At 43.0% G+C, this 288358-nt stretch overlaps 1 protein-coding gene across 1 annotated transcript; it reads left to right on the forward strand.

Annotated features, from left to right (window-relative positions):
* Positions 1 to 5365: 5365 nt before the first annotated feature.
* On the forward strand, positions 5366 to 173447 carry LOC126299243 (uncharacterized). Its single transcript, XM_049991031.1, has 3 exons — positions 5366 to 5629; positions 94833 to 94940; positions 173388 to 173447. The coding sequence occupies exons 1-2, from the start codon at positions 5386 to 5388 to the stop codon at positions 94937 to 94939; spliced, it is 351 nt and encodes a 116-aa protein (XP_049846988.1). The 5' UTR covers positions 5366 to 5385; the 3' UTR covers position 94940; positions 173388 to 173447.
* The last annotated feature ends 114911 nt before the right edge of the window (positions 173448 to 288358 follow it).

Consider the following 288358-nt stretch of genomic DNA (forward strand, 5'->3'; position numbering starts at 1 on the left):
ACGCTGTCGTTGGCTCAACATGTGAACACGTGGAGGTGGTCTGCTGCGGAGCTCCATGTTCAACAATGTACAATGAACGGTGTGCTCCGAAAAACTTGTAAATGCACCAGCATTGTGCTCTTTCGGCAGAGACGCCACAGATTACCACCTGTGCTACTTCACAGAGCAGACAAGCCTCCTAACCTCACGTTCTGTGAAGAGTAATGGACGTCGAACCATTTAGCGCCTAGTAGAAGTTTCACTGTCCTTCTACCTCGTTTCGTAGATGATCAGGACAGTAGCACGTTAACATTCCATCAGATTCACTGTTTTCGAGATAATTGTTCACGGGCTCATTTTAATAATAACCTGCCCTTTGTCAAAGTCGTTCTTCTTAACGGATTTCCCCATTTTCAGACCAGATCTTCGCTAGGGTGTTCCCCCGTCCCTGTCTGCAACGCTTACATTCTTTGGTTACCGCAGCACGTACTCGCAACCCCAGCACGCGACATCCAACGTCGCAGTGAGCAGGGGTCATAATGTTTTGGCTGATCCGTGTATCTGAACCACTTTCATCTAACTAGTGACACTGACCTTTTAGCCTCAAGTGCTTATGAGCTTCAGCAAACTAGTGGAAGAACATAATAGAGAAAGTTTGAAATTAGGCATGAAAGTCAATATCAGTAACCAAAAATAATGTGTAACCAACATATCCGGAAGAAAATAGTACAAATTAACAATAAAGTCATAGAAATTTTGAATGAGTTGGTGTATTTAGGGCATATGAAGACAATGGCTAAATTAGTTGGAAATGAAACGAAAAGAAGAGTAAAAAGTTTATCAGTGTACATCATTAGCTTTGAATTGTGGCAGTGAGACAAGGACTTTTAATACTAACTGAGGAAAATGAAGATTTCTGACGAGCAATGAAAAGATGCAACAAAATGGTTCAAATGGCTCTGAGCACTATGGGACTCAACTGCTGTGGTCATTAGTCCCCTAGAAGTTAGAACTACTTAAACCTAACTAACCTAAGGACATCACACACATCCATGCCCGAGGCAGGATTCGAACCTGCGACCGTAGCAGTCGCACGGTTCCGGACTGCGCGCCTAGAACCGCGAGACCACCGAGGCCGGCCCTGAAAAGGTGCGTTTTGGGATAGATAAACGAGTGGATAAGAGAAGTAACTGGCGTGAAATACACAATTATGAATTTAATAAATAGAACAAAGAATTGGCGGGGGTGGGAGGTGGGAGGATGTGGAATTCGCAGAATTATCTTGAAGCTGCACAGAAGATGTCCACGTATTACATAATGGAGCATGACACAAGGCAGCCAGGTTTAAATGATTAAAAAGAAATTAGCTGGTAAGAAAATGATTCCTTCTCATGTTATAAAATCATATTTCAGCTGCTTGGTGAACTACCTATGTTTTCAACAATGGTCACTGCTACTGTGAAATTTGAAAATTAAGTAACAAAGAGGCAAACTTCGAGTCGCTCCAAATGAAAAATGGGAGTCGCTAACAATTCACATTTGTAACTTTTAGGTAACTGACTGATTTGTTGCTTACAAACTGGGTCAGTAAAATATCCACTTAAATTATTTTTAATTCTTATGCTGAAAAACTGTGTTTGTAATTATCCTACTAATTGAAGGAAGCCTACAGACAGGACACTGTGTTCGAGATGGTACTAGTAGTGCATTATCTTTCATAAATACATAACGTACACTTTCTAGTTACTATTAAAATGTCAGATATCAAGATAGATCAAGTACATTTTCCACCATGTTACTGTTCGCAGAATTATCTTTGTAGTCGCTTATTTATTGACAACAGTATTCCGTAGTGTAGAACGTGTCACTTCGTATAAATTCTTCACTACAGTTGATTTGAGTAGATTTTTCGGAGGAATGTCCTTTCCCAATAAGGTGCAAATCTGGTACCTAATTAAAAAACTTCAGATAGGTTAAGTTTTTCATTGCTGTTCCGACAGACGTGTACTGTGTGCAGGCTGTACATGGTGAACTAAATACTATCTCCGATATATGTAGTAGAACTTGAATCGCTTTTCACTTCCGCACGTAGAAATGGGGAACCCATATCAACAGTGTTTAATCTACATACGTAGATACTAACATACACATTAGTGTCCGTTTCAATGCTCACCATAAGGATGGAACACACGTTTATTGGAAAATTTTGAGAAGCGATGCTCAACGAAAATGTTTTGAAACCAACGCAAAATATACAAAATAAGCTTTTCACACCCTCATGATCTTCATAGGCTTTTTTTTTTTAAAACGAGAAGCCACTTTCTTAACATTCTTTTGACTTCAGAAAATAGTTACGTACCGCAGCGTGTGTAACGGAGTTAGAAGCCAACCAGCGATCACAGAGCAGTTCATTAGAGCTTCATGAGTTCGCGTCGTGAACGGGACAAAGCAGTTTGTGTACGGGGTCTATATAATGAAACTTTCGCTACTTGAAAGGGCCCTGTGAAAAACGAGTGATCGTAGGATAATGAAACTTTGTGGAAATATCTGTGAGGACATGCGGAGGAGGAATGACGAATAAACCACTGGACGACACGCATTTTAATTTCCATATCAGAGGGCAACATCTTTCAATTGTTCACCATGTTTGCGTTATAGGTTACAAACGTTTCTCAGTATGACGACCATCTGCATGCACGACAGACTGGTACCGCACTGGAGAGGCCATTTTACAATTATTAGCAGCACTTTTTGTATGGAGGACCACGAAATGTTCAGCTGTCGTGTCACAGCTCGTTCAATGCTTGAAAATCGCCCACTGCGTCCAGCATTCTCAGCAATGGCAACAGAAACTTTTTCAATGACTTGGGGCGCACTTAACCATCGACCTCTCCCAGGACCAGATCCCAATTCGCAAGTTAATTCGAACTTCCGAATCACGTTCTTCAATAACACTGCGTCGATTCTCGCGAAGAGCAGCAGCACTATTGCTGTGTTTTGATAAAACAGTTTTACGAGTAAGACCCTGCTCTACTTGTCCAAACCCATGTTGACTGTCTGCAATTATAATACACACTGACGCTTTTGTTTCAATCCTGCGTCGCCTTATGACTTCCGGCGCCTAACGCTAAGTCATGACACTACCACTAATAACAACGCAAATTCTGCAGCGCACAGTCTGATCATCAGTCCTAGAAAGTGGGGTACGAATGTGGTAAATAGCTTTCAGTCTGCACTGGCTCAAATAGCGAAAGTTTAATTATTACCATCGTCTACACAGTTCAGCCTGTCAATATGCTTCGAAAGGTTATTTCAAGCTTAGACCGTGCGCGCATTGACATTTTAAGGCAAGAAGGGTAGGAATGTTGCAGGCCGAATTACGGGTAGATTACAAAACTACGTCAATCGAACATTCAAACGCTATCGTCAGACGCAAAATGAGACACAAAACACTGAAAATCTACCTCTTAGTGATACCCCGTTGTCAACAACACCAAGTGATGAGCGCTAATTGCAAATTATCATAGATACCCTAAAGAGAATGTAATACAAAGACGTGCTGTCTTTTTTCAACCTAAGCCGTACACAGCCGTCTCCAAACGTTCAATTTGGAGCCAAGGCGTCTGTTATGAACAACAATACAAACACGCAGCATCATAGTGTGTGGAAGCTGGAGGAATAGCGGCAGGTTCTCTTCAGCTGCCAGTGCAGTATTTATCTGAAGCCTGAGATTGTCGTGAAAGAGTGCGGAGGCGGCTATATATCAGTCACGCCTCAGGTATGCAGTCACACATGTTCAGCAGGAAGGGGGCCGAGTCATGCTTGGGCCGATACCAGTTAACGGATGTCTGACGCCTTTCTCACTATCGAGGATAATTTGAGGGCTGCGCAGTATCAGGGCAACTTACTGTCACGACCATTTCGGCGACGGGTTCGTCTTTCTAGAAGATATTGTTCCAGCACTCAACACCCACATTGCGAAATCCTTCCCACAGGAGTCGGGAACCAAACGAATAAAATTTTTTTGCATCTGCTGACATTAATCCGACTTCACAGTGCGTTTTTGCGAGTTCCCTACTCACACACCGGTCCATCGTCGAAGTGTGCGATAGGCTAGAACAACAGCCCTTCGAAAACCTTGTCGACAGCATACCAAGGAAGTTCCTAGCATCCTGCAATGGTCGAGATGAAGCAAGACGGCCACGCGGAAGCCGATTTTAATTTTACAGATATGCAGACATACGTACTTTAGAGCAGTCGACGTTTATTTTTGTTATTTTTAAATTTTTGTCTCATAGTAAGAATATTTTGTTTGGTTCGTAATACTTATTGTACCATTACGGCTCTGAGCACTATGGGACTTAACTGCTGTGGTCATCAGTCCCCTAGAACTTAAAACTACTTAAACCTAACTAACCGAAGGACATCACACATCCATGTCCGAGGCAGGATTCGAACCTGCGGCCGTAGCGGTCGCGCGGTTCGAGACTGTAACGTCTAGAACCGCTCGGCCACCCAAGCCTGCCGCAGTATTATTGCAAAGAGCCATGAAATGAATAGATATTATGATGTCTGCGTGTACTGTTCGTATTATTGCCCTTAGGACGCGCAGAAATGTAAGTAAACAGGACGAACACGCTGGTATAGTGGGTTCTTAATTAGTCCTGCTAAGGAGGAGGAGGAGGAGATTAGTGTTTAACGTCCCGTCGACAACGAGGTCATTAGAGACGGAGCGCAAGCTCGGGTGAGGGAAGGATGCGGAAGGGAATCGGCCGTGCCCTTTCAAAGGAACCACCCCGGCATTTGTCTGAAGCGATTTAGGGAAATCACGGAAAACCTAAATCAGGATGGACGGAGACGGGATTGAACCGTCGTTCTCCCGAATGCGAGTCCAGTGTGCTAACCACTGCGCCACCTCGCTCGGTGGTCCTGCTAAGAAACTCGTTGATAAAGCAGAATAAGTAGTAACCCTCGATTGCAGTGTGATCATAAGGAAGTTCGTTAGCTGCTAGATTGTATAACAAAAATTCTTGATTAATTCTTCTCGTTTTCAGTCCGTTTTAATAGCAAGTCATCATAATTTTCGTGAAGAAACATGTCACCCCCAAATTTGATTTTTCTATCATCGATAGTAATGTTTCGTCTGTTATTATCTACATGATATTGCCAAAACATTAATCGGTTAAGTCTGAGCATTAATCGTCGTGTAATTCTGACCGTATGATAGAGGATTTCTATTTCAATAATGGAAGAGATTTGTGTATGATCTGGAATGAGCGGTCCGTGTATAGCAGCGGCCAAGTAGAGTACAGATGGCAGCACTGGCGTAAATAGTTGGCTGCCCTGTTATTGCGTGCGTTTGCCGAGGAGCTGCGTCCACACTGTACTGCTGGCTTTCGCAGGAGGATGTCGGCATCGCAGACAAGGGTCGAAGTAGAGCCGCAGGCAGGCAGCAGCAGCGGTGTGGGCGCTGCGGAGCTGCAGGAGCGGCCGACAGCTGTGCCCTCAGCTGAGCAGCCAACTCCTCAAAGTCAAGAGCGCCGCGTTCGCTGCCCCCAGTGCCACGAGTTGGTGGTGGAACAACAGCGATTCTTCGTCGACCAGTTCTACATTGACTGGTGGAATGTTATCTGCAGTATCGAACGTAGTGGTGAGTAATCGCCAATGCCATTATGAGAAAAAGACTTGATGTCTCAAATGCCGTGTTTTTGCTGTCCAAATTGCTAATGTTCTTTCTTTCAACCGTGTTAATGGTTTTCTATCGTATGTATTTTTTAGCTGAAAATTGCATTTGAAAGTAGTGCAGTTGTAGAAAAAGTCACCAATTTAAAGCGAAGAAACTAGAATAAGTTGGAAAAAGCAAGGTGTAATGTAATTAACTTCAGTAATTTTTCTCAGGGAATAGTTTCATTGCTTAGAACGAAATACTTAGGGGAAATACAATTTTTAAATTGTTTAGATTATCCTCATTTGACGTCGTAAGATGTCAATAGTATTTTTAAGTACACCATTTCGTTTTTTCTTCCTGACTTTTTATAGATCTTCTGTGAAATCAACATGGCCTCTCTATGGCAAGCATACTGCGATACTCGCATACTGTTTCTGGTTGTATTTTTATTATATTCTTTAGGAATTATATTCCATCGAACTAGATATTCTGTTGAAGTGCGGTTCTTTAGCATTTATTGATACTTTATGTACACGTACTGTCGTCATACAGAAAAAAATGCGTTTCTTCCTGATTTCTGTATTTTTTCCGAAGTTTGCTGTAACACAGAAACGAATTTCTTGTTAAATTTTTCACAAATAGCAATTATGATTAAGAAACTACATCATTATTTGAATTTTACCTGTGGCTTAGGCGTCCTAACCCAGCTTGTGGCGCAACAAGACACGGGACTGGAATCCGGGCGGAGAGTGGTTCAGATCCATATCACGCCATCCAGAATTCTTTCCCGTAGTTTTCCTAAATCACTTAGGGGAAACGCCAGAATAGTCCCTTTGAGAGTGAAACAGCAGACTCCTTTCCCCTATCTGAGGTTATGCTGCGTACCCAATGACGTCGACGGGATGTGAAGCCATGTCTTCAATCCTTTTTAGTCGCATTCTTAGATACTGTCATAGCTCTGATTACTGTACTTCAAACACCAAGATGACGCTACGAATCCGTGAAAAACTGAACTGCATTAATGCGAAATGACTTGCCTGTTTACTGCGAAACTGGGTTCGAATTGTTGGTTAGTTTCACCCTTACAGCTTTGTCAAATGTTTACGCCATGCGGCAGTAAGAAGCCGTGATGTGTAACTTTACAGTATCTGATAGACACAATGTTTCTACCTTAATAGCATTGACGCATTGTCTACAGAAGCCCTAGGAAACAATTTTGCACAACGCACCTCAGTCCTTCATGTTTTATCTTATCTGTTTTACAGCGTGGCACTTTTACCTTGGTCTTTTAGCACCTTAATAAGCGTTACTAGATGCTGACACAGCTGTGAGGCTTTATAGTAATGAGTCAGTTTTACGCATAGCCACCGCTGGAAGACTGAGCAGGACGAAGACTGTAAAACTCAAACCTGCGAATCCTAAATTATCTACAGCGAATGCGGGTGAATTGCTGATCATGTTTTTTTTTATAGACCCATAACATGATGTACCTGTACTTCAATTAGTTGGAATGTCACCCGTTGTACCTAACCATCCTCTGTCTTAAATTTCTTCGTTCAACCGATAACGGCTCATGCTCATGAAAGTAACGTTTTATACCCTGTCAGCACGATAAATCTCTAAGAAGATGATTTTCTAAAAGATCGTCAGAAATAAAGTTTCTTCTAGTCATTATAAATGCATAACAAAGCTAATAGAAATTGGTATCATATCAATTCTGCGTTCTAATATGGCTTTCCGCCAGACAGCATGCCGTTATCTTTTGTTTCTATCTACATTTTTGGACACCTTTAGGATTACAACGATATGTAGTTCACTGTTCTTACTACATAACAAAACACAATAGATGGCCTTTCCTTAATTGCCATGAATTTTGAGACGTTGTGGAGCGCTGGAGACACACGTCTTGGAGATAATTTCCGTGCAACGTAATGAGGCGAGGTACTGGAAGCATACAAGTAGCTTTTGATAAGTCGTTTACTACTAGTTACCTTTTACTTAAACTAGTCGTGCGTGCCCAGTCAGCTTTACTTTCATTTAGTTAGAGGACGAAGCTGACCTACGACAGAAGCATACATCACAGAAAGTATTGAAGTAACATTAGGATATATCTGGAAGGTATAACTACAGAAAAAACAAAACAAGTACTTTGTTGTTGCCTACGTATATATACGAAACAGAGAAGTGGTTCATTACAGCTCGTAACTAATTGTGGCATATTTTCATGATAGATGGTGATGGTGCCTGTGTAGCATTTGTAGGTTTAAAAAAAAATTTGAAAATGCTGACCAAAATACTATTTGAAATTGCGAAATTATCAGAGATAAAATACAGGGAGTGAAAGGTTGTCCACAATTTGTACAGAAGTACACTGAAGTTGAGTCTTCTGACTAAGAAGCAATTTGCAAACACAATTAAAGCTTATGTAGAAGAAATAAAAAAAACTTCGTTTGCCGATGAGTTTCTAATTCTGGCAGAGTTGGTAAACGACTAGGAATAATAGCTGAACATGATTTTCGGTGTCTTAAAAAGAGATTACGAAAGGAACATCAACAATAGTAACATAGGGGCAAACTGTGTAGTCGAATTAAGTTGAGGCAACTGAGGGAATTATCTTTAAAAATAAAGCAGTAGGTAGTTGAAGAGTTTTGCTATGTGGGCAGCACAATAACTCATAATGGCAAAGGTGTTGGTATAAAATGTGAAACGAAAGTACCAAGAACGCCTTCCTGAAAAAGAAAAGCTTCTTAACATCGAATATATATTAAAGTGTTGCATAGTCTTCAAAGCATTTCTTCATAGTGTAATGTCATACAGACGTGAAACGTTAATGGAAAAACAGTACAGACCACAAAAAATAGCTTCCGAAACATTGTGGTCACAACACTATTGAGGATTAGAATGGAAGATCGCATAATCATCGTAACACAGGTACTGAATTGAGAAGAAAGTAGTTTTACGGTAGAAACTGACTAAAAGAAGACACACATCCTGAAGCATAAAGGAACAGTTACTGTGGTGATGGAGGTAATTATGAGAGGTAGGGATTTCAGGAGGGTGGGAAGTTTCGATTTCAGTAATGTGGTTCAGATATATACGGGGTGCTTCCAGGAAATAACTGGTCCACAGCTTTACTTTCTCTTTATCTACTTATTGACGAGTTTTTAAAGGCTGAAGCTGCCGTTATCAAGCGCTCATGCTCGTTGAAGCCCGACACAAGCTGTCCGTGTAAACCGACCTGGGTGGCCGAGCGGTTATGGGCTCTACAGTCTAGATCCGCGCGACCTCTACGGTCGCAGCTTCGAATCCTGCCTCGGGCATGCATGTGTGTGATGTACTTAGGTTAATTAGGTTTAAGTAGTTCTAAGTTCTAGGGGACTGATGACCTCAGAAGTTAAGTCCCATAGTGCTCACAGCCATTTGAACCATTTTTGTTAACCGGAAAACACCAAAGTCAGATAAAATTTAACACGTATCTATACATCGATCAACGACCAGATAAAAAATACCTTCGACGGACGTGAACACTTGACAAAGAGACTTTGGACTTGAAATTAGTTTTAACTATGAAAGAAATAAAGTGCAGCTGTGGAACAGATATTTCCTAAATTGTGTATCAGCTACTGATCCCCCAACAACCTTCTCTGTGAAGGAGAAACTTATGCTGTAATGTGCATTAGTTATACAGGTATGAATACTTGCAAACTACAGATTAGCGTGGAGATCGGAATTAGTCTTAGGACTTCCGACTGTAACAACATGCTTGGTAGCATTATTCAAAACAATGCACTAAACAGAGGATGAGGTAGTGGCTTCCTATGCCTGGTTATGCAGTATTTTTCAGTGGCGGCTAGCGCTTTTTACTGAAAACTGTACATTTCACGTAAGTCGTTAACATAGTAAATTTGATGACGCTCTATTAGTACTTCCCGGGAATGAATTATATGCAACAGGCATTTATAGAAAATGCAGTGGAGTTTACGCTTTTACGAAAATTTGACATATTGAAACTGTGTATCGGATCAAGACACGAAGGCCAAACCTTGCCATCCATGGACACTGATCTTTGTTGCTGATCTATCCATGCATGCCTCATTGTTTGCGTCCTGGCCTACATCTGCCTTCTGAAATATCAGGAAGTTTCGTCACTAGTGAACATTTGTGGCACAGGAGAGCATAGAGGTAATGCAGGTAGACCACGCCCAGTAAGGCGGGTCATAAGCAGTGGCGTAATAATACAGGAAAAGAGCATTTCCTGCAAACGTTAACAGTCCTGGTCATAGTTGGGATCTCTTCCGGCATGCCGCTTTATGGTTGAAATGGCTCTGAGCACTATGGGACTTAACTTCTGAGGTCATCAGTCACTTAGAGCTACTTACACCTAACTAACCTAAGGGCATCACATATATTCATGCCCAAGGCAGGATTCGAGCCTGCGACCGTAGCGGTCGCGCGGTTCCAGACTGTAGCACCTAAAACCGCTCCGCCACTCCGGTCGGCATGCCGCTTTATTATCCGCAAATTTTGTTTAAAGCTTGCTGTACGCAAATACAGGTTACGCAAGCTTTCAGAGGGATTTAACTGTTCCATTCTCAAACAACACGAACAGAGATTGCGATAACTGCATGTACGTTGGGCACTTAAAAATTTCGTTGAAGCTTAAATATCTAGACAACGAACACCGAAAAACTAAGGACGACAGTTCCTTAAGTTAGATTTTTACCAGTATCATTTTCTCGCAATGTGAATACCAAGACACTGCACACTAGCGACGCACAGTAATTTCTTGTAACTATGTCATTTCTTTGAGAAACAATAATGGTGGCTCCAGAGCATGGTGGAACAGTTGTGAGAGAAAAAGGCAAGGTACAGTACCGCAGAAATGTAAATTGAGCATATTACCTTCGCTTCCGCTTGTTTCAATAATTTGATAAATATAAGGGGCATTCAATTGAAAACCGAACACCTGCCATTCCATGGACCCATTCAAAAGAAATCACCAGACTCGTTAAGAGATTTATTTCATTGTGAGATGAGACGATCAATTCCTGTATCATAGAACCATGTTGGCCGCTGACCGATCCACAAATGCACACACTCCTGCACGTCACCGTCAGATTGAAACCAATGCCCACGCATGACACTCTTCGGGTCGACAAAGATGTGAAAATCACCCCATTAAAAATCGGGGCTGTACGGATGACGTTGCAGGGTACCCCACCCAAATCACTGAAGCGTAATTTTCGTCCAGTTATTAGTGGGGGGGGGGGGGGGCGTTATCGTGCAACAGGATGCTTCGGTAGGATAGCACTCTCAGGCGTTTAGACTTCATAGCACTTCGCTGTTTCTGCTAAGTCTCTTCAAAAAATGGTTCAAATGGCTCTGAGCACTATGGGACTTAACTTCGGAGGTCATCAGTCCCCTAGAACTTAGAACTACTTAAACCTAACTAACCTAAGCGCATCACACATCCATGCCCGAGGCAGGTTTCGTACCTGCGACGTAGCTCCTAGAACCGCTTGGCCATTTCGGCCGGCAAAGTCTCTTCATAGCGCTGCGCACTGATTGTCGTTACACACATGAGGAATTCGACGAACAGAGGGTCCCTGCAATTGGAGGACACCATAACCTTGACGGAACTTGTGTACAACTTTGTTTCCTTGGTCGGGGGAGATGTATGTTTCCAGTTAGCTTTACCGTCTACCGTCGGGTCGTCGGTCGGAATGCTGTCGAACGGTTTCATCCTGTTGCACGACAAGGCCCACCCCTACACTGCGAAGCAGACGATGGCTATGCTTCAGTAGTTGGGTTCGAAACACTGCAACATGGTCTGTACAGTCGGGATCGTTCACTGTTCGATCTTCATGTCTTCGGCGGCCTGAAGAAAGACATGCGTGGATAAGGTTGCAGTCGGACGAGGGAGTAAGAGTGGATGCGATTGAAGATCCGTCAGGAGTCGACCGCACTCTATGAAACAGGAAGAGATAGTTTCGACTTCCAGACGGATAAACGTCTTAACGCGTGTGGCGGTGATTACTTTTGAATGGAACCATTCCATGTTCACGTTGTGTTAGGCGTTCGTTTTTCATTCGACTGCCCCTCATAGCTTTCTTTTCGGTCCACTCTCTATACGAAAACGTAAGCCGTTAACTGGTGAGAATGATCGCAGGGAGTGTTAAAACGAATGAAAAATCTAATGAGTACAGAATACTAATTCATAGTAAACTGAAGAAGTCGAAAGTAATGGATTAAAATAAAAATGAGCTTAGCGATAATCGTAACTGCAACATAATGAAGGAACTCTGCTACCTTGGAAGCAAAAGAACACATGATGGATGAAGTAAGAATGTGAAAAGTAAAGTATCACATATGAAGAAGAAATTCCTATGATGTCGGAAGGATGCTGAAAATCAGGTAAAGTGATAAGAAGTCATGAAGTTATCTGCAGAACTGGCGAGGAGAAGATAGTGTTGAAAGCATTGTAAATAAGACAGGATGATAGGATTTGTGTTCGAACATCATGGAATAATTATAGTATTAGGGAGCTGCAAAGGGTTAAAACAGTAAGGAGGACAAAAATTTAAATATATTTGACAAATAATGGAAGTCGTTAACTGCAAGAGCTACTTTGGGCCGAAGAGGTTGACACACGAAAAACAGTTCATGACGGGTCACATCAAAACAGTCAGAAGACTGATGAAAGGAAGGTAACGCCAACTAATACCTTATTGGAAGGGGGAGGGGGCAAAATAAGATGTCGCTTGCGTGAAAAAACGTCGTGGAAATGGCCTGATGGCAGCTTATGTATTATATTAGTTAGTTACATGTTCCGTGGATCATTTAGCACGATGGATCATAAAAATGTGTAACATGTGACTTTACATTTACATAGCATATTAATTTGTACATACGGTTACATTCTGAACATTTCCAAGTTCTTTTACAAGAAGAAAAAAGTGATATACAGGTGTCAGTAATTCCTATCCACCAGCTTTCACACATTTCAATAATATGAATTATTTTACAGAATAGGAGTTTTCAAGGAAAAACTTTCTTAGTTTGTTATCAAATTTTACTTTTCTGTCCGTCAGACATTTTATACCACTGGGGAAGTGATAAGTTTTTGTTGCAGCATTGTGCGCCCCTTTTTATGCTAAAGACAACTTTGTGGTGTAGTGAATGCCATTTTTCGTTCCGGTATTGTAATTATGTACTCCATTGTTCCTTTTCGACTGTAGTGGATTATTTATAACAAACTTTATTAGGGAATAAGTAAACTGGATCAGTAAACAGAACGCCCAACACCTTAAATAGAGGTCTTGCAGTATGATCGTGAATGGGCACCACATATTATTCTTACAGAACGTATTTACGCAATTGAGGATTTCTTTCTTAAAGAGGAGTTACCCAGAACATTTTTCCATATGACATTATTGAATGAAGATATGCAAAATGTCAACTTACTGATTTGTCTCTCCCCCCCCCCCCCCCCTCCCCACATTAGCAGCGATTCTAAGCACAAATGCGGCTGAACTAAGTTGTTTAAAAAGTTCCAAAATATATTTTTTCAAATTTAAATTCTCATCAATATGAACCCTAAGAATTTTGAGGTTTCCCCCTTTTTATTATTTCATCACCATTTGTTACTTATCATTGGTGGGGTAGATGTGAAGAACTGAATATTTTTAGTGTCCTTAAAATTGAGGGTGAGACCATTCACAGAAAACCTGTCAATGATAGTTCTAAGAAATTTTTCATTTCTTTTGTTTCTGTATCTATGCTGAGATTCATTGGAATACTGGGTTCAACTACAAAAAGAACTAATTGTGCTTGTTGTATACTAGAAATACGATCTTTCATATATTTGAGGACCGGTAGTGGGCCTAAGATTGAACCTCAGGGAACTCCAAGCTTGGTTTTTGCCCAGTCACAATTAGGTCCCTGGAGTTAATCGCTAAAATCCCTGTGTACCACTTTCTACATTCTTTTGGGTCTATATTACGTTATCCGTTGGTTTTCTATACCAGCAATCCCATAAAACGTCAATTTCTCTACGAGAGTTATGTGATTCACACAGTGAGATGGCTTAGAGATCTCGCAGGAAACATCCGCTGGAGCTGTCTTATTATTTAATGCGTGTAAAATCTGGTGAGTGAATGTACAAATGGCACTGTCAGTAGAGTAACCCCTCTGAAACCCGAAATGTGATTCACTAAAGTTACTATTGTTGATAAGGTGGGATACTATTCTACAATCCATGATCTCCTCAAATATTTTACAGTATGATGTCAGCAATGAAACCGGTTGGTAGTTATTGACATCTCTCTTATTACCTTTCTTAAAGAGGCGTTTAACAATGGCATAGTTCAGTCTCGGGAAAAATGTCTTGAGTTAGTGATGCAATTCATATTTCAAGCGAGACTGGGCTTACTACATGGAAAAAAATTTTAGTAGTGCATTGGAAACGCTATCAAAATCAGGTAAGCATGTGTTTCTTAGAGAATGAGGACAAGCTGATGATACAGTCATATGATTGAGTTTTACGAAAGTTAAATTTTCGGCATACTGCTGTAATTTTTCCCGTGAACTGTTTGTCCCTTCGCTTTTTACTGTATTTAAGAAATGACTATTAAATGTGTTTGCTATCTGTACCTCTTATTTCTGATGACTTAGGAATGTAAACAGCAAAACAAGTCAGTACACGACATAAACAAAGAAACGAGTAACGGAAGAGTAGAGAAAGGTAAAGAAATACAGCTACAAATATTTCCTTCGAAGATTTCTGGGATACATTGCTTCAAGAATGTAGCGAACAGTAATAGTTGGACAACATCTCGCCACTTCATTTGCGTTTGAAACGCTATTCCATTTGAAAAACGTCCTGTAGGAAATTTTTTCCATGTTCGTCACTAACGGCCAAAAGGTTATTCGGAAGTTAAGTTCATGCGATAATTAAAAAAAGTGGAGTTCATGTGGCACGTTCCAAGGCATTAGGTAGTATCTCAACAGTTCTTGTACAACACAGCGGTAGGTCTCTGGCCTGATTGCCTAAAATGTTCTTAGATACTTCTGAAAGACAGCTATGCCATTCCATCAACATCATTCAAGAAGTCGAGGAGATATTCATGTGACATTAACTCTCTAATTTGTGGACCCAAAAATATTCCTTTCCTTTTTACGTCACTGATCCGTGGAAATGTCCCTTCCAAGCAGGCGAATCCACCTCATGTTACGTACACGATTATCGCGAAGTATTTTATAAGACATAGTTTAATGTGAATCATTTATTGTGACAACTTTGCAAAGGGTGGTGCACTGTTGGCCGTAGTTGCCTCTTGCCCTGGTCACAAACAGACGCTCGGTGTCGGACGCTGCGGCGTCCTTGCGCCTGCGTCATAGCTAGACTTGTTTCGCACGGATGCTTAGTCCAGCCTGGTACAGAATGGATAGCTGTTAGAGGCTGAGGGAGTGCACTCCATCCCACTCCATGCCCCTTCTTCCCTGGACCACCTCATCTGTGATGTGGTGTAGGCAGCAGGCGTTGAATCCATTACTGCCGCTCTGGTCGCCGTCTTCCCTTCCATACTCAGGGGTGCAGCACCTAGTACTGCACTGCTCCTGGTAGTTCATAAGGTCTCACATCAGTAGTGGGTGGTGTGACACAGCGTGAAGTTCTTCTGTGGAGTTCATCTCTGCGGCAGTCCACGGCTGGCTTGTACTGCGCTGGTTAATCTGAGACAAGACTTACTAAAGTAGCATGGTTATGGAACAGAATGTGGTCGACACGGACTCCATCGTCCCATTGACGTGAACCGTTCTCCCATACTTGGAGCTGGGGCTCCGGTATTTAGAGCTCTCTGTAGTTCTGTTACGTGCGGTTTAGTAGCGATGACCGCATGTGACATTATTTTGCTACCCTTGCTTTAATTCTCTCTTGGCAGCTAGTTAAATTGGTCTAAGAGCGTTTTTCCTAACCGTGGCTATTGCGTCTTGCGGCATTCCACCGCGTGAACGAGCGTGCGTGTTATTTCGATTAGTCAGTGTCGTTCCCTGTTTTCCCGCTGCGTGTGCTATCTCCCTCAAGTACTGCAGAGTTGCTGACTGTGCTGCCCGTCTGTCTTGCATCACCGTGCTTCCTGGTTCGCCGCTAATCGTGGCGTAAACAGCCGCCCTACGTAAAAGTGATTGAACTCCGTTAAAAAATTTAGAACTAGTAACCCGTATTACTTTGTGCCGTAATAGTATGGAACAACGATTTCTTACGAGGAAACAGACCAACTCAACATATTGGTCTTTGACATGTGAAATTACGTGCCACGCTGTACTATCTCTGTCACCACAATGCTCTCTCTTCCTCACACAGCTACTGCCAACCAAATGTACACTCGGGGATTGCAGTACCTCACAGTCTCCTCTCACTGACTGAGAATCACTGTAGTTATGAAACTGAAACCCAGTTTATGTCCAAGATGTGGCAGGGAAGTGGAGTACTTCATTTAGAGGAGGGTGCCGAAATAATTTTCTGTCGGTTCGTTGGACATTACTCATCACACATGCGTTGGAAGTACTTTGCCATCTGTGGAATTGGGAGGTTTGCTGCTAACGATTGCATATAGATAGCGCTACGTCACACCCAGGCATGAGGGAACAACGGAAAAATGGTTAAATGTGTGAAAAATTACCTGCCACATCTCCCTCTCTCAAGATTGCATCATCAGTCTACCTCGTTACTACCCCCCCCCCCCCCTCTCAACCAATTACTTCATTTAGTTTGTCATCCTTCATTGCAGATCCCTGTAAACTAAGATGCAGATAGTTCTCTTTTCTAGGAAAGCATCCAAGACAGCAGTCAACTAACATGTAATCCTGTTACCTCAGTAGACATACGGCAACTGTTCTGAATGGTATTTGTTAGCTGACACTGCATCTTTGTGATAGGTAGAGAGTACAGAGAAGCACATTGTATATACTGTTTGAGTTTAAAACATGTAAACAGTCTTGCACAGGTGAAATACTTGATCCATTCTGTAGATTTATATTACAGTTCTAAAGCTGGTAATACAACGCTGTTTATCTAAGGAGGATGTAAAGTTTATCGTAGTCACATGTTCGGAAACTTCATAAAATCTATAAGGAGGTTGCCGATAACCTTGGGGTCACACCTTAGATTACATAAGATTAGATTCCGTTATCGTTCTATAGACCCAAAAATGAGATCATCGTGGTTGTGAGACATGTCAGAATGTATAGTACAAAAGACAGGGAACATTTCAATTCAATGCTCACGTCCCTGATTGTCACAACACGTTCAAAATATGTGAATACATTACAGTCAACTGGAACTGCTAATATTTACTGAATTAACACATTGTCAGAATGAAATATAGTTATGCACTCTTAATAAATTTATAATACACGAAATACCTAATGTTGACTGATTTGACAAAGTGCTGTCAGAACTGAAATGATACACATTTTCACGCAAGCTGGGCTAACATTGCCTGTTAAGATAGTCATATGTAGAGTACAAGCAATTGCCTACCAAAAAGTCTTTCAAAGTCTGTTTAAACTGTGCTTTATCTGAAACCGTATTTGCAATGGTTCCTGGCAATTTACTGAGAATGTATGATCCTGAATATTGGTCCTTTTTATGGACCAAGGTATTTGATTTTGTGTGTTTGTTGTAGATTGTTCTTAGTCCTAGTATTGATACTACGTATTGAGCTATTGGATCGAAATGGAGACAAATTATTTCTAACAAATTTCGTTAAGGAGTAAGTAAACTGAGAAGCAGTGGTCAGAGCACAGAGTTCCTTCACCACACTTCTATATGATCTTAAATTTACACCAAAAATTAGTCTTATTACACGTTTTTGAACTCTAAAATGTTTTTGTAGGTTTGAAGAGTTAACGCAGCATATGAGCCCGTATGACATATTAGATTGAAATTAAGCAATATAAGTAGGTTTTTACGTTTGTATCTCCTACATCTAATGGAATTTGCTTTGCAAAAACAGACTTGCTAGGGCACCTCAGCAATTCTGTGGTGTGCCCTTCACATTTCACTTTGTTATAGAGTTGTAATCCCAGAAATTTAAGTGTCAACATCCTCTATCTGTAGGTCTTCATATGATATGCACATGCTGGAAGGAAATAACTTACAGGTTCTGAAATGCATATAGTGGATCTTTCCAAAATTTAATGACACAGAATTAGCTTTTAACTATCTATTAAAATCAGTGAAAATTTGATCAGCAGCCATTTCTAATCTATACTTGAACTGCTATTTATAGCAATGTTTGTGTCATCTGCAAAAAAATAAGTTACTTAGCAACTGGCAATGTGACAGACGAGAGGTTATTAATGTATACAAGGAAAAAACAGTGGATCTAAGAAGGAACCTTGAGGAATACCACATGTAATTAATTCCCAATCAGATGAAGACTGCTTGCCCCAGAGGTATTTCGCAATGACATTTTTTTTTTCTGTTAGGTAAGACTCGAACCATTTGGCAGCCCTGCGAGTGACACTATAATGTTCTAATTTACTCAACACAGTGTTGTGATACACACAGATGACGCCTTTTGACAAGTCACAGAAAATGCCAGTACCCTCTAATTTATCTAATGAATTAAGTTAATTCTCACTGAACATGTAAATAGACTTCTCTATGTCGGAACCCTTAAGGAACCCATATTGTGACTTGGACAATAAACAATTTGCAGTTGGATGCTTAGGAGGACACTTGAACACAACCTTTTCAAACATTTTTGGGAAAAAGGTGGCAAACATGAAATTAGTCAGTAGTTTGACGGTGTCTCCTTATCCCCTTTCTTCTAAAGAGGCTTAACTTCAGCAAATTTAGCCAGTCTAAAAATGTTTCGCTGATACGACATTGATTACATAAATAACTGAAGATAGAACTCAACTCATATGAGCACTCATTGATTAACTTTGTTGATCTGTTGTTGTAACCACTAGAATACTTAGATTTTAACAATGTTTTGATGGGTAGTACTACTTTTGGAGAAGTTAATGACAGTTCCATTTTAATGAAGTTATTTATAGAGACTAATCTCAGATATTCCATTGCACTATTTACTGAACCTGATAACAATCAGCTATCAGTAACAATCAAAGCACTTGTTCAAGAGCCTTGCAACAATACATAAATTATTACCAATGTCTGATATATTTTTAAAGTCCTCTGTTCCTCTTCGTTTCTGACCGACATTCCCCTGTCTTAACTGTATCCCATACAGTTTTTATTTAATTTCATGATGCAGTTATCTTTCTCCCGTAATAAAGCTACTTCGATTTCGGAATTACCTGCTACAGTAATTTCCAGTATTCTTTGTAATGTGTTACAATGCTAACATAAGGGCCATTCCTAGACAGTAGATACAGTTTCATTTTTGACCAACAAGGTACCTTCATTCCTTAAGTAATCCGTGATCTATTATTAGACTTCTGTTTAATTTGAATTATGTTTAGGTGAAAACAATTTTCAAAAGTGGAAGTAACTTTATTAATGAAGGCTTTGTAATTTCCAATTGAGTCAGAAATACTGTAAATACCTTTGCAGTTCATACCTTTCAGCAATCTCCCCAAATACTCAATTTCTTACCGATGTATTACTCTCCTCTACTCAGATTTAATAGATTTTAAATCCCGACAAGTTTCAACATTTAACATAAGATGGTGCATTTCATATTCAGATAGCCTATTTACTATTTGTTTTGTAAAATGGCAGTTGTCCCTACATTTGTCTACAAATATATTATCAACAGCAGTCTCAGAGCATTTATGTACCCTAGTTGCATTATGAATTAAAATGAATGATAGCGTTAGTGCTTGCAGTAATTGTTCACTGACACGGCCTTTCAATAAATCCACATTAAAATCACCAGCAACCGCTATTTTCCGTTTTTGTACTATGAGATGTGATAGCAATGTTCCCAGATTTTTTTATGAAGAGGTTAAAATTTCCTGAAGTTGCTCTCTATAACTTACTATTACAAGGAACTTATTATGAAATATTACTTCTGTTTCACAAGCTTCTAAGTGCTGCTCCGAGCAAAGTTCATTAATACTGATATTCTTGAAACTAAAACCCTTTCTGATGAATGTGGCAACTCCTTCTTTCTCCATATTTTCTCTACAGAAGTAAGAGACTAGCTCAAATCCTCTTACATTTAACATATCTATTCTAGTGGTCACACGATGTTCCGTGAGGCAGATTATATCAACTGCTTTGCTCAACTCTAATACTTCCACAAATAAACAACCCATTAACCTCGCGACTCGGTCCTCACATATTCTCATACAATAAGATAAGTGATTTTGTGCACTGGCTAAATTACAAATGTATGAGCTGATCTTTTCTCAGCTTCTGAACATTTTCACTTTGAATTAAGGGCTGTTTGCATGAATTATCTACATTCAAATATGCTATCTGGCTGCCTGTAATATCAATGTGAATATTATTTTTAACCTGTCTCTGAACGTCTTTGGGCTCTTTTTGTATCCCGCCTGGAAGGCGGCGCGTGGGTAGGTGGAGGAGCAGGAAAAATACGTCGGTGCTGCAGTGATGAAATATTGTTTATTGGTGCAAGAAAGAAAACATAACTTTGTACAGATGCAATGTCTTCGACCCGTCGCATGGAGAGCAAACTGTAGCGAAGTTTCCTGGCTGGCTGCACCTGATGAAAAGGGGCGAAGCAGTCCCGGAGCTCGTAGAACTCGACAGCACCGGCTAGAGGGCACTGTCGTCTGTGACTCGTGGTAGTGCCAACATTTGAAAATATGCGTTGCTATCGATACCAAGTTCTGCCCTCCCTACTCTAAAAAATCTGCTGTTATGTCACACGCAACCACTGGTACTTTACCACATGTGGTCGTGCCCCTGCTTAATTTCTTTGCTATTAGTCCAGACAGTTTTCCATTTCCTTTCTTGTTGAGGTGAACGCCATGCCTAGTATAGTCCCACCTACTGAGAGTCAACAGAAACCATACTAATATGGGACTATATACCTGATACAAGCAGCTATTCCACCTCTATATTAACTCCCCTAACAGAAGCGTTTAAAAGAGGCCTGTCAATGCGCCTCAGAAAAGACACAAGCCCAAAACCAATATGCCTCGTTGCTGAATATATCTTTACTGGGTCATCCTCAGTTCACTCATTAAGATATCTGCCTATGATGTTGCCCAGTCCACACACTAGTATCACGGTGTCTTTCTTTGTGAAGTCTTTGCAAAGTGAATCTACATCCTCTACCACCGAACTTGGACAATGTTTAAAAAAAACTTGGGACCTGGTAACCTGACCCTTCTTCATCCTGTAACAGTTGGCCAACATTTGCACAATGTGAACTACCTAACAACAAAACTTTGTTTCTGTTTTCTGACTTCTTACTTCTCAAACACGTTCTGAAAGTTTGTTGTCTTGTCTACTCCTACACCTACTTCTGGCTCATCATCTTCAAACTGTGATAACAGATCAAACCAGTTTTCCACACTGACAACGAAACTGTCTGAGGAATTCCTATAACCTGTTGTCACTTCCCACCTCTCTTTTCTGTTCTCCACCCTTAATATATACAGATCTTGTTTTGTCTTACTTAGTTCCACGTGAAGGGCAGCAATCTTCTGTTCCTGTATCACTATCCTACTATCTCTGCAACAAATCCAACAAACCCAAATGAGCCTGTTTATTTCCCGAATTCCCACGCCACTACACTCACCCACATGAAAGTAACTGCAACATGCCTTACACCAAACCCAGAATTATTAATCATATGGCAAGCCATACACTACCCTCTAACAGCAAAGAAATTTTAGCTTCACTCAGAAGGCTAACTTCCTAGACTACTGAAGTAATATATTAAATTTCTTACAAAGTTATGTATAAATTGAAGGCGGAGGAGGAAAAAAGGAAAAGGAAGGGATTACTGATGTAAGCTGCATCGGGACATTACGCGCCAACAAAATGTGTACCAGAGCGGGATTCGAACCGGGGATCTCCTGCTTTCTAGGCATGTGCGTCAACCATTGCACCACACGGGACAGTGTTACAGCACCTACACAGACTATCTCAGCACACACCACGGCCAGCGCGTTTTCCCACAGTGTCATCTGTCCGCAGTCCCTGCTCGCTACCCTGATTCCTACAGGAGGTTGGACGTACTTTCTGCATCCGCACTGCAGAAGGTCGATCCATTGCTAATAGAGGAGAATCAAACTATATGAATGTGTGGTGTCTGTCCTTTCCGATACGTCCGAAATAGCAGACAACACGCGTTTATATAATTTCTTAGAAAGATTACGCATAAAGTTTGAATACTGATTCAAACGTTTTGGAGAAATAAAACTGATGAAATCTGTAATGTTTACATGTCGAAACAAAAGTAGACAAGGAACTCAGCCAGCGCTATATGAACTTTTCACTTACTTGCGAACTTTTTCACTATGGCTATTTACTAGAGATTAAAGTCTCGTCTGGGCTTGTGATCCGAAGTATATAAATTTATTACTCTACATTTGGTGGTCATCCACGTTAAAGTCTGTTTCAGCCATTTTATCGCTGTCCACGATCAATTACTGTTCCCTGGTCCCCAGTGCTTCCATGTCGACTTTCTCGTATTTCTCTTGGTGTTACAGAATCATTCGTAGGCACAAGTATTTTCCTGCACCAAGTAGACATGTAAGTACTCTCTCATTTCCGCTCAGTTTTCGCGGATTTTCTTGTATTTTCCCTTACTTATAACCATTTTCCCCCTGTTTTCGTAATTTTACTGATTGTGTGTCATTTTTTCCACATTTTTACATATGTACTGTATATGCCCATATTGGTAACATATCCAAGTGTGCCTTGGTTTTACACGGGTAATATTCGTCAACCTAAGGATTTATCTACATGCATGTATTTCGGATGAGATACGCAGGAAAGTAATCGAAGTTGATACTTGCGAATATTTTAACTCTAGTTTCGTAGCTGCATGAGACTCGTAGAGTTCTGCATGCAAAGGATATAGTGGAAACTCGAAGTCTGGAAACAGATCAATGTCCTACTCTAGTGCATCAGAGAGCGTGGCTGCAGACTCACGTAGTGGTGCAGTTGATGAAAACTCTGTCTGTAAACAGTTTTTCTGATTTCCACTCCATCGTTTGGGGAGCTGCAGCAGGGTGTTGACCTATGTAAGGAGCTGATTCCTCCTCCTGCTACCGAGCGAGGTGGCGCAGTGGTTTGCACACCGGACTCGCGTTGGGGAGGACGACGGTTCAACCTCGCGTCCGCCCACCCTGATTTAGGTTTTCCGTGATTTCCCTAAATCGTTCCAGGAAAATTCCAGGATGGTTCCTTTGAAAGGGCATGGCCGACTTCCTTCCCTAATCCGATGAGACCGATGATCTCCCTGTCTGGTCTCTCCCCCCCCCCCCCCCCAAACAACCCAACCCAGCTCCTCCTGCTGCTCCCTCTAATTTCGATAAGTATAACCTCTTATTGCTAACCAGGTGTGGTCTGCTATTTCTGTTCATACCAACTAACTCTGATACATACCCACAACCCAGCCAGTATATGTACAATCCGTCGATAAAAAGTATGTACATGGACCGCTGTTCGAGGTTAGACGGCTGACGTTGTTATGCTGTAAACACAATGCAGTTAAGCTATTTCATATGCTGGTTTTCCAAATGGTTGCCCCACGTCCTTGTCCATCACTCTGACACCGAATGCTTCACCTGTGGTCGTAGTGTTGAACCACATATAAGGGGATGTGACTTACATAGTATACAGTAGAGTGGATCCATACTAAACATTAACTGGGAATTATTATACAGAAAACTCCACCCCAACCACTACGCTGGCCTTTGCGTGAGTGGGTCTACCCCCGAAAAAATACTTCCAATTTCATGATCAAGCACTAACAGTATTCCCAGATGTACAACATGCAGGCTCCATCCTGAACAGTATTCTTGGACTTACTGTAGGCAGATCCACCTTCTGGACGCTTCTATGGTCATATATAGGTTGGATCCATTCTAATCATTGTCCGAGAATTATTAGATCAATGGATTTATCACATCCACTATACCTGTCTCTGTGCAGGTGAATCCGCCCCGTACAATACACCAAGGATGTGACGTGAGCTGGATCCACAACTAATAATATATCCAGATGGGCCGAAATGCAGATCCAGCATTATCGATTAGCGAAGCCTGATCTACCTCTTGTAGGCATGTCCGCAGCTCTTTGTCTAGCGGCTAGCGTTGTTGCCTCTGGATCACGGGGTCCCTGGTTCGATTCCCGGCCAGGTTGGGGATTTTCTCTGCCTGGGGACTGGGTGTTTGTGTTGTCCTCACCATTTCGTCATCAGTCGTGAAAGTGGCAAGATTGGACTGTGTAAATATTGGGACATCGTACGGGCGCTGATGACCGTGCAGTTGAGCGCCCCACATACCAAATATCATCCTCTATGCATAACAGAAACTGCCTCGGGACACTAGTATCATAGGCGATGCATCCAGTGTCGGTGGAGTGAGGGTGAGAGGGTGTGGGGTCTCGCCAGAGAACCCAGCATATGAAATAGCGCTATTGCGTTGTATTTACAACAGAACAACGTCAGCGCTCCAACCCTAAGCAACGATCCATGTATATGAGTTTTATCGACGGATTGTAGATATAATAGCTGGGTTGGGGCATGTACAAAGTTGGATGGTATAAAATAAAATGTCAGACCACACCTGGTGAGCAACAAGAGTATATACTTACGGAAAATAGAGGCAGCAGCAGCAGCAGCAGCAGGAAGAATCAGATCAGCCAACAAGTCAGCTCCCTGTTGCAGCTCCTTGCACGTCAGAGAGCGGCTAATGTCAACATCGAGAGCAGTTTCCCGACTTTTAAGTTTCCACCAACTACACCATTACATGAGGCTGAAAATACGCTCTGATGCATCGGAGTAGGACATAACCCTGTTAAGGGACGTAGTTTCCACTATATCCTTTGCATGCAGCACTTGCCTAGTCTAATACAGCTATGAAATGAGGGCAAATATACTTTCAACTTACTAGTAAGATTCATTCTATCCTTCTCACGTCTGAAATACATTCATACTTGACATAGGAAAGATGGATATTCTCGGGTATTTTTAGCAGATTGACCAATAGTAGCCTTATAAAATCTAGCCACACATGGTTATGTTAGCAATGTGAGTATATACACTACTGGGCATTAAAACTGCTACACCAAGAAGAAATGCAGATGATAAATGGGTATTCATTGGACAGATATATTATAAAAGAACTGACATGTCATTACATTTTCACGCAATTTGGGTGCATAGATCCTGAGAAAGCAGTATCCGGAACAACCACCTCTAGCCGTAGTAACGGCCTTGATACGCCTGGGCGTTGAGTCAAACAGAGCTTGGATGGCGTGTACAGGTACAGCTGCCTATGCAGCTTCAACACGATACCACAGTTCATAAACAGTAGTGACTGGCGAATTCTGACGACCCAGTTGCTCAGCTACCATTGACCAGACGTTTTCAGTTGGTGAGAGATCTGGAGAATGTGCTAGCCAGGGTGGCAGTCGAACATTTTCTGTATCCAGAAAGGCCCGTTCAGGACCTGCAACATGCGGTCGTGCATTATCCTGCTGAAATGTAGGGTTTCGCAGGGATCGAATGAAGGGTAGATCCACGGGTCGTAATAGATCTGAAATGTAACGTCCACTTTCAAAGTGCCATCAATGCGAACAAGAGGTGACCGAGACGTGTAACGAATGGCACACCATACCATCACGCAGAGTAATATGCCAGTATGGCGATGACGAGTACACGCTTCCAATGTGCGTTCACCGCGATGTCGCCAAACACGGATGCGACAATCATGATGCTGTAAACAGAACCTGGATTCATCCGAAAAAATGACGTTTTGCCATTCGTGCACACAGGTTCGTGGTTGAGTACGCCATCGCAGGCGCTCCTGCCTGTGATGCAGCGTCAAGAGTAACCGCAGCCATGGTCTCCGAGCTGATAGTCTATGCTGCTGCAAACGTCGTCGGACTGGTCGTGCATATGGTTGTTGTTTTGCAAACGTCCCCATCTGTTGACTCAGGGATCGACATGTGGCTGTACGATCCGTTACAGCCATGCGGATAAGATGCCTGTCATCTCGACTGCTAGTGATACGAGGCCGTTGGGATCCAGCACGGTGTTCCGTATTACCCTCCTGAAAATACCGGTTCCATATTCTGCTAACAGTCATTGGTTCTCGACCAACGCCAGCAGCAATGTTGCGATACGATAAAGCGCAATCGCGATAGGTTACATTCCGACGTTTATAAAAGTCGGAAACGTGATGTTACGCATTTCTCCTCCTTAGACGAGGCATCACAACAACGTTTCAGAAGGCAACGGCGGTCAACTGCTGTTGGTGTATGAGAAATCGGTTGGAAACATTCCTCATGTCAGCACGTTGTTGGTGTCGCCACCGGTGCCAATCTTGTGTGAATGCTCTGAATAGCTGATCATTTGCATATCACAGAATCTTCTTCCTGTCGGTTATACTTCACGTCTGTAGCACGTCATCTTCGTTGTGTAGCAATTTTAATGGCCAGTAGTGTACATATAGAAAAAATGACATAAAATCGATAAAAATACGAAAATTAAGCCACTCGGAATGGCAGCGCGGTTAGAGGCGCCATGTCACTGACTGCGCGGCCACTCCCGCCGGAGGATCGAGTCCTCTTTCTGGTGTGTGTGTGTGTGTGTGTGTGTGTGTGTGTGTTCTTACCATAGGTTAGTTTCAGTAATGTGTAAGTCTAGGGACCGATGACTTCTGCAGTTCGGTTCCATTGAAACACACACGCACACACGTAAGAGAAAAGACGTACAAATTGAGGGAAGTAAGAGAGTACTTATATGTATCTTGGTGCATAAAGATTCTTGTACATGGGAATTGGTGTGTGACACCAGGGCGAAATAAGAGAAAAAAGTCGACATGAAAGCACAGGAGACAGTAATTGAGAGTGGTCAGCCATAAGACGGCTGCAATAGACTGTTTCACGTGTATGACTACCGAATATAGAGTAGTAAGTCTACATACGTCAGATCACAAGCAAAGGTGTGAACCCAATGTTACAAGCATGCACCTTATTGATTTGTACGAAGTGTCAAGACATGTGATTACAATAAAATTTTCATTCTTCATAGCCAAACAGCACTGTATTGCCAACTTGAGAACTGCAATATACAACTACAGAATGGGTCTAGTGTTTGACCTGTGCAAGACAGTTTGCATGTTTTAACCCCTAACGACCAGTATTTAAAAAGTGTTTGTTTGTACACTCTACCAATCGCAAGTAGTGGGGAGATGGTGGTGCTAGGATATGTTCGAAATGAAATTGATACCCAAATTAAATAAAGTGATCAGTTAATTACCTGTGCGCACCAACCCCAAAACCCACCGACCCACCCCCACTCTCCCTCCCCTAGATGTCATGTATTCTCCTTATTCTGTAAGTGGGTCCCATCCCCCTCCACCTCGAAACCTGTCGCCTTCCCCTGTCTACCCTACAGGAGGGAATATCAAAATTTGGGGAGGAACATCGGCGGGAATTTCATTGTTCCAAGGCTGTGCTGACATCCTTCCCCGTCCCCCACCCAGGAAATGGTGGGAAATTAAAAATGGCAGTGCCCTTTCTGGGACTCAAACCCTGGTCCTTCTGGATAGAAAGCCCAAGTGCATCCTCCAACTTACGGAAACTGTGGAGTGCAGGAGAGGAAGATTACGTTAGCGTACTTTATTTTGGTTGGGAAACTGAAGTAAACGGGAGTCCTAATTATGTAATTAATCATAAGGATAGGTTCCAGTTATACAACTATATGCTCAGTGATACACAAGGAGTATCTAAGATTGGAATACAGCTCAAAAACTGATCATCTCATACAACTGGTGCTACCCTGCTGGGAAAAAATTCCGAAATTCCACTCGAAACTGGTGGCATATGCACTCATACTCTACCCTTCACCGGTAAGGTCGCGGGGAAAAAGGATGGGCTGGGAGATACTATCTTTATATTTGTCGGAAAATGTTCCATTGGAGAGATTCTGGTGTTAGACAGGCGTTTAATAACTGAGTTATCTCTAAACTTACAGTTGAGGACTGTGTCTACTGCTTTTTGACGTTAGAGTTCGCTACGGACACCTCACTCTGCGTTGATCGACAATCACCCTGCAACTCAGGTAATTGACGCCAATACAAGCTACCACAACTAATAGAAAATGCTTCACTGTTCTAATTACACATCCAAATTGACGTGAAAAAAAAACCAGCACTCGTCATCAACAGGTTACAGTGCAACACATGGACTGGGGATTAGGAAAAAGTCATGGTAGTAAAGCAACTACCGCAAAAACCGACCCCAGAAGATTGCTGACAGGTAGAAGTTGGAGTTGTCCTCGTCGATGGTCAGTCACCTTACACATATACAAAAGGCCAGAACAAGACGCTTCACACAATCCGTTAAAAATATATCTTGGAAAGACTGGACACCCCTCCCACCCTGCCAGAAACAACAAAATTCTGGAGAACTCTGAAAATCGCTTTTTCAAACGTCCACTGCTTGGGAAACATGGAGCTCACCGCCTAATGCCGACCGCGGCGCCTGACGGAGCCTGTGACCGATCTGGTTGCAGGGTCTTCAGTACAATGCGTCCCCGACGAGCACGTGGCTGGGCGGTCAGTTCTATCGATGCTGAGAACAGCTACAAACACAAGACTGTGACGCCGGTGTCCCTCAGAACGAAAATGAGATAAAGGAAGGTTACTCTGACCGCCGGTCGTTTGTCTAAAAGGGTAACTGCGACATCATACCACACACGCCCTCCACTTCTCTAGTAGCTCTGCCAGCAAGTGCACACCGTTCTGAGAGGAAACAATTCACTGTATAAGTTGCATTGAACGTTAATGCACCGTCTATAAGTGAGCACCTATTAAAAAGGAAATCATAATCGCAGTGATAATACATATGCTCTTTCCACAATAATAGGTGCAGTCAATTTTCTTTAGTTTTATGAGCAAAATCGGTATAGTTTCTACATTTGACTGTAGGATACAGTTCGCATCTCATTATTTTGTGACATCCAATGAAGTGGGAAAAAGCTTTAACACTGCTGCCGATTACAGATGGACAGACTGCACAGATCTGTCTACACACTCCCCTATTTTGCTGCGAAAACTACCGATCATAACAGAATGGCCTCGTTATAACAAAACCGCTAGAATTTAAACACCAAAGAGGTTACTGTTCACAACATTCGCGATTTAGTGGAAATAATCACCGTTATCTTATTGGTGAAAAATGAAACATGTGGAGAGCATCGTTGCATATTGAAACAGGACAAGTGTGCAGCACTGAGGAACGCTGCCAAACGACTGGTCGAAGTAGATGACCTCTACAATTAATCCCATGCTCCAGTAACAAGTAGTAGAAACCCAGTGTTCTGCCAAGGCTGTCTCCATCTCAAGCTAGTGGTGTCAATCATTATGTGGTAATGAACAGCTTACCAGTGGACAGATGGGATAGGAAACACCCCGTTGATATTGGCAATGTACTATAATACGCACCGCAGTTGATAGCATGATCAATTTTTGCAATTTTACCAGTTGTTCTGTAATTTCAACACCAGCCAATGACACAGCAGAATGCTTCACAATTTCTGTATCATCGCTAAATCAGCACTTCACTACTTTGAAACAGCGATATAGTAGAGTGCAAATGCAGATAGATGACTGTGCAGAATCAACATTTGGTCCTAAACAACTAAGTACTCCAGAAAGCATCCTAACCAATGCAATTAGCTTATCTTCATATTTCTAGCACATCGATCATACTGCAGAATTTACGATTATGATTGGCCATCTTTCCCTGTGCGGATCAGCATCACAGATAGTTATCACCTTCGTAGGGTATTCAGAGAATGACAGATCCCTCCCACGTTGTTATTGACCAGTCCTCCCTGCAAGACCGACGCCAATTTAGTCTGCAGCTGACCATAGGTATGAAAGTGCTACACCCATTACATCCCACGTCTCGTGAAGAAATATGGACAGCCGCGCAGGTTTAGCCGAGCGGTCTAGGGCGCTCCAGGCATGGACTATGCGGCTGGTCCTGCCGGAGGTTCGACTCCTACCTCGGGCATGGGTGTGTGTGTGTGTGTGTGTGTGTTGTCCTTAGGATAATTTAGGTTAAGTGGTGTGTAAGCTTTAGGGACTGATGACCTTAGCAGTTTAGTCCCATAAAATTTCACACACATTTGAATATTTTTGAACAATTGTGGACAGCTGTGTCCATAACAGTTGTTTAGCAGAGATAATTATGCTCCAATCTTTAGCCACGGCACGTGATCTCTCCAGATATGTGAAAGTCGAGGAGTGTAGCACTCCTTATCAGTGTATAGTAGCCATGAGAGTGTGTCGGTGATATAAAAGACGGTTAAGAATAAACACTTAGTTCGTACATTATGGACCCCAGACGGTTTGAGTTTCAAACATTTCACGTAAATTAACTGTTACCAGTTCCGAAGTATTATTGCACTGTCTAGAGTCAGTACCAGGATGGTACGGCATGAGAGAAATGATCGTAGAGCGTAAGCACAAACTCCTAGCGCTACACTGTTCTGCACCTAAAAATGCTATACTGTTGAAGCCATTTGGTGTATGAAGTATCAGTTGGGGTATGCAACGCTCTAAATACCCTAATGCAGGATATATTTGTCAAGCATCAGATATACAACCACCCTGCAAGTTTCCTACTCCAATCACTATGATTACGAACTTTAACATGATACAACAGCTACCTTCTAAACCTGTTTCGGTGTCCTAGTTACGCATCGACTCTACATATGCGCCGATTGAACTGCTTATAAACCAATTAGAAAGAAATCAAGAGACTTTTGTTCTGTTTCTTAGAAAATTGGATTTATACGTCTTTTTAAGTCGCTAATGTACGTACGCTCAATCACATTTACCACATCAGTCAGGCAATAAGTAGTAGTAATATCAGTTTCGAAGGATGCGGCTATGTCCCACTAGGAAATAGAGCGAGGAAAAGAAACGACATGAATATTTCAAATAGCTGATACATTTCGGTACCACTGATACCCTGCTGCACGAAAACTCACACGAAGAAGCATCACAATCAGTAGCCAAAGGGGATGCTACAGTCCTATTGCTCTTTACAGTAACACAACCACAGCTCCGATAGCATTCCTTCTGCACCAGTAAGTTCTGGTTTGATTTTAGGTAGTTTTGCACATGTGTAGGGTAGTGTAGCTATTTTGTAATGACAACAAATATCTGGAGTACACTTCCCCTACCATCCCACAGTATTATAGGTGATTAATGTGACATCGGTTCAACTTTCCTACAGTACACTCCAAGGAATGGCTTAAGTCTGATAAACGCATTGGTTCTTCTCTAGTGCTGTAATATCTACACTCCTGGAAATGGAAAAAAGAACACATTGACACCGGTGTGTCAGACCCACCATACTTGCTCCGGACACTGCGAGAGGGCTGTACAAGCAATGATCACACGCACGGCACAACGGACACACCAGGAACTGCGGTGTTGGCTTTCGAGTGGCGCTAGCTGCGCAGCATTTGTGCACCGCCGCCGTCAGTGTCAGCCAGTTTGCCGTGGCATACGGAGCTCCATCGCAGTCTTTAACACTGGTAGCATGCCGCGACAGCGTGGACGTGAACCGTATGTGCAGTTGACGGACTTTGAGCGAGGGCGTACAGTGGGCATGCGGGAGGCCGGGTGGACGTACCGCCGAATTGCTCAACACGTGGGGCGTGAGGTCTCCACAGTACATCGATGTTGTCGCCAGTGGTCGGCGGAAGGTGCACGTGCCCGTCGACCTGGGACCGGACCGCAGCGACGCACGGATGCACGCTAAGACCGTAGGATCCTACGCAGTGCCGTAGGGGACCGCACCGCCACTTCCCAGCAAATTAGGGACACTGTTGCTCCTGGGGTATCAGCGAGGACCATTCGCAACAGTCTCCATGAAGCTGGGCTACGGTCCCGCACACCGTTAGGCAGTCTTCCGCTCACGCCCCAACATCGTGCAGCCCGCCTCCAGTGGTGTCGCGACAGGCGTGAATGGAGGGACGAATGGAGACGTGTCGTCTTCAGCGATGAGAGTCGCTTCTGCCTTGGTGCCAATGATGGTCGTATGCGTGTTTGGCGCCGTGCAGGTGAGCACCACAATCAGGACTGCATACGACCGAGGCACACAGGGCCAACACATGGCATCATGGTGTGGGGAGCGATCTCCTACACTGGCCGTACACCTCTGGTGATCGTCGAGGGGACACTGAATAGTGCACGGTACATCCAAACCGTCATCGAACCCATCGTTCTACCATTCCTAGACCGGCAAGGGAACTTGCTGTTCCAACAGGACAATGCACGTCCGCATGTATTCCGTGCCACCCTACGTGCTCTAGAAGGTGTAAGTCAACTACCCTGGCCAGCAAGATATCCGGATCTGTCCCCCATTGAGCATGTTTGGGACTGGATGAAGCGTCGTCTCACGCGGTCTGCGCGTCCAGCACGAACGCTGGTCCAACTGAGGCGCCAGGTGGAAATGGCATGGCAAGCCGTTCCACAGGACTACATCCAGCATCTCTACGATCGTCTTCATGGGAGAATAGCAGCCTGCATTGTTGCGAAAGGTGGATATACACTGTACTAGTGCCAACATTGAGCATGCTCTGTTGCCTGTGTCTACGTGCTTGTGGTTCTGTGAGTGTGATCATGTGATGTATCTGACCCCAGGAATGTGTCAATAAAGTTTCCCCTTCCTGGGACAATGAATTCACGGTGTTCTTATTTCAGTTTCCAGGAGTGTAGTTACTGTTTCCATGATACATGCAACGTCGTCTGTTCTTCCTTGCTGGTATTCAAACCTAGATAATTCACACTACCATGCTTCAATTCTGGCACTGCCGTCAGCATGGGAAAACTTTACGAATGTTTGACAAAGTCCTCGAATATGATTTTGGAGCGCAAGGTCGTCCCCCGCCCTCCCCCCTCCCCAGAAAATTTGTTTCGAATTTTTGCTCGGAATGTTCGTGGAACAATCTGGTAAGAAATTTCTTACAATAAGAATTGTACACAATATATTCTTGCAGGTGTTTGAGCCTTAATCCTATACCACTGTTCGACGTTCACTCCATTGAACCTATCCTCTTCAATCCAAATACACAAGAGAGAGAGAGAGAGAGAGAGAGAGAGAGAGAGAGAGAGAGAGAGAGAGAGAGAGAGAGCGCTTTAGATGTGATGAACATGTACAGACAAACAAAGGATAACAATTACAAAATACTTTATTTATTCGAGAGAGCTTCACAAAATCAAAGCGTCAGTAACGTGAGGTCCGGTTCAAAATTGCTCTGAGCACTATGGGACTTCACATCTGAGGTCATCACTCCCCTAGAACTTAGAACTACTTAAACCTAACTAACCTAAGGACATCACACACACCCATGCCCGAGGCAGGATTCGAACCTGCGTCCGCAGCGGTCACGCGGTTCCAGACTGACGCGCCTAGAACGTGAGGTCCGGCTCTGGCTCTTATGCAAGGCGTTATTTGGGTTAGCATTGATGGACGGAATTATTGCATATCCTTCTGAGGGATATTCCGCCAAATCATGTCCAATTGGCACCTTAGATCGTCAAAATCCCGAGATCGTTGGAGGGGCCTGCCCCTAACACTAAAAACGTTCTCAGTTGGGGAGAGATCCGGCGACCTTGCTGGCCAAGCACGAAGACGAACAGTGGAATCACTCGCCGTGTGCGGGTGGGCATTATCTTTGTGAAATGTAAGGCCAGGATGGCATGCCATGGAGGACCACAAAACGGGGCGTAGAATATCGTCGACGTACCGCTGTGCTGTAAGAATGGCGGGGAGGGCAACCAAACGGGTCCTGCAATGAAATGGCACCCCATATTATCACTCCTGTTTGTCGGACCATATGGCGGGCGAGAGTCAGGTTGGTATTGCACTGTTGTCTATGGCGTCATCGGGGCTAAGTTTGACGCGTGACTCACCACTGAAGACAATTCCACTCTAGTCAATTAGATTACAGGACGAAGACGTGTCTGGAGACGTGGTGAATTGCGATGGGATACCAACCTTACTGTCGCCCGCCAAAGGGCCTGACAACGTCGACGATACTTTACTCTCCGGTTTGTTGTCCTTCATGGTAAGCCATCCTGGGCTTCAATTACACCAAGATGTTGCCAGACTACACGAAGTGACAAACTGCTTGTTTTCATGCTTTCTAAGCCCTACCTTAGTCAGCAAGGTCGCCAGATCTCTCCCCAACTGAGAACGCTTGGAGCAATATGAGCACAGCCCCCAACCATATTCGGAGTTTGATTATCTAACACACCAACTGCGAAGAAATTTTCACGAAATTTCTCACGAGGACCTTCAATAACTCTCTCTCTCTCAATGCCAAGCCGTATAACTCCTTTCATAAGGCTCTGAGGTGGACCAACACGTTATTGACTAGATTAATTTGTTATGTTCTTTCTCTGGAATAAATCATCCAACTTTCTGAAATTTTAATCACTTGTTTGTCCGTACATGTACATCATTTCTACCAACATCCGTTTCCTCCGGGTAATTGCTTGGTGGTGGGTCGTTTTCTCCCTCCCTCCCTCCCTCCCTCCCTCCCTCCCTCCCCCCGGTTTATTATGTCGAATTTCTGTCACACAATCTCGTCTACTAGTTTAACACGAAATTCAAAGCTTATGTATCGTTTATTACCTCTTTTACATTACTAAACGAATCAGTGGGTATCTGGTGTGCAGGTAACTCAGAATCGCTTAGAGATTTTCGTTCAAAACTAATATAGATAGTACAAATTTCAATTAGAACCGCTGCAACACTGGTAGTCGCAGCACTTCCAGTGGGAATGCTGTGGCACTGTTTGTCGCGGTAATGTCACTGACACTGAAGCATCTGCAATGCTGTGATTTGTTCTTTTTGGGATACTACGAATTTTTCTAATGAATGTAAGAACTCAGGGTTCCGAATACTATTCAGAATACTTAGGTTTCAGGTTTGTAGCACCTCTAACGACTTTTCCGGTCACTTCAGTGTCCGTTGTGTCCATTGGAGCATGATCGCGACAGTCACTGTACCTGATAGACAGAATGTCGTGCCCACTATGTCACAAGTGTTACAATTCATTAGTATTATACTGTCCTGTAACTATCTTCTTGTCATGTGCTTCAACTTCCATTTTTTATAACAGTGCACAATAACTACTTCCGGCAAAAGAACTCAGTGTATCCAGTGTGTGACCACACTCTGAGAATACGGTGCGGGTCTAATATTTCGACATTGTTACTGCTGAATTCTCTAAAAACAACTGCACCTCGCATGCATGTGCACCACCTGAGGAAAAGGAACATTCATCAGTTCCCCTCCATCCTTGTAAAGATGTCTCCGTGGTTCAACAGAACGTAACATTCACTGTCATCCGTTCTACCTACCGAAATACTTTACCAGAAAGGACGAAATGGAAAACGAACCCCCCAAAATACAGGTACACAACACAAAAATAAACTCGTAATATTTCTGTATAATCTGGAACAAAGATAATCAGTGCATGTAAGAAACTTCATAAAGAATCTAAACATTCGATCACATGCCTACTTCTTGTCGTGGTAAAACCGCACAACGTGTCTCGTGTGCACCTTGATTATTACTGTCTTGTCCATCAACGCTTTTCAGCTGCCTTCTATATTGAAGACGACGACAAAATTTGGGGTGAAGCATCCACAGCTCATCTGAATGAATTAACACGCACCCCATCCATGAAAGGCAGTTCTTGTCAGTACTTGTATCTTAAAGTTGACAGACGATGTCATTTCCAGAACTTGGTACAGTCCTTGGTGTCGGGTTAGGAATTGTACCCCTAGGTGTTCCTCACAGTCAGTAGCTTTTTGTGTATGCTCGTTTTACATTCTGGCAATTGTTTTCACCGTTTTACCGTTGGTTCCAAGCCTTTGGTTCATCATCTGCAAAATAGGCCATTTCCTGCCATATATAAGGTGGTCATAATTAACCATACGATACTTCAGAGGGCCCCCATGGAAAACGAGTGATCGTAGGACAATGAAACTTCGTGGAAACATTTGTAAGAACATCAGGAAGAGAAATACCGACGAAGTAAACCACATGCCGTATTGACGTTTCAGGTTACAAACGCTGCTAAGTGTGACGACCATAAGCATTCAGGACAGCCTGCAACCGTATTAGAAATTGCTCTACTGCTGCTCGAAACTTACTAGGTGGTGTGATGGCTACCTCCCTCGCTACGCTTATCTTCAACCGCCAACGTGTGTTAGTGTCCTGTTGATAAACCCAGTCCTTCAGGTAATCCCACAGCCATAAGTGACACAGGTTCGAATCCGATGATTTCGGTGGCCACAAACTATGGTAAGATCATCCAATGATTCGGTTTTCTCCAAATGTGTTACGGAGTAACAGTAACCTCACTACCAACGTGAGATGGAACTCCATCAGCCGGCCATAGTGGCCGTGCGGTTCTAGACGCTACAGTCTGAAGCCGAGCGACCGCTCCGGTCGCAGGTTCGAATCCTGCCTCGGGCATAGATGTGAGGGATGTCCTTAGGTTAGTTAGGTTTAATTAGTTCTAAGTTCCAGGCGACTGATGACCTCAGAAGTTAAGTCCCATAGTGCTCAGAGCCATTTGAACCTTTTTTTTGTCAGTAATTGTAATCGTCGCTATAAGTCGTGGAAAATTACATCTAATGGTACATATGTAACGATTACCTGCTGGTGTTCGATTAAATAAGATTCAGATATCGAATCCTATCATTTAGAAAGGTTTAGACGCTTCTGGCAACCTCTCTGAATTGGAATTTTTTGAAGTTTAAAGTCAGCTCGTTGCGCACAAAGCAACCTGTTCCCAACATATTGATCGACATCCCGCTTCTTTGTCCTCCAGCAGAACTTTTCAGCTACCCATTGGTCAGTTGTTCTCCGACCGTCAAAACCTACCAACATAACATCTCCAGACTGTTTGAAAACTTCATCCCTGAAGGCCACGCCTACAACACAAGCGGTCTGAACTTCGTTGTTGTGCACAACAAGCCAGTCCCCATCACGAACTGCAGCTGTGATCAAAATGCCAAAAAGTCAGTCTCAGCTGTCCGTGCTCTCTGGCCATTCAGCAATACTCTTGCCCCCTGATAATGAAACTGCAATTATCCTGTTTAAACTATTGACACTTCTATACTTTCAGCCTGGTTTGTGCACTACACAATAACTGAGATGACTGAACTTTACAGCCCATCGTATCAGTTATTGGAAGGATGTTTCAGTCGTGGCAACCACTACATTGTGGCATGAAGCTCCCAGGGATGCCACTTTTCAAGAAATCCTGGACTGGTCAGCTTCTCGACCGTAGGAAATGAAGAAAATGTTAATATTTTTCTTCAGTGTTCCTGAAATAAACCTCTTCCAGTTGTATATGAGTATACAGCTTAAAATTGTTTATTCCAGAAACAGAGGTTAGAATGAAATTTCCATTCTACAGCGGAGTGTGCGCGGATATGAAACACAGTTTTAATCTATCAGCAAGTTTCAACATGGATTACTTTGGCAGCAGATACCCTCAAAATAAAACTAGTTTACTAAAAATATAAGTAATATACCTTATTTGTTTTACCTTTAACTTCTAAGCATACAAAAATTTAGTTTAATTTTTGTGTTAACAGAGAAATAAAGATTTTAGCAAATGAGTTACTTCCAGGAATTGAAAATGTGTGTGAGCCTTAGAAACTGGGAATGGAAAATATCAATTGTGATCTGTTGCTTAAAGTAATTTATCCAGATATGGTCTTCTCCTTTACTTTTATCGAATCCTATATATAAATTCTGGAAATAACAATTCGTTGTATAAATGATCTTCATCGAAGTTGAGATTCAATTTCTTGATTTCTTGACATCTTTAAAACATACTGTCATTGGAGACTAAAATCTTGTTCTTCAAGAAAAAAGCTTGTATGCCCATTGAATACATTGTTCTCAGAGAAATCATTGTTTTGGGACAATCAATCAATACAACGTGACCAGAAAGATTGTGACTCAACCTCTGTGATTGTGGCATTTTTCCCGGGATTTCGTGAAATTTCTCTCCCAAGAATTTCTTACTTCCAGCTGGTGGCTTTCTCTTAAGGTTCCTTATTGCTGAGTCCAACTAAACAGAAGTACCTGAGCTGTTTTATAACAGCAGTTTCAAATGGGAACAAAGTATGCAGCAGAAAACGTTCAGGAAGTGGTATGTTCAGTGTCTTCAGCCTCACGCTCCCAATTTGATGTCCCAAAGTGTCAAATCAATATTGGACACTCTTCCTTGGCGTTTGAAATACAATATAACTAGTTGGAAGACCACCACTGTACAATTCTGACAGTTGCAGGAAGTAGCGAGAGCAATATTGTATGAACATGTCATAGTAGTTCTGTCTCCACAAACACTCTAAACTCTCTGTGACTGAACATGCAATTTCATTTGACAATCCAATGACTTGTAGCTAAGGCCATGTTTCACACTGTACATTTTGAGAACTAATGCCTGTACATCACAACGAAATGCTTTAAGACCATGTTTTACAGCATTTTTTAATTATATCGCAGTTCCAGTTAGCTCTAAAGATGCATGGTTTAAATTTTTCATTAAAACAGAACCATAACCGTTAGTGCCACAGTTCATGTGAGCATTTTCAGCGCTGCATGCACTTACTTGATTCAGATAAAAGCCGCTGGGTTCTGCAACCCTTTTTGTTGTATGTAAAATGCCTTTGTGGGTTTCTTTGGAGTTTCGATAAAAATGTAGAAACCTCTGACGACGTATCCCGTGGTTAACATCAAAGTGCTGAACTGCATAAGGAAAAGCTTTTATATTTCCGCAGTTTGAAGCGTCTGAGGACACACAAAAACAAAAAGCTTCATGAAGCTTGCTATGACTACGTGTTGACTGTACGAGCCAAGAACATTTTCCGGGATAGGCGTTGACTTAGTTTATTACACACACAATTTTAGGTGTAATATTACTGTCCGGAAATAGATAATGATGCAATTCCATTTGACAGTGTAATGACTTGTAGCCAAGACCATGTTTTACACTGTGATAAATAGAGCCATCTCTAGCACATACAAGGGCATCTTGTTCAGATTTAAGTTTCTTCGCAAAAAACTGTAGCTGTTTTATTTTTCAGACATTCCTGTTGCCCCTGAATGTGTTTTAGTAGCTTCTGATGATCTACTACAGCTTCCTTTTCCTCAAATCTTATCGAAAGGGTGGCGGCGGAAATCAAACTTTGTGGTGAAGTCCTTTTTCATCAACTATGTGGAAAAACCTTTGTTTCCTAATCTGTCTTTGTGAAAGCTGCTTACTTTTTAACATTATTTTTCGAAAATGATGAACTTGGCAAACTGTGCTCATTATTAAATGAAGGACGAAACATCTTTCCCGAACGTCAGTCATTTCTAAATATTAGAAGTTTAAACTGGACGTGGTACGTGCTGACAACTTATCTACCCAAGCATCTCTCACTAAACAAACCTGTATTCTGAATCTATATAGTGACTTGGGGGAGGAAATTCACTACTCCTCTCGTTTGCATGATACGTAGATTCGGCACAAGGCAAAATAAAACTGTCACGGGCCCTTTTACCTGCGATCATTGACAACATTTTGAATTCTTGGACAATTCTGCTGAAAACTGTATGGGTGGCAATGCTAGACTGGTCACTATTTCAACACTTTCGTCAATACAAATACCAACGAAGTAAGATACGGGTATGCCTCTAGGTGTTCATTATTACGTACACTGGCTGAGAATACGTCCGATCGCCACTTTACTCGCATCGCAGGACAAATTAAATTCCTTTGCGAAGATAAGAAGTACTAACACTGGATATGGCGTCACTGCCTGTTTTAAGATGTTTAAACGCTGCCTGACATAGTCGGTCGACTATTCAAATTTTGCTTCTTTCTCTAGGAAACGGGTTAAAGCCGTAGCAGTTTCAGCAAAATATTTATCGAATTTTCACTGAAAATGATTGCAACTGTTTCTCTGTCTGCGGCAGCAATGAATTAATAACCACTGACAATATCTGCGGATCAGTTTTTACACATTTGTGACTGATCACGCGTTCAAGGTAGTTCACTTCTGTTACTGCAAAGTGACATTCATCAACCTTCAGCGTTGAACATGCTGTTAGCGGTCTCATGAACACCTCCTCCAATCAATGGACATGTTTCTTCATGTTCTTTAAAAGCTCTGTGATGTTATCTCGAGACACAACGTATCGTTTACATTTTAACCACTTAAGCACTCCATCCAACAGTCTAAAGTAGTCGGTGCATTTTCGGTGGCACAGGTGGTCACCCTATTGAATGGTAAAGGCAGTTTTCGACAGGTCTTCCAGCAATACCTACAGTTGGTGATTGCCTCTCTTCAAATCCGTTGTGGAAAAACATTTACACTGATCAAAGTTGCCCTCAGGCTCTGTTATATTCGGCATGGTATACACACCGGTGACTGTTCGTGTGTTACGGTATCAACTTCCTGCGGACAAGTACTAACATTGCAGGAGGAGGAGGAGGAGGAGGAGGAGGAGGAGGAGGAGGAGGACAATCTCAGTGTTTAACGTCCCGTCGACCACGAGGTCATTAGAGACGGAGCGCAAGCTCGGGTGAGGGAAGGATGGGGAAGGAAATCGGCCGTGCCCTTTCAAAGGAACCATCCCGGCATTTGCCTGAAGCGATTTTAGGGAAATCACGGAAAACCTAAATCAGGATGGCCGGAGACGGGATTGAACCGTCGTCCTCCCGAATGCGAGGCCAGTGTGCTAACCACTGCGCCACCTCGCTCAGTACTAACATTGCACTCCATAAGCTATCACTATGTTCAGTAATTCCATCAGCTAGCTGCTGAGCAATAAATTCTTTCATCAACAGTTGCAGACATCTTGGGACTCTGCACAGTTGCCTATATTCCAGTGTGGTACTGGCTGTTGGTATTCTGTGCTGCGTGACTGATGTTGCTGATAGTGAAACACTTCACTTGAACAAATGCGTAAGTTTTGTATCAAAATTTCCATTGCGTTCCTATCGTTTCCTGAAAGTTCTTAATTCTCTCATGTCATGATGATGCAAGGACGTTTTGCTTGCAGCAAAGGTCCCCACTTGACCTATCTATCTCATTCTTGTCTAGGACATCTAAATTAGCATCGAGTAAACTCTCTGGCAGACTCATCTTGTCCAAAAGCAAATAGAACCATAAAAGCTCTATCTATGACACTGATGTGTTTTACGCTTTTGCATGCAAAATATGTGACTTACCTAACTCACTATTGCTTTCTAATGGTTCTACAACACACACTACTTCCACTGTTAAGTCCATACTTACACTAAGCTAGACTAACTTCCTTTGCAGTATGTTGTCATGCGCATTTGTCTTCAGTGTACGTTGCTGCAGTTCATTTGGTATCGTCTTCATGATGGCTGAACCTTGCGACTTCTGCACTCACAGCCATTGTTTTGTCACGTCTATGTCACCTACCCCACGTAAGCTGTATCGTAGATACTAGTATTTTCCTACTTTTACGAGATCGATACTAACGACCAACAAATAGGCACCAATGTAAGCCAAATATTTGTTCCCTGTAGTTTACTATGCCAAACGAATAGCTTCTGTCTCCGCAAAAGGTTTTGCAATGCTTTGTTTTACTGGAAATGCCACCCATTGGTTTAGGTATTCCATTTTATGAGGAGATAACACTTACCTAGACGTGGTTTATCTTGCTTTCTGATTCAGTAGTCACACGCCTTGTCCCCTACCTCCACATATCCATAACGTTCGGTCTAGCGGCATTGCTTTTTGATGTGGCCCATACGCCCACATCTACAACACTTTATCTGAGAGCAAAAGGCACCATATTCATTTCGTCCCCGTGTAGCAATTTGTTTTCTCCAGTTATATGGTAACACTAATGGCAACGAATAGATCAGTTGTTTTCCATGCTGACTCTTCTCGATATGTCAGGGGAATTACCACTTACAAACAAATCTACACATCGAAAGCCCTGTTTCCGGCCTGGTGCTGGATGACTCTGTCCCTGCGTTCTGCGTTCGCTCATACGTCTGTGCGTTAATTTTCCTAATCCTGTCAGACAGTGATTCCAGTGACTCGCTGTGCTTTCCCCTACAAAACGCCGCCCTGTCCTGTTTGCGTTACGCTAGAGAAGTCTGTTAGCCAGCTGACGAAACGTTTGCGCTTTGCTAAGAGTCACGTGATACATAATGTATATCTTCGCGTCACCCACAAACTGTACCTTAGCCATATTTAAACAAGTTTCGTCTGACCATAGCAAATAGGTAGGAAATCTTATGCTTTGGTAGATTCCTTTTGCCGGTAGGGTTATTTTTACACCTGCGTGTACATAATATATATATAGGTCAAATGGAATGGGGCTCAAGTACTTCTGCCATAGTTCCTCGCAGGTAAATAATGCGGGGTCGGCTGCAACGTCTTCTGCCATTCGTATGTAAACTGTGAGATATAGGAGGATACTCACTCTCTGGAAAGATTTCGATATGACAAGTAGTGAGCAGTTACTTGGATAACACAAAGCAAAGTATTTCGAAAATGACAGAATGAGCAGTAAACGACTTATATACTGAGTGATAATAGTAAAATCGGTGACACAATCAAAAGTTCCCTATTTTGGGTGTAGAGCTGACTATGAACGATTCACTAGAGTTCCATGGTTGCTGAATGAGTTAGCCTAGGAGATATTTCCAGCTTACCAGGCCTCTTATTGCACTGTTCTTGGGCCAGTGTCTCAAAAGACAAGGGTCTGTTGTTCATTGTCCGTGGCTCCACTTGCAGTCCACTATATCTGACTGAACTAGCCCCAACTTTCATATTAGCAACCCCTTTCGTTAATGGTGGCTGGGGACACTGTAAAACTTGACGTAAAATCATTATGTCACAGGCTGAAACATGGGTCATGCTTGCTAGCTATTGACAGTGCACAACTATTGTACTGCAATGCTTGGCTTCGTAGTTTGGATTCTTTTATGACTCCAGAGAGTAGAGTATCTTTTGTGCAAATTGGGAGCTAAGTGCCAATGAGTTTCCATCAGCGCGCTCAGAAAGACAATACACTGTCACATTGTGCATGAATTTTATTTGTGTTTGCATGAACACTGTCAACTAAACTCAGTTTAATTGAACATATCTGACATTCTTCCTAGAAGAACGATACACTCTGAGGAATGTCCGTGAGTGGATTGCTGTTCAGCTCATTTTGGTGAGCATTGCTTCCCGTTGTCTCTAAAGTGTAGTGGGGCCATATAAGAGTAGCTACCCTAATCTTCTACCACGGCAGAAAGGTTTGCCAACAAGTGTGTACCCAGGATCCGAACTATGGAGATGGAACTCAATTATATGTTCGTAGGATCAGAGTTCAAAGACTAGCTGCTGTTCAGTACACGTGCTTGGTACTAAGAGGGTGTACTGAAAAATACTCTCTCCGATTTCTTATGTGCAAACTGTCAACACGTTTTAAACAAAACAAACCTTATTAACGTGCTTCATCTCTATTCTTCATGTCTACATGTTTATTTTGCAACATACAAAATAATTTTGAGCAATTAGTTCAGGAGCATACTCGTATAGTAAACTGTTCTGATAACGTGCTTGACGTCTTAGCAACAAATAAGCCTGATCAAATAAAGAGCATCAAAATGGATACTGGGATTAGTGAACAAAGGTTTTTCGTAGCAAGACTGAATACTGTAACTTCCAAATCCTCCGAAAAAACCACATCTACCCAAAAATGCACATACAAATTCACTTGATGCCTTCCTAGAGGCAATCTCCACTCCTTCGAAAATAACAATGCAATTGTAAACGAGATTTGGCTTTTGGCTTGAATTCAGAGAAGCAGTATCAACAGCAATTGAGATTTACACCAAATAAATTAAAGAACGACGGAGCTTATGCCCCATGGTACACAAAATAGGTCGGATCACTGTTGTGGAAATGACGAAAAAAGCATGCAAAATTTAAACGAAGGCAAAATCCACAAGACTGCTGATCTTCAACAGATGCTCGAAATTTAGCGCAGACGCGAGACGCTTAGAATACTTTCCACTACAAAACTTGGTCTCGAAACCTAGCAGAAAATCCAGAGAGTTTGTGTGTAGTATCCTCATCGCCACTGCAGAGTCTTGTACCGTACGAAGCAAGGGGAGGATGTTGTTATGAGTGGCCAGAATCCTTTTTCTACAATACAAATGCACACGTGGATTGATACAGTTCATTATTTACAAGAATCTGCAGCTTATCATAGTCCACGTTCGTGGTACAAGCTCATCAGTAATAGTTCCCTTGCAGACAATATCGGTAATCTTGGTGTTACACTAATCTGGTCGCTGTATACTGTCGTAACGTGCAAATATGGAATATGAGTTAGTGAGGCCATCTGGTCAGCGGCTGTGGCCTAAATTCATGCTGTCGGGAGGCCGTTGGAGGAATGTTGCTTGTCAGTGTCTCTAACCTTTCTCGTGATAGGCGCGCTGGATCGCCTACTAGCGATTTCGTGCTACATCTTTGCCGACCGGTGTGTTGGCGACAGCTTATGCCAGCACATTTTGGTAGTATGTAAAGTATGCTTGTGGCAAGACGCAATCAATACCTTCTCTGTTCGATACTATCGATGACTGGTGCTAAAGCAGTCAATAAACACAGCCTTTCGAAATTTCTTCACCAAAGATGAAGTAAATATTGCAGAATTTGAATCAAGCTAAGCTACGCACGTGAGTACGTGAGAAGAAGATATCCTCAGAGTAGTGAAGTACCTTCAATCGCTTAATAAAAGCACTTTCCTGATCCAGACTGTACACCAATTAGGTTCCATTCAGCGTACGCTGACGCAATAGCTCCATACTTAATAAATCGCTAGCTTGACGAAAGATCCATACAAAAAACTGGAAAGTTGCGCAGGTCACACCAATAATCAAGAAAGACAATAGGAGTAACCCACTAGATTAGAGGCCCATATCATTAACGTCGATGTGCAGCAGGATTTTGGAACATATATTGTGATCGAATATTGTGAATTACTTTGAAGCGAACAGCTTATTGACACATTCAACAGTGATTTAGAAAATAGCGTTCTTGTGAAACACAGCTGGTTCTTTACTCACACAGTGTTGAGTGATAACAACATGGTACACTCCTGGAAATTGAAATAAGATCACCGTGAATTCATTGTTCCAGGAAGGGGAAACTTCATTGACACATTCCTGGGGTCAGGTTCATCATATGACCACACTGATAGAACCACAGGCACATAGGCACAGGAAAAGAGCATGCACAATGTCGGCACTAGTACAGTGTATATCCACCTTTCGCAGCAATGCAGGCTCCCCTGTGGAACGGCTTGCCATGCCATTTGCACCTGGCGCCTCAGTTGGACCAGCGTTCGTGCTGGACGCGCAGACCGCGTGAGACGACGCTTCATCCAGTCCCAAACATTCTCAATGGGGGACAGATCCGGAGATCTTGCTGGCCAGGGTAGTTGACTTACACCTTCTAGAGCACGTAGGGTGGCACGGGATACATGCGAACGTGCATTGTCCTGTTGGAACAGCAAGTTCCCTTGCCGGTCTAGGAATGGTAGAACGATGGATTCGATGACGGTTTGGATGTACCGTGCACTATTCAGTGTCCCCTCGACGATCACCAGAGGTGTACGGCCAGTGTAGGAGATTGCTCCCCACACCATGATGCCAGGTGTTGGCCCTGTGTGCCTCGGTCGTATGCAGTCCTGATTGTGGTGCTCACCTGCACGGCGCCAAACACGCATACGAGCTTCATTGGCACCAAGGCAGAAGCGACTCTCATCGCTGAAGACGACACGTCTCCATTCGTCCCTCCATTCACGCCTGTCGCGACACCACTGGAGGCGCGCTGCACGATGTTGGGGCGTGAGTGGAAGACGGCCTAACGGTGTGCGGGACCGTAGCCCAGCTTCATGGAGACGGTTGCGAATGGTCCTCGCCGATACCCCAGGAGCAACAGTGTCCCTAATTTGCTGGGAAGTGGCGGTGTGGTCCCCTACGGCACTGCGTAGGATCCTACGGTCTTGGCGTGCATCCGTGCGTCGCTGCGTTCCGGTCCCAGGTCGACGGGCACGTGCACCTTCCGCCGACCACTGGCGACAACATCGATGTACTGTGGAGACCTCACGTCCCACGTGTTGAGCAATTCGGCGGTACGTCCACCCGGCCTCCCGCATGCCCACTATACGCCCTCGCTCAAAGTCCGTCAACTGCACATATGGTTCACGTCCACGCTGCCGCGGCATGCTACCAGTGTTAAAGACTGCGATGGAGCTCCGTATGCCACGGCAAACTGGCTGACACTGACGGCGGCGGTGCACAAATGCTGCGCAGCTAGCGCCATTCGACGGCCAACACCGCGGTTCCTGGTGTGTCCGCTGTGCCGTGAGTGTGATCGTTGCTTGTACAGCCCTCTCGCAGTGTCTGGAGCAAGTGTGGTGGGTCTGACACACTGGTGTCAATGTGTTCTTTTTTCCATTTCCAGGAGTGTATTTCAATTGAGTCCATATTTCTAAATTCCTAGAAGGATTTAGATACCACACCTCACAAGTGGCTTCTAATCAAATTGCATGTTTATGGAACATCGTCTCAATCAGAGAAGTTTCCGTTCGTAGTAACTGGCAGCAGATCTGGTAGAGAGACTGACTACACTACACTTGTCCCTCTTCCTTTGGAGTACTTCTGCGCAATGTGGGCTCCTTACCATACAGGGTTAACGAAGTACATCGAGAAAGTTCGAAAATTGGGAGCACGTTTTGTATTATTGAGAAATAAGTGGAGAGTGTCACTTACATGATACAGGATTTGGGGTGGACGTAATTAAAACAGACGATTCTCGTTGCGGCGAGATGTTTTCAAGAAATTTCAATCACCAACTTTGTCCTCCTAGTGCGAAATTTTTTTTTCTAACGGCGACTTACGTAGAGAAAAATGATCATCACTATCAAATAAGGGAAATCAGAGCTCGCACGGAAAGATACAGGTGTTGGTTTTTTGGAAATCTGAAATTTATGGCAGGATCTTACGGGACCGAACTGCTGAGAACATCAGTCCCTAAGCTTACACACTACTCAACCTTATTTAAACTAACTTCCGCTAAGGACAAAACACACACCCATGCCCGAGGGAAGACTCGAACCTCCGACGTGGGGAGCCGCGCGAACAGTGACAGGACGTCCAAGACCGCGCGGCGTTGGTTTTTTCCGCGCCCTGTTACTTAGTGGAATAATGGAGAATTATTGTGATGCTGGTTCCATAAACCATCCGCCAGGCACTTAAGTGTGATTTGCAGAGTATTCATGTAGATGGAGAATATCACCCTGGCGACGTACACATTTCTCCCAAAGACCAGCTTGTTGATACTGTATTGTAGAATATTGGATTTTGTTTAAGGAGCAACAACCTCACCCGCGCTTGCACAGTTTCATCATTATGAAAGTGAAGTCCTCCAAGATGCCCTTTTTCTCGAAACAGAAGAAAATCTAATGGACCCAACTTGGGATTGTATGATCGATGACAGTGAACCCTAGACGTCGGATTATTGCAGATGCCGCAGCATTCTTGTGTAGTCAGGCATTATCATGCTGAAGGAGAGGGTGCGCAACATGTGAACGAGTACTTCGAATTAGAAACACAATTGCAGCACGTTTTTTATCACGTACCATCATAGTTCGCTCACCGCCATGTTGCACGCTGCACTTCGGGGTCATCTAGCGGCAGCGGTTAGCTAATATGTACACATGAAGACTAAATATGTACAACGTTAATAATGTTTGTGTATCTAAAAAAAATAGTTTTCTCATAAAAATTCGGAGATACCGCTTTTCAGCACAGCCTCGTAAACTGCGAATGGAAGTGGAGAGGTAGGTTGTAATGTAACCTGTGAATGAAACCCAAGTACAGTCATTCGAGGTAGTGAATGCGTATGAGGTTAGAAGTAACTACGTATTAATACCAAATCCAAAGGCCGTATGTGTGTACGAACGTACTGAACATCAATATTAACTCTAAATTCAGGCCGGGTGGGATTAGCCTAGCGGTCTCGGGCGCTGCAGCCATGAACTGCGCAGCTGGTCCCGGCGGAGGTTCGCGTCCTCCTTCGGGCGTGGGTGTGTGTATTTGTCCTTAGGATAATTTAGATTAAGTAGTGTGTAAGCTTAGGGACTGATGACCTTATCAGTTAAGTCCCATAAGATTTCACACACATTTGAACATTTTCTAAATTCAGGGAGAACTGCAACTGACCGCCATGTTCGTATTCCAGTGTTGTTAAACACTTCAGCATATTTACCCGCAACGCATTGTTATCAGTTACAGTATTTCAGTAACAGTAGCTTGCGCAGAAAAGATTATATATCATCTTGAATTTCTCCACTATGAGTGATCTAATGAATGGAATAACCATGGATAAAGATTTCAAAAGATACTGCTGTCCAGGTGGTGAATATGAACAAGTAGTATGCCATGAAGTGAAGTGGCATTCTATGTCGTTTAGAATGACTCTAGATAGTAATCTTACAACTTAACTACAGAGACATACCTTTTATTCCTTTATGATGTTAGAGAAGCTAAAGACAGCACTGTTTGCAGCCGTTATGTGATCGTCAAATTTTATTACCTTTGATTATCTTCATAAAAAGTGTTTTAAACACATGACTATTATGAAGATGAAGTCTGCTGTAAGTAGTTTTACTGCAGCGTATTCTGCTTTTCTTCTTCCGTTTCGATGACACGAACAAATCTCCACGTCACAGTATTAAAACAATTTTTAGTACTGTTGTGTGATTTAATCCTTCACCTTTGCCACAAGAAATAATTGTTGCTCCTTCATACTCTTTGCTTTCATGAACTACACAGGATGAAGAAAACAGGTGCCACATACTCCTACAGAACGTATTATTTATCAAAACTAGAACAACAAATCCTGTAATGATATTCCTAGAAACCAATACTTGGTGAGACTTGGGTTAGTCTCTCCTCTCATTCCCACTTCAGACAATGCTGCATTTGTTTACCACGCATCCCGACAAATCAGACAGCATTTTTTCACTGTAAATCAATCAACATTTTAAACTGGCTGTGTTCGGACTGTCTCACATGCTCCTGTAAACTCTGCATATTGTCGATGGGGTGAGTATACATCAATGACTTTAAAGGTTCCTGTAGCCAGAAATCCAACGGATTCAATTGCAAACTTGTGGTAAGGTCTTATGCCACCAAACTGCTGAGGTTATCGGTCCCTAAGCTTACACACTACTTAATACAACTTAAACTAACTGATGCTAAGGACAACACACACCCATGCCGGAGGGAGGACTCGAACCTGGTGAACCGCGCGGACCGTGACAAGACTCCCGAGACCGCGCGTCTACCCCGCGCGGCCCAACGGATTCAGGTCTGGTACTTGAATATCATTACATGCTGCCAGAACCAGTCGATCGCCTATGAAACGTTGCTGTGAGCTACTGTCTCAAGTTTCGTAGAAAATGAGATGATATTCCACCAGGCATAAACTATAGTCCTTGCTTTCTGCAGGGGTGACGTTCTCCAACAGCGCCGATAAATCATCGCGCGTAAATCGGTGATAAAGCATCTGCGAATATTTTTGGTAAAAATATATGGACTTCTGAGACTGTCACCAACAATTTCTGATCAAAAATTGACATTGACGCGATACTGATGCCGCACCTCCATTATTGCTCGAACATATTTATCTGTTCACACGTACGTTTTGTAAGTAATTTACTATGCCATCTGTGAATCCTGCCTCATCTTTAAATAAAATGTAAGCTGTGAACTGCGGATCTTAAAGGGCCCACAACTCAACAGATGTTGGTTTCCAAACCTATATTTATATGGCTTTACTTCTAGTTTCTTACATTCTGAATGAATCTTACACATTTTTAAACACCCGAAATCTTTTTCCAAGATAAAACACGTTAAGTATTCTGTATATCTTAATCCAGAGATAGTTTCTATTTTGGTACTTCGTGCAGAGGTTTTGGCCCTTAACAATGTTACTCCTATACACATATCTACGAATTGAAATAATTTTTATTCATTTCAAATTATCCTTTAATATTTATTAGCGTTCTGTAGGCCTTTCTGAAACTCAAAAGCACACTTCATTACATTACCCAACCATTTATTTTTTCAAGTTGTGAATGTAAACAAATCTATCTTATCTGAAAACCACGCTAATAGTCGCATATAGCGTCAGTTGTTAGTACTAGTCCGTTAATGATGTAAATAGAAAAATGAGTGCCTTCGCATACAGTGCCATTCGTCTTCAGCCGCCTTCGGGCAAGTTTCTTAGACAAAATATTGGGTGACCCGTACCGCCGCCGCCGCCGCCCCCCCCCCCCCCCCCCCCCCCAGGCCCCGAGAAAACTTGCGCAGTAATGGAGTGATGAACATTCGATGGGGTACATGTACGTTCGATAAGGTTGTATGCAAGTTACTAAATTTACAATCATCTGAGACGTCGAGAACGACATTAGTGACGTGCATTAAATGCTTAGTGAACGTTGTGAAGGACCTCTGGAAACGTCACGGTTTCATGTGAGACGTTACCAACACTTAACAAAGACGGAAAAGGCCATCATTGTGACTCTGCATATGAGTGACAAGTTGAAACATATAATATCGATCCGCGGGCGTGAAGGACGCCACATACGTCGTCATGATCTGTTCGACCAAGCCTAACCAAACCAGTCAGAGAATGAGTCACCGTACTGTGCACCACGCACATCGTAACCCCTCCACTTACCACACCCCTCTCCACGCATAGTCTGTCGTTAACGTCTCAACACAGGTGGTGGCATTTAGTACGTCACGGCAGCTTTGCAGGCAGCGTTCCAGTCTGCCGGTACGGTTGCCAGTACAGTCACCAGAGGAATTTTTTCAGTCTGTACTCAGTATAGAAATAGGCGTAGAAGAGCCAGTAGCTGTGCTTCACGTGTGACGTCAAAATTAAAAGAAAATGTAGAAAAGTCAGTAGTGAACGTAAAGCCATTCATTGGTGATGTTGACAAAAACAGGTTATTTCACACACTATTCCATAATTTAACAAATTAAGCTGAAAGGCTTACCATGTACTTGAATGACAGTATACGCAGTTGATGGAGATACGCCGAGATGAGCTGAATTAAAATGACCCCCCCCCCCCCTTGCGGGTTCGGGTAAGAATAGGCCCGAGGTATTCCTGCTTGTCGTAACAGGGGACTAAAAGGAGTTTCAACCATTTCGGCTTTCAATGTGATGGTCCCCATTGGGGTTTGACCTCCATTTTTCAAAATTCTACAGAAGTACGAGCCTTTTGGAGAAGGACACTTTATGTGGTGTATCACCCATCCTCAGTGCACTAAGACTTTGGCACTCATCATCGTAACGGCGTCGTAACTGCACCCACTGTTCATCAATTTGGGCCTAAACACCTGATGGGTTTGCACAAGTTACGCCCATAGTGCACCCCCCACTGCACCTACGATCATGATGGACTTTCCATGGCACCCGAAATCCAACACGGTAGCCAGCCCGTTGTGGTGGGGTCGTCATGTACCCTCTAGGTTGTAGCCCCCTGACAACACAGGGATCATACTGCCGACACCTGAGCTGCACCCTCCCCACGTGAACCAAGGAGTAGATGCCCGTCTATCTGGGGCATCAGGACTCCCAGCAACAGTCATCCTGCCAGGTGGCCCTTGCTGAGGCTGGGTGGCGCCCGTGGGGAGAGCCCCTGGTCGGAGTGTGTGGTATCGGGGCGGACGTTTCGCAGATGAAACGTCAACATGCACCAGGTCGCTCTGCGGCCACATCTTCTAAGAAGAAGGGTTCTGCCTCTGTCTCTGGTTCTGGTACTTCTGCTTTTTCCTCCTTGGCCACTCCCTGGGAGGAAGGACAGGCTCGCCGACTTTGGGCGAAATACTTCCCCCCACTACTTGGTCTGTTCTCGGACCGATGGCAGGACGTTCGCCACCTCAAAGTCCATGTTCTTTGTACAGCATATCGAGTATATCTTTGGTGAAATCGAGGCTCTTAGTAAAATGCGTTCGGGGTCCATTCTCATAAAGACCACCTCCATTACACAGTGGGCGGCGCTCCAGGCATGTGACCGACTACGGGACATACCAGTGTCCATTGCCCCACATCTGGTGCTCAATAGGACACAGGTGATTATTTTACATCGGGATCTCCTGCTGCAATCTGATGAGGAGCTCAGGGCCAAACTGGGGAGCCGTGGCGCGCATTTCGTCTGGCGAGCCCAACGCGGCCCCAAAGACTATCGCGTCGACAATGGGGCCTTTATCCTCGCCTTCGAGGGGGATGTTCTCCTGGAGAAGGTAAAGGTGATGTGCTACCGGTGCGACGTGCGACCTTACGTCCCACCTCCTGTCCGATGCTTTTGATGTTTATGCTTTGGGCACATGTCGTCACAGTGTGACACTAAGCCTCTTCGTGGCGATTGTGGACATTCCCTTCGTGAGGAACATACATGCACCCCACCACATCAGTGCATCAATTGTCCTGGCCTCCACTCACCTACATCTTTCGACTGCTCCGCATATCAGAAGGAGAAGAAGATACAAGAATTGAAAACCTTGGACCGTCTGTCTTATTCTGAGGCCAGGAAGAAATATGACCGCCTCCATCCCGTGATGTTGACAGCGTCATTTGCTTCGGTTGTGTCGACTCCTTCCGCAGTATCCTAACCCGTATCCTGTCCCCCATCCACCACCTCACCCCATCTGGGGTCTATGCCTCCACCTTCCAAATCCTCCTCCCTTGCAGCCCCTGCCCCCTCTGCCCCAGGGGCCACCGTTCCTCCTCCTCCTCCTCCTCATCCTCCTCCTCCTCCTCCTCCCCCTCCCCCCTCCCACCCACCTGAGAAGGGATCCTCTTCTCAGGCGTCCATCAGGGAAACGTTACGGAGCCCGGCTTCTGAGGTCCGGCATCCCAAAAGTAACCCCAAGGGTGAGGACTTTCTTCGGGTCCAGCCTACCATCCCTGTGACTCATCGGTCTTCCAAGAATGCCTCCAAGAAGAAGTCTTTACCCCCCTCTCCACCCCGGCGCGTTTTGTCTGATGCTCCATCCGACAGTCGCTGCTCCCGGCCGTCCTCTGTTTCGCCGGGACGCTCTGCTGCTAGGCGCTCAGCTGGCCTGTCGTCGGCGGACGATGCTGCGGAATGCGGCCGCAGCTGGCTACGACTCGATGGAACAGGATCCGCCTCCCGCCGGTTGTAGCGTTGTTCCCTCGAAACCTGGCCCTCCGCGGCCGTCGAGGTGACCAGCTCATCACTCGTTTCGTTCCCCCTTTCTCTGATTCGCCATGGCTCTGTTTCATTGGAACATAAGAGGTATTCGATCTAATCTGGAGGAATTACAACTGCTCCACCGCCTGCACTGTCCGCTCGTCATTGGTCTCCAGGAAACTAAGTTAGGCCCAACTGACCGTATTGCTTTTACCCACTGCACCTCCAAGCGATCTGACCTAGCCCCTGTGGACGGTATTCCAGCTGACGGTGGGGTCATGTTGCTCGTTCGGGACGATGTCTATTACCATCCCATCCCATCCCATCCCATCCCATTGACCACCCCACCCCAAGCAATAGCTGCTGTATTACTCTTTCTGCCTTTACTGCCAAATAACGTAGCTGAAGGCTCTGCTAACTATCGTCTCGGCAAATGAAAGCGTAGAAGTCAGTGAACCATCGCTAGCAAAGTCGGCTGTACAACTGGGGCGAGTCTCTAGACCTTCCGTGTGGTGGCGCTCGGTCTGCAACCACTGATAGTGGCGACAAGCGGGTCCGACGTATAATACCGGACCGCGGCCGATTTAAAGGCTACCACCTAGCAAGTGTGGTATCTGGCGGTGACACCACACAATGCGCTGTAGAATGACGCTCAACTCTCTTAAATAGTCTTAGAAGTATGATTACCTCACTTCAAGAAATAGATTTTCGAAAAATCCATACGAAACTGTCGACTTACTTGTGCCAGCGAACGTATACACGGTGATGGAACTAAAACAGGACACAACAAATACATCCACATCAAGAACATAATCGATTGCGAAATATCTAATAAGGCTTGTAGATACTTGTAATTTGGCTCTCATCAATACAATAGGGACCCATGATGCTATTCTTTAGGCGGCAGCACCACATGTTAAAGACTAGCGTGTATTTTCAACTGACGCGTAGTGCATATTGCGAAGATTTATTTGTCCATGATACGTAAGCAATGCTTCATCCGTAAACATAATCTTGACTAGAAATCCTGCATCACATTGCAGACAACATTTTGAGAACTGTTGTAATACACTACTGGCCATTAAAATTGCTATACCACGAAGATCACGTTCTACAGACGCGAAATTCAACCGACAGGAAGAAGATGCTGTGATATGCAAATGATTTTTTCAGAGCATTCAAACAAGGTGGGCGCCGATAGCGACACCTACAACGTGCTGACATGAGGAAAGTTTCCAACCGATTTCTCATATACTAACAGCAGTTGACAGGCGTTACCTGGTGAAATGTTGTTGTGATGCCTCGTGTAAGGAGGTGAAATGCGTATCATCACGTTTCCGACTTTGATAACGGTAGGATTGTAGCCTATCGCGATTGCGGTTTATCGTATTGCGACATTGCTGCTCGCGTTGGTCGAGATCCAATGACTATTCGCAGAATATGGAATCGGTGGGCTCGGGAGGGTAATACGGAACGGCATGCTGCATCCCAACGGCCTCGTATCACTAGCAGTCGAGATGACAGGCATCTTATCCGCATGGCTGTAACGGATCGTACAGCCACGTCTCGAACCCTGAGTCAACAGATGGGGACGTTTGCAAGACAACAATCATATGCACGAACAGTCCGACGACGTTTGCAGCAGCATGGACTATCAGTTGGGAGACCATGGCTGCAGTTACTCCTGACGCTGCATCACAGGCAGGAGCGCATGCGATGGTGTACTCAACTACGAACCTGTGTGCACGAATGGCAAAACGTAATTTTTTCGGATGAATGCAGGTTCTGTTTACAGCATCATGATTGTCGCATCCGTGTTTGGTGACATCGCGGTGGACGCACATTGGAAGCGTGTATTCGTCATCGCCATACTGGCACATCACTCTGCGTGATGCTATAGTGTGCCATTGGTTACACGTCTCGGTCACCTCTTGTTCGAATTGACGGCACTTTGAAAGTGGACGTTACATTTCAGATGTGTTACGACCAATGGCTCTACCCTTCATTCGATCCCTGCGAAATCCTACATTTCAGAAGGATAATACACGACCGCATGTTGCAGGTTCTGTATGGACTTTTCTGGATACATAAAATGTTTGACTGCTTCCCTGGCCAGCACATTCTCCCGATCTCTCACCAATTGAAAACGTCTGGTCAATGGTGGCCGAGCAATTGGCTCGTCAAAATACGTCAGTCACTATTCTAGATGAACTCTGGTATCGTGTTGAAGCTGTATGGGCAGCTGTACCTGTAAACGACATCCAAGCTCAGTTTGAATCAATGCCCAGGCGTATCAAGGCCGTTATTACGGCCAGAGGTGGTTGTTCTGGGTACTGATTTCTCAGGATCCATGCACCCAAATCGCGTGATAATGAATCACATTCCAGTTCTAGTATAATGTATTTGTCCAATGAATACCCGTTTATCACCTACATTTCTTCTTGGTGTAGCAATTTTGATTGCCAATAGTGTATATGATTCCCTGTAGAATCTTTATTTAAATCAACAGCATTGCTCAGAGAATGATTGTTAAATACTGTACGTATATCTGACATATGAGTAACAGAAATATGTTTACTAAGAACAGACTTCATATCGTGGACCTTGCACCGCAAACCAGATACGTCCTACACAACTGACCATACGGTTTCAGTTTATCCTGTGAATTAGCTATTCTATTTGCATACCACATACTTTTTGCCTTTCTAATAACATATTTAGGCACCTTACAATACTGTTTGTAATGGGCTACTGTAGCTTGATTATGACGACTTCCAACATTTTTATATAATTCCCCACTTTGTTCTACATGATATCCTTACCCCACTAGTAAGCCACCGGGCTGACTTTTACTGTTAGTGCCCTGTTTAGAGCGTTCTAATGGAAAGCAACTCCCAAAGTGCATGAGAAATGTGTTAAGAAAGGCATTATATTTATCATCTGTGCTATCCGTACTATAAACATTCTGCCACTCTTTTTTCCTTAACAAGGTTTATAAAATTTTCTGTTGCCGATGGATTAGCCTCCCTACATTGTTTTTAATTAAATACAACATTTGAGTACAAAAGCCTTTTAGTGTTGAAATTAGTGCATTATGATCTTGAAAGCCGTTCACCCTTTTACTAACAGAATGCCGATCTAAGTAATGAGGAATGAATGAAAATATTGTCTATGACGGCTCTACTGTTGCCCTGCACCCTAGTTGGAAAAAACACAATCTGCATCAGAACGTATGAATTTAGATGTACCAACATCCATTTTTTTGCACCAATATACACCAAATGTATATCGGAGTCACCACATGTTACTACTTTCTGGTACATCCTATAAAGTGAATCAAGAGCCCTCTCTAGCCTGAACAAAAATGCTCTGAAGTCAAAGTTAGGGGACATACAAACAACAACAATTAGAAGTTTTCTTTCACTAAATTCAACTGCCCATGCGACACATTCGAATAACTGTTCAGTGTAGTGGCGTGAGACGTCTATCAACTCAAATGGAATAATGTTTCTTACGTACGTGGCCACTCCCCCACCCCCCAAGGAACTCGTGGAAAAACAGCCAGCTAATCTGTATCCTGTAAAGGATGCCTCAGAATTGTCAAATTATGTGTGTGGTGCTACCATATGTCAATATTGTCACAGTCAACATCTATAAGCAGTTCACTAACTTCATTTCTAATACCTCTTATATTTTAATGAAAGATGCTAATTCTTTCTCTACTGAAGGTGAGCCCTTAGTTAGAGGGTCTTCCTTTAAGCAGGTATACCTATCAGCTGACTTCAGGCTAAAAAAGGTGCGGCTCTAACATGAACTACAAGAATTTTTCCATGAGTGAGCCAACCACCGCCCACTACACTGTCACCTATAAGCTTTGCCAGCCTCCCCTTCCTATACCTAACGAGGTGCAGGCCATGCCTAGTGAAACCCGATCTACTGATAGACCCAACTGACACCACGGAAATGTGACCCATGACATCTGTCATCAGCGCCCTCCCGAGCCCCATGTTAACGCTCGTAACAGCCGCATTAAGATGAGGCCGATCATAATGCTGAAATAGTTGCACGAAATGCACATTAGTGCCACCAGTGTGAGTAGCTATCTTCACCTGGTCACCACCTACATCATATTCCCCGTCCCTATTAAGAATGTTCCCTGCTCCACCCACTATCACTACCTGATCCTCCTCCGTAAAATTCCTACATAACTCCTCAATGCTGTCAGCCACCTGTGCCAACACTGCACTATGCTTCAGAATGCTGGTGACCTGGTACCCACTTCCCAACACTCCCTGCAACTGCCGGCCCACAACTTTAACGTGCAAACTACCTAGTAGCAGAACCACCTTCTTTCTGTTAGGCTTTGCAACTGACCTATGCCTCATAACTGCTGAGGACTGCTACATGTCCCCTACACCTACAGCTAGAAGAGGTTCCTTTCCAATCAACTCTGACAGTTGGTCACATCTTTTGCATATACGCAAAGTGTAACTGTCTGAATACCACCTCTTCCTAGCTGCCTTCTTGTCAACTGCCAGTTCCCATTCCCCAGCAAACTTTGTTTATAACCTACTTGGGTTACTTCGAACTGAATTAACATAAGAGAGCCCTTCACGCAAAGCCCGATGAACTGTGAATACTCCTTAAATCCACAGATAACTTGAGACTGAGAGCCTTAATCTCTCAATGCATTAGCTGACTGACAATGCAGGGGATGAATGGCACGTAGCCGCTAAGACACAAAAATGGATAAACAATATCCGCTTCTGTTCCATTGAGGACACTATAGTGCACTCACTTTGGAGTAGCGCACCTTACAAGGATGCAATGAGTCATGATCTGTGTGACTTGATTACTCTGGCTCCAAAAGAAGCAAAGAAGTGTGGGTCAAACTGGTCTATTTCGGTGGATGAAATGCGCACACAGTATGAAGAAAGGCCACACAAGATCTCACAAAAATTCCACCACACGACATTATCTGCCTTCCTTCTAATCATTTTACCATAAAAAGTTGAGGGTGACTGAAGAAAAAATGGTTCAAATGGCTCTGAGCACTATGGGACTTAACATCTGTGGTCATCAGTCCTCTAGAACTTAGAACTACTTAAACCTAACTAATCTAAGGACATCATACACATCCATGGCCGAGGCAGGATTCGAACCTGCGACGGTAGCAGTCGCGCGGTTCCGGACTGAAGCGCCTAGAGCCACTCGGACATCGCGGGCGGCTGGTAATATACAGATCTGAGGCCAAATCTTTTAATTATTGCGGGAAACATGAGCTATTCGTAAAAGAAGTCCTCTGGGAAGAAAGTGGCAGTTGTGACTATAGTTGATAGTTGCCCTACAGTTAATATTGGCAGTGGAACTAGGAGATGGGAAATGGGAGATCTGTTAGTAATACCTGTAAAAGCAGCATATATGTAGAATTTCGTGATAATATTTAGGAAACAGTAATTAGTGCAACGCACAAATGCAGTAACGTGATGTATGCGACTTCGTTTAGGCTCTAACTCTTCAAGATTACGTAATCAAATAAGTTCCCCTTATTGCTTCAATTGGACCGATATCTTGAAAGAAGCCATTGTCGAATCCTTGATGGGATTCAGTTTCCGTTTTCGTATGTTCAGCTTCTGACCTCGCAGTCGAAGACACGTTAAACACTGACTTCTAAACAGCATCCTACTGTGCTAGTATTGAAGGGTATCCGCATTCTTTGTCGATTAACTGCTGGTGACATGGAACAAATGTCCTGTGGACAACTAGTGTACTAAATTCTCGAATATACAAAAGATTAACTATTCAGCACAATTATACACAGTATGTAGGAGTAACGCCATCTGCATTTTGTTCGTAACGAATGTTTACGTAGCGGGTTACACGCTCAGATATTGATGTGAATGTTGTTTGTTCGTCAGATCATCTTGTTACGCCACTATCAGTGAGGAGAGACATCTACCAACACGTGTTGGAATTAGTAGCAGCATAATCGTAATTTTTCGGCACCGCGAACTGTCGTTCCGCGATAGCTATTGCTGTTATTGTTGGTTACGGTTCAAAGATAGTCGTGAGAATTTTAAATTCATGGGTTCAGAATGGAGATACTCCACGCCGTACTAGATGTCAACGGCAGCAAGCGATTAACGCCTGAGAAGAACGACATATTGTTTAACAACGCTGGACGCAGGAGTGTTACCCATGTTGTGTTCTCAGATGAGTCTCTGTATTTTATGTGGCATCTCAATGAATGTGCTCTTCAGGGGGCTTAAGACTCTAGGAGGAGAGCCCTTCATCATATTAGGGGACATCAGGGAGGACTTAGCGCACCTGAAACTCATCAGCCTAAATCAGCCCATTGACTGTACTGATTAGGCTTTCTCAACAGACCAGTATCGATATTTCACTTGCCCTTAGACTGACTACCCCATGGGGTGGAGGATACTCCAGAACTGTGGGAACAAAACAATAAAATCAGTATCTGGTGTGTACTAGAACAGGTGGAAATACTTTTAGAGCAACGAAGCCATTATTTTTCGTAGAACGAACAGAAGTCAGATTTGGAGGAGTAATTGCATTTGGAAAAAATGTGAAATTGGTCACTGTAAATTACACTTACACCGCTACAAAATCTCAAGCACATCAAACATGTCAAATACTAGGTGACATACTAGCGACTTTTGCTCCATATAAAAGAGATCGAGGTGGTTCCGTGGTTAACACAATGGACTTGTCTTCCGGAGGACGATTTATTTTTATCGTTATTTATCTAAATCACACGAGTCAAATGCCAGGATGGTTCCTTCGGAAAGGGTACGGCCGATTTCCTTCCCCATCCTTCCATAATCCGCTCTCGTGCTGCATTCTAATGACCTCGATGTCGACGGAACGTTACTCTCTCTCTCTCTCTCTCTCTCTCTCTCTCTCTCTCTCTCTCTTTCTTCTTCTCCTCCTCCTCCTCCTCCTCCTAGTCCTGATCCTCCCGCCGCCACCACCACCACCACCAACTTGAATATGTTACAAGGAATTACCTTTCGCAGAGACCTCCCATTCGTGACAGACGACAGCTATGCGGTAATCTTGTACGGCAATGACACATTTTGTCCGTCGAATACAAAAAGGTCCTTATGATAAACGAATAGAGACAGGCGCTTTCATGATACCTTCTGAAACAAGTGTCCTGCCAGAATAAGCTATAGTATACAGGTGTGACGTGAAGCCGTAAGTTCAACTGCCCATGAAATGTTTTCGACGCTTACGTTTTGGACAGTGCTCGGTAGACTCATAGCGTAGAAACTGTGGAAGACCACGAAGGTCTGTATAAACTGTGTGGAGCACCATACCCAACGTTCACCGGTTTGCCCAGTGTTTAGGAAAGAAAATCTATAAGAGAACAAAATGTCGGAAAAGGTGAACGCACCCTTAGTCATCACGATAACCATTCATGTCAAGGTTGCGGCTGTTACCCCACCTACCGTAACCTTTCAAAATCAAACATACCACCTTGTATAAACCGAGAACATAAAACCAAAACGAAAGATTGTGCTAGAGACACACGCCGTCCACAAATCTCAGAGCCAGTAGGGGCCTCCCATCGTACACAGCTGGAGGCGCTCCACATACGTTTTGAGCCATGCTGTCTTTAAAGCCGTCAATAAGTGGGAAAGTATTGCCAGTGCAGGATTTTTGTGCTCAAACTGTCATCTTGATTATGCTCGATAAATGTTTGATAGGGTTAATGTCAGACGACTTGGGTGGCCAAACCAGTCACTCGAATTGTCCACAATGTTCTTCAAAACCAATTGCGACCTTGTCACATGACTCATGGACATCCAGAAAAGTTCCATCGTTGTTTGGGTGCACGAAGTCCATGAAGGGCTGTATATAGTCTCCAAATACCCGAACATAACCATTTCCAGTCAATGATCGCTTCAGTTCGACCAGAGGACCCAGTTTATTCCACGTATACCCAAGCCTCTCCATTTTGGAGCACCACCGACTTGCACAGTGCCTTGTTGACAACTTGGGTCCATGACTTCAGGGGCTTTGCGCCACACTCGAATCCTGTCATTAGCTCTTACCCACTGAAACAGAGACTCATCTGGCCAGGCCACGGTTTTATAAGTCGTCAAGGGTCCAACTGATACGGTGACGAACTCAGAAGAGGAGCTGCAGGAAATGTCATGCTGTTAGGAAGGCAATCGCGTGGGTAGTCTGCAGCCATAGCCCATTGACGCTCAGCAACACCTCATTGTCCTAACGGATACACTCGTGGAACGTAATTTCATTCACTGTTGTTCATCTGTTAGCACTAACAACTCCACGCAAACACCGCTGCTCTCGGTCGTTAAGTGAAGGCCGTTGGCCACTGCGTTGTCGCTGTCGATCTCGGAATACTGAATTCGCTAATTATATCCGAAGTGGAATGTCCCCCGAGTCCGTCTTAGCTAAAGCCATTCCTCGTATCGTGCGACCACAATCATGTCTGAAACCTTTCAACTCGAATCGCCTCAGTACAAATAAGAGATTCGCCAATGCACTGTCCTTTCATACATTGTGTACTCCATACGACCTGTGTATATGCATATCGCTATCTGATGACATTTGTCACCTCGCTGCAGTTTGCCCTATTTTCCATTTTGGCCAGAAAGCCGATATTCTGTATCTGAAACCTTAAGGACCTTTTTTTGGGAAATAAGTTATTTCCAAAATGAAATAGGATTCATGTCTGCTTAAAAAGACATCCCCTGCTCAGTCGTGGGCGTTGCTCGTCCTGGAAAAAATGACTGATGTTCCTATAGCCATCACCCCTCATTACAGTGTGAAAATGGTGCAGGATATCATCTTTCATAGCGACCTTCTCCTACAAACTGATGAAAAAAATGGGATAAATGGGAGGGACGGGGTGTGCTTTACCCGTCATTTCCAGCGGGGACCATAGGACAATTGGGTTCATACTGAGGCCTTCGAAGGTGACTCGTTGCCTCAAAAGGTAAAGGAGATGGTGTAGTGATGCGATGTCTGTTTTCATCCTCTTATGTGGTGCTTCAGATTCTTGAGATTCGGGCAAAAATCTTAGCGTTGTAACGCCACCCCGTCTGTAGGGACTGTGGACGACAGTTGCGCACGAACGCTCCTTTTGCCCATCCCCCACCTGTATCACCTGATATATATGACTACGGCTAGGAGGACGTTATGCTTTATAGCGATTGTACGGTTAGAAGAAAGATGTAGATTCAAAAAGCTCTGAGTTTAACATAAAAATTCCGAGACATTACGCTTACAGCGCGCCCCAGTAACTGTGTTCATATAACATTTTTATCACTTACACTGGTTAGAATCAGGGTGGGCACGATGTTAAGTAGTAAATGCAGGAAAATGAGTCCCAAAAAAATCAGTTTCAAGCTCCAAACACTCTGCAATTCCAATAAATGGCATCTGTATGGGCTGCGTTATATGTCGAAGAGGTTCGTTTATGTTATAGTTCTGTATCATTACGGACAGCATATCGCAAACTACAGACATACGTACAAAAGAAACGAAAATGGGCACAAAGCCATGAGTATCGTTTCTCACCAAATGAATCCTGCGTCATACACATCGTCCCATCCTCATCCAGAACTAAAACTCTAAACCCAGTAGGTGGATGTTGTGGACGAGCATCATTATCTAAGACATCTTTTTGATCCTACCACATATGTACCAACTCAAGACTGGTACCCTCCGTTTCCACCTTAACAGTTCACAGCGTGCAAACGGAACAGTTCTGTTAACATTGTTAACAGCACTCATATTTTATCCCGTTTTGGACAATGGATAAGTCGCACCGTCCATCAAAAAAAAAAATTACTCTACCCACCGCAATGGTGTCTGCTGGGCTACTACAGATTTCTTGACGAGCCCAATCCATGGTCTTCGTGTAGAAGCGGGAATATTACCACTGAAAATATGCGAAGAAACTTTAACTACGCAGTCATGCTTAATTTAACGCCGAACCATCTGTGTCCATCCAAATTTATTCCACAGTCAAGCGACCCACTTACTCATGATTTTCCTTATAACAGGATGGCTAACAGCAATGCAACTGGATGACTTGAGAAGAGTATTTAGACTTTCTCTGACTACGCATATGCAGTATTACCAATCTCGAACGTTTCCATTGTATGTTCCCCAACTAGCAGTAAGGATGGCTCTATGGTGCGACACCAAAGTCAGTAAAATTCCAAATTCCATCGCTGTGATACTTATGTAGACATCCAGACGACTGCAGCAGCAGCAGGTAGAGACACAAGCAACCACAGGGGAGTAACAGATTTTGTGACATTTTATGAGTTCCTGACCAGGCTGGAATCCTATTGCTCCATCTGAGTGTTTTGGTAATTTAGTTTCTTGAGTTTCTCAGCGTTAATCTAATAGGCCAATTTCTCTCGTTTTCGTTTACTTGGCGAAGTAAACCTCACCATTTACTAATCAGGAGTGAATTATTTAGTGTCGCCTGAGTGCTTAGGCAGTTCTGTTTTTGAGTGTCTGTGTATTAGTCTAATTTATTGGGTACAATTCTTGTTTTTTTTCTCCTTGTCCACAGTAGAGTTTTGTACCGCGTGTCATTGCCCTTGTCCGTCTGTGTAGTGTACTTTCCCACGGTGTTCACTATGCTTTGTGTGAATGCGTGCCGAGTCGGTGACACTTCGCTCTCAGCTCCAAGCTGTGGATGGCTTCGTTTACACAAATTGAAGGTGCAGTGGATGGGCATCTCTGTTGAAGGCCGGCCGTGCTGATCCAACGGACGTCTCGCAGGTCTGAGTCCGCCAGTCGCTCCGCACCGGTGACCAGCCCTGTAACTGCTCGCAGTGAGGTTGACCACTCACCTGAGATCGAGTGGGAGGGCACTATGGGGCATGCTAGGCGGCGAAAAACTTTCCAGGGGGCCGAACGTAAAGCCTCCCCAGTTAGTCGGACAAGTAGGTTCCAGGTGCTCTGCGTGGCTGAGAACGTCCCTCAGTCAGATGCAGTTGCTGACATTATTGGTAGTTGGAAGCTCCAATGTTAGACGTGTTATGGGTACTCTTATGGACATGGCTGCCAAGGCGAGGAAGAAAGCCAATGTCCATTTCGTGTGCGTACCGGATGGAGTCATTCCTGACGTGGAAAGGCTCCTTCCGGATACAGTGAAGAGCACAGGGTGCAGCCAACTACAGGTGGTGGCTCACGCCGGTACCAATGATGTCACTTTGGATCACAGGGGATTCTCCTTGGTTTCGAGTGGTTAACAAAAGTGGTAAAGGCTGCCAGTCTTGCTTGCGCGATCAAAGCAGAGCTCCACCATTTTCAGCATATTCGACAGGTTAGATTGCGGACCTTCGGTACAGAGCCAAATGGAGAGTCTGAATCAGAGGCCTCCAGGTTCTGCGACCGTGTAGGCTGCAGATTCCTCGACGTGGGCCATAGGGTGGTTGGTTGGGTTTGGGGTGCCGCTGAATAGGTCAGGAAGCCACTACGCGCTGTGTGACGTGACGTGGGGTGGGTGTTTTTGTCAGTTAGAGATGGTCTCGGGGAAATACCAAAAGGGATTCAGGCTCAAAGGATGCAGGTCTAACACAGGAAGAACTTACAGGAACCGTCGGTATAACAGTTGTAAATTGTCTGCGTTGGGAAAGTATCACAGTTCCAAACGCTAATAGAAAGCACAGACGCTCAAATCGTTATAGGAGATAAATTCAGCGGAAATTTTTGCGAAAAACTTACCCGTGTTCCGAAACAACAGGCTAAACACAGCTGTTGCTGATAGTAGTAATTCATCTAGTAGCGAAATTGAGACAGAGCGCTCCCTTAAGTTAGTATCGGCAGAAATAATTCTTGGCAACTGGAATAAAGGAAATGGATAAATTTACCGACTTTACATCTCAGATGATAAAATCGCTGAAAGGTTCACAGAAAATCTGAGCTTAATTTGAAACACGTACTTGACTGATACAATTATAGTTAGTGCAGACTGCAATTTACCCTCGATAAGTTGGCGAAAATACATTTTTAAATACGGAGGTACGCATAAAACATCATCCAAAATAGTGCTAAACGCATTGTCTGAAAATTAATTCGTGCAGTTAGTCCATAATCCCACGCGAGTAGTAAAGCAGCAAATAATCCTGAGCTAATAACGAAGATGAAAATGGATACAGGGATTAGTGTTCACAGGGCTGTTGTAGCGAGACTGAATATAGTGAGTAAACTTCAAATCCTCCGTAAATAAACGAAAAACACACCTACCCAAAAAGATTAAAATTCCCTTTATGCCCTCCTGAGAGGCAATCTCTACTCGTTTCAAATTAGCAAAGTGGCTAGAATTCAGGGAAATAGTATCCACAGCAGTTGAGAGATTTATTCCAAATTAAGTAACAAACGACGTGGCTGATCCTCCCTTGGTACACAAAACGGGTCAGAACTCTGTTGCAGCTACAGCGAAAAAAGCATGCCAAATTTAAACGAACGCAAACTCTCAAAGATTGGTATTCTTTCACAGCATCTCGAAATTTAACGCGGGCTTTAAAGCGAGATGTTTATAACAGTTTCCACAACGAAACTTTTACACAATAAATGCCTTCACTGCGGGATAGGAAAGGAAATACAATCGATGACAAGGCTTCGAGAGCAAAGTTATTAAACACAGACTTTCGAAATTCCTTCGAAGAAGAAGAAGAAGAAGAAGAAGAAGAAGAAGAAGTATTCCAAAATTCGAATCAAGAACAGCTGCCAACATGCATTCCCTAGAAGTAGATATCATCGGAGTAGTTAAGCAACTTAAAGCACGCAATAAAAGCAAGTCTTCCGACAAACTGTATACCAATTAAGTTCCTTTGCGAGTAGGCTGATGAAATATGTCCATACTTAGCAATCATATACAACCGCTAGCTCGACGAAAGATCCGTGCGAAAAACTGGAAAGTTGCACAGGTCACACCAATATTTAAGAAAGACGACAGGAGTAACCCACTAAATTATAGGCTCATATCATTATCGTCGATATGCAAGTGGATTTTGGGAACATATATTGTGTTAGAACATTATGAATTACCTCGAAGAGAAAGGTCTATCGACACAGCCAACACAAATCTGGAAAACATTGTTCTTGTGAAACACAACTGGCTCTTTACAGACACGAAGTGTTTAGTGCGGTTGACAAGGAATTTCAAATTGATTCCGTATTTCAAGATTTCAAAAAGGCGTTTGACACTGTACGATACAAGCGGCTTGTAATGAAATTCCGTGATTGTGGAATATCGTCTGTTACGTGGCTGGATTCGTGATTTCCTGTCAGAGAGGTTACAGTTGGTGGTAACGGACGGAAAGTCATAGAGTAAAACAGAAGTGATTTCTGGTGCTCCCCACGGTAGTGTTATAGACTCTCTGCTGTTCCTTATCGATGTAAACCATTTAGGAGACAGTCGTATTAGGTTGTTTACAGATGATGCTGTCATTTATCGATTAATAAAGTCATCTGAAGGTCAAAACAAATTTAAATGATTTAGAAAAGATGTCTAAATGGTGCAAAAATTGGCAATTGAACCAAAATAACGAGAAGCGTGGGGTCATCCACATGAGTGCTGAAAGGAATCTGTTAAACTTCGCTTACACGATATATCAGTCAAATCTATAGGCCGTAAATGCAACTAAATACCTAGGGATTATAATTGCGAGCTATTTCAATTAAGAGCACACAGAAAAGGTTGTGAGAAATGGCAACAAAAGACTGAGATTTAGTGCCAGAATACTTCGAAGATACAACAGATCTACTAGAGAGACTGTCTACACTACGCTTATCCGTCCCTCGTATGGAGTACCAGATAAGATTAACGAAGTATATCGAGAAATTGTAAAGAAGAGCAACACGTTTTGTAAGTCATTGACATGGCACATGATTTGGGATGGACAGCGTTGAAGGAGTTTTTCGTTGTGGCGGAATCTTCGACCGAAATTTCAATCACCAACTTTCTCCTCCGATTTCGAAAATATTTTGTTCACGCTGACATACATATGGAGAAACGATCATACAATAAAATAAGGGAAATCATAGCTCGCACGGAAACACATAGGTGTCGTTTGTTTCCGTGCGCAGTTAGAGATTTGAGTGATAGAGATTTTTTGTGAAGGAGGTTCTATGAACCCTCTGCCGAGTATTTGTCACTTGCAGACTATCAATGTAGATGTACATCCAGGAGTATCCAGATTTTAATCTCCTTCACACAGACGGCGCCTCAGGTAACGAAAGAGTCGGCTGTGCATCAGTATATAAACGGAATCAAGAACAACTTTCTGTACCAAACCGTTGCGGTATTCATATTGCATCCATAGAGCACTACAGAACTTAACTGCCCCTCGGCAGAATTTCATTGTATGAAGCAACTCGTTGACTGCTTTACAAAAAATAGTGTTGTCCAAAACATGCACTGATATCTGCTCTCCATGACCGACTGTATGCCATCAACAGTGTTTGGTTATCCACTAGCTTTCTCTGGACAATCACGTCAACGTTACAGGTGATGAGCTGGCTGATAACGTAGCCAAAGAACCAGCGGGGGTAGAAGCACTAGAACTATATATTCAAAGTGCTGAATTAAGGATACACATTCCACGCCACATCTTGAAATTGGAATATAAACGGCAAGATAGTCCACCCAATAAACTACCGACTATCAAACACACCATCAAAGTCTGACAGGATTCGTCTGAAACTTAAGAAGGGAAGATACTATCTTATACCGTCTCAGAGCTTGCTTTACCAAGATAGTTCGTGAATTTCCCTGCGGTACGCCTGCAGAGAAACATTTACGGGGCGCAACATCGTCGGAGACTGTGCAACTACTCAAAATCTGCGACGTCAAATAGGCCTAGGACTACATCCAACAGAGATTCTAGAGTATGATGGAGCAACTATAAGGTTTGTGCTACAGTTCCTACGATAGAGTGGAAATTACGACATGATTTAAAGACAATACCGTTACATGTCTCCTTAGGACAACAGTGCAGGACTCTCGCCGCCGGTTCAGCAGCGAGGCATCACCCGGGGACGACAGATTATCTTCGTTTATATCTCTGAACCTAAGACAGTATTTATATATATTAAGCTGTCATTTTAACTTTTATGTGAAGTTTATCGTTTTATATTTTAACAGGTGATTATTAGTAGGCTAGTTACTCATTCACATACCAAGTTTAGAACGTATGATAGTTTCATTACTACTACATGAAGAGAGGGGTGGAAAAGGCATGTACCTCTATTTCCGAACGCCAAGAGAGGATCTAGGAGCTAGTAAATGCGTAATTGAGCCCTTATTTGCAGTCATCATTACCATGGAAGTGGCCCTGTGTGGAGGCTGCGACGGGAACGAACGTTGCGTTCGTCATGATCATACCTATCGTAATTGCGTAGGGTAACATTGGGTTCACAACACGATCACCCCCGCTTCCCATTGCCGATAAACTCGATAGCGGAAGTTACGTCTCTGAAATGTTAACACGTGATTGTGTAGTATCTTCGAAGTCTCTATCAAAGATTTCACCTAGGTAATGCAAGACGCATGTTTCCTGTGATGTACAGATCTACCTTCATGTAGATGCTGTTAGCCTGTCGCCCCAGCTAACATTCGTCACATCTTTCATCTATTAAAAACATCTGGTCATGGGTTGCCAAGAGTCTGGAACGTACAAATTTCCAGACCTCAAGGATTGGGCAGCTGTGGTGTAAGTTCGGAATGACGTGCCCGTTCCTATCATCTAAGATCAGTTAGTCTAGAGGCCAGGCCGTGTTAAAGCCATTGTTGCTATCAGAAGTGGCGGCTCTGTGTACTTAATTTCGCACATCTATATCCTCACGTTACTTAAAAATTTAATCATTTATTATGCCTAACACAACGTACTGTATAGGCGCAGCAAGTAAAATCCCGTTATTTACTAGCGTTCCTGGTGTGGCAATTTTAATGGCCAGCCATGTATCACAATGGCTTTCCTACAGTACTAGTGTGTTAGCTACTACGCAGTCTCGCAACAACAAAGGAACATTACCAACTGTCAATAAACGATCTGGATTAAACTTGCTGTGTGTACACAGGGGCAAAATATTGCAGCACTAATTTTTTTCTTCGTGCCCAGTTTCTTTTGTAAGGGGTAAAACTCGCTCCGAAAGGTAATCCGCTATTTTAGGTTTAGAGGAAATCTCTTCGAAACGGTGATACATAAACAATATTTTTCCTATAAATGGTGATGTGTAATTAATGTTCCTGAAAACTGCATAATGAACTTGTGCTGTAATTTGAAAATTAGCGACCTACCCCACCACCGTTTTTTAATTCTGAAAACTGAAATCTTTTCTTACAACATAAAGTATAGAAGTTTTCAAGCCACATACATCCCTGTGCAATAAATCTGGTTCCTGAAATACCATTTTGGGAAAACGAGCAGCAGACAACGTGCTGTCGGAGTATTTTCAACATACCTAATTGAGGTATATTAACATTCATTACAGCTCTGTTTATTTTACTTATATTTGTTTCATATTTTAAATTGTTATTCTATGTTGTATATTCATAGTATTTTGTTTTTCAGTTTACCGTTTTACATACATGTATTTTGGTAAGTGAAAGTAAGTAAATTATTATTATGGTAGAAAATTGTTAGAATAATCTGTAAAGAAATGCTTAAGACGTAACTTTTTTACACTGTGCACATAAAATGAGCGAAATTTCTTCGCTTAATGTACACGGCGGAGGATACAATATAAAACAAATTCAGGGTGATTTCAGATTGCCACGGGTGATCCTCTGTATAATTTGTATCAGGGATATTTCAGTACATTGGTGAGCCTTGGCGAAGAGAATTTATGTACTAACCACTGCAGCTTGATTATGTAGTTCCTGAAGTGGAGACTGACATCATAATCATACAATATTACTAGATCTTTAAATCTTCTCACAAATTTCTTCCAACATCGAAAGCCGTATATGTCCCACGGCTCTACCTGTGCCGTCCAACGCTTTTAAGATCAACCAAGGAACAAGTTCCTTGTCCTCAGGTACGACGCTCTAAACTGTTCTTTCACATTGACCACCGCAAGAATCTAACAATAATACGGATGTTTCTCCCTCACCGAGAAAGAAAACATCTTCGAAATATCTTTTGACCTGCTCAGACGCATCTTTACCAGGTTTCGATGCAGTCACCACGACATCGTTTTACTTTAAACGATGAAAAGGCGGGCAGTCAGTGTGTAAAAAAGAACCGTTTCGAGTATCGTACCCGAGGACAAGAAACATCAGGTGATCTAAATGAGCTCGATGGCACAGGTACAGTCATGAAACGTAGACGGCTTTCGATGTTGGAATAACTTCGTGATATGATTTTCAGTTCTAATTCTGTTGAAAGATTACGATGCCAGCCTCCACTTAAAAACAATAGAATCAAGCTGCAGTCACTAGTGATTAATCAGTTCTTTTAGCCAAGGCAGACCAGTCTACTGAAATATGCTTCATGCAAATTAGGATATTTAGAGGAGCACCCGCGAGAATTTGAAGTCTTTTGTCTTCTCCGTCGGGGATATTAGGTGGAGAAATTTACTTCATTTTATGTGCATAGTATAAAAAAGTTAAGTTTTAAGCATTTTCTTTCAGATTTTCATTATAGATTTATTTTCCATTACAATAATGACTTACCTATTGTTCCTAATTAACGAAAGACAAGTATGTGAAACAATAAACTAAAAAACAAAAAACAAAATGTAAAACGTAAAATTACATTTAAAACGTCAAATGAAAGTGAACTAAATAAGTGGAATAGTAACAAATGTTTTAGACATTTTAACTAGGTATGTAGAAAACACTGAGACAGCACATTGTGTACAGCCTGTTTTCCAAACACTGTATTTCAGAAACCAGCTTCATTACTTAGTGGTGTACGTGGCTTGTAAGAGTCTTTAGTTTATGTTGTGGCAAGAGTTCAATTTTTCAAAATTAATTAATGGTGGTGGGGTATTTTTCAAAATTTCAAATTATTACAAAAGTTGATTATGTAGGTTTCAAGACAATAATTAAATATAAAAAGTTGCATGGAAAACATTATATATCATTGCTTCGAAGATCTTCCCACTAAATCTAAAATGCCAAATTATCTTTACGGGTGTGTTTTACTCCTCAAAAGTGAAACTGGGCGCAAACAGAAAAAATTCTGAACTATTTTGCCCCCCTCTAAACACACGCCAAGTTTCATCAGGATCGTTTCTTAGCACGTGGGAATGTTCCCTGGTAAGACAGACCCGCGACATGAACAAACTGGATTCCTGAGCAATGAGAGTACTGTTGCGATATCGCAGTACACTCAGAATGCGACAATTCGCCTACGCACGACGAAACTCAGACTTTGGTAGACGCTTAGTCACTTCCTTTGACGCAGACGTGCGTTATTCACGCTTCAGTGGTAGAGAGCTGACGCGGCTGCTGAAGGGAGTATGATAATCCGTCTTCGTACTGAACAATTTTGTGTAGGGAGATAACCAAGCATTTCCTGTCTGAGCCAAAAGGTAATGAATTCTACACAATGGCGACACACACAACGCCATTGCAACGTTTGTCTGTCAACCCACGTTTTTCTTTCTACGTGATTGTACTGCAAGTAATTGTGGGGACACTTCTCCTGACTCATTATTGGGCTGCAATTTCTGTTTCAGATAATTAAGCTAAAATATTTACATTTCTGACTTTAATGGCTTGATACATTGGAGAACTATAGCTGAAATTGACAGACTAGTGACAAGTGATTCACAGCTGCAAGCGAATCAGCTCTCAGTTACGAATTCCGCAGAGACCAGAATGCATTTAAACATTAGAAATACGAACTGTAATCGGAATAATGGGGACATCTCGTTTCCAGAGCACAGCAACAGATGGCGGTGGTAACCTTGATAATTCCATGGTCGTTAGCTTTGGGTGTCTTCGTTGCTTCTTTGCAAAGCATTACTCTGCTAAACGCTAGTTGATGATTTAGATATTGGCCGGTCCAAATGGTAAGTGTAAGTGGATTATGGGAGGTAGTGCAATAGTTAAGACGCTGGGCTCGTATTCGGTAAGAGTAGGGTTAAAATATTGGTATGTTATAAGTTTTCCGTAGACACCTTCAAGCAAATGCCAAAGAGCACGAGCGAATCCTTTCCCTATTTTTACCCTGTAGACTAATTGTTCTGACACTGTTTGCAGAACACTGAATTCTAACGTTTTGTTGTAGTCGCGTTACACTAAAAAATGCTCCTCCTGAATGGACAAAACTTTTAGTTTACGAAGTTGGAAACCAACATTATAATTTAATATTCCAGACAATGTCGAATCGGGAATCTAATCGGAACGCTGCATTTTGCGGGCAATATTTTTACTGACTTGGCTATCCAGGCTCGATTCACAACCCATCCTCACAGCTTCGATTCTGTCTGTACCTTTCTTCTACTTCCCGATCTTCACACAACCTCCTCACCTTATCTTGCGGAACAAGCACTTCTGCTAGAAACGGTATTGCGGAGAGAATGGCTTAGCCACAGCCTAGGCAGTTCTTTATCTCGTATCTTTCACTCTGAAGCTGAGTATGCGCAGTTTTGAAACTGTCGGTAAGAGCATTTGGCATAATGTTTTCACCCCCCTGTGGGTTCGTAAGAGGCGACTAAGAGGAGTGTCAAACGTTTTGGCCTTGTGAGATGGTCCCCTAACGGGTTTGACCTCCATCCTTCTAAATTTTCCGAAGAGCGAGCCGATTGGGGAAGGGCGCCTTACAAGGAGCGATGTGTCCATCATGCAATACCATCTCTAGCCAGGTTTGTCGTCATCGCTTAGCAGTCCCGCTCACCTACCATCTCTTGGGCGTGGATTTGTTCTTGGGTGCAGTTTATTGCAGTCTGCTATGCTGTGTCGCTTTATGCGCCAATGACGATATTGGACTACATCACCTGAAATCCAGCACGGTAGCCAGTCCGTTGTGGTGGGGCCGCCATGTACCCTGTTGGTTGTAGCCCCCTGACTACACAGGGATCGCTCTGCTGATGCCAGCGCCGTTAACTCCCCATGTATGCCAAGGAGTAGATGCCTATCTCCTTGGGGCATTGGGACTCCCGGCAATGGCCACCCTGCCAGGTGGTCGTTGCTGAGGCTGGGTGGCGCCCGTGGGGAGGGCCCTTGGTCGGAGTAGGTGGCATCAGGGCGGATGACCCGCAATGAAGCGTGGTACAATATCTCTTGCTGGCGGCCAGCCGCCAGCAGTCTCTAAGCGTTCCAGGGCTCAATACAACGCAACTACATATAACCCCAAATCGTTCCCCTCCCTGGCTACACCATGGGAGGAACGAAAGACTAAGGATGCCCGCGAACCATACTCGCCCCGCTACCTGGTGTGTACGAGAGCTGATGGTGAATCCTTTACATCCATGAAGCCTCAGTTCTTCGTCGAGCACTTAGAGGACAAGTTCGGGGAGGTGGAGGGCTTGTCCAAAATGCGCTCGGGCTCGGTTTTGATCAAATCGGCGTTCTCCGCCCAGTCCCGCCGGTTACTCGATTGTAACAAGCTGGGGGATGTTCCGGTTACAATCACGCCCCATAAGAGTCTTAATATGGTCCAGGGCATAATATTCCATCGGGACCTTCTATTGCAGTCCGATGACGAGCTTCGCGCCAATTTAGAGCGGCGAGGTGTTCACCTTGTCCGGCGCGTACATCGTGGTCCAAGGGATAAGCAGGTTGCCACCGGTGCCTTCATCTTGGCCTTCGAGGGTGATACTTTACCTGAGAAGGTCAAGGTGATGGTCTATCGTTGTGACGTCAAGCCATATATCCCTCCCCCGATGCGGTGCTTTAAGTGCTGGAAGTTCGGGCATATGTCTTCCCGCTGTACTTCCAGCCTCACATGTCGAGATTGTGGACGCCCATCACATCCCAATACTCCATGTGCTCCGCCTACCATCTGTGTAAACTGCGGAGAGCACCACTCGCCTTGCTCGCCGGACTGCAGGATCTTCCAGAAAGAGCGCAAAATCATGGAGTATAAGACCCTGGACCGCCTGACATACACTGAGGCCAGGCAGAAGTTCGAACGCCTCCATCCTGTTCGAATGACTTCCTCTTACGCCGCGGCTACTACTGTTATGGCCCCATTAGCTCTCCCTCAGACTGCCACCTCTCAGAGCCGGAATGCTATACCTGCCCCCTTGATTGTGGGGGGCACTTCACTCCCTGCTGCTCCTGCACTACCTGCCTCAGGAGCAGCAACCCCCCAACCATCGGGGACATCAGTCCCCACTTCTAAGCTGGGAAAGCCTCAAACTTCCCTGGCTCGAATAGCACGGAAAGGGTCCCTTGGGTCCCTTCCTTCCCAGGTTTCCGCCTCTGGGAAGGGTGACGTCAGCCAATGGAAGAAAAGCAGACCAGCGGCTGGTCGCAGGGCTTCCCGCTCCTCCTCCGTCCCGGAGACTGACTCGCTGGAGCCCTCCCAGCCAATGAAACCCAAGGACCAGAGAGACAAGAAGAAGAAGACCTCTAAGGCCAAGGACCACGCGGTGGCATCCACCCCACTGCTCCCTACAGGCTCTGCGTCCGAGGATAAGGTGGAGATCTGGGTGTCCGCTGAGGACCTGGATCTCGCCGGACCCTCAGACACCATGGAAGCAGATTGTACTGGTCCTCCATCGGTGGCAGCAGGTGACCCAGTGGCGTGATCTGCCTCCTCGGCCCCTTCACGCCTTTTTCGGACATGGACAAAGCGATACTCCAGTGGAACTGCAGCGCTTTTTTCCACCACCTTGCTGAGCTTCGCCAACTCATCAGCATTCACCCTTTCCTCTGCCTTGCCCTACAGGAAACTTGGTTTCCGGCAATGCGGACCCCTGCCCTAAGTGGGTATCGGGGTTATTACAAGAACCGGGCAGCTTATGAGAGGGTATCTGGTGGAGTCTGCGTCTACATCCTTAACTCTGTCTACAGCGAATGTGTACCTCTTCACACACCTTTAGAGGCTGTCGCTGTAAGGATGTGGACGCCTCAGCCTATTACTGTCTGCAGTTTGTATCTTCCGCCAGATGGTGATGTCTCGCGTCATGTGTTGGCTGCATTGATAGCACAACTGCCTCCTCCTTTTGTGTTACTGGGCGACTTTAACGCCCATAACCCCCTGTGGGGTAGCGCCGCGATTACTGGCCGGGGTAGAGATGTCGAGACTCTTCTCTCGCAGCTTGACCTCTGCCTCTTAAACACGGGAGAGCCGACACATTTCAGCGTAGTCCATTGCACATTTTCGGCCATCGACCTCTCTATCTGCAGCCCCAGACTTTCACCATCCATCCACTGGAGTGTCCATGACGACTTCTGTGGTAGTAACCATTTTCCCATCTTTCTGTCACTACCACAGCGTCACTCTTCTGAACGCCCCTCCAGATGGGCTCTGAATAAGGCTGATTGGGGCTTGTTCTCCTCTCTCGCCACTATCGCACCTCCTTCCCCTGACACCATTGATGCGGTGGTTCAGTCGGTCACCACCGGCATCGTTTCTGCGGCGGCATCTGCGATTCCCTGTTCATCTGGGTCCCCTCGGCGGAGGACTGTGCCTTGGTGGGCGCCCGAGATCGCAGAGGCGATTAGAGATCGCTGGCGGGCTCTTCAACGCCATAAGCGGCACCCGTCCTTGGAGAACCTCATCATTTTTAAACAGCTCCGTGCCCGTGCCCGACGCCTTATTCGCCAACGGAAGCAGGAGTGCTGGGAACGGTATGTTTCCACCATTGGCGTCCGTACCTCTGCATCGCCGGTTTGGGCTAAGATTAGGCGACTCCATGGCTATCGGCCGCCTGTCTCTGTCCCTGGGCTTTCGCTGAGTGGAGTGGTGTGTACTGACTCCGACACGATTGCGGACCGGTTAGCAGCGCATTTTGCTCAGTGTTCCGCAGCTACGAATTACCCACTGGCCTTCCGCTCCCGGAAAGAGCGGTTGGAAAGTTGGAGGCTTTCCTTTCACACGCGCCACGCGGAGTCGTAGAATGCTCCTTTCAGCGACTGGGAATTCCAGAGTGCACTATCTGCTTGCCCTGATACGGCTCCTGGGCCAGACCGCATCCACAGCCAGATGCTGAAACACCTCTCTGTGAATTGCCAGCGACGCCTCCTAGATGTTTTCAACCGTATCTGGGTTGAGGGTGTGTTCCCGTCTCAATGGCGAGAAAGCATCGTCCTCCCCGTGTTGAAACCTGGCAAGAACCCGCCGGAGGTGGACAGCTACCGCCCCATAAGCCTCACCAACGTTCTTTGCAAGTTGCTAGAACGTATGGTGAGCCGGAGGTTGAGTTGGCTCCTCGAGTCTCAAGGCCTTCTGGCTCCGTCTCAGGGTGGGTTCCGTAAAGGCCGCTCTGCCGTCGATAATCTGGTCTCCCTAGAGTCTGCCGTCCGTACAGCCTTTGCACGCCGCCAACATCTGGTTGCCGTCTTCTTCGACATGCGGAAGGCGTACGATACGACTTGGCGATATCACATCCTGGCCACACTTCATGGGTGGAGTCTTAGGGGCCCGCTCCCGATTTTTATTCAGAATTTTCTGTCGTCGCGTTCCTTCCGCGTGCAAGTTGCTGCGTCCCATAGTTCCTCCCGGGTCCAGGAGAACGGGGTCCCACAGGGGTCTGTCCTCAGTTCTCCCTGTTTTTAATTGCGATCAATGGGCTCGCTGAGGCGGTGGGATCGTCCGTCGCAGCTTCGTTGTATGCAGACGACTTCTGCCTCTACTACAGCTCCGCTGGCATTGCAGTTGCTGAGCGCCAGCTGCAGGGCGCTATCCGCAAGGCGCAGTCGTGGGCTGTAGCGCACGGCTTCCAGTTTTCGGCCGCTAAGACCTGCGTTATGCATTTCTGCCGGCGTCGCACGGTTCACCCTTAGCCACGCCTTTACCTTGACGGTGAACCTCTTGCTGTGGTAGAGACGCATCGGTTCTTGGGACTGGTATTTGATGCCCGGTTGACTTGGCTGCCTCATATTAGGCAGCTTAAACAAACATGCTGGCGGCATTTAAACGCTCTCCGTTGCCTTAGCCACACCGGATGGGGTGCCGATCGGTCCACCCTTCTCCGGCTGTATCAAGCGCTGATCCAGTCCCGCCTTGATTATGGGTGTGTGGCTTATGGTTCGGCATCGCCATCAGCGTTGCAATTGCTGGATCCCATCCATCACTGCGGGATCCGACTCGCCACAGGAGCATTTCGGACAAGCCCTGTTGACAGCTTACTTGTGGAGGCTGGTGTTCCTCCATTGCGGATCCGGCGCGACCGACTTGTGGCCGCTTATGCTGCCCACGTTTGTAGCTTGCCAGGGCATACCAACTACCGTCCCTTTTCCCGCACTCGATCGTCCATCTTCCAGACAGGCGGCCCCGGTCAGGGTGTACGATCGCGGTTCGCATCCGGGCTCTACTGTGTGGGATTGAGTTTTTTCCTCTCCCGCCTGTTTTCCGGGCCAATCTCCGTCTGCCCCCTTGGTGTGTGCGACGACAATGCATTCGGCTGGATTTGGCACAGGGTCCGAAAGACTCGGTCCCTCCTCCGGCCCTCCGCCGCCGCTTTGTTTCTCTCCTTGCCGAGTTTCCCGGATCTGCCGTGGCCTATACCGACGGTTCGATGGTCTCTGGTCGCACTGGTTACGCTCTTACTCTAGAGGATCATTGTGAGCAACGGTCGCTGGCACCCGGGAACAGTGTATACACTGCCGAGTTGGTTGCCATCTGTCGCGCCCTAGAGTATATCCGCTCCCGCTCAGGTGAGTCCTTTGTCATCTGTAGTGACTCCCTGAGTGGTTTACGAGCTCTTGACCAGTGCTTTCCTCGATCCCGTCTGGTGATGGCCATCCACGAGTCGCTCCATGCTCTTGCCCGTTGCGGCCGCTCCGTGGTCTTTGTTTGGACCCCTGGTCATGTCGGCATCCCGGGCAATGAGCGGGTTGACACGCTGGCTAAACAGGCAGTGAGTTCACCGGCTCTGGAACTCGGCCTTATGGAGTGTGATCTCCTGTCACTTTTGCGCCAGAAAGTGCTTGGTGCCTGGGGTGACGAGTGGCGCACCCTGCCCACGGCCAACAAACTTCGGGCGGTGAAGGAGACGACCGGTGTGTGGCGCTCCTCCATGCGGGCCTCTCGGAAGGACTCTGTCGTCCTCTGCCGGCTGCCCGTTGGCCACACGTGGCTGACGCACGGCCATTTGTTGCGCCGGGATGACCCACCGCTATGTCGGTGCGGGGCAGCTCTGACGGTGGTCCACATTTTGGTGGACTGCCCGCTTTTAACAGGACTCAGGCAGACGTTTGCGCTGCCTGATACCCTCCCTGCCCTTTTATGTGATGACGTTGCTATGGCGGACCTCGTGTTGAGTTTTATTCGGGCAGGGGGTTTTTATCGTATGATTTGAGTTTTTGTCCTTTTATTTCCTGTATTGACTTGGGCCTTTGGCCTGTGGTTTTAAACTGTGGGTTTTAATGTCATTTGGTGGTTGGCTTTTCCTTATTTTCATGGTCGGCCAACCACCTTCATACTCGGTGTGATTTTAGTTCCGTTTGTCTGGTCTTTGTCTTTCTTGTATTGTGTCGTCCCTTGTCTCAGTTCTCCGTTTTTAACGACTGACAGTTTTTATTTCGTGTGATTTTATCGTGGAACAAGGGACCGATGACCTTAGCAGTCTGGTCCCTTCAATCCCACATCCAACCAACCAACCATAATGTTTTCAAAGAGAAGGGATTAATGCGTATTTTTTAGTAAAACGTGGAATGTGGACCGCAGAGGAACATTGGTTCAAAAATGGTTCAAATGGCTCTGAGCACTATGGGACTCAACTCCTGAGGTCATTAGTCCCCTAGAACATCGTTAAACCTAACTAACCTAAGGACATCACACACATTCGTGCCCAAGACAAGATTCGAACCGGCGACCGTAGCGGACTCGCGGTTCCAGACTGCAGCGTCTAGAACCGCACGGCCACTTCGGCCGGCAGAGGAACATTATTTGTTGAATTAAATGTATGGTGATGCTTCTTCAACGCACTCTACTTTTGGATTGGTGTAAGCGTTTCAAACAGGGATTGAAGATGAGTCACGTTCACAGCAAAACCTCACCGTCAGCAATGGATCAGAACTTGGAAGAAATTAGAGGTTTTATCCTACAATACGGTCGATTGAATGTATGTACTGCTGACGAGACTGTAAGAATGGGAAGAGAAAGAATTCGCCAGGTTTTACATGATAATTTTTACATAAGTTGATTCAAAAGTCCTCCCCAAAGCTCTCGAATGAATATATCTGGAAACCATAAAAAAACTAAGATTTTTGTGAAAGTAATAGCATGTGTTGAATCATAGCTTTTTCTTACTATCCGAAAACGAAGCGCCAGTCAGTGAACAGGATGCGCCCGAATAAAATGAAATTAAAGAAGGCTCGAATGTAAAAATCAATTCGAAGTAATGATTATTGTTGACTGGAAGTAAAATCTTTTGGGTTGTTAAGCGCCTGGGATCTTCTTCAGGACCGTGTGATGTCCGCGGAGCTAACCGTGGACACCACAAGAATCTGAAGGAGATCGCAGGAGAGGGATCGAAACGTCTATCGTGTAGAAGAAATATTACGTGGCCTAACACAAAAGACTTTATCTTCAATGACAATGGCTACGAAAGTCGTCACTTACGTGACGACGAATTTGTTTTCGACATCCGTGGGACTATGTGCGAGAATTAGGTGCCTTCATGTCGAAGTGTTAATAAGAAATATAATGATATCCTATGTAAATTCCGTGAACGAGAAAGAAGAAAGGGAACTGATTTGAGGAAATCAAGTCATGGATTCTACATCTAGCTTGGTATCCCTTTGTTAAAACACCCATACTACTCACAAGGTTGTCGTCCTGTTCCCTAAACCGAAATATGCCCGGAAAGGAACGAGATTTGGGACAGTTAAAAATGTGCAGGAAAAAGCGATGGTCTCTTAAACAGTGATTCGAGTTGAAACTACGGGCTCCAACCGCAGCGAGGGATTAGCCGAGCGATCTAAGGCGCTGCAGTCATGGACTGTGCGGCTGTTCCCGGCGGAGGTTCGAGTCCTCCCTCGGGGATGGGTGTGTGTGTTTGTCCTAAGGATGATTTAGCTTAAGCAGTGTGTACGCTTAGGGACTGATAACCTTAGCAGTCAAGTCCCGTAAGATTACACACACATTACAACAACATTACATTCCAAAATTACCAACCGATTTCTCACACACAAACAGCAGTCGACCGGCTTTGCCTGGTGAAAAGTAGTTGTGATGCCTCGTGTAAGGAGGAGAAATGCGTATCATCACGTTTCCGACTTTGATAACGGTCGGATTGTAGCCTATCACGATTGCGATTTATCGTATCGCGACATTGCTGCTCGCGTTGGTCGAGATCCAATGACTATTAGCAGAATATGGAATCGGTGAGCTCAGGAGGTTAATACAGAACGGCATGCTGCATCCCAACGGCCTCGTATCACTAGCAGTCGAGTTGACAGGCGTCTTATCCGCATGGCTATAACGGATCGTACAGCCACGTCTCGATCCATGAGTCAACAGGTGGGGACGTTGGCAAGACGACAACCATCTGCACGAACAGTTAGACGACGTTTTCAGCAGCATGGACTATCAGCTCGGAGACCATGGCTGCGGTTACTCTTGACGCTGCATCACAGACAGGAGCGCCTCTGATGGTGTACTCAGTGGCAACCTGGGTGCACGAATGGCAAAACGTCATTTTTTCGGATGAATCCAGGTTGTGTTTACAGCATCATGATGGTCGCATCCATGTTTGGCGACATCGCGGTGAACGCACATCGGAAGCGTCTATTCGTCATCGCCATTCTGGCGTATCACCCGGCGTGATGGTATGGGGTGCCATTGGTTACACGTCTCGGTCACCTCTTATTCGCATTGACGGCACTCTGAACAGTGGACGTTAAATTTCAAATGTGTTACGACCTGTGCCTCTACGCTTCGATTCCTGCGAAACCATACATTGCAGCAGGATAATGCACGACCTCATGTTGCAGGTCCTGTACGGGCCTTTCTGGATACAGAAAATATTCGACTGCTGCCCTGGCCAGCACATTCTCCAACTGGAAATGTCTGGTCAATGGTGGCCGAGCAATTGGCTCGTCATAATACGCCAGTCACTACTCTAGATGAACTGTGGTATCGTGTTGAAGCTGCATGGGCAGCTGTACCTGTACACGCCATCCAAGCTCTGTTCGACTCAATGCCCAGGGGTATCAAGGCCGTTATTACGGCCAGAGGTGTTTGTTCTGGGTACTGATTTCTTAGGATCTTTGCACCCAAATTGCGTGAAAATGTAGTCACATGTCAGTTCTAGTGTAATGTAGTTGTCCAACGAATACCCGTTTATCATCCGCATTTCTTCTTGGTGTAGCAATTTTAAGGGCCAGTAGTGTAGACTACTTACCCATGTGAGTCTTTTCATATGGTGCATTCGGTTCTGACTTCGTTTTCATGGATGACAATGCGTGACCGCATTGAACAAAGCAGGTGGAGGAGCCCTTAGAACCTGACGATATTTGGCAAATGGATAGGCCTTTCCCGTCCTCCGGCTTAAATCGCATCGAGCACATGGATGATGTCTTGGGGATAGGGTATCGTAGCACGTCCACATGCACCAATGGCCATCCGGCAGTTGTCAACAGTGCTAATGGAGGCTTAGAACGCCCTGCCACAATAACTCCTTACCGACCCTGTGACCAGCATGGGAGCAGGTTGCAGAGCATACATTGCCGTCCTTGGTGACCAGACCCTATTAAGAACCACACCTCACATTCTGTAGCGTCTAGGGGACCATCGTAAGTCACGATTATTTCAGTGTAGCTACTGTCCTTGAATATAAACGATACTTCTGTTCGTCTCGTTGCATATACACTCCTGGAAATTGAAATAAGAACACCGTGAATTCATTGTCCCAGGAAGGGGAAACTTTATTGACACATTCCTGGGGTCAGATACATCACATGATCACACTGACAGAACCACAGGCACATAGACACAGGCAACAGAGCATGCACAATGTCGGCACAAGTACGGTGTATATCCACCTTTCGCAGCAATGCAGGCTGCTATTCTCCCATGGAGACGATCGTAGAGATGCTGGATGTAGTCCTGTGGAACGGCTTGCCATGCCATTTCCAACTGGTTCCTCAATTGGACCAGCGTTCGTGCTGGACGTGCAGACCGCGTGAGACGACGCTTCATCCAGTCCCAAACATGCTCAATGGGGGACAGATCCGGAGATCTTGCTGGCCAGGGTAGTTGACTTACACCTTCTAGAGCACGTTGGGTGGCACGGGATACATGCGGACGTGCATTGTCCTGTTGGAACAGCAAGTTCCCTTGCCGGTCTAGGAATGGTAGAACGATGGGTTCGATGACGGTTTGGATGTACTGTGCACTATTCAGTGTCCCCTCGACGATCACCAGAGGTGTACGGCCAGTGTAGGAGATCGCTCCCCACACCATGATGCCGGGTGTTGGCCGTGTGTGCCTCTGTCGTATGCAGTCCTGATTGTGGCGCTCACCTGCACGGCGCCAAACACGCATACGACCATCATTGGCACCAAGGCAGAAGCGACTCTCTTCGCTGAAGACGACACGTCTCCATTCGTCCCTCCATTCACGCCTGTCGCGACACCACTGGAGGCGGGCTGCACGATGTTGGGGCGTGAGCGGAAGACGGCCTAACGGTGTGCGGGACCGTAGCCCAGCTTCATGGAGACGGTTGCGAATGGTCCTCGCCGATATTCCAGGAGCAACTGTGTCCCTAATTTGCTGGGAAGTGGCGGTGCGGTCCCCTACGGCACTGCGTAGGATCCTACGGTCTTGAAGTGCATCCGTGCGTCGCTGAGGTCCGGTCCCAGGTCGACGGGCACGTGCACCGTCCGCCGACCACTGGCGACAACATCGATGTACTGTGGAGACCTCACGCCCCACGTGTTGAGCAATTCGGCGGTACGTCCACCCGGCCTCCTGCATTCCCACTATACGCCCTCGCTCAAAGTCCGTCAACTGCACATACGGTTCACGTCCACGCTGTCGCGGCATGCTACCGGTGTTAAAGACTGCGATGGAGCTCCGTATGCCACGGCAAACTGGCTGACACTGACGCCGGCGGTACACAAATGCTGCGCAGCTAGCGCCATTCGACGGCCAACACCGTGGTTCCTGGTGTGTCCGCTGTGCCGTGCGTGTGATCATTGCTTGTACAGCCCTCTCGCAGTGTCCGGAGCAAGTATGGTGGGTCTGACACACCGGTGTCAATGTGTTCTTTTTTCCATTTCCAGGAGTGTATCTTTGTTATGTTCTGCAGTGTGCTGTAAGGTGCACTTTGTGTAAGAGGACGTCCAATGAACATGAGAGGCATGGAAAAAGTAAGTAAACTGTTGATTATTGCAAAAGTAAACGCCATAACTGTTAATAAATTTATTCCTTTGAGAGACGAAACTGTTAATGCCTTCATGAAAAAATGTTATCGATTGCCCACAGAACCATGATTGTACCCAGGTGTGCACCTCTTAGTCCGCAGGAAATCGATGACCACGAATGTCTGTGTTCAGGGCTCCAAAAACATGGTAATCGCATAGGAGGGATCTGGACTGTATGGATGACGTGTAAGGGCTTCAGAGTGAAATTTATGCAGCGTAGCCGAAACAACAGTTACGCCAGCTCCGGGGAAGTCATGATTTCTTTCTTTCTTTCTTTCTTTCTCTTCAATTGCAAGGGTCCACTGCTCATTGACTTTCCTGAACACGGCACCACGATTAACTCACAGTGGCACATGGACACTTAGCAAAAACTGAAGAGCACTATAAAGCCCAAACGACCAGTAATCCAGACGGGCGGCATCATTCTGTTGCAGGATAATTCCCTCCCACACGTTGCCAAGGTTGTTTCGACTACGCTGCAGAAATATCAGTGGAAAGCATTCACACATCCGCCATACAGTCCCGATCTCCCGTAGGCTTTAGATTTGCTTCGGACGGAGTGGTGGACGCCTGTGTACAATCACGGTTTCATGGATAACAGCAGATTTTTTCCATGAATGCATTGATCATCTTCTCTCACAGCGGGATCAGTGTATTAAGAGCTACAGCGATCATTTTTGAAATAATAAGCAGTTTCCTTCCATTTTTCGTTTGTCTTGTATTCATTTGAGTACTCCTCGTACGATCGAACTGTTACTTGGCATGGACACATCAAGCGAAAGTTACTTTCGTCGTTAAGTCTTGGAAACCAGTGAATTGTGATCACTCAATATTTACCATTGAAAATGCACTGCAATGTAGAACCGGTTTTGAGCATTTTGTCTCACCATTGTAGTGTATAATCTGTCTCGAGGTCTCTTCCACATTTACAGCTGCCTTTCAGTATTCCCAAACCCAGTGTTTGTAATGATTAAATTATTGTCTGTGCAGAATTCTGGTACTCGGCTTCTTTCATTCCTCTTCCTCGGTCAATTTTCTGCTACCCTCTCTCCTGGTTTTCTTTCAGTCCTATCGAATTTCAATCTGCTTTCATAATTAAATTTTTGTTACTGTAACAGTCTGGGAAACACATTTTGCCGACCGTTGTGGAAGAGTGGTTCTAGGCGCTACAGTCTGGATTCGCGAGACCGCTAGGGTCGCAGGATCGAATCCTGCCTTGGTCATGGACTTGTGTGATGTCCTTAGGTTAGTTAGGTTTAAGTAGTTCTAAGTTCTAGGGGACTGATGACCTCAGAAGTTAGGTCCCATAGTCCTCAGAGCCATTTGAACCATTTTTTTAAACACATTCCATTTAATCATCCATTACTGCAGTTTCATCATCTGCGGAACTAATAGTCATATAAACTTGCCCTACTGTTGTGGGAGATACATTTGAGTCTATTTTGGATACGATCATGCTTTCGTTATCCTATTCGCAGTTGCGCAGGCTCGTAACTACACTAGACTAGTTAGAATAAAAACAGGCACCGGATCAGTTGTAAAGCGGAGTTTTAATATCAAGGCAATTAAGACATTAGGCAGGAATATTTGATTTAATAGTGTCGGGAGTACTCACTAAACCAAGACCAACAACAGCAAACCAAACCAAACCACACGCGAGTCAAATGTGCGAGCTGCGTGCGGGGCAAGACTTGGTTTGTTTCGACTTTCCTTGGTACTTTTAGGAAATAACCAGTACAGCACTACCGTTCATTTATAATTGCGGTGTGGTATTTTACAGACGGCAAAACTCTTATCAGTTCGACAGAATCGTTGTCAGCGCTGTTTCCCCTTCGCTATTTATTCGTGGTATGGACATTCACAGGTCCAGCAGTTCTTTGCACAAAAAGAGGCAGTCCTGAGATTTATCGTCACAAGCCTTTAAAACTAATGAGAATGACAGATTAAAGGTATGAGAATTCTTAATATGTATTATGCAGTTGTATAATAGAAGGGTACTGCAAATTTTATATGAAACGACGTTATAACACCATGTAGAAAGGATTTAATGATCTAGTAGACAACGAAAGAGCAAAAATATCGGATCGTAAGACGAGATTCGTTGTTTTCCATATCAAGAAGCACTTCGTGGTAAATTTTCAGGCAATGCACACGTGGAGAAGTTAGTGGTACAAATATTAAAATTTCTGAAGTCACACGCATTATGCCACTATCAACTGGAACAGCGTTCCGTTAAATGTATAGAGAATTTATACGCGACTGTTGAAATTAAACTTTCGCTACTGAACTAATGTAGACAGTATACTATTTACCTTATGGGTACCCATCCTTATAGAAATGATGTTCAGACGGTGCACTGCAGGATTGGCATTGTTATTAGTGTTAATGTCACCACATGCCGTTATATGAGGGTACCTCCTTTTGCCACGTAGGGTGGAAACACAAGCGTCAGTAAGCACTGCAGTTGCTGACAGTCGACATAGAAAAAGAGTGTGAGGGCGACCACGTACGACTCAGTCTCCGGCATGCATTCGCACGTTTAAACCAGGGAGGTAATATTTTCGTCCGATATCATATACGGATGGCCGACCTATCGTCACTATCAAGGATAACTTGAGGCCTGAACAGTATCAGGCCAGCATTCTCAAATGTATAGTGTGATTAAGCTAAGCTGTTCATCTACGATATTTCATGAAACTTTTGAGGTATAATTGTGTTATCACCTAGGTGAATTGTGAGACAGTAGTACTAAATAACGTATGGTCACTTTTCATAGTGATATTAATTTCATTGATACCGATATGAACTGTTTTTTAGGAACTGTAGTAATCTTCACAGCTGGTATCGTAATTCGAAAAAAGACGAACCCAACGATGTTTCATTCTTCAAAGGCCGATTCCTAGTTCCAGAGTAATTACAACATTTGGAACTCAGGATTTATCCGTTTTGAAAATGAAAGCGATTGCTGTCTTGTGTGGAACTTCATGTTATGTGGAACTGTCGCGTCAAGCTTATGAGATATTCCAGCTTGATGCAGGTGAGACAGTTTACATAAACAGTAAAAGATACGGAATAGTGGGAAAAGTTCAGCTTCAAATTGATACTAGGGACATGTGGCTACATATAATACGGTCACGCACGCACGCACGCACGCACGCAAACAGTCCACAACTCTTTTGCGGATACGTGCGTGGGGAGCGCGAGACCCCAAGCTAGTGCAGCTCTCCTTCCTTTCTGGGCTACATACCTTTTCTTTCCACATCCCTCCCTGTCCTCGATTCTTCCCCCCCCCCCCCCCCCCTGCCCCTCGTCCCATCCATTCCAATTATACCTCTCTTCGGGAGTATGTTTTGTGCCTATGTCCTGAGACGGACACTTGTGAATGTATGAAATGGTTCTCTTGTTTTGTCTCTATAATGGAAAGACTCTGTCCTTACTTTGTACTTCTCTTTACCTTGTCTCTACCTTCTTCTGCGTTGCAGGGTTTGAAAATTCTTCTCTTATTTCCTTTTTTGTTCCTCCCCTTCTCTTTTTGTCCTCCCTGTACGTGTTTGAAGGCTGACCCAAACGTTCCCACGCTTAGCTAGTGACGGGGTAACGCATAAGTTTCTAGTTGCTTCTCGGTCTGATGAAGGCCAAGACTGCTAAACAATAAACCCTTTTATTATTAAAAAAGTGTCGACGCAATTGCAGGTCCTGTAAAGTCTTAAACTCAGTTACGAAATGGCACCTTGTTGTTACAGACACATTGCCCTCCAGGCACAAAAACTGTTTCGAACTGCACTGCTACAGACCTTCCCTGTCTTAGTGGAAGTGCACCGTTCACTAAACACATCACACGTGGGTGCTTTATAAACGATGACTCCAGGGATTATCAAATGAGATCATTCAAAATTACCTGTGTGATCAGAGAGTAACGGCTGTACACAGAGTAATGAAAAGGATTGAAAAGAAATTGGTACCGACCCGCACTCTCTTTTTGAAGTTTGACAGTGTTCAACTTCCTTCAAACATTAAAGCGGGATATGAGATAATTCCAGTTCGCTCTTACATCCCCAACCCTACGCGCTGCTATCAGTGTCAGAGGATTATTCATACCAGCCAGTCGTGTTCCAATACGGCCATATGCATTACCTGTGGCAGGGATGCCCATCAGGGTGATTGTCCACCGACATCGCTTCGCTGCATCATCTGTATGGGCGATCACACTTCTCCTCTATAAATTGTCCTATTTTTAAAGATGAACGAATTACTCAGGAAATCTGAGTGAAGGAAAAAGTGTATAGGTTTGCTGCTCGTAGGTTATTCACCAGTAGAAAATCTACTGTGCTCCCAGCGGGTAAATATAGCACTGTCCTCGCTTCTCCTCGACCTGATAATGAGGTAGTCATGCAGACTTGCGACCTCACCTTTAGCGCCTCGCTCGTCAGATCGGCCAGCCCAAAGATCGCCAGTTCCAGCTTCCCACTATCACCCAATCACTCTAAGGCTCAAGCTTCATCAGCTACTGCTAAATCACGAACCCCAAAATCGGACGCCGTTCTTCCAAAAAAGAATCGACTCATTAAGATTTTTTACGTACCCAGACCACACAACCGTAGACTCCTCCCTCATCTCAACATCTTGCTTCCAAGAAGGCCCATAAGAAACAAGTTCCTCTCCATCTCTCCGCCACGGCATGTGTCTCCTACAGCGCCACCCAATGGTACCTGCCCTCACTCAGCAATCTTTCGTGTCACTGAGACTCACCGATGGTGGCCGATCAACCACGCAATCACTGGCGGCAGGAGCTGCCCCTAAACAACCTATAGATCAGGATTCTCTGCCTCTGGCGGAATACCGTTCCACGCCATCGACCAGGGCTGTCCATAAATCCGTAAGAGTACGACATGGTAGATATCTCTTATGAACAGCAAGTAGCAAGGCATCCTATATAGGGTCAATAATGTTCATGTCCTGGTAGTTTAGTAGCCAGCGGAATTGTTCACTCTGATGAGTGTTACTGCAGCCACTCTGTGGCAATTCTGGACATGTGGGGTGTCGCATTGCCCTGCTGTAATTATCCAAGTCCGTCGGAATGCACAATGCACAATGGACATGAATGCATGAAGATCAGACAGGATGCTTATGTACATGTCACCTGTCAGAGTCGTATCTAGACGTATCAGGGGTCCAATATCACTCAAACAGCACACGCCCCACACCATTACAGAGCATCCACAAGCTTGAACAGTCACGTGCTGACAGGCAGGGTCTATAGATTCATGAGGTTGTCTCCATAGCCGTACACGTCCATCCACTCGAACCAATTTGAAACGAGACTCGTCTGACCAGGCAACATGTTTCCAGTCATCGCCAGTGCAATGTCGGTGTTGACGAGCCCAGGCAAGGCATAAAGCGTTGTCATGCAGTCATCAAGGTCACACGAGTGGGCCTTAAGCTCCGAAAGCCCATATCGATGATGTTTCGTTGGCAATGGATGATGGCACAGCGTTGAAATCCGCAGCAATCTGCAGAACGGCTACACTTCGGTCACGTTGAATTATTCTCTCCTATAGTTTTGGTCCCATTCTTGCCGGATGTTTTTCCGGCCGCAGCAATGTCGGAGATACGGTGTTTTACTGGATTCCTCATATTCACGGTACATCACTGAATTATTTGTACGGGGAAATCCCCACTACATCGCTACCTCGGAGAGGCCGTGTCCCATCGCTCATATGCCGACTGTAACACCGTGTTCAAATTCACTCAAACCTTGATAACCTGCCGTTTTAGTAGTAGAAAGTATCCCTTGCATCACTCCCTCCCCAGGTTCCTACCAGTGGCCAAACTGACACATGCCAGTAGCTGAAACAAGCACAGGTAGCTGGTCGTAGGGCATCTTGGTTTTTCCCAGTCCCTGACATTGAATCAGTGAAGCCCTCCCAGCCATACAGACTTAAGGAGCAGCAAAAGAAATCTAAAAAGTAAAAGACCTCAAAGAACCAACGCACTGCAGTGACACCCACACCACCACTACCTATAAGCACTATGTCTGAGGATGAGGTGGAGATTGTGGCGTCTGCTGAGGACCTAGATCTCGCTGGGCCCTCAGAAACAAAGGATGTCGATCTCACAGGTACTCATGTGGTGGCAGGAGGTGACCCGGAGGTGCAGACTTCTTCATTGAGTGTTTCTTGCCTTCCCAGTCTCACGATCGCGCAATCCTCCAGTGGAATTGCGGCGGTTTTTTTCCACAACCTGACTGGGCTACAGCAACTCTTAAGCTTTACACCTGCTTTCGGCATTGCCCTCCAGAAAACCTGGTTCCCAGCAATGCGAACCCCTGCCATCCGCGACTATATGGGATATTACAGGAACCGTAGTGACTATAACTGTGTCAGGTGGAGTTTGGTCGATGTCCTGAACTCAGTAGGTGATGAACCTCTACTCCTTCAAACCACTCTTGAAGCTGTGTCTGTCACGATAAGGACGACATAGGAAATAACTGTCTGCAATGTATATCTTTCTCCACCTGGTGCAGTAACCCTTAACTTATTGGCTGCACTGATTGATCAACTCCCTAAGCCTTTCCTACTTCCAGGATATTTTAACGCGCATTGGCTATGGTGGGATGGCGCCATGCTTACTGGCCGAGGTAGGGAGGTCGAAAATTTACTGTCACAACTCGACCTGTGCCTCTTAAATACAGGTGCCCCCACACATTTCAGTGTGGCACATGGTACATATTCGGCCATTCATATCACAGTTTGTAGTCGTGGCCTTTGCCCATCTATCCACTGGAGAGCACATGACGACCTGTGTGGTAGTGACCACTTCCCCATTTTCCTGTCACTTCCCCATCCAGATGGTCTTTAAACAATGCAGACTTTGAAGCCTTCACCTCCGTTGTCACCGCCGAATCTCCCCCTGATGGTGCCATCGATGTTGTCGTTGAGAAGGTAGCTAAAACGATCGTTTCTGCGGTGAAAAAGGCAATCCCTCGTTCTTAGGGTGCCCCCGGCGAAAGAGAGTCCCTTGGCGGTCGCCGGAAGTCGCTGAGGCAATTACAGAGCGTCGGTGAGCTCTACAGTGACATAAGCAGCACCCTTCCCCAGAGCACCTAATAGCCTTTAAGCAGCCCCGCGCGCATGTCCGTCAGGTTATAAAACGACGGGAGAGGACTGTTGGCAGAAGTACGTGTCGACTATTGCGTGCCATACGTCATCTTCTCAAGACTGGACGAAGATCAGACGTCTTCTCGTCTTGTTATGTACCAGATCCCAACAGGCGTTCCCAGTGTTAAGATAAATGGCGTGTTATCTACCGACGCAACGCGATTGCCGAGCACTTCGCTGAGCACTATGCTCGCGCCTCTGTGTCGGAGAACTATCCCCCCACCCTCAGCATTTCGCACTCTCAAACGGCGGATGGAAAGGAAAGTAGTCCCGTTCATTACACGACACAGTGAACCCTGCCCCATTTACAGAGTGGGAGCTACTCAGCGTCCTTGCACATTGCCCGGCACAGCTCCTGGGCCGGATCGGATCAACAGTCAGATGATTAAACATGCCTCGTCTTACTACAAGCGATATCTCCTCGTGATCTTCAACCGCATCTGGTGCGATGGTGCCTTTCCATCGCAATGGCGCGTGAGCACCATAATTTCGGTGTCAAAACCCGCTTGACGTGGATAGCTACCGGCCCATCAGTCTCACCAACTTTCTTTGTATGCTGCTGGAAAGTAGGGTGTGTCGGCGGTTGTGTTGGTCCTGGAGTCACGTGGCCTACTGGCTCCATGTCAGGGCGGCTTCCGCCACGGTCGCTCTACCACTGATAACCTTGTGTCCCTCGAGGATGCCATCCGAACAGCCTTTTCCAGACGCCAACATCTGGTTGCCGTTATTTCTCACTCACGTAAAGCATACGACACGAGCTGGAAACATCGTATCCTTGCTAGACTATATGAGTGAGGTCTCTGGGACCCGCTCCCGATTTTTATCCAGAATTTCCTGTCGCTTCATACTTTCCGTGGGGGCTCCATATTGTCTGCTTTTAGTGGCTATTAACGGTCTAGCATCAGTTGCAGGGCCGTCGGTCTCACCTTCTTTGTATGCGGATGACTTCTGCATTTCGTACTGCTCTTCCAGTACTGGTGTTGTTGAGCGGCACTTACAGGGAGCCATTCACAAAGCGCAGTCATGGGCTCCGGCTCACGGCTTTCAGCGGCGAAATCGTGTCTCTTGCATTTCTGTCGGCGACACACCGTTCATCATCAACCAGAACTTTGGAAATTTGTGGTACGGTCATATGGGACCAAACTGCTGATGTCATTGGTCCCTAAGCTTACGCACTACCTAATCTAACTTAAACTAACTTACGCTAAGGACAACAAACACACCCATGCTCGATGGAGGACTCGAACCTCGGACGAGAGAAACCGACCAGAACTTTACCTTACTGACGACCCACTCACTGTAGTGGAGACACATCGATTCTTGGGACTGGTTTTCGGCTCCTGATTGACTTGGCTACCTCACCTTCGTCAGCTTAAGTGGAAATGCTGCCAGCACCTCAATGCCCCCTGCTGCCTGAGCAACACCAACTGGGGTGCAGATCGCTCTACACTGCTGCAGCTCTACAGAGCCCTTGTTCAATCCTGCTTTGAATATGGGACTCTGGTTTACGGTTCGGCGGCACCATCAGCGTTGCGTTTACTCTACCTAGTGCACTATTGTGGCGTTCGCCTAGCGACGGGAGCTTTAAGAAACAGTCCGGTGACCAGTGCCCTCGTGAGGGCCAGAGCCTCTCCACTTAAGGTCAGGGGTGCACAACTGCACGCCAGTTACGTTGCACACGTTCATAGTTGTCCTGTGCATCCGAATTACCGTCTCCTTTTCCGAATCACGGCGGTTCATCTCGTCGCATTGGCGGCCCACGTCAGGGCTTAAGATTGCGTTCGCATCTGGTCCCTTCTGTCTGAACTGGAGTCCTTCCCGTTACCACCTCTCCTCGAAGTCCATTCACGTACACCTCCATGGTGTACACGTAGGCCGCAGATTCTTCGGTACCTTTCTCATGGCCCTAAGGCTTCCGTTAACCCTGCGGCTCTCAGCTGTTACTTCCTCTCTATTCTCGATCCGTACCAGATAGGGTTGATAGAAGAGATAGAGAAGATCCAACGGAGAGCATCGCGCTTCGTTACAGGATCATTTAGTATTCGCGAAAGCGTTACGGAGATGATAGATAACCTCCAGAGGAAGACTCTGCAGGAGAGAAGCTCAGTTGCTCGGTACGGGCTTTCGTTGAAGTTTCGAGAACATACCTTCACCGAGGAGTCAAGGAGTATATTGCTCCCTCCTACGTATATCTCGCGAAGAGACCATGAGGATAAAATCAGAAGAGATTAGAGCCCACACAGAGGCATACCGACAATCCTCCTGTCCACAAACAATACGAGACTGGAATAGAAAGGAGAACAGATAGAGGTACTCAAGGTACCCTCCGCCACACACCGTTAGGTGGCTTGCGGAGTATGGGTGTAGATGTAGATGTAGACATGTACCGTGGCCATGAAATGGTTTACGACGACGGCTTGATTGCTGGTGGTCACGTAATCGTCGCGTATGTTCATGGAGGACATATTGAACATCACTCCTTGCCAGATGACTTAAGTGCTGCCCGCTACCCTGCAGTGGTACCCTCGGTATCTTTCGGTAGTGTCCATCCAGGAAGCCATCTATGCCCTGGAACGGTCCGGTCGTTCAGTGGTGTTTGCCTGAGATCCTGACGTGTCCTGGCCTCCACACAAAGAACTTACTGACATGCTGGCCAAACAGGCTAAGCGTAAACCGCTTCTGGAGTTGGGCATCTCCGAAACCGACCTATGTTCTTACGCCGCAGTGTTTTTCGGCTTTGTTGTGCGTACTGTTATGCCATTCCATCTCCCAAACTGCGTGTCGTTAAGGATAATACGAATGTGTGGAAGTCTTCCATGCCGTCATGTCGCAGGGAATTAGTTGTCTTCTGCAAGGTCCACGTTGGCGATACGTGGCTAACGCATGGTTACCCTCTCCGTCGCGAGGACCCATATCGGTGTCGCTGTGGCTCACAAATGACAGTCGTCCACCTGTTGCTGGACCGCTTACTTTTAGCCGCTCTGCGGCGGACTTCTAACTTTCCCAGCACCTTCGGTGTTGGGCGACAATGCCTCAACAGCAGCTTTAGTTTTACATTGTATTCGTGAGGGTGGGTTTTATCATTTGCTCTAGGTTTTAGCGCATGTACTTTCTCTTTCTGTGTACTCCACCCTAGTGCTTTTAGGGTGGAGGTTTTAATGTGTTAGAGTGGCTGACTTCTTCTTATTCTCAGGTTCAGCCAGCAACGGTGGTCTACTCTCTTGTTTTGATCTCTTCATGTTTCTTCCGTCTCTCTGCTGTTTTGCCTTCCGATTTTGTCCATTTTAGTGTTCGTTGTCCTTCTGTCATTCTTGTAGTTTCCTCCTTTCTACCAGCTGTGTTCTGTTTGTCGCGATTATTTTACTCCCACCCTTGTGGAATTATTTTATTCGTAACGAGGGACCGATGACCTAGCAGTTTAGTCTCTTCCCCCCCCCCCCTTTTAAACCAACCAACCAACCAACCAACCAACCAATTAGTGACTCTGGTGAGATGATAAGGGCACCCACACCCTCATCAAAAACATGTGCTTGAGCGTAATATTGTCTACGCTTTGCGGTGTTTCTCAATGTGTTTCTGTACACTTACACATATATTACTATCTTTTCATTTAGATACTAGTTCATTTAGGATACATTTTAGATTCACCTTAAACTATTGTGATCTTTGTCCTGCACAGATGAATAATTAAGCTAAACGATTCCTTTTATGAGATAGTAAAAAAACAAGATTTCTACCAACAGGTTAATTAATTGAAATAAATTGTTTTTAAGTGCAGTAAGCGATTTTTATATTTCGCGGCTGAACTTATCCTATTGGGTTTAGAAACAATGTAAATAGTACAGTTACATGCTATCTCAATTTTCAAATACTGCTCTTACAAACAAATGCGGTAAATAACTGTAAGTCCCAAGGTAACTAGATTAACTAGCTAACTTAAAGAAAGTAATTATATGTAGAATGCTTGTGGAGATGTTGAAGTTTACCCTGTTACCTTTTGCAGGCACGTGTGACGAGATAAAACTCGATGCTTCAGACCTGCAGTACTTCCTCAACTTGAGACGCCCTAGGACTAGGGCACGCAATCGGCAGGCGGCTGCTAGACGATGAAGTAAGTAACATACAATCTTACACCTAACAACCCAAGCTGTCTAGAGAAGCAGTAGGTGAGCGAGGTCAAAGCAGACCTTAACACAAACGGTAAGACATGGACTCTTCAATCAAGCATGAGATTAATCGTAATAAATACAGAGAGATCGGACATTCACGAAACAGTGTTATAGGACTTGTAGATGGGAGCGAGTAGTAATATTTTGATCGGAAACCCTTGTCCGCAAAACGTACCGTACCTTACCGTGCCGTTCTACGACGGTTTCAGTTCAGATGTGTAACGCGTCCAGGTCTGCCGAGGGAAAGAGAAACGTCTGTGTTGCTTGCCCTGTTATGTAGTACGGAAGGCAGGATGATGTGTACTACGTCAGACGATCGTCTGATGTCATTTAACGTCTGCCGTGCTGCGAGACCTATTCAAAGCCTGTGGGTCTCCGATACAGTAAAAATAGTTCGGAGCACGTTTTCGAAATACAGACATGCACCTTGTGTATGGCGATGCTCACGTAGCACGCTATCGCGTAAACCTCCCGCTTAGATTAAGCAGCGGCTCAGGGGAATATCTATCTTCCCCTTGTTGAGGACGGACTGTGCTGTTCCACGGCAACGACGGACTCCGGAATTTGCAGATGTATTGCATCGCCCTCGAGAGAACCTGTCAATGAGTACTCGAATAATTGCCTGTGCAATAGGTGTTGGTAACCGTATATTCTGGGACGTTCTGCGTGAGCAGCAATTACGTCCGTACCACTTACGAGGGCTGTTATGAAAGTAAGGTCCGATCGGTCGCGAAGTGAAAACTACAGTGAAAATTGGAAATTTTTTATTCGCAACAATTAGCTACGCCTTCGAGCTACCTCTCTAAATAGTCGCCGCTTCGACTTACATATCTGTCGTGCCGTTGTACAAACTTTCCAGCACCCTCATCACAGAAAGCAGCCGCCTGTGCTTGCCGCCAATTCTCAACGCTGGTCTGCCTTCCGTTGTTTGTGCCAAAATGTTGTCTTTGTAGCCAGAGGTTCATGCGAGCAGAGATGAACAACGAAGAGAGCCAATTAAGGGCTGTATTGTGAGTGATCAAACACTTCTCATCCAAAACGCTTCGGGAGCGTCTTCATTACCCCTGCAGACTCGGCATGAAAATCGTCATGAAGAAAGAAACACATGACATGAATGTTTTGTGGGCTGCATAGATTCAGACGTAATCTCTCACCAGATCCAGATACTTGGCGGAGACACTGTTGTTTTAGGCATTTCTACGTGATCACTTTGCGCTCTGAACCGAAGAGAGCAACGTGAAGCGATCGACAGGCACACTAATTACATTGCGCAACACATATGTGCAAAGTTACATCGGATTTTAACAGTGGTTTCCATTTTGCGCATCATCGGACCTTACTTTCTGAATACGGCTCCTACGAAGAGTACGCATTGTGGAATCTTCGACACACCCGTGTTTCCACGTTGCGTTCTGTTAACAGAGGAATATGAGTTCACTAGAAACTGTTCTGAAGTCGCGAAACAGCCATGTCTGCAGAGGCGAAAACCATCACGCCACGCATGTTCAGGGTTTTCAGCAACGGTTCGGTATTAATGTATGGGCAGGTATTCAGGACGATCATCTGATTGGGTCATACCTTCTTCCACTCAACCTAACTGGTCCAGTGTACTTTATCTTCCTAAAAAATATATTGGACCTGTTCTTGGAAACTGTGCCACTGAACACCCGTCAGGAAATGTAGTTTCAGCATGGTTGTGCAGCAACCCAGCACGTGAAGTTCGGAGACATCTCAGCAGAAGATATGGTGAAAAGACAGACAGGCGCAGGTGGTCCAGCCGTGTAGCCTCCGCGATCGCAGAATTTAACTCATATGGACTGCTTCTTGTGAAGTAGTATGCAAAGTTTAAGTTACGAGACCCCTGTAGAGACAGAGTAAGATTTGTTGGCACGGGTTACGGCTGGTGCACTAGAAATTGAAGACACGCCAGATGGATGAAAAATATATATCAGAGTTTGTTTCATACGTACAGTGTTGGTGGTCACCACATTGAGCCGCTGTTTTAATGCATCAGTATGGTTCTGTACGTACAGTAGGCTGGATTCTTTTTGGTTTTGGAATAATGTGAACACAAAGTGTTAAAGTTTTAATTCAAACAAATGAGCTTAAGTGACAAATGGATGTTACATCATGTTTCCTTTCGAATTATTACATAATAATTGTACTGTTCAAATAACTTACGGGTTTGCTGCCGGGTGACGTCGTCGAACACCACCGATATTTCGACAGGAGCACACCCTGCCATTCTCAAGGCACAAACGCAAGGAAGAAGAATTGTGCAAGGAAATTTAATATCTTGGTTCACAAAGGAGAAGCAAGGAAGACACCACACACAGAACAAGTGTCAACACAAACAAAGATAACTAACATCAGAAATATCGATAGTTACTATTAATCAACAGCTGAGGTAGCACTAATTCTGTCCCTCGTTTTTTGATGAGAGACAGAGCTGGATTCCTAGCAGCATTTACACAAAATCCACCACCTCTGTTAATAAGGTTGCTTGATAGTTTTATTTCAACAGCTTCCTTAATAACACTATGCCAATAGCTGGACGTGCAAGCCAGAATCACCGTGTTGTTGTATTCCATAGGATGACCAGTGTCAAGGCTATGTTCTGCAGCAGCCGATTTGCTCGGCTGTTCTAAGCGTGTTTGACGCTTATGTTCAATACACCGGTCTTCCACAGTCCTGATTGTCTGACCAATATATGACATGCTACAACTGAGAGGAATACGATAGACCCCAACCTTAGGCAAACCCAGATCATCTTTTACGGACGCCAACAGGGCTTTAATCTTAGAAGGTGGTCAAAAAACACTTTTCACATTATGTTTCCGCAAAATACAGCAAATCCTGTTGGAAATGCTTATTGCCTAAGGAAAAAAGACCGTAGACTTAGGTGCCACTTCGTTGCTATCGTCACACACCCGTTGCACAGAAGGCGGATGGCGGAACGCACGTTTGATCTGCCTCTCGCTATAACCATTCTGACGAAAAGTGACAGAGATGTGATAGCTCAGCCGCCAAACATTCAGGGTCTGAGATGACGTGGGCCCTTTGAACTAAGGTGCGAAGTACTCCTTCACGCTGAGCTGGATGGTGACAGCTATCAGTTCGCAAATACAAGTCAGTGTGGGTAGGCTTCTATAAACAGAATGTCGCAACGTAGCATCTTCCTTTTGACCAACACATCAAGGAAGGGAAGGCATCCATTCTTTTCCACTTCCATAGTGAACTGAATATTCGGGTGGATTGAATTCAGAAGTTCCTAAAACCGGTTTAAATTATCACTACCATGAGGCCAAACAACAAAAGTATCGCCTACATATCTGAAAAAAACACGCAGGTTTCAAGGTCGCTGACTCCAATACACGTTTCTCAAAGTCCTCCATAAACAACTGGCCACAATAGGTGACAACGGGTTTCCCATTGCAACTCCATCAGTCTGTTCGTAGTACTGACCATTGAATAAAAAGTGGAAGTCAGCCCATGTCGAAACAAATTTGTTAACTCTACACCAAACTTAACCTCAATTAGTTGCCACGAATCAGAGAGAGGAACGCGAGTGAAAAGAGAAACCACATGAAAACTGACTTGAATATCAGTCATTCAAACCCAATCCTTGCAGTTGACGGAAGAGATCTGCAGAGTTCTTAATGTGGTGTTCACACCTACCTACTAGTGGGCTCAACAAACTAGCAAGACGTTTAGTTACACGATATGTCGGAGCACCAATATTAGAAACAATAGGCCTCAACGGAACAGCCTCTTTATGGACCTTAGAGAGGCCATATAATCTAGGTGGTACAGCACAGTAACAATTAAGACTCTTGATAGTCTCCTGTGACAACGAACTTTTCTTCAGGAGGTTATTTGTCTTTCTCTCTACACTGTTAGTAGGGTCAGCACCGATTTTGCGATACGACGAATCAGGAAGTAGACACGGCATCTTTTGTATGTAATCGTGCTTGTTCAACAAAACGTTGGCGTTTCCCTTGTCCGCAGGTAAAATAACATTATCAGGACACATTCTAAGTGAACGTAAAGCAGCCGCCTCAGCTGCTGTAATGTTACTTTTGGGTGGACGAGCCCCAGTCAACACATGACAAGCTTCCCTCTTAACCTCTTCCGTAGCCTCGGAAGGTAGTTTACGAACTGCCTGTTCGATAAAACTAATAAAATGAACGACTGGCAAACTCTAAGGCGTCGGTGGGAAGTTCAACCCTTTCCCCAGCATAGACAAAGCTGCGTCGTCAAACGTTTTCTCCGTGAGATTGATCACAGAACGTCGAGAATTAAAATTACAATTAGACACCGAGCCAAGGAAACGTTCAAACTTCGCCGAATGACGAGCAGTTACAGACTGAAATTCCCAGTAAGACTGCGACCAAGAGGCACCGTCCGCCCAATCCCAAGACACACCGGTGTCAGTGTGTTCTTTTTTTCCATTTCCAGGAGTGTATGATGGACCACATTAGTAAACGTTGGAACCACACTTGAGAATTGCAGGGTGTGCTCCTGTCGAAATACACTCCTGGGAATGGAAAAAAGAACACATTGACACCGGTGTGTCAGACCCACCATACTTGCTCCGGACACTGCGAGAGGGCTGTACAAGCAATGATCACACGCACGGCACAGCGGACAAACCAGGAACCGCGATGTTGGCCATCGAATGGCGCTAGCTACGCAGCATTTGTGCACCGCCGCCGTCAGTGTCAGCCAGTTTGCCGTGGCATACGGAACTCCATCGCAGTCTTTAACACTGGTAGCATGCCGCGACAGCGTGGACGTGAACCGTATGTGCAGTTGACGGACTTTGAGCGAGGGCGTATAGTGGGCATGCGGGAGGCCGGGTGGACGTACCGCCGAATTGTTCAACACGTGGGGCGTGAGGTCTCCACAGTACATCGATGTTGTCGCCAGTGGTCGGCGGAAGGTGCACGTGCCCGTCGACCTGGTACCGGACCGCAGCGACGCACGGATGCACGCCAAGACCGTAGGATCCTATGCAGTGCCACAGGGGACCGCACCGCCACTTCCCAGCAAATTAGGGACACTGTTGCTCCTGGGGTATCGGCGAGGACCATTCGCAACCGTCTCCATGAAGCTGGGCTACGGTCCCGCACACCGTTAGGCCGTCTTCTGCGTGAATGGAGGGACGAATGAAGACGTGTCGTCTTCAGCGATGAGACTCGCTTCTGCCTTGGTGCCAATGATGGTCGTATGCGTGTTAGGCGCCATGCAGGTGAGCGCCACAATCAGGACTGCATACGACCGAGGCACACAGGGCCAACACCCGGCATCATGGTGTGGGGAGCGATCTCCTACACTGGCCGTGCACCTCTGGTGATCGTCGAGGGGACACTGAATAGTGCACGGTACATCCAAACCGTCATCGAACCCATCGTTCTACCATTCCTAGACCGGCAACGGAACTTGCTGTTCCAGCAGGACAATGCACGTCCGCATGTATCCCGTGCCACCCAACGTGCTCTAGAAGGTGTAAGTCAACTACCCTGGCCAGCAAGATCTCCGGATCTGTCCCCCATTGAGCATGTTTGGGACTGGATGAAGCGTCGTCTCACGCGGTGTGCACGTCCAGCACGAACGCTGGTCCAACTGAGGCGCCAGGTGGAAATGGCATGGCAAGCCGTTCCACAGGACTACATCCAGCATCTCTACGATCGTCTCCATGGGAGAATAGCACCCTGCATTGTTGCGAAAGGTGGATATACACTGTACAAGTGCCGAAATTGTGCATGCTCTGTTGCCTGTGTCTATGTGCCTGTGGTTCTGTCAGTGTGATCATGTGATGTATCTGACCCCAGGAATGTGTCAATAAAGTTTCCCCTTCCTGGGACAATGAATTCACGGTGTTCTTACTTAAATTTCCAGGAGTGTATCTGCAGTGTTCGACGCCTCCGGCAGCAAACCCGTAAGTTATTTGAACATTCAATTTGCCGGGAAAAGATAAGGCCTCACATTGTTTGCCTCTTCGGGGAGGAAATGTATCGTTGTCTGCAGAGGTTGGATAAACATCGGTGCAGTAGAGTAAGGTTGGAATGTGCATTACCGTTTTTATTGAAGTGTCGAAATCATAGGGTTGTTCCAACGTTTTCTAAGGTTGACCATCATATTAATTCTCTTGCTGCCATTCGCATCCAACAACGAGCTTGTTTAGCTCTTGTTTGTGAAAGGAGCCACTATACACGCCGTCAATTAGATTTTGTTTCTAAGGAATTATTTCAGCTTCATTTAATAATGACGTCTAATGTTTCTGAATTTTCTTGGGATTGGGTGGACAGTGCCTCTTGGTCGCAGTCTGACTGGGAGTTTCAATCTGTAACTGCTCGTCATTCGGCGAAGTTTGAACGTTTCCTTGGCTCGGTGTCTAATTATAATTTTAATTCTTGACGTTCTGTGAGTCTACCATCTGATGCGGTGTATCGCAATATCGGTGCTAACCCTACTAGAAGTGCTGAGAGAAAGACAAATAACCTCCTGAAGAAAAGTTCGTTGTCACAGGAGACTATCAAGAGTGTTAATTGTTACTGTGCTGTACCACCTAGATTATATGGCCTCCCTAAGGTCCATAAAGAGGCTGTTCCGTTGAGGCCTATTGTTTCTAATATTGGTGCTCCTACATATCGTGTAACTAAACGTCTTGCTAGTTTGTTGAGCCCACTAGTAGGTAGGTGTGAACACCACATTAAGAACTCTGCAGATCTCTTCCGTCAACTGCAAGGATTGCGTTTGAATGACTGATCTTCAAGTCAGTTTTCATGTGGTTTCTCTTTTCACTCGCGTTCCTCTCTCTGATTGGTGGCAACTAACTGAGGTTAAGTTTGGTGTAGAGTTAACAAATTTGTTTCGACATGGGCTGACTTCCACTTTTTATTCAATGGTCAGTACTACGAACAGACTGATGGAGTTGCAATGGGAAACCCGTTGTCACCTATTGTGGCCAGTTGTTTATGGAGGACTTTGAGAAACGTGCATTGGAGTCAGCGACCTTGAAACCTTCGTGTTTTTTTTCAGATATGTAGGCGATACTTTTGTTGTTTGGCGTCATGGTAATGAGAATTTAAACCGGTTTTAGAAACATCTGAATTCAATCCTCCCGAATATTCAGTTCGCTATGGGAGCGGAAAAGAATGGATGCCTTCCCTTACTTGATGGGTTGGTCAAAAGGAAGACTAATGCTACGCTGGGACATTCTGTTTATAGGAAGCCTACCCACACTGACTTGTATCTGCGAACTGATACCTGTCACCATCCAGCTCAGCGTGAAGGAGTACTTCGCACCTTAGTTCACAGGGCCCACTTCATCTCAGACCCTGAATGTTTGGCGGCTGAGCTATCACATCTGTCACTTTTCGTCAGAATGGTTATAGCGAGAGGCAGATCAAACGTGCGTTGCGCCATCCGCCTTCTCTGCAACGGGTAAGACGATAGCCGAAGTGGCACCTAAGTCTACGGCCTTTTTGCCTTACACAGGAAGCATTTCCAACAGGATTTGCCGTATTTTGCGGAAATATGACGTGAAAAGTGTTTTTCGACCACCTTCTAAGATTAAGGCCCTGTTGGCGTCCCTTAAAGTTGATCTTGGTTTGCGTAAGGTTGGGGTCTATCGTATTCCTTGCAGTTGTGGCATGTCATAGATTGGTCAATCAGGACTGTGGAAGACCGGTGTGTTGAACATAAGCGTCAAACACGCTTAGAACAGCCGAGCAAATCGGTTGCTGCAGAACATAGCCTTGACACTGGTCATCCTATGGAATACAACAACACGGTGATTCTGGCTTGCACGTCCAGCTATTGGCATAGTGTTATTAAGGAAGCTGTTGAAATAAAACTATCAAGCAACCTTATTAACAGAGGTGGTGGATTTTGTTTAAATGCTGCTAGGAATCCAGCTCTCCCATCAAAAAACGAGGGACAGAATTAGTGCTACCTCAGATGTTGATTAATAGTAACTATCGATATTTCTGATGTTGGGTATCTTTGTTGTGTTGACACTTGTTCTGTGTGTGTGGTGTCTTGTTTCTCCTCTGTGAACAGAGGTATTAACGTTCCTTGCACAATTCTTCTTCCTTGCATTTGTGCCTTGAGAATGGCAGGGTGTGCTCCTGTCGAAATATCGGTGGTGTTCGACGACGTCACTCGGCAGCAAACCCGTAAGTTATTTCAACATTCAATTCACCGGGAAATGTTAAGGTCTAACAATTGTACTGCTTCACACCTAACTCAGTTCCTCAAGCAGAACAAGGCACATTACACATCCGAATTGAAACCGTTGTAGGGTGGAAACAGTACATTTCCGGACATGAGTTCCTGTTCAAAATACTATGCATTTACTAAACTCTACTAAGTCTTACAGGTTTGTATTGGGAATTTGTGAACACTGTAGATAGATAATCTGCATTATAGGCGATGCCCCAGTGGATGGAGGGTCCACATTATAAAAATGACAGAACGCTTGAAACTGAGCACTTTCAGGTAAACTACTAACTGTTTGAAGTATTACTGAAAAATGCCTGATCAAGGGCTATGCCTAGCATGTATTAATTGCAATTCCATTAGTTCCTTCCTCATCTCTCCTTCCATCTCTTTTACCCCCCTCTGTCCATCGATCTTTAACCCCTGTCTCGGTGCCCATTTATTTCAATCCCGCCTCATTGTCCTCCTGTTTTACTCCCCTCTCACTCTCTTCTTTCACCCTCTTCTTTCACCCTCTTCCTGCTCTGTTTCACTCTCACGCTCCTCCCCCCGATGTCTCGATCGTGTGTGTGTGTGTGTGTGTGTGTGTGTGTGTGTGTGTGTGTGTGTGTGTGTGTGTGAGAGAGAAGAGAGAGAGAGAGAAGAGAGAAGAGAGAAGAGAGAGAGAGAGAGAGAGAGAGAGAGAGAGAGAGAGAGAGAGAGAGAGATTTTTCTTGTGAATGAATAAAGAGGTACTTACAATGTGTATGAAGTACACTTTATAGCAGCAACTTTTGCTCATCGCAACTATTGGAAATCGTAGTAGTGTTTTAATGTTTTTAGAAGAACGTAATGCATATACGTAACTGACAGTCGCAGGTTCGAATCCTGCCTGGGGCATGGATGTGTGTGATGTCTTTAGGTTAGTTAGGTTTAAGTAGTTCTAAGTTCTAGGGGACTAATGACCTCAGAAATTGAATCCCATAGTGCTCAGAGCCATTTGAACCATTTGACGTAACTGAACGCTGTGCTCCACGCTTAACGATATTATTGATTATGCTTGTCATGCGTATGGTAGAAATGTTCCACGAGTACCATCTACAGCTCATTCCTCGAAATGAACATTTTTACGAGTACTTATTGACAAATCTTCTCCCACACGATCCAGTACCATCTCCTCAAATGCTATTGTGCAGTCAATTATCTGTCAAAACGTTCATCACGTCCCTGTGACATCAACGACCCAGTTTCTCGTACTTTAATAGACACAGCGATAAATGCCACTCAGTTAGAATAACGCTTGTTGCAAAACTGTTATCTGTATATTGTCCCTGCTTTCTAGGTGTTATATCATGCGGCACCACACGTTAATAACATATCTGTAAGTACTTGTAAGAAGCAGTAGTCTACTTTCAGCAGATAATTATTAACTGTATGCAGTGTCAGGCGACATCGTGATTACACCGCAGATTGTTGTATGTTGTGTTTTAATGTAGTACTGTCAATGTCCCTACAGCATTAAGTTGTTTGTTATGAAACAAAAATGGCTCTGAGCACTATGCGACTTAACTTCTGAGGTCATGAGTTGCCTAGAACTTAGAACTAATTAAACCTAACTACCCTAAGGACATCACACACATCCATGCCCGAGGCAGGATTCGAACCTGCGACGGTAGCGGTCGCTCGGCTCCAGACTGTAGCGCCTAGAACCGCACGGCCACTCCGGCCGGCTGTTATGAAACATAAACAGTTTAAAAACACGGCTCTCGAAATCACTGCTCATTCAAGCCTTCATGCTACCAGAAATATTCATCTTTGACTAATGGTTTCCTATGCAAAAAGAGGAGGGAGGAAGAAGTATGGTGGGAGGGGAGAAGTTCAATTCAAATCCCAGTCTGGTTAACGACATATAAGGATACAGTTACATACAACGATGACAGTGCGTTCTCTACTTTTGTACAGCTGAGCTAGAAATAGTCTCCTGCTATGTCGCCGTTGACGAGGCATTACAACTTAATCTTCCTTTTCTTATTCCTTGATGGCGCTCCACAATACCCAGAAATCTTTAAAGCCTGGTGCAATGTTTGGTATCTCTAAATCATTCCCGTTAAAGCTTTAGCAGTAACCATAGGAAGTAATACTACCCAATTTTTAATTTACGTAAAAAATCTTTGCATTCAGCATGTCAGAACACTACAATATCTTAGAGTAACAATGAACATCAAACGAACCTAATGACGAGACATAGCACGCATCTTGCAATAATTCAAAACCACACTTATCAGCTGATTAAAGAATGTCCACTTTCCACCACATTTGTACTATCATTATAGTCATCATCATCATCAGCAGCAGCAGCAGCAGCTGCAGCATAGACAGGGTCATTATTATTCACTGGAGGACTATCTCACAGTGATACAGGCGTTGTCTACGTAATAAAAATAAATACCTCAAAATATACAACACACAGAACACGTGATTTGCGAGGATAGGACACGTGGAAGGCCATGGCCTGATTAAGGCACTATTCTGGTATTTTCCATAGTGATCTAGGAAAACCACAGAAAACTCAAATCAGGAAAGCCAGATAGAGAAACTCCATCCTTCCGAATATGTGGTCATTGTCTCAATGGCTGCAATGCCCCATTCAGTTGTTCGCTATTGTAGAATGTTCCCTCGTTTAGACACGATTTGTTTCAAGTAGTAACTAACATAAAATACAGTAACGTTCTTCATCGGCCAGAGCTTCTTGTGAAGGCGGTAAACAGTGACTAGGTTTGGAAATGTGACAAGATGTAGTAGTAATCCCCTTCCATCACTACAGATTATGCAAGTCCTCTAAGTAATCTTCAGCTGTGTAGTATGCATTGCGTGTGATGATTCTCTCAGTTGCATTTCTAACAGGTGTCTTTAAGTAATATTTTTCATTTCTTTTAACAGTTGATTCTATAATGTTATTCGCTATTTAGTGGCACTACCTAGTTTTCAGTGAAATTAGTAACAAGTAATGGGAAAGTAGCGAAATATTGCGGTAGCAACTGCAGTGGTAAGCGTAATGGGGTGACATGTGGGTCAGAATAATATGTACGTAAAAGCATAGCATGTCGTGTAAGATCCTGCCAACTCGTAATATAGGGTGTCAAGGAAGCTGTTTTTTCGTATAGCTCGACAATATAATCATATTAACGGAATTATTAGAGTAGTTTAATTGGCAATACTTAACTTTACCGTTTTCACAACGAAGTGTGGCAACAAACTGGCGACATGCAAATAATCAACGTCCTTCGATATATACAATTTCCACGCAAGCAATTAATATTGATCACAAGTCTCAGCGAAACAGTTAAGGTGACGGCTCATCCTCTAGTGCGGTTCTTCCAGAGCGGCTCTTCTAGAGCGTCGTCTAGAGCGGCCGAGGCTAGTTGGAGCAGCACTTACATTCCCTTCAGGTAGAGACCGCTCCTGTCGTGGTGTGGTCCTAGTCAGTGTTATATTGGCTGACATCGTCTCACAGCCTTCTTTGCATTTACGTTCCATGCCGACATGGCGGCGCTTGATGTTAACGCTGGAACACGTCGCGCTAGCTGTACTCAGCAGAAACTAGCTCTATATAGCAATTACAGCCAAAACGAGCATGGCAGCCTCCACTGGCGTCCACAGTGGATGCATACAGGGCGTGAGTCGCCATTTCATTGAGGAACGTCGTAGCAGAAGTAGGTGAACACCACTGACGTAAAGGCTGTGGCCTACTGCCAGGCTGCTAGCTGTAACGCGGCATGACAGCGTCACATGACACCTACGTGCACATATCCTCGGCCGCACGAAATCAGCTGTCCATGAACCAATGCTGGCCAAGGACACTTTGCCTCGCTGTACTAACTACGTAATGTGTATTTGAAGTTCAATACATCATTTCTCTCGATCAGCAGTGTTTCTGGGCCCATTGGCTCGTCGCTACCTGCACTCATCGTAGCGAGTGTTGTCAGCACTGGACAGAGTGAACAGCGGAAGGTGTACCGCCCCCTGCGATTTGACGTCTGAACCACAGTATATGATATCTTTATGGTAGGGTGAGTCAGACTGTTGTTTATGTTTTGGCGTCAGTTCAAAAATGGTTCAAATGGCTCTGAGCACTATGGGACTCAACTGCTGTGGTCATTAGTCCCCTAGGACTTAGAACTACTTAAACCTAACTAACCTAAGGACATCACATACATCCATGCCCGAGGCAGGATTCGAACCTGCGACCGTAGCAGTCGCACGGTTCCGGACTGCGCGCCTAGAACCGCGAGACCACCGCGGCCGGCTTGGCGTCAGTCATAGGGTCAAGCCCTAGGGGTCATCCTAACTGGAGAGTTGCTTTTATGAGGTCAGAAGAAGCAATGGATGTCTCCCAGTTTCTGGGAAATTCTAGGAATGAATGGCTACGGCCCATGTAATGTATACAGTGCAGTTTACCTGGGCATTCTGCTCCTAGAGCCGCGTCTGTGGCAGTTGTTTCACCTGTCATCGTTCTGGTCGTATGATAAGGGAGTTTAGGGAGTCCAGTTGGCTCAATATTAGACAGAAGAGAAATATGTTGTTGTTCGAGTAGCTAAATAGTGTTTTGTCTTAGGTATTGTTGTTATGCCTCAGTCTGTCAAAATGGTTAAGGGTTATCCAATAGCGAAATTAGATATTGAAGGTGTCATTCGCGAGGAAGCTATGCAATTGGTTAAACAGTGAGCACAGTTAAGGCATAGAATGTTTTTGTGAATAACAAGTTAGCAGAGAGGATGAAGAGTGGGGGCTGTTTAAATCTGATTCTGGGGTTGAATCCACCTGTTACAAACCTTGTTACCCCTTTTTCTGGTACGTAATTTGAGGATGGGTTGTCATTAGGTGAGTATATCTTGTCATTGCTGAAATAGGGGCTTGGTCAGACAAGCAGTTGTTGCAAATGGTAAGACTACACCTGTCAGGAGAAGCGTAGTCGTGTGTACAGTGCATAGGAGCACTGCACAAGGTGGTAACTTTAAACTACTCGGGCAAGGAATGGAACAGATATACATGCAGTAGAATAGTCTCCGGTTTTTCCGTTAACAGTTCAGTGTAATTTCTAAGAAGCATAGTGAAACCACAGTGGATTTTGCCGATAGGTTTAGGAAGCTTAACTTGCATATATAGAAGCTGTGACAGAATGATCAGGCGAATAAGGTCGAGCAACAGGAACAAAATGCTTTCCCAAGGATTTTCACACTTGAAATGTCTAGAGGTGCACATTGGTGCGCCTATAGTTCTCCATTTTACAGTAAGGCTAGCAATGGAATTCGATGAGACTGGTGGTGCGACAGACACAAGGTTGGTTCGTTTGTGGGAGTTAAAGGGACCAGACTGCGACGGTCATCGGTCCCACAGATATAAGGTACTGAAGAAATGTGTTTACACCAAATACAGAATGTTTTCATAGAGGGCGTAAAGGGCAGATGCAGAGGCAGTAATGTGCCCCACAGAGTAAGAGGGGTGGTATGAACTGCCATCGGTTTGGTGGGAATAACAGTGGAAATGGTATGGACCAGCAACAGAATTACAGAAATAATATTAGTGGTGTGGGTGGTAGAAAACACCTGTTAAACTCGAAAGGGAATCCCGGGTCTGCCGAAAGGCGTTACCAGTAGAAACGGAAGTACTGAATGTAGAGTCAGAATGTGCCACAGTGGGTGTAATAGGTGGTAAGAGGTATAAAATTTTGTTCGACACAGGAGCGCGTGTGTGAGTGACCTCCAGAAGTTAATGCGTAAGAAACAATGGGACTCACCATGCTACAATCTCCGTGGAGTAGGGAATAATGATATGTGACCACTGGGTCGATAATGGTGGATTTTAGGTTAGATCCAACTAAGTTTAGGCAGTGTGCGGAAGCGGTTTGATGACAAGTTGTGGAAATTAGAGGCCATTAATCAGTCGCAAGGAGTGTTTGCTGTACAACGCAATGCAGTTAAACCACGTACAATGCCATTATGGCTTGATTCTTATGATAGTGTGTAGAGTTGTACCGGGAAGTCGCTGTGGGTGAACAAAGCGCGTGACTTCCTGGTTGATACACTGCATACAGTGGAACTGCTGAAGGACAGTGAGGTATTAGATGCAGCCTGTTGTATGGTAAGGTGGAGTATAGTACGAGTACAGGAAAGGAATGGAGGTAACACGATAATCATTAATGTGGATAATTTTGGCGTCGAGGAGGTTAAGTTGTTAAAGGGAACGTTTGTGGCGGCATTATAAATTCCTGATGAGGAAGAATCCTGTCCCCTATACTCTGTTAGGTGGAACCTATTGCTGGAAAAGACAACAAAACCTCGAGACAGCGTCCTCCTCCCAATAGCTCTCCTACCAACTGCCGGTTCCAATCACTACCCTGTCTTCCATCATCCTCACCGGCTCTCTCCTAGCTGGATCCAGCTGTGACTGAAGGGCACAGATCTTCCTTTCCCGTTTCTCTACCAGTCTATTCCTGTTGCATATTTTGCGGCTCAAGGAGAGGGCCTCAGATACCTCTTCAGAGTCCTCCACACTACATCCGACCCTCCCCCCTTCCCCTCCTCCGGTGAAACTATTTACAAAATTCTCACAATGGTTCTCACTTCGGTCAAATAACTTCAATAGTGAAGGAAAAAACCTTACATACATAAAACTAAAGGATTACTATGAGCTGCATCATGTTTACTTCGATATAAAAAGAATGCACCTTCTGGTTCAAAAATGGCTCTGAGCACTATGGGACTAAACTGCTGTGGTCATTAGTCCCCTAGAACTTAGAACTTCTTAAACATAACTAACCTAAGGACATGACACACACCCATGCCCGAGGCAGGATTCGAACCTGCGACCGTAGCAGTCGCACGGTTCCGGACAGCGCGCCCAGAACCGCGAGACCACCGCGGCCGGCACACCTGGTGAAGCGTGAAATTCGGTACTAGCGCGAATTCAGTAACGTCAGACGTATGTAAACAAATGTTAGACTGAACTCGAAAAATTCAAAACAACTAGGATATTTTCTAAACCTAACACAGAAATGTCCACCCTTCCCTTGTGTGACAAGAAAAGCCACTTGTGCGCCCACAGCAAGAGGTATTCATAAAATACCCCCAAGTGTATATGGATAATTATGAGCGCCCCGTTCGGTATGCAGACAAATCTGACCTAGAAAACTACTATCAAAAATTCACTGTAAAACAAACCTAAAATATAATAAGTAGTAAATATACTGCGAAAGGTATTCAAAATGCAAAACAGACGGTAGAGAACAAGAATACGATTTTACAATATTTATAAATCTATAATATTCTGTAACTACTTGAGAACGCTATTAGGTAAATAAACTGGGAAGAAAATGATACGTCAGTGTGAACAGAATCAAAAATTCATGCCAACATCTACAATAACAATGAAAAATAATACGTAAAATACTTTCAAGCTTCCGACGCAAATCCCACCATAGCTTGGTCAAAACATATTTCAAGGGGAGGACTTCTGGTGTTTATTTCCTTGACGTTTGAAATGAGATGCATATTTTTATGAGGCACGAGCTTTATTTCACGCCAGGATTCCACCAATATCCAGCTTTATCCAAAACATCACTGATACAGTACTACAGTGATCACCTCATCATTGCCACACATGCGATGTTGATGGTTATTGTTGTCTTCAGTCCAAAGAATGGTTTGATGCAGCTCTCCATTCTATTTTGTGCAAGCCTCTTCTTCTGAGTACTACTGCAACCTATATCCTTCTGAACCTGCTTACTGTATTCATCTCTTGCTCTCTCCGTACGATTTTAACCTCACACGCTTCCCTCCAGCACTACATTGGGCATCGCTTGATGCCTCAGAATGGGTACTACAAACCGGTCGTTTCTTTCAGTCAGGATGCACCACAAATTTCTGTTCTTCCCAATTCTATTCAGCAACTCCTCATTAGTTACATGATCTACCCATCTAATCTTCTTCATTCTTCTGTAGCACCACATTTCAAATGCTTCTATTGTCTTAATGTCTGAACCGTCTATCGTCCATGTTTCACTTCCTTACATGACAACACTCCATACAATAGTTCCTGACACTTAAATCTCTACTCGATGTTAACAAATTACCCTTCTTCGGAAACGCTTTTCTCGCCATTTTACGTCCTCCCTACTTCGACCACCATGAGTCATTTTGCTTCCCAAATAGCAAATCTCATCTACGACATTAAGTGCCTCATTTCCTAATCTAATTCCTTCAGCGTCACATGATTTAATTAGACTATATCCCATTATTCTCGTTTTGCTTTTGTTGCTGCTTATCTTAAATCCTCCTTTCACGAAAATGTCCATTTTGTTCAACTACTCTTCAAAGTCATTCGCTGTGTCACCGTCAAACCTCAAAGTTTTTATTTCTTCTCCGTGGACTTTTTTTTCTTTAGTTTCCTTTACTGCTTGCTCAATATACAGATTGAATAACATCGGGGATAGGCTATATCTCTCACTCCCTTTTCAATCACTGCTTCCCTTTGGTGCCTCTAGCCTCTTATAACCGCCATCTGGTTTCTGTACATAATGTAACTAGCCTTTCGGTTTTACTCCTGCCACCTTTACAATTTGAAAGAGTATTCTAGTCAACATTGTCAAAAGCTTTCTCTTCGTCTACAAATGCTGTAAACATAGGCTTGCCCTTCCTTAACCTATCTTCTATGAGAAGTCGTAGGATCGGTATATCTCTCCGTAATCCAGACTGATCTTTGATGAGGTCGGCTACTACCAGTTTTCCCATTCTTCTATAAAGGATTCGTGTTAGCATTTTCCAACAATGACTTATCATACTGATTGTTCGGTAATTTTCACACCTGACAGCACTTGATTTCTTTGGACTTGGAATTATTATCTTCTTCTTGAAGTCTGAGGGTATTTCACCTGTTTCATACATCTGTCTCACCTGATGAGAGTGATTTGTCATGAGTGTCTCTCCCAAGGCTATCAGTAGCTCTAACGGAATGTTGTCTGCTCTGCGGCCTTGTTTTGGCATAATTCTTTCAATGCTATATCAAAGTCTACATGCAGTTTATAACTCCCTTCTCATCTTCATCTATGTCCTCTTCCATTTCCATAATATTTCTGTGAAGTACATCTCCCTCGTATAAGCTCTCTGTAGACTCCTTCCACTTTTCTGCTTTCCCTTCGTTGCTTGGGACTGATTTTCCAGCTGAGTTCATGATATTCATGAAGAAGGGTTTTCTTTTCTCCATAGGTATCATTAATTTTCCTGTAGGCCGCACCTACACTATGTAATAAAAAGTATCCTGACACCCCCCAAAAATATACATTTCTCATATTAGGTGCTTTGTGCTGCTACCTTCTGCTAGGTACTCCATATCAACGACCTCAGTAGTCATTATACATCGTGAGAGAGCAGAATGGGGTGCTCCGCGGAACTCACGGACTTCAAATGTGGTCAGGTGATTGGGTGTCACTTGTCATACATCTGTACGTGCGGTTTCCACACTCCTAAACATCCCTAGGTCCACTGTTTCCCATGTGATAGTGAAGTGGAACCATGAAGGGACATGAACAGCACAAACGCGTACAGACCGACCTCGTCTGTTGACTGACGGTGACCGCCGACATTTAAAGAGGGTCGTAATGTGTAATAGCAGACATCTATCCAGACCATCACACAGGAATTCCAAACTGCATCAGGATCCACTGCAAGTACTATGACAATTAGGCGGGAGGTGAGAAATCTTGAATATCATGGTCGAGCAGCTGCTCATAAGCCACACATCATGCCGGTAAATGCCAAACGACGCCTCGCTTGGTGTAAGGAGCGTAGACATTGGACGTTTGAACAGAGGAAAAACTTAGTGTGGAGTGAAGAATCACGGTACACAAGGTGGCGATCCGATGGCAGAGTGCGAGCATGGTGAATGCCCGGTGAGCGTCATCTGCCAGCGTGTTTAGTGCCAAAAGTAAAATTCGGAGGCGGTGGTGTTATGGTGTGGTCGTGTTCCTCATGGAGTGCTTGCACCCCTTAATTTGCGTGGAACTATCACAGCACAGACGTATATTCACGTTTTAAGCACATTCTTGCTTTCCACTGTTGAAGAGCAATTCGGGGATGGCGTTTGCATCTTTCAAAACAATCGAGCACCTGTTCATAGTGCACGTCCTGTGGCGGAGTGGTTACACGACAATAATATTGCTGTAATGGACTGGTCTCCATAAAGTCCTGACCTGAATCCAATACAGCACCTTTAGGACGTTTTGGAACGCTGACTTCGTGCCATGTTTCACCGACCGACATCGATACCTTTCCTCAGTGCAGCACTGCGTGAAGAATGGGCTGCCATTCCCCAAGAAACCTTCCAGCACCTGGATGAACGCATACCTGCGAGGGTAGAAGCTGTCGCAAAGATTAAGGGTGGACCAACACTACACTGAATTCCAGCATTACCGGTGGAGGTGGCCACGAACTCATCATTTTTAACCAGATGTCCGGATACTGTTGATCGTGTAGTGTATCGTACCCCAGTGATGTATGCTTTTACATCCTTACATTTCTCCTGTATCCATTCCTACTTAGCTATTTTGCACTGTTCATGTCGATGTCAGTTTTTAGACGTTTGTGTTCCTTTCGCCTGCCTCATTTGCTGCATTTTTAAATTTTTTTCTCTCATCGATTAAATTCAATATCTCCTGTATTACCCTAGGATTTATACTATCGTCGTCTTTTTACCTACTTGATCCTCTGCTGCCTTCACCATTTCATTTCTCAAAGCTACCCATTCTTCTTCCTTTTCCCTGTTGTTGTCAATCGTTCCCTAATGCGCCCTCTGAAATTCTCTAGATCCTCTGGGTCTTTCTACATCTACATCTACATGACTACTCTGCAATTCACATTTAAGTGCTTGACAGAGGGTTCATCGAACCACAATCATACTATCTCTCTACTATTCCACTCCCGAACAGCGCACGGGAAAAACGAACACCTAAACCTTTCTGTTCGAGCTCTGATTTCTCTTTTATTTTGATGATCATTCTTACCTATGTAGGTTGGGCTCCACAAAATATTTTCGCATTCGGTAGAGAAAGTTGGTGACTGAAATTTCGTAAAAAGGTCTCGCCGCGATGAAAAACGTCTTTGCTGTAATGACTTCCATCCCAACTCGTGTATCATATCTGCCACACTCTCTCCCCTATTACGTCATAATACAAAACGAGCTGCCCTTTTTTGCACCCTTTCGATGTCCTCCGTCAATCCCACCTGGTAAGGATCCCACACCGCGCAGCAATATTCTAACAGAAGACGAACGAGTGTAGTGTAAGCTGTCTCTTTAGTGGACTTGTTGCATCTTCTAAGTGTCCTGCCAATGAAACGCAACCTTTGACTCGCCTTCCCCACAATATTATCTGTCTGGTCCTTCCAACTGAAGTTGTTCGTAATTTTAACACCCAGGTACTTAGTTGAATTGACAGCCTTGAGAATTGCACTATTTATCGAGTAATCGAATTCCAACGGATTTCTTTTGGAACTCATGTGGATCATCTCACACTTTTCGTTATTTAGCGTCAAATGCCACCTGATACACCATACAGCAATCTTTTCTAAATCGCTTTGCAACTGCTACTGGTCTTCAGATGACCTTACTAGACGGTAAATTACAGCATCATCTGCGAACAACCTAAGAGAACTGCTCAGATTGTCACCCAGGTCATTTATATAGATCAGGAACAGCAGAGGTCCCAGGACGCTTCCCTGGGGAACACCTGATATCACTTCAGTTTTACTCGATGATTTGCCGTCTATTACTACGAACTGCGATCTTCCTGACAGGAAATCACGAATCCAGTCGCACAACTGAGACGATATCCCATAGGTCCGCAGCTTGATTAGAAGTCGCTTGTGAGGAACGGTGTCAAAAGCTTTCCGGAAATCTAGAAATACGGAATCAACTTGAGATCCCCTGCCGATAGCAGCTATTACTTCGTGCAAATAAAGAGCTAGCTGCGTTGCACAAGAGTGATGTTTTCTGAAGCTATGCTGATTACGTGTCAATAGATCGTTCCCTTCGAGGTGATTCATAATGTTTGAATACAGTATGTGCTCCAAAACCCTACTGCGAACTGACGTCAATGACATAGGTCTGTAGTTAAATGGATTACTCCTACTACCCTTCTTAAACACTGGTGCGACCTGCGCAATTTTCCAATCTGTAGGTACAGATCTATCGGTGAGCGAGCGGTTGTATATGAGTGCTAAGTAGGGAGCTATAGTATCAGCGTAATCTGAAAGGAACCTAGTCGGTATACAATCTGGACCTGAAGACTTGCCCGTATCAAGCGATTTGAGTTGCTTCGCAACCCCTAAGGTATCTACTTCTAAGAAACTCATGCTAGCAGATGTTGGTGTTTAAAATTCTGGAATATTCCATTCGTCTTCCCTGGCGATGGAATTTCGGAAAACTGCGTTCAATAACTCCGCTTTAGCGGCACAGTCGTCGGTAACAGTACCATCGGCACTGCGCAGCGAAGGTATTGACTGCGTCTTGCCGCTTGTGTACTTTACATACGACCAGAATTTCTTCGGATTTTCTACCAAATTTCGAGACAATGTTTCGTTGTGGAACCTATTGAAGGCATCTCGCATCGAAGTCCGTGCCAAATTTCGCGCGTCTGTAAATTTTAGCCCATCTTCGGGATTTCGCGTTCTTCTGAACTTCGCATGCTTTTTCCGTTGCTTCCGCAACAGCGTTCGGACCTTTTTTGTGTACCACGGGGGATCCGTTCCATCTCTTACCAATTTATGAGGTATGAATCTCTCAATTGCTGTTGCTACTATTTCTTTGAATTTGAGCCACATCTCGTCTACATTTGCATAGTCAGTTCGGAAGGAATGGAAATTGTCTTTTAGGAAGGCTTCTAGTGACACTTTATCCGCTTTTTAAAATAAAATTATTTTGCGTTTGTTTCTGATGGATTTGGAAGAAACTGTGTTTAACCTAGCTACAACGACCTTGTGATCACTAATCCCTGTAGCAGTCATGATGCTCTCTATCAGCTCTGGATTGTTTGTGGCTAAGAGGTCAAGTGTGTTCTCGCAACTATTTACAATTCGCGTGGGTTCGTGGACTAACTGCTCGAAATAATTTTCGGAGAAAGCATTTAGAACAATCTCGGAAGATGTTTTCTGCCTACCACCGGTTTTGAACAAGTATTTTTGCCAACATACCGAGGGTAGGTTGAAGTCCCCACCAACTATAACAGTATGAGTGGGGTATTTATTTGTTACGAGACTCAAACTTTCTCTGAACTGTTCCGCAACTGTATCATCGGAGTCTGGGGGTCGGTAGAAGAAGCCAAGTATTAACTTAATTCGGCTGTTAAGTATAACCTCCACCCAGACCAATTCTCACGGAGTATCTACTTCGACTTCACTACAAGATAAACCGCTACTGACACACAAACACTCCACCACCAATTCTGCCTAATCTATCTTTCCTGAACACCGTCTGAGATTTCGTAAAAATTTCTGCAGAACTTATTTCAGGCTTTAGCCAGCTTTCTGTACCTATAACGATATTAACTTCTGTGCTTTCTATTAGCGCTTGAAGCTCAGGGACTTTTCCAGCGCAACTACAACAATTTACAACTATAATTCCGACTGTTCCTTGATCCAAGCACGTCCTGTATTTGCCATGAACCCTTTGACATTGCAGCCCACCCCGTACTTTCCCGAGGCCTTCTAACCTAAAAAAAAAAAAAGCCCAGTCCACGCCACACAGCCTCCGCTACCCGTGTAGCAGCCAGCTGAGTGTAGTGAACTCCTGACCTATTCAGCGGAACCCGAAACCCCACCACCCTATGGCGCAAGTCAAGGAATCTGCAGCCAACATGGTCGCAAAACCGTCTGAGCCTCTGATTCAGACCCTCCACCCGGCTCCGCACCAAAGGTCCGCAGTCGGTTCTGTCGACGATGCTGCAGATGGTGAGCTCTGCCTTCATCTGGTAAGCAAGACCGGCAGCCTTCACCAAATCAGATAGCCGCTGGAATCCAGAGAGGATTTCCTCAGATCCAAAGCGACACACGTCATTAGTGCCGACATGTGCCACCACCTGCAGCTGGATGCACCCTGTGCTCTTCATGGCATCCGGAAGGACCCTTTCCACATCAGGAATGACTCCTCCCAGAATGCACACGGAGTGCACACTGGATTTCTTCCCCTCCTTAGCCGCCGTATCCCTAAGGGGCCCCATTACGCGCCTAACATTGGAGCTCCCGACTACCAGTAAGCCCACCCTCTGCGATTGCCCGGACCTTGAAGGCTGAGAATGATCCTCTGAAACAGGGCAGGCAGCTGCATCTGGCTTAGCCAGAGACAGTGCCTGAAACCGGTTTGTCAGACGCACCGGGGAGGCTTTCTGAGCAGCCTCCGGGGACGCCTTTCGCTGCCTGCCATGCCTTGGAACAACCTCCCAATCAACCACAGGCGAGGGCTCAGCCCCACTGCGGGCAGCAACCGGGGCAACCACAGCGGCAGACCAATCTGGGGACAGACGGGACTAGGTTGACATCCCCGTGATACCCAAGTCCGGCTCCCCACAGTGGTCCCCATTGGCAACAGCCTCAAGCTGCGCGACCGAAGTCAGCGCAGATTGCAGCTGTGAGCGAAGGGATGCCAAGTCAGCCCTCATCCGAACACAGCAATCGCAGTCCCTGTCCATTCTAATCGACGTTGAACAACAGTTACTGAAACACGAGTCCGTGCCTAGATAACGCAAGCGAAACATGCAAAGAATGTATCAACTAACCTGTACAAATGCCTAACGACTGCGCTACAATCTGCTGAATTTACTATTACAGTAACTGAAACTAGAAATTGCACCTCCTATACGAAACTCACACGCAATGTAAGAATCTACCAAGTAAACACTAAAGCGCGATGCTACAACTGTTAAATACTATAATACGCCCGAAATATATGAATTAAACAATGCAAGTACCCAAAAACACTCAAAGAAATTAAACTATCTAACAAATCAGTAAGCTAGGGTTATACGACTTGCTGCTGGCAGCTGCTTATCCAACGGCGGCAGGGAGCACACTGTCTTTCAGTTTATTCAAGTTCTAACTCCTTAAATTCCTGCCTATTTGCTGTTTATTCATTTTTAATCTTCAACTATTAACCATTAAATTGTGGCTAGTCAACATCTGCCCCTGGAAATGTCTTAAAATTTTCAACCTGGTTGCGAAATCTGTCTTACCATTTTTTAATCAATCTGAAACCTTCCGGTATATAAACCTTCCGGTATATCCAGGCCTCTTCCTCGTATACAACCTTCTTTCATCATTCTTGAATAAAGTGTTAGCTGTGATTAAATTATGCTCTGTGCAAAATTATACCAGGCGGCTTCCTCTTTCATTCCTTTCTCCTAGTCGATATTCACCTATTACTTTGTTCTCTTTTCCTTTTACAACTATCAAATTCCAGTCCACCATCTCTGTTATATTTTCGTCTCTCTCATCTATCTGATTAAGTCCTTTTATGTCATTATACATTACGTCTATCTTCTCATCTGTGGAGCTAGTTGGCATATAAACTACTACGACTGTGGTAGGCGTTGGCTTCGTGACTATCTTGACTACAATGACGGGTTCACTATGCTGTTCATAGTAGCTTATCCGCGTTCTGATTTTTTTATTCGATATTAAACCTAATGCTGCATTACCCTCCTTGATTTTGTATTTCAAACCTTATATTCACATGACCAGACGTGTTTCCTCCTGCCACAGAACTTCACTAATTCCCATTATACCTAATTTTAACCTATCCCTTTCATTTTTTGAATTTTCTAACCTACCTGCTCGATTAAGAGCTCTGACATTCCACGCTCCTGTCAGTAGAACGCCAGTATTTTTCTCCTGATAATGGCGACATCCTGAGTTGTCCCTGCGCTGAGATCCGAATTGGGGACTATATTACCTCTGGAATATTTTACCCAAGAGGATGTCGTCGTCATTTACACATACATTAGAACCGCAAGGTCTCGGGAAAAATTACCGCTGTAGTTTCCCATTACTTTCAGTCATTCGCAGTATCACCACAGCAAGGCAGTTATGACTGATGTTACAAGGATAGATCAGTCAATCATCCAGACTACTGCCCCCTTCAACTTCTGAAGGGGCTGCTGCGCCCCCCCCCCCCCTTTAGGAGCCACACGTCTGTCTGGCCTCTCATCAGATACTCCTCCATTGTTGCTGTACCTACAGTGCGGCTATGTGTATCGCTGAGATACACAAGCCCCCCCATCAATGGAAAGATCCATGGTTCATGAGGGGAGGGGGATACATACGATACATAATAGGTATCCATTCTTGCAAATTTAATAGAAGCACCTACAGCACTGGATATTCTTTATTACACAGTTGAGATTCGTCCCAACTGGAATAAGGCCTAATTCCTTTTACAGGGCAGCATTTCAGCATGCCCCCTGTGGGTCTGGTGATTAGAATAGGCCAGAGGTATTCCTCCCTGTCCTAAGAGACGGCTAAAAGGAGTCTCAAACTTTTGGGCACTATGTCTTGTGGTCCCACTCTATGGTTTGACGTGCTACTTTTAAAATTCTACAGAAGTGGGCCATATGGGGAAGGACGCCCCTACGTGGTGCACAAATTATCCATAGTGCCCTTAGAGTCGATTTCCTGAATATCTTGTCATGGCTTTGCATCTCCACCTGCGATTCAACTTTTTGGGCAAGGACACTTTCTGGGGTATGTCATCTTCTTCCTTTGTCTCCTGGCCTCTTTCACGCTCATGACAATACTATATTTCTCAGCGCCCAGTATCCAGCGTGGTAGCCAGTCCATTCTGGTGGGGCCATCATGTACCCATTTGGTGATAGCCCCCTGACAACACAGGGACTGCACTGCTGATGTCTGAGCTGCAAACTCCTCACATATGCCAAGGAGTAGATGCCTGTCTTCCTGTGGCACCAGGACTCCCAGAAACGGCCACCATGCCAGCTGGCCTTTGCTGTGGTTGGGTGGCGCACGTGGGGAGAGTCTCTGATCATAGTGGGTGGCATCAGGGCGAACGACGCGCAATGAAGCGGACTAAGTCGTCTCTTGCTGTTTACCGTACAGAACCAGCAATCTCTAAGAAGGGCAAGATTGAATACAGTGCAGACAGATATGACCCTAAATCGTTTCCCTCCCTAGCTACATCATGGGAGGAGCGCAGGGCTAGAGAAAGGTTTTTAGTCAATAGCAGAACTGATGGGGACTTCTTTTTACCTACAAAGCCTTAATTTTCCGTTGAACAATTGAGGATAAGTTTGGAGAAGTGACCGCGCTGTCCAAGAAGCGAAACGGCACCGTCTTCATTCAGACAGCATTTCTAGCCCAGTCCAGGGGATCATTTTCCATTGCGATCTCCTCTTGCAGTGTGACGACGAGCTCCGCGCAAATTTAGAACTGCAGGTTGTTCATTTCCTCGGGCACATTTACAGGGGACCCAAAGACAACAGGGTAGCTACCACAGTGGCGTTAAACGATTCGTCCCTCTACCTATGCAGTGTTTTAAGTGCTGGAATTTGGGGCACATTTTCCCGCTGCACTTCCAGCGCCACATGTGGAGACAGCGGATGTCCACTGCACCCAGATATTCCATGTGTGCCACCTCCCACTCGCATCAACTGTGGAGAGCACCACTCCCCGTGCTCGCCAGACTGCCCAGTACTCAAAAGTAGCAGAAAATCATGGAGTACAAACCCTGGACTAGTTGACTTACACAGAGACTAAACGTAAATTTGAAAGCTTACACCCCATTCTGTTGACGTCGACATACGCTGCAGCCACGTGCCCATCGCCATCCCAAGTGCCACGAGCAGTGGGATCTCTGGGCCACCAAATACATCAACCCCCATGATGGTAGGGCGCAAATCTCCATCTGTTGCTCCCAAAGCACCTACTTTGTGAGGAAGCCCCCCCCCCCCCCTCCGCCCTGAAACGCAGGAGACGTCAGTGCCCTTCCCCCCTGCCAGAGAAGAAACAGCCTCCTTTGGCTACTCACGTGTGTAAGGGGTACCTTGTGGCCCTCTCTCCCAAGGTCTCCACTAATGCCACGGGCGGACACTAACCAATTACTCACGGAGCCAAAAGCTGCTGGACAAAGAGCTTCATGGTCTTCTTCTGTGCCTGCAGCTGCTTCGGAGAAATCTTCCCAGCAAGCCCCTAAAGAGAATCGAGAGAGCTAGCAAACTAATTAGTAGTCAGCTAAGACACAGGACCCTCTGGTGGCCCCAACACCACCATTCAAATGGCTCTGAGCACTACGGGACTCAACTGCTGTGGTCATCAGTCCCCTAGAACTTTGAACTATTTAAACCTAACTAACCTAAGGACGTCAAACATATCCATGCTCGAGGCAGGATTAGAACCTGCGACCGTAGCAGTCGCACGGTTCCGGACTGCGCGCCTAGAACCGCGAGACCACCGCGGCTGGCCACCACCATCCACTATCAATTCCTCATCTGAGGACGCGGTGGAGATCTTAGCATCCCCTGGTGACGTGGATCTCACTGATGCCTCATCTACCATAGACATGGCTTACAAATACTCAATCGGTGGCAGCAGGTGACCCTGAGGCATAACCTGACCCCTTGTGCGTATCATGCCTTCCCAGCCTCATGACAACGTCATCCTCCAGTGGAACTGTGGGCGGTTTCTTACACCACCTGGCTGAGCTACGGCAACTCTTAAGCTTTACACCTGCTTTCTGCCCTCCAGAAAACCTGGTGCCCACAAATGCGGATACATGCCCTCTACAGCAATAGGGGATATTACAAGAACCGTAGTGACTAAAGTAGAGGGTAAGGTGGAGTTTCTGTCTATGTCGTGAACTCAGTATGCAGTGAATCTGTGCCCCTTCAAACCCCTATTGAAGCTGTAGCAGACAGGATAAGAACGACGCAGGAGGAAAATGTCTGTGACACATATCTTCCTCCAGATGATGTAGTACCCGTGAACGCATTAGCTGCACTGATTGATAAAGTCCATAAACAGTTGTTACTTTTGCGATATTTTAATGCTCATAACCCGTTGTGGGGTGGCACTGTGCTTACTGCACAAGGCAGAGTTGTAGAACATTACTGTCACGCCTCGACCTCTGCCTCTTAAATACTGGTGCCACCAAACATTTCCGTGTGGCACATAGCACACATTCGGCCTTTGATCTCTTGGTTTGCAGTCCTGGCCGTCTCCTATCTGCCAACTGGAGAGCACATGATGCCCTGTGTGGTAGTGACCTCTTCCCCATCTTTGTCTCACTGCCCAGGAGTCATGCCAAAGGATGCTTGCCAGATGGACTTTAAACAAGACAGACTGAGAAGCCTTTCTCTGCTGTCATTGTTCAATCTCCTCCACATGGTAACATCAGTGTGGTGGTTGAGCAGGTAACTATATCGATCGTTTCTGCGGCGGAAAACGCGATTCGTCGATCTTTAGGGTGCCCCCAGAGAAAGACAGTCTTTAGGTGGCTGCCGAAAGTCGCTGAGGCAATTAAGGAGCATCGGTGAGCTCTACAGCTATAAAAACGGCACCTTTACCTGGAATACTTCATCGCCTTTAAACGGCTCCGTGTCCGCGTTCGCCAACTTATCAAACGACGGAAACAGGAGTGTTGGGAGGGATACGTCTCGACCATTGGGTGTCGTACGTTACCTTCCCAAGTCATGGCAAAGATTAAAGGAATTTTTGGGTACCACACGCCAACAGGTGTTCCCCAGTGTATGGCGTTCCAGTGTATGGCGTATTATCTACCGACGCAAACATGATTTCTGAGCACTTCGCTGAGCACTATGCTCGCACCTCTGCATCAGAGAATTACCCCCCAGCCTTTCGCACCCTCAAACAGTGGATGGAAAGGCAAGTCTTCTCATTCACTACAAGCCACAATGAATTCTATAACGCCAAATTTACAGAGTGGGAGCTCAACAGCGCCCTTGCACATTTCCCCAACATAACTCCTGGGCCGGATCGGATCCCCAGTCAGATGATTAAACATCTCTCGTCTTAATACAAGAGATATCTCCTCGTGATCGTCAACCGGATCTGGTGTGATGGCGTCTTTCCATCGCACTGGCGGGAGAACACCATCATACCAGTGCTCATACCCAGCAAAAACCCACTTTGTGTATAGCCACCCGCCCATCAGCGTTGTAAGCTGCTGGAACGCATGGTGTGTCGGCGGTTAGGTTGGGTCCTGGAGTCACGTGGCCTACTGGCTCCGTACCAGGGCGGTTTTCACCAGGGTGGCTCTACCACTGATAATCTTGTGTCCATCTGAACATCATTCTCCAGACGCCATCCACTGATTGCCGTATGACACCACCTGGCGACATCACATCCTTGCCACATTATATAAGTGGGGTCTCCGAGGCTCGCTCCCGATTTTTACCCAGAATTTCCTGTCGCTTCGTACTTTCCTCCCATAATTCCCCATATCCAGTAGAATGGGTTCCCGTAAGTCGCTGTATTGAGTGTATCTATTTTTAGTGGCCATTGACGGTCTAGCAGCAGCTATAGGGCCGTTTATCTCACCCTCACTATATGTAGATGACTTCCGCATTTCGTACTGCCCCACAAGTACTGGTGTTGCTGAGCGGCGCCTACCGGGAGCCATCCACAAGGCGCAGTAATGGTCTCTAGCCCACGGGTTCCAGTTTTAGGCCTCAGTCATGTGTTATGCATTTATGTCGCAGTCATACCCTTCATTCGGAACCAAAACTTTACCGTAATGACGTTCCCCTCGCTGTAGTGAAGACATACCGATTTTTAGGACCGTTTTTCGACGGCTGAGTGAGTTGGCTTCCTCACCTTTTTAAGCTTAAGAGGAAGTGCTGGCAGCACCTCAATGCCCTCTGCTGCCTGAGCAACACAAACTGGGGTGCAGATCGCTCTACGCTGTTGCACTTATACGGAGCCCTTGTTAAATCATGCCTTGACTCTGGTAGTCTGGTTCATGGTTAGGCGGCGCCCTCAGCGTTTCATTTACTCGACCCAGTGCACCATTGTGGCGTTTGCCTAGCGACGGGAGCTTTTAGGACGAGTCCGGTGACCAGCGTCCTGGCGTAGGCTGGAGTCCCTCCATTGCAGGTGGGGCTTGCACAACTGCTCGTCAGTTACACTGCACACGTTCGTGTTTCTCCTGCGCATCCGAATTAGTCATATTTTCCCAAGCACCGTGGTTCATCTCCCGCATCGGCGGCCCAGGTCAGGGCTTACATTTGCAGTTAGTCTGATCCCTTCTATCTGAACTGGAGTCGTTGCCTTTACCACCTTTACTCGAGGTCCATTCGCGTACACCTCCATGGTGTACACGTAGGCCGCGGCTTCGCCTGGACCATTCACATGGCCAAAGGACTCGGTTCACCCCGCAGCTCTCCACTGTACTTCCTCTCGATTCTTGGATTCTGGAAACATCCCCCAGGCTGTGGCTAAGCCATGTCTCCGCAATGTCCTTTCTTTCAGGAGTGCTAGTTCTGCAAGGTTAGCAGTAGAGCATCTGTAAGTTTGGAAGGTAGGAGACGAGGTACTGGCGGAAGTAAAGCTGTGAGGACGGGGCGTGAGTCATGCTTTGGTAGCTCAGATGGTAGAGCACTTGCCCGCCAAAAGCAAAGGTCCCGAGTTCGAGTTTCGGTCTGGCACACAGTTTTAATCGGCCAGGAAGTTTCAATTTTCTGATAGTCTTGAGGCGTCATTAGTGTGAAACCACCTTGAAGCAGACTAAAAGAAAAATGCGTGATAGCAGGAGGGCGTTACTCTCAATATTTTATTGAAGATTGCAGCACAGTCGGTCTTACGTAAATGCACTACACTCCCAATCGACGACTGGAGGAACAGCCTACCGGTTTAGCCTCAGAGATTCACGGGGCAACAGTTTTCCAGCAAGTTAGATTAACACCAGCTGCAACATCCAGAGCCAATTCGCACCGAGGGTCGTCCGGGTCAAGCGCCAACGGCCATTGGCGGTCCCTAAATTGGAGCTCCCTTCGCCCCAGGGTAATCCTCAGTTCGTAGGCGCGTCCGAACCTTACTCCGCGTCTCATCAGAGTTCACCATACTGGACCCGACGTCAGCCTCACTAGTGGCCCGTCCGACGGACCCATCTCTCCGCAGCAGCCACGCTACTTCCGACAGCTAAGAGCTTCCTCCTGACCAGAACCTCTCTCCTAGACAGTCTTCGAGCCCTATTTCTCTCAAGGATACGACCGCGCCGACGTCGCCCTTGTCAGAACTTACCCAATGCGTTGTCAGTGATAATTTGCAGATTGGAACCAAGTGATTTTAATTAAAGGCCGAATGGCTGGCTGTTGTATTCCATTAATAACACTTATAGTAAGGAAAGTCCATTTATTCATGCTACCTGGGGCACGTTAAATGGCATGGCTCTCTCGTTCACGACAAAATACTATCTTACATCAGAAATTTTATCAATGGACAGTTGTCATGTTTCATCAAAGGACACTTATTTCTCACTGTGTTTTAAATGTTAGTGATGCTGGACTAGGATTTGAACTCCGATCTCCCTTTTCGAGAAATTTGAACCCTTCAGGACGATATAGCTCCATTTTTTCTCCAAGAATCCTAACTTCCGTAGGCCTCTACGGAAACGTCGTATCCGTAATGTAGTCCTGGTCTGACACAGAACCTCTGATCATGTAATTTCGAGCTGTAGGTTGAGCATGCCAAACTGTAGCTAAAAATGACTTTTTAATGTGCGTGTGACGAGGGCCTCCCGACCGGTAGACCGCCCGCCGGGTTCAAGTCTTTCGGTTTGACGCCACTTTGGCGACTTGCGCGTCGATGGGGATGAAATGATGATGGTTAGTACAACACAACACCCAGTCCCTGAGCGGAGAAAATCTCCGATCCAGCCGGGAATCGAACCTGGGCCTTTAGGGATGACAGCCCGTCCGCGCTGATCACCCAGCTACCGGGGGCGGACTTGTGTGTAGTCAACAACGACGATGCGTGTGGAGGTTTTTCTTATCAGTCAGCACATGACTTTTCGTCTCGTCATTTCCAGTTCAGACGTGCAAAAATCTCACTATTACTGAAATAGACAGTAACGTCTATTCCTGGCTAAAAACGATGGTGGTAGATGCTGTGTTCGAATCTCGGTAAGACAAAAGTATTTCGTCACTCACCACCAGTGAAAAGATTCGGTATCTAACATTTGACTGTGCTTAATTAATAGTGCGATAACGTTCTGGGACTGACTCTCAGACCAACACAAACCTTATATCGTATCATTTCAAGTTAGAATATGTCCACACTTCGCTACTTGCGACTGAAACCGTATTAAGATTTTCCTTGTGGCTTTTGGTCCAGTACAGAAATGTTTATCATGTAATTTCAAATTGAAAATACTTTCTGAAATACCATTTATTGTAATAAATATTAGTTGACAAGCTTTAAAGATTGTCATCTCCAACGAAATGTTTACTGATATTTGCATTATCGTCGTGGTATTCATTTACATCTGGATTGATAGTCATACTCAAGTTTCCTCCACTGATCTGTTGTAGTAGAGATTTTCTGTAGTCGAACGACGGTACCGAAATGTGATCAGAGGAGATGAAAGATAGTTATGTAATGTAGGCTGCATACAAATAAGGCAGAAGGAAATTAATCGTTCGGATACTATTGGGCATGCTGGTACACGTTTCTTCAGATAGTAAATTTTTATAGCGCATACGTGCGTCCTCATTGGTGAGCAGGAAGGCAGTTGCCCATCATAGAGTCTCGAGCATAAACTTTTCTTCATTTTAGAATTCTCACAAGCTTTTACAAATGATTTCTACGATTCAACAAAACCGTTGACTGAGTGCATCTCTGCGCAGTAGTAAATACTGCACTTTATCAAATGCTTCGTAAACTGGGTTTAGCTAGTTACCACGCTGTTCACAAAAAAATTTGTCTTTCCTGGAGTGGCACCTGTTTTGGCGCTGTTCTGATCAATGCCACTGCGCACTTTCACAGAAAATTCCCAGAATAGAACCACGGGACTGCTGTCCGTCAGTTGGTCGTAGAGCACTTACAGAGCTGTAGAAAGTAACCGGGTCGACAGGACACGTGGCGTGCGATACCAGTTACCAAGACACGTTGTAATTTCTCACCTGTGATGGTTGTATTATACCTGGCCGACAGCCACACTCGTTCCCACATAAACTAACCCCTGTCACTGTTGCGTAACTTATTCAAAACAATAATTCACCTCGTATCTCTGGACAAATGAACCCCATGGCGGTATGTTAAGAAAACATCTAATTTTTGACGGCAGAGCTACTGTAACAGGCCCATAACAAAATGGCCTCGTTGTACTGAAAATGTACTCCTAAATGCTTCATATTTGGCTCCAAATGTAACGACCAGGTTGCGAAAATTTCCTCAGCAACAGCAGAAAGGAATAAGTTTTTAGTCCCATAGATATCCTGTCCAGTAATTGGCAAGTTGTGGATTTCTACTGAAGCAACAAATTGCAATATGCAATCGTAAAGTTGTGAATTCTTAAACACCTAGGGTACGACTGCTTCATATTGCATGAAAGTGGGGAAACGGAGACTGTCTTCAAGTCTCAAGCTGTTAGGAGTCAGTTATACAGGTCGTTCTGAGGATAGTTTTGGGATGTTTCCAACGTTCATAAAGTCGAACGTTACGTTTGGGAAGTACCTCACACAAACACCCATAACTGTACTTTCCATAACACATTTACTTCTATTATAATCATGTCAGTTGGCATGATAAAATACCCAAAGAAAAATAAATACAAGAGCAAATTTTTGCGTAATTCAGTAATTGTCTCCCATTGCAACCCAAAAGTTTGTTTCGGCTCAAAGGTGCCTATAATCTTGCTCTGTAATGGCGAAAAAGCGTGGCGCCGTGCGAAGTCATCCTAAGGCTCAGCGACGCTTCAAACAGCAAGGTGTCGACATACGCGAAAAGATAAAGCACAGGCTCAAAAGTTCATGTGAGGTGTAAGGTGGGTTTGTGGTACCGAATTGGCACAAAATTTCAGTACAATGCTGCCGGACGCAACCGTGGATGTGTAACGCTATGGGAAGGTAGTCACAGCCCCCAGCTGCGCGCATTTCACCCCTACTTTTGACGCTTTTGCGATAGAGGTCAGAACGGCGACGCCCAGCACCTTGTTATGCGCCGCCGGAGAAAACATTTCAGATACAGCGCCGCTCAGAATCGACACGGAAAGGCCTCAGGGGCTGACGTAGAGGGAGTCAACGAAACCATCCCTTTGCTAAGGGCGTTGATTCCAACATATTTCACTGATGAAAGCTACAATTCACAATGCTATGAGCAATAAGACGGCATTTGATATTGCTGACATCTCCCGGACGATTCAACCCTTCAGTAAGGACATCGTGGGCTTTTAACCCCAATGAACATATTCTGACCACTTTGGAGTGTAGCGTGACCAAACGTTTTGCTGTGCTCTACATTTCAGAACCACTATGATTCGCTCAAAACCAGTCGACAAAATCTGAAAGTGAACCGAAGTAGCAAAAGATCCTCATGCTTTTTCAGCCCTCCTGTGGCGTGATCATGGTGGGACGTCACACTGACACATGTATCAATAAAAATGAAAAAGGTCCTCTTAAGACTCACTCAACCCCTCTTCTCCCCTGTTCGTCAACATCAATAGTGCTATCCGCTCACCTTTATTGAGAAGTTCAAGCATGTCCCTCTACAGAAAGAAACTGTGACGAAGTCATAGGTGCCAGCAGCGAAGCAACCACTTGATATGCCTTTGATGCCACTAGAAGAGGCTACAGCAGTAGCGTGGCCTTCTTTCAGTCGGCTAGGACTTCTTCATGGTACTGATATATTTTTAAAGTACTCAACAAAAGTGGGTGGGTTGCAAGAGTGATGTATAAGTAGGCGGGGGGGGGGGGGGGGGTGGAGGGGTTACAACACGGATCTCTTGCCATTCTGTTCACACATTTGGTTGATGTTTTACCCCCTCCCCGCCCCCACACAGTAACGCCACAGTGGGGAGTGAAACAGGATCGCTGATGAATCATAAACATTTTTTGCTGCTTTGGATCACGCCTGTATTTCTTCGTATGATTTTGAACGGTCACTTTTTGGTTTCAACATGCACAGCAAAGCAAAAATTTTGCGCACTGTACACTCCAAAGCGGTGCGATCATGTTCTATGGCGTCGAAGTCCCACGATGTCCTTCCAGAAGAGTTGAATGGGAGGGCTCATTGACGCCCTTCACGTCACTTCCCGAGGGTTTTTAGTGTCTATTCTGAGTTGCTGTGTGCCTGAAATGCTTTCCTCTGCCTCACATAAGGCAACCGCGTGATTTCAATCCAGGGCGTCGCGGTTCTGACCTCCACCTCCACAGTATAGGATGGAATGTGGGTAATAGAGCATATGAGGACCTTTCCATCGGGTGACTTCTCCAAGGTGGTGTTGGGCAGAACTGTGGTGAAATTTGGTGCCAATGCAACAACATTAAGCCACCTTCTACCTCACATGAATTTTGAGCTGTGGCCTATTTTCGCCCGTGTCTCAATCTTACTGTTTGAAGCGTCGCCCAGTCCGAGGGCAACGTCCCAGAGCATCACGCTTTTTCACTGTTAGAAAGCAACGTTGTATTTATCTTTGAGCCAACGCTGAAACTTCGGCGTCACAGTGGAAGGCGATTACGCGGTTTCGCAAAACTTACCTGTGTGTTGTGCAATGTAGAAGGCACGACGATCATGCAAGAAAATATTATGATTACATGCGGAGTTCTAAAAACAATGTGAGATGAAGGTTAAAGAATTATTTATATTTATTTACTTTCAGAAGTATTAATGAACGGTTAATTTTCTAGTTACTTCCTAGTTACTTTCTCGATATTCTGGTTTTGGTCCCGCTACAGAAGCTCCAAAGGTGAAAGGAATTTGTAGCTTATCGCACTAGTGATAAGGCCTGTGATGGAGCCATTGTGTCTTAAATGAATGCACTCCACGAGACAACTTTCACCAGACCTACGTATGTGTAAACGACAATTACTTGCGTGCAGGCAGAATCTGCTTCCATCGCTGAAGACCACGTCCAACAAAAATGGCTCTGAGCACTATGGGACTTAACATCTGAGGTCATGAGTCCTCTAGAACTTAGAACTACTGAAACCTAACTAACCTAAGGACATCACACACATCCATGCCCGAGACAGGATTCGAACCTGTGACAGTATCAGTCGCGCGGTTCCAGACTGAAGTGCCTAGAACCGCTCGGCCACAGAGACCGGTGACCACGGCCAACAATTCCATCTTTCAAGTGATCTGACGGCACCAGTCAAGCCGTGCACGTCGATGCTGTGACGTGAGTGGAAGACGGGCTAGATGATTGTGTGCCTACAGTCCCAATGCTAATAACCGGTTAGCGACAGTTCGTAATGATACGTCTTTGCTTACAAGCCCTCTGACCTGTTCTGTGGTATCTGTAAAGTCTGCCACCACTACCCTTAAAACACGAATATTCTGGCGGGCATATGTGCTTCGTGGACGTCCAGAACCTCGTGTAGTGGTATGAGAATGTTCAGGTGGCAACTGATACCAACATCGTTGCACAATTGATGTAGCACGCCCAACGTGCATGGCAATTCTCCGAAGGCTCCATCCCACATAACGGAAGGCCATAATTTGACACCTTACAAACTCGCTCAGTTGGCTGTAGGAAGCACGCGTGCGTCTCTGTGGCGTGGTTGCCTTCTTGTTTCATACATTTTCACAACATTGTCTTCTGGCTGTGAACATTCCTTACCAAAGGGTAGACACCGGCGGGGGTCTGGTTGCTATGCCACCCAATATCTATGCTTTGGCGGACGACGTTGACACCAGGATTCTGTTTTGAGTGTCCATCTCTTTTTTGGTGGCTATCAACTGTCTGGTGGCAGCTTTTCGGCCTACGGTGGCTACCTCTTTGTTTGCTAACGGTTTTTGCAGTTATTTTTGTTTGTCTGTGATGAAAGTTGCTGAATGCAGATTGCAGGAAGCAATACACCGAGCGCAATCATGGGCGCTGACTCATGGTTTCCATTTTTCGGCTACCGAGCCCTGAGTTTTTCATTTGTCATCACCTTGGAGTCTGTCCTCCATCTGGGTCTGTATCTCGATGGCCAGTCGCTCAATGTGGTGGATTCTCATTTTTGGGAGTTCTCTTTGAAGTCCATCTTCGCCAATTGAAGCAGAATTCTTGGCGACACATCAATGCTTTTCGGTGCCTCAGTGACACCAACTGGGAGCGTACTGGTCTACTCTGATACAGTTCTACACATCGTTGGTCCAGTCCATCCTATATCACAGGAGTCTAATATGCAGCTCCGCATTACCTGTGCTGGAAGTGGCACACCATTGTGGAGTATAACTGGTATCTGATGCCCTTTGGACCATCCCCATAAACAGCCTTCTAATGGATACAGGGGTTTCACCATTACAGGTTTTGATCCAACAACAGTTGATCACCTAGGAGCTACACATCCACTGCTCCCTGGAGCACCTAAATTACCTTCTCCTGTTTCCAGATACATACATACATACATACATACATGTACCACAATAGTGGCCCAGGTAAGGGATTACGATCGCCAACCGCATCTGGTCCGTTTTTTTCTGAACTCCAGCTTTCCCATCTACCACCTTACCTCTGGGCCCATACACGTACACCTCCATGATTCATCCCTGGTCCACAGCTCTGTCTTGACCTGTCATCAATTCTGAAAGGCATAGCTTATCCTGAGGTCCTCTGCCGCCATTTCTTCGCCCTAATAGTCAAGTTTTGGGGCTCTGAAGACGCCTTTAATAATGTCTTCCCCCGTGCAGATCTGGGGTTTAGAATAAGCCTGAGGTTTTCCTGCCTGCTGTAAGAGGCGACTAAAAGGAGTCTCACACGTTTGGCCTTTATGTGGTAGTCCCCTGTCGGGTTGACCTCCATCTTTCTAAATTTTCCCAAAGAGCGAGCGGATGGGGGAAGGGCGCCTTACATGGTGCATCGTGTCCATCGTGCATTGAGACCTTTAGCCCACTTTCTCGTCGTCGCATTTCAGCCCCACTCATTCTCCATCTCATCAGCGAGGACACCTTCCTGGGTGTATTTTCCATCGTGCACTATGCAGTGTCGCTGTCTCCGCCGACAATGACCATGGACTTCTTAGCACCTCATATCCAGCACGGTAGCCAGTCTGTTGTGGTGGTGCTGCCATATTCCCTCTTGGTTGTAGCCCCCTAGCAACACAGGGATCGCTTTGCTGATGCCTGGGCCGTTAACTTCCCATGTATGCCATGGAGTAGATGCACATCTCCTGGGGCATTGGGACTCCTGACAATGGCCATCCTTCCAGGTGGCCCTTGCTGAGGATGGGTGTCGCTCGTGGGGAGGGGCCCTGGTCGGAGTGGGTCGCATCATGGCGGATGACACGCCATGAAGCATAGTCCATCATATCTTGCTGGAGGTCAACCACCAGCAGTCTCTAAGTGGGCAAAGTGCGACTTTAATGCTAAGAAATATGATCCCAAACCGTTCCCTCCCTGGCCACACCATGGGAGGAACGCCAGGCTAAGAGTGGCAGTGAAGCTTATTCGCCCCAGTACCTCATATGTACGAGAGTTAATGAGGAATCTTTCATGTCCATGAAGCCTCAGTTTTTGGTGAACAAGTTTGGGAGGTGGTGGGCTTGTCCAAAATGCGCTCTAGGTCAGTCTTGATAAAAAAACAGCATCCTCTGCCCAGGCCTGTGCGTTACTCACTTGTGACAAGTTGGGGGATGTTTCTGATACCATCGCGCCCCATAAGAGCTTACATATGGTCCAGGGTATTATATTCCACAGGGATCTTCTTTTACAGTCCGACGACGAGCTGCGCGCCAACTTAAAGCGACGAGATGTTCATTTCATACGGCGCGTCAATTGGGGTCTGAGGAAGAATCAGGTTGCCACCAGTGCGTATATCCTGGCCTTCGAGGGTGACACATTGCTTGAGAAGGTTAATGTGATGGTCTACTGCTATGATGTAAAGCTATATATCCTCCTCCAATGAGGTGCTTTAAGTGCTGGAAGTTCGACAATGTGTTCCCACTGTACTTCCAGCATCACATGTCGAGATTGTGGATGTCCATCAGTCTCCCAATTTTCCAAGTGCCCCACTTCCCATCTGTGTCAACTGTGGAGAGCCTCATTCACCTTGCTCGCCAGACTGCCGGATTTTACAGAAAGTGAGGAAAATCATAGAATATAAGACCCTGGACCGACTGACCTACACTGAGGCTAAGAGGAAATTGGAGCACCTACAACCTGTGGCTATAAGCTGCACTTATGCCACCGCTACGAGAATAGTTGTTGCCCCATCAGTTCCTCGCATTCCTGTCGCCTCTCAGAATCAGAAGACTACACTGGAACCCTTGACGGTGGGGGGCACTTTACTCCATGTTGCTCCTGCACCACCTACTTCTGGAGCAACACCTGCCACCCCTCCCCACCAACCATCAGGGATATCCCTCCTCACTTGTGAACTGGAGAAGCATATGTCTTCTTCGGCTCCTCTCGCTGGGAAGGGGTCCCTTGGGTCACTCCTTTCCCAAGTTTCTGACCTCCGCCAGTGGCTGAAGAGCCCAAAATCAGCTGGTCATAGGTCTCCCCATTCATCCTCAGTTCCAGAGACTGAATTGGGGAAGTCCTCCCGGACAGAGAAACCCAAGGAGCATTGAGAGAAATCCAAAATAGAAGGTCCAAAGACCAAGGAATTGCAGTGCCACCCACACCACCACTACCTACAGGCTCTGCATCTGCAGATGAGGTGGAGATTGTGGTGTCTCCTAAGGACCTAGGTCTCACCAGACCCTCAGACACAATAGATATAGACTGCTCAGGCAAAAAGTCGGTGGCAGCAGGTGACCCCGAGGCGCAAACAGCCTCATTGAATGTTCCACGCCAACCCAGGCTCAGGATGACGTCATCCTCCAGTGGAATTGAAGAGGTTTTTTCTACCGCCTGGCAGAGCCACAGCAACTGTTAAGCTTTATACCTGCTTTCTGGATTGCCCTCCAGGAAACCTGGTTCACGGCAATGTGGACCCCTGCCTTCTGTGGCTGTAAGGGATACTACAGGAACTGTAGCGACTATAATAGTGTGTCAGGTGGAGTTCGCGTTCATGTCCTAAACTCAGTCTGTAGTGAAACTGTACTCCTTCAAACCCCTCTTGAAGCTGTGGCTGTCAGAATAAGGAAGGCACGGGAAATATCAGTCCCTTCCCTGGTGCACCTCATAGCCTTTAAATGTCTCCTTGCCCGCGTTCGCCAACTTATCAGACGACGGAAATAGGGGTGTTGCGAGAGATATGTCTGGACCATTGGGAGCCATACGTCACCTTCCCAAGTCTGGGAAAAGATCAAACGTGTTTTCGGGTATCAGACCCCAACAGGTGTTCCCGGTGTTAACATAAGTGTCTTGTTATCTACCGACGCAAACGCGATAGTCGAGCACTTTGCTGAGCACTATGCTGGTGCCTCTGCGTCGGAGAATTACCCCCCTGCTTTTCGCACTCACAAACGGCGGCTGGAAGGGAAAGTCCTCATTCACTACATGACACAGTGGATCCTGTAACACCCCATTTACATAGTCGGAGCCCCTCAGTGCCCTTGCACATTGCCCTGACACTGGTCCTGGGAAAGATAGGATTAACATTCAGATGATTAAACATCTCTCATCTGATTACAAGTGACATCTCCTCGTGATCTTCAACCGGATCTGATGCGATGGCGTCTTTCCTTCGCAGTGGCGGGAGAGCACAATCATTCCGGTGCTCAAACCCGGTAAAAGCCCGCTTGATGTGGATAGTTACTGGTCCTTCAGCCCTACCAAAGTTCTTTGTAAGCTTGTGGAACATATGTTGTGTCAGCAGTTGGGTTGGGTCCTGAGTCACGTGGCCTACTGGCTCCATGTCAGGGCAGCATCCGCCAGTTTCGCTCTACCACTAATAATCTTGTGTCCTTCCAAACAACCTTCTCCAGACACCAACACCTGGTTGCCGTCTTTTTTGATTTACGAGAAGCGTATGACACCACCTGGCGACATCACGTTCTTGCCACATTATACGAGTAGGGTCTCAGAGGCCAGCTCCGATTTTTATTCAGAATTTCCTGTCGCTTCATACTTTGCGTGGGGTTCCGTATTGAGTGTGTGTCTATTTTTAGTGGCCATTAACGGTCTAGCAGCAGCTTTAGGGCCGGTCGTCTCACCGTCTCTGTATGCAGACGAATTCAACATTTCGTACTGTTCCACCAGTACTGGTGTTGCTGAGCGGCGCCTATACGGAGCCATCCACAAAACTCAATCATGGACTCTAGCCCACGGTTTCCAGTTTTCGGCCGCAAAGTCTTGTATTATGCACTTCTGCCAGCTTCGTACCGTTCCTCCGGAACTAGAACTTTACCTTAATGACGATCCACTCACTGGACATATGGATTCTTAGGATTGGTTTTCAACGTTTGATGGACTTAGCTTCCTCAACTCTGTCAATTTAAGTGGAAGTGCTGGCAGCGCCTCTATTCCCCCAGTGCCTGAGCAGCACCAACTGGGGTGAGATAGCTCTACACTGCAGCAGCTCTACAGAGCCCTTGTTCAATTACGCCTTCACGATGGGAATCTGGTTTATTGTTCGGCGGCGCCCTCGGCGTTGTTTACTCAATGCAGTGCACCACTGTAGCGTTCGCCTAGCGACGGGAGCTTTTAGGACGAATCTGGTGACCAGCTTCCTGGCGGAGGCTAGAGTCCCTCCATTGCAGGTTAGGTGTGCACAACAGCTCGCCAGTTAAACTGCACACGTTCGTGGTTCTCCTGCGCATCCGAATTACCATCCCCTTTTCCCAAGCACTGTGGTTCATCTCCTGCATCGTCGGTCCAGGTCAGGGCTCACGATTGTGGTTCGCGAGCGATACCTTCTTTCCGAGTCCTTCCCTTTACTGCCTCTACTTGAGGTCCATTCATGTACACTTCTATGGTGTTTACCTCGGCCGAAGCTTTGTCTGGACCTTTGGCATGGCCCTAAGGACTCCGTTAACCCCTCTGTTCTCCGGTGTCACTTTCTTTCGATTCTTGACGTGTTTTGGGGCTCCGAAGTTGTTTGTACCGACGGCTCGATGGCTGATGGTCACGTAGGCTTTGTGTCTTTTCATGGAAGACATATTGAACAGCACACTTTGCCCGATGGCTGCAGTATTTCCACTGCAGTGATGGCGGCCATATCTCGTGCTCTTGAGCACATCCGCTCATGCTGTGGCGAGTCATTTCTCCTGTGTACTGTTTCCCTGAGCAGCCTACAAGCTATGGACCAGTGCTATTCTCTCGACCCCTTGGAAGCGTCCATTCAGGAATCCATCTATGCCCTAGAGGTCCTGTCGTTCAGTGGTGTTTCTGTGGACACCAGGACATATTGGAATCCCAGGTAACGAACTTGCTGACAAGCTGGCTAAACAGGCTACGCAGAGCCACTCCTGGAGATAGGTATCTCTGAAACTGACCTGCATTCTGTCGTACGCCCCAAAGTTTTTCAGCTTCAGAAGACAGAGTCCCATACCAGTATGCACAACAAACTGTGTGTAATTAAGGAGACTGCAAATGTGTGGATGTCTTCCCTGCAACATTCTCGCAGGTAATTAGTTGTCCTTTGTTGGCTGTGCATTGGCCATATGTGGCTGACGATTGTTATCTCCTCTATCGCGAGGGCCCACCTCAGCGTCGCTATTGCTCCCAAATAAGAGTCGTTCAGCTCTTGCTAAGCTGCCCACTTTCCGCCGCTTTGAGGCGGACTTCTAACTTTCCCAGCATCATACCTCCGGTGTTGGGCGACAATGCCTCAACATCAGCTTTAGTTCCACGTTTTTTTTTTGTGAGGATGGGTTTTGCCGTTTGATCTGTGTTTTGCCGTTTGATCTGAGTTTCGCCGCATGTCCTTTGTCCGTCTGTGTACTCCTCCCTGGGACTTTCAGGATGGAGGTTTTAATGCGCTGCAGAGTGGTTGGCTTCGCCTTTTTTATTCTCATGTTCAGCCAGCCATGGTAATCTGCTTTCTTGTATTTAGTCTCTTTTCCCTGTTTCTTGCGTCTCTTTGTGGTTTTCTTGTCCTGTTTTGTCCATTATAAGGTTTGTTGTCCTTATGTCGTTCTTCTGGTTCTTCCTTTCTCCTGTTACTCTGCCGTACATCGTCATTGTTCTTTTCTCTCCTTTAGGTAATTGTTCTTCTGGGAACAAGGGACTGATGATCTCGCAGTTTGATCCCTTTCCCCCATTTTAAACAAACAAACCAACCAACCAAACAACCAGCTAATGGCATGAGGTTTTAATGAAATCCTCCCGTTGTCAGATGGCTGTAGTGTTTTCACATCAGAGTTGGTAGCCATTTCTCGTGCTCCTTAGAATATCTATTCCTGCACCGATGAGTCCTTCCTCGCCTGCAGTAATTCTTGGTGCAGTTTACAAGCTCTTTGTTGGTGATACTCTCACCATCCTTTGGTCCTGATGCAGGATTCTATTTTGCCTTTCAACAGTATGGACGCCAGCTGGTCTTTGTCTGGACATTGAGAAATGAGTTCGCTGACAAATTGGCCAAATTGGCTACTAGCAGGCTGCCTCTTGTTACTGGTATTCCGGAATCAGACCTTCAGTCGGTATTATGCCATCAAGTTCTAAGGATTTGGAATATGACATGCTATACTCTGACTTTACAAAACAAACTACAGATGAGGTAGAATTACGCGAATTTTTGGAGGGTTTCCATAATAGCACATCGCAAGGACACTCATCTTGACCCAGCTCAGCATCACTCATACTTGACTGACTCATAGTCATCTTTTCCTTGACGAGGATCTGTCAAACTGTCGTTGTAGTGCCCGTTTGGCAATGATCCACATCGTGCTGGATAATCCTAATGTAGCTGCTGTGCAGTGGACTCTTAAACTTCATGACTAGCTACCTCTGGTGCTAGCGGACGATGCCTCAGCGGCTAATGTGGGTTTATAGTTTGTTAATGAAGGGGATTATTACCATTATGTGTTAGTAAGGGCACCTCAGATTTGTCGGCCCATTGATAGGTTGGCAGGATGCCTTGTTGCCTCCTCTGCCCCAAATGAGCAGCAGGTCCGTCATACTTATCATCAATTTTATCTCTGTCTTATTGTATCTTCCTTACCATTGGGCTTCCCAGGATTTTTATCGTTCTTGTGAGGGTTACTCCCAGTTACATACATACAGGATAATGGAATTGTTGACTGTGCAGTTTGGTCCTTATAACTCCAACAACAAACTAGCCAGCTTCTGGCAATGGCTATGTGCTACGCTGCAGCTGGGTGGGTCCTATGGGAGAGCCCTCGATCAGGTTATGTTACAACAAAGGCCTTTCTGATCTTGCCATCTCATCAGACAGGTATACACATTTCAATGCTGAAAGTCACAAACGTATTGCTCTCCTTAGTGTTCTTACCTCATATGGAGAGGTACAAATCAGATGACTCGGAGCAAAGTATTCTATACAATACTCCGTATGTACTCGAAATTACGGGAATTCTTCTATTGTGAGAAAGCACTTCTGTGGAATATATTGAAGATAAACGCGGAGAAACTGAGCCATTCGGAAAAATGTGCAGTGGATTGTTTTTTGATTACAACCCCCTCTGCTGCACTATCTACAGCTTTTTAGGCATGAGAACGCCTGGACGACAGACCACATTCAAATTTTCGTTTAGTGTAATTGTCACTGGTATAAGGAACCACCTTAGAAAGAGATCTAACGCTCTAGACGAAGAGCTACAGGCTAATCTCGAGGGAGCTAAGTATAAATTTCGTCTGACACATCCTAGAAGGTCCCATTGATAATTGTAGAGATAGGTTCCTTTATCTTAGACTTTGAAGGGAATGTCTCCTGGAGAAATTTGGTCATCGAGAACAGGTGTGATATGGAACTTAATTTGCTTCCGAATCTCACGCTTTGGTCATATATCATGCTGCTGCACAATGGACCAAAAATTTGGTAATTGTGGACAGTCACTATGAAGGTAGTCGTTGTGAACAACCACATCTGGGCTTCAGTTGCGTGGAACATAGCCAGAGGAGCAAATTTCTCGCCAGCATCTACCAGTGACAGGGCTCTCTCTCATGTCCTCTCTCCCTGGAAACTCACAAATCAGAGGCCCCACACTAGCCAATGTCTGAAGGGACTGTGGCCTATGGGTCTCAGGGCTGCACACTCGCGATCCAGCCCCCAAGCTCTCCGCAGATAGGCCCTCACAAAAATTGTGGTCACCTTGCCTGAGGTGGAGGAGAAGATGAATTGCGACAAGGATATTGCGGAGGCGCCAGACTCCTCAGACTATAGGATTCTGAATCAGTGCTCATTGACATGGTTCACTCCCCATTGGTGACCAACAGGGATCCTGGGATGTGACCACTGCTTCTGGTCCCTTCATACCTACCCTCGAACACCATAACGTGATCATCCACTGGAACTGTAATGTATAGTGACGTCACCTGCTGGAACTATTACCAGCTTATTTCCTTTTCTTGCACTGTATGAGTTGCAGTACAAAAAATTCGCTTCACTGATGACCATTTCTCAATGCTTCATGGTTGTTGTGCATTCTGTCAGACCTATACAGGCTATGAGAGCGCATTTTGAGGGGTCTGTATATTCGTTTGCAGATATTTGTCAGTGAGTTGTGTGGTGTCACCGCCAGACATCACACTTGCTAGGTGGTATAGCCTTTAAATCGGCCGCGGTCCGGTAGTATAAGTCGGACCCGCGTGTCGCCACTATCAGTGATTGCAGACCGAGCGCCGCCACACGGCAGGTCTAGAGAGACTTCATAGCACTCGGCCGGTTGTACAGCCGACTTTGCTAGCGATGGTTCACTGACAAGTTACGCTCTCATTTGCCGAGACGATAGTTAGCATAGCCTTCAGCTACTTCATTTGCTACGACCTAGCAAGGCGCCAGTATCCGTACTATTGAAATTGTGAATCATGTACCATAAAGAGCGACGTTCTCCATTAATGGATTAAAGTTAAGTATTCCACCAGCTACGTCCGTTTTTCTCACGTCTAATTCCCTTGTCATGTTCCAGACCTCATGCCAGCCTGCGTAAGCTAAAACGCGTGCATTTCGGCCTCCTTTAGCAATACGGTTGGCTCTCCTGCCAACCACAAGAAGTTGCTTCCCCATCATGCCACACTGGAAGTAACAGAGGTGCAGGTGCAAACGACCTCATCCATCACCATTTGCAATGTTTACTTTTCCCTAGGCAACTCACTCAACTTGACTTTACATCCTTAATACAACATTCCTCCCTCCCCCCACATTTTCTCCTTTTCGGGAACTTCAATGCACAACATCCTCTGTGGTGGACTATCACTTCGACTTGTAGGTGCCTTCTTCACCAGCTGCTTACGAATTATCATGTGTGTGTCTCCTCAGTGTTGACATTCCTGCCCTTTTCATATCAACCCATGGAACTTTTCCAGCTATGGACCTAATGATCTATTCCCCAATCTCTTGGCTTAGCAGCATTAGTCACTACTTAACGATATTTCTCATAGTGAAAACTTTCTGGTGTTGCTGCCGCTTCCTTGCCATCGCCAGGTCGACCGACTACCATGTCGGCTGCATCTAAGTGCCAACTTGGAGCTATATGCCTCTATTGTTGTTTCACTGCCCCTCTGTCAGATTGCACTGACAAGGTTGTACAAGACATCCCTGGAGCTATCACTTGCGGTGCTGGAATTGCTATTCCCCTCTCTATAGGCCCCCTCCATAGCCTTCTAGTGCAAAGACATTAAAGCTGCAATTCAGGACTTTCAAAGAGTACTGCAACGTTTTATGAGATATCCGCCGGCCGGAGTGGCCGTGCGGTTCTATGCGCTACAGTCTGGAGCCGAGCGACCGCTACGGTCGCATTTTCGAATCCTGCCTCGGGCATGGATATGTGTGATGTTCTTAGGTTAGTTAGGTTTAATTAGTTCTAAGTTTTAGGCGACTGATGACCTCAGAAGTTAAGTCGCATAATGCTCAGAGCCATTTGAACCATTTTTTTAGATATTTTTCGCTAAGGTTCACAGCCTAGATAAACGAAGTAAGAAGGAATGCTTGGAGTGCTAAATCTCCTCCCTGGAAATGTCTCTCTCTTAATCCCAGGTGTGGGCAAAGATCGATCGTCTTCTGGGCCGCCGAAGATCCACAACCGTATCTAGTCTCTTCCTGTAAGGTGATTGCTCTCGTGGTGCGTCGGCTGTTGCTTCACACCAGGCAGTCCACTTTGCGGTGGTGTCGCCTTCTTGCCCAGCTGCCTTTCGAATGTGTAAGCGACAAATTAATCTATTCTCCTTCAGCTCTCTCATGAGTTCTTTAGTGAACATTTCACTAACTGGGAATTGCTTCAGGCTGTTGCCTCGCCTCACGATACAGCTCGAGGCCACGATTCAATTTAAATTCAGGTGATAAATAATTTACTTTTACTCAGCAGCTTGATGACCTCAGGATCTTCATCTGTATTTAACTCGTTCGTATCTCCCCTTTGAAATTGCGAGGTATTAAATCATTCCAATCCTTAAGCTAGACAAAAAACCCAACATCCATCGACAGTTATCGCCCGATTAGCCTCATCAAATTGCTCTGGCCTCGTCAATGCTATCCTTACCCACACCTATTAGGGTGTAGAGCTCATTACTCCCCTTTTTATCTATGGAGCTCTGGACCCATCCGACTTGGGCCGGGTTGCCAGGTTTATGGATCGGTGGCGCTTACAGCTTCCATCATCTCATTTTGGAGTTCAACTGGCAGCTTACGCCTCCCCGACTAGTTCTGTTGACAACCTCCTCATTGAAGCAAGGGATCTTCTCTCTTCCACTCTGAAATTATTTAGAAAGTATGTTTTATGTGTCTTCACATCGTCTCCCCGCTCTTGATTGTTATCCAGTCCAGGAATTAGGACTGATCTATTTCAAAGCCCTAAGTCTGTCACTCCTGTGCCTTTTTGGCGTCCTTTCCGTTCTTAGGGAGTGTCAGGGTACTACCATTTTTACACTGATGGGTCTGAAACCGTGGACTGGACCGGTTATGCTCTTACATCTCTCACTGGTCATGAGCACCATTCTTTGCAGGAACATGTCTTCACAGCAGTGCTGATGGCCATTAACTCCGTTATATTAAATGGGCCTCCCCTGATAGCAACATAATAAGTAGCGACTCAATGAACACACTCTGAGCCACTGAGGAATGTTACTCTAGTCAATGCGTGATATCTGCTACTTCCGACTTCTTTTTTGAACTTAAATTGCCTTCTCGTTGTGTTTTCCTGGGGGCCAAATCATGGGAGTATCCCTGGGATTTTATCGCCAGACTGTTCAGCTGGGGAAGCTATAACCTCAGCCCCTAACCCGCCCACCCACCCATTCATTTTCACTATCCCAGTTGTAGATTGGCAGGTGCAACCAAGGCCTCTGCTCACTCGGAAATGGAAGAACTGGTGAGGTACTACCCCTCTAATAAACTCCGCACTATCAAGGAGACTACAACTGCTTGGCGCTTCTCCTTCTGTTCCTCTCGGAAATAATCCAGCTCCGTATGTCGCTTCCACATTGATTATAGCAGACTGTCCCATAAGTTTATTTCACATATCGAGCCTTCCCAACATTGTGGTTACGGAACCTTACTGACAGTTGCTCATACATTGGGGGAATGGCCCCTCCTTCTGGCTCTCCATGCTAAACATGGTCTTCGGAATTCTTTGCCTTGCAAGTTGGTGGCCAACTCACTGGCAACTGAACTGGGTTGAACAGACGTTTTAAACTACCTTTGGGACGACGGTGGGGTGGTTGCTGTTCAGATCGTCTCTTGCCACTTTCTGGGTCAGGGAGATCGTCGATCGTTCCTGCTTTGCCTGCTTCCTCTGTCATCCCTCCTTTCTTCAGCTTTAAATGATTGTAGGCGGTTTTGCTCCTTTTATACCAAACATTGTTTTTCGTTTTAGAAGTATCAGTCCGATTACTTGGTACTGTCCTCTTTTATGCTTTGCCTACGATGGATCGGGGTTCGAACCGCTGTGGGGAGGTCCTTCTCCCTTTGCATGCAGAGCCCTGGAGGAGACCCAGATGTTGCCTTAAGTGTTTCATCTTGTTTTATTAATGACGGCCAAACTGATGCTCATTACATTTTTAGATTTTTCCCTTTTACTTTCCTCGATATTTTGACTAGGAGGAAGTGTATACTTCGTAATTATCTTCAACTTTACAAGGCCTGGTAGGGATCGGATACAGTAGGGGTTTCTCTCGGCACCAGTCGTCTACTATAACCTATGTACCGATCCAATCCATACACTTTCAATTTCGCGTAAATCGTTTTTCGGCTCTGGCATCGGTATTACCTTTAGTGCCTCGTTTTTATTATGCCTACGTGCTTTCCTCTTCCGAGCACATTTCTCGTGTACGTCACTATCTCTTGAATGAAGAACCCATCAACGGAGGGGCTGAAAACTTCAATATTTAGTCTCTTCCACAACCAACCAACCGTCCAAAACATTCAGAAAATATCCCTGAACAACCTTTGAAATTTCGACGTTCTATATTTTTTCAAAGCTCTTAAACATAATCGTCTATTCAAACGGTGTAATGGTAACTTTAATATTCAGCTCTAACTACTTACGTTCTGTTTAAGTGACGCCAAGTGTACTGACCTTTTTAAATGTTAAAATTTTATGTTTACATCATGAGATTACTGATCAATGATTCATAAAAGGTTGCTGAGCTACATTTCACGCACACTTTTTATCGAAATCGGTCCACATATTAGATGATACTAAACTGTGCTACAATACAACCATATAGTAAGTGATCATTTCGCAACGAACATATTGTTTTGATGTGTTACTCAAGTTAGATAAAACTTTGCAGAAATGTTTTAAGATACCAGGTTTACACTACTAAGGTCAAACGACCAGGAAGAAGTTCTGGCAATGTAGATTTTATAGCGTGTCCTTAAGAACCTTTTTCCCAATTTTCTGCAGTATCTGACACTGATTCCGCAGCACTAGAAGCGTCTGCTCGCAACAGCTACAGGCTACACGTTCAGCCCTCCTCTGCCCAGTGGATGTCCACTTGACCTCTACAGCAAAAACCACTTAGAGCAGGTTTACCTGCGCGCGGCAGATAATCGGATTCTACTTCAGTAGCAAGTTCGTTGCCATGGGAACAGCAATACACTCTCCGTACTTGTTGTGCTCCACGCTCCCTCCGCTCCACCCTGTTGCAGGACTGAAACAGTGCTGCATGTTGAGCTTCATGACAGTTGTCCTCACCAGATTTCTGCTACGTAGTCCACGCATGCGTGCAGTGATCGATATGAGGTGCTTTATTCGTGTCCATGCTAGACAGCTACCGTCGAATAGTATCCTATCAGATTTCGTAATACCTTAATATAAGAGATGGTGGTGGTGGTATTCATCCGTAGATCACTTTTACAAGAATATTGGGCATGTCATCACATTACAAAAAACCAGAAAAAACAAAACGCAATTCATATAGAGAGACATTTACATACTTATAGGTCTAGCATGACACGAATGGGACAGATAGTTGGCAGTGGCATTACAATACGAACCGTCTAGCGTTTGCCTGAAGTAATTTAGAGAAACCGCGGGAAACCTAAATCAAGATTGCCAAATGGAGACTGTAGCCTCCGCGCTTCCAATGCAACGCCAGTCTGCTTAGAACAGTGGTAGCACGTTTGGTTTAGCCCTAACGTACTACATTGTTTTTCAAAGAAGTTATTAAATAATGAGAAGGGTTAGTCCTACTCTCATCATTCATTGGTCGTTCCGTCACAGAGCGCGCGCGCGCGTGCACACACACACACACACACACACACACACACACACACACACACACACACACACACACACACACACACACGACCGACGGAGGACTCGAACCTGCTCTCTCATGTCTCCTCTTGTGAACTGAGCAGACATGACCTTCGTAGAACTTGCGAGGTTCAACGTTCTGACGCCTGAAAGTTGGAGCGGTTTAACGTTACATGAGATGATTCGTAACGTATACCAGTGCTGAGTTCTCAATGAACGTATCACTCGGTCCTGAATAATTTTGCTAGAGGTAGAGAGATTTATCCCAAGAATCGACCACGTATCTGCTTAAAAGTAAATATCAACATTATGTTACTTTGAGTAAATGTGCAATTTCATACGTGAATTGTGACCTAGTATTCCTGGAGCAACATCTGCGTCGTACTCATCAGAAGCCATTCTTCCTGGAATGGTCCGGGAGAACACGGCAATCGATGTCAGACTCCACCTTATCAGCTAGTCTACTATTAGTTGTCCTTTCATCAGTAAACTTCTAACTACCACCATCGTTGGAAAGGTCACCTCTTGATCTTGTCATAAATCCGTATGATGTTTCTCCGTCTGCAGTGATGGTTAGAGCTTGCTGGTTGCAATTCCTAGCGAATTCTTTTGACTGCTAATGATTTTATTTTCTTATCGTGTCGTCCTGTTTTTATATATATTTATCTACAGCAATATTAGGTATAGCATCAGACAGGTATCAAGCAGCTGCACATTAAGTGTAAACTTCACCATCTGATCTTACGATCACACGATGCCTAAATTCAATATATTGATCAGCTTAAAAAAAAGTATGTTAATTTGTCCCTACTAATAAGCAGTTGTATGCCTCTGTCTGTATCCTATCAATTCTACATAAATTCACCCATTTTCAAGTGTTTAAATAATTTATTTGAAGTCCTTCACTTATGCTGGGTGAAAACCCATGCACCTACTGTGCTGCACTTCCCGTCGCCCAGTGACAGTGCCATCTGATAAGCATCCATTCCTTTGTTTCTTGCCACTTCTGACCATTAAAGTCTAGAACTACTTCTTGATTACCTGTGCTCAACCAGTGACAAACACATTTTGGCCTTCTATTATTCAATTAGCGCTCTACTGTGTAACCGAGCACCGAGGTGGACAAGAACACTCCTCGTCAATGGGTTGCACATGTAAATGACGAACGATCGTCGAGAGCTATCGTACAAGACAGTACCGAATGAAATAAGTTAATTGGGAGCTATGTCGTCTTAAGACTACTGTAAGAGATTACGTTGAATCATAACAAACGTGCTGCTTTCTGTTTCAGACTTTCCAACAGAGTCTTCTTTCGCTGGTAGCAGTTTCATTACTTGGCGCGTTACTGTCCTCGTGCACAGATGCATCTTATCCATGTAGAACATTCTACGGCCATGCACTGTCAGGGAACCCACTCCTCACTGCTAGTTTCTTCGGAGGCACGTTAACCATTAGCAGTTATGAACTGAAAATACCTTTTAGGATTACGTGCACATAATTATGTAGTTCTTTAAAGCACCCAAAATAGTGATCATTTACATTAAACTCTAAACTGTTCCATATTAAACTGTGATCTGCTGTGCATTAAAAAGATGTTGGGCGAACTTGTGATAATAAATATTAACGAGAGGGATTCATCGTTGACAAAGCTCTTCTGAAAGTCCTTTTCGGGCTGTCCCACCACACGATGTAGGCTGGTCAGTAAAACAGTCGACAAATAGAATACGCCCAAATTCTCACTGCTAATCGTATTAATTACAGTTAGTAATAAGCTAGTTCAGTTAGCGCTGTTTTGGTCATCCTATTTTATGTTCCTTTCTCTGGTGTGGGGGGAAATGCCGCAGTCATATGCTTCCTGCTACCATCACTAAACGCAGCATAGATTACACATTCCCAACCTCTGTGTCCCGATGTTTCAATGTGTGTCACGGAACTATAAAGTGACTCACGGTATTTTCTCTCCAGAGCCCTGAGCTTTAATAGCGAAGCATTTCACTGTTTAACGTAACTTATAATAATTATTATAAATTTCTAGACAGGCTGCACACGTCAGTGCTTGCAGTTGCGAGTACTGTCATTTCTGCTTTCCAATAATTCCAGGAACGGTAAATGATGGAATAGTGTGTCTTATTCTTCCCACTTCATGAAGACACGAGTAAGAGGACTCTTGTCCATGATCGCCGTAAGTGTACCGACGGACCGAAACATACTGTACACTGTCAACTGCGAGATTGGATGTCGCCCGGTAGAGATCGAGGCACGTGAGGCGGTAAACAAAGTATATAGTCTGATCAGAGACTAATGGGGAATCATTATAGCGACGATTCGGGCCACAAATTAGGAAATTCATTTACATAATCGACTGCGGCAAAGGGCAACTTGTTCCGGACTGCCACTTGGGAACGAGCATCTCGGAAACGACAAAGCTGGTCAGCTGTTAGTGTGTTACTTGGCTCAAATGGCTCTGAGCACTATGGGACTTAACAGCTGTGGTCATCAGTCCCCTAGCACTTAAAACTACTTAAACCTAACTAACCTAAGGACAACTTAAACATCCCATCACAGAACGTGGCGGTCGGAGGCTTCACCGCTCTGTAAAACAGAATAGGCCATGACCTGTGGCAGACTGATTACAGAGTAGAATCCTGGTGCAGCCATAAGGGTTTCGGAGCACCACATTCACCGCACGTTGTTGAACATGAGCCTCCACAGCAGCTGACTCTCATGTGTTCCCATGTCGCTCCAACTACACAGTTACGATTGAAGTGGGCAATAAATGGTCATCGCGATTAGACCGTACACAAATGGAAAATTGGCGCTTGGTCGGCTTAATCACGTTTCTTGTCGCATCAGGTCGATGGCATGTCCGGATACACCATCATTCAGGTGAACGGCTGCTTGAAACGGGGGGAACATTCATCTGGCCTCCAATAGGACCTGTGGTAGTAATCGAAGACTACCCCAACAGTTTTGGAATGTGGGGACCACCTCACCCACTCATGCTTAGTCTTCCCCAACGACGATAACATCATTAATGACGTTAAGTGGCCTTCTCACGAAGTCAGTAACTTGCTACAATGGTCTGAGAATCATAACGGTGATCACACTTCGATTTCTTGGCCATATAAGTTTGTCCCATCTCAAACCGATGAAACACACCTGTGACGTTGTCTGTTGCCCGATCCGGGCCCAAAAAACCACCGGCACGGAATTTACGGGAATTTCATGACGAGAGAGTAGACATGTAGTGCCACATACCTACAGAAAGCTACCAAGGAGTTGACGAATCCATGCCAAGCAGAACTGCTGCTGAATTGCGTACTTCAGGTGGACCAACATACTATTAAGATAATCACTGTTTTGGCTTCTAGTATAGTTTGTAAAGACACAAAGCAATTAAAGGCATGGAAAATTTGTGCCGTACTGGGATTGGAATCCGATTCTCCTGCTTACTAGGCAGATTTGCTAGCTGCTGCGCCATCCGGACACAGTGGTCATCGCTACTGCGCGGACTACCCTCGCACGCCTCCCATCATACCCAAATTCTCAGCCTATCCACACAGTACTGATGTAATATCCCTGGCCCATTATCCTCATTACTCGGGGAATTTCACCGATTCCCGTAAGAGTTCGAGCTTGGTGTGCATCTGCACTGGAGGGGTCATTGGCAATCCTCACCATACTTATATGTGGTGCCGCTCCTTTCGGAAATGCCCGAAAGAACAGACACGACATACATAACACGCATGTAGTATAATTTATAGTCCACAACTTTTCAGTTTTATGATTTTTTTCTTTCTGTGTAAATCGAGCTAATAAGAGGGAAATATGACGGGTAGTTTGTGTCTTGCGTTATGCTGGTTATGTTGCTCAGATCATGGTTCAAGTAAAAGATGCACGGCATCACTTAGTATTTAAATTGTGACGTTACATGTTAACAGAATCTTCCGTCGGTTCTTGGTACAACAACATTGTAATAAATGAAAAGCAACAGTTTGCTTTTGTTCTACAATATTACTTTTATTGTTAATAGGTTTTTGGCTTTCAAGGCCATCTTCAGACATTTACTGAGTATTATCACCAAAGAAGTTACAATGTTTGCAAACAACACTGGAAGAGAAGTAGCACGTCTAGACTGAAGTAGAAACATACAGTAAGTAACATTTCTGAGAGTATGGTGGTGATGCCATGAAAAAGTAAAAACTGAACAGTACATAAATAACAACGGAGTAGACAGGAAAACCTTGAACACAAAATAGGAATAGCATGCCTACATAAGTTTATATTAATAAACAAAACTAATAAAATAAAGTAAAATTAGTGCTAGACAGGGCTACATCAGGAGCTATGAAACATGTAGAGTGATACACAAACAAATTAAAAGAAGAGGCAATTACCAATGTCACTACACAATACGTAGAAATTTAAGCAATATCAATAAGATAAACAGGAATAAATAAATGCATTTATATATTTATTTTACTAATAAATAAATTGGTGATAGTACTCAATTTCTGAAGACAGCATTGTAAGCCGAAAACCAAAGGGTTCTGAACACTATGGGACTTAACATCTATGGTCATCAGTCCCCTAGAACTTCGAACTACTTAAACCTAACGACAACACACAACACTCAGTCATCACGAGGCAGAGAAAATCCCTGACCCTGCTGGGACTCGAACCCTGAAACCCGGGCGTGGGAAGCGAGAACGCTACCCCACGACCACGAGCTGCGGACAAGCCGAAAACCGGTTTAACAATAAGAGTAATATTTTAGAACAAAAGCAAACTGGTGCTTTTCATTTATTATAATGAGACGTTACCAACACGTCAGAATAAAAAAATGAGTACATAATGATTATTAGGAACCCGGAATCCCACGATTGTAAGTGTATGGTCACCGTGCAAGCTTAAACCGGCGCTGAGGGTCGTGCCAAATGTTCAGCACGTCAGGAAACTGGGCCATTTCGACCGGGTACAGGTTTGACAAATCCAAAGATTCTGTGCTGGGAACTAGTACTCACCGCTAGCCGTCTACATCCGTAATACATGCACAAGCTTCAGGGCTGCGGTCGAGTGCTGTGAGCCTCCGGGAACGGTAATATTTCCTAACAGCTCGAGTAGCAAGCTTATGGAGTGAAGAAAGGATTCCGAATGTTTTCTTCATCAATTCTTCGGTTCAAAAGGAATCATTATGTAAAAGTACGCAAACTGCGCGCAAAATGTGTATCATGATAAAGAGGAAAGTTTTGAGTGTGTCATCGGTCAGCACACATTACACAGTCAATTACTGGCATTCAAAAATCAGTAAAAACGTTTGAGAAATGTTACCTTGTTAACTTAGATCCCAGCTTCCGGACAACTAACGATACTCCGAAGCAGAATAGAACCTCACTAATCGGTCTCGTACAGGACTGGGAGCATGGTCGCAATTGGAGAGATTAGGTTATTAGAGGAATACATTAACTGACCCATAACATCACAATACAGTACAACTTTCATTTTCAATCGGAAATACAGTCTGAAATATTGTTCTGTGTTAAAACCCTAGCAAAACGCAAACGTCGACAAACTAAATCTTACACAATAGTGTAATCTGCTACAGTGCCTGTGCTGTGAATGATGTCTGTCGCCCAGTAACATGTTGTTACCGTGAGTGAGAGTTAAACTACTGCACACACGATATTACAGTACTGCATTGACTTAAAGCTGATTTGCACGTAACTGTTCAAAACATTTCAAATCACAAAGAAAAAAAGTTCCGTGTTTAAGCAGGACGTTTTTAACGAGGACGAAAAATTCTGGGATGTTATTTTGCTTAGCAGCAGCAATCATGATGCTGCCGTGATGTTCCGCCATTTCCTAAGCCACAAAATGTGTATTAGGGTAGACGAAAGTAGAAGGGTACTGGGGGTGCTGAGAAACTCATTATATCAAATGGACATGCAAATTAAGTAAGTTTATCAATTACCCACAAAACAAGTCCACCCCCAAGCCCCAGATGACGTCATGTGATTTCCTCAGCTTGCTTATGGGTCCCTGCAACTTCCCCTCTCCACATCCCTTCCCCTCCCTCTCCGCCACCTACCCCATTGAGGGGAATTTCGAATTTTGGCGAGAATTACTTCGTCCCAGGGCTGTGCTGACGTCCCACCCCACCCCCTACCCGGCAACTGGTGGGAAAATCCTAGTGCACCACACAACACAAGGAAAGTCCCCAAATGCAGGAGAGAAAGGTTATTTTATTGTACTTCATTAATTTTGGTTGGAAAATAGAAGTAAAGATCGGTCCTAATTACGTAATTAGTCATAAATGTCGGGCGTAATTGCACAACTATATACATAGCGCTACACAAGGACTGCCTAAAACAGCAATACAGCAATACAGATCAGAAATCGACGACGCCATACGACAGATGTTAACCTGCTGGGAGAAAATTTCACAATATCACTTGAAACTAGTGGCAGACGCATTCACAGTCAGCTCTACATCTACAATCTGGGGTGTAAGGTACTATTTCTTTTTTAATTTTTTTGGTGGAATTGTATTCAACTGACAAGATGCTGGTGTTCGACAGAGGAGTTTAATAAGTGTATTACCTATAAGCATACAGTTGAGGACTGTATCTATTGCTATCGAAGCCAATACACACTACCATAACTTATGGAAAAACGCATCACTGTTCTAATTACAAGTCGACATTGTGGAGAGAAAACCAGCACTCATTATGAATAGGTCATAATGTAACATAAGTACTGAAAATTGGGAAAAAGAATCATTGTAATAACACAACTACCGCAAAAACCGACCCTGAAGATTGCAGGGGGGCAGGAGTTGTAGTAGCGTTCTCCTCAGTGGGGGCTCACGAACTAACCAACTTGAAGGCAGCCTTATCTCCCTCCCTCCCTCCCTCCCTCCCTCCCTCCCTCCCTCTCCTCACTATAGGTAGGGGTTGAGGCCTGTCTTGCTGCTCGTGATCCACAGAGGGAATGTCACCAATTGGCATTGATATACTGTCTCCAGTCTGTGAAAATCAGTCACGGATAGACAAAAGGCAAGAAGAGAACGCTTCTTGCAATCCGTTAAACGTATTTCTCGGAAAGACTGGACCCTCCATGGAATAACAATGACTTGGATAACAGGAAGCCCTCTGTCTAAAGCGACCCGCAAACTCCATCATATCTGGGAGCGCGGTGTTCCTCAGCTATGGCCGTAACAGCCTGGAAGGCGTGGGATAAGCTCCCATCGGTCACTGACCGCCTTCAGACGACGGTCCATCGCCAAAAGCATCAACTAAGCAGTAGGAGATAAATGGCGGTCCACCTCAAGTGCAACTTATTTGTCTAAAATATAGCGACACATCCCAGCCCACCACACACCGCCACATTGGTCGCATGCAACTGCGTCAGAGATCTCACACACAGTTACCGTCCTCCATACCACCCCACGGCAAGCGATCGCAGTTCTGCAATAGAGAACAACTGTAATTTATATCAACGCATCTGTCATCAAGCGTATTTTAAAAAGTTCCGTCGATAATAAATGTCCTCTTTCCACAAAAATAGACACATTCCATTTCCTTGTAATTTATGAGCAAAGTCGGTATAGTTTTTTTCGCTACACTGCAGGATTCAATTCGCATCACATTATTTTGCGACATCCAACGAGGTGCACCACCATCGATTACAAATGATTAGGCTGTACACTCGCTTTACACGACCACCATGCGTAAAAGTGGGAGAAAAAGCTTCCACTATTTTGCTGAAAAAACTGATCACCGTAGAATGACATCGTTATTTCGAAACCGACATTGCAGTAAAAAACATTCTAGAATTTAAACTGCGAAGAAAAAACATCTATGTTAATAAATTTCTTTTAGCTTGCTGGACAAATTACACGATCTGAGAGCGTCTCTCACATTCAGATTGCAAGGTGGTTACCTATATTGTCTATGCACTGGGAGTGCAAAGCCCAAATCAATCGCCACTTTGCATCTTTGAATAATTAATTAGGGCAGCAATGACAAATAGCAACATGGATGTGAACAAATTCTCAGTTCATCGCGCTATGTTAACAGAGATGGGATTATACTGCAGAGATGGGATTATACTGCATTGCGTTAAGTGCAAATAATATTTTAGAATAGTTTGGCGTGGAATGGTACCCAGGATGCCAGTGGTGGGAAGCCAGCAGCGCGTTAGACCGAAGGTCGAATTTTACGACCTCCAGCACCCCAGGAGGACTGGCACCACCAGGGCAGTCTTCAGCAGCAGGGATTTCATACCACCCAACAGGCAGGCAGAATCTCTGGCAGAAAACTGCGTGGCAAGCAGAGTGTCTCCCCAAAGTGAACAAAGCAGGGACACGGATGTGTCGCCCAGGGCTCACAAAAGTGTCGCAGGTGACAATTCCAACAAGAAATGTTTCTAAATGAATCCCCCACTCTGTATGTTTTGAGCGTGGGACAGAGGAGCGGAATGTGTCCCATTACATGCTGGGCCAAGGAAGCATCAGGAAAGTTCAGTCGAGTGGCGACTCCGACAAGCGACGGTGATTCGCCCCAAGTGGTGTTTACCGCGCACTCAAGTCGAGCGGGAGGCGCTCATTGGTGAAACATTTGTTAAAATGTTGCGATTGGACAGCCAAACGAGCGGAGTGGCACGCTCCACTTGGTTTTTGGTAGAAAAGACACACTTGCGTTTCAGCGTCTGTCCTGCAAGGACGCAGTACTCTGTGCTGGGAGATACAGAGTAAATTGCGGAATAGCTGTGTATCTCATCCGGAACTCCGGATAATTTTGCGGAATTGTGGCGTACACGTGCGATTGTGGTTGCAGACACATCACACCTGATCGGCATAACAAAATGATGAGAATAGCGGGCTGGGGACTCTGTCGTGGAGCAGAAGAGCAGAATAGGTAATACACACTGCTCAACTAATCAGAATGATGCCAAATTTGCAACAGAATATTATCGGAGAAGATGGGAAACGAATGGCAGAAGAAAAATAAATAGTTGCAAAATGTAGCAATAGATGTAAGGATCATAATTTAATAGTGGTCGACTACAAATGACTAAGATATACGTTTGACGTTAAACGAACTGTACTGCTCAGTGTGCATGGGTGTACAGGTGTGATAGTGAGAGATACGTAAGCCCATCCACCACGACGTGTCACATCCGATGAGAAAAATCGGTTTTTCATTTCCTGAGGTCAGAAAGCGCATAAAAATCGTGAATCAAAATGAAATCGGATTATTAATTTCCGTGCGACTGGCACAAAACATGTTCAATATGCTGTTCACTGTTTTCTGCAACAAGTTGAAATAAAGAAACAGCAAGTTCCACAACTGATCGAGGTGTTTCCTTGGTCACGTTCAGAATGTGTTGTGAAATGCGTTCTTTCAATGCAGCTAAGTTTGCAATCGGAACACTGAACACAACAGCTTTCAGATAGCCCCACATCCGGAAGTTACACGGATGGAGGTCAGGTGTTGGGAACGGCCAGGCTGTATGGAAATGTCGGCTGACAATTCTAGCATTTCCGAAATGGCGCTTCAGCAGCTGCTTCACTGGATTTGCAGTGCGCGTAAATGCACCATCTAGCATAAAAAGATCTCATCCACACATCCCACGCTGTTGGAGAACTGGAATGACATGGTTGCACAAAAGACACTCATAGCGCTTACCTGTGACGGTACAGGTAACAGGACCGGAAACACCTGTCTGTTCGAAGAAATGTAGTCCTATGATAAATGATGCCGTAAACGCGCACCACACAGTGACCTTTTCAGGATGAACTTGTACTGGTTGATTTGCGTGTGGATTTTCCGTTGCCCATATTCGACAACTCTGTGTATTGACATATCCTGACAGATGAAGTGGGCTTCACTTGTCCACAAAATCGTTCACGACCAGTCATTGTCCACCTCCATGTGAGCGAGAAATTTTAAAGCGAAGGTCTCTCTTGCTGGCAGGTCAACAGTAAGCAACTAGTGAACATTGGTAATTTTGAATGGATAGCAAAGAAGGGTGTTTCGTAGGATTTTATGCACCGAGCTCATGGGTATGCTCAATGTTCTGGTGATTCTCCGTGCACTACACGTTTTCACACCACCACTCGTCTCCTCCTGCACTGCTGGGGCCACTGCTTCCACTTACATCGAATCAATTCGTTTCCTCCTCCTACAAGATCGCACACCAAAGAACCCGTATATTCGAATTTCTGAATCATTTTCTCCAGACCCATGGCAGTCATCGGACCAAGGCCAGTTTTTCAAACCCTTCTGTGTTTGGAACTTCTGCAGAGCAACGTGTGCACAGTCATCATTCTTGTAATACAGCTTCACAAGCAAAGCGTGATCTTGCATTGACACAGTCATGGCGAACGTCGCCGACGAGAAAGGAGGAAAAGCCCTGTACCCGGCGTGTTCGGACATAGTTCAGTGGGTCGTGAGCAAGACAGGTGTTTACATTTACGCATTCTGACATACAGTGCCATCTATTGATCAATTTTCACACTACTTTTTTCTGCCATAAATTTCCCCCTTCTCGTATAACATTCCGTTGCAGTTTGACGTCATTCTCACCAGTGGTGTTATTACTATAGCGTTTTGAAAGTTTAATTATAATCTTCTGCAGATTTCCACCTGCTGGCTGTCTTTTAGTAGGCTATTATGTAATACACGTAAGTATCCTCGTATCAAATCAAACGATGCACGCTTATGCCGGTAATATGACCATATACATACGGAATAACATGAAAAAATAAAAAGATGACATAAAAGCGGTAAAAATCGAGGAAAACCAGGTAAAATTATGACAAATTGATTGGAAATTCGTGAAACCGAGGGAAATACGACGAAATATGTAAAACCGCGAAAAAACTGGGAAAATTACGTAAATTGAATCAGAATACGTAAAATTACAGAAAAAGTATTACAAAATGCAGGGTATTCAAGTGGATTGGGGGTACCCTTACACTCAAGACTGAAAAAAGGCTTAAAATGTATGCTCTGGCTGCATTCAGTTTTAACCCTTCCCCCGGCCCTGTAAACTATGACGGTTTCCTTTGCTACCGTGAGGCGATATGGATGTATACTATTTTCTGGATTCGGAATTCTATTATAAATTCCCCGAATGCGATTCCAATGTGCTTAATGATATGTGACTTTGCAATCCCGGCCTCTGTTGAATAATCAGACAGGGTGAGGTCGCTTGCCTCATAGAGAGTAGCAATGCATGTAAATTATCATCAGGAAGTTAACGGCACCAAAATTTGTGACTTGGTTTTAGGAAAGGTTTCGTATTTCGATACATGTGTAGTCTGAAATTTCAGGAGAAATATATTTATTCCATTTGACAATTACATATACTAACAAATTGAATTAATGAGGTGATATCTCTTGAGTATGGACAGATTAATATCTTAATAAAGAGAAAGAAGTTCAACACTAATGTGTAACAATAAAGCTAGCGGTGTGGATTGGCACTTCCCCTTAACTGAATGAGAGCACATGGCTCTAGGCCACGTACTTTATATCTCTATCTACTGACGGAAATGCGAGAATGAGCTGCAGTGCTCAGTAGGTCAACCGTTTAACTTATATGAAATGTAAGGCTGATCGTGCTGGTTGCAGTTCGAATGTACAACATGCTAATAGTTCGTCTATAAATTACGTTGCCGGGGATACGAGGAGGTTCGGGGAAGGGAAACTTTGACGATCCAGGATGCAAAGTACTGTCGGCACACTGTCAACTAACGAATAACTTACTACTAAGATAAAAAAACCGGAATCTACAGTTTGTAGAAGTCCTGACTCGGTTTTGGGGGTGTATCAGAATTAGAAGGTGTAAATGAAAGCAGTGAAGCTCATATGACAGCAGTGGGAGCATATACTTCTGGGATAAAAGCATCTGGACAGCAGCTGAAATCATTTCTGTACACCTGTAAACTCCCTGTTGCATATCTAAACGGTAGAGTGGACATGAAATGAACGTGTAAAACTGTGCCAGATTTTGAGTCCCATAAAGTGCATCGGAACATAAATCTGCAGGCAAGCTCTCTGATGTGTCGTAGCAGGATACGGATTTGCTTCTACACTAAAAGTTTCCAATCTGCTCCACTCATTGAGCCTCATCTAGGTACAAGGCGACTGTTACTATACTTTTTATTATCTCACTACCCAAAATACATTCATGTAGATCATTGGTAAGAGGCGAATTCTTTGATTTTTTTTAGTATTCTTCTGTATAGGATATTGAAATGCCCCTGTATAAAATCAAAAAACGCATGGGTATGGGCCGGCTGGGGTGACCGAGCGGTTCTAGGCGCTTCAGTCTGGAACCGCGCGACCGCTACGGTCGGAGGTTCGAATCCTGTCTCGGGCATGGATGTGTGTGATGTCCTTAAGTTAGTTAGGTTTAAGTAGTTCTAAGTTCTAGGGGACTGATGACCTCAGCTGCTAAGTCCCATAGTGTTCAGAGCCATTTGAACCATCTGAAAGCATGGGTATGACGGAAATGACTCTCTCTCTCTCGCATATATTTATATATAATCAAAAAAGATATGAAAAATTACATAAAAGTAGTAAAAAGCGAGAAACCCTGTTGTAATTACCAGAAATCGATAGTAAATACGTAAATTTCAGGGAAATACAACGAAATATGTAATATCCAGAAATAGCGTGCAAAATTACGTAAACTGACTCATAGTGCATAAAATTAAGGAAAAAGTACCACGAAATGCGGGGAATTGAGGTGGGTTGAGGTACCCGTACACTCATTCCCGAAAAAAGCTTTAAAATAATGCTCTAGCTGAATACAGTTTTAACCCTCCTTCACCCCTTCTGAACTACGTCTTATTACGTAATGCATACTTCAACAAAGGCAACATAAGTATTACATAGAGGCGTCCCGTTACAGCATTCAAAACATCTGTATCGCAATCCATAACTGTGTTGTCAAACATGCAGTTCAATATACACAGAAGCGCCAAAGAAACTGGTATAGTCATGGGTTTTCTAATTCAGATCTATGTAAACAGGCGGAATAAGGCGTTCCGGTCGGCAACACCTATAGAAGATAAGTGTCTGGCACAGTTGTTGGGTCAGTTACTGCTGCTACAATGGCACGTTTTCAAGATTTGAGTTTCAACGTAGTGTTATAGTCGGTGCACGAGCGATGGGACACAGCGAACAGATATAACGAGGAAGTGGAGATTTTCCCGTTCGACCATTCAACGAGTGTACCGTGAATAGCAGGTACCCGGTAAAGCATCGAATCTCCGACATCACTGCGCCCGCAAAATAGACCCTCCAGGAACAGGACTAACGACGAATGAACAGAATCGTTTTACGTGACAGAAGTGCAACCCTTCTGCAGATTGCTGCGGATTTCAACGCTAGGCCCTCAAGAAGTGTCAGTATGCGAACCGTTCAACGAAACTTCATCGATATTGGCTTTCGGAGCCAAAGGCTTACTCGAGTACCTTTCATCACTGCACGACACAAAGCTTTACGCCTCGTCTAGGCCTGTAAACATCAACATCGGACTGTTGATGAGTGGAAACATGTTGCCTGGTAGGACGGGTATAGTTTCAAATTGTATTGAGCGAATGGACGTCACTATTGGCGCCAAGAATAACTCCGAAAGTATGATAGGAGCTGAAAAGTTTTGTGGGACAAAAGTTGCATGGGACAACGGGAGCTATAATATGACGTTGGTTTTTTGTTGCTAGGTGGGTTCGTTTCAGATATATGGTCAAATTTGTTTTTTTGTTGTTTTTTTAACGGGATGCTGTAGTTTGGTACTTATTTTCTGATAGCGGCTGTCGAGATGAATCCAATGATGTGTAAGAGTAAGGTCTTCGAAAGTGAACGAAGGTCACAAAGGTGGCATGAACGTCCATTTACAGAAGGTGTTTGAGGTGATGACCATTGGTATCAATGCAGTGCTGAAATATTCTTACCATGCACTGAATGGTTTTCTGTATTACATCGGAACTTATCGAAGCATATGCTCTGACAATTCTCTCTCTTCAGGTGTAGTTAGAACGTCTGTATAAACAAGGTCTTTCATGAATCCCAACAAGAAAAAATCCAGAGGCGTCAATTCTGGCGAACGAGCCGGCCACGACGCATCTCCTACTCGTCAAATCGAAAGATTTGTGAATTGTGTCTCTAACTCATTTCTAGCAATCAGCGAAAAATGTTCCGGACACCCATCGTGTTGATACCACATTATGACCCTTGTTCCTAAAGGTATTTCTTCCAATAACAGACCTAATGTGGTTTACTTCCTGCCATTAAGATTTCCTTCGATGCAATAGGGGCCTATAATTCTGTCCTCCAGAACCCCACACCATACATTCACCGACCATGGTGTTTGGTATGCAACTTGCCGCAGCCATAATGAATTTTCAGTTGCCCAATAATGCATGTTATGCAAATTAACATATCCATACTTCGTGAAATTAGCCTCGTCAGTAAACTAAACCAAATTAATAAATGTGTCATCCCTCTGAATCTGAAGTTGAGCTCATCGGCACAATTCAACGCGACGCATGCAATCAGTACCAGTTAATTCTTGGTCTAGACTGATATGGTGAGGATGATAGTTCAAAAATGGTTCAAATGGCTCTGAGTACAATGGGACTCAACTGCTGTGGTCATCAGTCCCCTAGAACTTAGAACTAGTTAAACCTAACTAACCTAAGGACATCACACACATCCATGCCCGAGGCAGGATTCGAACCTGCGACCGTAGCAGCCGCACGGTTCCGGACTGCGCGCCTAGAACCGCGAGACCACCGCGGCCGGCGAGGAGGATGATAGTTATGGCGATGCAGAACACGAAGAACACTACTCTGGGTCAAGGCAGATTCCCTTGCGATTTGACGGGAGCTAACAGAAGGATCTCGAACCACAATGGCAAGAGTACCAATTGTCGTTTCCTCATTAGTAGCTTTCCTTTGCCTGGTGACCTCCGATTCGTTAAAGATCCAGTCGTTCTCAATTTATCATAAACATAAACAATGTGATAAAAAGTATCCGGACACCCCCAAAACATACCTTTTTCATATTACGTGCGTTGTGCTGCCACCTACTGCCAGGTACTCCATATCAGCGAACTCAGTAGTCATTAGACACCGTGAGAGGGACGCTCCACAGAAGTCACGGACTTCGAACGTGGTCAGGTGATAAGGTGTCATTTGCGTCATACGTCTGTACGCGAGATTTCTACACTCATAAACGTCCCTAGGTTCACTGTTTCCGATGTGATAGTAAAGTGGAAACGTGAAGGGAGACCGCCGACAATTGAAGAGGGTCGTAATGTGTAATAGGCAGACATCTATCCAGACCATCATACAGGAATTCCAAACTGCATCAGGATCCACTGCAAGTACTATGACAGTTAGGTGGGATGTGAGAAAACTTGGATTTCATGGTCGTACGGCTCCTCATAAGCCAGTAAATGCCAAACGACGCCTAGCTTGTGTAAGAAGCGTAAACATTGGACGATTGAACAGTGGGAAACGTTGGGTGGAGGACGAATCACGGTACACAATGTGGCGATCCGATGGCAGGGTGTGGGTATGGCGAAAGGCCGGTGAACTTCATCTGCTAGCGTGTGTAGCGCCAACAGTAAAATTAGGATGAGGTGGAGTTATGGTGTGGTCGTGTTTTTCGTGGAGTGAGTTTGTACCCCTTGTTTTGCGTGGCACTATCGCAGCACAGGCCTACATGAATATTTTAAGCACCTTCTTGCTTTCCACTGTTAAAGATCCATTTGGTGATGGCGATTGCATCTTTCAACAAGGTCGAGCACCTGTTGGTAATGCACGGCCTGTGGTGGAGTGGTTACACGTCAACAACTTTCCTGTAAGGGACTGGCCTGCATAAAGTCCTGACCTGAATCCTATAGAACACCTTTGTGATATTTAGGAACACTGACTTCGTGCCAGGCTTCACCGACCGACATCGATACCTCTCCTCAGTGTAGCACTCAGTGGAGAATGGGCTGCCATTCTCCAAGAAACCTTCCAGCGCCTGATTGAACGTACGCCTGCGAGAGTGAAAGCTGTCATCAAGACAAATGGTGGACCAACAGCAGACCGAATTCCAGCATTAGCGATGGAGGTAGCCACTAAGTTGTAAGTCATTTTCAGCCAGGTGTCCGGATACTTTTCATCACGTAGTGTATTTAGATGTACGACGTGTAGGGTGAGTACGTTGAGGATGTCTTTCAGCGTGTAAGTCTCTAGCTCTCACTGAATTTCGTTGGCATCCTCCGTAAATGAGAAGCATATCGACTTGTTCTTGCAAGGAATACATGATTCACATTCGCTTCATTCGACGATACTAGTCTTACCCTTCCTATTAGCGTTGTATTGCGAAACCGTCGAATTGTGTTTACATGTCAATGGCACGTTAAATGTATACGCCGAATTCGGCGAATATTTACTATTTACTCGGTATACGAGAGAGAATTGTCAGAACATGTGCTTCGATAAGTGCCGGTGTGATAAGGAATACCACTCAATACATGATAAGAAGATTGCAGCACTGCATTGATACCAATGGTCATCAGTTCGAACACCTTCTGTGAATGGTCGTTCATGCCACCTTTTTGACCTTCGTTGTCCTGCAAAGAACTTACTCTTACCCATCATTCGATTCGTCTCGATATCAGAAAATAAGTATCAAACTATAGCATCCCATTTAAGAAAACAAAGTTGACTTTTAGATCTCTGACGCGACTCCACCTAGCAACAAAGAACCCAACGTCATATTATGGTCCCTATCGTCCCATACAACATTTGTCCCATAAACTTTTCAGCTATTATCATATTTTCGGAGGCACCCTAGGTGGCAATAGTTACTGACCCACCTGTACACTGACGATGCCATCCTAGAACACAAGAATAGTGTAGAAGGAACTATTTTTGCATTTGGAAATTTGTGGTAAGGACTATGGGACCAAACTGCTGAGGTCATCGGTCCCTAGGCTTATGCATTACTTAATGTAATTTACGCTAAGGGCAAAAAACACACACACACACACACACACACACACACACACACACACACACACACACACACACACACACACCAATGCCCGAGGGATGATTCGAACCTCAGACGGGGGGAGCTGCGCGAACCGTGACAAGACGCCCTAGACCACACGGCTACACAGTGCTGCGTTTTTGCATTTTAAAGCTTGTCACCCTAGTTATTTGCGTAGGAAACTTACGGGGTGGTTGTATGTCTGCATTACAATATTAAGAGTGTTGCATTCCGTACGACTAACACTTAGTAAACTGTATGGCATTAGCAAGACTGCAGTTTTTAGATGCAGAACCGTGTAACCATAGGAGTGAGTGTTCGTGCTTTACGATCATTCCTTCCATGCTTTAACCATCGTGGTACTGACCCCAGACAGTGGAATAGAGCTTCAGAATTATTAGCAAGGTTATTTACATGAAATATTTCAAGCTCCTTAAATCTGGAGCTTCATCTATCAGGCATACGTTTCTTCTTAAGCATCTTTTATATCTCCGCAGTATCCTCATACCTACTGTACATAGGTAAAAGACGCTACCCTCCTCGACACGCAAGTATTTGGAGAGATCTTGTGCTTTTGGATGGTTGCCGTGGGTAAGATTGGTGCTGCAGGGATAATTGGTCAAGAACAATGTGGAATGGATCTGTCAGTCTCTGACTTTATCCTGCGAATGCGAGAAAACTTGTGACGCCCATCCCCACAGGGACAGATTGCCAATCGTAATCGTGAATTCTGCTCTACGATCGATGAGCTGGAAATACGTAGAAAACGTAACTGCATCGGTATAGGACGCTGTCAGATATACCTTGGTGTAGATGATCGAATGGCCGTACTGCACCATCTTCTAACTGCATTCGCAGTCTAGTATATTGTAGCTGCAAGGCAGCTGAGAGGTGATTTAGCGATGGTGCAGAAAATGGGAAGTATTCTGCTGTGTCACTGGCTGGCGTTGAAATTACGGAACAGCGGGTAATGCCGCTAAAATAGATTACGCTACCAACTGTTGCGTGTACTACAGTTCATCATCCCATATAAACAGCCCGTCCGGCCAGTGGTATACTGTTGATTACTAGATAATGGTTGACACCTGTTGGCTGAGATGGAGGTAGCTTTGGCGGAACGCTGGATATCTGCTACTTGCCATCGCTGAGCATGGGGTTAAATATAGAGGTCATCACCTTGAGCGATGCCCTCCACATGTTTTTTATTTACTTTCACCAATAAGATAACAGTACCTCTTTTTATTTCTACTACCTTGCGCGTGTTGCAAACGGCACCTTCCAGCATTGATGAACAGCAGAACAGTAATCATGTTTATGACTGCAAAATGAGAATGCTCGTCGAAACTGAACGCAAAGACATCCGCTACCTTGTCGCTGTGGAAGATGAGATTACCTGTATAGGCCATCACCTTCGGATACCTGTTGGAAACGCTCTACAACGCTACCAACTCTTCCAGTTTTCATATGTTGTGATGTCATCCACATTTTTGTCACTGAGAAACATTGCCTCTGTGATTTATTTCTACCCAGATGAGTGTTGTGAGAGCTGCATAGTTTACACCGTGTGATGTTCAGCTTTCTTTGAGAGCCAAAGGCTGGAAATGTGTTCAGTCGGTGTAGCTTCTGCCACAGACCCCTCTCATGTTAGAAAAATGTGTGTGTCAGTATACAAAACTGTAATCGTACACTGTTTGGATGTGTTGAAACTGAAGAAACAATGTATTGAACTGCTTATGAAGGAACTATACAGGAACCCCCTCTTGTGATTGATAGTCTATTGGATACTGTCTTCCTCCACTACAGTCAACAAAACTTCATGCAGGTATGTGCAATCGGCTTCGAGCACGGGCTACTGAGCCAATGGAACGATTTATGTACTATATGTAATATACTCGATGTCAACACGCACACAGTATTTGTTTTTTAGAAATATCGGAAGAGAGAGACACGGTAAAATCTTCAGAACGTTCTGTTACTAGACAGCCTCTCACAGTATGATTCATAAACGCAGGTGTGATATAACACACGTTCTCATTGGTAAAATGGGACTTTCCATAGAGTACAAAACAGCAATGTCCTCGTGACTTATGGCATGTTGCTGTAGAATATAAAATGGATGTGTGTTATTCCGACGTGTGAGCCAGTGTCGTGAAAGACGAGAAATGCAATGGTATTTTGCATGTCTCAAACGTTTATAATACACATCTGCATGATAGTTTATTTACAGACACCGACATCAACGCGAGAGAGGCTTTCAGGTAGTGTAGTTTGTCCAAGCCGAAAGAAATTGCTTAACATAGATCTTTTTTCTTCAGAGTTTAAATTCTTGATTTTCCTTAACTCCAATGACGGCCTCGAAATGACGGCGTCATTCTGCTATGATCGATAGTTTTTGCAGCAAAATAGTCAGTTAATTTCCCACTTCCACGTATTGTGGACATGTACAGGGGGGTTAATTGCCTAACCATATGTAATCAGTGGTGGTGCACTTCGTTGTATATCGCAAAATAATGAGATGCGTATTGGATCATGCAGTCTAACGAAAAAACTATACCGATTATGCTCCTAAATGAAAAGGAAATGAAATGCACCTACTTTAGTGAAGAGGACACTTATGATCGAAGCGACTGTTTTCTCTATTTTAAAACATACTTGTTCATAACAGATACGTTGCATTAAGTACAATTGTTCTCTATCGCGGAACTTTGATCACTTGTAGTGGGGTGGTGTGGAGGACGGTTCAGTGTTCGTGAGATCGCTGACGCAGCTGCACGCAAATAGTGTGGCGGCGTGTGGTGGGCAGGGATGTGTTGCTATATTTTAGACAAGCAAGTTGCACTTTGGGTGGCCCACCATTTATCTCCTTTTGTTTACTCGACTAAACATGCTTTTGTGTTGGCGAAGGACCATCCCCTCAAGGTGGGCCGTGACCTCAGCGGGCTTGTTCCTCACTTTGCAGGCTACTGCGACCAAAGTTAAGGAATACTGTGCTCCCAGATATAATGGGGTGTGCAGTCGCCTTAGGCGGCGAGCTTCCTGTTTTACAAGTCATTGTTGTTCCATGGGGAAGTCCAGTCGTAATGTGAAATACGTTTAACAAATTTCAAGAAGCGTTCTCTTCTTGCCTTCTGTCTACCTGTGACAGATTTCCATCAGACTGGAGACAGTATATCAATGCCACCAGCATGACCTCTTTGTGGACCACCAGCAGAAAGACAGAGCACGCCTTAATCTCTACCTAAGGTAAGGCTACTTTCAAGTTGATCGAGAACGACGATGATGCAACTGCTGCCGGTACTCTGAAATTTTCTGGGGTTGGTTTTTGTGGTAGTTGTGTTATTGCGATCATTTTTTTCCAATCCCCAGTACATATGTTGCATTATGACCTGTTCATAATGAGTGCTGGTTTTTACATGACCATATCTACGTGTAATTAGAACAATGATGCATTTTTCCATCAGTTGTGGCAGTGTGTATTGACTTCGATTACCTAGGCTGCAGGGTGATTGTCGAGTAGGAGCCTGTAGCGAACTCTGATGTCAAACAGCGATAAATACTGTCCTCAGCTGTATTCTTATACCTATTAAACTTACACCTATTAAACTCCTCTGTCCAATACCAGCATCTCGTCAGTTAAATACATAAATACAATTCCCACCAACCGAGTCAAAATTAAGAAAATATAGTACCTTACACCCGAGCCTTTTTCCCACCAGCTTGTAGGCGAAGAGTTAGAATGCGTCTGCCACTAGTTTCGAGTGATATTGTGCTGTATGACGCGTTAAATTTTTGAGCAGTATTCAGATTTTAGACAGGACTTGAGTAGCACCGAGCGAGGTGGCGCAGTGGTTAGCACACTGGGCTCGCATTCGGGAGGACGACGGTTCAATCCCGTCTCCATCCATCCTGATATAGGTTTTCCGTGATTTTCCTAAATCGTTTCAGGCAAATGCCGGGATGGTTCCTTTGAAAGGCCACGGCCGATTTCCTTCCCAATCCTTCCCTAACCCGAGCTTGCGCTCCGTCGTTGTCGACGGGACGTTAAACACTAATCACCACCACTTGTGTAGCACTATGCAGATAGGCCCTATCTTTGTCTATTTACGTAATGAGGACCGACCGATCTTTTCTTCAGTTTCCCAGCTAAAATAAATAAAGTACAGTAACCCAACCTCCCTTTCGTGCATTTGGGCAGTTTCCAAGTCTTGGGGCGTTCAGTAGGGATTTCTATCCAGAAATACTAAGGGTCGAGTCCCAGAAGGTTTTGAAGGGGGAGGGAGTTTGGATTCACATGCAGGCTGAGGTCCTCCGGTGGTGGGATTGGGTATGGTTCGGGGCTAATTAATCAATACATTTAATTAATTTGCAAATCAATTTAATATTAAAATGTCCCATCACCCCCAGCACCCTGTTACTGACGTAGAGCTTTGTTCGTTGATAAGGCCACAGTTATCCAGTCATCTAGATTCCAACCGATATGATCACGAGTCTAGCAGATTCGCTGCAGAGCAATGCCATTCTGTTAGTAAAGGCAATCGTGTCAGTCTTCTGCTGCCATAACCCATTAACGTCAAATTTCGCCGCACTGTCCTAATGGATAAGTTCTTCGTACGTCGCACTTATTTCTGTCGCCAAGTAGTATTGCTTGTATCAAATGCAATTTTAGCATCTGTGTGTGATATTCAGCCGGTAGGTTCATTATCTTCATCATCTTCCTCATTCTCATCGGTTGTCAGAGATACACTGTCAATGATTTGGTTGACAGTTAATTTTCCTTCCGTTCTACAACCAACGTCAGCAGTAAAGATTCAGTCACGCCGCTGGATGCAAAGTCCGTTTGTGAAGTTGGCTAAACCCTCAAAATTGCTGGAGTGTCTACGTCACGACGTTCATCACTCATTGCAAGTCCTTTTTAATCTTGATTCTCTTCAGTCATTCTAAGGTAGGGTTCATCTTTTTACCCAGTTTTGGCTACAGTTTGCGCCACGGTTTTTCAAGCGTTGATGGCGCTATTTCTTCCCAAGCTTGTGCAGTAGTGTAGATTACATCTTTCTTTCTAATTTCATAGCTTGAAAGAAGCTGTTGCCCCCGGTGTGTCCTCTCTAAAATACATTCAATGTATTTTCGACGATATCGCCTTTGCAACCACTCAGTGACACTCTGGTCTATGGGTTGAATTAGGTGTGTAACGTTGGCAGGAAGAAGTAAAGCTTCCATTTCATCTTTTTCAAGTTCATTTTCACGTGGAGAAGATGTCGCAATGAGTTTTCGTTACTATAATATCCAGGCAATAATGTGATATTAATATTTTTTGAATGTCCTTGATTTCCCTGCCTTCCCGATCGCAAACAGTGGTACCTATTGACTGCCATTAACGTCGCTGAAGAGAGGAATAGTTATTGTATCTTCGGAAAATTTAGTGCTTGTTACGGACTCATTCTGTGCAGCAAGAGTTCTTGTAGGGAGCATTTTGCATATAAGCCAGACTCATCAGCGTTAAAGATTTCATCAGGAGTCAACTTAAGCTCTTCAACGAAGTTTTCGAATTTCGGAACAAATTCATCGGCAGCCGTTTCGTGAGCAGACAATTTCTCACCGGAAATAATTAAATTTCAAATGCCATGCCGTTTTCTCCACCGAGGTAGCAAGTCTTCGCTAGTTGCAAATTTTTCATTTTAACTGTCTCCATCTAACTTTTCATACAAAATCAGAGCCTTTTCTTTTATGACTGCTCCAGACAGTGGAGTTCCTTTTCTTCTGTTTTGCTCGAACTATATGCAAAAATCCTTGTCTACAATTTCACTTTTAGGCTGCTTATTTCAGCCCTTTCTCATCATCAGTCGTCGTACAAAGACTGTTAAGTTTTCCCATTTTCTCTGCAGTCTTTAACAGTTGTTGTTCCATCCCCTACCTAACTTGCAATGTTTTGAAGAGACTTGCCTTTATCTAACCTTGCAAGCACATTCAGTTTTGTTCGCTAGAGCCAGAGTCACATAGTTATTTGGTGCCAAACTTCAGTTTTACACACTGTAACACGGGGCGAGATGGCGCAGTATTTGGCACACTGGACTCGCGTTCGGGAGGACGACGGTTCAAACCCCCGCCCGGCCATCCTGATGTAGGTTTTCCGTGATTTCCCTGATTCGCTTCAGAGTAATGCCAGAATGGTTCCTTCGTAAGGGCGTGGCCGATTTCCTTCCCCGTCCTTCCTTCATCCGATGGAACCGATGACGTCACTGTTTGGTCCCCTTCCCCAAACCAACCAACCGACCTACACTCTTTAATGTGTAAGAACAACATTGTCACTAATTTATAAAGCACACGCGTGTATAGAAACACTTATTGATAGAAACAAGTTGCTGCACAAGAAAATTGATCGAACGACTGCACACACAAACGGCGTACTGACCCATATCGCTGATGGAGTCACTGATTGTTCTAGACCTGTCCGTAACAACGGCCGGCAAATTTAAACAAACACTGGAAATACGATGGTCATGTTAGAAAGTAGAGCAAATACAGAGGCTTATCGACAATAATTCCTCTCGTGTGCCATTCGCGAGTTGAACAGGGAAGGGGAACTCGCTTAGTGGTACCAAAAGTATCCTCCACGACAGAACTTTAGCTGACTTGCGGAGTATGATGTAGATGTAGAAGCGAGTAGTCGGACCTTCGGAGGTCGTCGGATCGGCGAGGTTCTACTGAACCTTCATCAGTTCTATAATACACGACTGAAAAGGAGCTGCATAATATTCTAAACATAAGCAATTTTATTATAACTCAGAGGCACTGATATGGAAAGTGGAACTGAAACAAGTTTGGGTGTGGTAAGGGGCCATTGATATCAAACCTTTACTGGAAAGGGCAAATGGCGAACCAGTGAAAACAGAAGACTTTAATCTTACGTTCAACAAAATTTTACTTCCAGATCTCACAGCAGTAAGATATATCAGCATGGACTTTGTTGAGGTGTGGTTGCTTGCACGCGTCAATGATGCAGAAAGTCATACCGTAAGTGCCGCTAAAATGGAGGGGTATATGTGGAGAGGTGCAACTAACCTGTGGATCCCCAAGAGGAGCAGCAGCCTATGCACTAGTGGTAAGACCTACTAAGGAGGCTGCCTACACTACGCTCGACCGTCCTCTTTTAGAGTACTGCTGCGCGGTTTGGGATCCTTACCACATAGGACTGACAGAATACGTCGAAAAAGTTCAAAGAAGGGCAGCACGTTTTGTATTATCACGAAATAAGGCAGTGTGTGGCACTGGAATATTACAGGATTTGGGCTGGACATAATTAAAAGAAAGGTGTTTTTCGTTGCGACGGAATCGTCTCACGAAATTCCAATCACCAACTTTCTTCTACGAATGCGAAAATATTTTGTGGACAGCGACCTACATAGGGATAAACTATCGCCATAATAAAATAAGGGAATCAGAGCTCGTACGGAAAGACATTAAGTGTTCGTTCTTTCCGCGCGCTATACGAGATTGGAATTACGGGTAATTGTGAAGGTGCTTCCATGAACCCTCTGCCAGGTACTTAAACGTGATTTGTAGATTATCGGTGTAGATGTAGACCAACAATGTGGATGATGCATTCATTTGATCCTGTAATATTAGGCAACATGGCCTTACTGTGTTAGTACTGCAAACAACTGAAAACAAGAGGAAATTATACACGTAATTTTTTTCCAAAGGTACGCAGCTACACTGCATAGTTCAATGATACTGGCATCACAGTGGTCGATCTGTTCCAGAGGTAAAATTATCCTCCATTCCAATCTCTGTGTAGGAACTAATCAGGAATATGGCATCATGAGCAAGGACAAACCTGGTATTCTACGGTTCGGAGCGTGGGGTGTTACATGCCTTAATCAGGTAAATTGATTAGGGAATTTAAAAACGAACATGGGTAAGTTGAAGATGGATATAATGCTAATTAGCGAAGTACGGTGGCGGGAAGAACAAGACTTCTATTCACGTGAGAATAAGATTATAAATGAATTTAGTAATCAATAAGAAAGTAGATAACCATGTACGGCATTATTAACATAATACGGTAGGCAAGATAGACATGCAGTCAAAGGCTAAAACAGTAGTAAATATTTATGCGCCAACCAGCTCCGTAGATTACGAAGAAATTGAAAGAATGTACGATGAAATAATAGAAATTATCCAGATAGTTACGTGAGATGAAACTTCAGTTGTGATGGGACACTGGAATTGTATAGTATGAATAGGGTAAGGAAAAACAGAACAATATGGACTGGGGAAATAAATGATGGAGCCAGTCGTCTGGTAGAATTTGAGCAGAATATAATTTAACCACTGCCATCATTTGATTTAAGAACAATAACAGTTATCTACATGGAAGATAGCTGGAGATGCTGAAGGGCTTCAGATTGCTAACGTGGTAACAACACAGAGCTTTAGAAATGAAACCAGGGAAAGATAATACGGACGTCTAACAAATGAGATTTACCGGTAGTGCAAAATGGCTAACAGGGGGGCCGTACGAACTTATCCCACCGATTTAATTTGTACTGACAGGATGAATAGGGCAAGACTAGGAATTCAGCACGTGTAAATACAGAGACGCAACTCTTAAACGTTTTAGAGAAAATCGGGTTTGAAAATTATCGGCTTGCATTTGCTGCTTGCTTTGTAGGGCCACAAGTGTTCACGGAATCCGCAGGCGAGCGAATGTTCACGGAATCCGCAGTCGAGTGAATAAGCGGTATGTTTCATAAGCACGAGTTCTCTGAATCGAATCTCGCTGCCGGTACCACTTCATTTGAGAGTTATTTGCACGAATATTCGATGCTATGCTTCGATAAACATGGTACACTGTGAAATAGTGTGACAACCGAGGCGCGTATCTGAATGTAAGCAAAGCTTGTTTTGCATCAGAAAAACTGAAAAAAATGCACGCAAATTTTCGGCCTCCATTACGTATGTCGTTGGTCGCGATTATTATTGTTTCCCATGTTTCTACAATCTGTGTCATTCTGATTCATGCAGTGCTACACAGGTTATAGATTATAATTATTACAAATAACGATACAATAGTACAATTAAAATCACTACACTGATTTGATTGAAAGTTAGTGCGTGTCCTTGTTTCATTCACAATCTCCTAAAGGAAAAAACTTTTTCTCAATTTTTTCACGTGAAAGATTACGAAAATAGTAAATGAATATTTAAATATTATACTTTCCACGGCCATAATAAAACTGTTGTTTAATTACGTGGGAATTAAAAAAACTACTGACAGTGTTCTTTGATCCATAGACGTCGCGCTCGTGAAGCTAAGAGTTTATTCGTTCGGCTGTGGACTCCGTGGGCGTACAACAGCATAAGCACATCGATAATTTTCATAGTAGATTTTTTCACATACGGTTGAGAGTTGCGTCTTCCTGTGCCTGAATATACAGTAAGCAGGTTCACATGGATGTAGCTTGCAGTAACGATGAGAATTGGGCAGGGTGGACTAGCGTTGAGACTTGAATAAAACCAGTTTTCTGGCTGAAGACCATAACTACTACATAACATAATTCATGGCTCTGCTACAGAGATTTTACCACACGGCATTCGTGTTTAACGTGGAGGACACTTGGAAGGAAATACTGTAAACTGGCTCATGATTGACAGAGATTTTACTGAAGAGCAGCTTAAGTATTCTCTAAATAATCCTGCCCGGGATTGGGAATGTGCTTTGTCCGAGGAATAACCAAATATCCAAGAAACAAAGGGAACTCGGTGAAAAAAATCCAAGAAATTTGACAAAGTATTACGATCATCATCTGCAATCACATTGTTCTCGACATTAAAAGAGCACGTATGTAAGTCGATTCAACGATACATACACAGGTTGACAGCACTAGTACAGGCTCTGTTTCTTGCAGGTAAAACTATAGAGGTTATTTCTCAATCTACAAAGGGACTACAATCAGTTTCAGATGTAACTAAACGCTAACATTAATGGAACATTCAGACACGAGAAAAAAAACTGAAAATCCTAATTATTGTATTTAACACCGTCTCCACTAAAGTATAAATGTAGAAATAAATAATGATCTTCGAGTTTAGGGGGAATACAAAGTCCGCTGAGGCGTGAATGGGAATCTGGATTTAAGAGAGAGGCGTATTCGGGTAGTCGCTGCAGTTACGAAAAGCTACTGTGACAGGGTGGCGCAGAGATTACCGTCAAGCAGGAGACCTGAGCTCGAATCCTGGCCTTTGTACAAGTTTTCGTCTCTCTCTCTCTCTCTCTCTCTCTCTCTCTCTCTTTCTCTCTCTCTCTCTCTCTCTCTCTCTCTCTCTCTCTCTCTCTCTCTCTCTCTCTCTCTCTCTCTCTCTGTGTGTGTGTGTGTGTGTGTGTGTGTGTGTGTGTGTGTGTGTCTTAATCGATGCTTGATTAAAAAGGTCTCTGGAACCGTACACTTTCATTCTAAAAAAATATCATGGTCTATTGATTAAGCGAAATAACGATACCTATTCGATCTGAGGTACCTCAATTGCCGTCAGGATTTATTCAGAAGTGTTCCTACAGCTTTGCAAGTATGCAGTATAATATGCTCAGTGATCATTTATCAGTCAATTCTGTCGCCAAACAAAATTGACAATATTGGTGGCAGTGAAACAGTTTCATTACCCTGCACACAGAGGCTGACGAAGCTGAATAAAATACTTTTCGAAGACTCTGCAGCTGCTTATATCTGTAAATTATGTTTGTAATTGTCAAGATGATGATATAGATGGTGTCTCATGACGACACATTAAAATTCTTGAGAAAATTTGAGAATAAGCTTGGACTTAAACAAGAGAACACAAGGAAATGTTTTTTTTTAATTGGTGGATAACATTGAATTACTTCAGTACTTTCCACAAATGTAAAAAATTCGCATTTTGAATATCACAACGCGACGACTGGCGTAAGTTTATCAGGCTATATCTCTGCTTTGTGATTAAGATATTGAATATAACAACTATAGTCGTGACATACAAATCACTTCTTAACGTTAAATGTAGAGGCATGTTATATGTGCCAGCAGCATTTCCAAATTTTAGATAAATGGGTTCGTAAAATAACTTTTCATTCCTGATGTCCTGTTTAAAACTTCTTTTCTTTCCAGAGACTGCAGTTGGCGTGAACGCTCACGTGCGAACGGTGTATACGTCTGTCCAGTTTAACATGTGCTGGAAACACAAACTGAAACATGACAATAATTATATATTCTTGTAATTACATTGTGTAAATAACCATTGTTTATGGATAATTTCTTCAAAAATAAAAAAGTGAATCAGTCTCGTGTTTAAGTTAATGATTCGTAGCTCTTGAGAGCGGTCGTTTAAGATTTGTTTTTCTCTCAAACATTCTCTTCATTTCTTTAAGGGCTGTAGTTATTCAAGAGACGATAGGCATACCGAGGTTTCATGCTGTCACCATCAAATGAAAATCACTTATCATATAAGATCCTTACTCACTTTGATGAAACTAAAAGGAATTCGGGCGGCTGAATTTAGCTGTAAACCGTTAATACTAACACATGCATAGCATTACCGCTACAACTATCTGTTGTAAAAAATCTCTGGACGGAAAAGCTGTGGTTTAACTGCGAGCTAAACAGGGTGTTACGGCACATTGGTTGAATAAGATATTCTCGAAAATTTCCGTAAATTCCTCTTAATAAGCCTTTTTAATGTATTCTGGAAAAATTGGGAACTCATCTTTTCCGTCTAGTGTATCTGGATAAAACATTTTCCTTAGCATGTTCACTTTTCTTAATATTATGTACAAGAACAATACAGTCTAGAAAACTACACTCCTGGAAATAGAAAAAAGAACACATTGACACCGGTGTGTCAGACCCACCATACTTGCTCCGGACACTGCGAGAGGGCTGTACAAGCAATGATCACACTCACGGCACAGCGGACAAACCAGGAACCGCGATGTTGGCCATCGAATGGCGCTAGCTACGCAGCATTTGTGCACCGCCGCCGTCAGTGTCAGCCAGTTTGCCGTGGCATACGGAGCTCCATCGCAGTCTTTAACACTGGTAGCATGCCGCGACAGCGTGGACGTGAACCGTATGTGCAGTTGACGGACTTTGAGCGAGGGCGTATAGTGGGCATGCGGGAGGCCGGGTGGACGTACCGCCGAATTGCTCAACACGTGGGGCGTGAAGTCTCCACAGTACATCGATGTTGTCGCCAGTGGTCGGCGGAAGGTGCACGTGCCCGTCGACCTGGGACCGGACCGCAGCGACGCACGGATACACGCCAAGACCGTAGGATCCTACGCAGTGCCGTAGGGGACCGCACCGCCACTTCCCAGCAAATTAGGGACACTGTTGCTCCTGGGGTATCGGCGAGGACCATTCGCAACCGTCTCCATGAAGCTGGGCTACGGTCCCGCACACCGTTAGGCCGTCTTCCGCTCACACCCCAACATCTTGCAGCCCGCCTCCAGTGGTGTCGCGACAGGCGTGAATGGAGGGACGAATGGAGACGTGTCGTCTTCAGCGATGAGAGTCGCTTCTGCCTTGGTGCCAATGATGGTCGTATGCGTGTTTGGCGCCGTGCAGGTGAGCGCCACAATCAGGACTGCATACGACCGAGGCACACAGGAACCACACTCGGCATCATGGTGTGGGGAGCGATCTCCTACACTGGCCGTACACCTCTGGTGATCGTCGAGGGGACACTGAATAGTGCACGGTACATCCAAACCGTCATCGAACCCATCGTTCTAACATTACTAGACCGGCAAGGGAACTTGCTGTTCCAACAGGACAATGCACGTCCGCAAGTATCCCGTGCCACCCAACGTGCTCTAGAAGGTGTAAGTCAACTACCCTGGCCAGCAAGATCTCCGGATCTGTCCCCCATTGAGCATGTTTGGGACTGGATGAAGCGTCGTCTCACGCGGTGTGCACGTCCAGCCCGAACGCTGGTCCAACTGAGGCGCCAGGTGGAAATGGCATGGCAAGCCGTTCCACAGGACTACATCCAGCATCTCTACGATCGTCTCCATGGGAGAATAGCAGCCTACATTGCTGCGAAAGGTGGATATACAGTGTACTAGTGCCGACATTGTGCATGCTCTGTTGCCTGTGTCTATGTGCCTGTGGTTCTGTCAGTGTGATCATGTGATGTATCTGACCCCAGGAATGTGTCAATAAAATTTTCCCCTTCCTGGGGCAATGAATTCACGGTGTTCTTATTTCAGTTTCCAGGAGTGTACTTTCTTTCGTGTGGGGTAGCGCAGTGGTTGGCACACTGGACTCGCATTCGGGAGTACGACGGTGCAAACCCGCGTCCGGCCATCCTTAGTTAGATTTTCAGTGACTTCCATAAATCTCATCAGGGAAATGCCTGGATTGTTCCTTCGAAAGGGCACTGCCGCTTTCCTCCTCAATCCTTCGCTAATCCGAGCTTTTGCTCCGTTTCTAATGACCTCGTTGTCGACGGGACGTTCAAAACTAATCTCCTCCTCCTCCTCCTAAAAAAACTTTTTCAGCTATTAAAGTAAATGTTGAGAAATTTGAGAAGAGTTCAAGCAAAGTTGTAATTCAGTCAGTTTGCTCGAGCTACCCAAAGTAACAAAATCAGTACGTAACGAATTTGTAGGTAAACACTAAGGTATGAGTAAAACTTTAAATATAATTTCCTTTAATAAACTAATAACCAAATAATTAGTAATCGACAGACAAATTTATGACGGCAGTTACACTCATACTTTCTCTAAGAGTGAACAAATCTGCACTAACAATCGCAGCAGTCTGAAAGTGGTCACCTCTGCAATAACATTTTAGCGGGACTCGTGCATTTAACCCTAAAACACACTAAAGGAAGGAAGGATGGTTCAAATGGTTCAAATGGCTCTGAGCACTATGGGACTCAACTGCTGTGGTCATTAGTCCCCTAGAACTTAGAACTACTTAAACCTAACTAACCTAAGGACATCACACACATCCATGCCCGAGGCAGGATTCGAACCTGCGACCGTAGCAGTCGCACGGTTCCGGACTGCGCGCCTAGAACCACGAGACCACCGCGGCCGGCAGGAAGGAAGGAAGGAGGGAGGGAATGTTACATTGATACTAAACGGTCGTAGTTTACTGCTCCCCATTTTATTCAAGTGAAGTCATAATTTATAGCTTATAAATTAGACAGTTACCATTATTAGATCTCCAACGATATGTTACATCCAATATTAAGTACACAGTGTCCTGTTTCATATCCTGCTGCAGTTGCAAATTCCGACAAGGGTTTAGTATTGTAGCGTTAATATGCTCTAAATGGCTACAAAACTATGAAACTAAAACAATACCGTCTGTCTACGGAAGAACGTTAAGTAAAGTTTTCCGGCGGTGCACTGCCGAGAAACTTCTTTTCATTCGCGAATTGTTCCTTGCTGTTAGAAATCGACTGAGGACACGGTAAGTAGCCACGGTAAGTCATAAGTCTCTGCCAGATCAGATTAACTCCTTATGGTCGGGACTCAGTCATGAAGAATTTCTTAAAGGACTCATATTCACAGTTCACTGTAGAAATTATTGTTTCGACCTTTGGACCATTCTCAAATGGTACGGCAAAATCTGAAAAGAGACAAAAATGAACCAACCAACAATGGTGAAAATAATCAATCATTGTATACACGTCATTGTCAAAATCAAGCGTTTTCACTGTAGAAATACAGCAACATCAAACGAGGCCGAAGTTCTGTACATTGTGAAATGATGTAAATTATGTGAACTATTACAACATTAACATCCATCACATAAATCGCTTCAAATGGGGTTTATAAGATTTGTACATTTAAATTTGTAAACTAATTTTAACCTCTACATTTCATTTTATCTGTAATGTGTTTCTTGTTTTACCTATTTCAGAACTGCCTCATATTTTTCTCAACAGCATTTGAAGCACTTTGGAATTCATCACAGTTACGTACATTTTCACTTAACTACATCGCAAATATTAGGGATTAGTAAAGACATCTTGTATTTTCGAGGTAGCGTCTTGTGATGTATTGCCACTTTGTTGTGCTGCACTGTTGGCTGTACCACTGGCGAGAATTTTGTGCCTACCGTGTTATTCATCAAAGTAGTATGTAATGTTACTGTTGTCATGTTGTGTATGCGTACTTGAACAAGTGGGAGAAGTTTTGGACACACAATGCATTTTTACGCCACTCTGTTACAAATAAATTTTCCTATTTTGCCCTCTTGTACCATACGACTTTATCATCACATAGAAAGCTGTATGTCGTCAACAGACGTAAAAATATGATATGAATTTTACAATTGTTATTGCTGGAATTTACTATCTTTGATAAGAGCATAGACAGTCTGACTTGGGAATGTATTGTTGCACCAGTGGACTTAGTTCACATGTAAGCAGTGTGTTAGAACATTAATTTGTAGCGATACATGTGAAGTTTATTAACACTGGTAAACACCCGTTTGATGTTAATGTATTTCTATAGTGAAGAGGCTAAGGTTTAATGATATAGTATACGTGTCAGACACCATTTTTGTAATGTAGTACTCTCTACATGACATGTTTTTGCAGTTACACTCTGTCCGTCATTTGCGTTTCTTTAAGCTTCTGCCGTACTGCTTGAAAACTGACCAAAGGCCGAAACTCCAACTGTGAAATAAATAATTTCTACAGTCAACAGCGAATATGACGTCTTTCAAAAATTCAACCAAATGTGCTGATACACTATGTGATCAAAAATGTCTGGACACCTCCAAAAACATACATGTTTCATATTAGGTACATTGTGACGCCACCTACTGCCAGGTACTCCATATCCGCGACCTCAGTAGTCATTAGGTATCGTGATAATGTGGTCAGGTGACTGGGTGTCACATGAATCATACGTCTGTACGCGAGATTTCCACAGTCCTAAACATCCCTAGGTATACTGTTTCCGATGTGATAGTGAAGTGGAAACGTGAAGAGACGTACAGCACAAAAGCGCACAGGTCGAACTCGTCTGTTGACTGACGGAGACTGCCGACAGTTGAAGAGGGTCGTAACGTGTAAGAGGCAGACGTCGATCCATATCATCACACAGGAATTCCAAACTGCATCAGGATCCACTGCAAGTACTAAGACAGTTAGGAAGGAGGTGAGAAAACTTGAATTTCATGATCGAGTTGCTGCTCATAAGCCACACATCACGCCGGTAAATGCCAAACAACGCCTCGTTTGGTGTAAGGAGCGTAAACATTGGACGATTGAACAGCGGAAAAAGTTTTGTGAAGTGACGACTCACGGTAGACAATGTGGCGACCCGATGGCAGGGTGTAGGTATGGCGAATGCTCGGTGAACGTCGCAAGCCAGCGTGTGTAGCACCAACAGTAAAATTCAGATGAGATGGTGGTATGGTGTTGTCGTGTTTTTTTTCTTGAAGGGGGCTTGCACCCTTTGTTGTTTCGCGTGGCACTATCACAGCACAGGCCTACATGGATGTTTTAAGTACCTTCTGGCTTCCCACTGTTAAACAGCTATTCGAGGATGACGATTGCATCTTTTAACACGATCGAGCACCTGTTGATAATGCAGAGCCTGTGGCGGAGTGGTTACACGACAATAACATCCCTGTAATGGACTGGCCCGCACACAGTCCTGACCTGAATCCTCTAGAACATCTTTGGAATGTTCTGGAACGCAGATTTCGCGCCAGACCTCACCGATCGACATCTATACATCTCCTCAGTGCAGTACTCCGTGAGGAATGGGCTGCCATTCGGCAAGAAATCTCCCAGCACCTAATTCAATGAATGCCTGCGAGAGTGGAAGCTGTCATCAAGGCTAAGGGTGGGCCAACACCATATGGAATTCCAGCATTACCAAGGGAGGGTGCCACGAACTTGTAGGTTATTTTCAGTCAGGTGTCCGGATTCGTTTCATCATAGTTGTACGTGGTACACATCTTGCCTCTTGAATAAAATGTGTGAGAACCGTTTACGCAAAGCTGAAGTCCAACGAACAGAAAAACGTCCAAGCATAGTTGTCGATGAACGGTAAGCGAAGATTTGCTCAACACCGTGAACCGTAACAAATTTTTGTGTAGCAACAATTGTCGCCGGAGAAGCTGTCAGATCTTAGTGCAAGAACGTAAAGCGCACTCGCATGCTCACGCACACTTGCTACACTTTCATATACAAAGTGTAACCGAAAGAAGCATTAAAGTTTTGTAAGAATGTAGAGGATGATATTCTGAACATTATGATACAATGAACTTCTAGCTGGAAAAGTGAAATAAGGTTTCTAGGGCCATGACCTGTCTGAAAATCTACTCACCACCTGCGCGAGAAATTACCAGGTGAGATCCTTCAAGAGAAGATTTTGACTGGAATTTTTGGAGATTATCTTATTGGACCACACACCTTACCACATCGTTTCAATGGTGCATTGTATTAGAACTTTCTGCACAGTGCTTTATCTGAACGTCTGGAGGATGTTCCCTTTCAACTACACACCCGATAGTGGCTACAGAACGAAGGTGCTTCAGCGCAAATTGTGAGATATGCCCTAGCCTGACGATCAGACTTCTTCACACTCTTAGTGATTGGGAGTGGATGCCAAGTCCCCAGGGCTGTTCGCTCTTCTGTCCTCACCTCTCATTATTTCTTCCACTTGTTTGCTTTTTGTATCTAACGCCATAAGGGAAAGTACCCGATGTTACTGACAGCATCTTAACAGTGTTTGATATCATCAGGAGGCAACACGGCATCTTACGAAGATTGACAATCCATGGTTCGTCGTTGCACATTATGTTCCGAAGTCTGATGGTCGTCACAATGCATTTTTACTATACAGTAGTGAAGCCGCAGATTCGCGTTCTCTTCACCGATGAGTTTCGCATTTGCATTCGATCAGATAGTCGTCGGAGACGCGTTTGGAGGCAAACCGGTCAGGCTGAACGCCGTAAACACACCGTCCAGCTAGTGCATAAAGGTGGAAGTTCCCTACTGTTTTTCGGTGGCATTATGTGAGGCCGACGTACGCCGCTGGTGGTCACGGAAGGCGCCACCACGGTTGCACGATACGTGAATGCCATACTCCGACCCATAGTGCAACCATATGAGCAGCATATTGGCGGGCATTCGTCTTCATGGACGACAATTCGCGCCCCCATCGTGCATATATTGTGAATGACTTCCTTCAGGATAACGACATCGGTAGACCAGAGTGGCCAGCCTGTTCTCCAGACATGAGCCCTGCCGAACATGCCTGAGAGATTGAAAAGGGCTATTTACGGACGACGGGACGCACCAACCACTCTGAGGGATCTACGCTGAATTGCCGCTGAGGCGAGGGACAATCTGGACCAACAGTGCATCGATGAACGTGTGGATAGTATGCCACGACGAATACAGGCATGTGTCAATGCAAGAGGACGTGCTACTGGGTATTAGAGGTACCGGTGTGTACAGCAATCTTGACCGCCTCCTCTGAAGGTCTCGCTGTATGGTGTCACAACATGCGATGTGTGGATTTCGTGAGCAATAAAAAGGGTGGAAATGATGCTTACGTTGATCTGTATTCCAGTTTTCTGTGCACGTTCCGGAACCGAGGCGATGCAAAACTTTTTTGAGGTGTGTATAACGAACCACAAAGATAGATATTGAAAGTGGCAACTATTAGCTTGAGCCACGTTTTAACTTCAAAGTATATTTAGAAGTCTTGCAAAACATGGGTCTTAAGCAAACGAGATGGCGTAGTGGTAACGAGTGGAACGTGTAAAGCGTCATGCCCTTCTTGTCAGTGGTGGTTGCGGTAAGTTGTAACGCTACACTCGGGTAGCTCGGGCGTTGTAGTGCAGCCAGTAAGTAGTAGCATATATTGTCTGCCTTTGTTGTTCAGTCATGCTCACTGACTATAACACATGCAACAGCTTATGCTTTCCATTTTTACAACAATCTTAAGCGGTATCAGACTCCGCGTCATCTAAATTACACCATTAATAGTTTTTATTTTTCCTGCTTAGCGTCTTTGGTCAGAAACTTTCTGACAGTGGTTTATTTAGTTTTACGAAGTAAGAAATGAATAAGAGCGGCGCTTGTTGTTTGCGGACAGAAATTCAAATGGCCTCAACCGGAAGCAGCTGGAAGCTACGCTGGCACCTTTGGTGCACCACTGGTGAAAATTGCGACACCTCAGGTGCCATTTGAATCCTTCGGATACCTCGAAGTTACTGCGTCTTCTTATCTGCTACATCTGACCAGTTTGTCCTCAGACGAAGTTCTTTGTGGAGAGTACTGGTATCTCGTATCACTGGGTGGAAGGCGAATATGATACCTGTCTGCATGGCTGTCTCGTTACGTTTAATAACAGATACAGCTGCTGCCCTATGTATATCACACATTTGAGCCAGTTCCGGATGCCTACCAAACCCACATAAACACAGAAGTTAGGTTGGTTGGTCACATTAGCTGTACTATGGAGACCATAAGCGAAATACCAGGAACATCTGACACGAATATAAATACAAGTAGGCACACAGACCACATTTTCGTAAAATCAACGCAACGAACAGGAAAGACGATGTAAAGTGTGCGCAAATAGCTCTTAACAAATAGGTTCATCAGTGCAATAGATAACTTTGAACTTAAGCTAGCTTTCCACTTACAGCGACCGTCTGTGTAATAGGAATGTCTACCTTCCGTATACACACAAATTCAGAATGCACAAAATATTCAACAGTGTGAGCACTTGACATCATTTGTTTCATATATAACATGGCACTGAATGAGTGGGGTGACCCAACATTGTCTCAGGGCCTCAGGCAGCAACAAAGCAGACTACCGACTACCCTATAATAATCTCAGCACCTGAAACACAATTATCACTCTAAGATATGACGATTTTCAGTGCTTACTCTACAGTTGAGTGGTGCTTCATCAGTGACTATCACTCGCTTATGTGACTTCAGTAACACGAGATGATGGCCCACCAGCGTAGCACACTAAAGCCGATAAAGTACAAAGTACGATATGATGCTGGAAACTGAATTCATACGAGGTCAGATAAAGAAACAATATCCTGACTTTATAGAAAACGCAGAAACTTTACAATCCACCTGAATTCAACTTCACGAACCAAAGCAACATTATTCAATATATGTAATCCTGACCCCTTAAAAGAAAAACTTGCCGTCCACTCCACGAAGAGTCAACATCAGTCAGTTTATAATAGCACGTAACTGAATAGAGGCGCCAGTGAAGTAATAACCAGCTTCTAATCGTATAGCGACAGCAACTTTTGTCAGTTTATTGAATTCTGCGACTGACGCAACGAGCTACCTACACGCACAGTAATACAAGTAAGTGTTTCCAAACGAATCCCGCCACATAACGCCAACCTTTATATAGGAAAATAAACTAAATTTATCACACCCAATCCTTAGGCATTGCTGTATCTACTTGTTGGAGTGAACCTTCTCTAGTGGATAGTATATTTCCCGTCAACATAGGAAACACAGCACAGAGTGCCTCTTCGTCCACACCTTTGTCTGTAGACCAGGTATGACCACGAGTAAAAGTGAACTACTTTTAAATAGGCAACATCCCATGTTCCACATTTGGGCATGAATACTAATGGTCGACGGCAAATTCGACTTCGTAAAGATTTGTCACGGTGACTACACAAAGAAATAGCTAAAGAGCTAATGTTGACATATTGGAACTCATGGGAAAAACATCTCATCGATCGTAACAAATACAGTCACTGTGACACACAAAGACAAAATGCACTGTCAGGAAACTAAAGTGCGAACTAACAGGCACTATTCATCATCTCCTCATAAATGAAATTAATAGGTTTGAAATATGCTCTGAACAAGTAAAAGGTTTCTTAATTCTGGAATGAACGGGGCAATTCATGGTAGTGTTTCATCGCTAACTCTATACAATTCTACCCCATCATTCTTGATCTGTAGTTTCAGTAGCTTAATAAACTTACGAACATTTAACACCTTTCAGATATCTTGTAGGAATACTTAATGGAATAATAACACATTTCACTAGACCAGAAAATTTATAGAATTTAAACCATTATTAGTAAGTCATATTTAAAACTGATACTTATAAAATTTAATTTCAAAGTTCAAATCAACTCTCTTAACTTCTTTCAGAAACAGATAGTAGTAGAAAACAGTAAGATACTCATACTTCACAAAATACTTGCGTCTAAGCAAAGATCAACACTTGAAATAATAAATGGCAGTAAATTTTTTACAGAAAGTAATTGCTTCTGAATAATGTATTTTAAACAAGTAGTCTGGCTGTAATGAGAATATTAAGCTTCCTAGAGAGAGAGAGAGAGAGAGAGAGAGAGAGAGAGAGAGAGACCCTTTGATTGTTCAATATGATAACTGTTCAGACTAATGAGTTCGTTAAATTTATATTAACCGATTGTGATGTAGTATTGACAGTATTCAAATATGAGAGAATCTATATCAAGTTACTTATTATGTGAATTTTCTGAACAATTATTGTATTTTTCTGTCAGAATTTACTCTTATTTAATTATAAAATGAATTTTCTAGCATTCTTTCCTCTTACATTGGTAGCAAAATTACTCTAACATTACCAACACATCGATTCTTAGGCAGTAGTACAATTGATCATGTAAAACATTCTTAGTTATAACTCTTGATTGATAGTATTTTTTTGTGATGTTGGCACATATCTGATACCTCCATTTCACAAAAACTGCTTCCTTGGCTTTAATAAATCTCTTCACATAGCTGAGGCTAGATTCAAACTGAACTTCTCATAGCCTGAAACTTAACCACACATCAATACCTTATCATTACAAACGTTTATACATACACACTAGTCTCCAAATTGTAGATGTGATGGAATGTGCACAAAGTTCCCACTTCTACTGTGTTTTGGTGTGTCATATGTTGCACCCTGAAAGAACTAGTATAAAGAGAGGAAAGCTTCTTTGTCTACAACTGTCAATTACTGGATTATTTGTGCATCTTTACTAGTACTATCTGTCAGACCATGAACCGTTCTGACCCTTTCACCTATCATTTCTCTGGCACAAATCTGCTCATCCTAATCTTTCTCAGTGCTATTATCATCACATCACTGTGACTCAACCTAGTCATGTTGGGAGCATTACATTCTCCTTAACTTTACCTACTGGAAGCTGATCATTAAACACTAAGATAAGAGGCAAAAATGCAAATCTTTTGGCAGTTAATTTATGACCCATTGAAACAAATATATACATTAATACCAAGATCTATGACTGGAATGATTAGAATACAGCCTTTACAGTTTGCCAAGCCCCTTCATGACACACCAAGAGGTATTAGATGCTGAATGTTGCGATGAAATGTAAATTGATTATATCCTTGTATTGCTCTAGAAACACATCCAAGCTACCAAACTTAATTTTGAACCATAGTCTAGTATTACTTGTCGAACACAACCAGTCTTGTTTCATCAAAGTGACTTTGATCTATTTATATGACTTTCATAGTACCAGAAGGTTGCCCACCGTCATAGCACAGTGAAATAGGTCAAGAGCACAGAATGATGTTGTTCTGGCAAATGAATTCATAAGAAGCGAGTATGACAAAGAGTATATTGAGTTTAACGACAACAGAAATACTTAACAACCCTGTAGTGATAGTCCAAACCATATTCATATTTACAAACCAAGGCAACGTCATTCGAAGTGTGTAATCCCAATACCTTAAAAGAAAAATTAATCATACGTTTTAGAAAAGTTAACTTCGATGAAAGAAAAATTGAGTTGTCATGGAGGGTTGGAATTCCATAGTGGGGAAAGAAAGAAAAAAGAACATGAACTGAGAGTAAAGCAAATAGAGTAGCTGCCTACAGAACTTCGCACATTGTGTAATTCACTCATGGCTAACACCTCTTGAGTCAAATAACCCACACCACTGTGGAAAGGTCTGTAGTTTGTATGGGAGGAAATCGTTTAAACATTCAGTAGAGCTCCATACCCTCAGGAAGAAAATGGCTGTAATCTCCAATCGCTTTCAGTCACTCACAGTACCAGCACAGCAAGGCCACATTTTTTATGTTAAAATGTTAGATCAGCTGCAGCGCCTTTTTAGGAACGGCACCCTGTTTGCCCTACGTCTCAACAGCTACCCCGCCACTGTGGCGGCACCTACATGGCCATCAATTGATGCCAAGGACATGCAGCTCTACTGCAGGGTTAAATGATGATAGTATCTTCTTGCGCAAAATGTTCAGAAGGTAAGATTCCTACATGGGCCTGGTACTCTGCTGGTCAGAGTGTGAAATGTTAGATCAAGCAGGTAGGTGAGAAAATTTAAAAGAGGGGCTGGATAGGTTGTAATTAAACTGCGATTAGTGGAGTTTGGTAGCAGGAGGAACAGGACTTTAGTTCAGGTAAGTACAGGATTATAAATACAAAATCAAATAGGTCTAATGCAGAAGCAGGTTCAATAATGAATAAGAACATAGGAAGGCAAATAACAACAAACGTCTCAGTGAACACATTATTTTCTGAAAATATTTCAAAAGTTAATTTAAATATGAAGTTAACACTTTTATAACGTTTTCTAATTTTTTATTCATTTACAAAGCTAAAAATTTTAAGATTAAAATTCTATGTTGGGAATCATAAACTGAATTCTTCTTACCATATAAAATATATATGCAATTGTGTCAGTAGGTATATTTTCATTAAAGGAATGCACTTCTTCATTGTTTTTGATTAGTTAAAAAATTCATTCTTTTAGATGTATTTATTACAATGATAAGATATTTTCGAATAAAATTAAATAGATTTACATTTTCAATGGTATTTATGTTATTCTTTTAAAATCTCTAAAATCATGAGAAGCTTTTAAAAACTTATTTGGAGGATCAACATTCCATAATTCTTGAGGAAAACCTTCATTTCTTCCATTTTTAGATAGATATTTAACAGTGTAACATGATCGAATAAAGTTGAATCATTTAACTGTAATTTTTTCTATTAGTTTGGAAAACAATGAAACTAAAGCAAGGCATATCAGTATTCTAATAAACAGTATTCTAATAATTAGTAATATTTATATCAAAATTACTTTTCCATTTAGTCCAAAAAGTTCAACTGTTTGTAGACTGCAAACACAAATTACAATTTTCGGATTTTTCAGTTTTTCTTGTCCCTGTTCAACAGAATATTCTGATTCATTTTTAACAACAGGAATACGAATTTCCATTCTTTTTATAACAATTTTAACTTCTTACAGAAATGTACTGTTATCGATAGCTCTACTTTGTCATAGAAAACAATCTTACTGATCTGTTCTTGAACTCCAATTGAAAATGTTGTTAAATCTCCTTCCCATATTATTTCTTTAAACTCCTTAAAAAGTACACCAAATTCTCTAATGAATCATGTACTTTTTGTTTGTTTTTAATTGTATCATTGTTAAGGAAATGTCCTTCCATAGTTAATTCATTTGACAGCGATGAAGTTACTTGACTAAGTGTTGAAGAAGAAATAAATGGATGTTGTATTCTAGATAAAATATTGTTTCCTTTTTTAATTATAATATCAAACAGTTTTAACGCATTACCAATTAGCTTATATTCGATTTAACATCATATGCTGAAAAATCCTTTGTATCTGGATGAATAATGTCAAATGTCATACAAAGTTGTAAACAGTTAGGATGAACCCATCCATTGCCAATTTTAATAGTAATTTATGTTTCCTTGCGTAAGTATGCTGTTTAGGTTCTTATATTGGTAACGCCACTGCCACGTAGCACTCTGTATGAAAACCACTGGCTGTGCTGTGTACAGGCTGTGGCATTGTTGGAATTTGCTATTGTAGTGTTGGGCAGTTGGCTGTTAACAGCATGTAGCGTTGTGCAGTTTGAAGTGAGCCGTCAGTAGTGCTGGATGTGGGGAGAGAGGTGGCGGAATTTTGAGAGTGGACAATCTGGACGTGTGTCCATCAGAAAGAGTAAATTAGTAATATTGGATATCATGGACTCATATAAATATTATGGCTTTTAAACACTATTAAGGTAAATACATTGTTTGTTCTCTATTAAAATCTTTCTTTTGCTAACTATGCCTATCAGTAGTTAGTACCTTCAGTAGTTTGAATCTTTTATTTAGTTGGCAGTAGTGGCGCTCGCTGTATTGAGTAGTTCGAGTAACGAAGATCTTTGTGAGGTAAGTGATTTGTGAAATCTATAGGTTAATTTAGTCAGGGCCATTCTCTTGTAGGGATTCTTGAAAGTCAGATTGTGTTGCGCTAAAAATATTGTGGGTCAGTTAGGCACAGTAATGTATAATTTTTCTAAGGGGACATTTCATTTGTTAGGAAGATAGAAGTTGCTTTTTGTTTTCTCGTTAACAGGTTATGAGTAAAATTGATAACTCTCGATTTAGTTCACGAGTTATGAAACGTTAAAATTTCTTAGTTCATTATTAAAATTACCGTCACACAAAAACTGTTGAAGTCAGTCAACTACATTTTTCATTAGTGATAGCAATTTTTAAATTTTTAATACTATCAGAAATTGGAATATGTATAGGTTAATATGGTTTATGAATTATTGGTACTCCAAATTCTGAATTAGGTTTAAATAAAGAGATAATATTAGTTTCTCTATGAAAATGATCATTATCACCACCAAACATACCATTACCCAAATTAATATCTATTAATTCAAATAGAATTGCTAATTAATTATTAGCAATTGCCTCATAATTAGCTTCAATAATTTGATTATCAGTTCCTAAAATTTTACCAGTGTAATCTTCTTTACCCATAAATAATTTAATATAACTTTCAGTAACAACTCTATTTACAATTTTATCTACTTTAATATATATTCTTGTTCGTTCAATTCAATAAATTTTTTCAATAATAAGAATTTCTATAGTCTTTCGATTGTGTTGAATTTATTATTTTTTGATGTTATCCTTGGACTTAAAAAGAAGAACATTAACTGGTGTACCATTTTTACAAGTTTCTTTTATTGGAACAGTTAATATTTTTTTCAGGACAGATGAGTCATCACTGAATTGAAATCATTTAATTATTAATTTTTATAAAGGTAATGTAAACCAAAAATAGTTTCCTGAAAAGAAAATCAAATAGTAAACATAGTAAACTGCCACTAAATTCTATTTGATGTTAAGTAATAGGACCAAGATGTGGAAAAACATCACTACTCATTGATAAGTATATTGTAGCACTTGAATGGTTAAATTGGAAAATATTACCCTTTTCTATTTTTCATAAACTATGCATCCACAAAAATATTAAGAATTTATAGAAAAGTGTAAAAAAACTGAAGACAAAATTAACGAAAGAATTACTACTTTTTGTGAAAATAATGATGAAATTATTCCATTAGATGAATCTGAAAACAATTCACTTTTTATTTTTGACGATTTCATCCTTAAAAATCAAGATATAGCTAAAGATATTTTACTAGAGATAGGCCCAAAGGAATAAATTGCTTCTACGTATGTGTGTCTTATTAAAAATACAATAGATATGACAAGAAAAGTTAATAATGGTAAATACATAGAAAATAAGAATTTATTAAACATTGAACATAAAAATGCTGAACATAAATCATGTGTGTAAAATAAATATTATCTTTGCTTTTTTGTTCTTAATCCAAAATTCCTGAGGTCATTAGAAAGCTAGACAAAACAGAACGGTAAAAGAAGAATTAAAGGTAGTGTTCAAGAAATGAAAAAAACAGGAACAGAATATGATAAATTTATAAAAGGTCAACTAGTTATTTATGCAATTGATAAAGTTAAACAAGGAATTGAAACTACTGTAAACGAATTCTCCCTATGTTCATCTTGTTGAAAAAGTTCTAAATGAGAAAGGTAATAAAGTATATGTTAAATGGCTAGGGTTTGATAACTCACACCACAGCTGAGTAAATAAAAGTAATCCAATTTTATAAAATGTTAATAAAACCCTTATTTTTTATATAGAGTTTGTTATAGCAAATTTAAACATTGTTGGTGCTGAATGCAATTTTCATTCTGCTTATTGTTTTATTAAAGAAGATGAAGTTTATTTTCATATTCAAATAAAGGTAAACAAAACAGATTTAATGTCAGAATTACACGAAAATTTTAAATTTGAATTAACAGCACCAACTGGCTTAAATGTATTTTGTTTATTAGGTGTATATAAAAATTGTTATGTTAATTATTTGAAATTTAATTATGAAAAAGTACACTCGAAATTGCGGTTTTCCATCTGCCTTGGTGAATTCAGGCTGGTTCCCCTTATTCTGCCTCAGCTAAACTATGTCGGTGATTGCTGCGCAAACAACTTCTCCACGTAAACGTACACCACCATTACTGTGCCATGCAAAAATAGGGGCTACACTCATCTGGTTTAAGACATTCCCTTGGTAATCCACCAGGGGCCTAACCACACAATAACCCTGGGTTTGGTGTGGGGCGGCAGAGGCGTGAAGTGGACTGTGGTAGTCATTGTGGGGTTGGTACCACTGCAGCTGTGGCGGGGACGGAGCCTCTCTATCGTTTCTAGGTCCCTGGTAACATAACATAACACTCGAAATTTAGTTTTATAATCTAAGAAATATTTGCTAAATTAGTTACATCGCCATACAGTAGTCCTCATGAATAATTATTCAATCAAAGTATTGAACTGATTTTGACAAAAATTAATTACTAAACTTTCTTTCATTCCTTGATATAAAATTACTGAACTTTCTACATAATTAATTTTTAAAAATTCTTCACAATTTGGATATACATTTCTGATAATATTTCTTTTCAAAGATTTTTAATTGTATTTGAATAACATAGTGAACAGAATTAAAATCATATAATATTAAAATAACAAAAGTAGGCCTTAAAACTTCATCAGTTAATTGAGGAACAACATGTGGCAATAAACTCTGTATTTGATCGTTTTTTATGAAAATTTTGTAGAGTTATACCAGTATCATATATTTCGTCTGATTTTTATATATAATCATCCTTAATTAGATTTTTTAAATCATTTATTTGAACTTCATAGAGTTGTTTTACATTAATCTTTGTTTTATGTATGATGTTTTCGAATTGATGTTAAAATTTCTTCATTAATCCCATCATTAAAAGCTTCTGCTTAATGCATTTTTTATTTCAAAATTAATTAGTAAAAACGTGGACAATTTATAAAATTTGTATATGAATGTATGTTTAGCCTTGAACTACAACTAAATTCTTTACACTTTTTTATATATTTACTTTTAACAGTGCCTTTCAAAATGTCTCTCAAATTAACATAGTCTAAAATTTCACAAATATAATTTATTTTAACATGGAATTATTTTTTCATAAATAAAGCTCAAAATTGTATTATACAACATGTAGTTAAGTCTAGTCACTGTCATTAGGTAATATGCTAGAAGTGGTTTGATTTTGAATATCTCTTGGATTTATTTGCTGCTCAGCTTGGCCACTTTGTATTTTATTATTTTTGCTTCAATGTCTTCATGGGTTCTTCTTTTTTGTTTCACTAGTGTTCGAGCAATTTTCTTTGAAACACACTTTTCATTCAAGAGTTCTGTATAAATATTAATAAAAATATTTGAGTGCACTTGATACTTTTGTTTTTAAAGGAATACCACATTTGCACACATCACTGAGGTTACTAATGGCATTTTCACACAATTCAGTTCCTAAGACAAGTACTACATCTCTTTGATATTCAAGTTCGAGAAATTCTGATTCATATCTGCTACTAATCAGAACTTGAAAAGTTTATATATATTACAACACAAGGAAATAATTGTAGCAGAAGGACACTTTAATCCCTCACTATTCAGTTTGTTGAAATAGGAAAGGAGTTCTTTGGTTTCACACTGCAACAAAATTTCATCTTCTGTCTGTAACAATTCTTCATAGTCTGAACATTTTCCACCTTTTCTCAGCTCTTCAAGCACTATTTTGCTAGTGTAGCTAGCAATACAAACCAAGTCTTTCAAATCTTCATCCATCATGGGAATTTTTGCTAGTTCCTCTAGAGCAGGTTCTAATTTATCTAAATTTTCGTATGTTTGGTGTTTTATTCTGTAACTTACTTTTGCCGCCAAATCATTTAATGTAAATTCACCATGTTTAGTAGAGCTAAGCTTTACTATACTAATTACTTTGAGTTTCCTCTCAGATTTCAAGATTTTCTTGACTCTAACATTGTAAGGGCTGCCACTTAGCCTTATATAAGCTACAAATCTTGCTTATAAATCATCAGTGTGTAATTTTGCTGTAAGAATGTAAGACTAGCTGTATGTGCTAAAAATATATCTGCATAACTGAACTGCTGTCGAAAGTGTGTGAGAGAAAGCAGTATATGTAAACCTTGGTTCGTTTTCCATGAGTAGACAATGCATGCCAGATGTCAATATATGTTTTCCAATTTTCCAGATACAGCAGTTTGGAGTCAATAGGTTTTGTGAGTGGATTATCATCTGATGTCTATTTGTCTTTCATGGAATGTTGCACATTAGAAACTGTCCACCATTTAATGATTAATTTTAAAAACTGAATAGTTCTATGAGAAATCTCAATCGCCTGACATTTCAAAATTTCTAGTGATGCCACATTTTAAGAATAAAAAACACTGAGAGCAAGGGTAATACTCTGTCTCTCAATAGATGTTGGATATACTGACTTTCTCACAAGCTTTGGGGCCAGTTTCACAGTTTATTTTTTTCAGAATGGAACAGGTTCCTCAAATCTAAAAATTTTGCTTTACTGACATATATTCACATGCAGCAGTCTGTTCATCACTGTGTCGAAAGGCATTGATGAAAGCAAATGTATCCTCAGTATTTGGCATTATGAATGATTCAATTTTTCCATCCAACCAGTTATTTCTGATACACTTACGCAAGCGGATACTGTCAAACAGAAGAAAGAGAAATTTGGATGGAACAATTGGATTTGCAGTACACGGCTATAAAGTGCCATCACATATAAGCTGATAAATTTTCCTATTAGTAATATTGTTATCTGTTACCAGGCATATTACAACATATCCAGAATTAACATTCTTATAGGAAAGAGAGCTACTACATCTTTATAATCAGAATATAAAGCTGATGCCATGAAGACCTGCATTATGCCTGCTGTTGTAGTATCTGAAGTATTCAAAGCAATGCCAAGTATCTTTCCTGCCTTATAAGAGAATTTTAAGTTAGCATAAACTTCATCCAACAACACTGACATTATCTTGTCATTTTCCTGAAGAAATTTATTTTTTCCCTCCAAAAGCTATCTTTGATGGACCAATACAAGGTTTATTTGGACCCATTTTGCATAGAAACTGCCGCACAGAGGATGAGGTAATGTTAACACATTTGTTGTCTCCACTGTATACATCATCCGCTGCTATTGCTGCCACCAGCCGTCTGTGAATGTTTATTGCACATTGAAGTCGAGCATGGGTGGCGGTCAGATTAATGTGATTGTAATGTGCATATGGAGTATCGAAAACTGGAGTATACAATAGCTCCCAGAATTAAAATTTGTTTTAAAAAAAGCAGATAAATTACATACTTATCGTTATTGGCTTGTGACGAATGCTTTCCTTTGCCACGAGAAAAGTATCAGAATAATAAACTTGCCCGAGTCATCAAGAGAAGAAAAATAGCTTTTGACCTCAGAAATACCAGCCCTAGTGTAGTCCTACAAGAGCAACATTTCAATATTATAATGAAAATGTTATAATGTGTGTCTGATAGTAGATGTACGAGGTAACAGAATCAGTAGATTATCCGATATTATGCTGTAATTAGTCGGATTGCGCATACACAAAAACCATGAATGAACAACTGTGGAAACTAAAGCTGACAGGAACAGATGTGCGATTCTGCTTTCGTTCCTATCTTCAGATGTTGTATTAGACCCTCTGTTGACTATTTCCATCATTTTTCTTCTATGCTTTGGCTCCTAAATGATGAAAAACTTGAAAATTTGTTGCATTTGGGGCCAGGTAGAGTTGACAGGACGCTCAAAAGAATTATTCTGTTAATGTCTAAACACAATGGTGTCCAAATTAAAGAAACAAACAGAAATTTTATAAGATTGCGTTTATTTTGCACAAAACAGTATAAACATCTGATGTCGATGTTGTGGTCTTCAGTCCTGAGACAGGTTTGATGCAGCTCTCCATGCTACTCTATCCTGTGCAAGCTTCTTCATTTCCCAGTACCTACCGCAACCTACATCCTTCTAAATCTGCTTAGTGTATTCATCTCTTGGTCTCCCTCTACGATTTTTACCCTCCACACTGCCCTCCAATACTAAATGGGTGATCTCTCGATGTCTCAGAGCATGTCCTACCAACCGATCCCTTCTTCTAGTCAAGTTGTGCCACAAGCTCCACTTCTCCACAATTCTACTCAGTACCTCCTCATTAGTTATGTGATCTACCCATCTAATCTTCAGCATTCTTCTGTAGCAATACATTTCGAAAGCTTCTATTCTCTTCTTGTCCAAACTATTTATCGTCCACGTTTCACTTCCATACAGGGCTACACTCCATACAAATACATTCATAAATGACTTCCTGACATTTAAATCTATACTCGATGTTAACAAATTTTTCTTCTTCAGAAGTGGTTTCCTTGCCATTGCCAGTCTACAGTTTATATCCTCTCAACTTCGACCATCATCAGTTATTTTGCTCCCCAAATAGCAAAGTTCCTTTACTACTTTAAGTGTCTCATTTCCTAACCTAATTCCCTCAGCATCACCTGACTTAATTCGACTACATGCCATTAGCCTCGTTTTGCTTTTGTTGATGTTCATCTTATACCCTCTTTTCAAGTCACTGTCCATTCCGTTCAACTGCTCTTCCAAGTCCTTTGCTGTCTCTGACAGAATTACAATGTCATCGGCGAACCTCATAGTTTTTATTTCTTCTCCATGGATTTTAATACCTACTCCTAACTGTTCTTTTGTTTCCTTTATTGCTTGTTCAATATACAGATTGAATAACATCGGGGATAGGCCACAACCCTGTCTCACTCCCTTCCCAACCACTGCTTCCCTTTCATATCCCTCGACTCTCTCTGCCATCTGGTTTCTGTACAAACTGTAAATATCCTTCCGCTCCCTATATTTTACCCCTGCCACCTTAAGAATTTGAAACACAGTATTCCAATCAACATTGTCAAAAGCTTTCTCTAAGTCTACAAATGCTAGAAACGTAGGTATGTCTCTCCTTAATCTTTCTTCTAATATAAGTCGTAGGGTCAGTATTGCCTTACATGTTCCAACATTTCTATGGAATCCAAACTGATCTTCCTCGAGGTTGGTTTCTATAAGTTTTTCCATTCGTCTGTAAAGAATTCGCGTTAGTGTTTTGCAGCTGTGACTTATTAAACTGATAGTTCGGTAATTTTCACATCTCTCAACACCTGCTTTCTTTGGGATTGGAATTATTATATTCTTCTTGAAGTCTGAGGATATTTCGCCTGTCTCATACAACTTGCTCACCAGATAGTAGAGTTTTGTCAGGACTGGCTCTCCCAAGGCTGTCAGTAGTTCTAATGGAATGTTGTCTACTCCTGGGGTCTTGTTTTGACTCAGGTCTTTCAGTGCTCTGTCAAACTCTTCACGCATTATCATATCTCACATTTCATCTTCATCTACATCCGCTTCTATTTCCATAATATTGTCCTCAAGTACGTCGCCTTTGTATATATCCTCTATATACTCCTTGAACCATGGACCTTGCCGTTGGTGGGGAGGCTTGCGTGCCTCAGCGATACAGATAGCTGTACCGTAGGTGCGAACGACAACGGAGGGGTATCTGTTGAGAGGCCAGACAAACGTGTGGTTCTTGAAGAGGGGCAGCAGCCTTTTCAGTAGTTGCAGGGGCAACAGTCTGGATGATTGACTGATCTGGCGTTGTAACAATAACCAAAACAGCCTTGCTGTGCTGGTACTGCGAACAGCTGAAACCAAGGGGAAACTACAGCCGTAATTTTTCCCTAGGGCATGCAGCTTTACTGTATGATTAAATGATGATGGCATCCTCTTGGGTAAAATATTCCGGAGGTAAAATAGTCCCCCATTCGGATCTCCGGGCGGGGACTACTCAAGAGGATGTCGTTATCAGGAGAAAGAAAACTGGAGTTCTACGGGTCGGAGCGTGGAATGTCAGATCCCTTAATCGGGCAGGTAGGTTAGAAAATTTAAAAAGGGAAATGGATAGGTTAAAGTTAGATATAGTGGGAATTAGTGAAGTTCGGTGGCAGGAGGAACAAGACTTCTGGTCAGGTGACTACAGGGTTATAAACACAAAATCAAATAGAGGTCATGCAGGAGTAGGTTTAATAATGAATAAAACAATAGGAATGCGGGTAAGCTACTACAAACAGCACAGTGAACGCATTGTTGTGGCCAAGATAGATACGAAGCCCACACGTACTACAGTAGTACAAGTTTATATGCCAACTAGCTCTGCAGATGATGAAGAAATTGATGAAATGTATGATGAAATAAAAGAAATTATTCAGATAGTGAAGGGTGACGAAAATTTAATAGTCATGGATGACTGGAATTCGGTAGTAGGAAAAGGGAGAGAAGGAAACGTAGTAGGTGAATATGGACTGGGGCTAAGAAATGAAAGAGGAAGCCGCCTGGTAGAATTTTCCACAGAGCACAACATAATCATAGGTAACACTTGGTTCAAGAATCAAAAAAGAAGGCTGTATACATGGAAGAAGCCTGGAGATACTGACAGGTTTCAGATAGATTATATAATGGTACGACCGAGATTTAGGAACCAGGTTTTAAATTGTAAGACATTTCCAGGAGCAGATGTGGACTCTGACCACAATCTGTTGGTTATGACCAGTAGATTAAAACTGAAGAAACTGCAAAAAGGTGGAAATTTAAAGAGATGGGACCTGGATAAACTAAAGGAACCAGAGGTTGTACGGAGTTTCAAGGAGAGCATAAGGGAGCAATTGACAGGAATGGGGGAAAGAAATACAATAGAAGAAGAATGGGTAGCTTTGAGGGATGAAGTAGTGAAGGCAGCAGATGATCAAGTAGGTAAAAAGGCGAGAGCTAGTAGAAATCCTTGGGTAACAGGAGAAATATTGAATTTAATTGATGAAAGGAGAAAATATAAAAATGCAGTAAATGAAGCAGGCAGAAAGGAATAGAAACGTCTCAAAAATGACATCTACAGGAAGTGCAAAATGGCTAAGCAGGGATGGCTAGAGGACAAATGTAAGGATGTAGAGGCTTATCTCACTAGGGGTAAGATAGATAGTGCTTACAGGAAAATTAAAGAGACCTTTGGAGAAAAGAGGACCACTTGTATGAATATTAAGAGCTCAGATGGAAACCCAGTTCTAAGCAAAGAAGGGAAAGCAGAAAGGTGGAAGGAGTATATAGAGGGTCAATACAAGGGCGATGTACTTAAGGACAATATTATGGAAATGGAAGAGGATGTAGATGAAGATGAAATGGGAGATACGATACTGCGTGAAGAGTTTGACAGAGCACTGAAAGACCTGAGTCGAAACAAGGCCTCTGGAGTAGACAACATTCCATTGGAACTACTGACGGCCTTGGAAGAGCCAGTCCTGACAAAACTCTGCCATCTGGTGAGCAAGATGTATGAGACAGGCGAAATACCCTCAGACTTCAAGAAGAATATAATAATTCCAATCCCAAAGAAAGCAGGTGTTGACAGATGTGAAAATTACTGAATTATCAGTTTAATAAGTCACAGCTGCAAAATACTAACGCGACTTCTTTACAGACGAATGGAAAAACTAGTAGAAGCCGACCTCGGGGAAGATCAGTTTGGATTCCGTAGAAATGTTTGAACACGTGAGGCAATACTGACCCTACGACTGATCTTAGAAGCTAGAGTAAGGAAGGCCAAACCTACATTTCTACCATTTGTAGACTTAGAGAAAGCTTTTGACAATGTTGGCTGGAATACTCTCTTTCAAATTCTGAAGGTGGCAGGGGTAAATTACAGGGAGCGAAAGGCTATTTACAATTTGTACAGAAACCAGATGGCTGTTATAAGAGTCGAGGGACATGAAAGGGAAGCAGTGGTTAGGAAGGGAGTGAGACAGGGCTGTAGTCTCTCCCCGATGTTATTCAATCTGTATATTGAGCAAGCAGTGAAGGAAACAAAAGAAAAATTCGGAGTAGGTATTAAAGTCCATGGAGAAGAAATAAAAACTTTGAGGTTCGCCGATGACATCATAATTCTGTCAGAGACAGAAAAGGACTTGGAAGAGCAGTTGAATGGAATGGACAGTGTCTTGAGAGGAGTATATAAGACGACCATCAACAAAAGCAAAACGAGGATAATGGAATGTAGTCGAGTTAAGTCGGGTGATGCTGACGGAATTAGACTAGGAAATGAGACACTTAAAGTAGTAAAGGAGTTTTGCTATTTGGGGAGCAAAATAACTGATGATGGTCGAAGTAGAGAGGATATAAAATGTAGACTGGCAATGGCAAGGAAAGCGTTTCTGAAGAAGAGAAGTTTGTTAATATCGAGTATAGATTTAAGTGTCAGGAAGTCATTTCTGAAAGTATTTGTATGGAGTGTAGCCATATATGGAAGTGAATCATGGACGATTAATAGTTTGCACAAGAAGAGAATAGAAGCTATCGAAATGTGGTGCTACAGAAGAATGCTGAAGATTAGATGGGTAGATCACATAACTAATGAGGTAGTATTGAATCGGATTGGGGAGAAGAGAAGTTTGTGGCACAACTTGACCAGAAGAAGGAATCGGTTGGTAGGACATGTTCTGAGGCATCAAGGGATCACCAATTTAGTATTGGAGGGCAGCGTGGAGGGTAAAAATCGTAGAGGGAGACCAAGAGATGACTACACTAAGCAGATTCAGAAGGATGCAGGTATCAGTAGGTACTGGGAGATGAAGAAGCTTGCACAGGATAGAGTAGCATGGAGAGCTGCATCAAACCAGTTTCAGGCCTGAAGACCACAACAACAACAACAACAACAACATCAACAACATACTCCTTCCACCTTTCTGCTTTCCCTTCTTTGCTTAGAACTGGGTTTTCATCAAAGCTCTTCATATTCATGCAAATGGTTCTACTTTCTCCAAAGATCTCTTTAATTTTCCTTTAAGCAGTATCTATCTTAACCCTTGTGAGATAAGCCTCTACATCCTGACATTTGTCCTCTAGCCATCCCTGCTTAGCCTTTCTGCATTTCCTGTCGATCTCATTTTTGAGACGTTTGTATTCCTTTTTGCCTGCTTCATTTACTGCATTTTGATATTTTCTCCTTTCATCAATTAAATTCAATATTTCTTCTGTTATCCAAGGGTTTCTAATAGCCCTCGTCTTTTTACCTATTTGATCCTGTGCTGCCTTCACTATTTCATCCCTCAAAGCTACCCATTCTTCTTCTACTGTATTTCTTTCCCCCATTACTGTCAATTGTTCCCTTATGCTCTCCCTGAAACTCTGTAAAAACTCTGGTTCTTTCAGTTTATCCAGGTCCCATCTCCTTAAATTTCCACCTTTTTGCAGTTTCTTCAGTTTTAATCTACAGTTCATAACCAATAGATTGTGGTCAGAGTCCACATCTGCCCCTAGAAATGTCTTACAATTTAAAATCTGGTTCCTAAATCTCTGTCTTACCATTATATAATCTATCTGATACCTTTTAGTATCTCCAGGGTTCGTCCACGTATACAACATTCTTTCATGATTCTTGAACCAAGTGTTAGCTATGATTAAGTTATGCTCTGCGCAAAATTCTATCAGGCGGCTTCCTCTTTCATTTTATAGCCCTAATCCATATTCACCTACTATATTTCCGTCTCTCCCTTTTACTACTCACGATTTCCAGTCTCCCATGAGTATTAAATTTTCGTCTCCCTTCACTACCTGAATAATTTCTTTTATTTCATCAATTTCTTCGTCATCTGCAGAGCTAGTTGGCATATAAACTTGTACTACTGTGGTAGTCGTGGGCTTCGTGTCTATCTTGGCCACAATAATGCGTTCACTATGCTGTTTGTAGTAGCTTACCCATACTCCTATTTTTTTTATTCATTATTAAACCTACTACTGCATTTCCCCTATCTCATTTTGTATTTATAACCCTGTATTTATCTGACCAAAAATCTTGTTCCTCCTGCCAGCGAACGTCACTAATTCCCACTATATCTAACTTTATCCTATCCATTTCCCTGCCCCATTAAGGGATCTGACATTCCACGCTCCTATCCGTACAATGCCAGTTTTCTTTCTGCTGATAACGACGTCCCCGCCCGGAGATCCGAATGGGGGTCTATTTTACCTCCGGAATATTTTACCCAAGAGGACGCCGTATCATTTAATCATACAGTAAAGCTGCGTGCCCTCGGGAAAAAATACGGCTGTAGTTTCCCCTTGGTTTCAGCCGTTCGCAGTACCAGAACAGAAAGGCCATTTTGGTTAGTGTTACAAGGCCAGATCAGTGAATCATCCAGGCTGTTGCCCTGCAACTATTGAAAAGGCTGTTGCCCCTCTTCAGGAACCACACGTTTGTCTGGCCTCTCAACAGACGCCCCTCCATTGTGGTTGCGCCTACGGTACGGCTATCTGTATCGTTGAGGCACGCAAGCCTCCCCACCAACGGCAAGGTCCATGATAACAACTAGGAACAATGTAAAGAATACACAACGCAATCAGGTGCAACATGCATAATGGTAGACGAAAAAGTACTTCATGTTTTCCAACTTCACGGACTGGCACACACCTTGTGATAACTGTTTAACGTGCTCACTATGAAGTGTGACCACTTCGGGCAGCAGTACAGGAATGACAACGACGGAGCATTCTGTGAATGATTTCATCAATGTGATGTTGAGGCAATCACGCCCATTCTTCCTGCGGAGCCTCTCGCGAGTCTTGGAGAGTGGTTGGTGGATGCTGACGTTAAGCAATCCGTCTCCCTTGTGCACCCCAGACATGCTGTATGGGATTGAAATCGGGAGAGTGAACAGGCCACGCCATTCGTGCAGCATTTTCCGTTTCCAACAAACCATCAACCACTCGTGCTCTGCTAGGTCGAGCATTATCGTCCATCAGCACGAAGTCTACGTGCACAGCACCTCGCAACAACCAACCACTCATGAGATCCCAAGACCTCGCCACGATACCTGACAGTAATTAAACCTTTCCGATTCACCCATACAATTTCATGAAGAGATGTTCAAGTGGTCACGATAACCACTGCCCACACCATTAGCGGTCCTCCTCGAGATCGGTCTCTCTCCACAATGTTCGAGGCGCGAATCTTGTTCTACATTCACTCCATATGCGAACCCGTCGAGAATCACTCTGCAGACAAAACCGGGACTGCTCTGTGAAACGAACATTGGCCCAATGTTCGACTGTCCAGGTGGAATGTTAACGACCGCACGCTATACGTCCCCTTCTGTGAAGAGACATCAGAAGCTCACATACAGTAGGTCTCTGACAATTAAGGCCACTCTGTCGAAGCGTTCTCTACACCATTTGCCTCGATATAGCACTTCCAGTGGATGCTGTGAGGACAAATGCCAGTTTCTACGCAGTACTAAGGCGATACTGTCGTACGCTTACAGCCAAATAACGTTCCTCTCTTTCTGATGTCACACGTAGTCGGCCTGCCCTGGTTTTCGGGATATAGTTTAGGTCTCTATAAACTGTCGTCACATCAGAGAAACAACAGAAAGACTGACATTAAACCATCGAGCCACATCAGATTCCGACTGTCCTATTTCCATTCTTCCTACGGTTCTCCAGTGTAGAGAGTCTTTTGGGAGTCTTCTCTGTGTCATACTGCACCCTCTGTGACTATGCACTCAGCGATTGTGGATGTGAGACTAACAGCAGACACTATTCCGTTCTATAATTGGCCTGACGTCAACGTTGGCGTGTTTTTTTGTTGACCGAAATGCCATCTTCTGTACATAACACGATCGTACGGATATCTGTTGGCAGTTTGTATGATTATATCGTAAATTAGTCACAGGATGGAGAAATTTCGATTTTTTGCTTTAATTTTGGACACCAATATAGTACTTAGCTAAGCCGTAGTGCAGTATGGTGGACGATGCTCTCCCACTACTCGTCACTGGTGTCAGTGTCCCACCAATGCAGCGGGTGCTTAGCGTCACTTGTTGGACCCACCTATGATCGACTAGAGCTGCAACTATGACAGTTTGTCTTGCTGGAATAGTTCCAAAGCAGCGTTTTAGGAAACGTTAATCAATTCTGTCACCGTTCACTTATTTCCGAGTGTGGCACCAAATTATGCTGCTAAATACACTACATGATCCTTTGTCATGTAGATGAAACACGTGAATAATTCTAACGTAACATGTACCTCTGAGCAGAATTTTTTGATTTTCTATGTCAAGGTTACCAGTGTTCCTAACTTTAATGTTGTTCACAACATTCCCTAGTCACCATTATGGCAATGAGAAAGTCCTACAGGCACTAATAACTCTTTGCCGTCATCTGTCAATTCAGAACTTACTCTGATGGAGATTTGTAAGGTTCCCCTAAACAGGTCAGGCTTTTTTTTCTTTTGTGTAAGGGGAGCCCCAACTTCAGTTCAGAGATAAACTGCCTGCCGAAATCAAAGATGAGTCAGCCAAATTCTCTGAAAGTGCTCCTCCTAACAGATCAGAAATAGCGGAGCTTAATATGATATTAGTAAACTGCAGGAACATCCGTGATGAAGTCCCATAATAATTATGATTATTGAAGGTTATAATGCCCAGACAGTATTATGAATAGAAACATGGTTGAAATCCTAAATACAGATTGCAATATTTATCGAGAGGATAGGTTAGTCGCCATTGCTGGTGGCGTATTTATAGCAAGGTTATCACAGATTCCTAATTTTAATTAATCTGTGTGAATTCAAGCATCAGAATTTGGTTAGCTGATAGTTTTATAGACCGCGTGGGTCAGGAGCGGTAGTGGTGGAGCGCTTCAGAGAAAACCTGAAGAAATTTGTGAACTAGTTTTCTGATTATTCTTTGTAATAGGTAGTGACTTTATCTTGACAGCTATGGATTGGGAGGATCGAAAGTGGTGCTACCCACCGGGACTAGTATGATATTATTCTTAATGTTTTGTCCGAAAAGTATCTGAAGCACATAGTTAGAGAACAAAGTCGTAAAGGTAACGTCTCAGACCGTCTAGCAACAAACAGACCTGAACTTCCCAGAATGAGATTTTCACTTTGCAGCGGAGTGTGCGCTGATATGAAACTTCCTGGTAGATTAAAACTGTGTGCCCGACCGAGAGTTTTAATCTGCCAGGAAGTTTCATATCAGCGCGCACTCCGCTGCAGAGTGAAAATCTCATACTGGAAATATCCCCAGGCTGTGGCTAAGCTATGTCTCCGCAATATCCTTTCTTTCAGGAGTGCTAGTTCTGCAAGGTTCGCAGGAGAGCTTCTGTAAAGTTTGGAAGGTAGGAGGCGAGGTACTGGCAGAAGTAAAGCTGTGAATACCGGACGTGAGTCGTGCTTCGGTAGCTCAGCTGGTAGAGCACTTGCCCACGAAAGGCAAAGGTCCCGAGTTCGAGTCTCGGTCGGGCACACAGTTTTAATCTGCCAGGAAGTTTCAGACCTGAACTTATCGAATCAGTTAACACAGAGGAGAGTACCGGTGATCATAAGACTATGATAGGATCTATAGAGACGCTTATTGCAAGGAATGTTAAGAAAGGTAGAACAATATTTTGGTAGGAAGAGTGAGGTGTTCACATCGAGTGAACCGCTCCTGGTAGCAGCCAAGGCACGTCCACAGCCCATCGATCGCCAACACGTTGACCCCTGGAGGTCATTACGTCATCGGCGTCCCAGACGGTTACGTGATCTCTGACAGTGCTCATCCAATTTTACTCGAGTAACTGTTTTGTTGATCAACTTTTACGACAAGGTAGAACTGCAGTCTTGCTTAGTGGTATTAACTTGTGTTTGAACTGGAACGATTTGTTTGTGATTTAATTTCGTTATTGTGGGTCTCTGAAGGGTCCAGTAGAACTGTTACTTTGTATGTCTGCAGAATCTTCTTGGTTGACGTTTAGTTTTGTAATAAAATCGTAATAAGTAACGTGAAACTACCTTTTTGCCGTCTGTAGCCAGTGGACATAGCACAGTTATAGGCATATGTCGTAGACGTAAGTCTGTTGTAGAATCTTTTATGTTAATGTATTATGATACTTTTGGGCAACTAAAATCTTCTGTATTATAATCAACGTGGATTTAGTAACCAGAGATTTTGCGAAACTCAGTTCGTTTTGTTCCACCATGAGATACACAGAGCTGTAGACTTCGGCGGTCAAGTTGATACTTTGTTCCTCGATTTCAGGAAGGCAATTGACACTGTTCCGCACTGCCATTTATTGAAAAATATACGAACTTACCGAGTATCGGACCATATTTGCGACTGTATTGAAGACTTCCTTGCAGATAGATCTCAATACGTCGCTCTTTGTGAGACAAAATCGACAGATTTATAGGTAATTTCGGAAGTACCATAAGGAAGTGTGATAGAAGTGTTACTGTTTGCAATGTATATGAAGGATCTAGTAGAGCTCGTCGGAAACTGTTTAAGGCCGATCGCATATGGCGCAGTAGTCTATAAGAAGACAGCAGTGATTTGCAAAATGACCCACTCAAGACTGGCGAATAGTGCTGTTTCCGGCAGTTGACCCTGAATGTAAATAAATTGAACATATTACGCGTACATAGAAAAAGAAATCCACTACTCTGCAACTACACTGTTGATATCAAATTGCTGGAAACACTAACCACCGTAAAATATCTGAAAGTATCTATCCAGAGCGGAAGAAGTAGCTTATGAGGTGCTTGTTCGATCGATTCTTGAGAACTGTTCATCAGTTTGTAACCCTTACCAAGTAGGGCTGATAGAAGAGGTAGAGGCGGCGCGTCTCATCATAGGATCGTTTTGTGGGCGAGAAAGCGTTACAGAGATGGACAAAGAACGTCAGTGGCAGGCGCTAGAAGAGAAGCGCTGTGACTCATGGAGAGGTTTACTATTGAAATTTTGGAAGATCACATTCCGGGAAGAATTGGACAAATATTACACAACTGGACAAATATATCATACTAGAACTGACATGTGATTACATTTCCACACAATTTGTGTGCATAGATCCTGAGAAATCAGTACCCAGAACAACCACCTCTGGCCGTAATAATGGCCTTGATACGCCTGGGTATTGAGTCAAACATAGCTTGGTTGGCGTGTACAGGTACAGCTGCCAATGTAGCTTCAATACAATACCACAGTTCATCACGAGTAGTGACTGGCGTCTTATGAAGAGCCAGTTGCTCGCCCACCATTGACCAGACGTTTTCAATTGGTGAGAGATCTGGAGAATGTGCTGGCCAGGGCAGCAGTCGAACATTTTCTGTATCCAGAAAGGCCCGTACAGGACCTGCAACATGCGGTCGTACATTATCCTGCTTAAATGTAGGGTTTCGCAGGGATCGAATCAAGGGTAGAGCCATGGGTCGTAACACATCTGAAATGTAAAATCCACTGTTCAAAGTGCCGTCAATGCGAACAAGAGGAGACCGAGACGTGTAACCAATGGCACCCCGTACCATTACGCCGCGTGGTACGCCAGTACGGCGATGACGAATACACACTTCCAATATGCGTTCACCGTGATGTCACCAAAACGTTTCCGACCATCATGATGCTGTAAACAGAACCTGGATTCATGCGAAGTAACGACGTTTTGCCATTCGTGCATCCAGGTTCGTCGTTGAGTACCTCATCGCAGGCGCTCCTGTCTGTGATGCAGCGTCAAGGGGAACCGCAGCCATGGTCTCCGAGCTGCTAGTCCATGCTGCTGCAAGCGTCGTCGAACTGTTCGTGCAGATGGTTGCGTTTCTAACGTCCCAATATGTTGACTCAGGGATCGAGACGTGGCTGTACATCCGTTACATCCATGCGGATAAGATGCCTGTCATCTCGACTGCTAGTGATACGAGGCCGTTGGAATCCAGTACGGCGTTCCGTATTACCCTCCTGAACCAACCGATTCAATATTCTGCTAACACTCATTGGATCTCGACCAACGCGAGCAGCAATGTCGCGATACGATAAATTGCAGTCGCGATAGGCTACAGTCCGACCTTTATCAAAGTCGGTAACGTGATGGTACGCATTTCTCCTCCTTACACGAGGCATCACAACAACGTTTCACCAGGCAACGCCGGTCAATTGCTGTTTGTGTATGAGAAATCGGTTGGAAACTTTCCTCATGTCGGCACGTTGTAGGTGTCGCCACCGGCGCCAACCTTATGTAATTGCTCTGAAAAGCTAATCATTTGCATACCACAGCATCGTCTTCCTGTCGGTTAAATTTTGTGTCTGTAGCACGTCATCTTCAAGGTGTAGCAATTTTAATGGTCAGCAGTGTACTTCCTTCTACATACGTCTCGAGAAATGACAACAACGAGAAAATTCGAGAAATTAGAGCTAATACTGTGACTTACCGACAATCATTCTTCCCACGCTCCATTCGTGCATGGAACAGTGAAGGGGTGGGACGAGTTAGTGGTACGAGAAGTTCCCCCCGTCATTCACCTACAGATTGCTTGCGGTGTATTGATATAGACCTAAAAGGTGTACTACACTTATTTCTTTCTGTCGTCTTTAATCTTATCACAAACGACTATAATGAAATCTAATATCGTAATAGATAAGTTCGCCAAAGGTGATTCAATGAAAAATATCCATGTAGCAAATGATTGTAAAGTTTATTGTAACACAAATAAACAATTTTCTCCGGCGGGAAGTAAGTAGAATGCAATTTAAAGTAATTCAATTCTAGAATAGTGAATGAACAAGAATAATAATAGAAGGCTGAAGGCCTGAAGCTAGATCTGATGGAAGCTGGTATGGCACATTAATTGAGCCCAAGCCACTTTTTGAATAACAACTGGAAAAGAATTATATTTAGGCTGAAACTGTAACAGCAAATAGGATTTTGAAACTTTCGTGTCATTAAGAGTACCTCTATCAAAGTCTAGATTAGAGATTAGATTAGTACTTGTTCCATAGATCATGAGTACGACACTTCGTGATGATGTGGAACGTGTCGGGTTAATAAAAGGTGTTTATACAAGATATTGCATTACACAAAATATTACATGACACTTAATATTTTTTAATTTTTTTGTGGGGGTTGGGGAAATTACCCACTTACTATATCCAAAAATTCATCTAATGAGTAGAAGGAGTTTCCATTAAGAAATTCTTTTAATTTCCTTTTAAATGCTATATGGCTATCTGTCAGACTTTTGATGCTATTAGGTAAGTGACCAAAGACTTTTTGGCAGCATAATTTACCCCCCTTCTGACCAAAGTTAGATTTAACTTTGAGTAATGAAGATCATCTTTTCTCCTACTGTTCTAGAATAGTGAATGAACAAGAATAATAATAGAAGGCTGAAGGCCTGAAGCTAGATCTGATGGAAGCTGGTATGGCACTTTTGAATTCGTTCGAATTGTTAATAACAAATTTCATAAGTGAATATATGTATTGTGAACTACAGTGAAGATCTCTAGCTCTTTAAATAAGTGTCTGCAGGATGATCTTGGATGAGTTCCAGCAATTATTCTGATTAGACGCTTTTGTGTAATGAACACTCTTTTGCTCAATGATGATTTACCCCAGAATATGATGCCATACGAAAGCAGAGAATGAAAATAGGCATGGTAAGCCAATTTACTTAGATGTATATCGCCAAAATTTGCAGTAACCCTCATAGCATAAGTAGCTGAACTGAAACGTTTCAGCAGATCCTCTACATCTACATCTACATCATTACTCTGCAATTCACATTTAAGTGCTTGGCAGAGGGTTCATCGAACCACAATCATACTCTCTCTCTACCATTCCACTCCCGAACAGCGCGCGGGAAAAACGAAGACCTAAACCTTTCTATTCGAGCTCTTATTTCTCTTATTTTATTTTTAAGATCATTCCTACCTATGTAGGTTGGGCTCCACAAAATATTTTCGCATTCGGAAGAGAAAGTTGGTGACTGAAATTTCGTAAATAGATCTCGCCGCGACGAAAAACGTCTTTGCTTTAATGACTTCCATCCCAATTCGCGTATCATATCTGCCACACTCTCTCCCCTATTACGTGATAATAGAAAACGAGCTGCCCTTTTTTGCATCCTTTCGATGTCCTCCGTCAATCCCACCTGGTAAGGATCCCACACCTCAGTGTGTTTTTTCCAGTTCAACCCCTCATCAATGCATACACCTAGAAATTTTGAATATTGTACCTTAGCTACCGATTTCTGATCGAAGTCTATATATATTAATGGTGTAATTCCATTTACTGTGTGAAACTGCATATACTGTGTTTTGTCAAAGTTATGTGAGAGCCCATTTGTAGAGAACCACTTAATGATTTTCTGAAAAACATCGTCTACTCTATGAGACCTGCCCAAGTTGAAGTACTGAGAATGTGAACAAACGTTTAGTCTGATGTAGTGCCAATGAATAACGAGAGAAATACTAGAGTCCGGCTGCTGGTCATGGCGACCGTGGCCACGTCTTCCTCGGAGTAGAGGTCACGAGTAGTGTAGGTCCGTAGCAAGCAGCTCCCTGCGGCGCAGGTCGACGTGGACAGGGTCGTCATCGTAGCGTTGACACTGACCTCAGATTCAGATTGATGGAATGCTTTCGCAATCGGCGTCTCAGTCAGGAAGTTGACTTGAGTGAACTGGCCAGCATATCCTGGTTATCGGCCTAAATACTGCCCGAGTGTCAGGATAAGGCAGGTAACATGGCCTCGGAGGAGAGTAGGCCTGTGGGGCCACTGACCTGTCGCGGCACATGGGTTGCTGTCTAGTGGTCTCGCTGAGAGCGTCCGTCCACCTCCATCGCGAGGTCCGCTGCCTACATAACGAGTCTGTGTTACCGGTTGCTCGCTGAGTGGGTGCAAGGCTTCGACACAGTGATAATTAAAAACATCAACACGTGTGCTGCTGTCGTTGCATAAGCAGAATAATCAGTTTCTGTTAATCTTCATTTCTCTATTAAAATGTGATGAACTTCATTTATTATTTTTAAGGTTCAGTGCCTCAGTCGCTACGTAACAATGGAGCCCGTGAAGGGCCTCTTCGTTTTCCGTCCGTCTGTTTTTCTGTCTGACTGTTAAGAACCCCTTTTCCTCAGGAACAGGTAGACATATCAAGTTGACATTTATGTCACATAATAAGGGCTACGATCCCTTGGTGATGTAAGAGATTTAAGCTTGTAAGTCAACACAGTCAAAAGACGCGGTAAATTATGTCGCATGTTTGTATACTCGCAAATTCAACCATCGAAATCTATAGCGTACTTCTCGTTGACCAAGAATCAAGAAATTTACCAGCAAGCATGGTTTCACAGTGAAATAGAAGGAAAAAATCCAAAATTGCTAAACTGTAATTACATCACAAAAATATATTTTTGCCATTAGAACTTACATTGCGATCATCGTCCGTAATAAGCATAATAAAAAAGTATTCCTACACGTGGAAATAAAATATAAGTTGTAGTCACACTTCAGTAACTAAATACATAATATTTTATTCAATTTTCTTCATCTACATGTGTACACAGCAGTCCCCTGACCGCTTCTTTTTTGTATATCCAGGCTAATCTCAGGAACTACTGTAAATATTTTGATACGATCTTGGAATTCCCAGGACTTATATCTTGCCAGTATCGACACCGATCACAAGCAAAAACTATCTATACACATAATGAAGTTTGAACGGAACCTTCTTTCTAGACATCATTACTATCCCCTCTGGGTGGCCTTGACTTACAGCCAACTGCGTTATCTGCGGTGGTGAACGTTGAAGCGTTTCTGTCGCATTCTGCTAGATCATTTGTCTACATTGTAAACAGTAACGATTCTAACACATTTCCATAGAATAGTCCAGGAATTACGTTTACATTAGTAGATTTTGTCCGTTTAGCGACATGTTCAATTCTATCTGGAAATAAGTCCTGAAACCAATTGTAAATATGATCCAATACCTCATAAGTTCGTAGTCTCAGATGCCTTTCTGATGTCATGGAACACAGCATCGACCTAAGCACCGTTGCCTACAGCTATTTTCTCTCATGGAGGACCGGAGCGAGATGAGTTTCTCAAGATTTCTGCTTGCGGAATCCATGTTGATTTTTATTGAGGAGATTTTCTTTCTCCACAAACGTCGTACTTCTTAAGCGTAAAACACATTCCACAGTTACACAAGAGATAGAAATCAGCGAAATAGGCCTATAGTTATGTTCATTACCCTTCTTGAAAACGAGAATGACTTGCACTTTTCTCCTATCACTAGGTACCCTTCGTTGTTTCAGTGATTTACGAAAACTTCTGACAGAATGGGAGCAACCAATGCAAAATATTACAGTTATCTCCTCTGGTCCAAACGCTTTTCCACTACGAACCAATTATAGACGCATTTCTATTCCCGGATCGCTTACCTCACTATCTGCCATTTCGACGTTCGTATAATGATTGAAAGGAGAGACCTATTACGATTTTACGCTGTGAAACAATTTCTGAAGACCGAATACAGAATTTAAGCCTTCTTTCTGTTATTGTCCGTTTGTTATTTTCCATTATGGTCACTGAATGAATTGAAGATTGTGAACCGTTTAATGATTTTACTTAAGACCAAAAAACCTCGTAAGGTTTCCAGTCATATGGCTAGAATAAAATTTACTTTCATTGTCATTGAACTTTTCTCTCATTGATCTCCTTTAGCTCCTTTTCGCTTCATCCAGTTTTTCTTTTGCCAGCTACGTCTTGTCTTCTCTTGGATCCGAGACAAAACTCTCTTTGTTTATGTGAGAATTTCCTAACACAGCTCTTAAACAACGGTGGGTCTTTCCAGTCCCTCAAGACCTTGCTCGGAACATAATTGTTTAAGGCATACTGAATGATGCTTTTGACTTTTTTCTCTTTCTGCTCTACAGCTTCGTACCTAGCACAGAACACCTATTGTTGAGTACTCATATACTCTGTAATTTGTATCCTGTCACTTTTGCAAGGCAAAAATATTTTCCTACCTTTCTTAACATTACTTGTAATACCTGTAGTTATAGTTGGTATCACAGCCTTATGATCACTAATACCTTCCTCTACGTTCACTGGTTAGATAAGCTTAGGTCTGTTCGTTGCTAGGAGGTCTAAGACGTTTTCTGCTCGAGTTGATTACATGCTCAAATTAATTTTCGGATAGGACATTCAGAACAATGTCACACGAACTCTGTCTCTGGCACCAGCTGTGGTAATATTACTCTCCCAATCTGTACCTGACAACATGGAGTCACCCCCGATTACAACGGCATGATTAAAAAAAGTTGTTAACTATATTCTCCAAGTTATCTCTCAAGCACTATAGATCCTGGCCCATGCGCTCTATAAAAGCATCCGAATCCCATTTTTGACCAGCCTTTTATGTTTAACGTCACCTAAATCAGTTCACAGTAAGCCTTGATATCCTAGCTAGAATTCGTTAGTGCAAAATATACGCCACCACCATTGGGACTAAACTATCTTTACCGTAAATAATGCAATTTAGGATTTAGTTGCAATTCTCTCCCGGTTTCGACCAATTTTCTGTTCCTAACACTATCTGTGCATTATAGCTTTCAGTAAGTTCACTAATTCTGGGACTTTTTCTTGGATGCTCCTGTAGTTAATTAATATCATACTAATCATTTCTGTACCGATTTGAGAGGACGAGCATTCCCTAAGAACATTGTGACTGATTTGTCTTCGGATTTGGCAGGCAATTTGTCTCTGATCCCATAGCGGGGGTTCCTCTAACACAAGAAACCCCATGTGCACACCACACGTACTTCACTAAGCTAAGTAGCCTTTCCTGCGTGTAGTGCACACCTGAACTATTACGGGTTACTCTACAATTCTCCATACGATAGTGGAAACAGAGAAATTCGCTGAATTGTTTGAGCGTCTGGTTTAGACTGTGCACACTGCTCCAAATCAGAGGACCCTAATCGACCCTGGGTACAACGGTACAAATAGTGCGATACTAGTTGCCTTCACCAAATCAACCAACCGCCTAAAGGAACTGAGGATGGCATCAGACCCATAGCAGCAGTCCTCATTTGTGGCGATATGTGCCACTATTTCTGTCCTGTTGCACCCAGTGTGCTCCATAGCCGCCGACAGAACCTCCTCTCATCTCCGAAGAGATCTTCAGTTAACATAAAGGGTGCACACTGGCTCTCTTTGCCACCATGCCTACCATTTCCCTGAGAGGCTCCATTAGAACCCCCCCCTCCACCCCCGTAACATTGCAGCTATAAATGACCAAATGACGTGTCTACCCGACCTTTGCACCTGCCTGGCTTGGGCAAGAAAATCGGCCGCTGGTCCAACAGGGGAGACATCCTGTGCTGGCTCAGAAGTATTATCATCACTGGATAGCCCCATGTACCTGTTACTAAGACATAGGGAGCCATTCATGTGGTCTGTTCCATCTTTCACGGTGCTCGAACCCACCTCTTTCTGCCACTCATTATTAAATGAAGATGGACTGGTCAGGTATTGAGTATTTGAAGGCGCTGCGGCAACCAGGGTATGACAGGATTCCAAAGGGATCAGAAGTCTCGTCACTGGCGATCCAATGTCGCCACAGCTTTGAGCATTTTTCAGAACCTGTTGACCATAGTCAATGCATCTTCCAGCTGTTTACGGGCAGCAGGCAATTCTCCTTGAATCCGCTCACTAGTAAAGTCCCTATCCACATCGTAATATGTAAGAAAACTGAACAAGATCTCAAAAATTACAAAAAATGCAAACGATATATACAAACTGTGTAAAACTAATAAGTTGCTCCTGCTGCTACTAACATCGAGTCTGATAGGAGGCTGGAGCTCTACTGAATACTTACTGTTTGCAACAGTCACGGAATGAAATAACGTGACGCTAACGACTTATGGTGTGGAAAACGACATTCAAATGTTCTGAACATACATGACCTCTGGGTCCTTTATCAGCTGCATCAGATAGAGTAGGTGTCAGCCGTATGTTAAAGCTGCATTCAATGTTGTTGTGCATTGTTTGCATGAGCAAAGTATGCACGTGAATGATTGAGAGCATTTTATAAGATCGTGCATCTGCACAGTACCAAAGTTTGCACCCATTAAACTCATAAGATTTAACATCATACATGCTGCATTTACAGATGGATTACCAAAGATTTTGTTCTGCCTATGTGTCTGAATGCCTAACAGACCGAATTTACGAGATACAAGAAACAGTTATTTGGAAAATATTTGTATCAGTGAAAGATGATGTAATCTACACGATGTATGATACACAATAAAATAGTATTGCACCACGTAATTGTTTTTATTTCAAATGTGGGTTTCAGAGTTGGTTGACTTTTTTTACAGTTTCGGGGGTACTTTGTTATAGAGTTTGACACAGTTTTGGAGTATTTTGATATAATATTTTTTTGCCATAACATGTATGCAGTCTTCAGTGATCAATTTCCTATTTGTATGAACTATTTCTGAGTCGAATAAATTGCAATATACTATCATTTTTAATTTTACGCATTACTTAAAACATTCTTCAATCTATAGCACTCATCCCATAAGCCTAGTATATAACATACAACCTAAACAGCAGCGTGTGCAAGATTACTCACGAACAACAAAACGGCAAGAAAGCTTCCATGAACCCAACGCCTGAATCCTAATAACATCCTAAAAAGAACTACTCATTGATAACGTCTCGAAATAAACGGATTGGTAGACGATTATATTGATGCTTTTTCTTATTAGTGTATATGTTACTGTTTTTTTTATTTCTCTTTTCCATTAGACACCCAAATCATACTATCTTTTCCAGTGTTAATTCCTTGATGTAAACTGATGAAATATGCGACAAGTGTCAATTCTCTCTGCTTAAATCATTTCAGAAAGCTGCACAGTAAAAACTTTGGTAAGATATGCACCTCATGTACCAGACGAGTGGAACACTTCACCAAGTCAGTCAGTGGAGGGCTGATAAAATACAATCTACACAAGTCAACCATATGCCTGGCAGAGAAATGCTAGATGGCTCCATAACAAATTATACCTAACTGTAGCAAGTTTGATATCAAACAATTGCAATCAATATCTATAGACCGTCATATAATTTTAAAGATCCATCCTTAGAAACAGCAACAATCATGCCCTACCTGCTCCCAGAAACCTGAACATACTGATTGGCATGTTAAATCCCAAATGATCTAAATGTCACAGCATCCAACACTTGCAGTCCAAACATGTTAGGACAGGTCAGATGCAGTACAGACTTGACACAAGGCCGAAGAATTCTCCTTTGACATGATTCTTCAATACACATACCCACCGCCCCGCACAGGTGAGCTTCCTTTCACCTGCTCTGAATCCACCCCACATGCGGATGTTACCTCTCACATGAACTATGTAGCGCAGGTCGTAACTATAGTACTCTACTGGGGACAAAAATTATGTTTTCATTCCAGACGCCCTGCCCTTCCCCATGGATGACTGCAAATGTTGACAGAATGGTGGTATTGTCTGTCAGTTTCGACTGTGAAAAAATAATCACGATTCCTTAATGCAGGTCAAAAGGTGTTAACGCCATAGTTTAATCATAGCTATCACATTAACAGAGGACCTAAGTGTGATTGATGTAGGAATAAACAAAAGACTATATTTTAACAATAGCTTTTTATTTTCCACATTGCGTATTAAGAACGTATAAAAAATGTTTACTAAAACAATAGTACTTCCTACAAAATCGCTGTTTTCCTTCAGAAATGCTCTTAATTTAGCTGAAACAGGTATCTGACACACAGCACACGGGAGAAGGAGATGTCCACATTTAACACAAGCAGCAATACGTACCATGTTTGTATGGAAAGAACAGTACCTCTCCTACCTCCCAGAAACAGATTTTACAAAGGCGAGCATCGTCGGAAGCTCTTACAATAACATGATGTTCTGTGCTGCTCTCAGAAGATTTGATGGACGTTTAATATTAGCTGCATCCTTTGCAGTGATTTTCACATCTCTGTTATGACAAATATTGTCTACAAAATCCTTACCCCCCAGTCCTACCATGGATGGATCCATCTTCAGGCCCTATCCTGGATCTACTGCTGGTGCATCCACTTTCAAAACCTATCTCAGAAATAACGTGGGTGGATCCACCTTCGGACACACCCCTGACACATTCCAGATGGATTCTCCTTGGGAACCTATCCAATATATAATGTGTGGTGGATCCACCTTCACCTAACCAGGACTGTTGACGACCCTCAGCAAACTGTGTTTGTGCTTCTTGTGATTACTTAGAATTTCGTGGATTATATTTTTCATAACAGAGGTGCGAAACTTACTGCAAAGGATGCAGCTCATATTAAACCTCCATCAAATCTGAAAGCTTGCTCGCAGGAAGAAGTGGAAGAACTGTTCCTTCCATGTAAGCATGTTGTTGTTCGCATTAAATGTGGACCTCCCATTTCCTCATGTGCTGTGTGTCAGGAACATTTATTAGCTACAGTCAGAGGATTTTTGACACTGATGAAATACAGGGTGATTCAAAAAGAATACCACAACTTTAAAAATGTGTATTTAATGAAAGAAACATAATATAACCTTCTGTTATACATCATTACAAAGAGTATTTAAAAAGTTTTTTTTTTCACTCAAAAACAAGTTCAGAGATGTTCAATATGCCCCCCTCCAGACACTCGAGCAATATCAACCCGATACTCCAACTCGATCCACACTCTCTGTGTAGCATATCAGGCGTAACAGTTTGGATAGCTGCTGTTATTTCTCGTTTCAAATCATCAATGGTGGCTGAGAGAGGTGGCTGAAACACCATATCCTTAACACACCCCCATAAGAAAAAATCGCACGGGGTAAGATCAGGGCTTCTTGGAGGCCAGTGATGAAGTGCTCTGTCACAGGCTCCCTGGCAGCCGATCCATCGCCTCGGTTAGTTGACGTTCAGGAAGTTACGGACAGATAAGTGCCAATGTGGTGGCGCTCCATCCTGCTGAAATATTGGCTGAAATGGCACAGAAAACGTTCACCTTAGGCGAGTCACGTTCATACTGAGTTGTTTCCCGTGGATGCTCAGTGCCCATATACAGACATTGTGATGGTTCACTTTCCCGTTAGTATGGAAAGTTGCTTCATCACTAAACACAATCTTTGAAACGAAAGATTCATCTGTTTCCATTTGAGCAAGGATAAAATCACAGAAATCGATTCTTTTAATCTTATCAGCTGCAGACAGTGCTTGAACCAATTTCAGACGATAAGGTTTCATAACTAACCTTTTTCGTAGGACTCTCCATGCAGTTGATTGTGGAATTTGCAGCTCTCTGCTACCTCTGCTAGTCGATTTTCCTGAGCTGCGAACAAATGCTTGCTGGATGAGTGCTACATTTTCATCACTCGTTCTCGGCCGTCCAGAACTTTTCCCTTTGCACAAACACCCATTCTCTGTAAACTGTATATACCAACGTTTAATACACCGCCTATCAGGAGGTTTAACACCATACTTCGTTCGAAATGCACGCTGAACAACTGTCGTCGATTCACTTCTGCCGCACTCAATAACACAAAAAGCTTTCTGTTGAGCGGTCGCCATCTTAGCATCAACTGACACTGACGCCTAGTCAACAGCGCCTCAAGCGAACAAATGTACAACTAAATGAAACTTTATAGCTTCCTTAATTCGCCGACAGATAGTGGTTAGCTCTGCCTTTTGTCGTTGGAGAGTTTTAAATTCCTAAAGTTGTGGTATTCTTTTTGAATCACCCTGTATATTCTTTTTTCGTTTTTCCTACACCAATCACACTTAAGTCCACTCTTAATATGATAGCGATGATTACACTATGATCTTGACACCCCTCGAATTGCATTAAAGAACCTAGATTCATTTTTTTGGTGTCGAAATTGATAGGCACTGCCACTATTCTGTCAATGTTTGCAGTCTTCCTTGGACAAGCGGGTGTGAATAATTAAAAACCTCAACTTCCTCCCCAGCAGGGCGGTACTGGTAAGACCTGTGCTACACAAATCAAGTCATGTGAGAGGAACCACCCATGTGTGCAGTGTACTGACCAAGCACGTGAAAGCAAGTACATCTACATGGGGTGGTGGGGACATATATTGATCTATCAGGTGAAAGGAGAAGTCTTCGTCCTTCTGTCAAGTCTGTAGTGGATCTGACAGGTCCTATCATGTTTGGACTGCCGGTGTTGGATCCTGTGATAATTAGATAAGTTAGGATTTTGTGTGCCAGTCTGCATGTGTAGGTTTCTGGGAACAGATAAGGCATGATGATGCTGTTTCCAAAGCTATAGCCGCGCGGAGTGGCAGAGCGGTTTGAGCCGCCATATCACGAATTGCGCGGCACTCCCGCCGGAGATTCGAGTCCTTCCTCGGGCATGGATGTGTGTGTTGTTCTTAGCATAAGTTAGTTTAAGTAGTGTGTAAGTCTATGGACCGATGACCTCAGCAGTTTGGTCACTTACGAATTCTCACACACAATGAACATTTTCCAAAGCTATAGAGAAGACATGTGTAAAATTATATCACGATTTACGGATGCTGACTGCTGTTGCCTAATATCTATATTCTATCCCCCCCCCCCTCTAATGGCTGACCTGAAGAAGTGTTGAACTCCTCTGTTACATAAGGCATATTCGTTATCAAACATTTTGCATTTAATCTGTCTGCAATGCTTTAGACGGAGGGACTTCACGTTTGTCGGACATTTCTTCACTGTACAATAGCTATTTAATACTGGGAATGGTAACAGGACTTGGGTGTCTAGCGGTACAGGGAATAACAACAGAAGATATATTTAACGTCTTCTAATCCTACTAGGAGACCGCTGTAAGTATGGCTGAAATGAAGCTCCTCCTCCAGGAACTTTGGGAGCTTCCTAAGAACATCCTCCAGCAACTCATCACCGCTGTCACTGCAACCATTCACGTGTTCTCCACTGGACATCTGACTACCCAGCATGAACGGTAGTCAATGAAGTGTCACTGTATGTGTGTGGAATGCCCAGGGCATCCGCATCCAAGATGGTGAATTTCGGCAGCTGCGGAGGGATGAGGCCGTCGATGTTTGCCTGGTATCTGAGACGTTTCTCATGCTTGGAGTCCATGTTCGAGCTGCAAATTATGTGTGTTATCGTACAGACAGGCTCACCCGTGGCGGTGGAACAACTGTCTATGTCCGGATATCGCTGGTGCTAAATCAAATTCTGCTCCCGCCATTGCCAGCGCTAGAGACCACAGCTGTCGCATTTGTATCATCCGATGGGCGCATCACATTTGTGGTGGTCTATCGCCAGCCTTGCTGACTGTTGCTGCTGGAGGACGTTGAGGCGCTGTTAGCATTACGTGGGAAGGTCTTTGCTGGAAGCGACTTTAACGTCAAGCATACTGAACGGCATTCCATTGTCACAAACCGACATGGGTTTAAACTTTTAAACGCAGCCCAACGGTGGAACGCTCTTGTTCTCGGCCCCTACGACCCCGCCCACTTTCCCAACAACACTGGACATCCTAGTAGTAGTAGTAGTTTTATTCATCCGTAGATCTCTTTTTACAAGGATATAGGACATGTCAAAGTATTTACAAGCTTAGATCAATTTACAATAAGCTAATTCGTATACACATATATTTACAGACTTCTAGTTAGAGACAATCATTAGATTTTACTCCTGGTATACAATAATTTATTTACAAATAACTCATTAAATAATGTAATGCCACACTATTCACTCATATTTCACTATCAGTCACTGCACACACTATACACACATTGTTTCATAACACTTCACTCACTACATACACACACACACACACACACACACACACACACACACACACACACACACACACACACACACAGGTGATCCTTGGGCCATTTTCTGTACTGCAAGTTCCCATTTGCTATCCTGAAAAACTGAGTCAGCATCCCTTCATAATGAGTGAGATGTTGAGCTCAGAAAGAGGAAGAGGTGTTAGTATTGTGCTATGCATAGCTTGAGGGGAGAGTGTCTCTAGAAAGGAAAAAAGAAGAAAAATAATAAAGTGAAGGTGTTATGTGGAATATTGGATGTTTTATAATCATCATTATTATTATTATTTGTTTGTATAACATTTTTTTATCAAACCCCTACTCTGCTTTATCTAAGTAATCCTTCAATGTATAAAATGTATTGCATAACAGGTACTTTTTAGCTGCCTTCTTAAATAAGTGTATTTTTGAAATTTCTTTAATCTCTTTTGGTAATTTATTGTACAGTTTTATTCCTTGGTAGAAAATGCTGTTTTGAGTTTTATGTTTATTTTTTCTTGGTAAATGTAAGTTGAGTCTATCTCTTGTTGCATGGTCATGGACAGAGCTGTTTGTGCAGTAATTGCCAATGTTACTTTTGATGTGTACAACTGACTGGTAAATGTGTTCACATGGAGCAGTTAAAATTCCCAGTGTTTCGAACAGATCTTTACAATGAGCTCGACTACTATTTCTGGTTATTATTCTTATGGCTCGTTTCTGGAGTTTGAGAATTGTGTTCATATTTTGTGGATTTGTTCCCCAAAAAAGAATGCCATAGCTAAGAATTGAGTGTACATATGAATAATATGTAACTAAAAGACACTGCATGTTACACACAGATGATAGAATTCTAAGGGCATAACATGCTGATGACATTCTGTTTGCAAGTACCTTTGTGTGTTCGAAACCACTTCACCTGAGAGTCAATATTCATTCCTAGAAATTTTGCATTTGTTACACAGTCTATAGAGGTGCCATCTACATTTAATTTAACATTGTCATTTTTCCTCTTCAAACTGAAGTTCATGGCATTAGTTTTCTTTATGTTTAATGTCAATTTGTTGCTTATTGACCAATCGTAAACTTCCTTGAGAGTTTCATTTGCTTTCTCGGTAAGGAGTTCTCTTGTTCTCTCAGTGACTATAATATTGCTGTCATCAGCGAAGAGAATTTTCTCACCATGAGTAACACTACTGGGAAAGTCATTGATGTATATCAGGAATAGTATTGGTCCTAATATGCTACCTTGTGGAACCCCTATATTAATATGTTTTGGTTCTGATAAGTATTTTACTAAATGTTTAGATCTATTTGAAGTATGTGTTATCTCTACTCTTTGTACCCTATCTGTTAGGTATGATCGAAACCAGTCATTAGCTACCCCTCTTATTCCTAATGCTTCTAATTTATTTAATAGAATCTTGTGGTCGACTGTATCAAAAGCCTTAGAAAGATCCAAAAATATGCCTGTGACACACTCATCTTTATCAAGAGCATTAAGTACAACTTTTGTGAATTCTACTATGGCTGACTCCGTATTTTTGCCACTTCGAAAACCAAACTGTGATTTGCTTAAAAGATTGTATTTATTCAGATAATTCATTAATCTGTCTTTCATAATTGCTTCTATTATTTTTGAGAATGCTGACAGCAGGGAAATGGGCCGGTAATTTTCTATGTCTTCTGCATTACCTTTCTTAAGCAAAGGTACAACTCTTGCCTGTTTTAGCTGCTCTGGAAATGTCCCTGATGTGAAGGATTCATTTGTTATATTTGTTAATGGGCCTTGTATAATCCCTATGCATTGTTTCAGTACACACATTGGTACATCATCTAAGCCTTCTGACTTTTTATTTTTTAGCTTTTGAACAGTTTTATTGACTTCATTGTCTGTGGTTGGAAGTAACATCATTGTATCTAGTGCAACAATTTTTGCAGGTGTTATATTTGTTTTGGGGAATTTTTGCTGTAACTTCTCTGCAATACTTGAAAAATACTCGTTTACATAGTTTGCTAAGTGTTGTGGATCATTTATTACCTTATCCCCCTCCCTTAGCAGTATGTTATTCTGCGTTTGCCTCTCCCCGTTTCCTTTTTTATAACATCCCAGACTGCTTTGCTTTTATTCTCTGCATTATATATTATTTTGTCATTAAATGACTTTTTTGCAGCAATCAGCACCTTCCTATAAATCTTTTTGTATCTATGATAGAAATTTAAGAATTCTGGATCATTGTGAATCTTTTTCATGGAACTGAGGTGTTTAAGTGTTTGGGAGGACTTCTTAATACCTGCTGTTATCCATCTGTTTTTGTGAGATGTTGATACAGTCATGCATACTTTTGGAAATGCTGTTTCAAAGTTCAATTTAAACAATGTGGAGAATTTGGAGAATTTCATATTCACATTGGTTTCCTTATACACTTCATCCCAGCTTTGTTTTTCTAGTTCTTTTGAAAAATCTTTTATTTTGATTTCTGATAGGTGTCGTTTATAGGCTTGTAGTTTAGGGAATGATTCGATGCCTGATTTTACTGTTGTTATTTGACAGAGATGGTCTGATAGTCCGAGATCTTTTACAGCTACATCACATTTTTCCCTGTCTATATTTGTGGCCACATGGTCAATTACTGATGCAGTCATTGTAGTAACCCTTGTTGCACTATTGACCAATAGGGACATGCCAAAACTTTGAAGGATATTTATGAAGGTGCTGCTGGATTCATTTATGATATTAGTGATGATGTTTATGTCCCCACACAGAATTATGTTGACCTTTGTACTTGAGACTTTATCTAGAACTTCTGTTAATTTATTGAAAAAAGTGTCCACACTACCACTGGGAGATCTATATACACACAAAATGATTAATTTCTTGGTGATATCGAGCCCTGATAATTCAATAGCTGATATTTCAATGTGTTTGTCTTCACTTACTGTACTGAGGTCATGTCTAGATTTGAACTGTGTTCCTTTTCTGATATAAATGCATGATCCTCCACCCCTTGAAGTAGTTCTGCAGTAAGAGTTTGCCCTTTCATACAATGATAATACTACATGTTGGATTTCTGTCTCTCTACACCAGTGCTCAGTAATACAAACTACTGTGCAGTTCAAAGATTGGAACTCAACTTCTAATGCTTGTATTTTATTTTTTATTGATTGCATGTTTTGATGGAGGATTGTTAAGTCTGTGAAATGCCCCATGTTACTCTTTCCGATGGTTTGTTTTTCTTTGTGACATCTGGTATGTGTGATTTTTGAAGTGTTATAATCTGTCTTGTGAGTGATTGTTTCAGTATTTTTTGAACTGCTAGAGATACTCTTTAGGCAGGGGAACCTGTTGTCTGGATTTATCCTAAAAAAGACCTACTTTTCCTACCTATGACAACAGGTATTTGACCATGTGTGGCCCGAGATCCACCCCATATACTTTCATGAATCAGCTGTACCAATCTTCCCTTCCCAGTCCTGTTTAGGTGTAGGCCATGTCTAGTGAAACCCCATCTGTTGATAGTCCCGACGGGCACCAGAGAAACATGAGCAAAGTTGGCCGTCCTCAGAGCCATCCCCAGCCCCACATTGATTCGCCTCACAGCTCCATCAAGGCGTGGCTGATCATGACGCCGGAACAGCTCAACAAAGTGTACATTGGTGCCATGAGTCAGGGAAGCTATCTTGTCCAGGTCACCACCTATTTCATATGCCCCATCCCTGTCCAAACTGTTTCCCGCCCCACCCACTATCACTACATGGTCCTCTTTTGTAAAATCCTTACATAAAGACCCTAGGTCCTCTATCACATGACTTAGCCCTGCATTTGGTTTGAAGATACTGGTGGCCTGGTACGCTGCCCCTAAACTTTCCTGTAACTGAGGGCCTACACCTCGCCCATGGCTACTACCTAGCAGCAGCACTTTTCTTCTTCCTAACACTTTGTACATTCCTAGGCTTCTTGGCCTCGGTTGAAGTGTGCTGCACATTTCCTGCTCCTCGTTCTACCTGAGGCTCTTCTCCACTTAACTCTGGCAGTGGCAGATACCTGTTTTTGGTGTTGATGATAAAAATATCAGATCGCGTTCTCTTTCTTCCTATCCTCCTACCAGCTGCCAGTTCCCAACCACCCTCCTCCCCCCTATTTCCCTTGATCCTTATCAGTTCCTTCCTTGCTTCCTCCAACTGTGCCTGAAGGGCACAGATTTTCCTTTCCTGCTCCCCAATCAAAATGTTCCTACTGCATACTCTGCAGTTCCAGGAGAGAGCCTCTTCTGTTCTCCCAACATTCTCCCCACTGCATCCCCCCCCAGTGAAAATATTTCCTACAAGATTGGCAACAAATCCCTCTACTCACTACCCTATAACAGCTCCCACATTTCTCTCTCATGGTCAATTTCGAAAGAATAGTTAAGTTTAAAGAATGTTTTAAATTTGTCAAGGTCGCGAGATTGTATGTCTGCAAGCAAAAAAAAAAAGCGACACAAAGATCTTATGTGCGGTGGTTGTTGTTTTTCTACTGATTTAGAGATGCAAAAACAGAAGAATGAAATTTGTAATTACTTTGCTTTTAGAGAATTTAAGTTATCAGGCGTGTTTGGTCAGGTTTTTAAACGTTTATAACTCGGAAAATTTAGACCTAGATCGCGTCTATCTAACTAGTAAACAATCCTGACGTGTTAGACATTGGGTTGGGCAAGGGGATTTCCTGGATGATCATTTCACGAGTGTACTGTGAATGTCATAAATCCAACAAAACACAAAATCTCTTACTTCACTGTGGCCAGAAAAAGATCCTGCAAGAATGGGACCAATGACAACCAAAGAGAATCATTCAAAACAACAGAAGTGCAACTATTCCACAAGTTGCTGCAGATTTGAATGCTGGACCATCAACAAGTGTCAGTGTGGTTGGACATGTACGTGTATGGAGGCAACCTCATGAATCCATGGACCATGCATGTTACCAAGGGGACTTTACAAGCTGGATGAGACGCTGTAATGGTGTGGGGCATTTGCATCGGGAGTGATATGGGACCTTTGATGCATTGAGATACGACTCTGACAGGTGAACATATGTATGCATTCTGTCTAGTCACCTGCATCCATTCATGTCCTTTGTGCATTTCAACGGACTTGGAAAATTCCAGCAGGGCAATGTGACACCTCACATGTCCAGAATTGCTATAGAATGGCTCCAGGAACACTCTTCTGAATTTTAGCACTACTGCTGCTCACCAGACCCCCAGACATGAACATTACTGAGCGTATCTTGGATGCGTTGCAGCGTGCTGTTCAGAAGAGATCACCACACCCTTGTACTCTTAGGGAGCTATGGACAACCCTGCAGGATTCATGGTGTCAATTCTGTACAGCACTACTTCAGACATTAGTGGAGTCCACAACACGTCGTGTTGTGGCAGTTCCATTTGCTCGTGGGGGCCCTATACAATACCAGTTTCTTTGGCGCTTCAGTGTATGTATGTCAGTGTCTATTTGCTTAGAAGTTTCTTTACAATTACAATATATGAGTGCCATGGAGGATCCTCCTCCCTTCATGAACTGTTGTGCTAGGTATATATGAACCCAGTATATGGTAAATACTCCCCCCCCCAACACCCTCCCCCCCCCCATGAAACCATGGACCTTGCCATTGGTGGGGAGGCTTGCATGCCTCAACAATACAGATAGCCGTACCGTAGGTGCAACCACAACGGAGGGGTATCTGTTGAGAAGCCAGACAAACGTGTGGTTCCTGAAGAGGGGCAGCAGCCTTTTCAGTAGTTGCAGGGGCAACATTCTGGATGATTCACTGATCTGGCCTTGTAACACTAACCAAAATGGCCTTGCTGTTCTGGTACTGCAAATGGCTGAAAGCAAGGGGAAACTACAGCCGTAATTTTTCCCAAGGGCACGCAGCTATACTGTATGATTAAATGATGATGGCGTCCTCTTGGGTAAAATATTCCAGAGGTAAAATAGACCCCCATTTGGATCTCCGGGCGGGGACATCATTATCAGGAGAAAGAAAACTACGGATCGGAGCGTGGGATGTCAGATCCCTTAATCGGGCAGGTAGGTTAGAAAATTTAAAAAGGGAACTGGATAGGTTAAAGTTAGATATAGTGGGAATTAGTGAAGTTCGGTGGAAGGAGGAACAAGACTTTTGGTCAGGTGAATACAGGGTTATAAATACAAAATCAAATAATGGTAATGCAGGTGTAGGTTTAATAATGAATTAAAAAAATAGGAGTACGGGTAAGCTACTACAAACAGCATAGCGAATGCATTATTGTGGCCAAGATAGATACGAAGCCCACAACTACTACAGTAGTACAAGTTTATATGGCAACTAGCTCTGCAGATGAAGAAATTGATGAAATGTATGATGAAATAAAAGAAATTATTCAGGTAGTGAAGGGAGACGAAAATTTAATAGTCATGGGTTATTGGAATTCGTCAGTAGGAGAAGGGAGAAAAGGAAACATAGTAGGTGAATATGGATTGGGGCTAAGAAATGAAAGAGGAAGCCACCTGGTAGAATTTTGCGCAGAGCATAACTTAATCATAGCTAACACTTGGTTCAAGAATCATGAAACAAGGTTGTATACATGGAAGAACCCTGGAGATACTAAACGGTGTCAGATCGATTATATAATGGTAAGACAGGGATTTAGGAACCAGATTTTAAATTGTAAGACATTTCCAGGGGCAGATGTGGACTCTGACCACAATCTATTGGTTATGAACTGTAGATTAAAACTGAAGAAACTGCAAAAAGGTGGGAATTTATGAAGATGGGACCTGGATAAACTGAAAGAACCAGAGGTTGTACAGAGTTTCAGGGAGAGCATAAGGGAACAATTGACAGTAATGGGGGAAAGAAATACAGTAGAAGAAGAATGGGTAGCTTTGAGGGATGAAATAGTGAAGGCAGCAGAGGATCAAATACGTAAAAAGACGAGGGCTAGTAGAAACCCTTGGATAACAGAAGAAATATTGAATTTAATTGATCAAAGGAGAAAATATCAAAATGCAGTAAATGAAGCAGGCAAAAAGGAATACAAACGTCTCAAAAATGAGATCGACAGGAAGTGCAAAACAGCTAAGCAGGGATGGCTAGAGGACAAATGTAAGGTTGTAGAGGCTTATCTCGGTAGGGGTAAGTTAGATACAGCTTACAAGAAAATTAAAGAGACCTTTGGAGAAAGGAGAACCACTTGCATGAATATCAAGAGCTTTGATGAAAACCCAGTTCTAAGCAAAGAAGGGAAATCAGAAAGGTGGAAGGAGTATATAGAGGGTCTATACAAGAGGACAATATTATGGAAGAGGATGTAGATGAAGATGAAATGGGAGATATGATACTACATGAAGAGTTTGACAGAGCACTGAAAGACCTGAGTCGAAACAAGACCCCAGGAGTAGACAACATTCCATGAGAACTACTGACAGCCTTGGGAGAGCCATTCCTGACAAAACACTACTATTTGGTGAGCAGGTTGTATGAGACAGGCGAAATACCCTCAGACTTCAAGAAGAATATAATAATTCCAATCCCAAAGAAAGCAGGTGTTGACAGATGTGAAAATTACCAGTTTAATAAGTCACAGCTGCAAAATACTAACATGAATTCTTAACAGACGAATGGAAAAACTTATAGAAACCAACCCGGGGAAGATCAGTTTGGATTCTGTAGAAATGTTGGAATACGTAAGGCAATACTGACCCTACGACTTATATTAGAAGAAAGATTAAGGAAAAGCAAACCTACATTTCTAGCATTTGTAGACTTAGAGAAAGCTTTTGACAATGTTGATTGGAATACTGTGTTTGAAATTCTGAAGGTGGCAGGGGTAAAATACAGGGAGAAAAAGGATATTTACAATTTGTACAGAAAGCAGATGGCAGTAATAAGAGTTGAAGGGTATGAAAGGGAATCAGTGGTTGGGAAGGGAGTGAGACAGGATTGTAGCCTCTCCCCGATGTTATTCAATCTGTATATTGAGCAAGCAATAGAGGAAGCAAAAGAAAAGTTCGGAGTTGGTATTGAAATCCATGGAGAAGAAATAAAAACTTTGAGGTTCGCCAATGACATTGCAATTCTGTCAGAGACAGCAAAGGACTTGGAAGAGCAGTTGAACGGAATGGACAGTGACTTGAAAAGAGGGTATAAGATGACCATCAACAAAAGCAAAACGAGGATAATGGCATGTAGTCGAATTAAGTCAGGTGATGCTGAGGGAATTAGATTAGGAAATGAGACACTTAAAGTAGTAAAGGAATTTTGCTATTTGGGGAGCAAAATAACTAATGATGGTCGAAGTAGAGCGGATATAAAATGTAGACTGGCAATGGGAAGGAAAGCGTTTCTGAAGAAGAAAAATTTTGTTAACATCAAGTACAGATTTAAATGTCAGGAAGTCCTTTCTGATAATATTTGTATGGAGTGTAGCCATGTATGGAAGTGAAACATGGACAATAAATAGTTTAGACAAGAAGAGAATAGAAGCTTCTGAAATGTGGTGCTACAGAAGAATGCTAAAGATTAGATGGGTAGATCACATAACTAATGAGGAGGTATTGAACAGAATGGGGGAGAAGAGGATCTTGTGGCACACCTTGACTAGAAGAAGGGATCGATTGGTAGGACATGTTCTGAGACATCGAGGGATCACCCATTTAGTATTGGAGGGCAGTGTGGAGGATAAAAATCGTAGAGGGAGACCAAGAGATGAATACACTAAGCAGATTCAGAAGGATGTAGACTGCAGTAGGTACTGGGAGATAAAGAAGCTTGCACAGGATAGAGTAGCATGGAGAGCTGCATCAAACCAGTCTCAGGACTGAAGGCCACAACAGCGACATCAGCTGTTTATACTGTTTTGTAAGCTTTTTTTTTTTTTTTTTTTTTTTTTTTTTTTTTTTTTTTTTTTTTTTTGCTACGTGATTCTGATTCTGGTAATAACTGATTCTGTTATAAAATTAACAGTAACACTCTGAAATTCAAATTATTAGTCATGCACAAATTGTCTTTGTTCTCATCACTTCTCATTTGTGAGCCCCAAAATGCTAGTGTCAAAAAGTCTACCACAACATCATGGCATGAAACTTTACTTTCAGTTCTGACTCAAACTAGAGTTTCATTTATTTTTCATTTGTAATCACTTTACCTGCCATCTGCCTGTGGATAAATTTCAATACATGAATATATTCAAGCAGATTACATTACTTAATTAATTAACCACACAATTCTGTTGGCAATGATACAATTCTTATCTCATGTTTTCTTTTGAGTCTCTTTCCGTCTGTTAAGTCTAACATTATTTACCTATGACATGATGCATGGTTTTATCCCATAGTTTTCTTATAACACCTCTACAAATGGTGAGCTGAAGTACTTTGAAACTATTCAGGAGGCACAGTGATACAGCATGCTTCATAAATATATCCTATGTGGTATGTAATATCACATGTCTAGATAGTACTTACCATGAGAGTAGAATAGCATGAACATTTGACACATTATGCCTCTTATAAACTTTTAACATGAGCAGATACATGTGGTGGGTGTCAGTTCTAAGTATATCCAGTTCATCTGATTCTAAAAGAAAGGAAATTTGATTTTATGATCTCATTTATATCAGGTACATTATAAATGGAACAGGAACACGGTTGGAGAGTGATAAGGGAGGAAACAATTGTGACTGGTTTAAGGAACTGATGTGGGATTCACCTTAACTAATTTAAATAAACCACAGAAAATCTGAGTTAACAGAGTCAGGAGGAAGTTAACTCCCACTCATTTTGAATATAGGTCCTATTACTTAACTTACTATTTGATAATGAAATTTAAATCTCAAGTAGAGTTTAAAACACTAAAGTGACAAGTCAACTAAGCATTTTCAGCCGCAGAGACAACTCAGCAGTAGTCTGGAAAACTAATTATCTTACATTGTACCTCTGCCAAAGAACTTTGCATTGTCTCATCTATCACCAGCACCATGGCTGTTTATTAAAAGGTTTAGGAACCTGCAATCACTGTGTGAGCAACTGTCCATAAGCCAGAATGATACTGACAAATGTTAGGCAGAGGCTATAACATGATACAACAAAACTGTGGAACTACCAAAACAATTTTGTGCTTTACACCATGTAGTGTACCTATGTGTTGTGTGAGTTTATAGAATCTCCGATGAACAGAACCTGCCAGTGTGTTGGCATATACAGTTATAGTGTAATCATGTTCCATTTATTGTAATACTGTTCAGACTATTACCTGCTACCTACCATTTCAGAACAATTTTTGAATGGGCTCTGTTAATATCAACCTAAAAAATCCCTTGGCCATGTTTCATGGTTAATAGGGAAGTTATTTTGCAACAAAAATGTATCATTTGAATAGTGTTATACTAGAACACATTTTGAAATGTAATGGTTGTTATACCTATGAAAAATAGCAGTTACCAAAGGAAAGAATCAGTCACTACTTCATGATTCAGCACAAAGAGTGGCTTTTAGAAGAGTAAAATACTGTGTATTAGGATCAAAAACATTGACTTAGTTACAAGGTTTAGAGAGAACTGAAGTGTAAAATATTGAGGAAAACATGCAAAGCAATCACTGGAAAAAAAGGATGAATCAACTTTTCCTTACACAAACTCTGAAAGGACTATGAGAACTCCATTCATCTGAAGCAAATCATGTTAAAATTAAACAGAAACTGAAAAGTAATGAATAAAAAGTATATTAGATTTTCACATTGTTCACGCCACAAACATTAGTTACTCTTAGTATTACACTATCAGGCCCACTGAACCGTGCACTGCTACAAGTTTCCTTTTCCATAATATTTTATCCATTGTTGCCATGTGCTATCCATCCACAACTATCAGTGACAGTTGCAGCTCCGCATGGAGGTTATGCCTCCATCTCTTCCTTGGCTTTCTTGGGGGTCTCCTAACTGTGGGTACGAAATCCAGGAACTTCTGTGGCAACCCAACACACTCCATACTACATCACTAACCCACTTTAGTAGCTTGCTTCTGTTGATTCCTGCTATATGGGCATATTAGTGCAGTTTATATAGCTTGTGGCTTAGTCTGAAACTCCAATTCACCTTTAAGAGTCCAACATCAGACCAAAGATCATCCCAGCAATTTTTTCTCAAACACGAGAAGTTTATGAAAGTTCTGCTTTCAGATGCTGCTTTTTTCACAGCCACATAGTACCTAATGTTGAATCACAATTTTATATAGCCAAATCTTGAACCATCTCAAGAGGCATCTGCACTGAAGCATTGTGTTAAACTGTTGAAGAAAAGTTTTCCAGAATGTTGATCCTTGCATTGATCTCTACTTCACATCACAAGTTCTCCATGCAAAACCCTCCAAGATATTAAAATTTGTGGACACTCTTACAGGACAGGTCTCCCTCCTGCATTGTATTTGTCCACTACATTGACCTTGTCAACAAGTCATTAAGAGGTAATCAATATTGGCTTTATTTATGAGTAGCCCTGATTTGCTGGTGTCCATCTCCAGTGCCATGATCATTTCTTTCAATTCTTTTCAATGCTACTGCATAAGCTCAATAGGCCAGATTCTTCCCTTCAACTCGGATTCTCCAAAGAGGAAAGGCCGCTGGACCTGATGGGATACTAGTTTTATTTTACACAGAATATGTAAAGGAACTTGCTCCCCTTCTAGCAGCAGTGTATCGTAGGTCTCTAGAAGAGCATAGCATTCCAAAAGATTGGAAAAGGGCACAGGTCACACTTGTTTTCAAGAAGGGGCGTTGAACAGATGTGCAGAACTGTAGACTTATATCTCTAAAGTTGATCAGTTGTAGAATTTTGGAACACATATTATGTTCGAGTATAATGAATTTTCTCAAGACTAGAAATCTACTCTGTAGGAATCAGCATGGGCTTCAAAAAAGACGATGGTGTGAAACCCAGCTTGCACTATTCATTCACAAGACTCAGAGGGCCATAGACATGGGTTTCCAGGTGGATGCTGTGCTTCTTGACTTCCGCAAGGCATTTGATACAGTTCCCCACAGTCATTTAATGAACAAAGTAAGAGCATATGGACTATCAGACCAACTGTGTGATTGTATTGAAGAGTTCCTACATAACAGAACGCAGCATGTCATTCTCAATGGAGAGAAGTCTTCCGAAGTAAAAGTGATTTCAGGTGCGCTGCAGGGGAGTGTCGTAGGACCGTTGCTATTCACAATATATATAAATGACCTTGTGAATAACATCAGAAGTTCACTGAGGCTTTTTGCGGATGGTGCTGTAGTGTATCGAGAGTTTGTAACAATGGAAAATTGTACTGAAATGCAGGAGGATCTGCAACGAATTGTCACATGGTGCAGGGAATAGCAATTGAATCTCAATGTAGACAAGTGTAATGTGCTGTGAATACATAGAAAGAAAGATCCTTTATCATTTAGCTACAATATAGCAGGTCAGCAACTGGAAGCAGTTATTTCCATGAATTATCTGGGAGTAGGCAGTAGGAGTGATTTAAAATGGAATGACCATATAAAATTAATTGTTGTCAAAGCAGATGCTAGACTGAGATTCATTGGAAGAATCTTAAGGAAATGCAGTCCAAAAACAAAGGAAGTAGTTTACAGTACACTTGTTCGCCCACTGATTGAATATTGCTCACTGGTGTGGGATCCATATCAGATAGGGTTGATAGAAGAGAGAGAGAAGATCCAACGGAGAGCAGTGTGCTTTGTTACAGGACCATTTAGTAATCCTGAAAGCCTTATGGAGATGATAGATAAACTCTAGTGGAAGACTCTGCAAGAGAGACGCTCAGTAGCTCGGTACGGGATTTTGTTGAAGTTTCGAGAACATACCTTCACCAAGGAGTCAAGCAGTATATTGCTCCCTCCTACGTATATCTCACAAAGAGACTATGAGGATAAAATCAGAGAGATTATAGCCCACACAGAGGTATACTGACAATATTTCTTTCCACAAACAATACGAGACTGGAATAGAAGAGAGATCCGATAGAGGTACTCAAGGTACCCTCTGCCACACACCGTCAGGTGGCTTGCGGAGTATGGATGTAGATGTAGATGCAGATAGTTATCTTTAAAAGTCTCACATATGGGCTTCTCAAGGTCAGAACTGAACAGGATAGGAGATAAACAATCTCCTTGGCTGAGATCCATGACAATTTTCAAGTCATCTGTTACCTGGTTTTCCATTTTCTTCTAACTGTGTGTTTTCCTCAGGCCAATCTGCACCAGATTAACAAATCTCTACACTATTCCAAACTCTTTTAGACAAATGATCAGGCTCTTACAGTGTGTGCAATCACAGTCCTTCTAGAAATCATCAAACAAAGTATGCAGTTCTTTACCATGTTCTCTCAGTTTTGTGGTGAGCTGGCAGAGAAAAGAATGTGATCTATTGTTGACAATCCTGGCTACATACCTCCATGGTATTCACCAATTACTGATTCTTCAAAGGTTTGAATCATTTGTATGAAACAGATGGACAGTATGCTGTAGCACACATTAAACAGTGTGGTTCCATGAAGTTGTCACATTTCAGTCAGTCACCCCTCTCATGGACTGGACAGAACAAATCTGTTTTTTTCTTTTTAGGCATTTCTTCTTTGGTACAGATTGTTTTTATCTGCCAGTGTGGTCTTCCTCCAAGTTTCTCACCTCCTGCCTAGATAATCTCAGGCTGTATTTTGCCTTCACCTGGGCTCTTATTCCTCTTAAGCAATTTGATTTCTGTTTTGATCTCATCTGATGTGGGTTCAGGGAATCTGGGTCAGTTGTGGTTTGAGACTGAAAATCAAAACATACTCACTGTAGGTTACAGTTGAGAAGATGATTCAAGTACTTCTTTCCCTTTCCACCAATTTCACTATCATGGGTCAGGATTTTATCATCTGTGTCTTTGACAAACTTCTATGTGACCTGGTATCCTTTGCTGACACTGTTCACCTTTTGGAACATTTCCCTAGTCTTGTTTCCTCTAAAGTTTGCTTCCACCTCACTGATGATGTCCTTAATATACTTTCTTGTTGCTCTCCTCAGAGGTGCTTGGTTAACTCTTCTAACCTCCTCAAATCACACTTTACCTGCACCAGATCTGTCTCCCTCTTGCTCCTGGCTTCCTTTCTCTGTTCCAAAGCATCTGCACATTCCTTAACAAATCAGATCATGTTGGCAACTGGGTTTCCCTTCATTGTTTCCATTGCTGTGACAGTCACTGAGCTCTGGATGTCTCTCGATATTTGTTCAGGGTCTTCACTGACATATTGCTCACTGAATGTTTTTAAATGTTTGTTAAGTTTCAGTGGATATTTGGTCCCTATTGCTTCATATTTTAGCTATCAAAATCATCTCTGACAGCCTTCTGTAGCTTGTTGCTGGTCCTTCCTATACAGTGTAGGTTTAACAGTCCTCTTTTTGGAAATTGTTCACTTTTACACTCTGCATCATCTTAACACCTGACACAAATCTTTTGTCTCTTGTATCTATAGCAACGGGGTTTATCTGATTTGTTGTCATTCTGTCTGATGACATTCAGGCTACATCCAGGTTCCCTTACATATGTCATACTGGATATAAACAAACCTGCTGATGTGGTGAAGTTAATGGACCTCACACTATTTTCCTTTCTTTGCCCATCTAGGCTGTAGCTGCCATTTGTGCCTCAGAATACTTGCTCTATCCCAATTCTAGCATTCATATTACTGAGAGGGGGGGAGGGGAGAGGAGGGGGAATGTGTCCGCTACTGCTGCAAGCTGCTCATAGAACTCATCTTTCACTTTGGCTATACTTTCTTTCATGGGAGAAACACGGTTCACGAAAGTCGTCCTACTATAATGTGCAGTCATCATTAACACAGAGATTCTGGTGCTGACAGAAACCGACACCAAAATAATAGTGGCCAAGATCTTGCTCACACAAAAGCCAGTACCTTGTGTCCTCACTTACAGGCTCCATAAATGATTGTATAATCCTGAACATCAAAGCTGTCAATCTTCCCACCAGATTTCTTGCATTGCAGTTTCACCTGGACACTTGGTCTGCGTTTCTGGCTTTTTTGACCATACTTATTACAAACTTTTTTTACAGCCCTCCTGCAAAATTGGCTCACTGATCCAGTTTCCTGCTGGGTTGATTAGCCAACATTTCACTGGTTACCTGTCTCATATGGGGCACTTCGTGCCTGTGTGTGTTTGGGGTTGGCATGATGAGGCTATGAAGATTCTACTCAATATAACACTGCATTACTGGTGATGTTATTCTGCCTCAGTACATCACACTTCCATTTGTCCAGATCTCCTGCTGGTCTGGATATCTCTGCTGGTTGATTCCAAGGGCCCTACAGACAGACATTAGTTTAAAAATAAAATCCTGAGGAAAATAATTAAATCACTGTGAAGTACTAATGCTTCTAGAAAATACTGAGTTTCTGGCAAAGTATGACAATCTTGTGTAGACATTAGATGATCACTCTGGAGCTACATTTACAGCTACTTGAACATTCAAGGTGTACTTCCTCACAGACTAAAAATGAAGTAAAAAAAGACAGAATCTCATCATTTGCTCTTACAGTTGTCACTTTTTGCAATATGTAAATGAAGATAAAGAAGCAACTTATAGAAGAACACTTAAGCCATTTCTCTTAACATAAATACTGGACTGCTGTGCTCACTACTTTACCATTTTTGTGCTTACCCAGCCCAAACTTCATATAAGTAACTTGAAACTAATAATAAAGTCACTACATATAAAAAAGAAACTGGTGCCTACTTTGAAAAATCAAGTAATGAGTATCTGCTATATATCTTCTATTGCAATCTATGGCTAAACCAATATTTATGAAGAATAACAATTACCTGCATTCTTAACAATGTGGGACTGTATGGTCAACATCACTACAGTCTGTTCACAACATTCTGAATGAAGGCACTTCAATTCTGGACTGCCTGAAGATAATAGAAGCTGATTAACATCAGGCCATGAGTGTTTTGTGTCTGGCTGCTGCAATCATTGCCTAACAAAACAGTAACTGTGTGTATCATGGGCATCCACAGGAATTTATCCAACAGGTTGGGGGATAGATGATAAAAACGCCATTTTTTATATAAACAAGTTGGTTGTTTTAGATATGTGCCACTGCAGGCAGCCATGTAATGATTATATTGGTTGGAGAGCTTTAGCACTAACAAAGGAAATCATTTCTAGAAGTATATGAGAATTCTTTAATGAAGAAAACCTCTGTACTCCAGACTTGATGGGAGAGGGTGAGGGTGGTAGTGGTGAGATACAAGTGCTCTGAGCCCTTGTAGACGCCTTGCTTTGTACCCTAGTCATTACAAAGTGATTGTTGTATTGTCCCATTCCAAACTAGTAAGCACATGTGTAATGTCAGCAGAGCATGAGGAAGATGCAGCTTGTTGCCCACTGCACTAACACTTTCTCCTTCACTGTTGATGTCTGTGTCTTCCGTAGAGAGAGCTCGCTTCCTCTGCTCCCCTCACCTCTCTAAAAATTCCATCAAGACATAGTGAACTAACTATATTTTCCATGCAGCCAGCAGGAATCTTCCGTCAAAGAACCTAGATAAAAAAAAGGTAATTGATAATAGTGAGGGTTAATAATGAGTTCCTCCTGGTGAGATTCCTGATTTCATGCCTTTAGCCTAATGGGAGTTTGCTGAAGGATTTTGTATCTGAGTACATCTCTTTGCACTGAACCCTATAAAGAAGACAACATTTTTATGGAAACAACTATGAAATAACTAAAAAAATAGAATTACAGACAGTGTCTGCAAGTGAGCATTGATTTAAATCAATGGGGAAAGTTGAGAATCAGTGCTGGAATGGGATTCAAATCTGGGTCACCTGATTACTAAGCAGATGCACCATCTGGACAAGGGGGTCTTTGTAATTGCATGGACTACCCTAGCATACCTCCATCAGACCCAAATTATCAACTGATCCACACACTACTAATATAGTGCCATTGCCAATTATCCTCATCACTTGAAGAATTTTGCTGATTCCTATAAGAGTTTGAGCCTAGTGTGCATTGCACTGAGGAGATGATCGGCTATTCACACCTTAATTATACATCTGTGGGCTCTGGGTACCTTCCAGTAGAAATTTTCTAGACTTCTCACAGGCATTCTTAAAATATTTAACTCCTAGAGAGATTAAAAAACCATCTGGTTGCTAAAATGCAGTGCTTACTGCTGAATGTTAAAATCTTCTTCTGACTTGATAGGACTATCCTCTATCTAAGTGACCAATCAGTGACTCAATGACTTCAATGTCCATCTGTAAATCTGGATATACAGAAATCACTTCAAATTAGAAACCCATTTTATTTTCACACTCTTTTGAAAACAATTTGTGGCTTACAACAGGATATGGACTTATAATTCAGAGGACTGCTTCTTTACTACCTGCCAGTTTCACTCTCTCTCTCTCTTTCTCTCTCTCTCTCTCTCTCTCTCTCTCTCTCTCTCTCTCTCTCTCTCTCTCTCTCTCTCTCTCTGATATTTTCATACACGTCGTCCATGAATGATCATAAACTCCTACTAGTAAATCAAATTTCTCCAAAGAATACCATTACGCACTTTCAACAAAAGTTCCTACAGCTCCAGGCTATGTGACTTCTCATCAAAAGAGATTAGCATAGCATCCTCCTTGACATGTGCAAAACTTCTCCCTTGAATGGCCAAATATCACACAAACTTAACAGCTTCCTATTTAGATTCACATGACCTGGTACTCTCTCCTTAGGTCAATACTCATACCAAAATCAGTTCAGATGAAATTACAAAAAAGATTTTGAAAAAACAAATGAAAGCAAATTAATAGTCTGAAGAACTAACTTAAGTTTATATTTGCTCACTATCAAATATTGGCTGCTTTACCATTAACATCCCCCCCCCCCCCATGTATGTTACTTGCATCAAAGCTGCATAACAAGTTTTCTACCTCACCTGACAGCTTCCCATGTGTCAATGTATACTGCTACAATATAGTATTCAAAGTGTATCGAGAGCTCCAAAATTCTTGTCCAGAAAAAGCAGGTAGAGAGGCAAATTTAATATGTGCTCAGTGTTCTTACAAAGATGTTCCATCTATTACTGACTGTGCAGAATAGAGGCAGCTGCAGGTTGCGGCAGATACCATAGTCAACTATATTCATTGTCACTATTCATAATGCTGCTTCAGTTTCTTTCACTGCCCCACTAAATTTAAGAATACTACTAGATAAGCTAATGGCTGGCACTTGAGATCATTATTTACAGCATCGTTTCATAGTTTATGGTTTGCTAATTTGGAGGTAAGTGAATAGATGACCTCATTAGAAGATTCATTGATTTTTTAATGGTCTTGTTTGCAGATCATAATGTGCTATCAATAAGAGCACTATAGAATTCACTATCACATGTTTGACACACAGAACACATACAAGCAGCCACTTTGTCAGCAAAGAATTTGTGGTATCCATAATCAACCCTGTATAATTTCTTGATAATTGACCTCACCATAACCCAGTCACAAAAAATACATTCTTGTATGACCCACTGAAAATATCTAACAAGTTTTCTCTATTTACAGAAATATGTAGCATATGTATGCCCTACTTTTGGAGCATCTTATACATATTTGAAATAAATCTACATCTACATCTACATTTATACTCCGCAAGCCACCCAACAGTGTGTAGTGGAGGGCACTTTATGTGCCACTGTCATTACCTCCCTTTTCTGTTCCAGTCGCGTATGGTTCACGGGAAGAACAACTGTCTGAAAGCCTCCGTGCGCGCTTGAATCTCTCTAATTCTACATTCATGATCTCCTCGGGAGGTATAAGTAGGGGGAAGCAATATATTCGATACCTCATCCAGAAACGCACCCTCTCGAAACCCGGCGAGCAAGCTACACTGCGATGCAGAGCGCCTCTCTTGAAGAGTCTGCCACTTGAGTTTGCTAAACATCTCCGTAATGCTCTCATGGTTACCAAATAACCCTGTGACAAAATGCACCACTCTTCTATGGATCTTCTCTATCTCCTCCGTCAACCCGATCTGGTATCGATTCCACACTGATGAGCAATACTCAAGTATAGGCCGAACGAGTGTTTTGTAAGCAACCTCCTTTGTTGATGGACTACATTTTCTAAGGACTCTCCCAATGAATCTCAATCTGATACCCACCTTACCAACAATTAATTCTCTGTCCATTGGCTGACTGTGTTTTGTGACATCAGATGAGCAGAATGAACCTAAACTCGGCCGCCGTCGTCAAGAACTTCTGTGATTTTTGATAACAACATTAAACTTTGACTTTATCTAGTAGTATAGATTTAGCAACTTCAGAAAATAAGTTCAACATGTAGCCCAAAGCTAAGACTATTGTGCAACATGAGTGGTACAGTGTCGGAAGAGAGTATGTGTAGGAAGAGAGTAAGTGTGCCAGGTTCCCTTCAGACATTATTCTGCAGTATTGAGGCAGCATGTTCCCTCACTGAATATGACACACAAATACAATAATATTACTAGGTGAGCTGATAATAGGGAACTGTAAGTCATGGAAACATGTTACAAAAGATCTTCAGGATGTGAACAGTTCCTCTATTGGAATGTTAATCAGTCACAGTCACTTGCAGAAATTTAAAGAAATGTGTGTGAACAAAGGAACCTCAGGACAGTTGGTACACTATAGTGTGCATCATTTATGATGGCGGCTAAGTTTAGGTTTGTTCTGCGCAACTGACATCACAAAACACAGTCAGCCAATGGACAGAGAACGACGTTGCCAGAGCTCGACTGCAGTGCAGAGCACAGACGAGTGTCATCAGTTTTAGAAACATTCAGTCATAAATAAAGTGATAGAACAAAAGCAATGTGTTGATAGCAGACTTTCTTTTATAGGAAGTTTGGAAAAAGCATTCTTTATACCAATTGCTTCATATTCTATTGATTAATTAAACCAAACAAGCAATAAGCCTCCTAATTCAGGCAGTAACAAGGAAGGGTGTATGTATCATTCTCATGAACCACTTTTCCACAATAAAGAACAGCGGTAATTGTTTATTTCCTATTGTACTTCGATGAAATGTGAGTAATTTGTAGTCATACGAAAAGCGTTTGTCGGTATTTTGCTTGATATTTTACATTTCTTCAGGAATTCTGGTAAACAACGAGTTGCGTTAGTGTAGTGGTTAAAGAGATAGGATGCTAAGGAAAAGGTTCTGAGTTCAAACCTTATTTGGTGCTTAATAATTATTTTTATTTAAAAACCATATCGAAGTTTCTGACTTCATGAATTTAATTCGTTTCAATGTAATTTTTTGAAATTTCTAGCGCTTTGTCTCTTCATTATAATCATAAATATTCAGTTTTTATAATTTTGTCCTCCAATATTTCTTTTCATAGCAATTGAAAACAATGAAATGGCACACATACAATATTCATGTTATCTGTTTTGTTTGTATATCTTCTCTTCCGCAGTCACTCTTTTTACTATTCATATTGAGATATATTCTTTTGTGACAGTATTAAAAATATTATTTAAAGCAGAATTTCAGCTCGTATGTTGCCGAGCTACTTGATTGTCTGATGCAATTCTTTGCTTCGCTGCTTTGGCAACATCACATTCAATGTTTGCATCGACCGATCTATGTTTTGGCAAGTATTTGCTGTCTGTTGCAACAAACACAAATTGTTTGCACACTGCGTCTCACTGACAATGTATTTTTGTTTTTATGTTTTATTTTATTTTTGAGCCAAATAGTTTTTGTGAAATCAAATGATAAGTGTGTCAAAGCAGTGGGAACACCATGTGTCTGCACAGGCGAGCAGTGCAATGATAACAAAATCGCGCAAAGTGCGGAATGTGGGGAGCTCGTCTCTGTAACAGAGAAAGGGTTAATGCAGTCATGGTGGCTTTACTTCATAAACTGTACGTTCTCCCCTAAATGTAAGTTTGCAAACTATACTATACTATGCACTCCTTCTCTTGGCATGTGCGTCGTTTGCAACTGGCGATGCAACAATCTCCCGTGTCTGGGAGGGCATGCGTGATCTGCCAAGATAAAAGAATTGAACTTTAGTACATTCTTACAATTCCCATTATCCATTGATAGGACCCATTAACTTAGTCCCTGTGGAAGACATGAAAGGACATTGTTAATATTCTTGCAGTACAGCAAATGTGACTAATTTACTACAGGGACTGGAGAACTACACAATCCACAAATGCGTGGACTTATACAAGTAACTTGAGGATATCTAATGTAGCAAAAATGAACAAGGCAAAATACAATGATCAGCCAGAACATTGTGACCACCAACTAAACATCCAGTATCTCTACTTTTGGCATGGATAACACCAGCAACATGTTATGGCATGGAAGTAGTGAGGCCTTGGTAGGTCACTGGAGGTAGTTGGCACCATATCTGCACAGCACTGTTGCCTAATTCCCATAAATTCTGGGAAGGGGGCACATCCCAGATTGGGTAAATCTGGCTCAGATCTGACGAACTAGGAGGGGGGGCCAGCACATCAATTGCTACTAGTCACTGTGTTCTTCAAATGACTCACTCACACTCCTGGCCTTGTAACATGGCACATTATGTTGCTGAAAAATGTCACTGTCATTTGGAAACATGAACCTCATGATGGGATGTACATGGTCTGCAACCAGTGCAAGATACTCCTTGGCCACCATGGTGCCCTGAAAAGGCTCCACTAGACCAACAGATGCCCATGTGAATGTTCACCAGATCCTAATGGAGCTTCTGTTATGTCTCTGCCCTGCAGTACAGGTGTCGAGGAGCTGTTCCTGTCAATGACTATTAATTTGTGCACTCTCATCATCATGAAGAAGAAGGTATTGGGATTCATCAGACCATACAAAGTTCTGTCACTTGCCAACATCTGGTGCTGATTTGCCCATTTAAGTCGTAGTCGCCAGTTTCATGGTATTAACAGTTGCACACGCATGTCTTATTGGTTGCAGCTGCCCATCATTAGGAGTTTTTGGTGCACTGCATGTCCAGGAACCTTGTTCTCTGCCCAGCACTGAGGTCTGATATTAGTTCCACCACAGTTTTCCGCATGTCCTGTTTTACCAGTTTGCCCAGACTACGACGTCCGACATCTGCAACCAATCCCATGACATCTGAACATCATTTCGCCTTGGTTCTATCACATGTTGGAGATACTCACCAGAGCACTCCTCGAATAATCGTCAAGTCATGCAGGTTCCTAAATGCTCATGCCAAGACTCTGGTCCTTCACTATCTGCCCTCAGTCAAATTCAGATTGGTTGCACACCTTCCCCAATTTAAACATAGACAGTACACTCACTGATACTAGATGCACCATGCATGTGTGTCACTAGCAGCAATTGCTTGCTATTGCCTGGACAAGTTTATACTAACATTAAGTTAGAGGTGATAATGTTCTGGCCCGTCAGTGTACATGCTGTTTACGAATTGCGAATGTAGTGACTAAGCTAGCACAATAACCGAACCAACTGCAGTTCAGAATAATGAACATGTGGTCCATAGGCAAAACTAATGTAACTACATTCATGTTTTGACTCTAACATCAACATGTGTGATGCTGCAGTGGGTTAGTTAGTTCATAAGGCATTTGGATCAAACTGCACTAGCTGTGTCATAACAGACTCTGTGAAGTAGATTCACCACACACAGAAACATCAAGCTGGGACACTGTTGAATTATTCGTGCCCCAAAATATCATGTCAGCCCTATAGCAATTAGTTTCCCCTAAGCATCAAGGGGAGCCTGCAATACTGTTCACTTAATAGGCACAAAAAACTGCCTCATCTTTGTAGGTTGCAAGCTTCTCTTGTAGTGCCATGGCAAATGATTAATTTCTGATAAATCTGTAATGTGAAAATGTAAAAATTATTCAATTGCTATGCTTGTCATGTGAACAGCTTGGGATCGATGAGGGATGTTTGAGGAGTAGAAGGCGCTTCCTGTAGCATGCCTTTTTGGAATACCCAGGTACTGCAGGAAAGGGTGTGTGGCAGAAGAACTCTTATGCTAGGATTCTTACAGCTAGTGATGTTGTTGTGGTTTATCCTGGGTGATACCTCATGTGCTATTAAGTGTGATCATCTGTCAGTGCAGACGTGTGGAAAGCATTATTACATAGTAGTGCTTTTGTCACAATGGTATAGATAACAAGTGTATCATTATATATATATATATATATATACAATCCTGGAAATTGAAATAAGAACACCGTGAATTCATTGTCCCAGGAAGGGGAAACTTTATTGACACATTCCTGGGGTCAGATACATCACATGATCACACTGACAGAACCACAGGTACATAGACACAGGCAACAGAGCATGCAAAATGTCGGCACTAGTACAGTGTATATCCACCTTTCGCAGCAATGCAGGCTGCTATTCTCCCATGGAGACGATCGTAGAGATGCTGGATGTAGTCCTGTGGAATGGCTGGCCATGCCATTTCCACCTGGCGCCTCAGTTGGACCAGCGTTCGTGGTGGACGTGCAGACCGCGTGAGACGATGCTTCATCCAGTCCCAAACATGCTCAATGGGGGACAGATCCGGAGATCTTGCTGGCCAGGGTAGTTGACTTACACATTCTAGAGCACGTTGGGTGGCACGGGATACATGCGGACGTGCATTGTCCTGTTGGAACAGCAAGTTGTCTTGCCAGTCTAGGAATGGTAGAACGATGGGTTCGATGACGGTTTGGATGTACCGTGCACTATTCAGTGTCCCCTCGACGATCACCAGAGGTGTACGGCCAGTGTAGGAGATCGCTCCCCACACCATGATGCCGGGTGTTGGCCCTGTGTGCCTCGGTCGTATGCAGTCCTGATTGTGGCGCTCACCTGCACGGCGCTAAACACGCATACGACCATCATTGGCACCAAGGCAGAAGCGACTCTCATCGCTGAAGACGGCACGTCTCCATTCGTCCCTCCATTCATGCCTGTCGCGACACCACTGGAGGCGGGCTGCACGATGTTGGGGCGTGAGCGGAAGACGGCCTAACGGTGTGCGGGACCGTAGCCCAGCTTCATGGAGATGGTTGCGAATGGTCCTCGCCGATACCCCAGGAGCAACACTGTCCCTAATTTGCTGGGAAGTGGCGGTGCGGTCCCCTACGGCACTGCGTAGGATCCTACGGTCTTGGTGTGTATCCGTGCGTCGCTGCGGTCCGGTCCCAGATCGACGGGCACGTGCAACTTCCGCCGACCACTGGCGACAACATCGATGTACTGTGGAGACCTCACGCCCCACGTGTTGAGCAATTCGGCGGTACGTCCACCCGGCCTCCCACATGCCCACTATACGCCCTCGCTCAAAGTCCGTCAACTACACATACGGTTCACGTCCACGCTGTCGCGGCATGCTACCAGTGTTAAAGACTGCGATGGAGCTCCGTATGCCACGGCAAACTGGCTGACACTGACGGCGGCAGTGCACAAATGCTGCGCAGCTAGCACCATTCGACAGCCAACACCGCGGTTCCTAGTGGGTCCGCTGTGCCGTGCGTGTGATCATTGCTTGTACAGCCCTCTCGCAGTGTCTGGAGCAAGTATGGTGTGTCTGACACGCCAGTGTCAATGTGTTCTTTTTTCCATTTCCAGGAGTGTATATATATATATATCCAGCAGGGATACAACATGAAATCCTCCCCACTCCACCAAGAGTGTCTTTCCGCTGTCCACCTAACCTTCGTAACCTCTTAGTTCATCCCTATGAAATGCCCAAACCACCTTCCCTACCCTCTGGCTCCTACCCTTCTAACCACCCCTGGTGTAAAACCTGTCCCATGCACCCTCCCAGTCCTGTAACCCAGGAGGTGTACACGATCAAAGGCAGAGCCATGTGTGAAAGCACCCACATGATTTACCAACTGACCTGCCTACACTGTGAAGTTTTCTATGAGGGGATGACCAGCAACAAACTGTACATTCGCATGAATGGGCACAGGCAGACAGTGTTTGTTGGTAATGAGGATCACCCTGTGGCTAAACATCCCTTGGTGCACAGCCAGCACATCTTGGTACAGTGTTACACCGTCCAGGTTATCTGTATACTTCCCACTAACACCAACCTGTTAGAACTCCGGAGATGGGAACTTGCCCTTCAGTATATCCTCTCTTCTCGTTATCCGCCAGGTCTCAATCTCCGCTAATTTCCATTTGCCGCTGCTCATACCTCACCCGTCTTTCAACAACATCTTTGCCTCTGTACTTCCGCCTTGACTGACATCTCTGCCCAAACTCTTTGCCTTTACAAATGTCTGCTTGTGTCTGTGTATGTGCGGATGGATATGTGTGTGTGTGTGTGTGTGCGAGTGTATACTTGTCTTTTTTTCCCCCTAAGGTAAGTCTTTGGGCTCCCGGGATTGGAATGACTCCTTACCCTCTCCCTTAAAACCCACATCCTTTTGTCTTTCTCTCTCCTTCCCTTTTTCCTGATGAAGCAACCGTTGGTTGCGAAAGCTTGAATTTTGTGTGTATGTTTGTGTTTGTTTGTGTGTCTATCGACCTGCCAGTGCTTTTGTTTGGTAAGTCACATCATCTTTGTTTATATATATCTGTGTGTGTGTGTGTGTGTGTGTGTGTGTGTGTGTGTGTGTGTGTGTGTGTGTGTGTACCATATGCAATGTTGTCAAGCTACAGTGAAATGGTGCCAAAAGTTTGAGCAAGGCTGCACCATTGTGGTTATGCTAACTGGGAAGAAGGGAAGATCTTGCAAAATGTGATATTTATATTTGCAGCAAGCTGAAATAAATCTGGGGGAAGAAGCTTTACAATGGAATTGACACAGCAGTTCTTGAATGGCTGCATGAACAAGGACGGTATCTCTATTGTTGACATACTGAATGATTGGTAGAATGTTCCAGTAATTTACTGCAGACGTGTGGATACAATGTCAGAAAATAGTGTGTGTGTGCACGTGTGCATCTGCATGTGTGCGTGTGTGTGTGTCATAAGAATGTGTAACCTGTTATCATGATGTTCCTTTTTAATAATCAACTACTGTTGTGTAAAGGGCAAAGCATCAGAACTTCTTTGTTCCTAACAGTGGAAGTCCTCATACAGAACTGGAAGTTTCAAAAGATTAAAAGTTGGTGTATGTGGCACAAATGTTTTCAGCTCTGTATGGAACATATTCTGGAAAGGGACTGAATGCCAATAAAGGCAACACATTTAATGCCATCAGGAGATCCATTAGATCCTACACCATCAAGTAAATAAAAATTGTAGTTATTTGCTCTGCTGTCCATGTGCATCAACTATTCAAGTAACTAAAATCTTAAAATATATTTGAAGAGTAGTTTGTATGACGTCTCTAATCATAAGAGTGCAATATTGAGTTACATCAATTTATCAGCACAATTTCTTTGAAAATGCAGGCATTTAGTACTGGTATTATGGAAAGGGATTCTTTTCAGATGGTAGCAGATGTATTAACTAAACAAACCTTGCAGTTACACATTCAAATCAACAGTAACAGTATTTGAAATTTTTGAGAACTAACAGGCCCAAAGCTTTTTACTCAATCAACTTGGATAAGTGACCTCAAGGCTGCTAGATTCACAGAGATGTTAAGAAGTGAAAGTGTGTGGTTTTTCAATTTTTACCTATTTCAATTTTCTTATTTATTATTTATTTTGTTATTTATAAATGTGAAGGGCATAAGGCTCAATATCAAAGTAGTTGTTGGCTAGTAAACCAGGTGAGTATGTCATTAATGGATGTCATACTGTCGAAAGAGGTGCCACAACTGCATACATTTTAAAATTATGTATTGTAATAATCTTAAATGCTATTAGTCACACTTAGTAACAAGTCCCAATCTCATTAAATGATCATCTTCATATAAAAGGGTGTCTGGCTCATATTTCCGGCTTATGTACATTGGGGACAATCTGCCCATTGGTCACACTGTGACTCAGCCATTCTGCCAGCAACTGTGATGGGCTGCTAAGACAGTCTTTTACCAAGTACTAGTGTAGCAAATTGTGTTATTCCTGTTATGTTCTTATGAGAAATGAACTTAAAATGTGACTAACTACAGTTCAGTCACTAAATTAACATTTTTAAAGATGTTTCTAGAAAAAAAAGAAAAATCCACATTGTTTCATTTAAGCTACTTGGCATTTGCATTGACAACTTTGTCCTGTACCACATGGCATGGACACTAGTAAAGTTGTTTTCCACTTCTATTTTGACTCTTTTCTAAGATATGGAATGACCTTTTGAGGAAATGGAAGTAGTGTGGATAGGATATTTTTACTTCATAAAATGAGTACTGGTTCTAGAAATGTCCGTAATGGCAACATTTATGCAGGTATTAAAATATTTTTAATATTCCATGTGTTTACAATTATACCCTGTTTATCTATTTTAGTGTCAATCCAGAATTAGTTATAGAAAATGATATTCAATGTGTGTATGACACAACAAAACAAAGATAATTTCATGTTGTCATCTTGTAGATCAAAACTCTACTCCCAGACCCCTCAATAGATGACAATGAGACTTAATTGTAAATTAATATAGAAAGATTTTCGCCATATAAAATTACACATCATCTTAGTTCAAGAATTATATTGTTCAGTTAAGGAATTTTTAAATAAATTTTTTTTTTTAGAAAGAGTAATGGAATAAACCTGTCATGATGTTTGTGGGTTAAGATTAATTTATGCTTGCTTTGGGACATTGTATGTCTCTCAGTTACAATATTTATTCTAATGAGTCTCCTGTACATTACATCAGTGTTTTGTTTATGTACCAGTGCGTAATGAGATGATAGAATTTTGATTCTTTCACAGAACATAACTAAGATAGGAAGGATTTACCATTAGTCCAATAATGGAACTAGGAAGTTAATAATAAATTAAAAGAATCAGCTATCCTGTGCAAGAAAGTAATCTCTTTTGACAAATAGAGTTAAATTTACATAGAATGACAGCCATGAGACAAGCATTCAGAGAATGGAAAACCAGAATTATATCTATCATATTTCCAGTAACTCAAAATTACAAAATCATTTGTTGATCATGCATGAAGAGGAAAGGAAATGAAAGCAATTTTAAAACATGATAACAGCATTGCCACTAGTCTCAGCAGGTTTACTACTGGTCAGTGCAAATAATGCAACAGAACTGACCCATATTGTAGTAGATATTTATGGAAGGCCACTGTTGTTGAATAATGGTATAGGTTTTGTGTGCGGGTATGTAGTGTGTCAGATGCACAAAAGCTGCTGTTGGGTCATGGAGGGGGTGAGGGGAGACAGGGGTCAGGCTTTTCATTTGTCAGGATGCACTCAACCTCACGTGGGGTGTCATGGGTTCTTTTCAATGGTTGGATGGCTGAGAGATGTGACACTGTGGGCAGCTGTAGAGAAACAACCATGAAAATAGTTGTTTACTAATTCCTACAACTTGAACAGTCATATGAGAGTACCATTGTCTTTAGTGTGGTTTTGTGTCAGCTCATAATATTCCAACTTTTAGCTATGGGTAAGGTTGCTCAAGGTGTGTGTAGTGTAGACCTGCTGCCAGAAAGTGGCATAATGAGCTAGCATTGCAGGTATACAAGGAGTTAACAGCAGCCAAGCGCTGGCCATGGTCCAAATGCTTTACAGGCAAAGCAGTGATGTCTGTTCACTTAGGGCAGGTCACAGCACTACCCAATCTAACTTTGTATCAAAGGCTAGGGAGAGTGATGGGCAGCTGGTGGATCCCAGCAGTGTGGAACAGTCCCATAGAGACAGTGGCAGTGTTGATTGCCAGGGCTGTGGTAGTATGTCAGTGACTGATGGTTTTCAATATAGTGGTGGAATTGTTAACTGTGACACAGTTACAGTGATGGCTCACAGGCTGTAGCTGACAGATTTTGCACAGCTACACTGCCCAACTGGTCAGTGACAACTGGTTCATGAGGGGTTTAGATGCAGCTGCTCCCAGCTCAATTTGCAGAAGGCGATGCATTTTTATGTTGCTAGAAAATGATCTGGACCAGGGTTGGTGATCAACATCCATCTGCTGTCACATGGCAAAGTGCAGAAGGTTTCTGATGTCACAGGTTGTTGAAACATGGATGTCTGATGATACCAAAGTCGGCACATGGTAATGGGTGATTCTGTCACAGGATGTTGACTGTGGTGGGTGGCACTGTGCTCCCTAGTTGCAACTTTGAGCCATAGCTGAGTTCTAAGTCATTACAGATAATGACTTTTAGAGAGATTAAAATCATATGAAGTGAAGTATACGAGCTGTTATATTTCAGGACAGTGATGCTGGGTCTGCTCTTACAGTAAAGACATTAGCAGATTGAAACTTCCTTGCAGATTAAAACTGTGTGCCCGACTGAGACTCAAACTCGGGACCATTGCCTTTTGTGGGCAAGTACTCTACCAACTGAGCTACACAAGCACGACTCAAGCCCCATCCTCACAGCTGCACTTCTGCCAGTACCTTGTCTCCTACCTTCCAAACTTCACAGAAGCTCTCCTGCAAACCTTGCAGAACTAGCACTCCTGAAATAAAGGATATTGCAGAGACATTGCTTAGCCACAGCCTGGGGGATGTTTCCAGAATGAGATTTTCACTGTGCAGTGGAGTGTGCGCTGATATGAAACTTCTTGGCAGATTAAAACTGTGTGACAGACCGAGACTCGAACTCAGGACCTTTTCCTTTCACGGGCAAGTGCTCTACCAATTGAGCTACCCAAGCACGACTCACACTCCATCCTCACAGCTTCACTTCTTCTCTACCAACTGAGCAAACCTTGCTTATGTACGTTGCTTAGAGCACTTGCCTGCAAAAGGCAAAGGTCCCGACTTCGAGTCTTGGTCCAGCACACAGTTTTAATCTGCCAGGAAGTAACATATCAGCACACACTCTGCTGCAGAGTGAAAATCTCATTCTGGAAACATTAGCAGGTCGTTTCACCATCAGAATAGTGTGATATTTTGATGTGTGTTATTTGATTACCTACAGATTATATCATTTATAATGTTGGCCCACACTAAGTATTTGCTCATCCTGTCATAATACACTCATGTTCAGAAAAAACAGAACACCTAGAATGATTAGAGATGTGACATTATTAGTCACAGGACATGTACATTAGTATGTTTGCAGGAATGATTAGCAATTCAGTGACCTTTATTCAGCAGGTTTCCTATTACCTAGCAGTCCCAGAGTCTGCCATGGTCCTTGACAACTCGTTCCATGCATGTAAGGTGCAAATGGAATCTTGTGGTATAGCCATCCCCCCTGCATTCACCTGGTTTGAAAATCCATCTTTGGTGGTTGGCATTGGAACACAGCAGTTCACCCATTGTTTCACCATATCCCACACATTTTTGATTGTGACAAATCTGGTGATCTAGCAGTCCAGGGCAAAATTCTGACACCCTGTGACACCAAGGAGGCATGTGATTATGCAGAAACATGTGGTCATGCATTGTCTTGCTGAAAAATGGCACCTGGAGTGTTCAGCAGAAAAGATATGATTACAAGTCACAGGATGTTATTCGTGTAGGTCTCATAGGTCACAGTGGCCTGGACACACACCAACTGTGATTTGTGGTTGTACCCAATAGCACCATTTGCCATAAGGCCTTGAATTGCTGCTGTATGTCCTGTGCAAATTCACTCACTTTGATGCCACTGCGGGGAATCAAAATGTAATTTTCAAATAAAATGCAACCTGGATTTGGCCAAAAACACTATCTCATTCCATTCCAGTTCTCAGTGATGTCAATCCATACACCATTTGCTGTCTAACAGGTTTCTGCACAGTCAACAAAGGAAGGTGGAGAATCAGACAACATGCACGTAACCCATGCTGTAATAAAGAGCAACCTACTATGCAAAGTAGATTTTAGTGTTCGTTTATTTTCCTCAAGGGTCCCATCTGTGATGTTGAGGTGGCTCTGCCTGCAGCTGTAAAGCTCCCTGTGTTAGAAAATAGCGGCTCATGTCAGAATGAATGACACCTGTCGCTTGGATTCTGACGCCATCCTTTGTTTCTTTGAGCAGATGGCTGATTTAGTGAAGGCAACTAGTACTGCTCGTATGGTGAAGGCTAAACTGACTATTTAATGAATTGCACCCTGGGTCAGTCTAGTACTCTGGTTTGGAGCAGTGTGGGCGTTCTAAACCAGAGGCTCAGACAACTCTGTGATGTAGATGTAGATGTAGATGTATTGTATGTAAATTTCTTGACCTCCACTGTCGGGTGGACAATTGGTGGATGCCATTAATATTCAGGGATGCACAACATGTGGGAAGTGACTAGTAGGGTAGTGGAGTACATGTGGCATGCACATAAAGTTTATTAGACTAGAGAAGCCCCCAGCCTTGGGATCAGAGCTGAACTGCCTGCCAAATTCAAAATTAAATCAGCCACAATGTTTACACAGAATGCTCATGCTCATGGGTCAGATACAGAAAGGATTAATATGATATTACGCATTACTCTACTCCAATTAGGCCTCATGTGCAACAGTGATTCACTATTACAAAAAAAGGAAACAGTCTCTGTTGCAAGTGTTTTGTTACTGGTGGTGTGTTTTGTGAGATTATTGGTTCTTGAGATTACTTGTAATTGGTAACAACAATCTCATTAAATAACAGTTTTATTCACAAGTCTATCTAGCACTGATCAGTAGGATAACGAAGGTAAAGGTGAGAACAGCCTTGAACAGCAGAGACAGCATTAGTTGTATTTAAAACCATTGATATGATAGCATTGAAGAGAAAACTGCAATTGTCAAATAAGGGCATAGGAAAGTCTGAAGTTAAAACTGCTAAGTTAGTGGCATAGTATTACAACACTAATAACAAATTAAGTCTGCATTAGTTTATAAATTTTCAGTAAACTGCAGGAGCATCCAAGCAAAATTCTCAGAGTTAATATTAATTAATAACAACAGAAAGTTGGTTAAAACTGGGAGTGGATAGCAATGAAATCCTAAATTCATATTGGAATATTCCTCCTGAGGGTAGGTTAGTTGTGAATGGTGATGGCATATTTGTTGCAGTAAGAAACTTTATATCTAGCGAGGTTATGAATTCCAAATGTGAATTAATCTAGGTGAAGTTCATCATCAATTGTTGGTCAAAAATGCTACCTGGCTGCTTTTATAGACTACCTGGGACAGGATATGTAGTGGTAGAGCACTTCAGATAGAATGTACACAGAATACTTTTAATATCATTTCTGATCATGCTGTTGTAATAGAGGGTGACTCCAACTTGCCAAGAATAAATTGGAAAACCATCCTATCAAAACTGGTGCCAGAGACAAGGATTCTTGACACTGTTCTTAATGTTCTTTGCAAAAATTAATTTAAGCAGATAATTAGACAACCAGCTTGGGAAGGAAATGTCTTAAACTTCCTAGCTACAAGTGAACCTGAACATATCAAATCAGTAAACATAGAGGAAGGTATCACTTGTCATAATGCGGTTATAACAACTATGACTACAGGTATTACAAGGAATGTTAAGAAAGGGAGATAAATGTTTTTGCTTAGCAATAGTGACAGGATACAGTATGATGAGTATCAACATTAAATATTCTATGCTGAAGTCAAATATGTAGAACAGAAATGGAAACCATTAAAAAGCATCATTCAGTATTCCTTAAACAAGAATGTTCACAGTTAGGTCATAAGGATTGGGGAAGACTTACCATGTATTACGAGCCATGTTAGAAAATTACTACAGAAACAAAGACATCTTCATCACAGATTAAAGAGAAATCAAAACCTAGCTGGCAAACAAGGTCCAAATGAAGAAAAATGAGCTTAAGAAGGGCAATTAGAGAAGTGTTCAGTCACTTTGAAAGTAAAATTTTGTCAACCAACCCCAGTTAAAACCCTACAAGGTTTTGGTCTTATGCAAAATCAGTAAATGGTTTAAAGTCCTCTGTTCACTCATTCTGTGACCATACTGGCACCACCATGTAAGATAACAGAGAGAAGGTTGAACTACTCAACTCCATGTTTAATCGTGGTTCCTAATTTTAGTCATCATACAATCATCAAAATGGCAGATACTGAGATAATGGGGCCCAGGATAGAAAAGCAACTACAAATTCTTAGTAGTGGAAAGGGATTAGGGTCAAATGAAAACCTGTAAGATTCTAGAAAGATAATGCAAAATACCTAACTCTCCTTCTAGCAGAAGTGTATCAAAGATCACTGGAGCAATGAATTACAGCTGGTGATAGGAAAAAAACCACAAGTCATTTCAATTTTCAAAAATGTTGAAGGAAATGCAACTAATTATAGGCCTACTCCATTGACATCAGTGAGTTGTAGAGCTGTCAAACATGCTTTATGCTCAAGAAATATGACATTTTTGGAGAATGAAAATCTCCTCTGTAAAAATGAATGAGGATTCCACAAACAGAGATCTTGCAAAACTTGGCTCACTCTGTTGCTCCATAATCCATAGTACTGCAGGAAACTACACTCAGATTGGTGCCACAATTTTTTGACTTCAGAAAGCCATTTCATACTGTTTCACAATAGTGTTCTATGGAAAATGCACTGACAGAGGAAAAAATTGCAACACCAAGAGGAAATTTTGCAACTTCAATGATGGCTGGTAAGTGCACTTCTGCATCTAAATGATGATGTCTATTCAGTCGCATTAGAGTGGCACTAGTAGCACCAATATGATAATGCAAATCAGGTTTGCCTTAAATACATGCTGTGATGGTCATGAGCATTCATTACCTTTGAGATTGGATATGGTGAGTAGTCAAGAATGCCCTCATGGTGACAATGATGCCATTATTAACATTTCACTGAGTCTGAATGATGTTGCGTAATAAGGATACAAGAAGTTGGATGTTCCTTCTACAGTATTACAGAAATACATTGCAATAATGTTGTCACTGTATGTGATTGCTGGAAATGGTGGTCATGAGAATATATCGTCACAAGAAGACTGTTCTCTAGCACTTCTGAGATGGGTAACCAGCATGTTCAGTGAATGGCTCTGGAACATCATACTGCATCTGCAGCAACAACTTCACTAGCAGTTGACACCACAGTGATATAATGAACTCTTGTAAGAGTTCATCTAATTCCATTGGAAACCATGTGCACCACACCTGTATTAATGTCGATATATGGTGGATAATTGGCAGCATCTGTCATAAATCGGGAAAACATTCATTTTACGGATAGATTTTGATCATTGTGTGGCCATGTTCAGTGCAGCATTTGAATAATCTTGACTCTTGATGGTCGCATAGTGCCTGAAACTGAGCTTTAAAATAAGGGATTTCAGTATTTATAACCGATGGTGCCATGTATCCAAAATATTGATTACAAACCCAGATGATCTGTAGTGTGCATTCCCACTGATTGGAAACCACTGCCATTTATGACATCAATGGTGTCAAGTGGGAGCTCATTGGAGGGCAGGGTGGAGGTGTCTTGTTTTTTCTGTTGAAACCTGTTCCAGTGATAGCCACGTGTTGCTTAGGAGGATGCCAGTTCAGGGTCTGCAGCCAACCTGTCTACATGCTAGACATACTGGACCTACATCTGGAATTACACCGCGGGGGGTGCAATTATGATGACAGCAGGGTCACTATTGTGATTATTCCATGCACCCTGACAGCAAATTTGTACATCATTCTGGTGATTGCACCGGTTGAGCTGCCATTCATGAACAGCATTCAAGGAGATGTTTCCCGACTAGATATCACTGACACACATAACCAACATTCTCTACAAAGTGTCAACATGTTGCTTTGGCCTGCTCAGTCACCAGATCTGCCTCCAAAGGAGCACATATGGGATGTACTGGATGACAATTCCATGATCAGTTAACTGTTCATGTATTGACCAACCGAGAGCAACAGTCATGGAGCTCCATCCCACAAACTTACATGTGGCATCTGTACAGAGCAATGCTTACACATTTGTATGCTTGCATGCAAGAAGGCCATCTGTTCCAGATGACCAAGACTCCTTTGCAGAAAGTGGACCAGATTGTGCGATAGAGATGGCAAATGAACTAGTATACAATTGAAAGGAAGGAGGTTGGATTAAGGTCAAGTTTTGTTACAAGCATGTGAAGCTATTCATTGAAAAATTCTTTAGGTCAGTAAGGAAAACATCCACTATATGCAGAAGAGTGCTCAGATGTATTTATTTTCCTGATGATCATGATGAGTGTGATTCTTCAAAAATTAATGTTCCTGCTGTTTTGAAGACACCTTGTGAAGAGGACATACCCGTGAGATTAACTTCTTTGGTTAATTGAGTAGCTAATTCTCTTATCCCTGCTTTTTATAATTTTAAAATGTTCTCTGTTAAGGGTTTAAAATACATTCACTCACCTGCAAAATGTAAAATTGTTTTATTGGCATCTCATTATGAAATAAACAAACGTTCCTTTGAACTACCATACTATTACCAAAAATGTCAATTATTTTTTGAAAGATAAATTATGTCTTTGTACAACTTACCATGTGTTTAGGTAGGGAAAACAATGCTAAATAAATACCTTTCCCTTTCCACCTGATTTAGGGGTAGCAACAATGCAGTAAAGATGTGAATTATTGTGCAGTAATACAAACATGAAAAAAGAATAAAAAAAGCTGTCCCTACACACTCCAGTTTAACATCTTTGATGTAAGCATATATCTAGAAAAGCAAAGTATGTAGAACAGAGCACTGGAACATAATGATACTTTACAGCAATCAAGTAAGGTAGCAATTTGTTCTGTGTTTGTCAATAGTAGTTCCAAAAGGTATTTTGGTTTAATTGTTTCAAAAAGTATGTCCTTACCATTTAAGTTAAAACTCTTCATGTAGAAACATGCAGGCTTGGAACAGAAAGAAGTGAGTGGTAACTTAACGAGTGTAGCCCTTACTATTATGTGTCTGATATGGAAAAGGTAAATGTCAGTGGTTATAAACTAGCTGCATATATGAGTAGAGAGAATAAGGTGAGAGGAGGAGTTGCCATATATGTCAAAAGTTATCACTGTGTAGAAAGCTTAGATACAAAATAGTTTTCTCTAGAGCAACATATAGAAGCGTGTGCCTGTCAATTTAAACTGAAGGAGGGCTCTTTTATACTTGTAACAGTATATAGATCCCCTTGAGGGAATTTTCATTTATTTCTGGAAAACTTGGATGCCTTGATGTGCTGTCAGATGGGGGAAAGAAAATGATTATTTGTGGGGACTTCAAGTTGATTCACTGAAAGAGTGTAACAGGAAGAATGACCTTGAAGTCTTGCTCAGTTCTTTCAATTTGACATCTGTCATTAATTTTCCTACTCGGGTAGTAAAGGACAGCAGCACATTGATAGATAACACTTTTATAGGCAAAGACAGGTTTAAGAACATAAATTCTTGTCCTGTTGAGAATGGGCTTTCTGATCATGATGCTCAGCTAGTTACAGTATATGACATAGTTCCATTCAGTAATTCAAATCTACCCTCCAAAGTTGGCAGTTCAATTAATGACTCAGCAATTAGAAATTTCAGAGCAAATCTTCAGCAGTTAGACTGGGATGAGGTGTACAAGGAACCTGATGGTAATTTAGGATATAACTTATTTCATGATACACTTGTAAGAGAATTTGAAAACTGTTTCCCCAAGAAAGTAGTTAAATCAAATTTTCAGAGACCATGCGGTAAACCTTTGCTTACTAAAGGAATAAAAATATCTTGTAACCACAAAAGGGAACTGTATCTAACAAGTAATGACCCAGAAACAGCCAAACATTACAAAAACTACTGTGGTACATTAATCAAGGTTATTAAAAAGTCCAGAAGCATGTACATCATATCTGGGATCAATACCTCTGATAACAAAATCAAAACAATTTGGAATATTATTACAAGGGAGACAGGGCAACCAAGAGCACAGGATGATGCCATCACCATCAAAGCGAATGGAAAATGATAAACAACAAGCTGGAAGTCGAAAACATTTGGAACAATCATTTTTCTAAATGTTGTAGAGAAAATAGGATCTAAATGTTCATTAGAAGAAGCAAGGCACTTAATGGAAGAGGTCTTACCCACACCATTTGATACAACTGAAATTCCACCCACCTGTCCTGCTGAAATTAGGAAGATAATAAACTCTCTCAAGAATAAAACCTCACATGGAATTGATGGCACTTCCAGCAGGATAATAAAAGCTTGTTCCCAAGAAATAAGTGGGATTCTTAGCCACATATGTAATTGCTCTCTGAATCAGGACATGTTCCCAGAAAAACTGAAGTATGCCATTGTTAAACCACTGCATAAAAAAGGGGATACGTTTGATGTCAACAACGACCGCACAACCTCTCTTTTGACTGCCTTATCCAAAAATTTTGAAAAAGTAATGTATTGTAGAGTAGCTTCACACCTTTGTAAAAATAAAGTTTTAACAAAATGTTAGTTTGGTTTCCAAAAGGGGTTTTCAACAGAAAATGCTATATATACTTTCACTAATGAAATATTAAATGCTCTGAGTAACCGGAAGTCACCCGTTGGGATTTTTTGTGATCTATCAAAGTCTTTTGATTGTGTAGATCATGGAATACTTCTAGATAAGCTCATGTATTGTGGTATGAATGTGCTCCAATGGTTTAAATCATACCTAACTGGAAGAGTACAGAAAGTTGAAATAAGCAGTTCACATAATATGCAAAAAACTGGTGATTTCTCAAACTGAGGAACAATCAAGAATGGAGTGCCACAAGGTTCGGTCTTGGGTCCTCCACTGTTCTTAATATATATCAATGACTTGCCATTCTATATTCACAAAGATGCAAAGCTGGTACTTTTTGCCGATGATACAAGTATAGCTATCACACCCAACAGACAAGAATTAACTGGTGAAATTGTAAACGATGTTTTTCAGAAAATCATTAAGTGGTTCTCTGCAAATGGGCTCTCACTAAACTTTGACAAAACACAGTATATACAGTTCCACACAATAAATGGAATGGCACCATTGATAAATATAGACTTCGATCAGAAATCGGTAGCTAAGGTAGAATATTCAAAATTTCTAGGTGTATCCATTGATGAGGGATTGAACTGGAAAAAACACACTGAGTATCTGCTGAAACGTCTCAGTTCAGCTACTTATGCTATTAGCGTCATTGCAAATTTTGGCGATATACAGCTGATAAATTAGATTACCATGCCTATTTTCATTCTCTGTTTTCGTATGGCAACATATTCTGGGGTAACTCATCATTGAGTAAAAGAGTGTTCATTTCACAAAAGCGTGTAATCATAATAATTGCTGGAGCTCATCCAAGAACGACCTGCAGACACTTATTTAAAATGCTAGAATCTTCACTGTAGCCTCACAATATATATATATTCACTTATGAAATTTGTTATTAACAATCCAAACAAATTCAAAAGTAGTAGCAGTGTACATGGCTACAACACTAGCAGAAAGGATGATCTTCACTACTCAAGGTTAAATCTAACTTTGGCTCAGAAGGGGGTAAATTATACTGCCACAAAAGTCTTTGGTCACTTACCTAATAGCATCAAAAGTCTGACAGATAGCCATATAGCATTTAAAAGGAAATTAAAAATAATTCTTAATGGCAACTCCTTCTACTCATTAGATGAATTTTTGGATATAATAAGTGGGTAATCTCCCCAACCCCCACAGAATAATAATAATAATAATAATAACAATAATAAACATTAAGTGTCATGTAATATTTTGTGTAATGTAACACCTTGTAGAGACACCTTTTATTAACCTGACAAGTTCCACATCTTTACGAAGTGTCATACAGGTATCCGTGATCTGTGGAACAAGTACTAATCTAATCTAATCTAATCATAGCTCTCTCCCCTTCCTGAACCCACACATCTTGGTGTGATGACTATATACTGAAGTGACGAAAATCATGGAGTAGCTATATGCACATATACAGATGGTGGTAGTATCATGTACACAAGATATAAAAGGGCAGAACATTGGTTGAGCTGTTGTTTGTACTCAGGTGATTCATGTAAAAATGTTTCCAATGTGATTATGGGCACATGATGGGAATTAACAAATTTTGAACACAGAATGGTAGCTGTAGCTGGATGCAAGACACATTCCATTTTGGAAATCATTGGAGTTTTTAATAACCCATCATCCGCAGTGTAAAGAGTGTGATGAGAGTATCAAATTCCAGGCATTACCTCTCACCATGGACAATGCAATGGCAGAAGGCCTTCACTTAATGCCAAATAGCAGTGGCATTTGCACAGAGTTGTCAGTGCTAATAAATAAACAACACTGGGTGATATAACCACAGAAATCACTTTGGGATGTATGAAAAATGTATCCATTAGGAAATTGTGCCAAAATTCTACATCTACATCTACATCTATACTCTGCAAGACACCTGACAGTGTGTGGCAGAAGGTACCTTGAGTACCTCTATCAGTTCTCTCTTCTATTCCAGTCTTGTATTGTTCATGGAAAGAAAGATTATTGGTATGCGTCTGTGTGGGCTATAATCTCTCCAATTTTATCCTCATGGTCTCTTTGTGAGATATATGTAGGAGGGAGCAATATACTGCTTGACTCCTCGGTGAAGCTATGTTCTCAAAACTTCAACAAAAGCCCGTACCGAGCTACTGAGCATCTCTCTTGCAGAGTCTACCACTGGAGTTTATCTGTCATCTCCGTAAGGCTTTCAGGATTACTAAATGGTCCTGTAACGAAGCACACTGCTCTCCGTTGGATCTCCTCTCTCTCTTCTATCAACCCTATCTGGTACGGATCCCACACCGGTGAGCAATATTCAAGCAGTGGGCGAACAAGTATACTGTAACCGATTTCCTTTGTTTTCAGACTGCATTTCCGTAGGATTCTTCCAATGAATCTCAGTCTGGCATCTCATTTATCAACAATTAATTTTATATGGTCATTCCATTTTAAATCACTCCTACTGCCTACTTCCAGATAATTTATGGAATTAACTGCTTCCAGTTGCTGACCTGCTATATTGTAGCTAAATGATAAAGGATCTTTCTTTCTATGTATTCACAGCACATTACACTTGTCTACATTGAGATTCAATTGCTATTTCCTGCACCATGCGTCAATTCGTTGCAGATCCTCCTGCATTTCAGTACAATTTTCCATTGTTACAAACTCTCGATACACTACAGCACCATCTGCAAAAAGCCTCAGTGAACTTCTGATGTTATTCACAAGGTCTTTTATATATATTGTGAATAGCAATGGTCCTACAACACTCCCCTGCAGCGCACCTGAAATCACTTTTACTTCAGAAGACTTCTCTCAATTGAGAACGAAATGCTGCATTCTGTTATCTGGGAACTCTTCAATCCAGTCACACAGTTGGTCTGATAGTCCATATGCTTTTATTTTCTTCATTAAATGACTGTGCAGAACTGTATCCTTGTGGAAGTCAAGAAACACGGTCTCTACCTGGGAATCCGTGTCTATGGCCCTCTGGGTCTTGTGGATGAATAGCGCAAGCTGGGTTTCACATGATCATCTTTTTCGAAACCCATGCTGATTGCTACAGAGTAGATTTCTAGTCTTGAGAAAATGCATTATACTCGAACATAATATGTGTTCCAAAATTCTACAACTGATCGACATTAGAGATAACAGGTACACCGCTGCAAGAAGGGGGCCAAGTTCCTTCATGTACTCTGTGTAAAATCAAACTTGTATCCCATCAGGTACAGTGGTTAACAAGCCATAACAGCAGGTGACTTACGTGAGTGCCTTTACTAACAACACAACATCGGTTGCAGTACCTCTCCTGGGCTCTTGTCCATGTGAGTTGGACCCCAAAACCATGGCCTGTCCAGATGAGTCCTGATTGCAGCTGGTAAGAGCTGGTGGTAGAATTAGTGTGTGGTTTTGACTCCCTGAAGCCACAGATCCCGGTTGTGAACAAGGTATTCTGCAAGCTGGAGGTTGCTACATGATGGTGTGGGTTGCATTCAGATGAAATGACCTGATTCATCTGCTCCAACCAAACTGATCATTGGCTGTAAATGGTTATGCTTAGCTACCTAGAAACTATTTGTAACCATTCATGGTTTGAAACAATGATGTAATTCTTATGGATGACAATGCACCTGTCAACAGGCCAAAATTGTTCACAGCTGGTTTGAACAATATTCTGAAAAGTTCAAGTGAATGATTTGGCCATCCAAATTATCTGACATGAATCCCATTGAATGTTTATTGAACATAACTGAGGGATCAGTTCATGCACAAAGATTAGATTAGATTCCGTTTTAGTTCCATAGTCCAAAAATTGAGATGATTCTCATAGGTGTGGAACATATCAAAAAGTGTAACATAAAACGATTGAATATTATAGTTACTACCCTGGTAATTTGTCAGGATATTGTCAAAATGGGTGATTACATTACAGTTAAGCTGGAACTGCTAATATTTATAGAATTAATGTGCTGTCAGAATGAAACATTATTGTGCTCTTTTAATAAATTTATCATACACAAAATACCTGATCTTGACTGTTGTGGTGTCAAAACCAAACTCTAACAGAAACTTTTACTTAAGCTGGTCTAACAGTCCCTGTTAAGATATTCATCTATAGTGTAGAAGGAGTTGTCTATCAGAAAGCCTTTGAATCTCTGTTTAAACCATGCTTTATCTGAAACCAAGTTTTTAATTGTTGCTGACAATTTATTGAAAATGTGTGTTTCTGAATATTGGACCCCTTTTTGGACCAAGGTAAGTGATTTTAGGTGTTTATGTAGATTTTTCTTATTCCTAGTATTGATACTATGTATTGAGCTATTGGTTGGAAACAGAGAAATATTCCTTGCAACATATTTAATTAAGGAATGAACATACTGAGAAGTAGTGGTTAGAATAAAGTTGCTGAATAGGTTTCTACATGATGTTCTTGAATTTACACCACAAATGATTGTTGTAACATGCTTTTGCACACTAGAAACTTTTTCTCGGTTTGATGAGTTACCCCAGAAAATGATCCCGTATGACATACTAGAATGAAAGTAAGCAAAGTATGCAAGTTTTCTATATTTATCTCTCCTGACATCACTCTCACTGCAGATACAGACTTGTTTAGATGCTTCAACAATTCTGTAGTTTGCCATAATAACTGAAATTATTATCGAGTTGTAGTCCCAGAAATTTAATACTATCAAACTCTTTGAGCTGCATGTCTTCATATGTTCTACAGACACTGTAAGGAAATTTTTTACAGTTTCTGAACTGCATATACTAGGTCTTTTGAAAGTTTAATGGCAGTGAATTAGCTTTTTAGCATTTATTTATGTCAGTGAAAATATGATGAAGATAATTTTCTTGTCAATTTTTGATTATCTCTAGTTTCAATCAGAGGTTGTCTGCATGAACTGTGTTCTTCAAAATTTGCTTTCAGGCTACCTGTTTTATCAATGTGAATGTCATTTTTAACCTGTCTCTGACCATCTTTTGTTTCTGCCCTCACTATCCTAAAACACTGCTGCTCTTTCACTTGTAACCACTGGTACTTTACCACTTGTGATACATGCCCCCCTCCGTTACGTTATTTGCTATCAGCCCAGACAGTTTTTCCTTCCTTTGCCTGTTGAGGTGAAGCCCAGGCCTAGTATAGTCCCAACCATTAATCATCAACAAGAACCACTCTGATATGAGACCCCATACCTGATCCAAGCAGCTGTTCCACCTCTAAATTAACCCTCTTAACAGAAGAGTTTAAATGAGGCTGGTCATAACACATCAGAGCAGACACGAGCATGACACCAGTGTCTTGTTGCTGGAGCTATCTTTATCAGGTTACTTTAAATTGAATAATTAGGGTTCTTGTCTATACTGTTGCTCACCCCACCCACTATTACAACAGTGTCTTCCTTTGTGAAGTCTTTGCAAAGTTAGCCTACATCCTCTAACACCTGATGCAGACTTGCACTACATTTAAAAAAATAGTTGTGACCCTGTAACCTGACCCTAGTTTATCCTGCAACAGTTGGCCAATACCTCTACCATGTGAACTACATAACAACAAAACTTTCTTCTTCACAAGTTTTACTGACTTACTTTTCAAAAACTTTCTCACAATTTGTTGTGTCCCACCTACTCCTACATCCATCTACTTGAGGCTCATCAGTTTTCAACTGTGACAACAGATCAAATCTGTTTTCAATATTCACAACAACATTATCTGAGAAAGTCCTATTCCTATTTTTTCTGTAACCTGTTGTCACTTTCCACCTCTCTTTTCCCTTCTGCCACTTAACCTTTCCAGCTCTTTACCTAGTCCCGCCTAAAGGGCACTAATCTTTTTCTTCCTCTTCCACTATATACCCTTCTCTACAGCAAATCCTACACAACCAATGAGTCTTGTTTATTTCCCCAATTTCCAAGCTGATGCAGTCGCCAACATGCAAGAAACTGCAACAACCATCACAGAACACCCCGAAACTGACAATCATACAGTAAGCCATTCTCTTCTCCCTCATGGCACCAACACTTTCGCAATGTGTACTACTATTGGGGCAATATGGCTCACAATTTCTGCAGTGGACCTCCAGTGACTTGTTGAGTCATGCCTTGTTGAGTCATGCCTTGTTGAGTTGCTGCACTACAACAGCCAACAGGAGATCCAACATGATATTAGGAAGCATCCCATGACTTTTGTAATCTCAGTGTATAGGAACTGTTGTAGATGCCTCTCACTTGCCTGGTATTTTAATCTTGTGGTGGAATGATTGTGTATGTGTTTAATCATACAGTAGAATACTGTGAGACCTCTTGTATTATTGTCACTTGTTTCCATTTTATGTAGGTATTGAAGATCACTTAACGAAGAACATGTAATATTTTTTGCAGGACCTCCACTGTCTCTATGGTGTATTTTGTGGACCTTTCTCCAAGAGAAAGTCCTTGTTTCTAGTCCTCCTCCCTTCTGTTGATTAGGCTTAATGTTTAGTCACTGGTAACATCTTTTACTTATAAGTGCTCTAAGTTTATAATATGGGCACTTACGTCATGAGTTGTTTTTGCACCTTAAAACAATCCCACATCCCCCACAAAAAGGAGGTCAACTTAACAACCAAAATTGCTCAGAATCTGTATTACACAAAAACTTCCCATTTGGTAAGACATTGTTAATTGATCCTAAATATAAATAAATATAATGTAACTCATGTTTTTAAGATGAAATGAAAACATAAATCTAGCTGATCAGAAATGGCTGCTTTCATAATAATAAACTTCTCAGCAACAAATAGGATGACTGAACAATAACATTTTTGAACTAAGATCATGTGGAATTTTATACTGCAAAAATCTTTCAGTATTAATTTACAATTAAGTCTCACAGCCATCTATTTAGGGGTCTGGGAGTAGAGTTTTGATCTACAAGATGACAACATGAAATTAGCTTTGTTTTGTTGTGTCATACACACATTGAATATGGTTTTCTATAACTAATTTTGGATTTACACTAAAATAGATAAACAGGGTATAATTGTAAACACATGGAATATTAAAAATATTTCAATACCTGCATAAATGTTGGCATTAAGAGCATTTCTAGAACCAGTACTCATTTTATGAAGTAAAAATATCCTATCCACACTACTTTCGTTTCCTCAAAAGATCATTCCATATCTTACAATAGAGTCAAAATAGAAGTGGAAAACAACTTTACTAATATCCGTGCCACGTGGTACAGGACAAAGTTGTCAATGCAAATGCCATATAGCTTATATGAGAATATGTGGAACAATTTTTTCTAGAAACATCTTTAAAAATGTTAATTTTATAAGACTGAACTACAGTTAGTGACACTCAAAATTCATTTCTTATAACAATATAACAGGAGTAACACAATTTGCTACACCAGCACTTGGTAAAAGGCTATCTTAGCAGCCCATCACAGTTGCTGGCAAAATAGCTGAGTCACAGTGTGACCATGGGCAGATTGTCCCCAATGTACATAAGCAGGAAATATAGGCCAGACACCCTTTTATATGAAGATGATCATTTAATGAGATTGGATCTTGTTACTAAGTGTGACTAATTGCATTTAAGATTATTACAATACATAATTTTAAAATGTATGCAGTTGTGGCACCTCTTGTGGCAATATGACATCCATTAATGACATACTCACCTGGTTTACTAGCCAACAATTACTTTGATAGTGAGCCTTATGCCCTTCACATTTTTAAATAAAAAAATAATAACTAAGAAAACTGAAATAGGTAAAAATTAAAAAACTGCACACATTCAGTGCTTAGCATCTCTGTGAATCTAGCAGCCTTGAGGTCACTTATCCAAGATGTTTGAGTAAAAAGCTTTGGGCCTGTTAGTTCTCAGAAAATTCAAATGCTGTTACTGTTGATCTGAATGTGTATTTGCAAGATTTGTTTAGGTAATGTATCTGCTACCATCTGAAAAGAATCGCTTTCCATAGTACCACTACTAAATGCCTGCATTTCCCAAGAAATTGTCCTGATAAGTTGATGTAACCCAATACTGCACTCTTATGATTAGAGACGTCATACAAACTACTCTTCAAATATATTTTAAGATTTTAGTTACTTGAATAGTTGATGCACATGGACAACAGAGCATCAAGTTTTAAGCTTTTGCAACTCCCATTTCTGTATGAGGACTTCAACTGTTAGGAACAAAGAAGTTCTGATTGTTTGCCCTTTACAGAATAGCAGTTGATTGTTAAAAATGGACATCAAGATAATAGGTTAAACACTCTTATGATGGGCCACATATACTTTATTAAATGCTGCACTACACTTCAAATTGAAACACACACACACACACACACACACACACACACACACACACACACACACTCACTCACACTATTTTCTGACATTTTGTTCATGTGTCTGCAATAAATTGCTCGAACATTCTACCAATCATGCAGTATGTTGACAATAGAAATCCTCTCCTTGGTCATGCAACTATTCGAGAATTGCTGTGTCAGTTCCATTGTAAACCCTCTTCCCCCAGATGTTATTTCAGCTTGCCAAAAATATGGATATCACGTGTCGCAAGATCTTCCCTTCTTCCCAGTCAGCATAATGACAACTGTGCAGCCTTGCTCAAACTGTTGGCACTATTTCACTATGGCTTGACAACATTGCATATGGTCCACATATATTAATATATACAGAATTTTGTGGTTTATGTGTGCAATTTAGTCATTTTGCCCACAAGAATCTTACAGTTTCTTGCTCTTAGACCTCCAAGTAAAATTTCATTTCCCATGACATTTCAATTCCACACAACCATGCACTTGTTATCTATACCATTGTGGCAAAAGAACTACTATGTGATAATGCTTACCACAGATCTGCCCTGACAGATGATCACACTTAATAGCACATGAGGTATCACCCAGGATAAACCACATCACAACCTGTAAGAATCCTATGACAAGAGTTCTCTCTGCCACACACCCTTTCCTGCAGTACCTGGGTATTACCCAAAAACCATGCTACAGAAAGCACTTCCATCTCCTGAAACATCTCCCATCTATCCCAAGCTGTCCACACAATGGGCACAGCAATTAAATAATGTTTACAAGTTCAAGTTATAAATTTGTATCAGATATAGATGTTGTGACAAATCTAGCACAATAAACAAACCCACTGCTATTAACTACTTGCCATAGCTCTACAAGAGAGGCATGTATTGTACGAAGATGTCAAAGATGAGGCAATTTTGTGTGTCTGTTAAGCGAACTGTTTTGCAGTCTTCCTTTGATGCTTAAGGGGACCTAATTGCCATTGCAACGACATGATACTTTGGGGCATGAATAATTCAGCAGTTTCCCAGTATGGAGCATCTACTTCACAGAGTCTTTTATGATACAGCAAGTGCAGTGTGATCCAAACGCCTTGTGAACTAATTGACTCATCGCAGCTGCACACATGTCGATGTTAGAGTAAAAACATGAATGTTGTTACATTAGTTTTGCCTATGGACAACATGTTCATTATTGTGCACACAGTTCAGGAACGGTATATACACTGATGAGCCAGAACATTATCACCACTAACCTAATATCAATATAAACCTGTCCTGGCAATAGCAAAGAGTGACTGCTAGTCTTACACATATATAGTATATGTAGTATCAGTGAGTGTGCTGCTGTGTGTAGAATGGGGAAGGCATGCAATCTATCTGAGTTAGACTGAGGGCAGATTGTGATGGTCTAGGGACTTGGCATTAACATTCTGGAAGTTGTACAACTTTACAAGTGTCTGAGGAGTGCTGTGGTGAGTGTCTTCAACACATGGTGGAAGCAAGCAGAAATGGTGTTCAGATGTTTTGGCATTGGTTGCTCGCTGCTCATTACAGATGTCCGATGTCACTGTCTGGGCAGACTGGTAAAACAGGACGTGTGGCAGACTGTGGTGGAACTAACATCAAGCTTTAATTCTGGGCTGAGTACAAGGTTTCTGGACACACAGTACACTGATCATGTGTAACGATGGGCAGCTGCAACAAATGACCCATGCATGTGCCACTGTTAATACCATGACACTGGCAATTAAGACTGAAATGGGCACATAACCAGCAGCACCAGATGTTGGTGCAGTGACAGAGCTGTGCATGGTCTGATGAATCCCAATACCTTCTTCTTCACAGTGCTGAGAATGTGTGAATCCATAGTCTTTGAGGGGAACAGTTCTTCGACACTTGTACTGGAGGTCAGAGACAAACTGACGGAAGCTCCATTAGGGTCTAGGGAACATTCACATGGGCATCTGTGGGCCCAGTGGAGTTCTTGCAAGGCACCATATTGTCCAAGGATTATCAAACACTGGTTGCAGACCATCTTCATCCCATCATGACAATAATTTTTCTTGATGGCAGTGACATTTTTCTGAAAAATAATGCGCGAAAAGCCAGGAGTGTGAGTGAGTCATTTGGCAAACACAGTGGCTAATTTGAACTGATCTGCTGGTCCCATAACTCGCCAGATCTGAGCTTGATTGACCCCATCTGGGATGTGATTATCTGTGGTGTCAGAGCTCATTGCCCCTTAACCAGAATTTATGGAAATTAGGTGACTTGGCTGTGCAGATGTGGTGCCATCTACCTCCAGCAACCTACCAGGGCCTCACTACTTCCATGCCACAACATGTTGCTGCTGTTATCCATGCCAAAGTTGGAGATACTGGCTATTTAGTAGGTGGTCATAATGTTCTGGTTGATCGTTGTATTTTATCTTGTTCATTTTTTCTACATTAGATATCTTCATGTTACCTGCATAAGTTTGTGGTTTCCATAGTTCTCCAGTCCATGTAGTAAATTAGTCACATTTGCTGTACTGCAAGAATATCAACAAAATTGGAAATTAGTGGTCGGGAATATGGGACCAAACTGCTGTGGTCATCGATCCAAATATTAACAAAATCCTTTCATGTCATCCATATGGACTATGTTTATTGATCCTATCCATGGATAATGGAAATTGTAGGAATGTACTAGTGTATGAACTGGCCTAAGGTTCCTTTGTTCAGACACATTTTTTTAAGTTTCTGCAACTGACTCTGAGTGATTAACATTCCAATAGAAGAACTGTTCAGCTCCTGAAGATCTTTTATAATATGTTTCCATGAATTGCTGTCCTTTATACCCAGCTTGTCTAGTAATATTATTCTACTTATGTGTCATGTTGAGTGAGTAACAAGATCGAACAATACTGTAGAACAATGTCTGAAGGAAACCTGGCACACATACTCTCTTCTGACAATGTACCACTCTTGTTGCACAATGGTCTTAGCTTTGGGCTACATGTTTAACTTATTTTATGAAGTTGCTACATCTATACAACTATATATAGTCAGAGTTTAATGTTCTCAAAACTCTCCAAAAATTATTGACTGACTTATTTCAAATATTTACATGATGCTCTAAAAGTTGCCCAGACATATGCTATATATTTCTTTAAATAGGGAAAACTTTTTAGATATTTTCAGTGGGTCCAACAAGAATGTATTTTTTGTGACTGGGCTAGGGGGCTGTATTGGAGGTAAATGATCAACTAATTATACAGGGTTGATTATGGATGCCACATATGCTCTGCTAACTAAGTGGCTGCTTGTATGTGTTTTGTGTGATTAATCTGTGATGATGAATTCTATAGTGCTCTTATTCATAGCACATTATGTCTGTTTAAAAAAAATGGATCTTCCTAATGTGTACATCTATTCACCTACCTTGAAATTAGAGGTCCCATAAACTATGAAATGATGCTGTAAATAGTTATCTCAGCTACGAGCCATTAGTCTGTCTAGCAGAATTCTCCAGTTTAGGTAGGCAATGAAAGAAACTGAAGAGGCATTATGAATAGTGATAATGAATATACACTCCTGGAAATTGAAATAAGAACATCGTGAATTCATTGTCCCAGGAAGGGGAAACTTTATTGACACATTCCTGGGGTCAGATACATCACATGATCACACTGACAGAACCACAGGCACATAGCCACACGCAACAGAGCATGCACAATGTCCGCACTAGTACAGTGTATATCCACCTTTCGCAGCAATGCAGGCTGCTATTCTCCCATGGAGACGATCGTAGAGATGCTGGATGTAGTCCTGTGGAACGGCTTGCCATGCCATTTCCACCTGGCGCCTCAGTTGGACCAGCGTTCGTGCTGGACGTGCAGACCGCGTGAGACGACGCTTCATCCAGTCCCAAACATGCTCAATGGGGGACAGATCCGGAGATCTTGCTGGCCAGGGTAGTTGACTTACACCTTCTAGAGCATGTTGGGTGGCACGGGATACATGCGGACGTACATCGTCCTGTTGGAACAGCAAGTTCCCTTGCCGGTCTAGGAATGGTAGAACGATGGGTGCAATGACGGTTTGGATGTACCGTGCACTATTCAGTGTCCCCTCGACGATCACCAGAGGTGTACGGCCAGTGTAGGAGATCGCTCACCACACCATGATGCCGGGTGTTGGCCCTGTGTGCCTCAGTCGTATGCAGTCCTGATTGTGGCGCTCACCTGCACGGCGCCAAACACGCATACGACCATCATTGGCACCAAGGCAGAAGCGACTCGCATTGCTGAAGACGACACGTCTCCATTCGTCCCTCCATTCACGCCTGTCGCGACACCACTGGAGGCGGGCTGGACGATGTTGGGGCGTGAGCGGAAGACGGCCTAACAGTGTGCGGGACCGTAGCCCAGCTTCATGGAGACGGTTGCGAATGGTCCTCGCCGATACCCCAGGAGCAACAGTGTCCCTAATTTGCTGGGAAGTGGCGGTGCGGTCCCCTATGGCACTGTGTAGGATCCTACGGTCTTGGCGTGCATCCGTGCGTCGCTGCGGTCCGGTCCCAGGTCGACAGGCACGTGCACCTTCCGCCGACCACTGGTGACAACATCGATGTACTGTGGAGACCTCACGCCCCACGTGTTGAGCAATTCGGCGGTACATCCACCCGGCCTCCCGCATGCCCACTATACGCCCTCGCTCAAAGTCCGTCAATGGCACATACGGTTCATGTCCACGCTGTCGCGGCATGCTACCAGTGTTAAAGACTGCGATGGAGCTCCGTATGCCACGGCAAACTGGCTGACACTGACAGCGGCGGTGCACAAATGCTGCGCAGCTAGCGCCATTCGACGGCCAACACCGCGGTTCCTGGTGTGTCCGCTGTGCCGTGCGTGTGATCATTGTTTGTACAGCCCTCTCGCAGTGTCTGGAGCCAGTATGGTGGGTCTGACACACCGGTGTCAATGTGTTATTTTTTCCATTTCCAGGAGTGAAGTTGACTATGGCATCTGCCATAACCTGCAGCTGTCTGTATTCGGCACACTCAGTAATAGACACAACATCTTCATAAGGACACTGAGCACATATTAAATTTATCTCTCTACCTGCTTTTTCAGGACAAGAATTTTGGAAGTTTAGGTATAAATTGAACGCTGTGTTGTGTCAGTATACACTGACATGTGGGAAGTAGTCAGGTGATGAAGAAAACTTGTTATGCAGCTTTGATGCAATTGACGTACACTATGTGATCAAAAGTATCCCGACACTCCCCAAACATACTTTTTTCATATTAGCTGCATTGTGCTGCCACCTACTGGGAGGTACTCCATATAAGCGACCTCAGTAGTCATTAGACATTGTGAGAGAGCAGCATGTGGAGCTCGATGGTACTAGCAGACTTCAAGCGTGGTCAGGTGATTGGGTGTCATTTGAGTCATACGTCTGTATGCGAGATTTCCACACTTCTAAACATTTCTAGGTCCACTGTTTCCAATGTGATAGTGAAGATGAAATGTGTAGGGACACATACAGCATGAAAGCATACAGGCCAACCTTGTCTGTTGATTGACAGACTGCTGACAGTTGAAGAGGGTCATAATGTGCAATAGGCAGACATCTATACAGACCATCACACAGGAATCCCCAGCTGCATCACGATCTGCTGCAAGTACTGTGACAGCAAGACAGAAGGTGAGAAAACTTGGATTTCATTGTTGAGTGACTTCTCATAAGTCACAAATCGAGCCGGTAAATGCCAACTGGTGCCTCGCTTGATGTAATGAGTGTAAACATTGGACAATTGAACAGTGGAAAAATGTTGTATGGAGTGACGAATCATGGTACACAATATAGTGATCTGATGGCAGAGTTTGGGTATGCAGAATGGTGAGTGTCATCTGCCAGCGTCTGTAGTGCCAAGAATAAAATTCAGAGGCCATTGTTGTTATGGTGTGGTCATATTTTTCATGGAGGGCACTTGCACCCCTTGTTGTTTTGCATGGCACTGTAACAGCACAGACCACTATTGATATTTTAAGAACCTTCTTGCTTCCCACTGTTGAAGAGCAATTTGGGGATGGTGATTGCATCTTTCAACATGAATGAGTACCTGTTCATAATGTACGGACTGCCAAGTCTCACCGAGTGACATCGATATCTCCGCTCAGTGAAGCACTCCATGAAGAATGGGCTGCCATTCCCAAATAAACCTTCCAGCACGTGATTGAACATATGTCTGCGAGAGAGGAAGCGGTCATCAAGGCTAAGGATGGGTCAACACCAAACTGAATTCCTGCATTACTGCTGGAGGGTGCCACAAACTTGTTAGCCGTTTTCAGCCATTGTGTCTGAATACTTTTAATACCATTGTGTATATGGGGGAGGGGGGAGGGGGGAATGTTAATGGTAAAGTAGCTAGTTCTTCATATTTTGGAAATATACACTTACCTGACTTCTTTAGACAGTTATAGAAGGATTTAATTTGCTTTTATTTGCTTTTTAAAAATGTGATTTGTAATTTCATCTGAACTGATTTCAGAATGGGTATTGGCCTAAGTTGAGAGTACTAGGTCATTTGATTCTAAATAGGAATCTGTTTGGCTACTGTGATATTTGGCAACTCTAGGGAGAAGTTTTGCTCAAGTCAAGGAGGATGCTGTGGTAATCTCATTTGATGAGAGGTCTCTCCCTGAAGCTCTAGGTGTTTTTTTTTAAAGTGTCTAATGGTATTTCTTTGGAGTATTGTGATTTACCAGTAGGAGTTTATGATCATTCATGGATGACGTGTACGAACTCTATGCTGGGATGGAGTTTACACTTAGCAGTAAATAAACTATATATAAATGTAATAAATAATTCTATGCCAGGACTTATTTAATAGCTACAGGCAGATTTGGGGAAATTGCCTGGCTGTGACGGCATCATGCCGCTTATTGTATCTATGCACATTGTTGACATGTGTAGTGCAGCTTGTTTTTTATAGGTTTTCTTAGCTGAGGAGTACTGTGCATCACTTGAATGTAGGTTATGTCTCTGTAGATCTAGGCGTCCCCCTGTGCTCATCTAAGTGGTCACTTGTGCTGGCTCAAGGCATCTTGTGAGCAGCAGAGATCACATGACTTGGGTTATGAAGTTAAGGGGCAGAGGAAACATACACTAACACCACACCAAATTAAAGAGAGGAGGCAGACCAAAGTGTGCAATTCTCAACGTAGTATCTTGAAAGATTATTTTTTGCATCTGGTGTACCCCTTCATGCACAGAGTGTCAATATTCAGGAATATGATAGGAACAAGCATTTGTTGGAATCAATCTCAGTGTGCTTCACCTTGTGATTCAAGTCAGCAGACTGCCTGTCAGACTATACAAGTAATTGAAAAAAGTTCTTTAACTGTTTACAAAAATAGATGGTAGACTGTGAGATTGACAACATTCATCTTTGATATTGAAACCTTCCATGTTTTCACTTTGGATTCTGCCTTTCACTCTACCAACATGACAGTCTTTCTTGGACCATGATTCTAAATCAGTGGTTTTGGAAGGATTGAACTGCAGTTCTGAAGAGCTTACAAGAGAGAGTTTCGTTTTGGCTATGTTTGTTCTCTATACTGAAACTCATATTGTTTTTTCTTTTAAAAGTGGATTTCTCATCTGTTTTATTTTTAAATTCTATAATTTCAGATAGGGGTGATCATAAGGAATTTTGTGCAAATACATTATCAAGTCATTTATCGGCTCTGTCTCTCAGGCCTGTGACTATATAATAGTACTTTCAAGGAAGCAATTTTCTTTTTGGGGTGAATACAACATTGTTTTGCACAAGTTGGATAAGGTTAGCATGGAATATTACACTACTGGCCATTAAAATTGCTACACCACGAAGATGACATGCTACAGACTCGAAATTTAACCAACATCAAGAAGATGCTGTGATATGCAAATGATTAACTTTTCAGAGAATTATCACAAGGTTGGCGTCGATGGCGACACCTACAACATGCTAACGTGAGGAAAGTTTCCAACCGATTTCTCATACACAAACAGCAGTTGACCAGCGTTGCCTGGTGAAATGTTGTTGTGATGCCTCATGTAAGGAAAAGAAATGCGTACCATCACATTTCCAACTTTGATAAAGGTTTGATTGTAGCCTATCGTGATTGAGGTTTATCGTGTCACGACATTGCTGCTCGAGTTGGTCGAGATCCAATTACTGTCAGCAGAACATGGAATTGGTGGGTTTAGGTAGTTAATACAGAATGCCATGCTGGCTCCCAATGGCCTTGTATTGCTAGCAGTTGAGATGACATGCATCTTATCCACATGGCCATAATGGATCGTGCAGCCACATCTCGATCCCTGAGTCAACAGATGGGGACATTTGCAAGACAACAACCATCTGCACAAACAGTTCGATGATGTTTGCAGCAGCATGGGCTATCAGCTCAGAGACCATGGCTATGGTTACACTTTACGCTGCATCACAGACAGGAGCGCCTGCGATTGTATACTCAACGATGGACCTGGGTGCACGAATGGCAAAACGTCATTTTTTTGCATGAGTCCGGGTTCTGTTTACAACATCATTATGGTCGCATCTGTGTTTGGCGACATTGCAGTGAATGCACATTGGAAGCGTGTATTCATCATTGCCATACTGGTGTATCACCTGGCGTGATGGTATGGGGTGCCATTGCTTACATGTTTTGGTCATCTCTTGTTCACATTGACGGCACTTTGAATAGTGGAAATTACATTTAAGATGTGTTATGACATGTGGCTCTACCCTTCATTCGATCCCTGCAAAAACCTACATTTAAGCAGGATAATGTACGACCGCATGTTGCAGGTCCTGTACGGGCCTTTCTGGATACAGAAAATGTTCGACTGCTGCCCTGGCCAGCACATTCTCCAGATCTCTCACAAATTGAAAACGCCTGGTCAATGGTGGCCAAGCAACTGCCTCATCACAATACGCCAGTCACCACTCTTGATGAGCTGTGGTATTGTGTTCAAGCTCCATGGGCAGCTGTACCTCTACACGCCATCTGTTTGACTCAATGCCCAGGAGTATCAAGGCCATTATTATGGCCAGAGGTGGGTAGGGTAGTCTGGGTACTGATTTCTCAGGATCTATACACCCAAACTGAGTGAAAATGTAATCATATGTCAGTTCTAGTATAATATATTTGTCCAATGAATAGCCCGTTTATCGTCTGAATTTCTTCTTGGTGTAGCAATTTTAATGGCCAGTAGTGTACATTCAAAAGTCTATCTACGTCATGTACAATGTTACACAAACTTAGTTCTAAAAATTCACAGCATGTTTATTGTGATGTGTATAGAGAATGGAAAGAGTAAAGGCATTATCTCACAGTTACAGCACTGAGTGATCTACAGTGAGAAGAAAAAGGAAGAAGTTTGGAATTTCTAAGGTTTCAGACAATGTGCCTTTCATCTACTCGCCAGTTTATATGTATGAGTGGCTATCTTTACACATTCCATGGCTTTTGACTCAGTACTTTCCAGTTTATATGTATGAGTGGCTATCTTTACACATTCCATTGCTTTTGACTCAGTACTTTCTAATTCTTTATTACAGATAGCTACTACCCATGACTACTATTGTTTACTTGATGGATATTTCTCCATTATTATAGTTATCTGCATGACACACACCTGCAGTCAGTGTGAGTGAAAATCAAGAACTGTTAGCTACCTTCCTAATTAAATGACATTAATGAATGGTGATTAAGGAACCTGGTTTGGCTTTATGTCAAGGCAACCTACTGGTGATAGTAAATATCTCTCTATTTTATTATTTTCTATGGTGTTAATAGTAATAGAAATTTATGCCAAATTATGGCCCTGTGTTTCCCCTTAAAATTTTGCTGCTACACCCCTGCAAAGAAGAATCAAACGCAAAGTTCAATTGAGCACATAATAAAACAACCCACCGTTTAATGGCATATTCTGCTAGCAATAAAATGCTTTGGAATTAGTATATTTTTTATGCTTTGGGAATGTGCACTATAAAAATTTAACATCATTGAATTTTTGCGTATCAGTCTTTGGGCACCCATTCATAGCCTGACCATTTGGACAACCTGCTCACCGACCACAACAGTGTACCGTCTGACTAAGTACACTGCTAACTGTTTGACAGACCTTACATGCCATGTGACCAGATACCTGCCAACAGTACTATTCCAGATTTTGTGAATACCAGCATACTGTAGCTGACAGAAGGTATGATTATCAGATGGTTTAATGTATTGTTCAGAGAAGTGTTACACACACATTGTGTTTATTGTTTAATATGTTTTATGTCTACTAACAAAAGGAGCAAGTGCAATTTTTCTGTTCCTCATCTCTGAACAATGTGGGCAACACATGGTATTTTTCTGGATCGAATAGTGCCACATATATCTAGCCACTATTTACTGTGTGTCAAAGGCCATCACTACTCTGAGACATGTCTGCAGTTTTCACATAATTTATGTAAAATAATTAACAATAATTGTTAGTGAAATTTTATTTTGTCTACAATGAAAGGTTGGTCAGTCCTTGTTACATCCTTGAACGGTACACTTCTTCTCATGTAGTCAAATGTTCAATCAACAGATGAACAATGATTCAGGAATTTTTAGCAGAGAATACTGAACAGTGTTGAAGCAATTTGAGCTTGAACATTTTTGTGTGAACTACCTGTTGATAGAGATTTAGTGTTTCACTAAATATGATGCATCTATTGAACCTGGTTTGAGTTTATCTGTGCAGGAGAAGATTGAGAATGAACATTTTACTTATATACCACATACAAAAGAAGTTATGTATAGAGAAAATGTTTACAGCATCAGGAGCTACATACAATTTCTGTGCCAACCCTGCATGTCTGTTGGTAGAGAGATACTACACAGTAGATGGAATTAGAGTGTTTCTGTGATTCTTCAGGTTCTCCTGGTGTAATTTATGTTGAAGTAGTTCACAGGTTAACTGCCTGATGTCTTTTCAATGGACACAACATTACGCCAATGACCATGTTGCAATCATCAGTCACACTAATGAACTGACTGAGGGGATGGGAGGGCTGGTGCTGTGATTTTATCTCCTCCCCCTGTCCTTCTGATTGGTCACTCCATCAGCCATCCATTCCCAGCATCCCTACGCCAATAGCTGTAACTGACCTAGTGTTCTGCCCTAAGATTGCACCCAGGTGAGCATGCTGGCAGCACGTTTACTGTTCCTCTGCTAGCCCTCAAAGTCAGTTTGATGTCTATTATCTCATTCCTCCTCTTGACCATTCTAATAGTGGGGTCCCATAACCTATCACTATTTATCAGTGGTTCCCTTATGCAAATCTCAATAAGTTCCTTAATGTCACAGTCCCAGAATTTTGGTGTCTGTGTCAGAACCTTGGTGTAGTTCCAGTCCCTTCTTTGCAGTTCCATCAAGCAATGTTCTGCAACTTCCAACTTTAATTTCTCCAGTTTTGCCACATCCCCCTGCATTATAGCTGCACCTGCTCTCTTGTGCAGCAACAACAGAAGTACACTGATGTTTAATGACACCTTAGTCATACATCGAAGTCTAAGACATCACATATGTTGCTCATGTGTGTGACAGAATGTGCACCAATGCACGATCACAAGGCATTTACCACGAAAAACTTTCATTTTAAGTTTTGTGGCTCTTTCATTTACGTTTAGTTAAAGATAATCAGAATAGATGTTTATGGATGAAACAATGGTCAAAATAAATCAGAGTTATCTTATGTAAATATGTTGCAAAACCAAGTTTGAGGACCTACAGACCATGAAAACATTTTAGATGTGGATGATAAAGAGATTTTGTGAACTGCTGGAACCAATATGAGCTAAAATTTAGAAAGAATAAATGATTATGAGAGCTACCATCCTTGCCTTAGAGAGACTAGTTGCAGTATAATGATTTATAACTACAGGCACAGGTTATGATGCTCTGAAATGTAGCTGTGCCATTTCACCTCAGCTGTTTGGAAAAGTCACCCTGAAATGTGCTGACCATCTTTGACACACTGCTGCCATTATACTTAAGAGTAAGTGGACCACACTATATTCTAATGACAAATGAATTTGTCAATATTTAAAGCCAATTTTCCTCAGTTGCTACATTAGTTATGCTTTATCGTAAAGATACGGAATTCCTTTTGCAACCGAATGGTACACAAAAGTTTAACATTCAGCTGCAAAATATGAAATTAACAAATATTATTAAAAACACAAGGTTTCATATGGGGAAATTATTACTGGAAAGTAATTATCTTTCAAAGTGAAAAACAACTTCATTATTGCAAAATAGTACAGTAAGTGTTAACATTGCTGACTGTCACTTGATGACTGATATGTACCTCTGTCGTACATTGTTCCATAGAGTTTCAGTTGTGAGGGTTGATATGTGGCTGCACTGTATCTTCTGCTATGTGGTGTACAAATCAGGGTGTATACGTGAACAAGGAAAAAAATTCCCAGATTTTTCCTAGATTTCCAGGCTAAAAAACGCTTTTCCTGGGTGAAAACAAACTTTTTCCATGTTAAGTAAGAGTATACTTTCCCACGGAGCTGTAAAACTTATGAATCCTTTGAATGGTTTACGTTATATACATCATTGGCGTAGAACTTAGCGCCGCCACTTTAGAAAACGAAATCCAGAAGGGGGAAGACAAAAACATGTACGCTGCATATTTTCGTTTTACGATAGGCCTACGCTGCATATTTTCGTTATTACGAAAGTGTAAATTCAAATTTCACCAAGCACAGCAAGCTAGTTCAGAAAACATTGATTCCAAGATTGCGTTGCCCTTTTGTAAGGGCATGTCACATGATCTCGCCAGTCGATGACAGCAGATATTCAGAGCATAGGACACGTGACGTAGTCAGCCAATAGGAACATCACCGTGAAGAAGGGTGAACACACAAATAGGAGAACTTATTGGTTTTAATTAATGTACATAGTGTAACTACAAGGAAAGCTAAGCTTTCGCTTATAATATTGATCTTGAAAATTAATAAGCTACAAAAGTAGCTAAGCTTTCATATGTAACTATTTTTATTTTTTATTTTTATCTCTTGTGTTCTGGCTGGTTGGATGGTTTGTTTAAAGGGGTGTGGGGGGAGGGAACTAACTACTAGGTCATCAGTCCCTCTTCCCGATTAAAATAATTGCACAAGGGTGGGAGTGAAATAATCGAGACATACAAAACACAGCTAGGAGAAAGGAGAAAACCAGAAGAATGATAGAAGGGCAACAAACACTAAAATGTACAAAATAGGACAAGAACACCACATAGAGATGCAAAAAACATGTAGAAGAGATCAAAACAAGAGAGCAGATTACCATGGCAGGCTGGCCATGAGAATAAAAAGGAGAAGCCAGCCACTCTGCAACACATTAAAACATCCACCCTAAAAGCACTAGGGTGGAGGACACAGAGGGACAAAGGACATGTGCTAAAACTTAGATAAAATTAAAAAACCCACCCACACAATAAAGATGTAAAACTAAAGCTGCTAATGAGGCATTGTAGCCCAATACCGAAGGTAGAGTACTGGGAAAGTTAAAAGTCCGCCACAGAGCGGCTAAAAGTGGGCAGTTCAGCAAGAGGTGGACGACCATCATTTGTGAGCCACAGCGACACCGATGTGGGTCCTTGTGACAGAGGAGGTAACCATGCATTAGCCATGTATGGCCAAAGCGGAGCCGGCAGAGGACTACGGATTCCCAGAGAGAGGACCACATGGAAGACTTCCATGCATTCATGGTCTCCTTAATGGCACACAGTCTGTTGTGCGTACTGTTATGCCATTCCATCTCCCAAAACCAAAAAACCCTGTGGCATAAGACAGAATGCAGGTCAGTTTCAGAGATGCCCACATCCAGAAGCAGTTGCCGCATAGCCTGTTTGACCAGCCTGTCGGCAAGTTCGTTGGATGGGATTCCGAGATGTCCAGGAATCCACACAAACACCACTGAACGACAGGACCATCCCAGGGCGTAGATGGACTCCTGAATGCACGCTACCAAAGGATGGCAAGGGTAGCATTGGTCGACAGCTTGTAGGGTGCTCAAGAAGTCAGTATACAGGAGAAATGACTCGCCTGGGCATGAGTGGATGTACTCAAGAGCACGAGATATGGCCACCAGCTCTGCAGTGAAAACACTGCAGCCATCTGGTAAGGAGTGCTGTTCAGTATGTCCCCATGAACATACTCAAAGCCTACGTGACCATCAGTCATCGAGCCATCGATGTAAATCACTTCATGGCCCCAGTACATGTCGAGAATCAAGAGGAAGTGATAGTGGAGAGCCACTGAGTTGATGGAGTTCTTAGGGCCATGTGAAAGGTGGAAAGGAATCTCTAGCCTATGTGTACACCATGTAGGTGTACGTGAATGGACCTCGAGGAGAGGTGGTAATGGGAAGGACTCCAGTTCAGACAGAAGGGACCGGACGTGAAATGCAATAGTAAGCCCTGACCTGGGCCGCCGCTGCAGGAGATGAGCCACCGTGGTTGAAAATAGGAGACGGTAATTCAGATGTGCATGACAACTACGAATATGTCCAACGTAACTGGCAAGCAGTTGTGCACGTCTAACCTCCAATGGAGGGACTCTAGCCTCCATGAGGACACTGGTCACCAGGCTCACTCTAAAAGCTCTCATTGCTAGGCTTTCGCCACAGTGGTGCGCTGGGTCGCGTAAATGCAATGCTGAGGGCGCCGCTGAACCGTAAACCAGAATCCCATAGTCAAGGCGGGTTTGAACAAGGGCTTTGTAGGGCTGGGGCAGCGTAGAGTCATCTGGCCCCAGTTGGTGTCGCTCAGGCAGCAGAGGGCATTGAGGTGCTGCCAGCACTTCCGCTTAAGCTGACGAAGGTGAGGTAGCCAAGTGAATTGAGGACCGAAAACCAGTCCTAAGAATCGTTATGTCTCCACTACAGTGAGTGGATCGTCATTAAGGTAAAGTTATGGTTCTGGATGAATAGAAATGCATGCACACGACTTTGCGGCTGAAAACTGGAAGCTGTGGGCTACAGCCCATGACTGCGCCTTGTGACTGGCTTCCTGTAGCCGCCGCTCAGCAACACCAACGCTGGAGGAGCAGTACAAAATGCAGAAGTCATCCACATAAAAAGAAGGTGAGACTGACGGCCCTATAGCTGCTGCTAGACCGTTAATGACCACTAAAAGTAGAGATACACTCAATACGGAGCCTTGTGGAACGCAATTCTCCCAAATATGGTGGGAACTATGGGAGGCATCGACTTGGACACAGAAAGTACCGAGCGACAGGAAGTTTTGGATAAAAATCTGCAGCAGGCCCTGGAGACCCCACTCATACAATGCGGCAAGGATATGAAGTCGACCGGTCGTGTCGTATGCTTTAAGTAAAAAAAAATGACAACCAGATGTTGGCGTCTGGAAAAGGCTGTTTGGATGGCAGATTCGAGGGATGGAAGATTATCAGTGGTAGAGCGACCCTCGAGGAAACTGCCCTCACATGAAGCCAGCAGGCCACGCAACTCCAGGACCAAACCCAACCGTCGACACACCATACGTTCCAGTGGCTTACAAAGAAAGTTGGTGAAGCTGATGGGCCGTGAGCTATCCACATCAAGCGGATTTTTACTGGGTTTGAGCCCCAGCATTATGATGCTCTCCCGCCATTGCGATGGAAAGACGCCATCGCACCAGATCCTGTTGAAGATGACGAGGAGATGTCGCTTGTAGTCAGATGAGAGCTGTTTAATCATCTGACTGTGGATCCAATCTGGTCCACGAGCTGTGTCGGGGCAATGTGCAAGTGCGCTAAGAAGTTCCCACTCTGTAAATGTGGCGTTACAGCGTTCACTGTGGCATGGAGTGAACGAGAATAGTTGTCCTTCCCTTACACAGAGGCGCGAGCATAGTGCTCAGCAATCGCGTTTTGCGTCGGTAGATAACACGCCAACGATGGTAACGCCAGGGACACCTATTACGGTCTGGTACCTAAAAAGACGTCTGATCTTCTTCCAGACTTGGGAAGGTGACGTATGGCAACCAATGGTGGGTACGTACCTCTCCCAGCACTTGTGTTTCCGTCGTTTTATAAGCTGACCACCGCAGGCTCAGAGCTGCTTAAAGGCTATTAGGTAGGTGCTCTGGGGAAGGGTGCCGCTTATGTAGCTGTAGAGCTCGCCGACGTTCATTAATTGCGTCAGTGACTTCCGGAGATCACCAAGGGACTGTCATTCGGCGGGGACACCCCAAAGAACGAGGGATCGCGTTTTTGGCTACAGACATAATCGTCGTAGTGACCTCCTCAACGACAACATCGATGACACAATGTGTGGGAAATTCGGCTGTGGCAGTAGAGGTGAAGGCTTCCAAGTCTGTCTTGTTTAAAGCCCATCTGGGTAGGCGTCTGTGCGCATGACGCTGGAGGATTGACAGGAAGATTGGGGTCACTTCCACACAGGTCATCATGTGCTCTCCATTGGATGGATGGGGGAAGGCCAGGACTTCAAACTGAGAGATCAATGGCCGAATATGTGCCACACTCAAATATGTGGGGACCCCTGTGTTTAAGAGGCAGAGGTCGAGGTTTGACAGTAAATTATCGACCTCCCTACATCAGCCAATAAGCATTGCGCTACCCCACAAGGGGATTTGGGAGTTAAAATCTCCCAAAAGTAGGAAAGGTTTAGGGAGTTGATCAATCAGTGCAGCCAATACGTTCAGGGACATACATTGTAGACAGTTATGTCCTGCACCGTTCTTATCTTGACAGCCACAGCTTCCTCATAGACATAGTGCTTGTAGGTAGTGGTGGTGTGGACGGTGAATTAGTTCTTGGGAGTCTTTTCCATTTTGGGTTTCTCTCGCTGCTCCTTAGGTTTGTCCAGCTGGGAGGGCTTCACTGATTCAGTCTTAGGGACTGAGGGGGACTGTAAAGCCATGTGGTTGCTTCAGCCACTGGTGAGTGTCATCTTTGCCACTAAGAGGAACCTGGGAAGGGAGCGATCCAAGGGATCCCTTCCTGGCGACAGGAGCCGAAGGAGACTTACGCTTCTCTGGCTGAGAAGTGGGGACTGACATCCCTGATGGTTTGCGGGGGGAGGGGGAGTTGTTCCTCCTGAAGTAGGTTGTGCAGGAACAACAGGGAGGGGAGGGGGAGGAGCCCCTATCAAGGGGATAGGTGGAGTCTGATGGCTCTGAGAGCCAACTGTATGGGGTGGAACGGAAGAAGGAAGAACCGTTGTCGTAGTGGCGGCATAGTTTGACGTTGTATGCACAGGATGTAGCCTCTCATATTTTCTCTTAGCCTCAGTGTAGATCAGTCAGTCCAGGTGCTTGTATTCCATTATTTCCCTTTCTTTCTGAAGAATCCTGCAGTCTGGCGAGCAAAGGAAATGGTGCTCTCCACAGTTGACACAGATGTGGGATGGGGCACAAGGGGTATTGGTATATGAAGGACGTCCACATCCCGACATGGGACACTGAATGTACAGCAGGAAAACATATTCCCAAACTTCCAGCACTTAAAGCACTGCATCGGGAGAGGGATATATGGCTTTACGTCACGGGATACTGGGTTGAGTAAACCTCGCTGCCAACCTTACCCTGACGTTTCTCCCATGGTGTGGCCAGGGATGGGAGGGGGGGGGGGGGACGATTTGGTGTCGTATTTCTTAGCATTGTTAGTATTTCTTAAAATTGTTAGACCTTGACCGCTTAGAGGCTGCTGGTGTTTGACCACCAGCAAGAGACGACGTAATACGCTTCATGGCGTGTCATCCGCTCTGATCCCACCCACTCTGACCAGGGGCCCTCCGTACAGGTGGCGCCCAGCCGCAGCAAGGCCACCTGGCAGGATGGCCATTGCCGGGAGTCAGATGCCCCAGGGTGACAGGCATCTACTCCTTGGCATACGTGGGGAGTTAACAGCGCAGGCATCAGCAGAGCGATCCCTATGCGAACAGGGTGCTACAACCAAAAGGGTACACCACAACGGTCTGGCTACCGTGCTCGGTATCAGGTGCAAACGAGCTAAGAAGTTCATTATTGTCGACAGCGCAAAAGCGATACTGCGCAGAGGATGGAGCAAAATACTCCCAGGAGGGTGACCTCGCCCAGCAGCTGGAGAATGAGTAGAAGTGTAGATCCACGTCGACGACGGATGCGAGAGGTCTCAGCACATGATGGACACAATGCACCTTGTGAGGTGCTCTTCCATATTTGGATCGCTATTAGGGAAAATTTTGCAAAATTGAGGTCAAACCCCACAGGAAACTTATCACATAAAGGCCGAAACGTGTGAGACTCCTTTTAGTCACCTCCTATGAGAGGCAGGAATTCCTCGGGCCTATTCTAACCCCCGGACCTGCAGGGGGATGGTCTTCTGTGCTCGAAATTCTTCTAAAAGGCTGGTTCTCAAAATGTTAAACTGTAAATGAGAGTCAATCGCCCTGTGATTTAACTAATTCATCGCACATTCTCATACGTAACGTAAAAGGAAATTTATTTTTAAAGTAACGCTTTTCAAATCGCCATTCGCAATATTTTCTCGAGTCTTGGAAATGGATTCGTTTCAGCAGTTGCCACAGAGTGGCAGAAAACAGGCGTTACTGAGCTAGCGCAGCTACGATAGCGTAGGAAGCCCGTATGTTCGTAAGTATAAAGCATTAAGATATCTTACATTATGCATAAAAGAAACACGGCATCAGAGGATACTCCAAGAGCATCTGAAGTTCGTAAACCATACTAAATTGTGTAAGTCGGCTTGAAGTGCTCATCCGTATGTCCAAAAAAATGTTACCATGTGTGTGAAATCTTATGGGACTTAACTGCTAAGGTCATCAGTCCCTAAGCTTACACACTATTTCACCTAAATTATCCTAAGGACACACACACACACACACACACACACACACACACACACACACACACACACACACACACACATCCATGCCCGAGGGAGGACTCGAACATCCGCCGGGACCACCCAGACAGTCCATCACTGCAGCGCCTGAGATCGCTCGGCTAATCCCGCGAAGCCCGTATATCCAGGTTCACAATGAAGGCATACATGATATTAAATTTTTCAGTGTGGTTTTCGAGATGAAAATTTTCTTGGAGTACTAGTACGGTACTATCCGATAATTGGTTCTGTATTATGGTAAAACGCCATACGTTTCAAAAGATGGAAACTTGAAATTCAGGAATCAGGAGGAACTAGCCTAGGCTGTGGAATGAAACGCTTCGTTTCCTCACCAGGAAAGATTAATAAAAGACAAACTCCTTCAGCGAACCGACAAAAATAGTTCATTATTCTGCCAGGTGTAGACTACCAAAAACATGGAATGAAACAAAATCAGAAAACTGAAACTAATAATATATTTAAGCCTTCCGCAATTATATGAATGTATTTTAATTCATTTGATAGCTCCCGGCCACAGAAATCCGTTTTGTTTTCATTTGATGTGGGAGCTTTACGCGAAGAGGAAACAGCAAAATTACTAAATGTAAACATGGGTCACGTGGAGACAACTCCCTTCCCTAGTACAACTCAGATTGCTTTGCGCATGCGCGAATCTGTCAGCCAGAAAATTTTTTCCGGTTAGCATGTGGCTTTAAGTAGCCAGAGATGCAGGAGAGGATATTTATTGCTCATATGCGACTGAACTGCGCAAGCGCTTGAGCCCGCTGGCAACTGCTCAAACGAACCTTATGTAAACGGTTGCGGTGTCACACTCAATGGAAGCAGTTTGTTGTTACGAAGCATTGCATAGTCTTCATCCTAAGGCTTTCGTCACATTTTGCTGTTGGCACACGCTTGTGTGCGCATGGTGTTTTGTTGTTGTAAATGGCTCATTTTCTTTGCAACTAAAGTTTCATTTTCGTATTTTTCTCTTTTATGCTTCATTGCTGCAGTATTAATATGCAGTGGCGGGATACAGTAATATTCTTTGTCAAAGTATCGGTTCCCACCAGTCAAAATTCTCCTGCATGAAAAAATTCCCAGTTTTTAGCCGATCCCCCAGTTGTCCTGGGGCATATACACCCTGACAAATTCACATAACACAGTTTCCTCCTCGTTTAACAAGTGTGAATGAAATTTTTTTGCTAAATCTTTTTGTTTATCTGAAACTGTCTGAATATCAAGACTACACTTTCACCAAAATCATTGGCATCACTGACACAATCTTCAGTCTGCAGGTGCTGAGACTCAATACCTACCTCTTCAGTTCAGGATGTTCTCAGAGTTCGACCACATCTCTTTTTTTTTGAAGTGGATGTTGCAGCCTGTGAGCTTACTGATGAAGATAGCTCCTGTGATAAGTTGATCTGAAAAGCCAAAACTCTGTCTCTGTGTTTTCACTGTTTTGTGCGACTGTGCCACTTACTCATAATTAATAATTTGCACAATATCACACTCCAGCTCAAGTGGAATGGAGAAATATTGTCCATCATTTCAAGGAATTTTTGAAACAGCTTACGGGGAGCCGGAACGATCCATCTCCTCCATGTTAATTTTAGCAAATAGAAAGAACATTTTTTCTAAAACCATTAAACATATTGCTCTAATATTTGAACTACATGTTCATTGAATATTTTTCTACAAAGTTATAATGCCATGTTAAGAAACATTTATTGGTTTTTGTTTTACAATTTTTTTAAACAGATGCTTATTTTTTTCTCTAAAATATTGCACTTTTTCTTCTATATCTCTTGAATTATGCAAAAGTTTTTTACAATTTGTTGCAGAAATGAAGGAAAAGAAGTAAACAATATTGTGTATAAATTTCATTGATACTCTGTTAGCAGTTTTTCAGAAAATGTTCCTCGAAGACGAAAATTTTAAAGTTACGGGAAATGGCTTCCAAAGTTTTTTAATACATTCCTGCCCCATTTAATGGATTATCAGCATCCTCTTCTTTTTCCAGTGTTAGTTTGCTTTTCACTGGTCTTTTCTTCCATTTTGCTTCATTTTGTAGACTTTTGTCTCTTCTTCCTGCACCTCTTAGTCTTTCTCATCAATTAGGCGCATTGTGGAAATGGTGTCGTGTCCTAGTTGGAAACCTAAACGTTTCAGCCCATCACATTTGATAATGTTTCCTCCACTGTACGTTGACACTGCATCATACACTCCAAAATGCAATGTTTTTATCTGTATAAACACTCTTTTGCGAATCCTAATCCAAATTAAATTATTTACACTTCCGTTTGGATTTTGTGTTTTCCCACGTAAATACTTTTCCAATAAACTTGGCTGTGATAAATCTCTGAATGTGGGCTTAATTACATCAATAACAGCATTTGGAAAACAGTTTTTGTGGGTATATTCCTTTCCTGATTGGTACTTATACCACGAGTCTGTGGGGGCACAGTACATGTTGTGGGTGCTCATTTGTTGATGCAGTATGAAAAAATAATGTCCATAGTGCTCTCCTCGTATGCTCAATGCTTCTTGTATTTTGCCTAATTGCACACCCATAATACCTCTGCAATCTATGAATTGCTTCATCTGTCAATCTTCCTCTTTCTCCAAGGGTCTTACCATCACTAATCTTCTGGGATCCTAATGTCTGCTTTAGTTTGAGCAAGCGAACCCTCATGCGCTGGTAGCAGCAATGCAACTTGACAGCTGCACTGACACGTAGAATTGAGGGAAAAATGATAAATGCCATTCACAGTTTTAAATAATCAATGAAATTAGCGTTTGAACTGTTGTTTCTCTATATAACTGAATATTCATTAGACAAGCTCCACTACAAGAAAGATACGAACGGTTTTTAATATTTGTTCGCGATTCCTTAGCTTCCTATCTGAGTTTGAAACTACTTCAGTCCCAGTCACGTAATGACTATCGGAAGAATGACTTTAAAGGCTGTAATTAACTTAATCTCCTCCTCACTATCTCTATAGAAGCGACATGTAGACAGAATTGTTTGTGTCTTTGTTTCGTGATATTTTCAATAAACGTAATCCAGTAGTCATTACAATTAGCGGTAATTTTTTCTAAAGATTAATATTCAGTACAGTCTCACATTTTCCAACATATGGAAGATATCCTACGGAAAACGCACAATACTTCGGATGGTTATTTTCCCGTAACACCCTATTTATTGCGAATCACCACCGGAAAATGCGCATAATATAAAAAAGACATTATTGGAGTTATGTCGAAAATGATTCCTAATTTTATTAATGCTGGATAATAACAAATGTATTTCGTGTGGAATATAATTAATCCATACATCAGATGAGGATCTCTTTAAATCCATTCCAAAATATTGCGCTGAACGGTGAACGGAAATCGTAAATCTTTTTTAGGTTTGCATGTCTCTCCACAGCGGCCCTGCAACTGCAACAACCGGTACAAGCGCCACCTACGTAGCCGCGCGGGATTACCCGAGCGGTCTTAGGCGCTGCAGTCCTGGACTGTGCGGCTTGTCCCGGCGGAGGTTCGAGTCCTCCCTCGGGCATGGGTAGGTGTTTGTCCTTAGGATAATTTAGATTAAGTAGTGTGTAAGCTTAGGGACTGATGGCCTTAGCAGTTAAGTCCCATTTCACACACACACACACACACACACACACACACACACACACACACACACACACAGACACACCACCTACGTTTATTTCTTATAAAGCCCGCATCTCGTGGTCGTGCGGTAGCGTTCTCGCTTCCCACGCCCGGGTTCCAGGGGTTCGATTCCCGGCGGGGTCAGGGATTTTCTCTTCCTCGTGATGGCTGGGTGTTGTGTGATGTCCTTAGGTTAGTTAGGTTTAAGTAGTTTTAAATTCTAGGGGACTGATGACCATAGATGTTAAGTCCCATAGTGCTCAGAGCCATTTGAACCATTTCTTATAAGGTTCGTTATTTCCTCCACTAGACACATAACACAGCCGCTACCGTCAGAGTTATGCCGCTCTTGGTCCTAAGCGACCTTGCGGTTGTCATTATATTCCATGGAGTACTTTATCTGGTTGACAATCATGTCATACTTTAACATTTTAGTTTTTATTCCTACGACATTTCTGTTTGACGAGAGCATTTTTACTCAGATGTTTTAAACCGTGGTGTGATTGATTACATGTACTTCATGTAACTTTTTATTCTGATGAAGATTGCCCTAGTGCAATCGAAACCCTGGTCAACTGACAAATTTTCTGTGCAAACGAAGTGGCTGAATATACGTCCTGTAATTACATTATGGATTCGTTAAAAATTAGACAAGTACTTCATTTTTTGCATCTCTATTGCTATATTCCTCGCTGGACGTGTCCCACAAACATCTCTAGTCCTTAAATCTCGTCAGAAACTCTGACAAAGTTTCGTCGGACTCGCATGCTGTATGTATCACAGAATTGAATCCCGCTGACAGTGACACAAGACGCTCTCTTCTCTGATGGTCGGCACGAGAGCGCTACACACAGCACAATATGTTGAGCGAGTGGTGGAAAGGGGGAGGGGGGGGGGGGAGGTTTCGGCTGTCGTGTGGTTCTAACCACCTGACATACCTTCAAGGAAAGTTCATCAGACGGTCTGTCGCTCAAAACGTCTACATACGTCAAGTTTGTCGGTCGGTTGGGTGGTACGAATGTGGGCCCTCTCGTCGACCGCAGTATTACTGCTCCTGAGAGTGGGGGCGCTTCGATCGGCTTATCGTGAGTTTTTATAGTGATATTTCAGGAGGACACTCTGAACCACTTGGTAGTATATGTACAAGTGTAATGAAAGCATTCACAGAGCTATACGTTTTCCTTAGTCACTACTGGACTTGTTTACTGTAACGTCAGAGCACGTTTCCGATGACTGGCACGGCAGGTCAAGAGCAATAATATCTTGGTCGAGTAGTATAGCAATTGATTTGTTGGTGGCTATTGCGATAATTACATTGAAGCTGCTGAGTATCATGTTCGTATTTGTATGGTTAACGATCTTATAGTAAGGAGAACACCTCAATACTGTGCAGCTCGAAATATCATTTTGAAGTATTTTAAGATAACAGAAAATGGCAGTACCTGGTGACTAATTTCATGCACTTCCGTGCTCTAGATTGTGCTGCAGGAACGTGAATAGCGCAGCGGCGTACTCCGTGAAAAACAGCTTGTGTCGTTCCTGTCTAGAAATGTAAAATTTTCAATTCATTCTGAGATTTTTAATACACACATCAAAAAACTTCTTGCATCACA

Source organism: Schistocerca gregaria, chromosome X, assembly GCF_023897955.1.
Source record: "Schistocerca gregaria isolate iqSchGreg1 chromosome X, iqSchGreg1.2, whole genome shotgun sequence".
Classification (NCBI taxonomy): Eukaryota; Metazoa; Arthropoda; class Insecta; order Orthoptera; family Acrididae; genus Schistocerca; species Schistocerca gregaria.

Excerpts from the sequence above, each read along its gene's own strand:
- LOC126299243 (XM_049991031.1), top strand. The coding sequence starts at position 5,386 with ATGTCGGCATCGCAGACAAGGGTCGAAGTAGAGCCGCAGGCAGGCAGC. Across the intron at positions 5,630-94,832 it reads CTGCAGTATCGAACGTAGTG|GCACGTGTGACGAGATAAAA; the intron begins GTGAGTAATCGC and ends TACCTTTTGCAG.